General features: G+C 42.2%; 2 protein-coding genes across 3 annotated transcripts; both read left to right on the top strand.

Annotated features, from left to right (window-relative positions):
- The first annotated feature begins 8,747 nt into the window (after positions 1-8,747).
- Positions 8,748-123,318, top strand: pla2g4ab (phospholipase A2, group IVAb (cytosolic, calcium-dependent)). 2 transcript variants are annotated; one of them, XM_052012191.1, is made up of 18 exons: positions 8,748-8,913; positions 18,171-18,343; positions 51,151-51,232; positions 66,007-66,155; positions 66,837-66,953; positions 73,753-73,790; positions 79,826-79,970; positions 81,628-81,764; positions 82,666-82,888; positions 87,544-87,658; positions 88,976-89,113; positions 90,685-90,780; positions 103,415-103,483; positions 104,686-104,940; positions 107,614-107,798; positions 114,162-114,357; positions 116,060-116,217; positions 118,402-123,318. In XM_052012191.1, the coding sequence occupies exons 2-18, from the start codon at positions 18,311-18,313 to the stop codon at positions 118,567-118,569; spliced, it is 2,304 nt and encodes a 767-aa protein (XP_051868151.1). In that variant the 5' UTR covers positions 8,748-8,913; positions 18,171-18,310; the 3' UTR covers positions 118,570-123,318. The 2 variants fall into 2 exon arrangements, with proteins under 2 accessions (XP_051868151.1, XP_051868152.1); XM_052012192.1 differs by lacking the exons at positions 81,628-81,764; positions 82,666-82,888.
- Positions 123,319-244,433: 121,115 nt separating this feature from the next.
- arpc5b (actin related protein 2/3 complex, subunit 5B) lies at positions 244,434-267,548 on the top strand. Its single transcript, XM_052011038.1, has 4 exons — positions 244,434-244,701; positions 258,867-258,939; positions 261,285-261,461; positions 265,837-267,548. The coding sequence occupies exons 1-4, from the start codon at positions 244,562-244,564 to the stop codon at positions 265,897-265,899; spliced, it is 453 nt and encodes a 150-aa protein (XP_051866998.1). The 5' UTR covers positions 244,434-244,561; the 3' UTR covers positions 265,900-267,548.
- The last annotated feature ends 6,106 nt before the right edge of the window (positions 267,549-273,654 follow it).

Consider the following 273,654-nt stretch of genomic DNA (forward strand, 5'->3'; position numbering starts at 1 on the left):
TGCTGCCAAGTAACTTTACGTGTTCCACAAGAAGCCTATGACCAGAGCTTCTTAAACTCAACTCCCAAGTAAACTACATAAGAAGAATAAGCACATTCAGAATGGTAGTTAGCTCATGTAAAAATTGATTGATCATCTGCTGGACACACTAGCAGACAAAGCACAATGTCAGGCCAGGACTGCTTTTTCCAGTCTGGGCGAGTTCTAATGCCTTAATGGGTCAGCAATTTATAATGTATAATAGGAAAGGGGCCTATCACATTTTTAAAATCTCTTTTACAAAACCTTGTAACTTCCCAAGAACTTTGTTCCAATATTTTTTGGTTTCAGATTCCGTTGTTAATGTCAGACATAGCGCAAGTATTACTAATTATCTCGTCTATCTCTGCCAGTCCTCACTCAGTGCAGACAAATATCCTTGAATAAGGAACGTATCTTCTGCTGAACTCCTGGATAGCTTTTCTCGAATTTTGCCCGTAACCTAGGTGCCAAACAATTCCTTGTACGTATATAGGGTAGGACTTAATTCCTCGGAACCAAATTAAAGTTAAAATTCCCACTTCAGCTCATTCACATCAATTTTAATCCAACTCTCGTGGATAAGGAAGAGGCAAGTAGTTACACATTTTCAGGAATTTCAGTTTTTAGTTATTAGTGACGTTAACGGGGCCAATCCACTGCGTGTTCCCATCAACTTCAGAAACATAAGCAACATTTTTTATTAAGGAGAGAGTAGTTTACAATAAGTCAGATGCAACCCCCCCCCCATAAACTAATCATGTGTATTAAAGTTTTCATCTGATGTCCGACAAGATTAAGGTTTTTTTTAAAGATAGTTTATATAAACGATTTGAGTTACAAGTACGAGGTGATAACTTTTAAACAACATTATTACCAGTGAAAGTATATCAGAACTGATTGATTTAAACCGCTAAGCCTCTTCTCCCAGTCTAATGCACCCTCTCCATGATCAAACAAACTACGAAGAGTTGAAGGGGCAAAAGTTCTGTACTGGTTTAAGAAACAATAGGAAGCAAGTTTTTTTTAAAGTCATATGTTATATATTAACACAGTTTCTACCAAAGCTCTGAAGACTGCAGATGGCCACTGAGGATTTGAAGAAATATTGCCATCTCGTGGTTATGTAGAATACAACGTAACTTTGGAAGAGATCTCCAAAGCCCCAATCTGAATACAGAAAGCTTTTCAGTGAGAGCCAATACCTTCATTCAAAGACTTCTTTCACTCTCAGTCATAAAACAGTCTACGTCCAGAGGAGAGACTAAGGGAGCTAGGGCTTTACTCTTTGGAGGGAAGGAAGATGAGAAAGACATGATAGAGGTGTACAAAATATCAAGAGGTATAGATAGACAGCCAGCGCTCTTTCCCAGGGCACCAGTGCTCAATACAAGAGGGCATGGCTTTAAAGTAATGGGTGGGAAGTTCGAGGGAGATATCAGAGGAAGGTTTTTTTACCCAGAGAGTGATTGGGGCATGGAATACGCTGCCTGGGGCGGTGGTGGAGGCAGATATGTTGGTCAAATTCAAGAGATTACTAGATAAGCATATGGAGGAATTTAAAATAGAGGGATATGTGGGAGGAAGGGGTTAGATAGTCTTAGGCGAGGTTTAAAGGTCGGCACAACATTGTGGGCCGAAGGGCCTGTATTGTGCTGTATTGTTCTATGTTCTATAAGACTCAACTACTAAACACTCTACGATCCGTTACGTATTACAAGATTCTCAGTAACCATTAATTAGTAATAAACGATACCTTGTGGCGCTGGAACCCTGATGTACAAACAGAAAGTGCTAGAGATTCTCAGCAGGCCAGGCATCTGTGGAGAAAGAAAGGGAGCTAATGCTTTGAGTCAACAATCTTTACTGGCACGGTGGTGCAGCAGTTAGTGCTGCTGCCTCACCACTCCAGGGACTCGGGTTCCAACCTGACTTTGGGTGCTCTCTGTGCGGACTTTGCACATTCGCGCTGAGACCGCGTGGGGTTTCTCCAGTTTCTTCCCACATCCCAAAACTTTGGAGATAGATTAATCGGCTCCTGTAAAAGACCTTTCAGTGTGGTTAAGTGCTAAGAGAATTAAAGGGGAGTTGATGAGCAGGTAGGAGAGAATATGGTTATAGGAAAATGGGAAGGGGAGGGGTAATGGGAGTCAGTAGGACCCCATTGGCCAAATGACCTTTTCATATTATAATAAGTAAGATAAAGAAATACTGAGGTGATGAAAGGAATGAAAAGAGCAAGGAATGTGGTGGAAGTTGAAAAACAAAAGGACGACAAAATAAAAAGAAACAAAAGAAAAGAAAATTTTATTCTTAGCAGGTCCACCAACGCTAAAAAGAGAAAAACAGGGCACAGGAGAACTGTGACACAACCCATCAATCACATATAACCAATTTGCGTTAATGGAAACATGTGTTAGAGCAGAACTACCTGTACTTTATGCCTGAGTGCCAAGCTCCCTATCCACTCCTCAGAAACCACAGAAGTAAATTTTTATAAAGACGCAGCGATGACTTATTTTTTTAGAATTTATTTGAAAGGCTATAAATTGGTTAAGGTTTCAAAAATGAAACACAAAATACAGAGAAAGCTGGAAATACTCAACAAGCTAGTGATGGAAACAGAGTGAATGTGTCAGGTTGATGACCTTTCAATGGATCTGGGTAAGACTGGAAAAGGAATATGTTTAAATTTGCAGGGAAAGGTGGCAGAGACAAAGAGAACAAAAGGGAAGGTCTGTGATAGGGTGGAGACCAGGAAACGATGAGTAATACATGAGGTGTGGCCGACTGAAAGTGGGTGGAAAAGGTGCGTCTGAAGGAAATGTGAATAGGAGGAGATGAATGAAATACCAGGAGAGGAAAGAAAGAGGCCTGTCTTACAACGTGCTGACAGGAAGATGTAATGCCCATGACGTGGACTCCTCACAACCCTAAGCTTCCAGTTGCCTGTTACTTTAATTTTCCATTCCACTCCCACTCCCATCTCTCAGCCTCTGGCCTCCAATGCTGTTTCAATAAAACTCAACATTGACAAAAGAAACAGCACATCTTTCATCTTCACACGATACAGCCTTATGAACTCATCAGCAAGCTCAACAACCTGAAATAATTCACCATTCCAGTCTTGCAGTGGATCATCTCCACTTGATCTTTTTCTCTCTGGTCATCTAGCATTTCTCTCCTTTTTGTTATCTACTCCTGCCTTACGACTCGCTACCAGAAGCAGTTGGAGGGATTGTGGTGATTAGTGATGAATTCCTACTGGATGCCAACACACCAAAGATCAGAACTCTGACCTTGCCAGCTTCCCTAATGCCAAGTTTAGGAAAGGTTTAGAAGGATACGGGACAAATACAGGCAAATGGTGGGCACCTTGGTCGGCATGGACGAGTTGGGCCAAAAGGCCCGTTTCCGTGCTATAGTACTCTATGACTTTATGTTTGAAGGTTTACTGGTGTACAGCCTGTGGAGAACTTTAGGAACACATATGTGCCCATGAAAGAATCTAGGTCAGCAACTGGAGAAATGGGAACAGTTTCCAGTTTTCTCCCTACATATCTATTCTGGTGCTTTCTTTCATTTTTCACCCTCAAGTCCCAATATCTGGCAGATTAACTGGCCCTAAACTCCAGAAGAATTAAAATGCACTAAACAGTGCAGGCCAAAATTTCACACAATATTCTAAAAGAGTCACAGTAATCTGCATATGGATAAGGTCAGAACCATTGTTTTCAAATGGATTCCAGCCCATTTGGAATGTATTCTAAACTGATATTTTGATTAACTTTTTTGTGTATTTTTGCACTGAATGGAAATTTTCACTGAATAAGCAAACATCAGACCCAAATCCGTTACAATTTCCACCCTCCTTATCTTGGAATGATGCAGTTCCTGGGTCAACACTGATACCAATACTTTGCTGAGTTCAATCTTTCCAACTTTCCAAGGCTCAGTAAGATTGTTAATTTATGTGTACTTGGTCCCACACACACACATAGACATACAAAATTAAATTGTGATAAGACTTTGAACTGTACTGAATAACATCTGCAACACAGGAAAAGGGCAGTATGTTATTGTAAATATCATTATGATGGTTAGTATTTTAAAGGTCCAGCAGTACATTGAAAGAGTGACATAATTTTTGTAATCTAGTGAATAATTGCTGTCTGCTCCAAAGTAGTTTGAAGCCATTAAATATTGTTAATTATTAGTGGTCTCCACGGATGTTTCCTAACCTCCTGAGTATTTCCAGCATTTTCCATCTTTTAAGATATCTGTATTAGTCACATGTGCATCGAAACACACAGCGAAATGCATCTTTTGCATAGAATGTTCTGGGGACAGCCCACAGGTGTCGCTTCCGACGCCAACATAGCATGCCCACAACTTCCTAACCCGCACGTCTTTTGGAAAGTGGGAAGTAACCAGAGCACTCGGAGGAAACCCATACAGACACAGGGAGAACGTGCAAACTCCTTACTTCAGATAAACAGAATCTGCAGTGTTTTCATTCTTCAGTGTGTATTTTACAAATCCAGCATTTTAAATTATTTTTTTCTTTTCCTCTGTTTTCATTGATCTCCTTCCATTTACATCTCTTCCAGACAGATCATTTACAATGAACTGCCTTCTGCACACTCTCTCAGCCAGCACCACCATCATGTGCATCATTCAGTTTCTCTAGGTCTGCAGCTTATGACAAATATTCCCTTTGTTGCCTCCACCTGCCCCCTTCTCTAAAACTTGAAACTTGTTTGATTTTTAAGTTTTCTCAGTTCTGATGACAGGTCATTGACATAAATGTTGCTCTCTCCATACCAACTGAGTATTTCCAAAACTTTTCATTTATATAATTAAATTGTAATGTATTGTAAGACATAAAAGATCTAAGACATTTCAAAGTGTACTAGGTACTCAGATAAAGGAAATGTCCAGGCTCATAAGAGCTACTGTGAGCATGAACTGTGGTTCTATGCGGCCAGGAAATGGGACTGACAAAAGTTTAGGGCTCAAATCATCAACGAGAAAACTGACATAATGCTTGTACCAAAATGTTAGTTTGTCAATACTGCAGAAGCCTGTGATCCATGCTGTGTCTTTCAAACTTCTCGCCTAAGGCAGACTTACATTAATCAAAATTTCCTGTGGCACATAACTTTTGCCTCACCACTTCAATCAGAGGGTCTAATTTGGGTGACTGAAGTTGGTTAGCCCTTTGCTGCACTTCCACATTTAGCCCAATTCCTTCCCCTCACTTTCTTTGCTTCACCCACTCCCTGTACCCTTTCTCTTCTTCTCTTCCTTTTTGTGTTCCTAATGTTAAAAATATTTTTAGGGGTCTTCCATATTGCCAAGTTTGAAGGTTTACTGGAGTACAGACTATGAAGAACTTTAGGAACACATGTACCTGTGAGAGAAAGAGGGTCAGCAACTAGAGAAATGGGAGTAGGTTTCAATTTTCCCTACACATATCTACTCTGGTGCAAGGATTTTTGCTGACTAAGGCTACATTTTGAGGTCCCACAAGTATTACGTATACGAAACATGGGCATGTCTGTAGAGCACCACCAGGTGGTTGTGTGAAATACTTTTGTACTTCGGAACAAAAAATAGAACTAAGCCATGTACATTGCTGTTGGTCACAGGGAGCATGTGAAAATTCCACATAGACATCACCAGAGTTCATGATCAACCCAGGTCACTGGAGCTGTGAGGAAGCAGCTCTACTAAGCATATATCTGGGTTGATTTGGGGGCTTTTAGCCTTTGCTATATCTAGTGCACACAGTCATTTCTTGATATTACAGAGTGAATTAACTAGCTGATGACTGGCCTCTCTGTGGGTGGTAATCTTAAGAGGGGGCTGGGATGGATCATTTTGGGTGAAGATAGGAGCAAAAAAGTTTCAGCTTTGTCTTCTGCACACAGGTGTTAGTTTCACCCTGGGTGTATCGCATGAAGAATGATTACATAGGTGTGTCAACAGGAATGCACAGAAGAGGTCTTGTGAAAATGTGATACACAGCATGTACTCTAGCAAGCTTGCCAACATGTTGAATTGAAATTCTGTGAGACTGCATTACAGAGAATACAACCATGCCACCTTATGCCATCACTTAAAAAAATAGTGTTACAAGCAAGACACTATAAAGATCAGCAACTCACTGCCAAATAAGACTCTTTCTGCGGCCTTATTTGGTCATCATTAGTTTTATGAATTTCGTATTCTGTTTCATTCATGGTGTACTTTGGTGTTTAGTACCAATTACATTGATCGCAATCCCAACCTGCTGCACTAAGTCCATCGTCCTGCAGGTCACAGCTCTTCATGTACACATTCAAGTGTTTTTTTTAAATGCTTAGGGTTTTTGCCTTTTGGGCAGTGAGGTCCAGAATCCAACCACTTTCCAGGTGGAAACAACTTTCCTCTTCTCCCCTCTAATACTTCCCTTTTTAGACCCATGCGCACTGGGTTTTGACCTAACTTTGTGAATTATTCCTTTTTATTTACTCTGCCTAGCCCCCACATAATTTTCTCCATTTCAGATAAGTCTACCCTCAGCCTCCAATGCTTTAAAAGAAATAGCCTTAATATTTCTAATTTTTCCTCATAGCTACAATTTTCTTATCCTGACAACATTTTCAAAGTCTCCTCTCATTCTCTCATGCATCACAGCTTTCTGGTAATATGGTGACCAGAGCTGCACAATACTCAAATTGTGGCCTAACTACATAGAATACAATTCTCACACAAGTCCATGCTCTTACATTTTATGCTTTGGGGGTAATAAACAAAAGGATCCCAAATGTATATTTAATCACTTTACAGGCGCAACATGTTATTTTTAAGGATCTATGAATATACATTCCAAGGTCTCTTTGTTCCTCTACACAACTCAATAACGGTTCGATAAATATTTCTTAAATACAATTTAATGTACATTAGTCCCTTCATAAGATACATCAATCACAATTCTTGGGAATGAATTCCATTTGCCACTTTTCTGCACAATTGACCAAAATATAAAGCGTTTGTCCTCACTCTGAAATACATGGCCATTTTCTGTATCATTTGCAATTTTTTTTATCATGCCCTCTGCATTTAGGTCTAAATCATTACAGTAATATAACAAAAAGTAAGGGGCTGAGTACTGAGCCCCGACAACCAAGTGCTGGTACATGGGGTTAGTTTAGATGGTCGGCATGGACATGGTGGGCCAAAGGATTTGTTTCTATGCTGCATGAATGTATGAATATTGCAGTCATAGAAATATTGACTGGCGATCACTCATTGCTTCCTGCCACTAAGCCAATTTTGGATTCAATTGGTCATTCTTCCTTGGATCCTCCAAACTTTTAATTTTACGACCCATCTCACAGGACCTGGCAAAATCCTTGGTAAAACCCAGGAAGACTGCATCAAACACACTGTCCTCATCAAGACACAAGAGATTCTGCAGATGCTGGAATCTGGAGCAACACACACAAAATGCTGGAGGAACTCAGCAGGTCGGGCAGTATCTATGGAGGGAAATAAACAGTCGATGTTTCAGGTCAAGACTTATCCCTGCAACCGGGCAAAGTGCTACACCTGTCCCTACACCTCCTACCTCACCACCATTCAGGGCACTAGACAGTCCTTCCAGGTGAGGCAGTGAATCCGAGGGTGTCATTTATTGCATCCAGTGCTCCCAGTGCGGCCTCCTCTACATTAGTGAGACCCGGCGCAGATTGGGTGACCACTTCATCGAGCACCTTTGCTCCATCCACCGCAAAATCAAGGATCTCCCGGTGGCCATCCACTTCAATTCCACTTCCCACTCCCATATATCTATCCTCAGCCTCCTCTACTACCACTTTGAGGCCAGATGCAGGTTGGAGGAACAACACCTCATATTCCGCCTTGGTAGTCTCCAACCTGACGGCCTCAACATTGATTTCTCTAACTTCCCGTAACCCCTCCCCTCTCCCCCCCTTTGTGTTCCCTCATTCCTGTGGCCCCCCACTCCTTCTCTTTCCCCTCCCCCTGCCCTAATGACCTGCCCATCTATTCCCCACCTCCTTCCCTTTTTCCCAATGGTCTACTGCCCTCTCCGACCGGACTCCTTCTTCAGCCCTTTGTCTCTTCTACCTATCACCTCTCAGCTTCTTACATCTCCCCCCTCCCCCACCTACCTTTCTCCTCTCACCTGCCAGTCTGTGCTCCTCCCCCTCCCCCCACCCTCTTATTCTGGCTTCTGCCCTCTTCCTTTCCAGCCCTGACGAAGAGTCTTGACCTGAAACGTCGACTGTTCATTTCCCTCCATGGATGCTGCCTGACCTGCTGAGTTCCTCCTGCATTTTGTGTGTGACTGCCCTCGTGAAACTCTCCTTGTTTTTTTCCTCATAGGATCTGCACAAGGTATACATAGACAGAACAAAGACTTCTACATGTGATGTTGTAAACAAAAATAGCGTGGCAGCAAAATATTTACATCTTCCCGGAACAATCAACACGTCTTTAAACTTGTAAAGCGAATCGATGAAACAAAATATTAAGTGAGATAGTAGATATACCAAATACTCCTGTGTTCCTCGAAGGGCGAGTGTGAATAAGAATGAGACATACCTCCCCTCTGAAGCAAAAAGCAAACGAAAAAAGGCAACGAGAGCTGAACCCAAGCGTAGGGGTGTGGAGGGGTAAAAGAGCAGGGGAGACTCACTGTGTGTAAGTCTGTGGGTTGCCCACAGCCCTGCTCGTAGTGGAAGCACCGCCCACCGGTGGGTGTGTAATATCCGCCGTCGTTTCTCATCTTCTCTATTTTTTGCCTTTTTTTTCCATTTAAACGCTTCGAAAGAGCCGCCACGAAGAGGGGAGAGGCATTTGGAAAAAAAAACAGCCGGGTGTGAGGTAACGTTAAGCCTGGCTGCTTTCTCGGGGACCTGTACGGTTGGCGGGCTTTGGAGCTTATCGGGGTCGGGTGTGGGGCAAGGGTGAGAAGTTGCAGAGTTTCGGAGTTTGCAGAGCCTTCCCCTCAGAGGGGAAGGAAGGAATGGAAGGAGTCTGTTTCTGGAAGTGATATGGTTGAACCCGTTTGTCAGTTCCCCCCAGACCTCCTGAGGGACAGGGACGGCCGCCACAGGAGCCTGGGTACGGAACTATGCTTTTCCGAGCGGGGATCTCTGCCCTCTTCCTGTGCCACGAAGCCATTCTCCCGCGCTCCGGAGTCCGCACCTCCGCTGCGCCGGGTATGTTGGGAATGTTGGATTGAAAACAAGCTCCGGGACCAAGGGAAGGGTGATTCAAGAGATTTGTACCCTCCCCATCGTGTAAATATTTTAGTTTCTTATCAAGAACGAGTGAACAAGTTAAATTCTACATTCAGTGAAAGTTTTCCCGGGACACAGGAAGTTGAATGAAACGAAACGAAACCAGAAATTACTGGAGGTTCAGGGAGTATCAGTGGAAATAGAAACAGGTTAACGTTTCAGGACGAAGACCCTTCATCAGAACGAATATGGAATGAAACACAATGAAATTGAAGTAAAATGTATGATTTGGAGTCTAAATCTCTTTACTCCATCCCTTCACAATAGAAAGTAAAATATTAAGTGCCATGAAGTGGAGATATTTCTATTTTTGGGGGATAACAGAGCCAGGAGCATAAAGGTGAACAAATCCACCAGGGAATTTGGGAGAAATGTCTCTGTCCAGAGAGCAGTGAGAATATGGAAACCTGTTGGCCGGTGGAATACGTAAATTGAATGCCAATAAAAAGAAGACTCATTGGATGTGTATCTGTGAAGAGAGAAAATGCTGAGTCATTGAAATCTTTGAACATCTTTTGGGGACTTGCTGATGAATTTGCAAGGTCAAACCTATCACTGCTGGAGATTACAATCTTGCTAAGATTCCTTATAGACCTTATTTGACCAAAGAGAGGTGTATAAAATCATGAGGGGGCATAGATAGAGTGAATACACATGGTCTTTTTCCCAGGGAAAAGAGAATCACTCAAGAGCATAGCTATAAGGTGAGAGGGAAAGATTTAAAAGGGACCTGAGGGGCAAACTTCTTCATGCAGGAGATGGGTATATGCATGCAAGAAGTTGTTGAGGCAGGTAAAATAACAACATTTAAATGACACTTGGACAGGTACATGGATAGGAAAGGTTTAGAGGGATGTGGGCCAATGTGGGAGAAACGGGACTAGCTTACATAGGCATCTTGGTTGTCATGGACAGTTGGGCTGAAGGGCCTGTTTTGTTGCTGTATTGCACTATGACTGTACAATTCCCTTTCACTACACTGGGAAATCCTCTCTGAGATGTTATTGATATCAGTTGGGATAATTGGGTAAAAGAATTAGGAGGTGAAAGGGGAGGAGTTACTTATTTAAAATTGCTTCATATTAATTATTTATTTATTAGTCTTTCATGAATTTAGCTGTTTGTCAAGTCAAACTATGTCTTTAAATTTGTTTCTTTGAGTTATCTGATATTTGATGTCTACTAATGTCAGGAACTTTTTATTAAAAATATTGAAATCATTGACAACTTTTGTAGCTGGTAAAGGCCCGGCCTCAATTTTGCTGGCCATCTGATGCTGTCATGGGGGTTCTCACTCTGCCTCCTGGAGGTCAGTTGCTGTCCAGTGCATGCAATGGAACTCCAGGGTAATGAAGGACCAGAGAGATTGGCCCTTCACCTCCAGCAGATAAGTGCAGGCATGGAGAAACAATGTGTGGTGGTTCTGGGGAGGGAGACTAGGCCAATGACCTTGCATCGGCCGGAAACATTCTGGTTGCAATTCCCTTGATACTGCATGACACACTTAATAGTTTCAAGTATTTGTTTTCATTTCCAACCTCCATTTCCTTTGCTTTAGCAGTAAGGAATGATGACGGTGTTTAGTTGTAGGGGGAGGGAGGAGGCTAGTGTAAAGCACAAACACCAGCATAAATCATATGAGCTGAATGGTCTGTTACTGTGGGTTCCTATGTGGCTCTTTGTTTCTCCAGAATGAGCCCTGTGAGCAGGGGTGGTTAGGGTATAGCTGGTAAAAGGGCAGGGATAACTGCATTACCTGATAAATATTTTGGGGTTCTAAGTCATCTTTTGCAGCTCTTGCCATAATTCTGGCTTTAGAGACTATTTCCTTCACCTGATCTAGAATCTCCTGAGAGAGCATCATTGGAGCAGGGAGGGAAAGAATAGTTTTGTATGGTTTTCATTTTAGTAGTGACAACAAAAATTGCAGTGATTTTTCTTTCTCTCTGAGATCTAAGAATATCGATTCATGCAAGGTACTTCCCAATGCAAAGAACGATTCAAACATTTTAAGAAGAAGGGACGTTTTCAGCACAAACAGAGTCCTGTTGATCTTTGTGGCCATTTAAAACTCCTTGCCAGAGGCAGTCCAATGTGATTGTACTGCCTTGTTCTTTCACCAGTTTTTAAATTGCTTCCCTTCAAAAATTGGTGTATTTATTAGAAGGTGCTTATCTCAGCGACACTGGTAACAGACTACAGCAGCAACTGCACTTAGAAGCTTTTGGGAGATCCTCCTCCTTCATTGCAAATATCAGTTCATGCAAGTTCTGTTTACCCATATTCTGTCTCCCCAAACTACTATGCTCCATGGAATCTCCATTGCTTAGTCCTTCAATATCTTATTTAAAATTCTCATCTCATGTTCACCTCTTCTCCAGGACTTGACCTCCTTATTTCAGCAACCTTCTCCTGTGTTACAACCTACCACCAACTGCACATTCTAAATCCAGTGATTTCCAGGTGATTACCTTTTGCCCTCTTGGACCTGGACTACCTGTTTTTGTATTGCCATCCTTCAGTTTTACCTCCTCTTCCACCTTGTCCACCTTCCTCATCTTGTGTAAGTCTCACAGTAAAGCATATGTGTTTATTGAGCTTCCAGTTACCCCTTCTGATAGTGACTTACCAGTCTTCTTATTTTCAACTTCGTAAAGTACCTCAAGACAATTTAACATGCATAGCTTGTAATATGATTTTTACTGCAGTGGACCTACTCTTTAAGCTTCTAACACTGAGAAAAATAATCACAAGACAAAGGAGCAGAAGTAGGCCATTCGGCCCATCAAGTCTGCTTCATGAGCTAAACTAATACTATTCCTATCTCGCCCCAATTTCTGGCCTTATCCCCATATCCCTTGATACCTTGACTAATTAGATACCTATCAATCTCATCCTTAAATGCCCCCAATGATTGGGCCTCCACAGCTGTATGTGACAAAGAATTCCATAATTTCACTACCCTCTTGCTAAAGACATTTCTCCTCATTTCTGTTTTAAACCTGTACCCTCTAATTCTAAGATTGTACCCTCTAGTCCTGGACTCACACCACCAGGGAAACAGCTTAACCATATCTACCCTGTCCAGTCCTTTCAACATTCTAAATATTTCTATGAGATGTGCTCTCATTCTTCTGTACTCCAATGAAATACAGATCAAGAGCCGACAAATGCTCATCATAAGTAAGCCTTTCATTCCGGGAATCATCCTTGTAAATCTTTTCTGAACCCTCTTCAACATCAGTACATCCTTCCTAAGATACAGGGCCCAAAACTGTGCACAGTACTCCAAATGAGGCCTCACCAGTGCCCCATAGAGCCTCATCAACACTTCCTTACTTTTATACCTTATACCACTGAAAATGAATGCTAACATAGCATTCGCTTTCTTTCTCCCGCCGATCTGACCTGGTGGTTAACCTTTAGGGTATCCTGCATGAGTACCCCAAGTCCCTTTGTACTTTGAATTTTCTCCCCATATAGATAATAATCTGCCTGTTTATTTCTTTTCCCAAAGTGTACAACGGCACATTTCTCAACATTGAATCTCATCTGCCATTTCTTTGCCCATTCTCCTAAACTAAGTCTTTCTGCAACCTTCCTATTTCTTCAGTACTCCCTACTCCTCCACCTATCTTGGTGTCCTCTACAAACTTAGCCACAAAACCATTTACTCATAATCCAAGTCATTAATGTACAAAAGTAAAAGAAGTGGCCCCAACACCGACGCCTGCGGAACACCACTAGTAACTGGTAGCCAACCAGAACAGGATCCCTTTATTTCCCACCCTTTGCGTTCTGCCTACCAGTCAATGCTCCACCCATTCTAATATCCTACCTGTAATTCCACGAGCTCTCATCTTATTAATGAGGCTCTTGTGCGCAATTTGTCGAAGGCCTTTTGAAAGTCTAAATACACAACATCCATAGCCTCTCCCTTATCCACCCTGTCTGAGATTTCCTCAAAATACTCCAATAGCTTGGTCAGGCAGGATCTTCCCTTCACGAAACCGTGCTGGCTTGGACCTATCTTGCCTTGCACCTCTAAGTATTCCATAACCTCATCCGTGATCGATTCCAATAACTTTCCCACCACCAATGTCAGACTAATAGGTCTGTAATTTCCTTTATGCTGTCTCCCACCTTCTTATACAGCAGAACTACATTTGCAACCTTCCAGTCCTCTGGAACCATGCCGGAGTCTATTGATTCCTGGAAAATTATCACCAATGCCTCCACAATCTCTGAAGCCACCTCCTTCAGAACCCGGCGGTGCACCTCATCCGGTCCGGGAGACTTATCTGTCTTTATTCCATTTAGCTTCCCGAGCACCTTCTCTCTAGTAATCTTAATTGAATTCAGTTCTATCCCCTGAGACCCCGACTATCTGGAATATTGCTGGTGTCCTCCACAGTGAAGACCGATGCAAAGTACTCATTTAGTTCCTCTGCCATCTCTTTGTTATCCATTATAATCTCTCCTGCAACCGTTTTCAATTGGTCCTATATCAACCCGTGTCTCTCTTTTAATCTTAATATATTTAAAAAAACTCTTGGTATTTTTTGAATGTTATCTGCCAACTTCCTTTCATAATTCATCTTTTCTTTCCTAATGACCTTCTTAGTTTCTTTTTGTAAGTTTTTAAGAGTTTCCCAGTCTTCTGTTTTCCCGCTAATCTTTGCTTCCTTGTGTGCCCTCCCTTTTGCTTTTATTTAGCCTTCACCTCTCTCGTTATCCACACTTGTGCAATTTTCCATTCATAACCTTTTTCTTGAATATATCTATCCTGCGTTTTCCTTATTTCTTGTAGGAATTCCGTCCATTTCTGCTCTGCCGTCCCTCCAACTAGCTTACTTTTCCAATCAATTTGGGCCAACTCCTCTCTCATGCCACTGTAATTTCATTTGTTCCACTGAAATATTGACACATCTGATATCAGCTTCTCCTTTTCAAATTCGAAACTGAACTCAATCGTATTGTGATTGCTAGTTCCTAAAGGTTCCTATACCATTAGTTCCCTAATCACCTCCGGTTCGTTACACAGCACCCAATCCAAAACAGCTGATCCCCTGGTGGGCTCATCAAGTTGCTCCAAAAAGCCATCCCGTAGACTTCCACAAACTTGCTCTCCTGAGATCCACTGCCTTCCTGGCTTTCCCAATCCACCTTCATGTTAAAATCCCCCATAATTATCTTGACGTTGTCTCTCTGACACGCTTTTCTATTTCTAGCTGTAACTTATAGTCCCATCCCGGCTGCTGTTAGGGGGCCCTATATATACTGCTATTATTGTCCTTTTACCCTTGCCATTTCTTAGCTCTACCCATAAGGGATTCCACTTCTTCTGACCCTATATCCTTTTCTCTATTGATTTTATATCATTACTAACCATCAGGGCCACACCACCCCCTCTGCCTACCTGCCTATCTTTCCTATACACTGTGTACCCCTGGACATTTATTTCCCACTCATTTAGTTCCCACTTCCTTAAGCCATGACTCGATGATTGCCACAATGTCATATTTTTTTAATCTGTAGCTGTGCCACTAGGTCATCCACCTTATTTCTAATGCTATGTGTGTCTAAATATAGTACATTTAGACCAGTATCTGCTGCTGATTTTGCTGCATTTCTATTGTTCAGCAAATGATCCTGTCTTTTCACCTGCCTGTCCTTCGTACCATCTTCACTGCACACTGTCTTGGACTTGCTCCCATATACCTCTTCCTCTATCCTAATATCCTGGTTTCCTTCCCCCTGCCAAATTAGTTTAAACCCTCCCCAACAGCTATGTTAAACATGCCCGCCAGGATATTGGACCCCTTGGAGTTCAGGTGTAACCCATCCTTTGTGAATAGGTCATACCTCTCCCAAAAAAGGTCCCAATGATCCAAGAATTTGAAGCACTGCCCCCTGCCCCCTGCCCCAGTCACTCAGGCACACATTCATCTGTCAGATCTTTCTATTCTTACTTCCATTAGCACGTGGCACAGGTAGTAATCCTGAGATTATTACCCTGGAGGTCCTGCTCCTCAACCTTCTTCCTAGCTCCTTGTAATCCTCCTTCAGGACCTCCTCTCTTTTTCTACCTATGTCATTGGTACCTACATGTACCAAGACTTCTGGCTGATCACCCTCTCCCCTCAGAATATTCTGGACCTGGTCCGAGACATCCCGTACCCTGGCAACACACCATCTGGGTACTGTTGTCAGGTTCGCAGAATCTCTTATCTGTTCCCCTCACTATAGAATCCCAATGACCACTACATTTCTTCTATCCCGCTGGACCACGGCACCAGGTAGGTTGCCAGACTCCTGTTTGCCATAGTTTTCCTCTGTCAGGTAATCCTCTCCAACGGAATCTAAAATGAGATACAGATTTTTTTTTTAGGGGGACCGCCACAGGTACTCTACATGATCTTTATAGCTTCTGTCTATCTCCTCACTCTCCCAAATCAACCAAAGGTCATTGAGCTGCAGCTCCAGGTCCCTAACACAATCCTTGAGGCGCCGCATCTCAATGCACTTTGCGCAGATGTAGTCCTCAGGGAGGCTGGTAGTCTCCCAGGGTCCCCACATCTGGCACTCCAAACATAATACTAATCCCAGATGCATACTGCTATGGCACTGTCTAATGCAACTACAATAAATAAACTAGTAACTTACCCCTGCTCTATAATCAGAAGTAATTATTTCAAAATGGAATAAATAGCTTTTTAAATTAAAAATTGATCAAAATACTAGCAGAATAAGGGAGAGGTAATGCAGAATTCTGATGTCTCAAAATCATATGGAGAAAAAATAGTGAATAGTTTGAATGGAAAGATGAGTGCCATATTACTCCAAGCGGTTAATTATTTCATGTTTTCATTAAAGCTGAAAGATGGTGCAGCCATATCTTGCCAGAAGTGGAATTAGTAAACTTCAGGGGATATAGCAGTCTAGTGCTTAAGGTTCTTGCATTGGGAATCTGAACAACTGAAATGGCAAAGAGGAGCTCGATGTAAAATTTCATCCGAATAATAGAGCCAAGTACAGTGCAGAATTTCTCTTTCGGTTATGGCCTACTGAAGCGAGCTAATGGGTGCCTTTCTCTAAAAGTTTTTTTTCTCCTCTTTTATGATAAATGACAATGATATCCTTTATCTGAAGAGATGGGTCTAATGACCTATTCAAACTGTGATAAATACTACTTCATGCAGAATTCTTCTAAAAATGCAGATACAGACAAATGCATGAATCATTTGTTGAAATGAATGCACTTCGGAAGAAAAAAGTCATTTCTCAGCTTGTTTGCTGATTAGTCCTGGTACAATATTTTTGCAATAGTGTTAATGTTCAGGTCAAAATTCTGGCTTGTCAAATTTCTGATTAAAGTTGATACTTCAGGCAGAGATGGAATAGATAATAATTGGAGGATCAGGGAGACCAAAATCAGGGATGATAAAATGTTTGCTTTTCAACATGGGCATTCAGGAAGACATTCTTTACTCAGAATGTGGAACTCACTACCACAAGCTGAGTTGAAGCAAATAGTATAGATGTATTTAAGGGGAAGCTGGGTAAGCACATGATGATGAAGGAAGTAGAAGGATTTGCTGATTGGTTTAGATAAAATAGGACAGGAGGAGGCTTGGGTGGAGCATAATCATTGGTGCAGATCAATTGGGCTATATGATCTGTTTCTCTGCTGTAAATATTATATAATTCTATGCATATGGATAAATCTGGAGATGTGAGGCTAACTACTGATGAAAGTGATTCTCTGCTGCTTGGGATCGAATAATTGCCATTCAGTAGGTAGACACAGGTTTTAATATTAGAGACTTGTCTGGACCATGACTTTTACTTCTTTGGGGTGGGTGATTTACTAATGGCTGAGACGACCAGTTACAATCCTCAATTCTCCAGGTATGGCTACTTGCTAATACGTAATGCACGTGTTGGTAAGGCACTGGGAATTGCCGCCTCCTCCTCAAAGGGATCATCAGAGAAACTACGATATATCGATAAATGTGTTGGTGAATGACCAAGCACAGTAATCTGCAAGAGCAAGCTTCTTAACTATGTATGCATGTGTTTTGTGGACATGTTCCATGCATGTTCTGTACACGTGCATGCACGCATTTTGTGCATTTGTGTTTATATTGCTCTTTTGAAGGAATAGTCCAACTGGTACCTGGAATATTTGTGGTTGAACAAAAGTTGGAAATTTGTAACTTATAATGCTAATGTATGTGGAATGAATTTGGTTTGGCTTTTTCATTCTCCTGAGATTATTGTGAAAGTTGAATTGGACCTCAGTTGAAAAAGTATAATCAAGTTTCAGTAGATTGTCACTACCATCCATTTGTCTTCAGTGATTGCATCAGACAATACTTTGCGAATAGTTTGTCCTTTTTTAAAATCAGCAATTCGATGGACAACTTGAAGTAAAGAAGAGAAAATAAGTTGTATGGAAAAATAGAACAAAACTACATCAAGGTAATAGTACAGTAGAATGATGGGGCTGGTGGGTAGGGGTGTTGGAGGGAGAGGGAGGTTTGGGATAAGAACCTTTTTTTAAAAAAAAAAGCAAATTTGAGATTAATGTCTGAGGGATTTTCACACTGGGAGCGCAACATACCAAACACTTTCTGATTTGATGAAGACAAAATCTTGGAATTGTAAGGAGCAGCTGAATGATGGAGAGAACTACATGTTCTTTCTGGGTGAATGTAATTGGCTGGGTTACTTCATTCTATTAACCGCTGTTTGTCTATTGTATTTGTATATTTTAGGACAGGTAATTAGTAATTTGTTGAATGGGGACTAATTGTTGCTTATTCTGTATTACAGGAATGAAAACAGATGTTTGCTTAAGGTCGTTTAATTTATTCATCCATAAAGAGGAAACTTCAAGTAACAGATTCTTTTCACTCGTTCTCACTTGAATTCATTATAGAGTACACTGGGATTCTGTTAACCTGTAATTGAGAATGGCTTCAATAGACCCATACCAGCACATAATAGTAAGTACAGTATATCACTACTAATGCAAACATTTTCCATTTGCTAATTGTGTTACTTGTTTTATAATACTGTGCTTGTTCTTACTGGGGAATAGGACAATTCACATTTCAAGAACTCGGTGCTGACAGATTTAAAATAGTCAGCTGCATTGTAATGCACCTTCAACTCTGCTCAGCAGTATTCATCGGTATTAACCATACAGTCCGTAGAATACCTTTTAGGATTTTTTATTCCTGTTTGGGACTACCCAAGTACCATTAGAAAATGGTGAAAAATATTGGTCACTTTCGGTGTTACATTCCCTTTCCTTCTTGGAAGTACAAAAAAACTGGATTGAAGTGATCCAAACTCCTTCTACTTGGAATTCTTGCAATCACTTTGGACTCAGGTGCAGAAGTGAATGACTAAAGATTTAGGCTGGTCCTGTTCACACAAGGCGACTGCACTTCCAATCACTTTTGCCACCTCAGCTTATCCTTTATACAAAATGTACACAATATTTGAGAGAAAGTCTGTTGCAGTTTTGTTCTAAATATCCTGCCAGCCATTGGATTATACAGGATCTACAGCACAAAAACCTGCCATCTAAGACCAACTGGTTACGTTCCAATGAACCTAACCCCTGCAATTAATGACTTGTGGGTTTTTTTTTACTCATTGCAAGTTCTATTACTTTTTTTTAACAATTTACAAAGTCATAGGGTTGTACAGCACAGAAATGAGCCCTCTGGTCCACCTTATCAATGCCAACTGTGATGCCTATCCACACTAATCCCATTTGCCCCTACAAGGCCTGTATCTCTTCTTTCCTATCCAAGTGCCTGTCCAAATGCCTTTTTAACATCGTAATTGTATTGGCCTCTATCACTTCCTCTGGCAGCTCGTTTCATTTAACCACCACCCTCCGTGATGAAAAGCTTACACCTCAGATCTGCTTTAAATTGCTTCCCTCTCACCTTAAATCTGTACCCTTTAGTTTTAGAATCCCCCAACTGGAGAAAAGACTCTGGCTATCTACTCTATCTATGCCCCTCATAATTTTATAAACCTTAATAAGGTCACCCCCTCAGCCTCTTATGTTCTAGTGAGAATAAATGCAGCTTATCCAATCTCTCCTGATAAGTAAGACCCTCCATCCCAGGCAACATCCTGGTGAATTGCCTTTGCACCCTTTCTAATGCCACGACATCCTTCCTGTAGTGTGGTGACCAGAACTGTACACAATACTCCTAGTGTGACCAGACCAACATTTTGTACAGCTGCAACACGACAACCCAACTCTTGTACTCAATGCCGGGATTAGACTCGTAGAGTAATACTGCATGGAATTGGGCTCTTCGGCCCAACTGGTTCATGCTGACCGCAGCGTCCTCCCTGCTAGTCCCAGTTGCCCATGTTCGGCCTGTAACCCTCCAAGCCCCTCCCCTCCATGTACCTGTCCAAATGCTTCTTAAATGTTGCAGTTGTACCTTCCTCTGGCAGCTCATTCCAGGTACTCACCACCCTCTGTAAAGAAGTTATCTCCCTCTCTCTCTCCCCCCCTCTCTCTCTCCCCCCCTCTCTCTCTCCCCCCCTCTCTCCCTCCCCCCCTCTCTCCCTCCCCCCCCTCTCTCCCTCCCCCCCCTCTCTCCCTCCCCCCCTCTCTCCCTCCCCCCCTCTCTCCCTCCCCCCCTTCTCTCCCTCCCCCCCTTCTCTCCCTCCCCCCCCTCTCTCCCTCCCCCCCCTCTCTCCCTCCCCCCCTCTCTCCCTCCCCCCCTCTCTCCCTCCCCCCCCTCTCTCCCTCCCCCCCTCTCTCCCTCCCCCCCTCTCTCCCTCCCCCCCTCTCTCCCTCCCCCCTTCTCTCCCTCCCCCCTTCTCTCCCTCCCCCCTTCTCTCCCTCCCCCCTTCTCTCCCTCCCCCCCTTCTCTCCCTCCCCCCCTTCTCTCCCTCCCCCCCTTCTCTCCCTCCCCCCCTTCTCTCCCTCCCCCCCTTCTCTCCCTCCCCCCCCTTCTCTCCCTCCCCCCCCTTCTCTCCCTCCCCCCCCTTCTCTCCCTCACCCCCCCTTCTCTCCTCCCCCCCCTTCTCTCCCTCCCCCCCCTTCTCTCCCTCCCCCCCTTCTCTCCCTCCCCCCCCTTCTCTCCCTCCCCCCCCTTCTCTCCCTCCCCCCCCTTCTCTCCCTCCCCCCCCTTCTCTCCCTCCCCCCCCTTCTCTCCTCCCCCCCCTTCTCTCCCTCCCCCCCCTTCTCTCCCTCCCCCCCCTTCTCTCCCTCCCCCCCTTCTCTCCCTCCCCCCCTTCTCTCCCTCCCCCCCCTTCTCTCCCTCCCCCCCCTTCTCTCCCTCCCCCCCCTTCTCTCCCTCCCCCCCCTTCTCTCCCTCCCCCCCCTTCTCTCCCGCCCCCCCTTCTCTCCCTCCCCCCCCTTCTCTCCCTCCCCCCCCTTCTCTCCCTCCCCCCCTTCTCTCCCTCCCCCCCCTTCTCTCCCTCCCCCCCTTCTCTCCCTCCCCCCCTTCTCTCCCTCCCCCCCCTTCTCTCCCTCCCCCCCCTTCTCTCCCTCCCCCCCCTTCGCTCCCTCCCCCCCTTCTCTCCCTCCCCCCCCTTCTCTCCCTCCCCCCCCTTCCTCCCTCCCCCCCCTTCTCTCCCTCCCCCCCCTTCTCTCCCTCCCCCCCTTCTCTCCCCTCCCCCCCCCTTCTCTCCCTCCCCCCCCTTCTCTCCCTCCCCCCCCTTCTCTCCTCCCCCCCCTTCTCTCCCTCCCCCCCCTTCTCTCCCTCCCCCCCCTTCTCTCCCTCCCCCCCCTTCTCTCCCTCCCCCCCCTTCTCTCCCTCCCCCCCCTTCTCTCCCTCCCCCCCCTTCTCTCCCTCCCCCCCCTTCTCTCCCTCCCCCCCCTTCTCTCCCTCCCCCCCCTCTCTCCCTCTCCGCCCCTCCTCCCTCCCCCCCTTCTCTCCCTCCCCCCCCTTCTCTCCCTCCCCCCCCCTTCTCTCCCTCCCCCCCCTTCTCTCCTCCCCCCCCCTTCTCTCCCTCCCCCCCCTTCGCTCCCTCCCCCCCCTTCTCTCCCTCCCCCCCCTTCTCTCCCTCCCCCCCTTCTCTCCCTCCCCCCCCCTTCTCTCCCTCCCCCCCCTCTCTCCCCTCCCCCCGCTTCTCATCCCTCCCCCCCTCTCTCCCTCCCCCCCCTTCTCTCCCTCCCCCCCCTTCTCTCCCTCCCCCCCCCTTCTCTCCCTCCCCCCCCTTCTCATCCCTCCCCCCCCTTCTCATCCCTCCCCCCCCTTCTCGTCCCTCCCCCCCCTTCTCTCCCTCCCCCCCCTTCTCTCCCTCCCCCCCATTCCTCTCCCTCCCCACCTTCTCTCCCTCCCTCCGCCTTCTCTCCCTCCCCCCCCTTCTCTCCCTCCCCCCCCTTCTCTCCCTCCCCCCCCTTCTCTCCCTCCCCCCCCTTCTCTCCCTCCCCCCCTTCTCTCCCTCCCCCCCCTTCTCTCCTCCCCCCCCTTCTCTCCCTCCCCCCCCTTCTCTCCTCCCCCCCCTTCTCTCCCTCCCCCCCCTTCTCTCCCTCCCCCCCTTCTCTCCCTCCCCCCCCTTCTCTCCCTCCCCCCCCTTCTCTCCCTCCCCCCCCTTCTCTCCCCTCCCCCCCTTCTCTCCCTCCCCCCCCTTCTCTCCCTCCCCCCCCTTCTCTCCCTCCCCCCCTTCTCTCCCTCCCCCCCCTTCTCTCCCTCCCCCCCCTTCTCTCCCTCCCCCCCTTCTCTCCCTCCCCCCCCTTCTCTCCCTCCCCCCCCTTCTCTCCCTCCCCCCTTCTCTCCTCCCCCCCTTCTCCCTCCCCCCCCTTCTCTCCCTCCCCCCCCTTCTCTCCCTCCCCCCCCTTCTCTCCCTCCCCCCCCTTCTCTCCCTCCCCCCCTTCTCTCCCTCCCCCCCCTTCTCTCCCTCCCCCCCCTTCTCTCCCTCCCCCCCCTTCTCTCCCTCCCCCCCCTCTCCCCTCCCCCCCCCTTCTCTCCCTCCCCCCCCTTCTCTCCCTCCCCCCCCTTCTCCCCCCCCCCCCCTTCTCTCCCTCCCCCCCCTTCTCTCCCTCCCCCCCCCTTCTCTCCCTCCCCCCCCTTCTCTCCCTCCCCCCCCTTCTCTCCCTCCCCCCCCTTCTCTCCCTCCCCCCCCTTCTCTCCCTCCCCCCCCTTCTCTCCCTCCCCCCCCTTCTCTCCCTCCCCCCCCTTCTCTCCCTCCCCCCCCTTCTCTCCCTCCCCCCCCTTCTCTCCCTCCCCCCCCTTCTCTCCCTCCCCCCCTTCTCCTCCCTCCCCCCCCTTCTCTCCCTCCCCCCCCTTCTCTCCCTCCCCCCCCTTCTCTCCCTCCCCCCCCTTCTCTCCCTCCCCCCCCTTCTCTCCCCCCCCCCCTTCTCTCCCTCCCCCCCCTTCTCTCCCTCCCCCCCTTCTCTCCCTCCCCCCCCTTCTCTCCCTCCCCCCCCTTCTCTCCCTCCCCCCCCCTTCTCTCCCTCCCCCCCTTCTCTCCCTCCCCCCCCTTCTCTCCCTCCCCCCCCTTCTCTCCCTCCCCCCCTTCTCTCCCTCCCCCCCCTTCTCTCCCTCCCCCCCCTTCTCTCCCTCCCCCCCCTTCTCTCCCTCCCCCCCTTCTCTCCCTCCCCCCCCTTCTCTCCCTCCCCCCCCTTCTCTCCCTCCCCCCCCTTCTCTCCTCCCCCCCCTTCTCTCCCTCCCCCCCTTCTCTCCCTCCCCCCCCTTCTCTCCCTCCCCCCCCCTTCTCTCCCTCCCCCCCCTTCTCTCCCTCCCCCCCCTTCTCTCCCTCCCCCCCTTCTCTCCTCCCCTCTCCCCCCCCCTTCCTCTCCCTCCACCCCCCTTCTCTCCCTCCCCCCCTTCTCTCCCCTCCCCCCCTTCTCTCCCTCCCCCCCCTTCTCTCCCTCCCCCCCCTTCTCTCCCTCCCCCCCCTTCTCTCCCTCCCCCCCCTTCGCTCCCTCCCCCCCCTTCTCTCCCTCCCCCCCCTTCTCTCCCTCCCCCCCCTCCTTCTCTCCCTCCCCCCCCTTCTCTCCCTCCCCCCCCTTCTCTCCCTCCCCCCCTTCTCTCCCTCCCCCCCCTTCTCTCCCTCCCCCCCTTCTCTCCCTCCCCCCCCTTCTCTCCCTCCCCCCCCTTCTCCTCCTCTCCCTCCCCCCTTCTCTCCCTCCCCCCCTTCTCTCCCTCCCCCCCCTTCTCTCCCTCCCCCCCCTTCTCTCCTCCCCACCTCTCTCCTCCCCCCTTCTCTCCCCTCCCCCCCCTTCCTCTCCCTCCCCCCCCTTCTCTCCCTCCCCCCCCTTCTCTCCCTCCCCCCCCTTCTCTCCCTCCCCCCCCTTCTCCCCCCCCTTCTCGCCCTCCCCCCCCTTCGCTCCCTCCCCCTTCTCTCCCGCCCCCCTTCTCTCCCTCCCCCCCTTCTCTCCCTCCCCCCCCTTCTCTCCCTCCCCCCCCTTCTCTCCCTCCCCCCCCTTCTCTCCCTCCCCCCCCTTCTCCTCCCCTTCTCCCTCCCCCCCCTTCTCTCCCTCCCCCCCTTCTCTCCCTCCCCCCCCTTCTCTCCCTCCCCCCCCTTCTCTCCCTCCCCCCCCTTCTCTCCCTCCCCCCCCTTCTCTCCCTCCCCCCCCTTCTCTCCCTCCCCCCCCTTCTCTCCCTCCCCCCCTTCTCTCCCTCCCCCCCCTTCTCTCCCTCCCCCCCCTTCTCTCCCTCCCCCCCTTCTCTCCCTCCCCCCCTTCTCTCCCTCCCCCCCCTTCTCTCCCTCCCCCCCCTTCTCTCCCTCCCCCCCCTTCTCTCCCTCCCCCCCCTTCTCTCCCTCCCCCCCCTTCTCTCCCTCCCCCCCCTTCTCTCCCTCTCCCCCCCTTCTCTCCCTCCCCCCCCTTCTCTCCCTCCCCCCCCTTCTCTCCCTCCCCCCCCTTCTCTCCCTCCCCCCCCTTCTCTCCCTCCCCCCCCTTCTCTCCCTCCCCCCCCTTCTCTCCCTCCCCCCCCTTCTCTCCCTCCCCCCCCTTCTCTCCCTCCCCCCCCTTCTCTCCCTCCCCCCCCTTCTCTCCCTCCCCCCCCTTCTCTCCCTCCCCCCCCTTCTCTCCCTCCCCCCCTTCTCTCCCTCCCCCCCCTTCTCTCCCTCCCCCCCCTTCTCTCCCTCCCCCCCTTCTCTCCCTCCCCCCCTTCTCTCCCTCCCCCCCCTTCTCTCCCTCCCCCCCCTTCTCTCCCCTCCCCCCCCCTTCTCTCCCTCCCCCCCCTTCTCTCCTCCCCCCCTTCTCTCCTCCCCCCCCCCCTTCTCCTCCCTGCCCCCCCCTTCTCTCCCTCCCCCCCCTTCTCTCCCTCCCCCCCCTTCTCTCCCTCCCCCCCCTTCTCTCCCTCCCCCCCCTTCTCTCCCTCCCCCCCTTCTCAATCCCTCCCCCCCCTTCTCTCCCTCCCCCCCCCTTCTCGTCCCTCCCCCCCCTTCTCTCCCTCCCCCCCCTTCTAGTCTCTCCCTCCCCCCCCTTCTCTCCCTCCCCCCCCTTCTCTCCCTCCCCCCCCTTCTCATCATCCCTCCCTCCCCCCCCTTCTCTCCCTCCCCCCCCTTCTCTCCCTCCCCCCCCCTTCTCTCCTCCCCCCCTTCTCTCCCTCCCCCCCTTCTCTCCCTCCCCCCCCTTCTCTCCCTCCCCCCCCTTCTCTCCCTCCCCCCCCCCCTTCTCTCCCTCCCCCCCCTTCTCTCCCTCCCCCCCCTTCTCTCCCTCCCCCCCTTCTCTCCCTCCCCCCCCTTCTCTCCCTCCCCCCCCTTCTCTCCCTCCCCCCCCTTCTCTCCCTCCCCCCCCTTCTCTCCTCCCCCCCTTCTCTCCCTCCCCCCCCTTCTCTCCCTCCCCCCCCTTCTCTCCCTCCCCCCCTTCTCTCCCTCCCCCCCCTTCTCTCCCTCCCCCCCCTTCTCTCCCTCCCCCCCCTTCTCTCCCTCCCCCCCCTTCTCTCCCTCCCCCCCCTTCTCTCCTCCCCCCCCTTCTCTCCCTCCCCCCCCTTCTCTCCCTCCCCCCCCTTCTCTCCCTCCCCCCCCTTCTCTCCCTCCCCCCCCTTCTCTCCCTCCCCCCCCTTCTCTCCCTCCCCCCCCTTCTCTCCCTCCCCCCCCTTCTCTCCCTCCCCCCCCTTCTCTCCCTCCCCCCCCTTCTCTCCCTCCCCCCCCTTCTCTCCCTCCCCCCCCTTCTCTCTCCCTCCCCCCCTTCTCTCCCTCCCCCCCCCTTCTCTCCTCCCCCCCCTTCTCTCCCTCCCCCCCCTTCTCTCCCTCCCCCCCCTTCTCTCCCTCCCCCCCTTCTCTCCCTCCCCCCCCTTCTCTCCCTCCCCCCCCTTCTCTCCCTCCCCCCCTTCTCTCCCTCCCCCCCCTTCTCTCCCTCCCCCCCCTTCTCTCCCTCCCCCCCTTCTCTCCCTCCCCCCCCTTCTCTCCCTCCCCCCCTTCTCTCCCTCCCCCCCCTTCTCTCCCTCCCCCCCTTCTCTCTCTCCCTCCCCCCCTTCTCTCCCTCCCCCCCCTTCTCTCCCTCCCCCCCCTTCTCTCCCTCCCCCCCCTTCTCTCCCTCCCCCCCCTTCTCTCCCTCCCCCCCTTCTCTCCCCCCCCCCCTTCTCTCCCTCCCCCCCCTTCTCTCCCTCCCCCCCCTTCTCTCCCTCCCTCCCCCCCTTCTCTCCCTCCCCCCCCTTCTCTCCCTCCCCCCCTTTCTCGCCTCCCCCCCCCTTCTCTCCCTCCCCCCCTTCTCTCCCTCCCCCCCCTTCTCTCCCTCCCCCCCCTTCTCTCCCTCCCCCCCCTTCTCTCCCTCCCCCCTTCTCTCCTCCCCCCCCTTCTCTCGCCTCCCCCCCCTTCTCTCCCTCCCCCCCCTTCTCTCCCTCCCCCCCCTTCTCTCCCTCCCCCCCCTTCTCTCCCTCCCCCCCCTTCTCTCCCTCCCCCCCCTTCTCTCCCTCCCCCCCCTTCTCTCCCTCCCCCCCCTTCTCTCCCTCCCCCCCCTTCGTCTCCCTCCCCCCCCTTCTCTCCCTCCCCCCCCTTCTCTCCCTCCCCCCCCTTCTCTCCCTCCCCCCCCTTCTCCTCCCTCCCCCCCCTTCTCTCCCTCCCCCCCCTTCTCTCCCTCCCCCCCCTTCTCTCCCTCCTCTCCCCCCCCTTCTCTCCCTCCCCCCCCTTCTCTCCCTCCCCCCCCTTCTCTCCCTCCCCCCCCCCTCTCCCCCTCCCCCCCCTTCTCTCCCTCCCCCCCCCTTCTCTCCCTCCCCCCCCTTCTCTCCCTCCCCCCCCCTTTCTCTCCCTCCCCCCCCCTTCTCTCCCCCACCCCCCCCCTTCTCTCCCCCACCCCCCCCCCCCTTCTCTCCCCCACCCCCCCTTCTCTCCCCCACCCCCCCTTCTCTCCCCCACCCCCCCTTCTCTCCCCCACCCCCCCCTTCCCTCCCCCTCCCCCCCCCCCCTCTAGTTTTGGACTCCCCAACCGTGTGGAAAAGACTATGACCATCCACCTTATCCATACCACTCATGATTTTATAAAATTTTGAGGTCATCCCTCATTCTGCTACACTCCTGAATAAAGATCCAGCGTGGCCAACCTCTCCCTATGACTCAGGCACTCTAGTCCAGGCAGCATGCTTGTAAATCTCTTCTGCACCATCTCCAGATGACAATGTCTTTCCCATAACAGGGTGACTAAAACTGTTCACAATACTCCAAGTGCGGCCTCACCAACAGCTTATATAACTGCAACATAATGTCTCTACTCCTAAACTCGATGCCCTGACAGATGAAGGCTTGCATGCTAAACACCACCTTCACCATCATGCTTACTTGTGTGGCTGCTTTCAATGAACTGTGCACTTGTACTCCCAGGTCCCTCTGTTCCACAACACCCGTCAGTGCCCTGCCATTCACTGTATCAGTCCTACCCTGGTTTGACTGTCCAAAATGCATGTCCTCCCTGTTGAAATCCACTTGCCATTCCTCAGCCCATCTCCCTAATTGATCAAGAAATCTTTGCAATTCATTGTAACCTCCTTCACTATCAACAAGACCCCCTAATTTAGCATCAACAGCAAACTTGCTAATCATGGCATGTACATTCATTCATATCCAAATCACTTACATAAATGATGAATAACAGAGGTCCTAACACTGACCCCTGGGCACCCTACTAGTCACAGGCCTCCAGTAGGAGAATCGACCTTCAACCATCACCCTCTGCTTCCTATCATCGAGCAAATTCTGAATCCACCTTGCTTGCTTCCCTTGAATCCCATGTGACCTAACCTTCCAGATCAGCCTGACAACCTTGTCAAAGGCCTTACTAAAGTCCATATGGACAACATCTACTGCCATACCTTCATCTATCCCCTTAGTGACCTCTTCAAAAAAAAAACTTCAGAAGATTCATCAGACATGACCTCACATGCACAAAACCATGCTGACTATTCCTGATCAGGCCTTGACCATCCAAGTGATGGTAGATCTTGTTCCTCAGAATTGGCTAGAATAACTTTCCTGCAACTGAAGTCGGGCTCACTGGCCTGTCCTTGCTACCCTTCTTGAACAATGGAACAACATTAGCCAGTCTCCTGGAACGTTGCCGGTGGCTAACGATGAAGTAAATATCTCTACAAGTGCCTCTACGATTTCTTCCCTGGCCTCCCATAAGGTCTTGGGGTGCACTTGGTCAGGCCCTGGGGATTTGCCCACCCTAATGTGCTTCCAGACTGCAAATACCTCCTTCCTCGTAATAAGCATATTGATCCAAGACCTCACTACTTATTACCCTCATTTCTCTGGCATCCTCGATATTCTCCTTGGTAAACACTGAGGAGAAATAGACATTAAAAATCTCGGCCATTTCCTGTGGCTCCACACATGGGCGGTCCTGATGGTCTTTAAGAAGACTTAGTCTTTCCGTAGTCACCTTTTTACTGTTACTATAACTGAAGAACCTCTTGGGATTATCTTTAACCTTGGCTGCCAAATCCATCTCGTACTCTCTTTTTGCCCTCCTGATTTCCCTCTTAGGCCTGGTCTTAACTTTTTATATTTGTCAAGGGATTCATTTGTACTCAGCTGCCTAAATGCTTCCTTCTTTTTCCTGACCAGATCCTCGATATCTCTTGTCAGCCAGGGTTCCCTGAACTTGGTATGTCTACCCTTCACCCTAACAGGAACATGCTACCCCTGGACTCTTGATATGACCCTTTTAAAAGCCTCCCATTTGCCAACTATTCCTTTGTCTTTAAATAGAGTCACCCAGTTGACCCCAGCTAGATCCTGCCTAATGCCCTCAAAGTTGGCCCAGCTCCAGTTCAGGACTTTAACCTGTGGACCTGTTCTCTTTTTCCATAACTATTTTAAAACTAATAGAACTGTGGTCACTGGACCCAAAGTGCTTCCCAGCTGCCTCTTTAGTTACTTGGCCTACCTTGTTCCTTAAGAGGAGGTCCAGTATTTCTCCTTCCCGAGTAGGTTCCTCTATACGTTGCATGAGGAAACTATCTTGGATACATCGCTCAAATTCCACCCCATCCAGGCCCTTTGCAGTCTGGGTGGCCCAGTTGATACTGGGAAAATTTAAATCTCCCACTATTACTACCCTACTATTCTCACAACTATGTGCAATTCCTCGACACATCTGTTCCTCAAGTTCCTGCTGACTATCGGGGGGGGGGGTGGGGGTGGTCTATAATACAGCTCTCCAAGGTGACCATCCCCTTCTTATTTTGAAATTCTACCCATATGGCCTCGTTAGATGATCCCTCAAGAATATCCTCTCTAAGCACTGCTGTTATGTCCTCCCTTATCAAAAAGGCAATACCCTCCTCCTCCCCCCGCCCCCCACCCACTCTTACCTGTTCCTCTGTCACACCCAAAGCATTGGTATCCTGGAACACTGAACTGTCAATCCTGCCCTTCCCTCAGCTATGTTTCTGTTATGGCCACAATATCCCAGTCCCTAGAGGCAATCCATGTCCTCGGTTCATCCACCTTATCCATTAAGCTACGTGCATTGAAATAGATGCAATTTAAAGCAGTGGTCCTATCTGCCCTTTTACTGTGAACGTGGCTGTCCTGGTTGCTAGGTTTACATTCTTTGGTTGCTGTCTTCTCACTGACTTCGCTCTCTCGAGTCCCACTCTCCTGCCAATCTAGTTTAAATCCTCTCTGGTGGCAAAAGCACATTTCCCCACTAGGATATCGGTCCCCCTCCAGTTCAAGTGCAACCCTCTTGCACAGGTCGCCTCATGTCCAGAAGAGATGCCAATGATCCAAGAACCTGAGTCCCTGCCCCCTGCACCAGCTCTTCAGCCACATATTCATCTTTCTATTCCTGGACTCACTAGCATGTGGCACCGGGAGTAATCCGGAGATCACTACCCTTGAGGTCGTGCATTTTAATTTCTTACCTAGCTCCCTATACTCATTATGCAGGACCTCATCCCTTGTTCTACCTATGTCGTTTGTACCAATATGTACAATGACCTCTGGCTGTTCGCACCCTCAAGAATATTCTGCACCTGCTCAGAGACATCCCTGATCCTGGTACCCGGGAGGCAACACACCATCCTGGTGTCTCTTCTGTGGCCACAGAATCTCCTGTCTGTCCCCCTCACTATCGAGTCTCCTATCAATATTGCCCTGTCTGACTCTGCCCTGTCTGACTGTACTCTTTCCCTTTGAGCCTCGGAGCTGGTCACAGTGCCAGAGACCTGATTGTTGCTCCCTTGTCTTGTGATCTTGTGCTAGCTCTTGAAAGATAATCCCCCTCAACAGTATCCAAAGTGGTATACCAGTTAGTGAGGGGAATGGCCACAGGGGAACCCTGCACTGACTGCCTACTCCCCTTGCTTCTCCTGGTGGTCACCCATCTATCTGAAGCCTGTACCTTGGGTGTGATCACCTCAGTAAAAGACTTAACTATGAAGCCCTCAACTTCCCAGATGATCCTAAGTACCTGCAGATCCAGCTCCAGTTCCTTGACCTGGTCTGTCAGAAGCGGCACCTGGGTGCACTTCAGGGAGTGATCAGGGAGACTGTGAAGTTCCCTGACTTCCCACATCTTGCAGGAGCCAAGCATCCCACATTCCTTCTTCACTACCCTATTCACCTAGGTCACCATTTTCAGGGAGCTATAAATTGCACTCCAAGATCCCTCCGTACTTCAACACTCCTGAGGTCCCTGCTATTTATTGTATGTGTCTTGTTAGTATTTGGAGTCCCAAAATGCATTACCTCATACTTGTCTCAATGAAACTTTATTTCCCATGGCTCTGCCCAACTTTTCAACTTTACAAGTGATCTTATTAACTGAAAATGTCCTTACCACAGATATTTCTACTATGTTCAGTTTTATAACCTGCCAGAGTCGAAGTAACTAAAATGTATTTCCTTGACTCAGCTAGTTTGAGTGGTAACTCCATTTCGATTGGCTAGGTTATCTTTCCCACAACTTCAAGTTCAAATCACTTAGATATCTGTGGGATAATGTCATCGAAATGGCTCAAAATCATGGTCCCTCCTTAACCTCTGTGCTGCCTTTGACACACTGGGGCGTGCTAGCCTTTTCCAAGCACTCTGCTCAGTGGGACTATTATTTTTTTTGGTTTCAGTTCTGCCTATTCAAACTTTGTGTCTTGAGTATTTCTCAAGTTCCCCAAGCATTTCCTCTTCCTTTTCTACAAATTCTGCACCTTAGCAGTATCAGGTTGGGATCAGGTTCCACGTAAATCCCCCAGCTTTAGCACTGGTCCCTCCTTTCATCCCAGAGGTAGCACAAGCATGGGGCTAGGTGTGTCTGGCAACTCCAGGAGGATAGCTAGAGAGGAGGCACAGAAATGCAGAGTTGTGAAGACCCTCTCTCCTCCAGCCTCCATTCCTCCCATGGCAGTGTGCTCCTAGTGCCCAGAGATTCTGCCTTGAAGGGCTGATGATATTTTCTGGGCACTGGGCAGCAAATAGTGGACAGCATGTTACAATGACATTGTTCCCGCAGGATTCATGCACAGTGTGATTCAACACCTGTAAAACACACTAAAGCTGTTGCACACTTTCTTATATAAGTTTGCAATCTTTTTGGGGGAACCCACATTAGCACTAGTGCAGCATACAACAATGTTTCGGTGCACCTGAAAAACTGCAGTTCAGTTAGTAAAAGCATCTGGCATGGATTCAGCCAAGGAGCATCCTGTCTCAGTCACCCGGTGGCCCTGATTGCACTGGCAGTTAGTCAGTGGCTCTGCTGAGAAATACCAGTGCGCTTGTTAGCATGTTCTAGATGGGAAAAGGATAGTGGTGGAAATCAGATGCTGGTCCTCTGGAGCTCCTGCTCCATCCTCAGACTCTCCACAGAGCCTGGGAGCTGTTCCTAATATTACTGAGATGAGAAGCCAGATTCTCTTTGCATTTTGGTTTTTGGCTTTATGCCTCAGCTGGCACATCTAACGTGGCCCCACTCACTACAGTGTGGTTGCTAACCATCCTTAGAAGGATAAGTGATGGTAAGTAATTTGTTTTTCTTGAAATTTATTTTGATTTAATGTTTTCAATTAATTTACATAAGTCAAATGTACTTAACTTTTTTAAAAAGATATTTCAATTAGTTCACTATTTCCACTGTTTCTAAATGTCTCTGAACTTTGGAGACAGTGGAAAAGAGTCTTCTGACAGCAGAAGGTATGTAGATGATCTGCAGCTGAGACTTCTTTATGGAGCAGCTGCAGCAGTGTGACTTAACCGTTGTGAGCTGTGCAGCCACAAAGGAAGTAGTGCAAGTGACCCATTAACAGAGGAGTGACAATCTGGTGCACTGAAGCACTTCTTCAATGATTGAATTTAAAATAAGTGTAAAGAATTATGAAGGTGGGAATGATATGCAGAAATAGTTTGAAGTTGGGTGGAGGAAATTCACATTGAGCCTGATAGCTTGTTTCAGTTCTGTAAATCCTGTGCATTTCTATTTAAAGTGCAGCCATGTGACTTACTGCAGTTAGGAAGGAAAAGTAAATTCATGAACATTGGGCAAAAGATTGTTCAATGGGGAGAAGCAGTCAATAAGCCAATAGATTGAAATGAGATGTGTTCAAATTGTTTGTGCCTACGAGACCACAGCATGAGTTAATGAATTCAGCACTAACGCTGAAAACATAAGGATAATATTCCAGTGTCAGAGCAGTGCAGAGAAATTTTATGAGGCAATTCCTTCCAAAACTAAAAGCTAAGCTTTCTGCAGCACTCCTGACAATCTTGCTGTTTACTGATGCAGTGATGAGTCCTGAAGCAGGGTTTCCACCTGAAATGTTGACAATTCCTTCCCTCCCCACAGGTGCTGCTTGACATGCTGAGTTCCCTTAACATTGTTTGTTGCTCCAGATTCCAGCATCTGCAGTCTTTTGTGTCTCTCTTGCTGTTTACCCACTTCTGCTTTCATCCCCACTTGGTTGTTACTGAATTTTATTTTGACCCAAAGAAAGCCTTTTGGAAATCATTTTCCCCTCCTCTTTACTCTCTTAGTTCAGCAAACTCTTATTACACTTGTTTAAATTTCCTCATTATCTGACCATATAATCCTCCTCTTGACTAGTTCTTGAACTCCATTTAAATTTAGTAGAGCCATACAGTTCTGTGACTGGTGACAGATGTCTAACCCTTCCTGTCTGTTCTAACACGAGTCCTTCCCTAATCCTATTTCACTGTACCTCTCCATACTCTGTAATAGAAATTATAGAAATTTGCTTCCTGCTTCCCTCCAGAAATTGCCTTGTATAGAGTCACAGAGCAGTATATCATGGAAGCAGACCCTTCTGCCTCCCAAGTCTGCACCAACTGTCAAGGACACATTTGCATTACTTCAATACTGATTTCATATTGAAAATTTAAAAAAAACTGCACATACCAGAAATCTGAAGCAAGAACAAAATGCTGGAAAAACTCAGCAAGTCAGCCAGCATCTGTGGAAAGAGAATCAGTCAATGTTTTGGGTCTGCGGCTCTTCATCAGAACTGACTCCATTTTATTCTCCCTGCATTCCCATCAACCCCTCACATCCACCCCCCCCCACCTCCCACTGCCTACCAGATTGTACCACTGTCCTACACCCAAGGGCTGATTTACAGTAGCCATTAACCTAGTAACATATGTCAGAATCAGATTTATTATCACTGACATACAACGTGAAACTTGTTATTTTGCAGCAGTAATACAATGCAAAGACATAAAAACTAATAAGTTACAAAAATAAATAGTAAGGAAGAAAAAAGAATAATGAGGTTACAGTTCATGGCTTGTTCAGAAATCTGATGGTGGAGGGGAAGAAACTGTTCCTGAATCATTTACTTTGGGTCTTCAGGCTCCTGTACCTCCTGCCGAGAAGAGGGGATGTCCCAGATGATGAGGGTCCTTAATGATAGATGCCACCTTCTTGAGGCACCTCCTCTTGAAGATGTCCTTGATGGTGGGAAGGGTTGTGTCCATGATGGAGCTGGCTGAGTCTATAACCCTCTGCTTCCTCTTGTGATCCTGTGCATTAGAGGCTCCATACCAGGCTGTGATGCAACCAGTCAGGATGCTCTCCACCATACATAGAAATCTGTAAGTCTTTGGTGACATACCAAATCTCCTCAAACTCCTAAAGAAGTAGAGCTGCTGACATGCCTTCTTCATGATTGCATCAATATATTGGGCCCAGGATAGATCCTCTGAGATGTTGACACCCAGGAGTTTGAAGCTGGGATACAGGGGAAACCCACACAATCTCAAAGGGAATGTGTAAACTCCACTCAGGTGGCACCCGAGGTTGGGTTACTGGAGCTGTGAGGGAGCAGTTGTACCACCTGCACCACTGTGCATAAAGAGCTTTTCACTCTTTATATATTTTCAAAGTGCCTTAGGACCACTGAAGTAGTCTGTTGAAGTGAAGTCACCACAACAATATAGGAAAGACAGTGGCAAGCTTCCATAAAGAGCCATGAAATAAATGCCCAGATCATTGTCTTTTTAGGCATTTGGTTTGGGATGAATATTGGCCAAGATATCAAAGCAAAACAGTCAACATGGAGTCAATTGGCTTAAGCAGGATGGTAAGGCCACAGCAGTAGCTCCCTTTGTGAAGCTTAGCCTGTCAATACACCAATACAATTCAGTTGACACAGGGAGCCTAATGACTGATGATGACATCTATTCATTTCCTGAAATGGAAGCTAATAGTTTGCTAAAAAGATTGTTGTCTGTCACTGATGATGCAAGTTAAAGCTTCCTGGAAGTTTGCTTGTTGAACAGTGAAGATTTCTTCGGTCAACGTGAGAGCAATCAACTGTGCAAAGCTTTTCTTTGGAGGAAGACAGTAGAAAGAAAAGGTTCAAAACTTCAGTGGTGTCAGACTTGGTCTGCACAACACTGTTAAATAGAGATAAAGCAGAAAATGCTGGAAACACTCAGCAGGTCAGGCAGCATTTGTGGACAGAGAAACAGAGTTAACTTTAACATTGAAAGTCCTTCATCAGAACTGGGAAAGAGAGAAGAAAGAAGATGGTTTTACATAAGAGGAAGGATCCTATTCATCTCTCTCGCTATCTTCTCTGCAACTTAAAACTACCTTTTTATTTCTTACCCAGTTCTGGCTGAAGGCTGACTTGAAACATTAACTCTATTTCTCTTTCCGCTGATGTTGCCTGGCCTCCTGAGTGTTTTAAGTTCTTATTTCAGATTTCCAGCATCTGCAGTGTTTTTTTTAAACTTGTCTTTTAAGCTTGGTTCCAGGAAAGGATCATATTGTGGTCAGACCAGCAAAACTTTCTCCATTTCCTTGCTCTGTTTTCATGCTCCAAAACAGAGCAAGGAAATGGAGAAAATCTCTGTCTTCTTGCGACTTCACAGGGTTTTCAAATTTTTAAACAGCATCGTTTAACAATACTGCTTGATTTTTGTTTTGTTTTCCTTTTTACAATCTTCTACTATTGCTAGTGGCTTTCCAGGACACTTTATTTTTTAAAAAGAACACTGGGTTTAATTTTGATCTCATCCTGTCAAATTCTAGACTTTTGCATTGTTGTGGGGAGGATAAATTATACTAAGTCTGTAGTGCAACTGACCTGTACCAGAGTTTGTGCTTCCGGGAGACTCCTTCTACTCTTCTTCACCCAACCCTATAACTTTCCTATTATAATTATTTATTTATTGTTGACTGTATTATATTTATGGCCATTACTTTTGAACTTGCACATAAGTGAAAATATTTTCTTAATACCTGCCCATTTCAACCTATTGGATCACTCTTTACATATCTATTCTAGAGAAAGAAAGCTTGGGATATTCTGCCTTTTCCTGATAATTATATCTTGCCTACATTCCTAGTGTGGTCCAACCATTGTTGAATACAATTTTTCTGCTTTTCAGTATTCAGTATAACACCAATATTTGTCTGACCTTTTTATGGCCTCAGTAGCTCTACTTTGCTATTTTTGTTTTTAGCGATTTATGATGAGTTACTCTTGACTTTACTTGACCTCTTTGTTCTTCCACCCTATTCAGACTCTTATCTAAGTAGTGCGTGGTGTTGTTAGTCCATTTATTAACCACACATCTAAGCTCAAGTACATTTGCCAGTTTGACAACATTCTGCAAGTGTGTTCATGTCATGTAGTTTGTCACATACTTCCTTTATGTTATCTACATGACAAAATTTGGTATCATCCACAAAGTTAAGAGGGAGAATACTGTTCTTAGTCTGTCTTGCGCTGAACAAGAATAGGTGCCAGAAACCAGCTTGCCTTGTATCTTCCCACTTACTCAGCTCCACTGCATGGAACAGAAATAAAAAGGAACACAACTTTGGAGTTTTCCTATGCTCTTACAGAATTTTTCTTTCACATTCAAAACCTGTGCTTTGACGCTTGATAACTCAGAATAACTTTCTATAAATTAACTATGCACAGCTCTTGGAAGCTGAGTATTGTATGCCAAAGGGGAAATTGCAATAGAATGCACTTTTTCAAAAATTCCTCCTAGTTTTAAGCTATTCCATGTACCTGAAACCAGACAACTTGCTGGTGAACTTTCAGATTCCCTTTCCACATGTCGGTGTGGAGCTGAACAAATTGCATTGACTTATGGTGGCATGAACTTCCTTAGATGCTTCATGCAATAACCTTGTGAAAGGATGATTAGGAGTGTAGCCATTGAGGACTGAATAGCTTCCCATTAGTTCTGAAGATTAGCTCCACACCCATGAAATGATTGTTGGCATGAGGTGTAGTATTATGAAGAGAAAGATTGGGGGGGGGGGGGTGAAAAAGCATTGCAACAAAGATGCAGTTTTTGTTCTGTGACACTGGTCATCACTGAGATTGGCTGTCTTGTAGACCTATTATGGCTTGCAAGCTGTTAGCGCAGGGAACGTTGACTGCAGTACACTGCACTGAAAGAAATGCAAGTGAATCATTGCTTGATCTGGGAAAAACTGTCTGGGCCCCTGGGAAGGGGGAAAGGACATGTTGCATCTCCTAAGGTTTTGCGGGGAAGTGCAATGAGATTGGGGGGGGGAGGGGTTAGTAGAGATGTCTGCCTGATGTCAGTGTGATATTTTGGAATTGAATAGAGTGCATTGCCACAGAGGTGGCAGTAGGTCACTGCTGCCCAATTTTCATCAATGACAAAGGATGCACAGGCTTTGGAGGAAAACTATAAACAAAATATGGGTGACACTGTCGTGCAGCGGGTAGTGCTGCTGCTTCACAATTCCAGCAGTCTGGGTTCAATCCTGGCTACCAGTGCTGCCTGTATGGAGTTTGCTTGTTCTCTCTGTGACTGTGTAGGCTTCCTCCAGGTGCTCCGGTTTCCTTCCACATTCCAAAAAATGTGCCATTTGGTAAGTTAGTTGGCCACTGTGAAATTACCCCTTGGTGTAGGTTGGTGGTAGGGGAATAAGAGGAGTTGATGGGCATGTGAGAGAGAATAGGTTATAGGGAAATAAATGAGAGAATGGAGTGGATGGGATTACTCCAAGAGTTGGTATCGTCTCGATGGGCTGAATTGAATATGATAAATACAGGGATAACCAAGACTGATAATGTAATAATCAGTATTAGGATTTTGGAGATGAGTCCACATCACAAATCTCCATGGGTTTGATCACAGGTATTTGAACACTCATAAGTGGAATTGCTTTTTTTTAATATGAAATGGGTAAATATTGTTCTCTTCATAATTAATGCACTAGTTTTAGATATTGCATCTTGTTAAAGGTACATAGGCCCACATTTTTCTTGGAGGGCTCCCAAAGAGAAAGCTGCCAGTCAGTTAGGCCTCAAGGGATAGCATAGGTTATTTAATAGATAACAAATGACATTAGTGACTAAAAGGCTATGCTACAGATGTTTAAAAGGTACTTGTCACATTTGCAGTCATAGCTCATCTTTTTTGAAATTATTCTATCTGTGATGGGCTAGCTGATAGGTCTTTCACACATGCAGAGTTTAATCATATCTAGAAGTTTAATACACGTTGGATATGATGTCACTTCCAAGCAATGGTTTCAGTTCTTGATTCTGTTTGGTCACTTTCTGATTCTTATCTGAAACGGAATACTGAATCAGATCTAAATAAATAATTGAAGTTGGTTAAGCCAGGATGAACTGGTTTCCAAATGTGCATTGGTCATGTCCTACAGTTCCCTTGGAGTCATCCGCCCAACTACTCTCAGTTCTGCATACCCGGCAGTTGGTTATGTCCTAGTGTTCTGGGTCCACTATTTTTTCCAGTCTTCATTAGGGTAATACAACAAATTGGCAGCAGGGATTGGTGATGTATGGAGTTTGAATGACATGAATGCAAATAACTCGAGGGAACTGGATACAAACTGCTTGAGATTGTATAGGTTTATACAAATTTTGGTACTGGGCAGAAATGTGCTTTAGTCTGGTTTGCCTTGCCCTTGTGTGAAATGAAATGGCATTTTGCTGAAGATAGCACCAACATCTTTTGATTATTCCTTTCACATGACTACTTGAAATTACAGTATTATAACCACAGCACCTAGTCTCATTCTTCACTTGAAGTGCATCACAGGGCCTCGCCTTATGTGCTGAAGTTAATTTTACTCTAAGGTCTGTGATAAATTGGACCAGGCTGTGCGCTGTTACTGAACCAAGTGGGGATGCCGGTGACCTCCCTCCACATTTCCTTTGTAAGTCACTAGGGGCAGGCTGAGATTAGAAACAAAAGCAGAACATGTTGGAAACGCTCAGCAGGTCAGGCAGCATCTGTGTAAAGAGGAAGAGGGTTAATGTTTCAGGCCGAGACCCCTCAACAGGACTGGGAAATAGCAATAAAAAAGATAAATTTAAGTTGCAGAGAAGGTGGCAGGAGGGTTGGAAAGGGAAAAATGGAATATCTGAAGCCAGGTTTAATGGGGAAGTTAGATAATCATCATGTTTTTGTCTCTGTTTTGTGTTGCAAATCGCAGGACATGCCCATCAGATCGAACTATATGAATGGAAAGAGCAAAATTGAGTCAATATCACTGATGGATGACTTGCAGCAGAAATGGCCAGGTCTAATATAGTCAGAGAAAGTGAGTTACCCAAAGTTGGAGAATTTGATATCAGTCTGGAAGGCTACATTGTGCAACTTTGCAATGGGCCTCATTGTAATTGTGCAGGAGGTCACAGTGGGAGTAGAATGGAGATTAAAGTGGCAGGGAACAGGAAACTTGGTGTCATTCCTGTGGATTGTCTTCAGGAACTTAGCGAAGCAATCACTCAACCTGCATTTCGTTCTGCAGTGTAGAGAAATCCACATTGTGAATGATGAATGCAGTATATCAGATTGGAAGTAGTAAATGTGAATAGCTTCTTAACCTGGAAAGAAAATTTGAACCTTTGAGTCATAGGAAGGGAAGAAGTACAAGGACAGGTGTTGCATCTGCACTACAACTTAAAAACTAACTTGTTTTTCTGTCTTTCCCCGTCCTGACGATGGGTTTTCGAACCTGAAAAATTAACTCAATTTCTGCTGCTTGATCTGTTGTGCATTTCCAGCATTTTCTGTTTTGTTTTCTGATTTCCAGAATCTGCAGTTTTTAAATTTTTCTGGCTGGGATTAGACACTGAGGATGACAGCTGGAGTGACGTAGTGTTGTGCAAAATCAATAGGACCATATTAGCCCTCAGTTATGTCTACAATCTTCATGTGTCCTGTCAATCATACTGATAACCAGTCTCCAAAGTTATGTAATCTGCTGCTTTGATTTGGATGAGAGGAGTACCCATGATCAATGTGAATTTTATTCTTTACAAATGTATTCTGATGAAACTTAAATGTGAAAACTTCTGAAATATATGTCTGGAAATTATGTACGAGTGCATCTGGGCATGTGGATCTGAGTCTGTGTGGTGTTTATCATAACTGAATAAACACTGGAGGCTTTTAAGATATTTGAGGAACTGTAGCTTAAAGCAGCCTCTTAATCTTGTAGCTCCATCTCTGTCCATTACATTACCACGTAGTTGTGTGGTCAAAGGTAATGTAACTTGGGACTTTTCCCACAGCAGGGTTTGAAATGTAGCATTGTGTGCCATTTTCTTTTCGAAGGGTCTTCTCTTCCCTTTTTATCTTTTCCACATCACCTCTCAGTTGAGAGGGCATGCAGGTTATGGCTAGGCATCCAATCAAATGCACTTGTACAAAACATTAGAAATGACATGAAAGGGTCATGGCTGAACATAACATGTTATTCCCATATCATATCAACCTTACACTGAAGGTTGCTTTGAAGGTAATGTGGGCATGAGCTTGCACATCATAACTATTTCTGTTTAAGCATTGCTTTCCTTTGTCAATGATTTTTAAATTTGTGGCTTGGTGTTTCTGAAGTTCATAGGCTTTACAAGGTACTGAAACTGGCCTTGACCCAGGTTTTATTTCACTGTCAGTTTGATATCCATTTGCATTCTGCAGCTTGCACTCATGCCCACTTTGTGCCAGTAGAACTGGGATTCTTGGTAAAGTTCGCATTCTTTAAAAGACATCTTGACAGGACTTAATAATGCTGAAGTATCTGTTCGGGCAATGATATTGTTGTGCCTCTGAGCATTCACGTCATCAGTAAAATGTAACCACGTGCAGTCAGTTCCACAGCAATTGACCTGCTGGCTGACTAAACTTCCAACAGCATGCATGAGCTGTTTTTTTGTTGTTGCAAGGACTTAACTTTGTGAGAACTTGCCAAGTCAACACCATTTCAAAAGGCTCTGTCATTTTAAATAAACTGTAATCGTTATTATCAAATGAGGTATGTACCCATACTTGAATAGATATTGCAGTCATTTTTTGTCTATGTAACACTGATATTGAAACAAGGAAACTTGCTTGTTGAAGGACAGAAAATTCTGGATAACTTTAGAACAGTGGATAATATGCCCCACTCCTTTAGCTGTGCGGTTGTCTACAAATTGCTAGATCTTGTGAGATAGCATCTAACAAGCTGAAATGAGCCACTAAATGATCTCGGCATCCTGCCTAATCTAGAAGGTATGAAAGTATATTGTGATTTTTTTTTTTAAAAAAGCCACTCAAAATTTTTGGGTGCCTACTATGTCTCAGACTAGATCCAACCCACGTCCTCACCCAAAATGTCATTCTACATAGTTACTCAGTGATTTCACATTGGAAGTCAAAGCCAATTTGAGAACTTTGGCGATTTACTGAATTGCTCTTCAAATGGTTGGCCAGAGGAATAAGCTGTTGCTTTAAGATCCAAAAGGCATGCAAATTTGTGCCTCAAGAAATTCAGAGTATAATGGCACATTTCTCTGGTACATTTCCCATTATAAAGATACAAGTAAGGGTACTTAATTATGTTCAGGCTGAGGAGTTTACTGCATTTACCCAGTTTAATCATGTCTTCAGAGGCAGTATGAATATTATTTACAAGAGAAATTGCTCCCTCTATTACTCTCCCTTGTGTGTCTTTTGCTCTCTTTGCTTTGTGCTTCTGTTATTCTCTGTTTCTTGTGAGACATGGGAGTTCTGGGAGACATCCAGTCTCCCTGATATCTACATCTGCATCAGATGCATCCAGCTGCAGCTCCAGCTCCTTACGGACCCAGTTAGGGAACTGGAGATGCAGCTGGATGACCTTCAGCTCCTACAGGAGAATGAGGAGTTCACAGATAAGAGCTATAGGGAGGCAGTCACTCCGAAGCTGCAGGAGGCAGGTCGCTGGGTGACTGTCAGGCAGGTAGTGCAGAGTACTCATGTGGCCATCCTCACTGGCCACAGGAGTAGTGCCAGATGATTGGAGGGTGGCAAATGTTGTTCCTTTGTTTAAGAAAGGAAGTAGGGATAACCCTGGGAATTACTGACCAGTGAGTCTTACTTCAGTGGTGGGCAAATTACTGGAGAAGATTCTTAGAGACCAGATTTATGGGCATTTCGAGAAGTATAGGCTGATTAGGGACAGTCAGCACGGCTTTGTGAGGTGCAGGTCGTGCCTCACGAGCCTGATTGAATACTTTGAGGATGTGACAAAGCACATTGATGAAGGTAGAGCAGTCGATGTGGTGTACATGGATTTTAGTAAGGCGTTTGATAAGGTTCCTCATGGAAGGCTCATTCAGAAAGTCAGGAGGCATGGGATCCAGGGAAGCCTGGTTATGTGTCTTCAGAATTGGCTTGCCCATAGAATACAGAGGATGGTGGTAGATGGAGCGTATTCTGCCTGGAGGTCGGTGACCAGTGGTGTTCCGCAGGGATCTGTTCTGGGACCCCTGCGCTTTGTGATTTTTTTAAATATAAATGACTTGGATGAGGATGTGGAAGGGTGGATTAGCAAGTTTGCAGATGACATGAAAGTTGTTGGTGTTGTGGATAGTGCAGAAGGTTGCTGTAGGTTACAACAGGATATTGAGAGGATGCAGAGCTGGGCTGTGAAGTGGCAGATGGAGTTCAACCCGGAAAAGTGTGAAGTGATACACTTTAGAAGATTGAATTTGAAGGCAGAATGCAAGGTTAATGTCAGGACTCTTAACAGTGTGGAGGAACAGAGGGATCTTGGGGTCCACGTCCATAGATCCCTCAAGGTTTCCACGCAGGTTGATAGGGTTGTTAAGAAGGTGTATGGAGTGTTGGCCTTCATTAGTTGGGGTATTGAGTTCAAGAGCCACCAGGTAATGTTGCAGCACCATAGAACTCTGGTCAGACCACACTTGGAGTATTGTGTTTAGTTCTGGTCACCTCATTATAGGAAGAATGTGGAAGCTTTAGAGATGGTGCAGAGGAGATATACCAGGATGCTCTCTGGATTGGAGAGCATGTCTTATGAGGATGGGTTAAGTGAGCTAGGGCTTTTCTCTTTGGAGAGAAGGAGGATGAGAGGTGACTTGATAGAGTTGTACGGATGATAAGAGGCATAGATTGAGTGGACAGTCAGACTTTTTCCCAGGGTGAAAATTGTTAACACGAGGGGGCATAGTTTTTAGGTGATTGGAGGAAGGTATAGGGGGGATGTCAGAGGTAAGTTTTTTTTTTACACAGAGTGATGGGTGCATGGAATGCCCTTTCGGCAGAGGTGGTGGAGGCAGATACATTAAGGACACTTAAGAGATTCTAAGATAGACACATGACTGCTAGAAAAATGGAGGATTATGTGGGAGGGAAGGGTTAGATGGATCTTAGAACAGGATAGAATGTTGGCACAACATTGTGGGCTGAAGGGCCTGTACTGTGCTATAATGTTTTATGTTTCTCTTGTGTCACCACTGGAATAGTTGTTTCCCAATGCTATCCTTTCCAGACTCTTGAGTTGTGCATTGTTTACCCTAATGCCAATTTACTCAGAATTTACTGCTCAACCACCTTCAAGGCAACTTCCATTGGCTGCCCATCCCTCAAAGTATCAACTTCAAATTCCTCTCCATCTCTGCAGATCCTTCCTCAGCAAACGTCTTCTCTCCACATTGCAACCTCCTTCAGCCCTTTATCCCTGTTTGCATTCACTTCTGCTTTGCAATGTGTTTTCTCCTCTCCATTTTTAATAGTAGTACAGAATTGTTCTACTGTTTTGTGTATCCACCTGCTTTCCTGTTTGACTACCTTTCCTAACCTCCCTCCCTAGTTCCTACTGCGGCTGAAATTCCAAGTTTGTTTTCGTATTTCCTTTTTATTACTCCTGGATTCTCCAAACTGCACTATTTTCCTCCAGTGATCCTTCCTAGCTCCTTGTTTTGATCAGTAGGCTTTCAATGTGAAAGATTTACACACACCTGCAAAGGTTAGACCTTTGCTGGTGTGTTGTGGGAGAGGAAGAGTGCATATACAATGTTTAACTTCATCAATAGGTCAACTGAAGGGTTACATTAGGTAAAAAGCAATGATGGAGAAGGAAGAACTGCAAATAATTGGAATTTGAAGTATAAAAACAGAAATATTTGGTAAAAATGCATGCTTGCAAATGTCTGTATCATGACAAGTTAATATTTAGAGTTAAATACCTATTATTTGAACTGTTTTATGATGAGTTGTTTCAGGTTGCTGGTGCAACTGCTTTTAGACTCTACCAGTTTTTTATTTGTTGATAAACATTGTTGTTTTGTGGGTTCATGTCCACTGGAACATAGCTGAAGGTGCCCAAGTCTAATTTTATTTGTTGAATTTGGATAAAATTACCAGAGGTGGGAAGTTGAATTACTTATCGATGCTCACACCTATTTTTTTTCATTTAAAAAGAAACTTCAAATAAAATAACCACTTCCCTTCAGCCAAGCTCATTAGATATCCCCTGTTCACTTACTTTTGCTGCTAAATATAGGGTTAATGTGCATGTTTTGGCTGTGTGCCATCTGTATCCATTCCTGTCTTTCGTGTAGTCTGGGCCATGTGACCTGCAACAGAGAAATTTGGAGAATGTCCAGTAAATGGCGTAATTTTGAATTGTGTAATGGACTTGCCTATTAGCACTAAAACACCACCTAAGAGAATGATGAGCTAGCTATACCAGCCTTGGGAACCCATGCTCACCTGTAGTGGGTTCCCAAGGTTACCCTTGCAGATGAGGTCCTGCTGTAAATGGAGGTACAACTCATGTATCTGAATGGTCCCAGACACCTCTGATATTAGGTCTTGGAGCTCATCCTGTCCAGTCTTACAACAGCAAATGTGTTAACATCACACACAAACTAACCATTGTTCAAGAGTAGTAAAGACTTTAATCATGTACTAATGTAGCAATTTCTAATGAAATATATTGATCTGAATCTTATTATTAGATTACAGTTGATCTATGTCTCAATGTTGTTTATGTGCTTTGGTTCCTTATCCCTTATTATTCTAACCAAAAAGTCTATTGGTAAATATTTGTCTGTACTGTAAGTTAAGTAACTCAAGCTTTTTTTGCACAAGTTAAAGTTTCTCATCTTTTATTTAGCAAAAGGGGTAACATGCATTCAGCTCGGAAACAATTATTCACATTATCTCACTCTGCAGGCTCAGTCAGCCATTTCCCGCGAAACCGACCCCTTGCAACTTTCTAAGTATGACTAGATTTTGACCCGAATAAATGTTTAAGTGGTCATCAGCAGCAGTAAGAGTGATAAAGACTACAGTTTTCCAAGAGCTGAAATGTTGAGGCATGTGGCAAAATATCTTCTAGCACATCAGAGAATCACTGATGCATTTTCTAATTGGGCAACAATTTTTAAAGACTGACAACATGACCCAGGCTGAGGAAAGCAGAATCAATAACAAATTAAATAATTGAAACTTGCCGGTGATGAATTGGCTTTACAGAAATAATTGAGTTAAAAATAGGCACAGTGTTGATTTGAAAGGGAAATGTTATCTCCTATTTTGTCTTGACATATTTTTGAGGCAGGAGGTGAACACGTAATCTAGGCATGCTTGGTATTGAAAGAGCACTGAATTATTGGAATTTGTTGTCTTTTGGATGAAATCCGAAACTGCCTGATGTTTAAGATCACATGGCACTACTATGGTGCTGGATTTCTCCTGGTTCAAAGGTTGATACCCTGATTTAGGCGATCATATAAATTGACTGGTTCATTCAGTTTCATTGCTGTTTGTGAGAGACCAATCTCAAAGTGATTGTAAGGTTTCATTTATGTGGTATTAAGTATCACCAACGTGTTTGCAATTCCTCTGGGCTGCTAGATTTACTTCAGCAAACTAGTTTATATAAACTATTTAATAACATCCTGAAAGGATCTATATAATTGCATTAACTGCCTTCCAATAGTTGATTAAGACTTTCAGAATGGATAATCCATTTCAGCCTCTCCTGAGAGCCCCACCATTGTAGAAGCCAGTTTTCAATCAGCTCAATTCATTCCAGCTGAAATGAAGAAGCAACTGTTATGAGATTTAGCAAAGACCATGGGACCAGAAAACATCCCAGCTGCATTACAGAAGACCTGCGCTCCAGAACTAGCCACACCTCTGTCCAAACTATTCCAATACATTTACCACTACTGGCATTTATACAATCTTGTTGAAAATTGCTATTTCCCCATACCTCATCACAGCTTTGGTTCAGACCTGGACCAGAACATTGAATTCCACAGATGAGCTGCGAGTGGCTGCCCTTGTCGTCAACGTAGCATTTGACCAAGTGTGGGATCAAGGAATACTGGTAGAAATGAAAGGCTATTAAGATGATAACTCTCCATTGGCTGTAGTTGTGCCTCAAGTGAAGGGAAATGTTAGAAGTCAATTGTCCCACATCTTAGGATATCACTACAAAAGATCCTCCGCTGCATCGTTAATGTGAACCATACTTGCATCTAGCAAGACCTAAACAATGTTCAGGCATGAGCTGATAAAAGACAAATAACAATTATTTCAGCCACCATTGATATTCTGTGGGATTTCAATTTCCGAGTTCCCCGTTGATGGGGTTGCCACGATCAAACTTGACCAGACCAGTCACATAAATGTAGCTGTTAGAGCAGGTCAGAGACTGTTTCCTGCAACTCACCATATGACGCCCCGTAGCCTTTCCACCATCTATAAGATGGAAATTAGAAATGTGACAGAAGATGAGGTCTGTGCAACAACTCTACTATCGTAGATCAATGTAGTCAACTAGGTTTACGTTGCAAGGTGGTTCTCTCAATGCCAGATGCAGACCCAGAGACACAAGAAACTGCAGATGCTGGAATCTGGAGCAACACACAAAAGGCTGGACAGACACAGCAGGTCAGGCAGCATCTATGGAGGGAAATGAACAGTCAACGTTTCTGGTTGACTGTCCATTTCCCTTCATAGATGCTGCTTGACCTGCTGAGTTCCTCCAGCTTTTCGCCTGTTGCTCCATCTGTGGACCCAATCTGGCAGCCTTGTCTTTCAGGACCTGGCCATTGAGCCACTCTTGGTGAAGAATATTGAAACACCCCAGTGCTTGATACTCTCTGAGCTTCTTCCAGGTGCATGGTGGAACACTGATATAATAGCTAAGGAAAGTGTTGTAAAGCCACATATTCACTCTCATGCCAATCTGCTCAAAACGTGACACAGTTAGTGTGGAAGGAGTAAATTCAAAGGTTAGCATTGACCATTAAATCAAACTTGTGATAAAAGACTTTGGAGGTGATGTCAGAAAGAATTTTGATACAGAAAACGTCATCACTTGGAGTTGGCATTCAAGTTCAGATGAAAGCTACACAGTTGTCCAAGAGCCAGTGCATGGTAGATTTATGGGGATTTTGTGATGAGTGACTCAGAGTTTAATCAAGTGGCCTTCCTGCTTAGTGCTTATTTTGTGATGCTTGTGGGAACTCGTATAATTTTATATCAAACATGCTTATTTTGTGATGCTTGTGGGAACTCATATAATTTTATGTCAAACACTTAAAAAAAACTGAAGCCACTGAAGGCAGCATGGCTTTTAAGTCTTATCACACTTAATGTGATAGGCTACCTTTATGTGGTTAAAGGTAACCTACCACACTTCCAACCACAATCATCTAGTGGCACAGAGAATACAGACTTGCACCTGGTGAAGTTATTTTTCCCTAAATCATTGAGCAACAATGGGTCAGAGAAGTAAATGGGTTAAGTGTTTATTCACAAAGTATTGATCCCATGTTTTTGTTTCCATTTATTTCTTTCTACATTTTTTTAGTAGTTGAAGACTTGCCCCTTAATAGAAAGTTTTAAATGTGAGCAAATCATGGCAAATGATTGAGCTCTTTTGATCATAGATATTTTTCTACAGTATTGTTGGATGGTCAATATGGAGTTCTGATATTCCCTCCTGTATTAGATGTTGTACCCTTGTACTTCCACAGTATTTCCTGTTGAAATTTGCCTGAAGGTGGTGCTGATTATATTTGTGATCTTTGTCATTGAAGATCAGTGTAGAGATTTTCATTCTGAGGGAGAGAGAGTACTTCAGCAAACTCCTTTAATGTGCAAAAGGATGTTAGGTGCATCAGCATCCATCCATTAAATGGAACAACCTTATACAATACCCTCCCTCAAGTCCTAATAATTCATAGATTTTTTTTGAAGGCATTTACATTGTTCCTAGGTGTAAATATTACAGTTTGTCCTGGTTCAGCCACATGGAAGCTATAGCCAAGAAAGCACACCAGTGCCTCTCCCCTTAGAAAGCTAAGGAAACTTGACATGTCTCAGTGACCCTCACCAATTTTTATAGATACAGCATAGAAAGCATCCTATTCGGATGCATCATAGTTTGGTATGGCAACTGCTCTGCCCAAGATTGCAAGAAATTGCAGAGAGTTTTGATATCAGCCCAGTCCACCACGCAAACAAAAGCTAGCCTTCCTTTCATTGACTCTGTCTACACTTCCTGCTACCTCAGGAAAGCAGCTGACATCAAAGACCTCTCCCACTCCAGTCATTCTCTCTTCCCTGCCATCCCATTGGGCAGAAGATACAAAAGCCTGAGAACATGTACCTCCAAGCTCGGACAGCTTCTATCCTGCTGTTATAAGATTCTTGAATGGACCTCTTGTACGATAAAGATGAACTCTTGATCTCTCAATCTACCTTGTCGTGGCCCTTGCACTTTATTTATCTACCTGCACTGCACTTTCTCTGTAACTGTATTACTATATTCTGCTTTTTTTCCCTTTTGTATGACCTCCATATACTTATGAATGGAATGATCTGCCAGGAAAGCATGCAAACAAAAAGCATTTAGTTGTATCTCAATACATGTGACAATAGTAAACCAATTACCAATTACATTTTCTCCTTTATAATAAAGGAGTGATAGTACTTGACCAGTGGATCCTAGCAGCATTAACCAACTGTTGCCTGCCCCATTGCCAGGGATTCACACTGTCTAAATCACGGGTATATTCTGTATATTATATGTTTGAGAGATGTCCAGATGGACACTCTCCATTTGACTCCACCTTTTCAATAATCCCACTAAGATTATGAAAGAAGATTTGACTAAGCCCCTCAGAACCCTTGTGTTGTCATTTGTCTACAAGGTATTGCTGGAAAGGAAGTACCACAATCTTGGCAAGGATTGTCTTGAAAGAAATCACATCGAGTAGTTCAGTGATGCCTCTTAAAAGAATAAATCATTCAGTTACTCTGTGGAGGGTGAGAATTCATGTTCTAATCCTCTCATATGCTTGCCTTGAGGAATGCAGGTATTTCTTGCCTCTAGCCCATTGAGCATGTGCCTGTAGTAAAAATGTTCTGAGTTTACTTTTTTTAGAGGTTTAATTATATTTACATCCTTTAAAATATAGGCAGAGCATCTATAGTTTTTTTGGTACTAACATACAATATCAAGAGATTCGCATTGTTCTCTAAGGTGAAACTTCCTGGTAATTGTAAGAATTTATTAGGGCTGTGCGTTGACAGCTGGCTGTGGGTTTAAATGAGCTTTGGAGGACTTAATCTATGAATGATTACTGCTGTAAGTGTGAGTCACTTACTGTACTCTGTTTCCAGGTCAAATATATTAATTAGACCCAGATCTCAGGTGGTTTAGATCTTCACAATGACTTACTGATATTTTGTAGGTTTTTTTGCCTTTCACTAAAAAACACTGGTTTGTTACTGAAAGATAGAAATGTTAGACCCGCTTTGAAAAAGAGAAAGTGTGTCATCTGGAGAAAAGCTTTCTTCAGGAATTAGGCCAGTTTTTCATCATCACGAATTTGTTTGAGTTTTTACAAAGCCCACAACTTCCATTTAGATTGCAACCTTAACATTGCAAAAAAGACTCAAAGCATCATAATCAAAAATTGACGACATGAGGTAGTAGGGCTAATGGCCCAAGGGTTCTGGGCAGCAACTTAAAGGAGGAAAGAGAGCTGAAGAGGGAGAAAGATTTGTGAGGGAATTCAGAGCTTGGGACCATGCAGCTGAAGGCATGACTTTCAGTGGTAGAATGATCACACTTAGAGGTAACTAGAAGGCCAGAATAAAATTAAAGCAGAATTCTTGTGGAGGAGATAGGACTGGACGGGACTTTTGGAAATACGGATGAGACCATGAAAGGATTGGTGGGATTAAAAAGGGTGAGGATTTTAAAATGGGTTCCCATTTAAGCAACACTTAATCGTAGATCAGCAGGCACAGTGTGATAGGTGAGCAGGACTTGCTCAGAGTTAAGATATGGATGCCAAGATTTTGGATCACTTCAACTTTATAAATGGTGGGAAATATGTCACTGACCAGGAGTGCTTTGGAATGGTCAAGTTTAGAGGTAACAAAGATGCTGTTGAGGGTTTTGGGCAGTAGGTAAGCTGATGTGGGGGATGTGGTCACTTAATATTGTGGTGGTGTAGGGAAAATATCCTACTTGTATTTTAAAATGGAAGGAAAAACTGAAGGTAGGCAGTCTGTCCATCTTGTAGATCTGCTATTTGGAAAGACTTTCCCCTCCAGTAGGTTACTGAGAAAATGTTACTAATACATCATTAACAAGTGTTAGGCCTCTCTTCTGCTCAGAATTGGAATCGCGTTTATTACCACTGACTTAAATGTTGTGAACCTTGTTGTTTTGCAGCAGCGGTACAGTGCAAAGACATAAAATTACTATAAATTACAAAATAAGTAAATAGTGCAAGAGAAAAGAAATAATGAGGTAGGGTTCATGGGTTCAAGGACCATTCAGAAATCTGATGGCAGAGGGGAAGAAGCTGTTCCTAAATCGTTGAGTGTGGGTCTTCAAGCTCCTGTGCCTCCCTCCCCTGTGGTAGTAACTGGATGGTGAGGGTCCTTAGTGATGGATGCTGCCGCCTTGAGGCACTGCCTCTTGAAGATGTCCTTGATGGTGGGGAGGGTTGTGCCCGTGATGGAGCTGGCTGAGTCTACAGCCCTCTCTAGCCTCTTGCAATCCTGTGCATTGGAGCCTTCATACCAGGCTGTGATGCAACCAGTCAGAATGCTCTCCACCGTACATCTATAAAAATTTGCAAGACTCTTTAGTGACATACCAAATCTCCTCAAACTCCAAACAAAGTAGTCTGTGGGTTACTGAAATATAGAGCAGGGAGGTACGAGTACTATTGACATAACACTAACTGCTCTGCTTTAGTTTGGTGGTCCTGCAGCTTGGAATGTGGGAGAATGATGCCTCTTTACTGACCTCTGTGCATTTACATTGTTTACATTCTTATTTGAATTGCAGCATAGACATCAAGAGAAAGGAAGGCGGAGCAGTCTCTCAAAATCTGCCCTCTGAATGTGAAAAGACATCTAATTTGTTAACCAGTGTGCACGCTGTACCTCCATGGGTTCAAAGGAATGTTTTGCATGTAATTACAGTAACAGTCAAAACAGGCATAACGTATATGCATACAATTTATAAACCATTTTTCCTAATTTTGAAACATTTTTGAAACTACTTAGAGAGGCTTTGCACAGTTTAACCTGGAAATTTAAACTCTTCTTTTCCTCTTTTTTTTATTAGGTAGAACATCAGGTATCACATAGATTAACTGTGTGCATTCTACGAGCAACAAATGTGACCAAAGGAACTTTCGGTGATCTACGTAAGTACATTTTAGGGAGCTTTGTCTATTCCTTTTACCCATTTGCCTGTTATGTGAGGGATTGTTTGTTTAAGCACATCATCCAGACTGATACACTGGTTCAATAAATAAGATGTTATACTGAGGTCCAGTCTGGCTTTGAACCTGTGATTCAGGTGGAAAGGCATTAAAGATTTACCAAAGGTGCACCATCACATCATCTGTTTCTTTATAGACTTAGTGGCAATGCAAAATGAACCTTCATTAAATTAATAGATTATTTGTGGCATGCATATGAATTTCATTCAGTGTGAACAGGGGTCCACTTTCAAAGTGAATGCGATGTTGTTTGCAACAAAGCCACCTTAATGTTCTGGCAAAGAACAACTATGCTAATATCCTTGTGTAAACGGCAAAATTATTGAGTGCTCTTTACTGAAATACTGGAATAAGGATAGCAATAACTTGATGGAGACTTCACCTATTAATGGTTTGTAGCTGCATTCCTGATGTACATATGAAAATATCTTAGCTTCAGCTTTTTGTTATCTGGATCCAGTGAATGAGTTTTATGATTTTCTTCAAATTGAAGAAAAGTTGCCGTCTCTGAGCTGATGCATTCCAGGAGAATGTGTCGTGTGATTCAAATCTTGAACAATACAACAAAGTCACACAATCTTTTTTCCAACCTCCATCATTTGTACAGAAGAAACACAAATATTTTAAAGAAAGGGAAAATAACAATCTTCCAAAATAGTCCAATGATTTTTCTCTTTTGCTTGATCTTAATAGTTGCCAGCAGTTTAATCTTTAACAGCCCAGGACATTTCTGGGTGGTGCACAACCCTATGTCAGATATCTGCTGCATTCAGAAATAGTAACAATGTAAAAAGCTAGTTTGAGTAAACTGTCCCACTTTGGATTGATTTATTACAGTGCAGGTGGGTCCTGAGAGAGATATAGTCTAAAACACTTACAATAGCAAATGCATTATGTAGCTGGATTTTGCCTATTTGTTTTTTTTTCAGACCCTGTATCCATCAACACTATTCTCAACCAGATTATAGTGTCAGTGATGTAAGCACAGATGTTCACTACAGCACAGTGCTTGACATCAGCTAGATCTCAGACACCATCATGATCTATGATATCATTGCTAACAGATATCATCACAGCCTCTGATACAGTCACCATAATTTCTGTCATCTGCCAGATCTCTGATATCATTATGATCAGTGATATTATTGCAAAAAGATGTCATTATAGTATCTGATATTACCACCATAATTTCTAATTTCACCATAATGTCTCACTTCTTCAAATTATTTTCTGATATCAAATTTCAAAACATCCATAAGTACTAAGAATAATTATGGTTTATCAGCCTCCATTCATTTATAAATGATTCTCTATGTAAATGTGAACAGAGTATTCTTTACAAATCAGCATTTCTGATCCAATTAGGAAAGCTTGCTTGTTGGTGCCAGGTATACTCTGCCATTACTAGAAAGCAATTATACCAGATTCTGTGACTTTGATAGATTTAGACCAGGCAGTAGAATCATACAAGCCATTGTGCATTGATGTGAGTCGGTCTTCAATTTGTGTTAGCAATGTGTGAGGGATTTGACTGTGGATCACCTGGGCCAAATTTGACCAGACAAGTGCAGGCAACAAGCAGCACAAAGTGCCATTCAACCTGTGGTCACTTGGTCTCAGTGTAGTGTTCTTTACTGACTCTTCTTACAATTTTGCTGGAGGTAAACAGATAGGATAAGTGGTAGAAGAAAGAAAAGGAGTTTTTTTTTAATCATTATAAATATACAGTGAAAAATAGTAAAATTCATATCTCATTCCTCCTCTGGCATCCATGCCCTTTCGCAGTTATAAAGGTTCCTCTTCTTTTCCTTCTGCTCCTGTTGGTGCAACCTCCATGGCTTCAGCTGAGGTTGAGTCGGGTTGCTCAGATCTCTGTGATGCTCTTGGCTGAAATCCTCTGAGCCTTGTAAAGCTTTATGGCTGCTCCATCTTTACTTGCTACTGACTAAGTCAACATTTCCCAAAGCAGCAGATGGAAATGAATGAGGTTAGGATTAGGGAGAAGTGGCTACATTGGGTAAGAAGTCACAGTTTCAGTGAACTTCCCAATTCCTCGAGAAGACCGACTGGAGTCCGATTCCAATTCCTCCAAATTCCATCTTCGGAGTGGCCCTTTGAAATATTGCAGTTCAGTTGACCTCACATTAAACGCATCTTCATTTTTGTGCACTGGGCAAGCCCAGGGATAAAATCTGATGAGCCAGCTGAGTTTCAAGTCCACTGACAAATGCACTGAATTTTCCTCAATGATATGGGTGGTGGCAGGAGGTGATGAGGAGATGGAAAATTCAATGAAAACAGACTTCTCGCTGACTGCAGCCTCCTCTCCCTGACCCCATTCCCATTTGCTAAATTGTGAGATGACGACAGTCAGTATCAGGTGCAGATGAAGCAACCATATGCTCTACACAGTATCATCTCCCTCTGAAATTCCATGATCAAATCCTCTACCATTACTATCCTGAGCATCACTATTGATTATTGGCCAAATAGTTGCAGATGAAATTTAATGTGACATGTCACATTTTGATGGGAAGAATAAGAAATACAAATTAGAGGACATGATGCCAAAAGGGGGAATTTGCAGGGCTGTGGGGAAAGGGTGGGGGAGTGGGGAGCTGGATTGTTTATATTAAGCTGGGTATGGACGATAGGTTGAGTGGCCTTCTTCCACATTCTAATTATTCTGTGATTAAAATTAACAGAACTGGTCATACAAAATACAACTACAGGAGCAGGCCAGAGATGATAATTGATTCCCCTCCTGGCTTCCCAAACAGAGATCTGGGCAACATGTGCATAGTTTGCAGTAAGTGGCAAGGCAGTTTGAGAAAGTGGTAAAGAAATCAGTGCATCTGGACTTTATAAATTGAGAAGTCATGATGAACTTTGTAAGACATGTTTGGCCACATCTGGAGTATTGTCCATCTCTGGGCACCACACATTGGGAAAGGTACAAAGGCTTTAGAGTGGGTACAGAAGAGATTTACCAAAATAACTCCAGGGATGAGTGACTTGTACATGGATAACTAATGTAGATATACTGGAGGAGCTTGGAACCAAGGAAGTTGTGAATGGATCTAATTTAGACATGGGGAGAACCGATTCCCATGGGCAGAGGGGCCAGGAACTAGTGGATATATAATGAAGGTGATTGGCAAAGGGACTAAAAGTGGAATGAGTGATTAGTGTCTGGAATGCACATCTGGTGGAGGTAGATTAAATTTGTAGTATTCAAAAGCGAGCCGGGTTAACTGCCTGAACGTAAAGAATTTGCATGGTTCCTGGGAGAGGGTAGAGGAGTGGAGATCAGCTGGATTGCTTACATTGAGCTGGCATGGACTTGTTGGGCCGAGTGGCTTACTTCCATGTTCTAACTATTGTGTGATCTTAAAATTATGGACCAGCCATATAAAATACAACTACAGGAGCGGGGCAAATGTGGTAATTGATTCCCCTCCTGTCGTTCTGGCATTAGTTAGGGATGTGATTGAATATTCTCCAAATATGCATCACCACTGCCAGCAATGCCTATCCTATGAATGAGTAAATAATGTTAGGAGCCCCCTCCCTGCCTTCTGCTTACCAAGATTTGGCTTATGCACTTTAGTCAGTGACTGAAGTGAAGATTAGTAAGTATGTCCTAACTATGAGATGGAAGTGCCATCAGCTGAGCCACACGGTTTCTGTAGATATATTTGGCAATTGCTAACCTGACCTGGTTAGTAGAACCCTGGACATTTCTTCAGGTGATATTAAGTCTCTGTCATTTATTTGGCAGATCTTTCGGCAAGGGAACCAGATTCCTGGAGCCTTTGTCCTTCCCTCTTACAGAGTGATGTAATCTCTGGCCTCCAATGAGACTCTCATCCTGGAATTTGCTCATTCGACTCTGGTGTGTTCATGATTTGAACAGATGTTTATACAAATGTCAGATTTGCCTTTGGCCTTGTGGTTTGTTAAGGAATTCTGTTAATAATCTGTAGGGTGGAACTGATCAGAGACCGGTAGTTTCCAAGAACCTGATTGAAGCGAGGGTATTGTTTGAAGTCAAAGTTGTGGACATGGCTGATGTGTAAGAATCTGATTTGTACTTCATCAGCATTGCTTTTATACACAGGCAGTGGTTACATAATTAATTATTTTCTTGTTTATTTAAATGAAGCTTTTGATTTGTTATGGCAGTGAACTGTCCATGAAAACACAATGTAAAGAAACTATCACTTCAGAAGTGGTTTTAAACTTCTGAAATTTTGTTAAAAAGGATCCTGAGAATGTTAATGTTATGGCACTTTTCAAACCAGGCAGAAAGCTAATGATAGTGCTTAAAGTGGGCACAGATTGTCCCAGTCCCTTGTCCACAGTTAACGGGATGTGATAATAGGGCAGTGGTTCTTAACCTTTTTGAATGCAATCCCCATTACTTTACACTCAATAGAGTACATGCCTCCCCCAATCCCCTACCCCATAAATACCTGATGATGTCTTGGGCCAGGGACTTTTAAATGAGCTGGAATTGTCCTGGGAATTCCTGCAGACTGCCAGCAGCTCTGGTATGCTGAGCATGGAGTCATTGAGTCAGAAAGGTCAGAAACTGGCCCTTCAGCCAAGCTTATCTATACCAACCAAGATTCCTATCTAAGCTCGTCAAATTTGCCTGCATTTGGTCCATATCCCTCCAAACCTTTCCTATCCACGTACCTGTCCAAGTACTTTTTAAATGTTGTTGATGTACCTTCTTCAACCACTTCCTCTGGCAGCTCATTCCATATACTGACCACTCTGGTGCATATTTTTGTTTATTTTCACTTTTGTTAAAAAATCTAATCAGATCATCTCAATATTTTGAAAGCGTCATGGATGCCACTTCCCATTCCCACACTGACGTGTCCGTCCACGGCCTCTCCTACTGCCACATTGAGGCCAGGTGCGGGTTGGAGGAGCAACACTTCATATTCCATGTTGATGGTCTCCAACCTGACGGCATCAACATCGATTCCTCTGCCTTCCGGTAACCACTCCCCTCTGTTTTCCATTCCCTTCCCCCCCCCCCACCACTTTTTGTTTTCCCTCACTCCTGTGGCCCTTTCACCCCTTCTCTTTCCCCTCCCCTGCTCTCACGACTTGGCCACCTTCTTCCCTTTATTCCATGGTCTACTGTCCTCTCCTATCAGATTCCTTCTTCAGCTCTTTGCCCCTTCCACCTATCACCCCCCAGCTTCTCACATCATTCCCTTTTATTTCCCCCCCCCCCCACCTACCTACCTTCCCCCTCTCACCTGGACTCGCCTATCACTTGCTCCTCCCTCTCCCCCCACCCTTTTATTCAGGCTTCCGTCCTCTTCCTTTCCAGTCCTGATGAAGGGTCTCGGCTTGAAATGTCAACTGTTTATTTCCCTCTATAGATGCTGCCTGGCCTGCTGAGTTCCTCTGGTGTTTTGTGTGTGTTGCCTTGTTACCTTTGGTGGGTCCCTGAGGGGATTGTGCATCCCAGGGTGGAAACCACTGTACCAGTGAGTGTGAGGGTCACGTATTCAAAGCCTACTATTTTAGCTCTACTGAAAACAACTGGTCCCGCCCATTTCCTGTGGAATGCCTAATGAGAGGTTATGGTTCCTCTGTTCAGGTTGTAAGTGGCTGCACATGCAATATCCAGTTGCAGCTGAATCAAAGAACAACTTTTTTAGTCAATGATCATTCAATCTATGCAATTTTAACTTTTTGTTAAAGATTTGTGATCTTTTTAACTGAAACCGGTGAACAGCAAATTCCCTTTTTATCAACATAGTTTAGTCTCTGCCATTGGGATTGAGTGACAGAAGAGTACAGAGGGAATTTTACTCTGTATCTAGCCCATTTCTCCTCCATCCTATTGCACTATAACCCCACCCTTCCCAACACCACTGGGTGATGACTTGTAGCTCAGTCGTGAAAGCTTTGTTCCACACATGAGGCCTTCATTTGTTTGTTTTGGATGGCTGGCATCCGGTTCTGGGTTCCCCAATATCATTGGGTGAGTGGGTAAGTGGGCTGACCTGCTGTGGTATGCAAATAACATTGTGAGTTGATTGAAGCTGGATCTGCATTTGGAACTTATTATGTTTATAATATCTAAACTCCTGATTTAAAGTGATTTGAAATTAACTGACTGTTGTGAAGATGATTGGGGGGAGGGGAAGTGGGGGTCAGGGTCCTGTAAAATATCTGTATATTTTTGGCCATTACAGTGGTAGAAGCCCATATTTACACAGCATAAGACATTCTTGGCATTGCCAGGCTCTGACCCTTTGCTTGAACTGATTGCCATAAATAATTGTTCATGAATTAACAATAAACATTCCTTGCATCAGAAGCAATCTTGGGATTGTAGAGTTAGTATATTGGCTATCACAGGCAAACCCTAAGACACAAGATGGCTGTTCATTCTTTTTTTTAGTTTTGGAGTTTATTCAAATCCATTTCCGTGAAAATTTAAAACATATGCAAAATTCTGGCTAAGTTTCTTGCTTGGTGAAAGTGTATTTTTACAAGCACCAATTTAACTCCTCATGGGAATACATAAAGAACATAGTAAGCAGAAGTAGGAGTAGTTAATTGGCCCTTCAAACTAGGTTAGCCATTTAATAAGATGATGGCTGATCTAGTCTTGGCCTCAACATTACTTTCTTGCTCTCTCCGCATGCTCTTTAACTCTCTTGTAGTTTAAATGTCTGTCAGTCTTTGTCTTGACTGTATTCAAGGCTTCCATATCAAATTCAACAGTTTTAGTCAACATACAGTATGTTCTTTATTTGCATCAGAACTGCCATTTCTGCTGTTGGCTATCCATGTGTAATGCTAATTCAGTTTTTCTGTCTCCACAGACACTTCCTGATGTACTAGCCATTTCCAGCATTCTCCTTTTAATTTTAGTTCTCTTCAATAGCTCTGACCTGTATTTTACAACTTTTACGTGCTCCTTTGTTTGTTTTCTCTCTTTCAAACTGCCTTCATGAATCTGTCAACCTGATGCTTTATAAACAGCATATCACCACAGCAACCCTGGTCTCATCTTATTAGAGAGATTCTTTTTGTCCAAACCATCCCTGACCTACCCTCTCTGCAACTTAAAACTAACATGTTTTCTCACTTCCAGTTCTGATGAAGCGTCTTCAATCTGAAATAGTAACTGTTTTTCTTTCCACAGGTGATGCATGACCTACTGAATGTTTTGAGATTTACACTTAATATTGCCTATTCTGAAGAATAATAATTAGAAAGGGAGGTTGTTTTCTTTGGAATATAGAAAGCCAAGGGGAGATTTAATTGACATGTCTAAAAGTAAGAGGTCAAGAGGGGATGAACAGGGGGGCCCTTTTTTCATTACCAGAGGGGACAATAACTAGAGGTTAAACACCTGAATTAATTTATAGAGGATTAGAAGGGAGTGGAATAAAAAATGGTTCATTCTAAAAGGGTCAAGAAATTGTTACCTGAAAGACTGATGGAAGCCCCCACCACATCTGCAAATGTACTTGGATGTGCAGTTGAAGAGCTGAGATCTTAAAAAGCTGTGGAGGCTCAGAAGCAAAAATAACTTGAATCCCTTTTTAGCCGGTGTGGACACCGTTGTTACTGAGTCACTGGATACTAGAAGCTGACAGATGCAGAAGGTCTTCATTCATTATGACAAACAGGCATTTGCATGGAGACCCTCTCAATAGAATTGTCCCGAACTCAAAAGTACATCGAATTTTTATACTTTTAAAAATGAGGATAACAGCAGCTGGTTCCATTGAAGTACATATTTACAGGGGGGAGCACATCATAACTGATGAGATACCTCTGAGTATTCAAAAACCTTTGCTGGGTCAAAGAAATTCATGTGAATGGTCTAAAATCTTTTGAGGTTAGAGACCCAGACACCCAAAATTAGTGTTGTGGGGGCTGACTGTCTGCGTACACAAATATCAAAATTATTGATAGAGCAAATATGCCTATGAACATGTTTGATGTGCTAAGTGATGAAATTAGTCTGGTCTGGAAGCTTCCCTGATCTCAGTCACAGTGGTGCAAAATAACTTGGCTGAAGATGCCTGTGTAGGCCAATTAACACTGCTTTGTGTTTGACTGATGTATAGGAGAATTCCTCCAAGTTATTTCAGTGTAGAAACCATATCTCTTGAGCAACTAGCCTCCTGCTGTGGGCCAGTGGCCTGTGCTTTGTAGACAGCTCTGAAGGCAGTACTGTTTGTTTACTAGCTGTCATTTTAATTTCAGAACTCATTACTGCTTGCACTTGCATTCCAACAGTATTTTTTTTGTTGAAGATAGGTTCTTGTTTGCATTAATGCCTTCTATCAGAATCAGATTTATTATCACTGACTTAAATGACGTGAAATTTGTGGTTCTGAGGTAGCAGTATAGTGCAAAGACATAAAATTACTATAAGTTACAAAAAAAAAAGTGCAAAGAAGGAATAACGAGCTAGTGTTCATGGACCATTCAGAATTCTGAGGGCAGAGGGAAAGAAGCTGTTTCTGAATCATTGAGTGGGGTCTTCAGGTTCCTGTACCTCCTCCCTGAGGGTAGTAACTAGAAGAGGGCATGTCCCGGATAGTGAGCGTCCTTAGTGATGGAGGCTGCCTTCTTGAGGCACTGCCTCTTGAAGATATCTGCATGATTCCTGAAAATTATCCAAGGTCTAATAATTCCTAGGTGTCAGTGATTAATTTTTTTTAAACAGAACCATGGTCTTTACAACAGGAGGAAAATGGAAGAGAAAGATAAAGGGCTCCTTGAACCAGCTATTGTTGATAGAGACCAGGCCACTGGACAGGGAGAGGGGGTCCAAGCTTGTGGTGATACTAAATTAAAGTGGGAACAGGTTGAGCCTTGTTTATACCTAAATTTCAGTAGCTAATTGTTGTTAACATGAGTCTGATTTCCATTGTAATTGTGAGGAATTGAAATCTCCTTTAATTGGCTGAGATGAAAACATCTTATAGTTGTTGAAATTCAATACAGGCATTTTGACCATGCAATCCATAGACTACTGCAATTCTTCCTTCACTTACTATTTTAAGGAGAATCCAGGTGTGAGGTGCTGAGTGATTTAATAGCAACCAGTCGAAGAAATGAATTAGAGCAGAAAATGGAAGCAACGTGTCAATTCTCAGCCAGGGTATTACATCTTCTCTTCCCACACTACACAAGTTAACTTGCTGGGCTACTCCCATAAGGGCACTTGAGACAACAATTAGGAGTAAATCATGTTGGTGTGGGACAAGAGTCACTTATAAACTGGACCAGGCAAATACTTAAATTGCCATAGCAGGATTTGAACATGCACCCTCTTTGTTCTGGGCCTCTGGATTACTTGCCCAGTACAATGTTCAGGACAAAACAGACCGCACTTGTGCAGTGATTGGGGTACAAGAAACCTAGCTGGAAACTTCAGGAACTCCAGGAGTATAAGTACATAGTTCGCTAAATATGGTGTCATAGGTAGACAGGGTGGTGAAAAAGGCATTTGGCACACAGGCCTCAGACGGGGCATTGAGTATAAGAGTTGGGACATTATGTTGCTGTAGTACAAGACATTGGTGAGACTGCACTTGAAGTATTGTGTATAGTTTTGGTTACCCTGTGATTAAGAGAATGTTGCAAGACTCATGGGCCTGAATTATAGGGAGAGTTTGGGCAGGCTAAGACTTTATTCCTTGGAACATAGGAGACTGAGTGATTTCCCTTTCCCCAGGTAAAAAGACTGCATGTATTTACCTTATCTATGCCACTCATGATTTTATACTATAAGGCCTTCACTTATAGTATACGGCCTTTATAGTATGAAATCATGAGGGGCATAGATAAGGTGAATGCATGCAGTCTTTTTACCTGGGGAAAGGGAATCAAAAACTAGAGGTCATAGGTTTAAGGTGAGAGGGGAAAGATTTAAAAGGGACCCGAGTGGCGGCAACTTCATGCTGAGGGTGGTGCATATATGGAAAAATTTGCCAGAGGAAGTGGTTGAGGCAGGTACATTAATAACATTTGGACAGGTACATTGGATAGGAAAGGTTTGGAGGCATATGGGTCAAACGTGGGCAAATAGGACTAGCTTAGATGGGCATCTTGGTTGACATGGATGAGTTGGGCCAAAGGGCCTGTTTCCATGCTGTATGATTATGACTATGACTCAATATAATTGCAGTTAAAAAGGACAGTTTCTATGACTCTGGTTTCATTCTGGTAATGTGTGGCTCCTCTGTGATTGTAGAATGTAGTACAAGCTGTCCCCAGGTAATGAACGGGTTCTATTTTCACAGACATCCACAAGTTGATTTTGTCCATGAATTGGAAAATACACAAAAATCACTTGATTTGGTAACCATACCTCCACAGTATTGTAATAAATAGCATTAAAAGCACAAAAAACTCCTAAGAAAGAACAATCACTAAAAAGTGGAGAGAGGAAAGTAGTTCCATCATTTGTAGGAACAAATCTATGTACGTACGTCAGAATTTTGAATTTAATAATATTCTTGTTCTTTTGTAAGGGTATCGATAGGTTGGGCGTTCTTAACCCGGGGACAGCCCATAAAATGGATCTACAATTCTGCTATTACAGTAAATGAGAACTCAATTCCATCAATTGCAACACAGTCAGTCCTATATATTTGACTCTTGATCTCTGCACTGCAGAGCAGAGCCTAACATAACATACCAACTTGTGTAATGCTGAATGTAAAATAGGGAACCCCATGCACTGATGGCACTCTCCTTGAAAAGGAACAACAAAGCCCAATAAGCCAAAAGGTGCATTACTGCCTTCTTGATCCAAAAATGACTTCACCAGTTGCAGATTATCAGCATTTCTCTTCCAGATATAAAGTATTTGTAGTGTTTTCTTTTGGTAATTTCAGCAAATGATTCACCTTCTCTCATTTAAACCTCCAGGCTGACCCTTTTGCTGTTTTATTTGATCCGGTGTATCCCCTTTCATCTTGGATTGCCATCCTCTTTTGTTATGTTATCTCTCCTGCAATTTGCTTTCCCACACACTTTCTAAGTTGACTCCCCATCACCTCCCATTGAATTTCAAAACCTGTTTATTGCCCGTTGTTCTTAGACCTGGTCATACATCTTCGACAGTTACTATATTCCCCTCTCCACAGATGCTGCTTAAACTGCTGAATAATTCCTGCATTTGCTGTTATTATTTCCACTAAGTTACAAATTGCTGTAAATAGAAAATTTTGATTTGGCCACAAAGTGGTTTGAACTGCTTAAAGCTGTGTCCACAAAATGTTTTTAGTCCTTCATTGGAAACCAATGTTGTGGCTTTGTGCAGCAGCTCTACTGTTGTCTTTAAGGTCAACTCTCTGCTTGCTTTTCCATCTGCTGTTCACCTCCCCCCTAATAATTCCCATTTTCACCTCCTTATCAGAGTCCAGCGCTGGTAGCCCTTTGTGTTCCTGCTTGCTTGCCTCCCTCCAGCAGCTGCCCTCAAGCTTCACACTCCCCTCCCCCCACCTTGCTCCATATGCCTTTTTTTCCCCTTTCTTTGTCTGCCTCCATCTCATTCACCTGCCACTGTCTCCCAACTCCAGCCCCACTCCCCTCCCTGGCACAACCTGCCCGTCACCTCACACCCCTCCTCACTCCATCAATAACCTCTGACTCCTTTCTCACCACTCCCCTTCTTCTCTCTTTATACGGGCCACCTTGCCTCTCCACTCTCAGTCCTAGTGCATGGTTTTAACAATTCCTTTCCTCCCACAAATGCTGATGACCCACTGAAGTCCTCCAGCAGATTGTTTGTTACTCCACCTCCTTTTCGGCTCCCTTCCTCAGCTAACATTTCCTGGTTTTAATACAAGTTTCAGTCTTTGGATGGTTTCGTTTTTGATTTTTAAAGTTAATCTTAATTGAATTTAACATTTCCTTGTAGAAAATGACCTCCATTTAGAATATGTTAATGTTAAATGTGTCATTAATTTAAATTTGCAGAAAACATCCCAGAATAACAGCCTGGCTATATATATTAACAAATAGTGCTGTGCTGAACTGAGTTCAGGAAGAATGGTTCTTGCCAAAAGATCTTACCAGCATTTCCCTGTGCAAAAACAGAGAGGAAGTCAATCACAAAAAGGGTGAAGAGCCAAATCAGTATTAAACTCAGTGAATGTGTTAAATTGAAAATAAGTTTCAGAATGTTTTTTAAACTACTTTTTGTTTATGGCTACATGATACAGAATTGTCTTCCAGATTGCAAAACTATTTCAAGCATTCCACAAAATAAAGGTTGCCCAGACACCATTAGTTTTTGTTTTTAACAAGATATAAAATCGTTGGTGCCAATTAACACACATTATTCCAGCATTAATTGTGGTTTTTAACTCAATATTCCAAGGCTAGCTTGCAATGACTTTGGCAACAGTGTGGATTATGCTACTGGACTAGCAACCATCGGTTCAGAGACACAGCAATTGGGGGATTTAATTTCAAGTAAATTAAGTAAGAGCAGAATTTTTTAAAAATCTGTCCTCACTAATTGTAAACATGTGCCAAATAGTTGTTGTAAAAACCTATTTGTTTCACCTTTGATCTTCCTTCAGGGAAGCTAAACTGCTAAGCTTACCTGGAGTGACCTACATGTGACTCCAGGCCCACCAATGTGGTTAACTTTTAACTCCCTCCTCAGTTGAGGGGTAATTTGGAATGGACAATAAATATTGGCACTGTGTGTGGCATTGTGACATCAGAAAGTGGTAATGATGGGCAAGCCTTCTATTGTTCGCATTAAAATGTATTAATTCTTGAAAGTGTATATTTTTCCACAGCTGAACAGAAGTTTGAATTCATTGTCCTATTGTTTCTGATCTGCTGGGTGTTTTCTGAAATACATGTATCAACATGAATCTAAGGTCACTTCAGTCAGCTTAGCAATGTGCCACCACAGACTTGGAGATTAATTCATCATGAGTTAATAATCTACATTATAGTTGCCTGTATAAGTTCCAATCTCTTCCATGCTCATGCAATCTATTTAAGGTTTCTACATCTCGTTTGCTATTGACTGATGGACGTTTCCAGACTTGTGATGATACAAATGAAATTAAAAATACGTTTGATGGATTATCAGTGGCATTGCAAAATGTGGTGTTGAAATTAGTCTGCATCCCTGAGTGCTAAAAGAGATAGCTGGGGAAATAGGGAATCCATTGGTGATCCACTTCCAAATTTCTCGAGATTGTGGACCATCTCCAGCAGATTAGAGGGAGGCTTGTGTTTCTCTATTATATTTTTAGGAAAGGGAGAGAAATGGAGACCTACAGCCTGGTTAGCCTAACATCAGCAGTAGCAGGACAAATAGTCATAGAATCAGAAGGTACAGAAACAGGCCCTTCAGCCCAACTGGTCCATGCCGACCAAGTTGCCCATCCAAGCTAGTTCCATTTGCCGGCGTTTTGCCAGCACTTTTCTAAACCTTTCCCATCCTACTGTCCTTTTAAATGCTAGAGTTTATTATTTAAAATTGTGATAGCAATGGCACTTAGAAAATTTGAAAGGGATTCGACATCATGGAATTTTGAAAGGGAAATCATGCTTGTCAAACCCACTGAAGTTTTTTTTGAGGATGTCACTGGTAGCATGTTTGGGGGTGAACCAATGAATGTGGTGAATTTGGATTTTTAGAAGGCCTTTGATAAAATCCTGCATGAGAGAATAGTGTGCAAAATTAAAGCTCATGGCATTGGGGATAATATCCTGGCATGGATTGAAAATTGGTTGACAATCAGGAAACAGAGTAGAAATAACTGGGCCTTTTTTTGGGGTGACAGTGATTAGTTGGGGTACCAAAGGAATTAGTAATTGGACCAATGCTACCCACAATATATGTCAGTAAAATGGATGGAGGAATCAAACATGATACTTTTAAGTTTACTGACAACATTGAAATGAGTAGAATTATGAGTTGTCATGAGGATGCAAAGAGGTTTTGAGGCAATTTAGACACAAGTGAGTGGGCCAATGCATGGCAGATGCTGTACAATGCGGATAGATGTGAAATGATCCACTTTGCTGGAAAAAACGGAGGCTTCGTGTACCTTCAGGCCATGTTGCTTTCTCTTTGTGGGTCCAGCCCCCTCTGCTTAACATGCTAGTTGTCCTGCTTGTGTTTTTCCTAGTGACCTCTCTTTTTTACTAAATGAATATTGGCAGTAAGTGATATTTGTTGATGTGCATCATAAGAATGATGGACAGATGCTTACAGTCAGCAGTGACAATGTTGCATTTCAGTCAAGCATAAGGAGGCATGGGAAGTGGAACAACTTACTGTCTTATTTACTTTGCATAACCTGTGCAGGTTAGCAGGGTCTTTTCTGTCATATTACAGTAAGGGCTCAAAAAAAAATTCCATTTCTCAGAATTAATATCCCACAAATTAATGATCATGCAGCTTCCAGGAAAGCACTTAAGAGTGGAATAACTATATGTCTTAACATTGAGATTTATTATGCTGAGGATAAATATTAACTCCAAAGAAAAAGTATACAAATTATATGCTATAGAAAATGCAAATTTTAATTAAAATTTGGTCTTATGCACTTCAGTTACCCAGTAGAATAAAAGAATTAAGGTTCAGGGCTAAATTGCTTTGCAGCTGAGCGTCTTTGAGGACTTTTTTTTCCCCTGTTCTGTCCATTCAGTCGACACTCCTGACCCTTATGTGGAACTGTTCATCCCCACGGCACCAGAGGGCCGAAAGCGGAGCAGATATCTCAACAATGTTGTCAACCCTGAGTGGAATGAGACATTTGAATTTCTTCTTGACCCAAATGAGAAGAATATTATGGAGGTAGAGTATCCTCTTTCTGAAAATAGGATTTGGATATTCAGTTCAATTCTATGTAATATATATTTTGTCTTTATTATTTAAGTATGATGAAGGTGGATTATAATTTAAATTTACATTTATTGATTACATTTATTGAGAGAAACAGCTCACTCCAAAATCTTGAAAGAGTGCTTTAGCTTTGTTGTCCTTATTTGAATGAATATCAGCTTGATGAAATGTTGTTAGGAAATACTTGCTATGAGGATGCATTAAGAACAATGTTCCCCTCCTCACATATTCTGATTCCAACTGAAATGACAGTAGGCTCTTTGACCTTTCTTTGCCCAAGCAATAGGTAGCATTTTAAATCTAGTTTCAGAAATTATGTAATTTCAAAGTTTGAGGTCATCCTCCTGAAGGAGGTCATGCATCAGTTCACCCAGAATGAAGCCTCTTGTGCTTTGATTCTAAAATTGAGATGTAAATTGTGACTGAAGTAATTTCTTGATATAATAACTACAACTCCAGCAACCCCCTCCCCCTCTACCCAACACCTATCTCTCCCATTGGGCAGAAGAGATTTTCTGCTTGGATTAGGAATTCAGTTCAGTGGGGGAAAAACTGGGCTGTTACTTTAATCTGTTGCTTGCATGTACCACTATGGATATCTGTGTTTGAAAGATTTACTGTGTACTTTGTCAGATTACTTTAATGGATGCAAATTACGTGATGGATGAAACCTTGGGCACTACCACTTTTAATATCGGAGAGAATATTAAAGTGGGAGGGAAGAAGGAATTTTCATTTGTCTTCAATACTGTAAGTATAATTTTAAAGTAAAATGTAAAATTATAGATGTATAATATGCCTGACATGTGCCTTAATCTTGGATGAACTCTGCTAGCCATCTCCTCTTCATATTCACAACTCACTTAGTTCCTTTCTTGTCCAGAAATGCATCATCTCTTCATTGTTCATACTCTGTCTCAATATCCTTCCCCGCCAAATTGTTCACATCTCCTGTGCTTGGGTGATAATCCCACAAATGATTTTCCCCATTATTCCTAGCTTTGTAAATTTGAACCATTTTCTTGAGTTTGAAACCATCTATCCAAAGCAATTATATCAATTCTTTGAAAGATCTTGAATGTTTTAATTGGGCCATTTTGTTTTCCCATTTCCATAATGGATTGACTTATCAGGTTAAAACTTCCTCACTTGTACGTTTTAGTTGACTGGTTAAAATGTGGCTCAAAGATGGATAAATCCAGAAGGGATGGAAATTCTAAGTTAAAATTTATAGTACTGACTTTGGGCCTTTTGGTTAAAAAGAAATTTATGCTGCCTCCAATTTTTACTTTTTTTTTCCTTGTATCAAGCTGTTGAAAGTTTTAGGGGAAAAATAATGCAATTTCCCTGAACCGGATAATTTTTGTTAAATTCGGAAAATCAAGTAGTTCTGATCCTGCAATATTTCTGACAAATTCTGATTAAAATATACATCATAAACTTTTAGGATTGCTTAGTTGGTGGGACAGTAGCGTTGTTTTAAAGTCTCCATTTACAATTGGATAGCACTTCTACTGTTTTGGGATATTTTGCTACATTTGAAGGTGCTATATAAATGTCATCATTATTGTTGCTGTGCAATCAGCATCCTTTATGGAGCACATTCTGAAGGCAGGGTAGCCCTCCCAGAACAAATCTGCACAATCAAGAGGAAAGCAGATTAGGAGGATAGAAAGTTTACCATCTAGATTAAAATCACTTTGCCTCTTGTGAAAGTGTAAGTAGAGTGCCGTATCTTGGAGTCTGCCAAATAGCAAGTTACAGCAAGACATGTAGGGTGCCAAAAATCTATCAGAAGCAAAAGAAGATAGATTTGTTTTTGCTGAAGGCGTCACTGGCATTTTAGCATCCACCCTTAACTGTTCCTGGAGGCAGCAGTTTCAACCACACTGACTTGTGTGCAGACTAGACTGGTTAAGAATGATAAATGAAGGAAATCTTTGAACCAGATGGATTTTTATAACAATCCATTAGTTTTGCAGTTTGTGTAACTGAGATTGGCTTTCTATAAAATATCAGATTTAAATTGCTCAGTTACCATGATGGGATTTGAACTTGTGTCTGTTGATCAACAGTCTGGGATTCCAGCTGTTACTCCAGCACCTTAACCATTCTTCTTTCTTTCAGATTCTATGGTATTGCTACTAATTGGGGACCAACTACAATTCTCCATATAATTTGGGCTTTCTAATAAATATTTATTAGAGTAACAAGGATATATTTCTAGAGGCCATCTCCACACTTGATTCATGTAATCTTCCACCCTTGTGTTAACCATTCAACTGCACAGTTGAGTGGGTTGGAGAGGCTTACAGAGTAGGCCATTTCGAGGTTCCTTTCCTGGTCAGTTGGTTGATTTCACCAAATTGCAGTTGGTCACAAAATTCCTCAGGAGGGAAAAAAATCAATTGGGAGAGAATCATTCCTAACTGCCAGAGAAAGCAAGATCAGATTGTGGCATAGAAATTGCTCTGTGCCACTTGTGGGTCATGCTTACTGTTTACGAAAGTCACAAAAGGCAAGAGTTGCTAGATTCACAGCTCAGCATTGTAGGGTTTTCCTGTGTTGCTGTGTGGTGAAACTGAACATGAAGTTCCCCATGAAAGTTCTGCAAATTTTCATGGTTGTCACCATCTAACTCTAGAGGTACCTCTTAAAAGAATTACCAAATACAAGCGATGCTCTTCCCGTTACACTGGAATTTTACCATGAATGAGTGGGTGCTGCAATGATAGGAGAAGATTTGGAGTGTGTTCCTGGAAAGTTAGATTAATCTAGACAGGCCAGTGAAGAACAGAGCCCAGTGAAGATGTGTTCTTCCCGTGACCGCAAGAAACTGCAGAGAGTTGTGGACACAGCTCAGCACATCATGGAAACCAGCCTCCCCTCTATGGACTTTATCTGTACTTCTTGTTGCCTCAGTAAAGCAGCCAGCATAATCAAAGACCCCACCCACCCCAGACATTTTCTCTTCTCCCCTCTCCCATTAGGCAGAAGGTACAAAAGCCCAAAGGCACATACCACCAGGCTCAAGGGCAGCTTCTATCCTGCCGTTATAAGATTTTTGAATGGTTCCCTGGTGCGAAAAGATGAACTCTTGACTTCACAATCTATCTTGTCCTGACCTTGTACCTTATTGTCTACCTGCGCTGCACTTTCTCTGTAGCTGTTGCACTTTATTCTGTATTTGATATTATTTTACCTTGTACTACCTCAATACATTGTGTAATGAATTGATTTGTATGAATGGTATGCAAGACAAGTTTTTCCACTGTACCTCGGTACATGTGACAATAATAAACCAATTCCAATGCTTTGTGTGGGAGATCCTCCAGGGCAAAAATCAGCATTTGTTGATGGAAGGTCTCCGCTAAGGCAGGAGGGCAGTTTGTGACATCCTGTAATACAAGAAAATCCCTGCATCTGCTCTGCCTGCTTCTGTGGACTGAAGGAAAAGTAGAAGGTCTTCTCTCGTGGAGTGAGTGACTTCTGTAATGCAGCAGAGAGTGGCAAACTATAATGGCACAGATCATCAGCAGTAGCCTGCAGTGGTCCTGAAGCTAGGCAGCTGACACAGACCTTGAGGACAAAGCAGTAATGGCACATGTGTGAGGTTTTGTTTGAGTCCATAGTTCTCAGTGAAGACGATGAACAAAGGTCGATTTTGGCCCTTTACATAACATGGTTTCAGAACAAACCGGGTCAGTAAAACCTGATAGAAAAGCAGAAAACTGCAGGTGCTGGAAATCTGAAATAAAAAAGCAAAATGTTGAAGACAGTCAACAGGTCAGGCAGCATCTGTGGAGAGAGAAAAACAGACGTTTTATTTCTGACTGACGTTTTATTGGAATGGGAAAAGTGAGGATAAAAACAGTGTGCTTTAAGTTCCAGAGAAGGGGAAGGATGGAGAAAGAAAGGGATTATACGAGATTTTGCAGATGCTGGAATCTGGAGCAATACACATAAAATGCTGGAGGAACTCAGCAGGTCAGGTAGCATCTGTGGAGGGAAACGAACAATCAATGTTTCAGGTCGAGACCCTTCATCAGGACTCAAAGAACTCATCTGTGGTGCGGTGAGGACCAAGAGAATCCAAGTGGCACATGTTGTTGGTGCAACTAAGAAAGTGACGAATGCTTGGTAAACATAGCCAATCCATCTGGAGAAGGTGTAAGTAGAGGGAGATGCATAAGAGCGAAAGAGAATAAATTATCAAATTAACAATACAGAACACAATAGGGGTATAGGGGGTAAGTGCCAACCTTGCTTCAGGTTGGGAAGGGAAATGAGCAAAATGAAGTCTGAGGAAAGTGGAATGCAAAGTAAATGAAAGGAGCACATTGTATAGTGAGGAGCAGTGCCAGTTTGATGCAATTTCATTCTAGCAATGTGCTTCATTCAGCTTCCCCACAAAGAATTCAGTACATGTAAAACAATTTGTACAGTGGGAAGGGAATTGACTACTGTAGTTTCTTTCCTGGCACTTAAAACCATGGAATTCTGATTATCCTTATTTCTTTAATCCTTTAAATCTAAGCTCAGCATCACCTGACCCCTTCTTCTGGATATATCTTTTCATCTGTGTTTCCCAACAACAGTGGTAGACTGCACCATTTGTGGGAGCCCTTTATACAGAGACCCCCATTTTAAAGCAATAGAACAGTGAAGTTGAAGGAGAGCTCCAACTTCAGTTGGAGACTGACTGCCCATGTTCTTGATTTCATGATATCAGAATGAAAAATATGTATTAATGCCTTGAATAGTTGAACTGCCACTGGGTTAAATAAATAAGCTGATTTCCAGTTCACAAAAAGCAGGGCAAATAAAATCCAGCTAACTACAGCCCAATCAGTCCATAGTCAACACATGCTGTGTATCCTACGGTGTTGGGCTTACCTTCTGACACCCCAAAGTTTGTCCACCATCTGCAGTTCAAAAGTTAGGAGTGTGATGGAATGCTCTTTACTTGCAGGGATGAATGCAGATTGAACAACATTCAAGAAGCTCAACACTATTCAGGACAAAGCAGCCTGCTTGACTGATACCCCATCATACCATCAAACAGCACCACTCCACAAAATGCATTTTAGTTACTCCAATAGCATGTCCAAATCCCTCAACCTCCAATCTCCACCACTAAGGAGGGGAAAGGGCTTCAGGCTTATGGGAACATTGCCACCTGCAGGTTCCCTTCCAAGTAGGACACTATCTGATATATCATCATTGCTGGGTCTAAATCCTGGAGCTCCTTGTCCAAAAGCACCGTGGAGTATCTTCACCAGAAGGACTGCGACAGTTCAAGAAGACTACTCTCCACCACCTTCTTCTCTTGGGCAGTTGAGAATGAGCAATACAAGCTGGCCTTGCCAGCAACATCTAAAACACTGTTATAGGCTGGATCAACAACAACCAAGAGACAGAGTACAAGAAAGAGATTGCAAACCTTGTGTCGTGGTGGTTAGAACAACAATCTAGCCCTAACATCAGCAAGATAAAAGAGCTGGTGTTGAACTAAGGAAGTGGGAGGTACGAGGGGGGTGAACACAACCCTGTCCTCGTCAATGGAACTGCTGCAGAGATGGTTGACAGCTTCAAGTTCCTGTGCATCCATATCACCAGCAACCTCACCTGGTCCCTCCATGCTGATGCAGTGAATAAGAAAGTGCATGAGCGTGTGTACTTCCTTACGCGGCTGAGAAGATTCAGCTTGCCCACAAAGATTCTCTTGAACTTCTACACGGTGTATCTCCATCTTCACAGTGCCTTGCTTCAGGATGCCTCTCACCCTAGCCATTCCCTTTTTTCTCTTCTACCTTCTGGGAGAAGATGCAGGAGTTGAAGGCCCAGATAACCAGACTCAAGAACAGTTTCTTCCACACTGCTATTAGATTTTTAAACCAATCACTTCTTCATATCCCTGTTCCTGGTGATGCTGCCATATTCTCAGTCTCTTAATTCTACCTCTCTCAGTTATTTCATTGTAGTCACTTTAGCATTTCTTTTTGCACTACTTCAGGTTGCACTACCATTTGCACCATTCTGTTTGCTGCTGTATTTATTGTTGTATTTATTGTTTCCATGTATACTGTTTACCCTAAGTTTCATGTGAGCAAGGAATTTCATTGCACCCTGGTGTACATGACAATAAACTAATCTGAATCTGAAAAATGAATAAATAAATAATCTTCTGTGTACCCATACTTAACCTGTTTGCAATTGCTGCTTTCCAGGAGCATCAGAGCAAGACATTTTCTAACCAGCTTCTCTTTGGAAGAAGCCATTGCTAAAACTACGAGCATTCACTTTGTTTGCCAGTGCTGAATGATGCATTCCTGAAGCCCAGGATTAGTTGTGACAAAATTTCATGTTTTATATTATCCTTTTCTCTTAAAACAACTTATGTTGTTTTTCCTGCCTTATTCAGATAAAATAGATTAGCATTGGAATCATAGAATGGTTACACTATGGAAGGAATCCATTTGGCCCATTGAGTCCATGCTAGCTCAATGTAAGAGCAGTCCAGCCAGTTCCACTCCTGCTCTCTCCCCATAGCTCTGCAAATTTTAACTTTTAGATACCTGTATGGCTCACGTTTAGAAAATTGCAATGGAATCTGCCTTCATTTCTATCCCTGGCAGTACATTCCAGTCCACAACTGTTCTGTGTTTTTATATATATGTCACTATTTGAAATTTTTTGCTAATTGTTTTCATACTATGTCCCCCATCACTTGCCCCCTTTGCCAGTGGGAACAATTTTTCTTCATTTGTTCTGTCCACTCCTTACGTGATTTTAAATTCCCTTTAACAAATCGACATTGATAAAGGAAGGCTGCGAAATTTAACTTCCAAATTACGAACAAAATTTGGCCAGTGAAATGTTATTGATTGAGAATTGCCTCAGGGAAATGAGGAGAGCAGTTAGTAAGCTTTCCTCTGGTGTCTTTATAACTTTGAGGCAAACCAGTGTCAGTGTCCAGTGACCTCAGTAAAAGCAATGTATCATCATATCATCAGTGGTCTTCCTAGTGGGAATCTGCAGAAACCCAAGAAGATTCCCCATGGCAAAGCCTTCTACATTGTAAGGGACTCCTGCATTATAAGGCATATCAGGTGTCAGAACTTCACATGACTCAGTTTGATGATAATAAGAAGGATAGAGAGTTTCAAGCAGTTCCTGCTCTACTAAATGTACAGGTTTCAACTTGTGCAGTAGTAAAAGGCACTACAGTTAGCTTCATCAGCCGTGGTCTACAGATATCCAAAGTTAGTCAATATCCACATTTTCATTTATGACTCGGTATATTTGTGTGAGTGCTGGCTATGAACACAATTGAGCTTGGTGCTGAAGCATTCTGTAGCAGAATAGCCTGCAAAGATTTGCAATCAGGGTTTATACCCCAGCTTTTGAGAGTGAAGTGGAGAATATTTTGGAGTAACTATAAGTTTTGTAGTCCTGTTCCCATGATAACTTTGTGCCCATGTGTGCTGATAAGTAATTGTTGGGCTGCACCATGCTCCATATTAATTATTTCTTTAATCTTTTCCAGGTGACTACAGTATTTTTGGACATGTCCTTGGAAGTTTGGTACGTATTCTGATAAAACTGGAATTTATAGACAAGCTTGCTTCATGACAGAATTGGGAAGCTGGATGCTTTGTGTCGGATCTTTGTTAGCTTGCCTTGGATCTCATGGGCTTCAGCAGATTCCGCAGTGGTTCAGCAATCTTCTGCTGCAGCATGGACAGAAGAGTGGTAGGCCCTGGAGAAATTGTGCAGAGGGTCCTGTACATTTGTTTTCTTTGGGTTGTTGCCAAAGCTACAGTAGGAAGTTGAAGAAAACTCTGGAAGTACTAATTCGTGGTCCATGAAAGATACAAGTGTTTGAAATGAGAAAGCAAGTGAAATACCCAATGTTATTTTTGTTTTCAGTCTTGCATATTTACCTTATTGCATGTGGTTGCCTGCTGACATTTGTGAGCTTGTGTGCAGAATGACCATGTTTGGCGTTAGAGTTGTGAACTACATTGTAGCTTTAGAGCAGGGATCTAGGAAAACTGGGGCACTTTACAAGTTGATCTCCTATGCTGTCACATAAGGGAAGTCATGTCCAAGTATGGTATGGAGGAGTGAGACAAGAGATGACAATAACCTAACCAGGATGTGTGGATTTAATGCACTCACCATTTTTGAAGTCAGACATCCAGTCCCTATTTAGAGGTTTACTATGTCTAAGGAGTAGGATTTATACAGAAAACTAATCATATGGAGGGGAAGGCAGGTGGCAATAAGGAGATGGGGAAAGATGAGGTTCAAAAGTAACGTGGAAAGATATTGAAGAGGGACCGAGAGCAGGAAATAAAAGAAGTGGTGGTGAGGTAGAGAAGAATGCATTGCAAAGTGAAATTGAAATTCAGAGTTAGGTGGATTAGGAAGATGGGATTGTTTGCGTCCATGAGAAACAGGTATGTGAGAAGAGGGAATAAGATATGATACTCCAGGTAGAAAACCAGAAACAGAGGAAGTGCATTTAAAAAAATTAGTACAATATGTTAAAATGTCGTCCTGGTTATTGGAGAATGCTGTTATAATATTGTAGAAACAGAGTAATGTGATAGACCCATGACCTGTTTATAATACTGGGTAGTGCTGAAGGTCTCCAGATGTCAACGTGATTCAAAGGCATTGCACATTTCCAGACTTGATAAATTGGCTCCTGCTGCAAGGGTCAGTGAGTCAGGACCTGAGGGCACTGGTTAAAAGACTAGCGGCTGCAACAGTTGGGGTAAAGGGGAGGAGTAGGGATTGCTGATTGAAAGTTCAGAAGGCCCATAAGGGTCTTTGGGATGAGGGTTGATTGTGTGCTGAGACACGTGAGAGAGGTGGAGATGAAGGTGGTGGTATGGGTCAGGTTGGATAATCAAGTGGTCAAGGTCCTGAGGGTGAGGATTGTGAGTAGGGAAGGAAGTTGCTGTTCCAGAGGGACAGAATGGGGGCTGTGGGTTCAGCTCTCCAGGAACTGGTGCAGGAGCAAAAGCAAGAGGGATTACCTTGAAGAGAGGTCAGTTCCATGTAAAGTAAGCAGAGCAACATGACTTATGGGAAACTCTTCCACCTGTTCGACTAAGCAGACAGTGTTAAATAACAGAATCAGCACTTAGCAGTTCAGTCTCAAGATGCAAGTGGTTTATTTACATGCATGCAGGGGAATTGTTCTCAAGTTCTCCCGCTGAGTTACAAGTCCAGCTGGTCAGTTGTTCCTCACTGCTTTATACAGTATTACAAGAGAGCATGTTTTTTTTCTCCTATATCCTGTTCTCTGCCTGACCTAAAAGGTCAAACTTCACATGTGGCCTTTTCACAAACTCTTTACTATTCTTTTCCTCACTGCTCTGTTTACCCCTTCAGTCTCCCTTCAGATTAATTGATTTTCATTCTTCACGCCATAATGCTAACAAAACATCGTTATTTGATGAGTGACTACTAACCGTTCCTTAATAGTTGCTCCCAGAACAACATGATTCAATTTATCCCACAAAATTTCACGGTAAGCTAACCACAAGATCGGCAAAAGGATGAAACACAACCAGTACCTGGTTAAATTTACGATGGATCATTAAAAGATACTAAAAACATTACAGCTGATATTTTGTCACCTCTTAATTGTGGATCTGCTTGTGCTGGAAAAAACTTATTGTAATTTCTACATTCTATACCATAATGCTAATGCTCTTAAAGAAATCTTTTAGATCGAGACTAAAAATTGATCTTTTTTTTAGTCTGGGTATTTTTAAGAGCTGCATTCATTCCATCTCCCCAACAACACCAGAAGTATGTGGAATGGGAACTGCTTCAGGGAAGTTACAGAGGCTGGTCTCAGATTTATTCCACCATGGCCACATAGGCTAATTAGTGTTTAAAAGACACAAGATATAAAGAGACCACATTGCCCTGCTGGATAGAAACTGAAAGAGGCTTTCATAAAAATCATCCATATTTATGAGCAACACACAAAAAGCTGGAGGAACTCAGCAGATCAAGCAGCATCTATGGAGGGAAATGGACAGTCGATGTTTTGGGTCGAGACCCTTCATCTGGCTAGAGATTTATAAGTTGTCTTTACAAAGGACTTTGTACAATAATGTTCTTGAAATTCAGTCAAATCTGTTGTTGCAGCTTGTAATACTTTGGATTTTTTTTAAACATAACATATTCTAAGTTGCTCACTTTCTGAAGTCTGTGTGAACTCGCTGTGGCAGCCAACATGGCAACTTTCCAGTTACTAACCAAATCTGGTGCCAAACAGCCTGATGCTGCCACAATGCTCCTTTGAGCTGAAATATTCAGTCTTCAGACTGAATTTACTTTCTTATTCTCATAGTGCATCTACTTTTAGGAGCAGCTTCCAATGTTGCTATCATTACCTTTTTGCAGAATATTGTATTTTCTTAAAATATCTTAAGATTATTTTGATTTAGAATTTTTTTTTAAGTTTCCTGAGCCAAATAATTTCTGCTAGGAAGGTTTTGAAAACTTATTTTATATTGGTTTGACTCAGGGCTGGGTAAACCTCCCTCCATTCACGTCAGAGTATATCACTCAATTGCTATTTCCTGTTCCCTTTAGATTGTATGTCAGGACTTAAGTAAACTTCCGATTTTCTCTCATCTGACTTTGATGAACAATCCTGTACTCAGTCCTACATCTTTTAATTTCCTCCTCTTGATATTGTTGTGCCTGCCAGTCTGCTTCTATGGCATTACTGAAACAAGCCAACGTGATTGTGGCCTGGCCATCATACAACATTGCTGACTTCATCGATCCTTAAGGCATTACCTATCATTGCTGGCTGTGAATTACCACCCCCCCACCCCCACTCTGCTATAACTGGGCATCCTCTTCTTCTCTCTCTCAATTCAGATGAAGGGTCTTGGCCAGAAATGTCAACAGTCTGTTCCCTCCACTGATCCTGACTGGCCTGCTTGAGTTCCTCCAGCAACTTGTGGTTTGCTTCAGATTCCAACATCTGCAGTTTTTTAGTATCTCAACAACTGAGAACACGCTTCCCTCTTTAGATGATACTAATAGCTAAATTATGTTTGAGGCAGTGACACTAATATATGTCCTATCAATAGAAATCAACACAAATCTCAGGAGGCTGTTTATTACCTGATTCCTCATGTTCTGATCTTAGTCATTTCACCACAAGATACCATATCAAAGGCTTTGTGTAAATTCATGTGAATTACACCTACAGCATTACATGTATCCATCTTTGTTACTTTTTCCAAAGAATTCAATGAGGTTGTTGAAGAGTTAAGTTCCATGTGAAATCTTTGCTGACTTTATTCTTTATTATTTTTTTCCCTTAAATGTTTTTTCTATTGTACCTTTAAGTAAATAATCCAATATCCTGACATGAATTTATCTGACATAAAGTCCCTTGGACTCATTACTTCTCCTTTTGAATAGCGGGCCAATATTAGCTGTCCTTTTTAGTTCTTTTGCACTCTAATCCTTTCAGTCTCTATTTTCTGTTTAAATTTGCATATCCCTTTTGTGTGTGTTCTCTCATGAATCCTATCCATCCATTCCATGGTTTTATCCTTTTTAAGCTTGTCTAGTTTATTGCTTATCTCTCGAGTCTATCTTTTCTACCTGCCATTATATGGAGTCATGGTGATGGAGTTGTACAGTATGGAAACAGGCCCTTTAGCCCACCTCATGCTGACCAAGTTGCCTACCTGAGCTAGTACATTTGGCTCATATCTGTCTAAAGATTTCCTATCGATGTACCTGTTCAAATGTCTTTTAAATGTTGTAATTGTACCTGCATCTACTCTTCCTCTGGCAGCTTGTTCCACATACCTACCACTCTGTGTGGAAAAAGTTGCCCCTCAGATCTCCTTTAAATCTTTCCCTTCCCACCCTAAACCTATGCTCTTTAGTTTTACATTTCCTTGAAAAGACTGTGCCATTCTCCTTATCTGTGCCCGTCATGATTTTACATATGATCTCGAAAAGGTCACCCCTCAGCCTCTTATGCTGCAAGGTATAAAGTCCCAGCCTATTTAGTCTTTTACAGCTCAAGCCCTCCGGTCCCGGTAACATCCTTGTGAATCTTTTCTGCACCCTTTCCAGCTTAATGACACTTGTCCTATAGCTAGGTGACCAAAACTGCACACAATACTCCAAGTGTGGTGTCACCAATGTCCTTGTACAGTTTGTAACATCCCAACTCTTCTACTCAATGCCCTGACTAATGAAGACAAGTGTGTCAGACACCGCCTTCACCACCCTGTCTATCTGTGTCACCACTTTCAGGGAACTATGTACTTGAACTCCAAGATCTTTCTGTTGTACAATGCTCTCCTGGGCTCTGCCATTTACCGTGCAAGTCCTGCCCTGTTTCTTACCGAAATGCAATACTTTTGCACTCATTGATGTATGTTGATAATATTAGATGTTTTTCTTCTAACATCTACCTCAGTCTTCAGAGTTTTAAAAAAACCCTGAGTTAAAGTAACTAATCAATATTTTTGTCATTTTCCCTGTCGCTACCTTGACTTTATTTGCAAGTCCATTATTAGCATATATCTTAATTTTACTTGTGTTATTTTGAGCCCATAGGCTACTTTCTACCCCTGTTCACCTTGTAGATTTCATTTTATTGTGTCCTTTTCCAATAAACTTTTTCTTTCAGCTCTGTGGCTTCAAAGGTCATTGCTTCATTCTTCCTGTGGCTGGCCTTTGGCATTAGTTCCCAGGACACCAGAACAAGAGTGCTGAAAAAACTTGGCATCTTTGGCAACAGTAAGCAGTTAAGAACATAATGGCCTTCATTGCAAGAGGTTTTGAGTGCAATAGCAAGAATTGTCTTCCTGTGATTATGCAGGGCCTTGCTGAGACCAGACCAGACCAGACCTGGAGTAGTTTTGGTCATCTTAACTAAGAAAGGGTAAACTTGCCATGGAGGGAGTGCAGTGACAGTTCACAGACTGATTCCTGGGATGACAGAACTATTTCATGAGGAAAGATGGGTCAACTCAGCCTTAATAGACGTGAGTTTAGAAGCTTGGCAGGCTGTTTCCCCTGGCTTGGGTGGAGCAGGGGTGGGGTTGCTGTTTAGGAAAGGGGTCACAGACTGAGGATACATTAAGACTAAGATGAGGAAAAATTTCTTCACATGGAATGAGGTGAACTTGTGAAACACTGTACCGCGGAAAGCAGTGGAAGCCAACTCGCTGAATATATTTAAGAGGGAGATAAATTCCTTGACAGCAAAGGAATCGAGGTATGGAGAGAGAGAAGAAATAGAGTATTAGGACAAAAGATCAGCCGTGATCGTATTGAACAGCAGAATAGTCTTGAGGGGCTAAATGGCCAACTTCTGCTCCTATTTTTCTGCATTCTAGCAGCCAAGGGATTGTATATATTTCTTCTCACTAAAGAATTTTATGCAAAACTAGGGAAAATTGAACATGCTGTTGCTTCTCTGAAGACAATTTAGGATTTTTGCTTACAATTTTATCCATACTCAAAGGATTGTGCTGCAACTCCCACCAACTCTGTAATATCTTTCATATCACCTTTCATCGCAATCACTCTCAATTTCCTTCTAGTTCTTCAGTTGATCTTCGATTCAGCATGGCACTGTGTGATGAGGAGAAATCATTCAGGCAGAAGAGGAGGGAAAATGTTATGGAGGGAATCAAGAAGCTCTTGGGCCCCAAGAATTCCATGAATGCACCACAATCAATCCGGGAGGTAAACTATCAGCTTGTGAAGAACTGTTTGTTGCTGGAGACTTTGTATTGGGGTACTAAGTCTGGGATTTGGTATTCATTATGGAGAATAGGACTGGTTTATCAAACTGGAGATAGGGTGAGTAAACTTTATTCCAATATGCTTCATGATGAATGGAGCTTGTTACCTGTTTCTATCCTGGGTTCTGAAACTAATTTTTAAATGGCAGTTATTGTTGGCATGCAAGTGATGCAACAGCATTTTGAAATAATAGAGCAAATTGTCTTCTTCTATTGATGTTGATTGTGGGATAAATATTGGGCAGGAAACCATGAGAATTTCCCTGCTCTTCCAAATGAATTTTGGGATCATTTCTGGCCACCTGAGAAGCTGGTGAGTTTTGGTTTAAATCTCATCTGAATTAAATTGATGCACAAACCAGTTTCATTATCCCTGAGCGATTATTATCAGAGCACCTCTGGTTCAGTACTTCACTGAAGTATTTGCTGGATTATGTGATCAAATCTGGGGCTGGACTCAACTAGCTCTTGTCTCCAAGGCAAGACTTCTAACAAAAGGCCATAATTGACATTTATACTCCTGTTTTAACTTCCCACATACCTGAAGCTATATTTTTTTTTCCCCAGCTGCTCCTTGTTTCAAATGGCCTATAAAAGTAACCCAGGATTGATTTTTAAATTGTGTGCAGTATTATTATTCAATACCATTATTCAATCTCTGAGTAAAACTAAGATGATTATTCATATGCAATGACTTCACTATATCTTTTGTAAGATAACCTATTTGAAGTATACCTAGTTCCACCTCTGGACTGTGAAGGTGTCTGATCTATGTTGGCTTGCATAGATGCATGACTTTCCATTCTCATGCCTGCAGCTGATCTGAGATAAAAGAGTTCATGTTGTATTGAAGTGGACTTCACATATCCGGAGCTATTTCTGGTCAGCTTCATGTCACTTCTATGTTGTTCTTACCTGCAAGTTGTCTGTCCCTCAGTGCAGTTAAGGTGGAGGTTAACTTTGTGGAAGTAGATGTATGTTAAATTACGTGGGCAAGAGGTAAATATGTGACAGGGTTTAGTGCAGACTAGAATTCCAATAATTCCCATCCATTTTGCAGCACTTCAGAATAGTCCAGGTGTGATAAGAATCCAGAAGTGAATTGCAATAACTTAAAACACAATATTTGAAATGTTTACATGAACCCACTACAGGTTGAATTTGCCATGACAAATGTCCTCCATTGTCAGTCCAGTTCAAGACATGTATGTGAGGCTAAATCAACAAAAATGTATTTGCTAAAAGGCTTTGCAGTGATATTTATTCAGATTGCTATGTTTGTGCCCTGCAGCATTGGGCCAGATCACACTGGACACAAACTAGGCCATGTATTCATCCCCTGTGTGATCCCCATGGCCGCATTAATCTCTCACGGACCCGCAGGCTACTTGTGTTGAAAGAATGGCTATTGCAGCCATCCTGTAAAGTGGAATGGTCTGTGAGTGGTAATTAGGCCTCAGGAGACTGAAGTCAGATGTGCCAGTAGTGCATAAGGCGAAATGTAGGACTGCACTACAGAATGCAAGGTTCTAAGCTGGCAGCGTCTCTGGAACCACGGCTGAAGAGGCCATGATGCTAGACTCTTGGTTGTATTTCAGGTGCCGACAATAGCTATTCTGGGTTCTGGAGGAGGATTTAGAGCGATGGTTGGGTTTTCTGGTGTAATGAAGGCATTGGTGGAATCTGGAGTCTTTGAGTGTGCAACCTACATCGCAGGCCTCTCTGGTTCTACTTGGTAAGTTCCACGTGAAGAGACCTTCTCATGGTAGCCTGAATAAAATTGTGTTGTTAGACTTATTGAGCCTCTGTTAGTAGCCAAGTAAATAAGTGCAGCTGCAGTGTGATTTTTTTTTTAGGGTATTTTGGTCAAAATATATCCAGGTTTGATCACCTTTGTGCTAAATTAGCTGATCACAGTAGAGTCATTGAGGGAAGGCAATGTTGTTGGCTTTAATTCAATAGCTAAGATGGGGAAATAAAACCACTCACCCATCCTAATCACAGTATTGTCTTTCCTGTTGGAAACATCCATGTAGTTGGGTTCAACCCTGATAGCCACATACTGGTCACTTCAAACATCATGCAAGAAGGATGGTTCTGCTGTTGCCAATGGGACCATACAAGGATAGCGAATGACCTTGAAATATTTTGGTATCTATTGGCAGTTTTCTCTTTTCGGAAGACTGTCATGAGCAATTTCTGAGTGGTGACTAAGGAATTGTATTTTAATGTTATTGTTAGATTACAGCTGGAAACCCAGAATATTTCACTGATTTTAGCACATTAGATATTTTAATTATGATCCTTTGCATTTTTCAGATTTGATAAGAAGTGTAATCATATCAATGAACTCGGCAACTGAAAAAAATTCCACAGTTCAGCTCCAAAGTCTGCAGTATCACGAGGCCAGAATTTGTTAGGACACGCTGTGCACATCTCATTGGATATTGAGGAGGACGTGTTAGATTTTCCTTTCTTTGGGAAGGCTGGGGAGAGGGAGCTGGTTGCCGAGTAGAGAGTACCAGTGCAAAAAAAGGGAAAACATGGAAGTACTGAAAGATCCTTGAATTATTCTCTTCCACGTCTCCTCCCCGCCCCACCCCTCACGCCCCCCTCCCCCCCCCACCCCAAATCAGGTACATGTCAACATTATATTCTCACCCGGACTTTCCAAAAAAAGGACCTGGTGAAATCAACAAGGAGCTAATGGAAAATGTCAGCCACAATCCAATGTTCTTGCTGACCCCTCAGAAGATCAGACGATATGTTGAGGCCCTGTGGAAGAAGAAGAGTTCAGGACAGCCTGTCACTTTTACTGATGTGTTTGGAATGCTCATCGGTGAAACACTGATTCCAAATGTAAGTTGAGAACATTTCTTGTTTCACAATATCGGAGCACAGAGCCCATGAGGGTATTGTGCTGAAGAAGTTCTCAAATATAAGGTCTTTCCTAAGACTTGAATAAACTCCATGCCCTGAGTTACTGGTTGTATTTCCATTTACAAAACCTGTTTCACAGATTAAGGTGAAAGACTTGATGCATAATGAACCATGATGTGCTCTTGGAATGGGCAGATAGGGGGAGATGAAATTCAGTGCTGAAAAATCAGAGTTACTGGATTGTATAGCCTGGCGAAGGGTTACATTTTGATAGGAGGAAAGAGAAGGACAACATATACTAGAAGGCGTAGTTCTAAACGAGTTGCAAGAACAGAGATATCTAATGGAAAATGTTCAGGGTGACACGGAGCAATCAGAAGTAGTTGTTCTCAGCTCTCCAGAGGGAAGTGATTTTCAGTTGTATATTGCTGGGAAAAATTGCTCAATTTCTAGTCGGCCCTTAACATAAACTGTTGTTAGCATCCTTGGGAGCAGGAAAAAGCTGATGGAATAAGCAATGGACAGGAAATTTTGATACCATCTCTATCCTTCATCATTGAACTGCATCAATAGAACCTCGCCAGCATTTAGAGGTCACTAAAGAAGAACAAGGCCTCAAAATTCAAATCCAATGCGTGAATTAATTGAATGCCTTGTTTACCATCTTGATTCCAAAATGTTTCTAGTGAGCATGCAAATATACATGAGGCAAATCATTTTGGACACCACATTGGTGGGAATGCTGCTGTGCACAAAGCTAATGGAACAGATATTGAGTAGGTAGATCATGCAGTGTCATGTGACTTGATGGCAGCACCTCAGCTAACTTCTCTTAATCACGTCTAGATGAACACACGTACACCAACAGGAAGGACCTAATTCACCAGCATGATTTAAGGGAGTCATTGGCTACTTTTAGGTTAGTAGTCATTTGATAAGTCAAGCCGAGTTTATTGTCATACGCACAAGTATAGTTAGGTACAGGTACAATGAAAAACTTGCTTGCAGCAGCATCACAGGTATGTAGATTCAGACAACAACACACAGAACATAAATTGTACAAGACAGTGAAGAAGAAAAGACTGCAAAACAAACATCAGTGCAAAAAAAAATCAGAGACTAAGTCCATGGTAGTGCTAGGGGTCCGTAATGTTCCATTGCTGAGGTAGGATTAGGGTTGTGCAGGTTGGTTCAAGAACCTGATAGCTGTAGGAAAGTAGCTGTTTCTGAACCAGGTGGTGTGGGACTTTAGGCTTCTGTAGCTCCTGCCCGATGGTAGCAGCGAGAAGAGGGCATAACCCAGGTGGTGGGGATCCTTGATGGCAGATGCCACCTTTTTGTGGCAGCTCCTCATGTAGATGCTTTCATCAGTGGGAAGGGATGTCCCCATGATGTATTGGGCTGAGTCGACTACCCTCTGCATCCTCATGTGTTCCTTTACATTTGAATTTGCCGTACCAGGCCATAATGCAACCAGTCCGGATACTTTCAATGGTCATCTGTAGAAGTTTGTTAGAGTCTTTGGTGATGTGCCAAATCTCCTTAAGTTTCTAAGAAGGTAGAAGCGCTGATTTCCATTGGTACAGTCACAAAAGTATGAAAATCTTTGACACTATGTAGAGTTCATTAAATTTTGCTGTAGTATATGGGGCATGGTATGGCCGATTCAGTAGCAAGCGTTCATCCTGAAATATAGCATGACTGGTGGAATGAATGCGGGCACAGAGAATAGAACAACTGATAGAAGATGGAAGAGGAGGAGGGAGCGAAAGCAGAGATGGTGTGTTCAAAGAGCAATTCTCCTACCTAATCCTCAAAGAAGACCAAGTCATTCTTCAACAAGGGCACCTGTGCCAAAATAGGCTACATACTTCAGCTGTAACTCCAATTAAGGAGCAGGGCAAGGACAGCTTTGTCACTGGTTTTCAAGGTCACCATGGCCATGAATTTTTTGTCCATTGGGTTACTCCTAGGCCAGAGCTGGAAGTATCTACAGGTTTGAAATGCAGCATGGCCAGGAGAATAGGCAGAGGGCATGCAGTGCATGACACTACTGGAGGATGGGGAGGAGAAGGCAGAGGGGATGTCTTAACAATGCAGTGGGTTCAGGAAGCAATCTTCCCTACAGTCTCAATGAGGAATAATGCTTCTAGAAGAATGTCATTGCTGACATTTACCACCTGCTCCATCCACACTCCACCTCTCCTTCAGGGTGCAGGTTAACTTTGAGCAGCTTCTCACAATTTGGACCCTTTGCCACAGCATGCGACACATAACTGGAAGTGGAAAGTTGGGGTGCTAGCTGCATCAGAAGCAATGAGGTAATTCTGCATTGCGACACCTGATCTTATTTTATCCCTTGAAATAATTCATGTGCTTAGACTTGTGCAATTACCAGAAATCACTTATCAAGCTGAAACTTTAATGATATAATGCGTCTGATTATGAAATCTGCACATAGATTAGAGCTGTCCAAAAGACTGGCCATTTATTATTACAAGCATCTGCATTCTGTCAAAGTCTGCCATGGAATTTATGCAGTATTATGATGCAGAAGCACTCTTCAATCGAAATGAATGTGCAATCTCACCCTCTTCACCCACTTGCTGAAACTTTGGTAGAACTGAGAAGGTGACCAATCTCGTGGCTGATGGCAAATGGGTGTGGTGTCTGTGCATGGAAGATCAATTCCTAGAAATAGAGTAAAATACAACATAAATGTTTCGCAGAATAGAACTGTAACCTAACCAGTTTACAAATTGTAACCACAAGATCACAGAAATAAAGCCCTAACTAAACTTGAGGGATAAACATCAAAAAACAATGGCCGATTTGTCAGCAAGACACCAAAGTTACGGAAGAGTAATATTTATTTCTGTTTATGGTGGTAGATTTCTGAGGAGGAAAACTGCTCAAGCTACATAAACATATTTACTCTTTATTTTTTATATTTCAATTATGCCATTAGGGCATGTCTGTGAAGTGCTTTATCTTAGAAACTATTGTTTTTTTTCAATGCACATTTATTGGTGCGCTGCAATTATTTGCTCCAATTCCAGGAGGGGTTTAGTTTGGTTTATAGGGCCTGCTGCAGACACAGTTGAGTCTGGGTGAACAGACAGCAAGGCCCCGGGGGATGCAGCTGGTGGAAAGGCCAGGGGTCCCGGGGGGACGTGGCCTGCGGGGAGGCCAGAGGCCTCAGGAGTGGGTTGGATGATGCTGATCATCATGGTAGAGGCCTGATGTTTCAGAGTTTGCGGTTTCTGCAGTATCACAATTTAGGCTGAGTCTTGTTTATACTGCACAATGAAAGTGGTGGTTAGCCCACTGAGCCAGAGGCAGGCCTGATCCCTTCAAATTGTATCCTCCTTGTCAATTACACATTGGATGGCTTCATATTTGCCTCCATTGATATCCATTTGCCATAGATTTGCCCTTCCCTTTAAAATGAACAAAGAATAATTGGTAGGATACAGTGCTGAATGTCACAGGTGGAATTGCCCTTCTATTAAGCTATCTCATTGTGTTCCTATCTACACTGTTGTCTATCTTGGTGTAATTGACGTACTCTGTCATGTGGCTTTTTATCTCATCATGCAAGCACAGCCAATTATAAATAGCTGTCATGTATGCATTTAACAAGCATCATTAATCTTAAAGGTTTGAACTTGGCTGGATAATTGGGTGAGATGATACTGCTTTGTGGTTTTGTTTTGTCAGCTGATCTGGACTTGTGACATTCTGTGCTCTGGTTCATGGGCCACATTAGCCCTTATAATCTTGCTCTCAAATCCCCAAAGAACTCAATCATTTTTCATTTACATTTCTTACTCATTTGTTTGTCCCCTGTTGAAATTTGTGTGGCTGGTGGTCCAGGTGACGCATTAATTCTAAATCCAAATGGGGTGATTCAGCAATAGAAAAGGAGAAATTTTGGTCCCCATATAACAAAAATATCTGAAAGCTTTAAGCTTATTTCTTAGCGTGTTTTATTTTTGTTGATTTGAAATATTTATCCAGAGAGTACACAAATGAAGCACAACATCCTGTTCCACAGTAAGGCATTGTTTAAATTTCACTAGCTGTCAAGTCATAGTGTTTAAGTGTACCTTTTCATTAGCATCATTTCTCCTCCTGAGGTCTCTTGCTCAGTAACAGTTCCATCTGTGACATTCAGCATCGTGCCCTGGCAGTTATTATTCCAAGAATCTTAGACATCTGACATTATTCTGTAGCCCTGCTCTCCGCTGCCTCCAGCACTGAAACACCCATTATTTTCTGAAATATTTTGCTTGCATCTTACCCTTCCTACCTCACTCATACCTAAACAATCTTCAGCAGTAGGACAGAAGGTACCAGAGCGACAGGCACACTCCGTGTTGTGGCTGCTGAGGGATAACCATCAGCAAAAACTGCTGCTTGTGATTGAAAGTGAGAGAGAATATGTGAAGGTTTGGAAGGTAGATAAACCAGAGAAAAAAAACTAATTAATGAAACTGTAAAACTTATCGATTGTTGTTTAAGCTTGAAAAGGAGAATGTGATATTGAAATCACTGATCCATTTCTACCTGAACAATGTGTTTTGATTGTTTTAGATACTTTAAACTATATTCTATTTTCTATTATATTGCAGAGAATGAATTATAAAATGAGTGAGCTGAAAGAGAAGATCCACAAAGGGCAGTGCCCATTGCCCTTATTCACTTGTTTACATGTAAAGCCAGATGTCTCTGAACTCATGTTTGCAGGTAGGTCCTCTTTATTGGGTAATTATACCTGAAATAGTACAGCAGTTATGTTTGCATAACCAAGCTGCTGCTTTATAATCCACAGTTAACCTTCAGGCTCTTCAATTGGGGTGTGTGTTACTTTTCTATTTTTTTTAGTAGCTCTGTTTAATTTATTATATCTTGTATTCCTTCTATTTTCATCATTTCTATGAACCAATTTTGTCAGGTAACAGAGTTGTGTATTTGGACCTGTGGAAAAATGCTGATGACCATGAACGTTATCCTCAAAATGACAAAGTAAACCCACCACATCGTGCATTATGAGCCATGAATTTCCTCCTTAGGCATGCAACAGGCTTCAGATCTTCAGACCTACCCAATCTTGCATTCATTCTGTCAGTGCCCAGATCTGCCAAATGTACTTACTTTTTTGTTAGATATATCAAAACTTAAAAATAATTCCTTTGTGAAAGCAAGGAAATGTGTCTGAGCGATTTGGATTTTGCAGTCAGCTTCGAAGTGTTAGTGCTTGCTGCTGACCTCAAAGAAAGCTGCCCTTGAAGATCTAATGATCACTGTGGCAATAACTTTCATCTCTACTTTTTTAAGCCCAGAAAGTTTACTAAGCAGTAATATTTTAAGAATAATTTACAATTAGGCTAGTTCTTAACCTAAGTTCTCACTAATTCAAGTGATTTCCATAATTCCAGTGTAGATGGGCTAAATCACTTGAGAACAAAGCATGTAGTTCTGAGGTTATTGTCACTTTGACAAGTATGGTGGTATAGAATACTGATAAGCTTTGCCATGACTACAAATGCAAAATCTGGGTCAATTATTCCTTTGAGTCTTTCAGTTCATAGTTGCAATCTATTTGACAGATTTAAGAATCCACAGTGCAGGTTAATTTGTTACAAGGACCTATGACATAAAAATGTTTAAAATAAAATGTCTTATAGGTTTCAGTGAATACTCAGAGTTGTAACTAAAAACCTAGAAAAATAACCATTACTGGGTCTGAAAATCCTGCCAGTGTTTTGAAATCAGAATGCAAGATTAGATATTCATGTGTGCAAACTAAGGTTTCTGTTTCATATGTGATCCAGGCTCACCCTGTTTTGTACCCATGTGACTACAAAAATAGACTATTAGATGAAATATATTCTCCCATGCTAAATGAAGAGATTTATGGATATACTGACCAACACTAAAAGGGGTGCTTAATGTTTATGTGGTGGATTGAATCAGTGATATTGTCTTGAATCAACAAACAATCTTTCACAATGACTTTCCCTCCCTTCCTTCCTTCCTTAAATTTGCTGCTTTAATTTGTAGATTGGGTGGAATTCAGTCCGTATGAGATTGGAATGGCAAAATATGGAACATTCATGCACCCCAGCATATTTGGCAGCAAGTTCTTCATGGGAACAGTGGTAAAGAAATATGAAGAAAACCCACTTCATTTCTTAATGGGTAAGAAAATTCCTTGGAAAATGGGCTTTCTGGACAATACAAACAGGTTGTTATCAAATATTAATTTTAAAATTTCCAATAAGCCAACTTGCTAAAAAGAAAAATCACTTATTAAATCAACTTGCACTTGGCTAGACTTCTCTGGAGCCTTATCAAGAGTCTGGTCATGGATGAGCAGAATTTGCCTCCAGATAAATTTTGCACGGATCACAGCTCCCACCACAAATTCCAGCAATTCTTCTCTAGCAATCCATTTTCGAGACTGCCCAGTGTCTCGGCTTAAAGAGATTTGGTATTGATTGGGATTCAGGGGAGATAATAGAGAAGATGATTGAGGGGTGTTGGGGAGACCATCAAGGTTGGTGGGAGATTTATTGGCAGGAATAGGACCAAGGACATCAGGAGTGGAAATGGAGTGATGATTGGTAAAGGCTTTGGGGAAATGATTGGGATGCCACATGTAAATCCTTTTCTAGCTCTTCTTGGACAGATAATTCACATCTGAGCTGGGACTGTCCAGCAAAGCTGGCAATGAAATTATCTCCCTATAAGAATAAGTTACTGGAACTCATATTCTGTCTTCCTTAAAATACATGGGACAAAGAAAGAACAAGGGTTAATTTTGACCTTGTGATGAAAGTGGGCAATGTGGATTTATCCTCCATTATGTATTTTTTTTTCCTGATCTTTAATGTTCATTGAGGTCAATAGACTTTTAACTTCCCAGTTCAAAGTAGCAACAAACTACAAACTGATCTGTCTTTTCTTCCCACTGGAGCACTGGACTCCCAATCACCTAGCTGCGGTGGAAGTAGTAATTCATCATGAATTTAATTTAATTTGAAGCTAGCACATTTAAAGTCAATGATCCTTGCCTTGTGTCTCATCCAGAGGGCTACACTATTTATAACTGCCAATTTTGGAAATGATTTACTGATATTGCAGTTTGCTTTAACATATGCCATTGAAAGGAAAGGATGCACATTTTGCTCCCTTTCCTCTTCTGTCCTATTGAATGTTGAGCATTTTCATTGTAACTACCTTTCCAGAATGCAGTACTTGACAGCCAAACAATGGAGCATGAAATGGGTAACTTGAGCCATACCATTTAGTGCTTTGTGTGCACAAAATCTGACTTCACACTGGCTCAGTTACTGGGGCAGGAATATTATCTTCATTGAAGAACAATGGGACTACAATAAGATTTGTGTTCTGGAGGGACAGGGTGTCAAAGGAGTCCTTTCATTGACCTGATTTACATAACATGGAATTCAGTCAAATGGTCTCATCCAGTTTTTGATGTGGCACATAAGTTGAGGATAAATTTGTCCTTGGTCACTGGGTTCTGAGTGAAGGTGAGAGTATTGGCTGCTGGTTGTATGCACCTCTGTGTATTTGGTCCATTCTCTTCAGTGGAACCAGATGTCAGTTGTAAGTACAGCTGGCAGCCAATACTCTCACTCTCACCCAAGTTGAATTTCTCCCACTCTGTCACTATACATAAATGCATTAACTTTTTTTTAGTGAAATCATAATTGCTTTAATTTTATTTTCCTTTATTGCATTGATAGGTGTTTGGGGCAGTGCGTTTTCCATATTATTCAACAGAGTGCTTGGAGTAAGCAGTTCCAACAACCAAGGCACCACCACCATGGAAGAAGAGCTAGGTACTCCACAAATTATTCAATCATTAATCCCAGCATAAGATTTTAAATTGCTTTTATTGTTTAAGAGATTTTTTTTTCTTATCCCCCACTCCCAACCCATCAAACAGTGCAACAGCCACAGAGAATCCTTGCAGGATACTGTTACCTTGCTGCAGCTTCCTTACAAAATATTCTACACTTCTAGGATTTATATTGTGTATAATATATATAAACGAATTTTCAGGAACATTTGCAAAGGCTAAAATGTTCTTTGTAACCTTCTGGGAACACACTCTTACAGGACCTGGACAAAGATTGATCCTTTCCCCGGGACCCCTTGCATGTATCAGTAAACTATCTGTTGTCCTTAGTTCAAAAAGTTGTATTTAATCATTCAAAGGGAAATCATGTACTTCTGCAGAAAACTAGATGCATTCAGCAACACATGTTGTTTAAGGCTTGGTTTACCTTCTGCAAATTAGAGAGCCATGTCAGCACAGTGCCCTCTAGAGGTCTTTGGCACTTTTGAGCAGACCAAGTAACCAAATGGATTGAAGTATCCTTTATTAAGACAAGCAAATTATAAACCAGATAATAAAATCAGAATATTTCATTCAATATAAAATCATGAACAGAAAAAATGAAATAAAGTGAGAGGAGGGAGATTTAAGAGGAAAGGGGATGGGCCTGAAAATCCTTCTGCACCAAGAAAGGTGCATTAATCGAGCGATACAAAGTAAGCCGATGCACTTTTTGTCTGATGGTCAACCACTGTAAGTTTCTCTTACAGGTCAGACCTGCAGGCCCATCTAGGGAGTTCAGATGGGAAGTCTAAGTAGTCAGGAGCTTAAAGGTCCCTCCAGGGCATAGTTGTAATTCAATGGTGAAGTTGGGGGGAGGTGAGTCCAACTTTGAGGTGTGGTGTGAGTGGTACTTGGGGTCATTATCAGGTTGAGGGATGTGCTAGGGAGTAAGTCCAGAACTTGAAGGACATCTACTCCCTGATTTGTTCCAGTGCATGACTCCACGATCTGTGACCTGATTGGGCAGATCTCCTGTAAGTCCTGCTGAAGTAGCCTTGAGTTCATTCTAAGGACCTCTTCTCTAGCCTCTCCACAAGCCACCGTTGAACAGTTGAATTTCAAACGTGCCTGATGGTTGCAACTGTTCAGCTGGGCATCTCCATGTGTTAGCATGTTGCATGCAGAAAGGGCCTGGAAACCATTTGCTTTGTTTAAGACCCAGGAAGTGAATGCAATCAGTTTTCTAAAACACTTCTCTTGTGTGGTTGGTATAAATGTACTGCACATTAAAACTTCTAGGAGCCTAGAAACTTCTAGGAGCCTAGAAACTTCTAGAAACCTTACAGGAAAAGATTTAAGAATAACTTCAAACTTTTTAAAAACGTCAGCAATATTTGAAATCTGAAGAAACGAGACTCCAAAGTTACTAAATTAATTTTTCAGTGCCATAAATTTTAAAGAATATTTAAGTTTTATCACATTGTTAAAATTGCCATGTTTGCTGGGGGCATAGTAAGTGGGCCCACAAATGGATACAAAGCTTGTGGTGGAGCAGATATCTTGGACAGAACATACCCCATGACAGAATTTCCGTGATGCTTTACATGCAGTGAAATCTATTTGAAATGCAGTCACTTGTAGTAAGCAGATGATGTCGTGAAAAGTGCTGTGCTATTAATAGTCTCTTACAAAACTCCAATTAGAAGGATTTTAAACAGTGATAAACAGTGTTTGTAGATGTCAGACAGCACTCATTAATTTATTGCATAAATTTTATGGAGGGCTTCCTGTGTACAAAGTCAAATTTATTAGCTGAGCATGTGAAATTACACAGGGACTTCCATCAAGGAAGAACTTAAATTCTCATGCCAGTTGAATTTTGGCATTTCCTGCAGTTTTATAATTTCTCCATTTACAACAATGTAGAAATATTTATTCTCACACTGAATGAATGTTTTGCCCCGTATGATGTTGAACCAGACATTCTCTGACAGTCTTAGTTCAGTCTTGGTCTTTGTTGATGTCAGTAGAGAATTATGGAACAGCTGCTTGAAAATATCTTTAGTGTCCCTTGAATAAGGCGGTGAAAAATCAGTCAGGACTCCACTTCTTGTTGCTGTTCCAGCTGAAAAGTGCATATTACATAGTTTGGGTTCTGGTTCAGTGGCCTTATGGCATGGGTTCCAATAAACCAAAATGTTATGGCACAGCATTCTAGAATTTACCCATTTAGGTTACTTTGCTGCACTTCTAACAGATCTTCTCTGTGAATTATCAAAATAGGTTTCCTTCCCATAACTTTACAGGGCCTTTGTGAGACATATCTGGAGTATTGTGTGCTGTTTTGGTCTCCAATCCTAAAGAGATACACTTGGTTCAGATGTAGTACAATGAAGGTTCAAATAATTGATTCCATGGATGTTGGGACTCTCTATGAGGAGAGATTGGAACGGTGAGGTCTGTTTTCACTTGAGCTGTTTAAAAAAAAAGAGGTGGATCTGATAGAAGGGCTTGACAGGCCAAATGGAGGGAAGTTGTTTCCCATGGGTTTGGGATGCAGGGTTAGACATTAAGGACAGAGATGAGCAGAAATGTCTTCACTCAGAAACAGATGATCCTGTGGAATTCTCTACCACAGAGGGCTGTAGAGGTCAAGTTGTTGTATATGTTTAAAAAGGAGCTAGATTGATTTTTAGACCCAGAAGGCATCAATGTGTATCGGGATGGAGATGTTACTGAAATGGAGGATCAGCCATGATTATATTGAATGGCAGAGCAAGTCTGAAGGGCCAAATGGTCAACTACTTCTCTTATTTTTCCCTATATTCTATACATTGTATTCCCTCTTTAATCATTTGGTCTCGTGTGATTAAGAATAGTTTCTCTTAACTGCGTATATTCCCCAAAAAAATGGGAAAAAGCTGGAAATATTAAGCAGGTCAGGCAGCATCTGTGGATGGGAAAAACAGTTAATGTTTCGGGTAAACAAAACTACTTAGAGGGCAGCTGTCATCCGCTAATACACGTCTTTCCTCTGCAGTTACTGTGGTGCAGTGATGCCTAACTGTAGCCCTTTAACAGTCTCTGTTAACATTCTCTGCTATGAATCAGTGACAGCAGCATTTTCCCTCGGGCTTGTTTGATGACTGTCTTGGTACAAATCCATATCTTTCTTTCCTCTATCCCATGGGAAACCAAGGGTTAATTCAAATTAATCAGTCTGCAGATAAATTGACTGTTTTGATGTGATTTCTGCTGTGCAACAGTCATATAGTCGATGAATACAAAAAGCACCAGCAATAAGCTATGCTTGGTTAAAAACAAAACAGCTGAAGTAATGAAATGCCAACTCAAATGCTGGCAGATGTGATTGTTAGTATCTGGGTATAGTTGTAAATAATCATCATCCCAGTTTGGATTTCTATATGTTGTATCTTGTGGAAAATTGGAATTGCTCATATTTGTTTGTCTAAAGTATAAGCAGCCTTATGATGTCAAGATGAAATGTAGTCTTTGAATTAAAGGAGTTAGATGTTAATTTATGTAACAGATGGCAGCTTTTGTCTTTTTGGGTGATTCATTATTTGAATGGGTGCACCAATATTTGAACGATAGCAGACCCATAAAGCAGCAGCTGCACTGCTAAAGCAATGTGCAGTTTCTGATTGTTAGTGCCTGTTATAAATTCCAAGTCTCTGTTCAAGATTCTTTTGTGTCAACATCATTGGTTTCTCCCTGTATGTTCTCTACAGTCTAGAGTTTGGCTCCAGCAACAGTTTATAATCCCACATCCCCAAGTCCCAGGGCTGCAACTGGGTAATCTCTTAAACAGAATGAATATTCAGAACCAGTTACATGAAAGGTGAAGCAATTCAGATGTTAGCGAGATGAGGATAAATGTAAATCAGAAACTTTGTTGTTAATGAAACAAGTAACATTTGAGTAAAGATGGAAAATGCTGGAAACACTTAGCAGGTCAGACAGCATCTAGCAAAGAGAAACAGATTTAACATTTAGGATTGAAGACCCTCCACCCACTTTGTTCTCATGAAGGGTCTTTACTCTGAACCATGAACTCTGTGTTCCTCTTTCAACACATGCCACCTGATCTGAGTGTTTCCAGCAGTTTCTCTTACCATTTTAGATTTCCAGCATCTGCAGTTATATGATTTTCAAGTAATAGTTGATTAAGTCACTTTGGACACTGACTTAATTCACTTTCACTTCAAGTAACAAAGCACGCCACACTTAATAAAAAAAACACAAAGCATGTCGCACTTAATATTGCAAGCTTATACTCCTCTTTTGACAGTCATTTATCTGATCTTGGTCATTTTTTTTGATAAGGGGTGGGTTGGGAACACTTCTGGCCAATCCCCAGCTCTCCCTGTCTTGGGATTTACCACTTTAGCTAGCAATTGTACTGGTTAATGCCCACTTGGGTGGTTGTCCCTTGCTGATCTTTACCTTGTGTTTCACCACATTAATCTGGTGTTTTTGAGGAACTTATGATGACAATTACAGAAACTTTTAGAAGTTCAGTCCCAAAAAATCCCTTGCACAGGCAGTGAGCCCATTGAACCTCAAAAGGCTGAAATATTAGCAGAAAATGCTGGAACCACTCAGTTGGTAGACAGCATCTGTGAAGAGATGACTTTCCATCAGATTGGTTGCCTTATGCAAAAAAAACTGCATCTGTAGGAATCGTGAAATAAAAATGAAAATCCTGAAAATACTCACGCAACATTTCCCAGCCTGTAACGCATCATGTTTCAGTGTAACCTGATCAGGACAGGGGGAGCAGATTTTGCAGCTTCTCTTCCTCCAAAGCCCACAGGAAGGTTTTAGACTTCGACTGCTTCGGATTCTCACATTCCGTCTCATGGGACCCTCCTGAACCTTCTGCCCATGGTGAAGTGTCAGTAGCCTCTTCGACAACCACCAGCCAGCAGCCATCTGCTGCCAGAAACGCCGCTCCTGCTCACCAGCTGACTGCTACTGCCTGCCCATATTCAGCCAGCAGCTGTCTGATTGGGGTCAAATTTGAGAGTGGGGTAGGGGGACTGTCACTGCTGTTTGCCTCGCTCATCTCATTCCACTCCATGTCCCAATTGGGGCTTCTGTTTCCCCTTTAAGTAAAGTGCGCATGCTGTGTTAGATGGTTGTTTATGGAAGGATATGTGGAATTGTGTATCGTCCATGGTAATAAAAAGGTTATAAGCTTGATTTCAACATCATAACTTAAGCCTTTCCAGTGTTAACTATGTTAAAGATATTTTTTTTCAATGAAAATAGAGGAGCTGGTAAACTTCAAACTGTGTCACTGAACTTACAGGATTGGCTTTGTGGCTTAGGGTGCTGTTAAAGCACTGCCATGGAAACAACATAGGAATGCAAACAGACATGCAAATTTCTTTGGGGTAAAGTTTCACTATGCACCACTGGGTGCAGAATACCCTGAAAAGAACAGACATACACTACCCATGTGTTAGACCTGTTCACTTGATGCCGGCACCCTTTAGCTGGTTTGCACACATGTTGGTGTAAGCTGCATTCTTGGTATTATGATCTGCAAATGTAACACTGTGGTAACAGCACTTGTGTAAAGATTTGTGCCAGTCTTGTAAAATCCACTTCGAGGCTGAAATAGGATGAATTTATTGCAAAGAAATGGATATGTAATCCTCTGGAAGTTATTCACAAAAGAAATGTAAAATGGAAGGCTTCCACCCTTGTTAAAATGACTGGAAATTATGTGGAAATATGAAAGAGGGCATGAAATGAGAGTGGGTGGAGAGGAGACAGCTAGTTCAGTCTTGCTGAGTAACATCAAAACTTCACTCCTGGAATTCTATGCATGTGAAAAAGATGAGATTGGATAAGTAGGAGCAACTTGAAAGAATATTTTTTGTATTCTAATCATGAGAAGCAATTTCGTTTAAACAGGAAGCTTGGTCATTTGAATCAATATAAATAACTTGCTGTGCACCAAGCCTGAATCAACTTCTCTGCTGTCTATGGAGAGAGAAAAGCTCAGTGGTTTCTGTTTTGTTTGCTCATTTTGCCACCCTCCCCTGCTGCACTAGATGCATTTGATCTCGTGGGGTTAATTTTTTGACTAAGAACATGCCATATTTGCTGCTTACCATTGGTGTACACAAGCCTGTCTTCAGACTCCTTCCTTCTTTATTTAACTTGGAATTCTGGCCATGCCAGCTTTTACTTGATGCATTTCAATTGAAGAGCCATGCTGTCAATTAGTTTTGTAAGCTGTAATATTTTTTGATTGTCAATAGTGTTGAGAACCTCCAGATCAGATACTGGTGGTTACAAGTGCAGTGACTCCCACTCTGTCTGCCACAGGCTTAAACACAAAGCAGTACGCATACTGTACTAGCGCAAGGGTCCTACACACCCCATTAGTGAGATTGTTAATCTAGCCTCAAGTTGGTGGAGGTTGTATGTTACAGGCCCAGAGCTATGACTAAACTCATGCACAATAGGTTTTTACAACGAAACAGCACTGATGCCATATCTGGGAGCTCTGAATTTGACCTACACACTTCCAATGGTGCACAGTCAGGGGTCATCAGAGCAAAACTTCAGTTCATTGCGCTATGCAGAGCCACGTGTGTATACCTGAAACCATTACTGTCCACATGGAGCTTGTGGTCAGCTAAATGGTAAAGTTGTGTGGTGTGATTCCAACCTGATTCAAAGCTCCTCTGTCTTTCCTCTCTGTATTGCCTAACTAGGCAAATTATCCACTGCTAAATTTAAATACTATTTGGTCCCGTCTCCAGAACTGCAGGTGAATGGTCTCATGTGATCGACCAGAGATGCCACTATTTTCTTTCCAATTTTAAGTTAAATTTTATTAATAGTATGATCTTTGCCCCATTCACTGGGGGGAAAATCTAGTGTTTTTTTTGCCAAAATACAAGAAATTTATATGGAATGAAAGGAGATTTTGGTCTGTTAAGAAAATAATTTAAAACAAATTATGGGGTTTGGTAGGGTAGACCTAGAGGTTTTGTTTCCCCCAGCGGGTGTATATATAGGACTAGGGGTCACAAAATAAGGAGTCAGCCAGTAGGACAGAAGCAAAGAAATTGCTTCACGCAGTGGCAAGTAAATCTTTGGAATCTTCTAACCAAGTGGGATGTATCTAGTGGGTCTGTATGACAAACAGTGTTTGAGTCATTGAGTCTGTTCGAGAGACATCACTAAAACTTTTGGATATTAAGCTAATTCAGAGATATGGGATTAGTACAGGAATGTGATGGAAATGAAAAATATCACCCAGTATGATATTGAATAGCAGAGCAGGTGTGAGGGTACGAATGGCCTTCTCCTGTTTTGTGTGTTCTTACCAACTCTGCTTGTAACTTCCATGCAAGTGAGGCAAGCTTCAACAGCAATGAATTAAAGTCACAGAGAGATACAGTATGGAAACGGGCCCTTCAGCCCAACCGGCCCATGCCAACCAAGGTGCCTTCCTGAGATATTCTCACTTGCCTGCATTTGCCCTCTGCCCCTTTAAACCTTTCCTATCCATGAACCAGTCCAAATGTCTTTTGAATGTTGTAATTGTACCCACCCCTACCACTTCCTCTGGCAGCTTGTTCCATATAACCACCCTCATATTCTTATCAGCTCAGATTCTGCCAATTACATAGTATGGGGCAATTTATAGTAGCCAATTAACTACCAACCCGCATGTCTTTGGGATGTGGGTGGAAACACGTGCAGTCACAGGGAGAATGTGCAAATTTCACACAGACGGCAACGGTTGAATGCAGGTCTCTGGCACTGTGAAGCAGTGTCTCTACTACTTGGCTTATCTTTTTTACTCTTCAAATGAGGTTGCATGTGTGTGACTTGTGACACAAATCTATTCCTATTCACTTATCTGATCAAATCAAGCCCTCCAGTTTTGAAGATCTCAAAATGAGATGTTTTATGCTCTGCACATTGTGAACTGAGACAATGCTATGGCTTCAACCTGAGGATGCAGTCCTTGATGGTGCTGTATTGTTTGGTTTCTCAGTAGCAGCATCATGTAATTTATGGTCATTGGAACTTCTAATCAACAATATCAGAAATGTTTTTCCTCGCCTTTGCAATAATATTTTTGTGTTGACGGTCTTGACTTGAAATCCCAGCATTGCTTTTGACTCAATGCCGAACACATGGTACAGAAAGTGTACCAAGGTCAGAGCTGAAAGAGAACAGGATGGGGCACCAAGTGGCTCCAGAGGAGGGTGCACCATAGTCGCAGTCACATCCTAGTGTTCAGATGGTGGACACAAACCACGGAAGTTTTCTTCATGTACAATTTATCCCTTTAATGCGTTGCGCCTTTCTAAAGTGCTCTGTTTCTTTTATGTTCTACAGTATTTTCAGAATTGATGAACGATTGGTAAAGCTGAAAGGATTTTGTCCCAGATTTTGTAGATCATGTATAGTGTCCCATCAATTGCAGGTTCATGCTACTTGTATTTGATTCTCTCATTTACCCCAGTGCTGGTCTACCAGCCAAGCTTCCCACCAGCTACCAAGCAGCTACTCAGTTTTGGGCAACTAAAACACCAGAAGCCTTCAAAATGAGTATAGCTGAGATTGCACATTCCAGAACCGCTCGCACTGTCCAGAAACAAATGCTCCCTTGACCTTCAAGCAGGAGACTGGATCCACAGCTGGTGTCAACTCATTGAAGTACATCCAGATCCCAAGAGAAAACTCTGACACTCGTCCCGTAGAGATAATCAAGGAAATGGCTTTTGTCTTTTGCCCTATTTGTAGCTATCTCTGCTAAGGCAGGAGTACTGTAGCATGGTGGTTAGGTTCTTGGCCTATCAATCTGAAGACAGCCTGTCAAATCCCACCAAAGCTGCTGGGGAATTTGAATGCATCATTAAATATTCCTGGAATAAAAAAGCTACTGTCAGTTGTTATATTGTATTTCCTTATGACATGAAGGAGGCAATTTGGCCTCTCAAGTCTGTGCAGCTCTCAGAGCAACCCCATTTCCCAACTTGTTTCCCTGTAAATTATTCTACCATGAGACCACCACCAGCCCCCCTCCCCCCCCCCCACCCAAATTCTCCTCCTACCTACCTACACTAGAGATATTCTGCCGTATCCATTCTAACAACCCGTATGTCTTTGCAAAGGGGAAGGAAAACGGAGTGCCTGGAGGAAACCCATGTGATCACATGCAAATTCAACATAGCACACCAGAATTCAAGATTAAACATGGATCACTGCAGCTGTGAGGCATTCACGCTACCTGTGTGCTGCACAAAACTGTGTGAAGCACCACTGCTGCACAAAACTCTCAGACTGTCATCCATAACCATTGGCTCACTGAGGTCTTTCAGGGAAAGAAACTTGCCATTCTGACCCGCTTCTGCCTACAGGTGACTCCAGACCCACCAATGTGGGTGATTCTAAATTGTTTCATGAAATGGCCAAACCAACCCAGGACACAGTAAAGGATGGTCTTGCGAGCAGCAGCCACATTCTATGAATGAGTAAACAGAGCACAGCTTTCAGTTGTGTAGCTTGTGGCTGTTTCAGGTGGTCTGCAGCCTACTTGTCACTGTGTCACAAAGTGATGGCAGGAAATGATTATTCATCAAAAACAGGCGCAGCATCAACAATATGCACAGTGCAAAAACCTGATAAACATGTCAAACACTAAAGTGAGCCAGAAAGTAACAAGCATGAAGTAAGATCCAAATCAAGAGTAAGGGCAAAAAGGAAAAACCAGAAGCTTTTCTCACACTACCCTGCTCCAGGCATGAACTGCTTCCAGACACGGACTCAGACTCTGACACTCCCAGCTTCCATTTGAGGGATGTGGAATTAGTGAATCTATCCTGATACTTTCCAAATATGTATGAGTAAACTGTGCGCTCTGCAGGGCAGGGGCTCCCTTTAGGTCAGTGGTCCACAGCTGGTTTGGGAGTAGATTGATAATTCCAATCACTTCTGAGGTCCACTTGCATGGAAAATGTTTTTTAATTACGCACAATCAGTTACTGATATTTATTGCCACATGAAGACACAACTGCCGGAGTTTATTATTTTCTGTTCCCATCTCAGCCAAATAACAAACCGATAATGGTTTCTTTAATTTAAATGCAAGGAATGATGATGTCATTTGTATATGTTTGATGGCAATATTTGCTTAAAGTGATTTTTAAAGCCCTTCTGAATGCTGGAGACTCGATGGCAGTCTAGGTTTTTGATCCAAGCAGCACTTCATATTTATAAAACAGAATATTTTAAAATCAATTTTAATTATTAAAACAACATATTATAAAATACAAATTATAACAGAAGTTGTAATTGTATTGCAACATATCAATTTCTGCTCAGCCCAAGGCCCTTAGAGATCAAATAAGGTGAAATCAGTTTGCTGCCGTATGATCACTAAAATACATCCACAAACTTTCTTCCTTCCTGGCTCTTCTACATCAAGCCCTTGCTATATGCTAACCACTTGTTGCTGATAATTATTACAGCATCATATAGGACCGTCTTTTCCCAGCTTCACAGATTGGTAAAGCTATCCCAACATGTCACCAAATGTGCAGCTTGGAGCCCTCCACTGGTATCTGAGCAACCCCTTTGGACAGTAAAACAGCAGCTGATTGTCTACTCTGTTTGATAAATAATGTTTTTGGATACTTAAACAGCTCATATGGCAACATATCTGGCCCTGAGGGCTTGATGGCTCTAGAATAAATCTCCAGCAAATATAGAGCCCTGGGGCCCTGTTGGAGAAACCTGAAAGAAACATCCAATTGTCTGGCCCTGTGAGAGACTTTAGGTGAAACCTACACCAAGTACCCAGCGCTTGGGCCCTGTCAGGGACTTAGAAAAGTTGGTGCCAAATTCCCAGTCCAGGCAAAATTGGAGAAGCACAGGATTCCAGTTGGAAAGAAACGTCTAGTTGAACCTACTGAGAACTGTGGAGTCCGAGAATATTAATTGTAACATTTTAAAACAATGAATGCATCAACACAGAAAGAGGCAGTGATGTTGAATATCATTCCATGGAATCTGGATGCTAGTAACAACACAAGTCCTGTAATATACAGTATCATATTTGTGTGGGGAGATACAAACACTAGTTGATAGAGGTTTTTATGATTCAGATCTAATATATTGCTATCGTAGGCAAATTAAAGAATGATAATCAATGTTATAATTGGATACTTAGTTTTTAATATAGTACCCAATTGTAAAAATAGAATTACCAATCTAATAGCCAAGAGACAGTAGAAAATATTTTAATTCCTTTTGTTGAGGGCTCATGTGGTCATCATGCAGAGTTTACAAGTTGCATCTTTCTGATTGTCCAGTCCCAGTAATTTCACCATCTCCAGGCAGTTAATAGCAACAGTTACTGTGAAATATAACTCATCCTTCCTTCAAAGTATAAGACATGGATGGTCTGAAATGTGCATAGAAAGGAGCTAACTTTGATTTACAGGATGTCATTTTTGTATTCAAAAACCCATGGTCAAAGGAGTTTATTCTGGCATTATTGTCTGTTGGTCTTTGTTATCCTTTGAATCTGGTGTTCAAGTGTAGTTTTCAGATGAAGTGAATAATGAGTGGGAGATATTGGGCCATATAGACAGTTATAATTTGCTCCTCATTTTAAATTCATACAAAATTGTACAATTCTGTACTTAAGTATTATTAATTGGAATTGCCTTTGTAAAACTGTCAGGTTGTGATTGCACCCTTTTGCCAGTGATGGTATCATGATGGTGGAGGGTGGGTGTGACAAGTTTATGAAAGAAAATTTCTATATAAATATTGAGGGGATTTATAATGCAAAAGGTTGATAGGAATAACCAAACATATAAAACTTTAATCTATTATATCTTTAATATGCATTCAGACTGCCAGACGTAAATCCCAGATTTGAAAACTGCTGTTTGCACTGAATCGGTTGATCTTAGTTAAGTTGGCCATAGAATAATACCATGATTATTTCAGTACCCATGCACTGGGAAGGGATAAAATTCAAACTGACATCATGACCCCCTTGCTGACTGAGATTTGTTATTCCTTGTGTGGTGGTATCACAATTTGACACTAATACAAGAAAATTAATAATATGATGAAATACTTTTAATACTTGTAAGTAAGGATGTACAGAGTATTGCAAGAGCTGGTTTATCGCAGGTTAAGACTTGTGTACAGATATCTGAAGACTGTTTACAAAGTGGGATTAACTTTTAGACGAGAGTTCTGAGTCAAATACTCAAGGTAAAACTGCTGAAATGGTTTTAGGAACAATATGAAGAAGTGCGTTGAGCATGGGGTCATTCTCCATGGATGAATTAAGAATAGTCTGAATAGGGGCTTCCATACTGAGGCCATGAGTAAGGATTCCATTGCCTCACACCACTGAGTTGCTAGCTTGCACAGGCTGCATCAACCCCAGGCTTTATAGTTATTCACCCTTTGCTGACATTCTGAAATCGTGGAGCTACTGCTTTCACGTAAAATGGAGATCAGAAACTTAGCATAAAATAATTCAGTGACTGATTTCTGACACTAATGTAATGCCTGGGTGATCTATTCCTTTTTTTTGTATATTACAGCTCAACTTCAGCCCAAGCATTTAATTGGAAATGACAGCTCAGACAGTGACGATGAATCACAATCCAAAGGTAAGAATTGAAATGCAGAGCCTCTGCTTGATTTTAAAAGGAAACGGCTTGTCCAAGCCAAACACCGGACTCTTCACCCTGTGAATTTTGGATGTGCCTCCTTCACATATGCAGGATCCTTGCATGTAGTAGACTGGCTGGTTGTGAAGTTTGAGAAGAGACAGTAGGTGGCAGGGTTTGGGGAGATAGTCCTGAACAACAACTTCCATCTATGTAACCTTGAAAATGAACCAAGGCACTTCACAGAAGCAATAACAAAAAAAATGTGAACCCAAGCAGCACATTAAGAAAGTCAACCAAAAGAGACGTTTTAAGGACCATCTTAAAGGAGTGAATAGAGTTAGAGAGATTGGGGGAGGGTATTCTTGTGCTTAGAGCGTTGGCAGCTTTGGAGATGAGTACAAGACTAGAACTGGAGGAATAAAGATACCTCAGAGGAATGTAGAGACAGGATAGGGATGGGTGAGTTTGTGGGAGCATTTCAATATTGAGGTCTATCCAAATCAGTATATCAGCAAGCAACATGAATCACATCATTTCTGAATTGTTGGAGACAGAGAATTGTGCGTTGCCTTTGATGCTGCAATACATTACTGGGAGACTTAATTTGCAATTTACAGACATTTGTATTATTAGCACCTGTGTCAAACCAGTAACTGCCAAAAGTCACGAGGTGCCAGCTGATCTCTGCTCACCAGCAGTTAAATTTTGTTAGTCAAATTGCTTGAACAGGCTGTTCTCTAGTAACAGAGAGTTACAGTTTCAAGTCATTTTTCCACCAATTATGATTATGTCATAGGAACTATTGTGGATGATTACTCACTAACTTTGGCTCAGGCAACTTTACACCTAAATTACTTGGTACAGATCCCAGCAACATAAGCTGAAACTTGCAAGAATCTGTAAAATGTATGGCAAATAAGTCTCCAGGAGGTCACTGCATGAGAGACAGAACACTTATTTTTTAAGGAATGTAAAGAACAATGAATTGAATGCTAAAGTACAGATTGCAGTGAACATATCCAAGAGCAAGGGTCTGATGAAGGGTCTCGGCCCGAAACATCGACTGTTTATTTCCGTCCATAGATGCTGCTTGACCTGCCGAGTTCCTCCAGCACTTTTTGTGTATTGCTCCAGTTTCCAGCATCTGCAGCATTTCTTGTGTCTTCATATTCAAGAGCAATTTGTTTGCCTTTCGACAGAGGACCGGCATGGGAGTGAAGCGGCCGAGGCAGAAGAGGAGAGTCAACGGATTAACCAAGACAGCTGGGTACAGAGGATGTTAAAGACCCTGTTTAGTGACACTGCACTTTTTAACACGCGGGAAGGCCGAGCTGGCAAGGTGCACAACTTCATGCTGGGCCTTAACCTGAACACATCATTCCCACTCTCCCCTCTGTGTGACCTGGTGCCACAAGACCTGCTGGAGGATGATGAAGTGGATGCTGCAGTCACAGGTTTGTCGTATGCTTTGGCTTTGTAGAGACAATTGGGTAGTGCGCAGGGATCAAATCCTGCCCCTGTGAATAAAGTGAGTCCTTTTTAGTACTGAACCACAATCTTACCCATAAGTCAGGAAACAAAATGTTCAATAATCTAGGCACGGGCTCGTGTTGGGGAACTAGCATTTGCCCAGCCTAACAGACATGATATTAGCATTACACAGGTTAATGCATTCCAATGAATAAGTGGTTCCTTTGGTGGAAAGAATTAGAAGTGACAATATAAACAAAGATCATAATTTTAAAAGAGCTATGGGAACGGGGAGATTTAGGTTGTAAGGGCATTGATTGTTGAAAGCCGCAGGACAGGTTGAAAAAGTTGCTTAAAAAAGTATTTAGGATTCTGGATTTTATGAATAGGGACATAGAATATAAAAGTGAGGAAGTCATGAAGAACCTTTATAAAACATGGGTTCAGCCACGACTGGAGCACTTTGTTCAATTCTGGGCACCTTACCATATGAAAGATGCAAAGTCTTTGGAAAGGGTGCAAAAGGATTTACCAGAAAGATTCCAGGGATGAGGTATTTGAGTAATGCAGACACACTGGGGAAGCTGGAGTTCTGCTTGGAACAGGGATTTTGCAAGGACATCTAATAGAATTATTTAAAATCATGGAGGATATAGGTAGAGTAGATAGAAATTGTTCTCATTGACAGAGGGGTCAAGAACCAGGAGATATGAAATGAAGGTGATCAGCAAAAGAACCCAAAATGACTTGAGGATTTTTAATGCAGCAAATGGTAAGTGTCTGTAATACATTGCCGGGGGAATAGTGGAGGCAGATTCAATTGTAGCATTGAAAAAGGAGCTTCGTTAGTACCTGAAGGGAAAGAATTTGTAAGGCTATGGAGAGAGTGCAGGGAAATGGGATGAATTGGATTGGACTTGCATCAAACCAGTATAGAAGATAGGCAGAATGGCCTCCTTCAAAACTGTAACCATTCTGTGACTCTGACTCTGACTCCACTTCATTAGATTTAAATGAACTATACCTGTAAAGGTCAGCTGTGCCTATCCTTTAGTGGGATATGTGGGGCATTCTTTATTCCAGTCCTATGCATGTCCTTTCACTCACTTCTTTTTCCTGTACATGATGACTAGAAAAGCACCATTTCCAAACTAGAAAATTTCATCAATTTCCACCTCCATTTTCCATCTTCAAACCTTTCCCTAACTTCTGCATCTGCATTTCTGGGAACAGACTGCTGGCCAATATCTGCTTTAAGCCCACTGACTCCAATAGTTTCTGTAAGTACAATGGAGGTATGGAATGGTCTGTTGGAATCAACACTTTTCTATTTGACTAGCTTTGCTGTCTACAGCTCATATGGTGATGCCACATTTCACACCAGTGCCTTCAATGCGTCTTTTATTCCTCAACTGAGCATTCCCCTTCTGTGATGTTGACCACATTTGTCACATTTTCCACACTTCTTCTCTCATTCCTTCCCATTCTTCACAGAACCATTATTAAGTTTTCCCTTGTCCTCACTCTTTGCTCCCCCACCACCAACGTCAATAGTGAACCAATCATTTTTCAATGCTTCTTTCACCTCCAGCATGACATCACTATCAGATGCATTTTTCTTTGCTCTCCTTCCACCATTCAGAAAAGATCATTCCCTCTACAACACTCCAATCCACTTTTCAATCAGTTCTAACATGTGCTTCCCCTCCCACGGCATTCCTCCTGTGCATTCACAGGATATGGAACACCTGCCCTTTTACCTCCTCCTCCAGTGCCCAGAGCATCAACAAATGAACAGAGACTTTGAACAGAACAGCTTCTGCTATCTTTTTAGTGTTCTATATTCTCTGTGATCTGCCCTGTTCTATGAAGATCACTTTGCAGAATGCCTCTGTTCAGTCCACAAATGAGATCAGAATCTTCTGGTCACATGTCAACCCATTCCCATTTTGACCTCCCTGTCAATGTTGTTCTACATTGTTCCAATTAAACTCAATGTAAGTTCAAGGAATAGCACTCCACTATTTGATCAGGTACTTTACAGTAAGTCTTTTGGACATGTTGTTTGATCCATAATAGTGGGCAACTTGATACTGTGCAAACATTTCTTATTTCCTGTTCCAATCTTTTGAGTGTTTTCATTCCATTGTGAAGATCAACTGTCAAAACAGAATGATTTCATCATAGAGAAGTATTACTTAGGCTTTGGAACAAAAGTAGTAACAAGATTAGGCCTTTGAGCCTTTTCTACCATGTACTTAGAACACAGCTGATCTCTATCATCTTCATCTACACTCTCTGTCATAGGTGTTAACAAAAGTCGATCAATTTCAATTTTGATAAATTCGATAACATTTTGAGGAGATGGGGTAAATTGAGGGCAGTGCTCAAGAATTCAACTCCCCTATTTGAGATGTGGAGTCGTGCTATGTGGATAGAGCCAGATCAGTCATGACAACCATTGAATAGACACCCTGGATTCACACTTTCCTATTGTTTTGGAGTTCATAGTTCTTGCTGACACAACATTGATAGAAGCTGTTGATAAATTGATTCTCCCTGTGACTCAGCAATGTTAATCGATAAACTAAAAGAGGGGAAGGCAGCGTCAGAAAGGATTGTTCTGTATGGTATCTGAATTCATGTTTCCCTGACAGATCCAGATGAGTTTGAAAGGATTTATGAGCCACTTGACGTGAAAAGTAAGAAAATCCATGTGGTGGACAGTGGGCTCACCTTCAACCTGCCCTACCCACTCATACTGAGACCTCAACGTGCCATTGACCTCATCATCTCCTTTGATTTTTCTGCCAGACCAAGTGACTCTAGCCCACCTTTTAAGGTAAAAATAGCCTGTTTTAATTGTGCTTTAAGGGGCCGTGTCTATGAATGGTTCAGTTCAAAGCCACTATTGAGAGAATATGAATCTGATATTTGTTATCTTAAAGTGATCTTTCAAACTCCTCTTAATTTTTAGGTCAAATAGTTTCCATTTCCTGTTTTTTTTATATATAAGTTTGGCTTAGTTTATTTGTATGCAGGAGGTGTACAAGTCAGTAAGAAAGTTAATGCACTGCCATCTCTGTGGTTTGAGTGAAAGTAGATCAAGATACTTGGATCATTAATTTGACTGTCATAATAAGGAGTTAGCATAGGTCCTTGGATGTAGCTTTAGCATTAACAGAAGGATACAAGCCCAGTTATTCATCTTATGGTCTCATTGCTGATCATTGCCTCCCCTCTGCTACTGCCTTCTCCTGATTGAATTAAATTGTGAATTTCTGATTGTTTTGGTCTGGTACTTTTTTTCCCTGCTGTAATGAATATTGTGTCAACTGTTGAGCTGGGACGTGGACCTGTCGTAGAGTGGAGCTGGGACGTGGACCTGTCGTAGGGTGGAGCTGCTGCACCGACAGAATGAGAGGTTCTGCTCAAGTTACATCAGTGCACATTTCAATGAGCCGGAGGCAGGCAGGGACTTGTCATTTTAATTTTCAAGAGAATTGCACAAGACCCATGTTGGCATATTTCTGTAGATGGTTTCCCAAATATTGGCTTCTTTTACTTTTGACATAACATATTAGGGGTTAAAAACAAGCTTCACTTGTGGGTACACAATATTTAATCATTTTTTCTGAGATTGGTTTTCAATCAAAGAGATAATGAGTTTATTTAATACAGAAACCTCTTGTGGGACTGTTCAAATGCAAGTTTAATTGGCAGCTATTTTAAATTTGTTCACAGTTTAATAAAATTGGCATGAATTACATACTTTTCTTACTTGATAAGTTACCTACATTTAATGATAAGGGCAGAAGTATCAATTGTGAACTGCTAGTTCTATTACTAATTAATATATTCAAGTCTAAATTTTATTCTGGTGTAATCTTTGAAATATTAGGAATATTGTATAGGGTATATAATAAATTAATTAAGTTTTGGATCACTTTTTAAATTTCCCAGATTCAAAGCACACATGCCAATCACCTTTTCCAAAACACAAGAACCCTGAGGTGATTAACAAGAGTGAGCTGAAGCACATAGGTCCTGTGGACGTGTTGTGGAATGGAATGGAGTGGAGGGAAGGAAATGTTCATGGGGGGGAGAATTGGGTTCTGTTGGATCAGGATCTTGAGGGTTGCATTGAGTCATGGGGGTAATGGTAAGGGTTAGCTTTGTGGTTGGGGTGTCATGCAAGGGTCATGTTAGGATTTGGTGAGGATGGAGAGGTGCTGGCAAAACTGGAGATTGGGCTGAAGATTAGCAGCAAAGATTAGGGTGGCGATCAGTGAGGGATATTTGAGCTGGATATTTTGGATGGTGGTCAGTCCGGAGCTAGGTGTGGGGGGTAGGAGATGGTTGTTATGAACAGGGAAGAGGGTCTGACTGAGATGGGCATTTTTTACTTTAAGAGCCTCTTGAGTTGTATTCGCAGTACAGGTTCCCCTTAAAAAGCAATGAACAGACTTTGCAAGAACTATGGAGAGCCCATGTAGTCTATGGACTGTACACACATGGATCAAAAACATGGAAGTAGTTTCCAGACATTGGTGCACTCCATTGAATATCATTAATGTTTCTGGGCTCCCCTGCGTCAGCAGGTCAGACATTCAGATGATCAAGATTGAAAATAACAGACCTTGGGGGATTTGTCATGGTTCCAAGAAATTCCTGTACAATTTTTTTTTATTGAAATTGACTCATGCACAAAAATGTTGGCCAATGTATCTGCAAGGGTGGAAGACAAGTTAAGATTTTTAATACCATATACAAGATCTTTGGCCACTGTAGGTCTATCCTAGCCTTGGGATTAAGCTGAGCCTCGTGCAATAAAACCTGTCTGACACGTGTAGGTAGATGAAACATTTGTAATGTTTGATTGTGATGTTGACAACACTGCTTTAAATTAGGAATACTGCCAGGTTGAAATATCATTTTCACTGGCTAAACACACATTGTTAGAAAGATGTAGTCATGTTGCATATAGTTTAATATCACACACATTTTAAGAAAGCTCTGGTTAATCTACACTGTTCTGAATCTGCTGATGTATATGATGTACTTCTGCACAAACACATTTTGTGATAATGGCCCAGGCTCTCCTGGAGCACAGTGTCTTACAGCATGCCTAATTACATAGACATTTTCCTGCATCCTTTAGGTCAAATATGGTTTATTCTCTTAATTTACTAGAAGCAAAAGTTGATAGCTACTGTGAGCATAACACCTGGGGCCAAGGTGAACAAAGGGACAAACAGTGCATCTCTCTAACAATGAAATTTAAGGTCTGAGAAGTAAATGAAGAAAGGATTAAAAAGGGTTATGAATTAATCTGGGAAAATTCAATGTCAAATCAGGTTCAGAAAGTGAGTTATAGAGATAGATTGAATCAAGAGAGATTAAACGATACAGAAAGGAAAAAAAGCAGTTAAAAAAACTTCTTCAATGATAGTTCACTACCTGAAATGATGAAGGTCTCTTTCTAGTTGAGTGTTTGATCAACAGTCATGAACAGATATTCTCCAGCAGTCCCTTGGGATCAAGAATGACTTGCTGCACTCCTGTTTTCTTGGTTCTGAGGTGGCTGTTGAGACCATTGTGAGAACCACGGACTCTGCCACAGATAGGGCAGGAGGTGCTTAACATAAAGGAAGGGTGAAGTAGTGTGCTTCTTCCACCATTTATGCTGGGCTTCTGTAATTAATGCTGTTGGGTTCATTTCTTCTCTTGAAGGTGGTCATGATTACAGCGTCTCTAAGGACCCCTGCTATATCCTTTTCTTCCCAGATGTGAAGAATGAAGCTGTGTTTTTTTTTAACTGAAGTTCCTCGGGTGTTTTCAAAGAATACCCTCTGCACCCAAAGTCATTTCAGCCATTACATGATCTTTTCAACCTCTTGTTGGTCAGGAGTGGTGGCAAGACTGGACTCAATAGGTTGCTGCTTGTAGTCATGCTCCCATTCACCAACCAGCTAGCATTGCCAGTGAGTTTGGATGGGATGCTTATGATCTTTGAAACAACAATGCCATGGAAGTAAAATCTTTCAGGCCTTTGCTGGGGATGAAGAAATATAACGAAGATTTCCCAGTCTAATTCAGTTGCACAGTGTCAGTGCAATGATGGCCTGTTTTTGACACTGTTGTTTGGCCAGAATTTGCTAAAGAGAAGATGTTAATAAATATATAAATCGACCAGCAATCTATGGTGAGGAAAGATGTACAGTGAATGTGAATCAGAACATTTGGTGAGTGATTTAAGAAACTGGCACCTCGGCCTTAACTGCCCCACAAGTTTCACAATGTTGCTGCATTGTGGGTTGATTGGCTATAAAATTATTTTTACGGTAAATTGAATATTTTAAAAGAAAAACACTTGTGCCCTTTTGACAATGTGATAATTGTTAATGGGGGAGTTGCTGAGATGTGAGATTAGATAAGATATTTATTTGTCACATGTTCATCAAAACACACAGTGAAATGCATCTTTTTGCATTACTGAGAATGTGCTGGGGGCAGCCTGAAAGTGTCACCATTTTTCCGGCGCCAACATAGCATGCCCACAGCTCCTAACCTGTACGTCTTTGGAATGTGGGAGGAAACCGGAGCACCCAGAGGAAACCCACGCAGTGATGGGGAGAATGTACAAGCTCCTTACAGAGAGGTGGAATCGAACCTAGGCCGCTGGCGCTGTAATAGCGTTACGCTAACTGCTACACTACTGTGCTGCCCTTGAATGATTAGGTCATTCTTAATGGCTAAACCTACTCTGTGAAGATGGCATTTCTCTTCTGGGCTACCCTTTCCTAGGAAGTTGTTTCCACTGCCTTGCTCTTTGAACTGACCATCATATCATGTCTCTCCCAGGGCAGCAATGTCAATATCAGTCTGTTACTATTGGCATTGTCCAGGAGAATCTTGACATTCCGGATCCTGAGCAGCATATTGATGAATGGAATTTGCCTGTACATGAGTTCTTCAAATATTTATCAACCACACCAGCTGCCACATGGTTGAAAATTAGTTAGAATTGAACTGGCAGCTCAAAACTGGGCATAACGTGAGGTGTTGTGAACAATTAGCAGCAGCAGAAACGAACACCATCACAATCCCTCACTCTACCATTTCTATTGAGCTAGGAGATCAAACTTGGTTCATTGTGGAATACAGAAGAGCATGACTGAAGCAGCACCAGGAATACCTAAAAATGATGAGGTCCCTACCTAATAAAGCTGCAATACCGGACCACGTGCGTGCTAAACAGTAAAAACTCAATGCAATAGACATAACTGAGTAAATCTCTCAAACACTGATCAAATCTCTGCAATTATACCACAATTAGTCATGGATGTTGACAGATAATTAAACAGCAAATTGGGGGAGGAGGCTCCAAGAATATCCCCATCCCCAGCACAGCTAGGGCCTAGTGAGTGCTAACGAAAAGGCTGAAGCATTCGCAACTCCTTCAGCCAGAAATTGCCTAATAGATGATCAATGTTGGCTGAGTTGCCCACCATCACAGGAGCTAATTTCCAACCAATTCAATTCACTTTACTGATAACAAGAAACACCTGCAAACACTGGTGGTGGGACCAGATAACATTTCAGCAATAATACGGAAGACATGTACTCCAGAACTAGGTATGCCTCTAGCAGCTAGTTACAGTTATAACACTGGCATCTACCCAACAATAGGACAATCTGACTAATTACCGCCAATCAGTTTGCTGTCAGTGTGATGGAAGCTGTCATTGACGGTGCTATCAAGTAGCACTTATTCACCAATAACTTACTCACTGATTCTCAGTTTGGCTCTTACTGGGACCACTCAGCTGAAGACCTCGGCACAGCCTCAGTCCAAACAAGTACCGAAGTGCTGAATGCCAGAGGTGAGGTGAGAGCAACTACCCTTGACATCAAGACAGCATTTTACTGGGTGTGGTTTCAATGTGTCCTGGTGAAACTGAAGTCAATAGGCATCAAAGGAAAAACACTTCAGTAGCTGAAGTCATACGTCACACAAAGAAAGATGATTGTGGTTGTTCAGGGTCAATCATCCCAGCCTCACTGCAGTTCCTCAGGGCAGAGTCTGAAATCCAACCATCCTCAGCTGCTTCCTCCATGACCTTCCTTTCATCAAAAGGTCATAAGTGGATGTTTGTTGATGATTGCACATTCAGATTCATTCCTAGCTCCCTGGCAAATGAAGCAGCCCATGCCTCATGCAGCAAAACACCAGGCAATATTCAGGCATGGTTGATGAATGGCGAGTAATGTACACATCACAGAAGTGCCAGGCAAAGGCCATCTCCAACAAGAGACACTAACTACCTGCCCTTGATATTCAATGGTTATAATTTCACCAACAATCAAAAAAAATGACAATTCTTCAAACATACTTGACTGGTCACCAACAAAGAGTAACTCAACTTGACCAATCACATAAATATAGTGGGTACAAGAGCAGGTCAGAGACTGGGTATCCTGTGGTATGTGCCTCACCTCCTGACAGCCCAAAATCTTCTCACCTTTTGCAAGGTAAAAGTCACTTGCCTGGATAAGTGCAACACCGATAAGCTCGACACTATCGACAGCAAAGCAGCCTGCTTGATTAGCACCCCATCCACTCCTAATCATTCATTCCCAACACCACTGGCACATAATGGCTGCCATCTGTGAAATGCACTGCAGTTACTCATGCAGCACTCCCAGACTTGCAAGCTCTACCACCAAGGACAGTGGGTGTATAGGAACACCACCACCAGCAAGTTCCCTCAAATTACACCATATCCTTGGCAATATATTACTGGGTCCTTCATTGTCACTGATTTTAAATCTTGGTACTCCTAGCCAATAGCACTGTGGGAGTACTTTCATCAGAAGGACTGCAACAGTTCAAGAAGGTGGCTCATCATCACTTTCTCAAAGGGATTGGGAAAGGGCAATGAATGGTGGCACAAATCCTGAAAGAGAATTTTTAGAAGATTCTCGCAAGCTGCAAGTTCATGAAGGAATAAGCAGTGGGGTTGGAATGATTGCATCTGTCATGATGAAAATGCAGAAGGTTGCTGAACTCATTAGGATTGAAAAAGTATTTTCTGGGCATTGGCAGTGAAATTATAGCTTTTTAAATATATATTTATTATTGCATTACCTCTGAGAATATGTGTAATGAGAGATCTTATCGTTGTTCTGTTCAATTTGACAGGAGCTACTGCTTGCAGAGAAATGGGCAAAAATGAACAAGTTGCCTTTTCCGAAGATTGACACCAAAGTATTTGACAGAGAAGGATTGAAGGAATGTTACGTTTTCAAGCCCAAAAGTCCAATGACAGAGAGAGACTGTCCAACCATCATACACTTTGTTCTAGCAAACATCAATTTTAGACATTATAAAGCTCCAGGTAAGTGGTTTCAGCAGTTCTTGACATGGTAATTACTTTAACCGACAAGTACAATTCTTCCCCTTGTCTTTTCTCAAGTGGGATCCTGTCTGAGTGGCAGTCCTTCATTTTTAAGTTCAAACACAAAGTCAAGTGATATCCTTGTTTAACCACATATATACATTTCATGAGGAGACATTGAACAGCAAACTGTCGACTTGTACAGGATTGCTGAAGTAAGTTGTAGCTCCTCTAAGTCCACCCTGTGTCTGAGGCTGGTGTCAGCTACATACCATCGAGAATTCAGCTAAGGACTGACTGTGTTTCCTTTTCACTCCAGGCAGATCTTGGAAGTGTAACCATTAGAGGAACTCATGCCAAATTTTTAATGAAGTGTGTTGATTAGTACTTGCAGTTCTTTAGTTGTTATCATTTCTCCCTTGGGGGATCCACCCCTTCACAATTTGCTTACGCTTCTACACAATACTTCAGACTAAGACCATTTCTCGAAGCAGTATGTCTGGAGAAGCACGTATGTTGTCATGTGTATAATGCAGCATTGTTTCCAAAAGCATTGTGGATAAGTGTGATATTTTTGTAAACATCACCAGAGTCATCCAGTTAGCACTGTACAGTAGTGTTATTATTTCTGATGTTCATTATGTTCCTCATCATGTGGTCTTGGTTGGAAAAGTGTATAGAGTTGAATCTAAAAAGTTCTTTGGAAATAGGATTCCACAGTGAAGCATGCACACTAAAAAAAAAGATAATTTCAAGATTTCAGCAGGAGACTTTTGGGAATGAGTAGGTGAGTTCCTGACCATTCTCAAATTCTGCTCTCTAAGAATGAGCACAGTAAGCCTTTCAATGTTACATTTTGTGAGTGGAGAGAGATAATAGATGTCAATTTTTTTTAAAGTATGAGGAGAATACAGATCCTGGCCAATTGATGTCAAAGACAAAGTTGAAAGTCCAAAACTGCAGACAGTGCAATGTGAGCAAGAAGATGGACTGGGTTGAGGAATCGTTCAGCTGAGCCCTAGGATTTCTGAAGAATAGGGGAAAGTTCCGCTTATCTGAATTCCAAGTAACTTAAAGCTTGGCCTCAGCACAGACCCTAGATCCACCTCTGTAAGGCTATTGAGCTGTGGTCTGTTTGATTTGATTGTGAAGTTTGAAAGCCATTGTAAACATGAGAGGTTAATGAGTTGTGTGACCGATCCTGAGATCTGGAAAACCCCTGGTTCAACTACCTCTTTATGCTGAGGCATCTGATCTCAGATAGGTTGGCAACAAATGAAGGAGTGCTGTAACCAGCCCCAGCATGCAAGAACTAACAAAAGCAAACAACTGCTGAGGTTCCATCTACTCAGTAATCTGTTGAAAATTGCATTTGTGTGGATTTCCAGCAAATAGAGGATTGAGTTTAGCTGTGATAGCTTCCTTAGGCAAGGCAATGAATGGTATCTGACTATCTTCAAAGAATGGCTGAAATAAAAGCAGAAAGTTTTCCACATTAAGTGGATCAGGCAGTTTCCGGTGGAGAGAGGACATAGCCACATTCCAAATTGATAATCAGCCACCAGGTTGTCTACTTGAGAGAGTTATTGGATGTTAACTAGCACTTTCCCACAAAATAGCAGGGTGCATTAGGAAAGGATAAAGTAGATTGCAGAAAGGAAGTGCCAACACTGTATTGAAACAAATGCTGTCTTTCATGAAGGTGTTAAACGAGAAAGTGAGAAGGAAATGGAGAATGTGGACTTCGACATCTTTGATGATGCTGACACACCAATATTCTACTTTCAACTTCCAATATTCAATAAGGCGTTTACACAGCTCCATGACCTAATGGAATTCAACACACTCAACAATATTGAGGTATGCTTGAAATTATACATTGGGCTTGATTGCTTATATTTGAAGTCATATTGGAAATTTATTCTCCGCTGCTTGGCAGTAAAGATGACTTGTCTATGTGATTTGAATTTCTGAAGTATCTTCTTATACTTCATATTTTACAAAGTTTGTTATACCCAGTAATAAATGATACTGGATTTTCTGAGGGAATTTTATAAACCTCAATTAATTCGTTCCTCTCATTGTTATTTCGAAGACTTCTTAATTAAAATTATTGTGATCTTTCAAAGGGCATATAGCTGGAGTCATTGATGCTAGTCCTATCAGGAATACAAATTAGTGAAAATACTTAGCAACATATACATAGGTTAAGTTAATTGAATTTGTGGGTGAATTTACAAGCGGATACACAAGATAATTAGATCCAAAATCAGATGTTGGAAATCTGAATTAAAACTGGAAATATTGCAAACATTCAGCAGGACCGTCAGTACCTACAGAAAGAGAAATAGAGTTAATGTGTCAGGATGATGTCCTTTCATTAGAACTGATCAGTTCATTTAACATAGCCTACATCAGCATCATGGCAGCAATATTGAACAGGATATACTGGTAAAAATTTTAATGACAAATATTGACGAATAATACGGAGTTAGATATGAGATCGTAGTCAACTACAGAAGCACAGCCTGATTCTACTGTCTGTTGCTGCTGTTCCATAATTGGGATGTGATAGAGAGCTGCTTATATTCACTCTTCATACTTACTTGTCAAAAGACTGATAATGACTATAAACGGCTTGTGGAGCAACGTTCCCTCAGTTTAGATCGTGGCGCACGCAGTTTACAAAACCACAATTTCTTCAAGTAGCCAAATTGTGAAAAAAAAATCTGAGTTGATAATGGCATTGTTACCATACCTGAAGAACTGGAAAACTGAAATTGCATGAAGAAAAGAATTGCAATGTGCTTTAAATATTCTTTTGTATATATTGGTCGAAGAAATTGTTTTTGCTTTTCTATCCTGGCATGTAGAGCAGCCTTGATCTGGATAATACCAGCATGGCTGCTGAATTGGATGATCTCCAGCAGAGGACTGCTTCAGGTGTGAGACTGTTAACCCAGTAAGCCATTGAATAAAGTCCACGAATGCTAAGTCTGAATTGAATGATACAACTGACTATTGCCTTGGGCTTCGGCTTTCTTTGCCTAAATCCAGATGATAGCGAACTTTATTGCTCCTCATCCTCCTTAGATTTCAGAGATCCACTTTGCTTTTCTCCTTGGCTTCACTAATTTCCCTGAATGTCACCTCAGCTTAAATCCTTTGCTGGACAATCTCAGCCTCTTTCTTTTCCAGATTCATTTTGTCACCCAAATCCCACCTTTTCATCTCTTTAGAAGTGCTCTTTGCTCTCTTATCACCACTTAGACTCTTGGTGTGTCACAATGAATCAAAGCTTGACTTTCAAATGCCTTTCTGTTTCTTCCTGCTGGTTCCAATTCTTGACAAATTGCAACTCATGCCAGTTGCAGCTCCTTGTGTTCTTACCTGTTTAAACCTCTCTTAAACCATCCGAATCCTTGCATTGTTCCATTGCCTTCCACACTTCCTTACCCCTCACTAATCCTATGCATCAACTTCAGGATCTTTCTCCTCAAGTTTAAGTGCCTTCTTCGCCTTGCTGCTGTGTATCTCAAAGGTCTCTTCTATGCCATGGCTCCATAAAAACTAGTTAACTCCTTGTTATCCATTTTCTTTCTCTCTGAATTTCTCTGCTTAAAACCTCTTGGCTTTATCTTGTTATTCCCTCCTTTCAAAATCCCATTTGCATGTTTTCTCATCAACTGTTTTTGTTTTGTTTTTTGGGTCATAAGTTCACTCAACCTAATATTCAGCAACCTGGTTGGTGTCCATGTTTATTTACTGCTCTGTGAGGAACTTTGGAACACCTTTCTGTCCTTTAGTTCCTAATTAAAAGTTATCCATTGTTTCTCCACTTACATTGAATTCTTGAGTATGCTGTATTAAAAGAATATTGACCTGCACCCTTAATACATTGCAACATATCCATTTTACTATCCAATCAAAGAAACCAAAGAGCTGGACTTATGGCTTTGCCAACTTGAACTTCAATAGCCAATCATTCTTGCCCCGTCTGTCAAGTGTTAACAGACTAAACAGCTTTTCCTTTTCTTTGAACAGCTGATTAAAGATGCCATAATTGAGAGTATCAAGTACAGGCAACAGAACCCATCTCGCTGCTCTGTGTCCCTCAGCGATGTGGAGTACAGAAGACTGAAAAAGTCACTTAGTTTTGATGGGCTCCAGTCCAGGCGGAAGCGGCATGCTACAGAAGAACAACAGAAGTAGAAGCTTTGGTTATCTACAGCATTAAGGCAGGAGAGGACAGACACCTGTTGTCAAATCTCATCTTCTGGACGCTGACCATGTTGTGGCTTGAACTGCACTTAGGACCTTTTGTAACCCTCAGGCTGCATTAGGCAAAGCAAAATAAAAACAAAACAAAGAGGCATTGTTTTAAAAGAAAGCTATGTTATTGATGTGTGGCCACAGAATGATGAGCCACCTCAAAGACTGAAGATTCTTACTGTAATAATTAGAAGTTACTTCTTTTCATCTATTTCTTTGAATCCCAGGATTTCCAGCAATACTGATCTGAATTGATCAAAGAAGAAAATGTGATGAATACAACAAGGTGTTGACTGTTTTGTTGGTTTTGCCCACTTCCTGGCCTACTTGATAGCTTCTAACAATAAGGTATCTGAGATCAGGGATTCAATGAAGTAAAAGCTTGTAGGTTAATTCCTGTCCCTTACTCTACGCTATGCAGCAATTGAATTTAAAGTTTAACCTTCTAAATGGGATCCCTATCCCAAAGGTCTGAGTAGTGAAAATTCTTCTCCATCCTGTTTTTAACTCATCCAGTGCAATAACCTACTTCACACCTGGTCTTTCATGACCCATATGCAGCATTCTCCATATGTTGCACCTTGTAAGCACATTAGCTGAGTTCAAGCTGAGAATAGCTCAATATTTGCTGAGAAATACGGGTGATGATCTATGAATCCTGTTATCACGAAGACATGCAGCCTGGAGAGGTCCAATATTTGAACTCTGCCCATTGTTCATATGAGGTGATATTGAAACACTGAAATTGACCTCTATGTTCTTGATTCTCTCTTTTAAGTGGCAATGGTCCCCTTTAACATCCAAGCAGTATCTACCTGGATCAACATGGAGCCAGTATATTTCATATTCTTTCTTCCTTTACAATGTTGGGAGTGTTCCATGGTTTGGTCTCGATGTTCCATTTTACACGGTTGAACCAAGTTGTCCAGTCTTGGCAAAGAGCTATATCTTAGATTTCCTTTTAGAATTTGCATGTAATCCCCTTTGTCATGGAGATCTTCTATTGTAAACTGACGATTAATTTTTCAGTCAAAGGATTGGAAATTGTACTTAATATTTCATATTCAGCAACATGTTGCAAACATCCAACTTTCTAACCGTTTGCAGATGCAGCAAAATGTGAGTCTATTTATTTAATACCATTTCCCTGCATTTATTTTTCTTCCTCAGACTGTCAGCAGTCAGGAAACATTATTCCTAATGGGTCAAGTCTGAAGTAGTGTTCCTTTCTTTCCACAACTTGCTTTGGCCTGGGATTTCATCCATTGTAGCCCACTGAGACTGAGATTCAGCATGCCTCAACAGCAGTACGTGGTCTTGGGGCTCAAAGCTGTGACCACCAAACCTTAGAAGGAAACAGTTTTTTTAACCAAATTTCTATCCATATAACTAAATAGCTAGTTATTGCAGTGGTTGCTCTAAGGTCAGAACTGCAATATTTTTTGCTGTGTTCCTTGATGAAATCTCATCTCCCCATATATTCAACAATGATTTGGTGATTTTTGGATAACCCAACTTGCCACTTTGCTACATTTCATCAGAAGGTGTGTCAGTAATTAGCTGGCACGAGTCTGTTTAAAAGTGGATATATTGTAGAAGATCCATGGTGGGGTGGCGGAAAAATCAGCAAGAACAAGCCAGCAGTTTGTCCTGTCCCCACAAAATATTTTTTTGAGGCAATACTTTATGACTACCCCTTAGTGGATACTTAAACAATTGGTGAAGGTTTTTTTTAAAGCTATTTGGCATCCTTGACCTAAATGAAAGCATCGAGTGCAGACATGCATAACCTTAATAAAGCACTGATTAGGTAGCAGTTGAAACATAGTGTTCAGTTCTGGGCAGCTCCCTTGGAAAGTTGTCAAGGTATCAAGGACTTAGGGAGGAGATAGAAAGATCTACTTGAATGATACTAGGGATCAGAGACTTCCCTTTCTGTTAGGAGAGTGGAGATGTGGCTGATCATCTTGGGGCAAAAGAAGAAAAGATTTGATGGAGATGCAAGAGGCTGCAAGAAGAATCTAGAACAACAAACAATGTGCTGGAGGAACTCCAGCAGTCTGTTTCTCCAGCAGATCGTTTGTTGCTAAAGATTTGATGGAGGTGTTCAAAGTTGTAATCTGTGTTGATAGAGGGAAGAAGCAGAAATAGTTTTTGATGGCAGAAGGGTCAACAACCAGAGGCACAGATCTAACATGATTGGGAAATGAAGCAGATGTGACACAAAGAAGTGTATTTTACATGGAGAGTACAGTTTAGAATGCACAGACTGAAAGCATGGTGGAATCAGATTTGACAGGGAGCTTCAAACACAAAATGGATAAACATTTGGGGATACACAACACCAGAGAAGAAAGAGCAAGGAAGTGGAAATAATTGGATATCTCTAGAAAATATCTGATGTTATTAAAATATTTATATTCCACCATCTCCCTGTCACCAACAAAAGCCTGATGCCATCATTGACTCATATTACTGTGGTGCAAATGCCAGGAAATCTTTTGGAGAGTTACTCTTGCATTTGCATTAAAACATATCCTACGCGTGCCTACCTAAGGAAATGAAGGGCATGTCAAAATGGACACAGCACATTTTCTACCCTCTTGGGGCATTATTATGCAAAATATATTAGGACGTTCGTTGGAAATTTAGCCATTTCTTAATTCTGCATATCCTTGGATGTGGCTGCGCTATGCTTATCTCAATGTAGGAAGAGTCACTTTGTCCTATGCTAGTGAATTGAAAATGCACCCTGGAGAATACATTTCATCCAAATCATTTAAAAGTCTTGAGGGTTGCTTACCAGGAAAAGTCATTCTATAACATATGTACATTCAATCATTTCATTATTTTACAAGTAAACTTAATAAGCTAAATAACTTTCATGAAGTAGAATGATATTTTATAAGTTTTGGATTCCGTGATACAATTCCTTGAGTTTCAATTATAGAAGTTTATGTGGATTGGATGATGCACTGTTTTGAAGGGCTTTGAATTTCCAACTTATTCTTCAATGGGTAATCGACTACAATATATTCTCCAGAATGGAATTATCATAACACAGAAATCTTTTAGAAGTTATGGTAAAATTAGTCTGTTTTGTATACAAGTATCCCAATAATGTGTTATTAATTGTTGATTTAATTTGGTTTATTGATGAAAGGGAAATGTTTAGTTTTACCCCTTTGTGTTAATGGAGATTTTCATCCTTACTACCAGTCAGAACATACCACCAATCATCAGGAATGTAGACATGCCTGTTGGAGGTTGCAACCCAGCATTCTGTACAGTAAAGTAATGCCGGATATTTATGTGAGGTATAGATAATCCCCAGGAATTGCAGAACCATATGGCAGTGCCATATTCAGTATCCAGAGCTGGATATCTTCAGGCATGATAGTAATTGCCCTAGCTACCATTGTCAACTGTTTCCCTGATTTGGGGAAGGGACAATTTGGCTAGATGACTTAATCTTGATTACTAACTTGCAAATTGTTTTAGAAAATGCATGAAATTGTGATTCTCAGTTCTATATTATACCCAGTTAAAGCAGTATGCCAACTTTCACTGATGTTGATGAATTGATTGAGGTAACAAAAAAGGCAGTATTTAAGCAGAAAATCTGTCAGAGCATTATTAATCAGCACAGCATCTATCAGCAACTTCAGAAGAAATGGTGAGATGATGAAACAGAGAATATAAATATATTGATATGAAATATATTGCTAAACCTATTTAATTTTATTCCACAATTAGATTCTAAAATATTTGAGAATTCCAAACACAGTGCTTAATGTGGCTGGAAAGTTATTTTAGTTAAATGATGTATTAGGTTTTAACAAGAGTCGATACCTAGATAGTAGTTTCTTGTACTTATTCTAAGTGGTATTGCTATGGAAATTCTTTATATTTAACAATTTTTTTAAAGAACATTCCTGCACAATTATTTAATTAAATAATTAATGCCATGTGCTAATTTTAATTTCTATTTTGAAACAAGTTCTATGGTAGTTTCAAATGATCGTAAGATATAATTTGCATGTTGTAGTTTATTGAAACACTATATTAGTTGGTATGCACTCATAATTGGTCACATCTCTACCCTCGCCTTTATTTAAAACTTGCCTTGCTATTAAGTATTGTTCTAAATTTTCTCTTTTCTCCCAATGACAATTCTTCATCTGAATTTTCCTCTCCTGTATTCTGCATATACAATCTTCTACCCCTTTGCACTTTCATCACATCCTCTCCCCTCTCCCCGTTCTTCCCCAGGATTCATTGTTCAGCCTTCCTTTCCTTCTGCAGTCTACACACACACAAAATTCATATGTCTATTCTCAACTAGGGTGTGTTCTTGACACACTGGCCTTTGATTTTTCAATAAAAAAGCTGGAGTTATATTTCACATTGTCCAGCTGGAAGGTGAGGGAGGGAAGAGCTATTTCAGAACATGGTCCATTATAGACAGTGTGGAAGGGTTGACCTAGTCACTACTGTTGGCAACAGAAATAAAATAATGGACTTCCTCATTACTTACTGTGAGTTATTAAACGTGTTTAAGGCAGTTTTTCTAGTTGGACAAATTGTGCTCCGTTTAGCTTAAAAGAAAATATTCCAGCAAAATTATGTGAAAATGTACAACTTATATAAATAAAAATTAATCATGTGGTGGTTGTCACTAAATTATGATTCTGTTTTGAATTAATGACCTCTTCTATTATTTGACTTGGCATCATTTTTATATACATGAATTGTCATTTGACCATAAAATTAAAAATAATTCCACAAAAATTTTGTAGGTTTATTGTTAGTCACTTGGAACCTCTGGCTAAGGTTCCTGTCCACTCAGCACTGACTGTGGAGTCTAAAGCATTACTTCAGTTATAATCATTTTCTGTCTTTCCCCTGAGGCTTCTGTCCTGCCATGTGATAAATATGGGTGAGAAATTTATCACTACATCCAAAGATAAAATAATTACAGGGCTTTCAACTCCACTACATTGCATAGATATGTTCTACTTGTTATTCCTGCCTGGGAATTAGATTGAAAATGTTTATCCCAGACTAGAAAGAAATCATGACCATTTACAGGTCATAAATTGAGCTTCTCCAGACATTCAGCTGGACACTTGCGGTTGGCATACATGCTTCTGCAAGTTCACACACATTCCAATGACATTAATCTGCAGATGGCACCTTCTTTCAGCTTTGGTAGTATAAATTTGGTAATGCTGGTTCAAACAATGATTCTTGTATGGCATCACAAGCCAAGTGGATCTCTAGAACACTGCACACTCTGGAGCAAGACCATTCCCAATGAAACAGAAAATGTCTGCAGATTGCTGCAGACCTCTCTAGCAGTTATTTACACAGGATGAAAAATACTCTGTCACCACAGGCACTTCTGTTGAGCTCCACTTGAAATGGGTGGATCCAGCCAGTAGTGGTTTTTGAGTAGAAGCATCAAGACAGAGATCACATGAGAGGATGCAGAGAAGATCCTATCCCCACAGAGTCTACCAGGATACATGTTCTATCTCGCAATCTCCAGAGCAGTACCTCCATAGGTCCCAATTGACAAAGGAACTCAAAACAAAGCAACACACAAAATGCTGGAGGAACTCAGCGGGTCAGGCAGCATCTATGGAGGGGAATGGACAGTTGACGTTTCAGGTCAAGACCCTTCATCAGGACCAGAAAGAAAGAGGGGAGAATGTAAATCCAGGTGAGAGGGGGATGTCCAATAGCCTGTCCTAGTCCAACCACGTAGATGCCACTGCCAAGAAAGCTCACCAGCGCCTCTACCTCTTCAGGAGGCCAAAGAAATTTGGCATTTCCCTTTGATACCAATTTTTATCGATGCACCATAGAAAGCAGCCTATTTGGATGCATCACGCCTTGGTATGGTAACTGCTCTGCCCAGGACTGCAAGAAACTGCAAAGTTGTGGACACAGCCCAGCTCGTCACGGAAACCAGCCTCCCCTTCATAGACTGTCTATACCTCTCGCTGCCTTGGTGAAGCAGCCAGCATTATCAAAGACCCTACCCACCCAGGACATTCTCTCTTCTCCCCTCTCCCATCAGGCAGAAGATACAGGAGCCTGAGAGCACATGCCACCAGGCTCAAGGACAGCTTCTATCCCACTATGATAAGACTATTGAACAGTTCCCTTATATGAAGACCTCACAATCTACCTTGTTATGACTTTACACCTTATTGTCCACCTGCAATGCACTTCCCTGTAGCTGTGACACTTTACTCTGGACTCTGTTATTGTTTTTACCTGTACTACCTCAACGTACTCTGTACTAAGTCAATGTATCTGCACTGTGTAATGAACTGATCTGTACAAACGGTATGCAAGACAAGTTTTTCACTGTACCTCGGTATAAGTGACAATAATATACCAATGATAGGTAGGTGGGGGTGGGGGAGGGGGACAGTGGGAATGATGTAAGAAGCTGGGTGGTGATAGGTGGAAGTGACAAAGGGCTGAAGAAGATGGAATCTGACAGGAAAGGACAGTGGACCATGGAATGAAGGGAAGGAGGTGAGGAGGGAAACCGGAGGGAGGAATGTGTGGGTCATGGGATAAACAAAGTTGCATGACATTTTGTAGGCAATCTCCAACCATCTTTATGCACATTGACTGCTCTGCCAACAGTGATCACAGTCACTATCATCGTAGCTGCAAGATCAATCCAAGCCACTGTGGTGGCTGTAGCATTTGGGAGATTACTAATGCTCTACATTCAACAAGAAGATACCTCCTCTACACTTCCTTCAGAACTGAGGATGTAGCTTCTCAAAACACATGGATTTCAGGTTTTTGCAAAGTTCAGGCCATAATGGGCTGCACTTGTATGGTGCTTCAGGCTCCCATTCAGAACTCTGGTGAAATCACCATGAATTGTAAGGGTTTCTCTGTACTTAACCACTTACCGGGCAAGTTGTCATTGACTATGAAAGGAATTATCATGTGTTCAGCCTGTATACTTTCATCCTTTAAGAACTTGCTTTGCCAGACATTTTACTTGATTTTCAGGATCTGGCATCACTGACAAAGCCAGCATTTATTGCCTATGCCTTTGAGAAGGCGGTGTTGAGCAACCACCTTAATCTGCTGCAATAAATAATGTAAAGGTACTCCCATAGTCCTGTTGGGCAGAAAGTTCTAGAATGTAACCTTTGAAAAGAGGTGAGTCTCTGTGCATGTGCTTGTGAGTTTCACCTCCAAGAGTCTAAATGAGGCACATTCGCAAATTGTTACCAGTTGGTTGACTTATTAACAGCAGCAAATAAAGGGAAGTGGAGTGGAGTGGCCATTGTGGGAGTGGGCTACTGAAGCTTTGGCTCAGGAGGCTTCAGTGAGAAGACGTGAAGGTAAGTTCCTTTCTTTCTTGCTTTGGTGTTCCCTTTAATGCCAGGCCAAAGTAGTGAGAATGGCTCCAGAGTCAGTGGTGTGTTCAGCTTGTGAGATATGGGAGTTCTGGGAGACCTCCTGTCTCCCTGATAACTACATCTGCACGAGGTGCATCCAGCTGCAGCTCCTTACAGACCGTGTTAGGGAACTGCAGCTGCAGCTGGATGACCTTCAGCTCCTACGGGATAACAAGGAGTTCATAGATAGAAGCTACAGGGAGGCAGTCACTCCTAAGCTGCAGGAGGCAGGTAGCCGGGTGACTGTCAGGAGAAGGATGGAAAATGGGCAGGTAGTGCAGAGTACCCCTGTGGCTGTTCCCCTCAATAACAGGTATACTGCTTTGGATACTGTTGGGGGGGAACCTTCCAAGGGAAAGCCATAGTGACCAGGTCTCTGGCACTGTGCCTGGTTGTGTGGTGCAGAAGGGAAGGGGGGGGGGGGAGAAGAGGAGAGCAGTAGTGATAAGGGATTCAATAGTAAGGGGGGGCAGACAGGAGATTCTGTGGATGTGAAAGAGCCTCCTGGATGGTATGTTGCTTCCCGGGTGGTCAGGGACGTCTCAGATCAGGTCCACAGCATTCTGAAGGGGGAGGGTGAACAGCCAGAGGTCATGGTACATATTGGTACCAATGACATAGGTAGGAAAAGAGAAGAGGTCCTGAAGAGGGAATATAGGGAGCTAGGTAGGAAGCTGAAAAGCAGGACCTCAAGGGTAGTAATCTCTGGATTGCTGCCTATGCCATGAGCCAGCAAGGGTAAGAATAGGATGATTTGGCAGATGAATGTGTGGCTAAGGATTTGGTGCAGGGAGCAGGGTTTCAGATTTGTTGATCATTGGGATCTCTTCTGGGGAAGGAATGACCTGTACAAAAGGGACAGGTTACACGTGAACTGGAGGGGGAACAATATTCTTGCAGGCAGGTTTGCTGGAGCTGTTGGGGAGGGTTTAAACTAGTTTGGCAGGGGGATGGAAACCAGACTGATAGGTCAGAGGTTGGTGCATTTAGTGTACAAGTAGATGCAGAGTGTAGAAAGACTGTGAGGAAGGATAGGCATATGAAAGGGCAGAATTGCAGTCAGTTGGATAGGCTGAAGTGTGTCTACTTTAATGTGAGAAGTGTTAGGAACAAGGGTGATGAACTTCGAGCATGGGTAAGTATGTGGAACTATGACGTGGTGGCCATTACAGAGACTTGGCTATCGCAAGGGCAGGAATGGCTGCTGGATATTCCGGGGTTCAGATGTTTCAAAAGGGACAGGGACAGAGGTAAAAGAGGTGGGGGACTGGCTTTGTTAATGAGGGACAGTGTCACAGCTGTAGAAAGGGAGGACGTCCTGGACGGATCATCTACTGAGTCAGTGTGGGTGGAAGTCAGAAACAGGAAGGGAGCGATTACTCTATTGGGAGTATTCTACAGATTCCACCCCCCCCCCCCCCCAATAGCAGCAGAGATACTGAGGAGCAGATTGGGAGACAGATTTTGGATAGGTGCAAAAATAACAGGGTTGTTGTCGTGAGTGATTTTAACTTCCCTAATATTGATTGGCACCTCCTTAGTGTAAAGGGGATAGATGGAGTGGAGTTTGTTAGGTGTGTCCAGGAAGGATTCCTGACACAGCAGGTGGACAGGCTGACTAGAGGAGAGGCCATTCTGGACCTGGTACTAGGCAATGAGCCTGATCAGGTTTCAGATCTCTTGGTGGGACAGCATTTTGGAGATAGTGACCATAACTCCTTGACCTTTACCATAGCCTTGGAGAGGGATGGGAGCAGGTGATATGGGAAAGTATTTAACTGGGGGAGGGGGAATCACAATGCTATTAGACAGGAACTTGGGAGCATAAATTGGGAACTGATGTTCTTGGGGAAGTGCACAGTGGAAATGTGGAGGTTGTTCAGGGAGTACTTCCATGGGGTTCTGGATAGGTTTGTCCCATTGAGGCAGGGTAAGGATGGTAGAGTGAAAGAACTGTGGTTGACAAGAGATGTAGAAAATCTTGTCAAGAGGAAGAAAGACGCTTACCTGAGGTCTAGAAAGCATGGATCAGACAGGGCTTTGGAGAGTTACAAGGTAGCAGGAGGAAGCTTAAGAATGGACTTAAGAGAGCTAGAAGGGAGCATGAGAAGTCCTTGGCAAGTAGGATCAAGGAAAACCCCAAGGGGTTCTACACGTATGTGAAGAATAGGAGGATGACTAGAGTGAGGACAGGTCCGATCAGGGATAAAAGAGGAAACATATGCCTGGAGTCGGAAGAGGTAGGGGAGGTCCTTAATGAATACTTTGCTTCAGTATTCACCAGTGAGAGAGACATTGACGATTGTGAGGATGGCGTACAACAGGCTGATGTGCTGGGGCGTGTCAACGTCAGGAAAGAGGATGTGCTGGAACTTTTGAACATCATTAGGATAGATAAGTCACCAGGGCCGGACAGGATATATCCAAGGTTATTACGGGAAGCGAGGGAAGAGATTGCGGTGCCTTTGGCGATGATCTTTGCGTCCTCCCTGGCCACAGTAGTAGTGCCGGATGATTGGAGGGTGGCAAATGTTGTTCCTTTGTTTAAGAATGGGAGTAGGGATAGCCCTGGGAATTACAGACCAGTGAGTCTCACTTCAGTGTTGGGCAAATTATTGGAGAAGGTTCTTAGAGACAGGATTTATGGGCATTTAGAGAAGCATAGGCTGATTAGGGACAGTCAGCATGGCTTTGTGAGGGGCAGGTCGTGCCTCAGGAGCCTGATTGAATTCTTTGAGGATGTGACAAAGACAAAGGTAGAGCAGTAGATGTGGTGTACATGGATTTTAGTAAGGTGTTTAATAAGGTTCCTCATGGAAGGCTCATTCAGAAAGTCAGGAGGCGTGGGATCCAGGGAAACTTGGCTGTGTGGATTCAGAATTGGCTCGCCCATAGAAGACAGAGGATGGTGGTAGATGGAGCGTATTCTGCCTGGAGGTCGGTGCCCAGTGGTGTTCCGCAGGGATCTGTTCTGGGACCCCTGCTCTTGGTGATTTATTTAAATGACTTAGATGAGGATGTGGAAGGGTGGATTAGTAAGTTTGCTGATGATGCAAAGATTGATGGTGTTGTGGATAGTGCAGAAGGTTGCTGTAGATTGCAACAGGATATTGATAGAATGCAGACCTGGGCTGAGAAGTGGCAGATGGAGTTCAACCCAGAAAAGTGTAAAGTGATACACTTTGGGAGATCGAATTTGAAGGCAGAATACAAGGTTAATAGCAGGTCTCTCAGCAGTGTGGAGGAACAGAGGGATCCTGGGGTCCACATCCATAGATCCCTCAAGGTTGCTGCGCAGGTTGATAGGGTTGTTAAGAAGGCGTTTGGTGTGTTGGCCTTCATTAATCGGGATACTGAGTTCAAGAGCTGCGAGGTAATGTTGGAGCTCTATAGCACTCTGGTTAGACCACACTTGGAGTATTGTGTTCAGTTCTGGTTGCCTCAAAATAGGAAGGATATGGAAGCTTAGAGAAGGTGCAGAGGAGATTTACCAGGCTGCTGCCTGGATTGGAGAGCATGTCTTATGAGCATGGGTTGAGTGAGCTAGGGCTTTTCTCTTTGGAGAGAAGGAGGATGAGAGGTTACTTGATAGAGGTGTACAAGATGGTAAGAGGCATAGCTTGAGTGGACAGTCAGAGACTTTTTTCCCAGGGTGAAAATGGCTAACACAATGGGGCATAATTTTAAGGTGATTGGAGGAAGGTATAAGGGGGATGTCAGAAGTACGTTTTTTACACAGAGTAGTGGGTGCGTGGAAGGCACTGCCAGCAGAGGTTGTGGGGGCAGATACATTAGGGACATTTAAGAGATTCTTGGATAGACACATGAATGACAGAGAAATGGAGGTCTATGTGGGAGGGAAGGGTTAGATAGATATTGGAGCAGGATAAAATGTTGGCACATCGTGGGCCGAAGGGCCTGTCCTGTGCTGTATTGTACTATGTTCTATGTAGACCCAGCACTGATGAAGGACTGGTGATATATTTCCAGATCAGGATGGTGTGTAACTTAGGGAAAGCTGCAGATGGTGGTGTTCAGATCCAACTGCTTCCCTTGTGGTAGAGCTCAAGGATTTGGAAGATGCTGTTTAAATCACCTGGGCAGTGCATTTTGCAGATGGTATACATCTGTACTTATTGCATCCTTGGAGGAGGGAATTAATGTCAGGATGGTTGATTTGGTGCCTAGACAGTTTTCCTCTTCTTGAGAATTGATGGTACTGTACTCATCTGGGAAAGTGTTCCATCATGATCCTCAATTGTGGGTTGAAGATGGTGGAAAGGCCTTGGAATTTCAGGAGGTGTCACTCACCAGAGGTAACCCAGGCTCTGACCTACTCTTGTAGCCACATAAACACAGTGGCTACAAGAGTAGGTCAGAGCCATTGAATGTCAACAGGAGTTTGTTAGACTTTTTTTGAGAAGGCACCGTCCATGCCAGTTTCCTTCACTTTGTTGATGATTGAGAGTAGGCTAACTGGACAGTAATTAGCCAGATTGGATTTGTCCTGCTTTTTGTTAACAGGGCATACCTGGGCAATTTTTCACAATATTAAGTAGATGCCAGTGTTATAACTGTACTGGTGTGGCCTGCTTTGGAGAGCATATCTTCAATACTATAGCTGTGATATTGTCTGGTCTCAAAGCCTTTGCTATATCCAGTGCTCTTAGCCATTTCCTGATACCCAGGTAAAGGGACATGTGGCAAGTGGGAGCCTTTTAAAAGTGAGATCGAGAGTTCAGGGCCAGTATGTTCCTGTTAGAGCGAAGGGTACAGCTGGCAGGATTAGGGAGCACTGGTTCACAATGGGTATCGAGGCTCGGGTCAAGAAAAATAAGAAGGCTTGTGTAAGCTATAGACAGCTGGAATCAAGCAAGTCCTTGAGGAGTATAAGTGATGTAGGAGTACACTTAAGAGGAAAATTAGGAGGGCAAAAAAATGAGATAGCTTTGGAAGATAAGGTAAAGGGGAATCTTAAGAGATTCTATAAGTATTTTAAGAGCAAAATGGTAACTAGGGAGAGAATAGGTCCCATTAAGGATCAGTGTGGTCATCTATGTGTGGAGAAAGGTCATTAATATTTCTTATCTGTAGTTACTGTGGAGAAGGTCATGGAAACTGGTGAATTCAGGGAAGAGAACAGTGATATTCTACGGAAGAGGAAGTCTTTGCGGTTTTGAGGCATACAAAGGTGGATAAATCCCTTGGGTCTGACCAAGTGTATCCTTGGATCTTGTGGAAAGCAAGGTAAGAAATTACTGGTGCCCTGACAGATCTTTGCTTCCTTCTTAGCCATGGGTGAGGTACCAGAAAACTGGAGGGTGAGTAATGTTGTGCCTTTATTCAAGAAGGGCTGCAAGGACAAGCCAGAGACTTACAGGTTGGTGGGATATCAGTGGAGGGAATTCTGAGAGATGGGATCTATCTGCATTTGGAAAGGCAGGGACTGATGAGATTTGTGAGTAGGAAATCTTGTCTCTCAAATTTGATTGGGTTTTTTGAAGAGGTGACCAAAAGGATTGACAGGGCAATAGACAGTGATGACATAAACTTTAGCAAGGCTTTTGACAAGGTCCTGCATGGTAGGCTGTTCCAGAGGATGAGATCACATGGGATAGAGGGTGAGCTGGCCAATTGCATACAAAAGTGGCTTGGTGGAAGGAGTCAGAGGGTGCTGGTGGAGGGTTGTTTTTCAGATCGGAGGCCTATGGGCAGCGGTGTGCCTGAGGGATTGGTGCCGAGTCCACTGTTGTTCGCCATCTATATCAATGATTTGGATGAGAATGCAGGTGACATGATTAGTAACTTTCCAGAGGACACCAAAACTGGCAATGTGCACATTGGACGAATATTGTCTAAGGTTATAACAGGATCTAGATCAATTGGGAAAGTGGGCAAAGGAATGGCAGATGGAATTTAACTTGGGTAAGTGTGAAGCGATGCATTTTGGAAATATAAGCCTGGGCAAGGCAAACACAGGATCTTGGAGAATGTTGTAGAACAGAGATTTAAAGGTACAAGTACATAGTTCCCAGAAAGTGGTGACATAGATAGACAAGGTGATGAAAAAGATGTATGGCATGCTTGTCTTCATCAGATGGGACATTGAGTACATGAGTCGGGATGTCATGTTACAGCTTTACAAGATGCTGGTGAGAATCCACCTGGAATATTGTATGCAGCTCTGGTAGCTGTACTAGAGGAAGGATGTGATTAAGCTGGAGAGGGCACAGCAAGGATACACAAGAATGCTGTGGCATTGAAGAGCTTGAGTTATAAGGAAGGACTGGATAGGCTGGGACTGTTTTCCCTGGAGCAAAGGAGGCTGAGGGGTGACCTTAAGGGTTTATAAAATCATGAGGGGCATACGTAGGGTGAATGGTTGCAGTCTTTATCCCAGGGTATGAGAGTCTAAAACTAGAGGGCATCAGTTTAAGGTGAGAATGGAAAGATTTAAAGGGGATCTGAGAGGCAAGTTTCACCATAGAGAGTGGTGGGTATATGGAGCGAATTGCCATAGGAGATGGTGGAGGCGGGTACATCTACTATGTTTATAAGACATTTAGACTGGTACGTGAAGAGAAAAGGTTTAGAGGGATATGGGCCAATTACAGGCAAATGGGTGTAGCTCAGGAAGACACCTTGGTAGGCATGGATGAGCTAGGCCGAAGGACCTATTTCCAGGCCCTATGACTCTTATCACATGAAATGAATCAGACTGGCTGGGAATCTTAATAGGAAGCCAAGATGGATCATCTATTTTGTAGATCTGGCTGAATGTAGTTGCAAATGGTTTGGCCTTAAGCACTCTCAAACTAGGACCAGCCATCAGTAAGGATAGGAATGTTCTTGGAGCTGTTTAAATTGTCTTTATTAATGACTGGATATGGTAGAACTACAGAGCTTCAATTTGACCATTTGATTACAAAATTGCTTGGCCCTGTCTGTTGCATGGTGTTTTGCAAGTAGGTCCTGTATTGCAGCTTCACTAGGCTAACACCTCATCATTTTTAGGTTGCCTGGTGCTGCTCCCAGCAAGTCCTTCTGAACTCATTAAACCTGAATTGATCCCCTGGCTCACTAGTGGCGGTAAACTGAGGGATATCCCAAGCCATAAGATTAGATATTGTGGTGGTGTACATTTCTGCTACTGCTGATGTTTCACAGTGCCTCATGGATATCAAGTTTTGAGTTGCTAGAGGTGTTCAAAGTCTAGCTAATTTAGCATGGGGACTCAGAGAGAAGACTAGACTTTGTCTTCAATCTGACTGTGTGGTGACCATTTCTGCTAATGCTGCAGTGGACAGCTGCAGCTGCCACAGGGTAGGGTGGGGCAGCAATAACTGAGGAAGACCTTGGGGGGAAAAATTCCATTTTAAAATGTACCCAGTGCTTCCATTCCAACTTCTGCTCATATCCTGGCGGTCAATCAAGAGAACTTGCAGAAAACTCAGTGAGCCTTTCTATAAAATCCAGAAACTAAATTTTAACAAAGTATAAGTACATCATCCTTGCTCAGCTAATAGGTTTTCAACAGAATTGGGCATTAAGTCTAGCTTCATGTTTAAAATGGGATGATTTTAAAATGGTCTTTACTCTGGAGAGCTGACTCTGTGTTCTTGGTGAAAGTGGAGCTCAGAGGCAGCAGGGCACTGCAGGAGCAGGCAGAGTGCAGCATGTGCCATAGGTGTGCTGGTAAGTTAGTTGGCTACATAAGTTATCCCTTTGTGTAGCTTAGTGGCAAGAAAGCATCAAAAAGGAGCTGAAGAGTATGTGTGAGGAAGAATAAATTGCAGGGGTGCAGGGAAATAAAGAGGGAGAGTACAATTTATGGGATTGCTCCCTTCGGAGCTGGCATGGACTAAATGGCCTTCAGTGTAGTTACAAAGTAAAGGTATGCTTGGTGAGGATGAGGTTAAGTAGTTTCATTCCTTGTGTTGGTTTAATACCTGCTACAGACCACCTCAGTTCATGGAAGTATGACCAAGCCACCCAAGTTTAACATGGACAAGTAGTGATTTATGAGCCAAAGGTGGATGGTAGGTGGTAATCAGGAGGTTTGAGAGGAGAATAATTGGTGAAATTGGTAATTTTGTATGGGCCGTGGCCTTGCCCGCCAAGGGGCCAACTGATTACAGTGAGTGAGTCATGGTAAACTAGACTTCATAACCCTGTGGTCCCACCTCCATGTGATTCTTCCCGGACAATGCCTTTACTGGCTAAGTGGACTCTCTAGACATTGACTGGCTGCTGAGTGTCGTATGGTGTAATGTTAAAGACAATGTTGGTGAGTGTCTCTCTAGTTGGATGCTCAGGTCTGGATTGGGTGGATTCTGGAAAACTCAATCCTCCCCACAGAGGTCTCCACAGAGACATTTTGCAATAAATGTATCTCTTAAATCCAGCTCAGCTCTCTATTACCTCAGGCACTCAAATTTCTGAGGACCATGTTATTTTAGTTGAAAGAATGGTAGCTCTGAGGGGAGGGGTTTACTCTGGTACCTTCACCTATTGCATAGGATGAAGGTTTTTGATAAGGATAATGGAGAGAACAAGAATGATGAGGATAATCCAGGTCGACCTGAGACAAAGGATGCATTTTAATGCTGATTTTTGACACTCTAATCTTTCTAGTGTGCCAGCCTTGGGATTGGTTGACTATTTTGGATCTTTTTAAAATCTTAGATTCTGAGGTGTTAGGTGTCATTTCTAAAGAGACTACTTTAAGTTGTGAGAGGTTTACGAAGAGTAGTGGTCTTCAGTCATGGGCTAGTGTCTGTATTAAAATGAATGTTAACATTGTAACAGAAGTCAAGGTTGTATATCTCTTTAAGCAATTCTTTTGCAAACATTGCACTGAGGGGTTTATAATATTTAATGTATATTAAAGATTATGAAAGAAAACATCTGGAGATATTGATTAAGGTTCAGTATTTGAAATGTGACAGGATTGGTAAACGTTGTCTTATTATGCAAAGTGAGGGTAAATTCTATGGTTGATATGGTTTCACAGATTGAGTCTAACACAGGACCATTGGGAAGAAGCCAGGTCTTTCCACCATTTACAGTCTGATATGGAATTTTCCAAAGATTCGTCTTGAACAGCAAGAAAGGCACAGGCATCCATTTGTTCGCAACACAGAGTTCTAGGTGGAAGATTAATAAATGATTCTGGTGGTACACCATCATATTTGGAACTAAAAGTAGATCCTAATCAATTTGGATTAAGGAAAAACTAGTTAGGTTACTGGAATCAGAAAAAAACATAGTGCCAGAGAAACAGTAAAATGCTGATATCCTGCAAGCTGATACCTAAGACCAACAAATAGATATCGTATAATCATCTCACAGCTGACTTTATAAAGAGATTTGTGGCTTTAGAAGAGAAAATTATTAGTCCTGTGAGACCAAGAATTAGAATGCTCAGGTTGTTAGTCATTTTAGGTATGATCAGGACAAAATCATCACTGCTGTTTCAAAATTAGTTTTGGTATAGAGAATGGTTCTGGTGAATGTGTAGATTCTCTGTATAGAATGAGTCATAGACAAGTGCAGCATGGGAATAGGCCATTTCACCCACTGAGTCCACACCGACCATCAACAACACATTTACACTAATCCTACATTAATCTCATCTTGAACAGAGACTTCAAAACAGAATGGATTAATAATGGAGGAATGGAAAGTGCTTACCAAGGAGGTTGGCAGTTTTGTCTCCAGCCTCAGCTTGCGCCTGAGTTGCTCCAGTGCCCATTTGGGACCACTGCCTCATGAGGCACTGGCAGGAGGGAACTTGTCCCATCCCACCCCTCTCCAGTTGCATGGAAGTTAGGGCTGAAAAGAGGTGATAATTCACTGAAGTTTGCCAATGACATTCCTAAATAAGCTGCTCTACATATGAGTTTATGACCAGTTGGTGATTGGTGGAGGGAATGCGCACTTGTGAATGCTGCAGCTGCAAGCAGGATCCCTGGGGAGTAATTTCAAGTTCTTGCCTTGACGTATCTTGAGGTCATGATATTTTTTCTAAATTGCTTCCTAATTCTAGAGACCAAGAGTTCTACCTCCTCCTGCCATCCTCCCCCAGTGAAAACCTTTGAGGGACTCTACACCAAATCCACACCATACCCCCCCCCCCTTGTGTGTAACACCTTCCTCCTGACATGGATATCATCAAGTATTTCTGTACTGCCATCAGTGAACTGGGGATCTCCATTCCATTCTTCTGCTGTCTCTATCATTCATGGCAGCAAATGCTGTATTTTGGCTATCTTGGTGATTGTCCCTTTAAGAGCTGCAGCACCACATGATTGCTGTATGGTTAACTTGTTGCAACAGCTTGAAATTCAGAAAGCAAACATTGTGAGCTATTGATTCCCATATATAGAAGCATTGCTTGAAAAAGGCACATTTACTCTTTGTGTTATTAATTATCCAGGGTAATCAAAAGGAATAACTCTTTGGATAACATAATTGGAATTGGTTTATTATTGTCACATGTAACAAGGTACGGTGACAAACTTTGTTTTGCATGCCATCCATACAGATCATTTCATTACAACAGTGAATTGAGGTAGTACAAGGAAAAACAATAACAATGCAGAATTAAGTGTGACATTTACAGAGAAAGTGCAGTCTAGAAAGTGCTTAAGCCTCCTGAGGAAGTAGAGGCGCTGGTGTGCTTCCTTGGCCATGGCGTCTGAGGTTGGACCAGGACAGGCTTTTGGTGAAGTTCACTTCTAGGAACTTGTAGTTCTCAACCCTCTCAACCTCAGCAACATTGATGTAAACAGGAGTGTGTGCACCACCCCTTCCTGAAGTCAATGACCAGCTCTTTTGTTTTGCTGACATTGAGGGAAAGGTTGTTGTCATGTCACCATGCCACTATGATCTCTATCTCCTTCCTGTACTCCAACTCATCGTTATTTGAGATACAGCCCACTACTTTGGTGTCATATCCAAACTTGTAGATGGAGTGAGAGCAGAATCTGGCCATGCGGTCGTGAGTTTATAGGGAGTGGAGTGCTGAGGACATAGTCTTGTGGGGCACCAGTGTGAAGGATAAAAGGTTTCAAAGCTATTGAACAGCATTTTGTCGGAAATCAATTTATGTGTGGTTTTGTGGCAATCGATGACTAGCCACTCCTCACTATTTTCTGCATTGAAATTCTTGCCCCCATTTACTTGCTGCACAGTTTCTGCCAGGCCTTCTGCCAAAATTTTGTCTTCACCCCAAAAGGAAGGATTTGCTTCATGTTCTTGTCAGCTTGATCGATTTTTCCATTCTCTGCCTGCTTCATATATCTCATCAGATTCATACAGAAAGATTTTAAATTGTTTCCATCATCAATATGCTTTTGGAACAAGTCATACCTTTCAATACATGCAATCACGTATATTAACAAAAGATTTGCATAAGTGTTCCCATCTTCTATTGTGGGAAGACTGGGGACAGGAAGGGCATTATCCACCAGATTTTTGTGGCTGAGTCTCTGATTATAGGGCATGCCAGGACATGAGGAATAACTTTCTTGTCAAAACACTTTGTGAAAATGATGCAATCCATCATCTAAGTCAATTTCCAGCAGAAATAATCCACTGCCATGTTACAGGTTTCAATTCCTTTAAATGAGCATTGATTTTTCACACACCATTAAGAAACAAGATGGTAAATCAACTGCAGATTAGTTCAGAGCCCACTGTAATTCTTCTCTGATTCTCTGGCTGGATTGCCCGTGGCTATGTCCAGGTGTGTGTAGATTGTAAGAGCTTCTGTAGGTATGTGGAAAGGAAATTCTAGCATGAGCAAATGTAGATACTTTACAATGACAAGAGTTTATGGGGAATAAGAAAATGGCAGAGGATGTAAGCAAGTACTTTGTCTTCTTTTGTGAAGACAGGCACACAGAAAACTAGCAGAAATAATAGAGAACAAGGGATCAGTGCAAATAAGTATGGTAACACTACCTGAGAAGTTAATGAGCCCAAAACTTAATAAATCCCAAAGACCGAATGATTCGCATTGTAGAGTTCTGTCACATACCAACAACAAAAGAAACAGAGTCATGTATAAGTGTTAAAAACTATTTTATTGATCACTACTTATGATAATAAGAAAAATAAAAGTAAAAATGTTAAATCTTAAATATTAACCCCAAAAACTAAACTCGTAGTGTGTGTGTGGCAAATTCCCAAACTCCAAGTCCAGGAATAGTTCTCAAAGTTCAGTTCAGCAAGCCGTAAGGTGAAACGTGAGCAAAGGCTTCTGCAAAACCACAGTTGACTGAAGAGGAAATGTAGAGAGAAAATAGAGAGTAATTACGAAGTCCAAATGTTCCACGATGGAACTCTTACAACACCTCAGTCACTGATGTTCATTCCTTTGTTCCGAAGTATCTGCCACCCCGAAAGGCATCCAAGACATGGCCGTCCACACAAATACCTGCTCCTTCTACAGGCTAACGACAAAGTGGACTCCACTGGATTATTCCAAAAATCCATACGTGGATTGTAGTGACAGACACAGTTATTGTTTTTCATCCATCGATACAGAGACCAGCAGGCAGGTGTCTCTCCCTCCCTCCCTCTCTCTCTCTCTTCTCTGACTGACTGCTCCAAAAATGTCGTCACGTCCTTATCTCCTGTTGTTGTCATAATCACGGCGCACACACAACTGTACTATGTCTTAAAGGGATATTCACCAATAGTAATTTAATCTGTAACACCTCCCACCTAAAATAAAAATTTTGATGTACAAGAGCAAAATTTTTAACCGTGCATACAGTTAGTCATGTGTTAATTATCATTCTACACAATTACAGAATATCAGATCAGGAAAGATACATTTCTCCCATTTAACATCGGGCAAGATAATCAGCAATTACATTATCTTTGCCTTTAATGTGAGTTATCATGAGATCAAACTCTTGCAAAATTAAACTCCAGTTTAGCAGCCTTCTGTTCTTGTTTTTCACTCGGCTCAGAAATGCCAATGGGTTATGATCTGTATACACAGTCAATGGTTTCTGAGCGGTGCAGACATATACACTGAAATGCTGCAAAGCTAAAACAAGTGACAGTAGTTCTTTCTCTATGGTGGAATAATTCTTTTGATGCTCATTAAATTTCTTTGAAAAGTAAGCTACAGGATGGTCAATATTATCACGGTCACCCTTCTGCAACAACACAGATCCTGCAGCTTCATCACTGGCATCTACTGCTAATGAAAATGGTCTTTCAAAGTCAGGTGATTTGAGCACAGGATGGTAGCATAAAATGGCTTTCAGCTTCTCAAATGCTTCTTGACAAGGATCTGTCCAAACAAACTTCACTCCCTTCTTCAGAAGATTAGTTAGGGGAAGAGCAATATCAGCAAAATTTTTACAAAATTTGCAATAATATCCAACCATTCCCAGAAATCTTCTAACAGTCCTCATACCCATGGGAACAGGGAATTCAGATATTGCTTGAACTTTTGCCTGAACAGGAGCTAACTTGCTTTGACCTACATCATATCCAAGATACGTCACAGTGTCATGGTCAAATTCACTTTTAGCCAAGTTAACTGTAAGGTTGGGTTTGGAAAGTCTTTCAAACCACCTTTCTAATGCAGAGATGTGATCCTCCCATGTATCATTCCCTGTCACTAAGTCATCAATGTAGGCATCTGTATGTTTTAACCCATGGATCACTGAATTAATCATTCTTTGAAATGTTGCCGGAGCATTTTTCATTCCAGTTGGCAAAACATTGTATTCATACAATCCAGAAGGGGTTACAAAGGCAGAAATCTTCCTTCCACTATCTGTTAATGGAACACACCAGTACCCTTTTAATAGGTCAATCTTTGTAAGAAATTTAGCCTTTCCCACTCTGTCTATGCAATCATCCACCAAAGGAATAGGGTAAGCATCTGACTTCATTACAACACTCACTTTTCGATAATCTGTGCAAAATCTAATAGTTCCATCAGGCTTAGGCACAATAACACAGGGTGAACTCCAATTTGAAGTGGAACATCTAATAATATCATTCTCTAACATATAATCAATCTCTTGGTCCACAAGTTTACTCTTTTCCACATTCATTCGATATGGGTATTGTTTGATTGGTTTTGCATCCGCAACGTCAACATCATGAGTAATTATTGACGTTCTGTTTGGAACATCTGGGAACAGATTTTTAAATTTCAAAATTAATTATCTCATCTGTTCTTTTTGAGAAACTTGTAAATGGTCCAACTTTGTTTCAAGGTTATCCAGGATGTTTTGGTTTTTTTAGTTTTGATGAAACAATATTTGGTCTAAATTGACTTTCCCCAATATCAACGTTAGATATCCTAAGAAAAACATTCACATCATCCACCAGGGCCACAACTGAACTTCTCTCATAATAAGGTTTAAGCATATTTACATGACAGAGTTGTTTTTTCTTGCGTCTATCAGGTGTTTTGATTACATAGTTCAAATCATTCAATCAGGATTCAATAACATAGGGTCCGGTAAAACGAGCTTCCAATGGGTTGTTTTGTCTAGGGAAAAATACCAATACCTTTTGCCCTTCCGTAAATGACCTTGGCTGAGCATGTTTATGAAAACATGCCTTCATCCTCATTTGACTGGTTTTCAAGTTCTCTCTTGCCAGCTGACAAACTCTTTCCAGCCAAGTTTTAAATTTCTGAACATAGTCCAACAAACTCAAATGCACTTCCTCATTAACCCATTGTTCTTTTAACAATTCTAAAGGTCCTCTGACCCGATGTCCAAATACAAGCTCAAACGGACTGAATCCTAAGGATTCCTATATTGCCTCTCTCACTGCAAACAAAAGCAAATGAACACCTTCATCCCAATCCTTTGTGTTTTCATAGCAATAAGTCTTCAGCATATTTTTGAGAGTACAATGAAATCTCTCCAGAGCCCCCTGAGATTATGGGTGATATGCAGATGATATAATCTGCTTTGCTCCCAGCTCATAGACTAATTGCTGAAATAAACCAGACATAAAATTACTGCTCTGATCATATTGGATTTCTTTCGGCAAACCAACCAAAGTAAAAGATTTTAAAAGAGCCTTTGACACAGTCTTGGCCTTAATATTTTTAAGTTGTATTGCCTCTGGAAATCTAGAAGTTGCACACATGATGGTCAACAAATACTGATTCCCAGCTTTAGACTTTGGCAATGGGCCAATACAGTCCACAATCACCTTCGAAAAGGGTTCACCAGAAGCAGGAATAGGCTTCAAAGGAGCCACAAGGGGACTTTGATTTGGTTTACCTATCATCTGACATGTATGATAAGTCTGACAAAACATCACCACATCTTTTCTCAAACCAGGCCAAAGAATTGTTTCAAAATCTTTCTTACAGTTTTATTCACACCAAAATGACCACCTAAAGGCATACTATGGGCCAGGTTTAAAATCTCATTCCTATAAACTTTAGGAACCACAACCTGGTGAATAACTTCCCATTCCTCATTAGCAGGGACATGAGGAGGTCTCCATTTTTGACATAATATCCAATTGGCACTTTCTCAATCTCATCACTTGAGCGTGCTTTTTCTCTCAATTCAGTAAGCTTGGGGTCTTTAGTCTGCTCCACTATAAATTCTTTCCTGGACAGAGACAAATTTTTATATTCAGGCCCAATACAGGGATTTTGATCCTCCAGTGAAGACAGAAACGACTCAGACAAGTCATCATAATTTGCCTCCTGTTTAGGGCTGTCACAGGGAACAACATCGGTCTGCACAGGACTATTGGCCTTGGCTAATTCTTTAGCTCTAGCTTGAGTCATCGCACAGGATGGGTAAACATCTGGATCATTCTCAGACTCATCAACCCTTGGTTTGGTTGTTAACCGTACCACAGGGACAAATTCTCCATCTGCAAGGTCATTCCCCAATAACAAAGAAACTCCTTCCACTGGTAAATTAGGTCATATCCCTATCTCAACAGGTCCTTGACTTTAAAATCACCTTGTGCAAAGGGACATAGTGTCACCTGTAATGCCTTGCACTAGATTTATCTCACCAGTGTCAGTTTCTTCACCAAAATTTAAAACACTGTCCAGCAAGAGAGATTGGGAAGCCCCAGTATCTCTAAGGATTTTCACTGGCACCTGGAGTGACCCATCATTCAGTGAAACAAAGCCCTCTGATACATAAGAATGAAATTCCTTCCTCACCTCATCCAACTTTTCAGCCTTTACCTCTGGCAAGGACTGACCTTTAACAACATCCCCTAAACCCTTTTGATTTTTGGATTTAACTACTTGAAAACAAGCGTTTGGCACGGCCTCGTTTTCTTTCCTTTTCTTCAAAAGGGAACAATTAGCTATCACATGACCAGGTTTCTTATAGTAATAACAAGTACGCTCAGCAGGTTTCTCCAGCACTGGCTTCTTTTCATCCTTCCCTTTTTGATTACTTCCCAATTTAACTTCCAGTTTACCTGGATTGTCCTTATAACTCTTTTGAAATGTTTTAGTTTGTCCCCATTTGGATTTATGGGTTAAAGCATAATCATCTGCCAACCTAGCAGTTTCTTGCAAAATTTCCACTTCCTTTTCATTTAGATATGTTGTTATTACAGCTGGGACACATCTTTTAAAGTCTTCCACTAAAATCAATTCTTTGAATTTATCAAAATCCCCATCTATATTTTTAGCCATGTTCAAAACATATTCTCTTTCCATTGGCAAATTCCATGTACGTCTGATCTGCAGACTTCTTTAGGTCTCTAAATTTTTGCCTGTAAGCTTCAGGTACTAATTCATGAGCTTTCAACACAGCTTGTTTTACCTTCATATAATCAGCTGCATCCTCAACAGACAAAGCAGAATAAGCTTGTTGAGCTTTACCTTTAATCACTCTCTGTAACATAAGAGCCCATCCTTTCTTTGGCCAATTTGAACTCACAGAAACCTTTTCAAAATGTTGGAAATACTGATCAACCTGATCTTCCTCAAAAGGAGGGACTAATCGAACCTCCCTACTGGCTAAAAAACCATCATCAGAATCAGATTCCAAACTCCTTCACTTCATTTTTAACTCATGCTGCCGCTGTTTTTTCTTTTCCTCCCTATCCAGCTCCATCTTCTGGACTGCTAACTCAGCCTCTATCTGCAACTTCTTTTGTTCCAACTCAAACTTCATTCGCGCTTGTTCTCGTTCAGCCTCTGTCTTTGTTAGTTGCACCTGGGCCTCTGAAAGTTCTGGTACCCTCCCAGGAAACTGTTCTAACTCTTCCTCCTCCAATTCCTCTGGTTGAGAAGTCACATCAGAAATCACTGGTTTAATCTCAGGAAACTCGGCTAACTCACTCACCTTAAACACCTCCGATTCCAAATAATAGTCAATTATCATTTGATGAATAACTGCTTTTTTCATAGACTGCTTTACTGCTTTCAGGTTTAGCTTTGTAGCAATTTTTACTAAATAATCCTTTTTCACCACCTTCAATCCCTCTAGGGTTGGTGACTCTAAAAATGCATATCCATTACTGCTGGTTTCCACACACACAAGTCAATTAAAAAGAATTTAATCAGACTAACCACAATCAGTCGTCCACTAAGACCCCAATTTCTTCAAACCCAGACCTCTAGTACCAGTCTTGAGTTCGATTTCAGACCTCCCTTGTCAATCTTGGGATCGATCCCAGATGAGACCCCAATTTTGTCACGTACCAGCAACAAAAGAAACACACTGAGTCATGTATAAGTGTTAAAACTATTTTATTAATAACTACTTATGATAATAAGAAAAATAAAAGTAAAAATGTTAGAATGTTAGAAGTAAAAATGTTAGATCTTAAACATTAACCCCAAAAACTAAACTCGAAGTGTGTTTGTGGCAAATTCCCAAACTTCAAGTCTAGGCATAGTTCTCAAAGTTCAGTTCAGCAAGCCGTAAGGTGAAACGCGAGCAAAGGCTTCTGCAAAGCCACCGTTGACTGAAGAGAAGATGTAGAGAGAAAATAGAGAGTAATTACAAAATCCAAATGTTCCACGATGGAACTCATACCTCAATCAATGATGATCTCCACTGCTTTGTTCCGAAGTGTCTGCCACCCCGAAAGGCATCCGAGATGTGGCCGTCCACACAAATATCTGTTTCCTTCTACAGGTTAACGACAAAGTGGACTCCACTGGATTATTCCAAAAATCCATACGTGGATTGTAGTGACAGACACAGTTATTGTTTTTCATCCATTGATACAAAGACCAGCAGGCAGGTGTCTCTCTCTCTCTCTCTCTATTCTCTTCTCTGACTGACTGCTCCAAAAACGTCATTACGTCCTTATCTCCCATTGTCGTAACCACGCCAACACACACACACACACACACACACACACACACACACACACACACACACACACACACACACACACACACACACACACACACACACACTACTGTGCTAGGTCTAAAAGGGACATTCACCAATAGTAACCTAATCCATAACAGTTCTGAAATACAGATAATGGATGCTCTAGTTATTATCTTCCATAATTCCATAGATATGGAATGGTTCTTGCAGATTGGAGGGTAGGAATCATGAGCCCGCTATTAAAGAAGGGAGACAGGGAACTACCATCCTGTTAGCCTGACATCAGGAGTTGGGAAAACATTGGAATCTATGATTAAAGGATGTGTTATCACAACAATTAGAAAATAGTAATATGATCAAGTTGAGTCAACATGGATTTTCAAAAGGGAAATGTTGTTTGACCAGTCAATTGGAATTCTTTGACAAAGTTTCTAGTAAAGTAGATGAGGAGTATGCAGTCGATGTAGTGTATTGGGATTTTCAGAAGGCTTTCAATAAGGTCCTTCAAAGGAGATTGGCAAATAAAGTTAGAGCACCTGAAATTGAGGATAAAATAGAAGCATGGATTGAGAGTTGGTTAACAGGCAGCAAGAGTGGATGGGTCAGCAAATTACGACCAGTGAGATGAAACGGACAAGGTTGCTTAGACCCAACCATTCACAACCTATACTGCCAATCTGGCTGAGGGGAGACAAAATTTAATCATTCCAAATTTGCTGATATTTCAAAACTAAGTGGGAATGTGAGTAGATACAAAGAGGCTTCAAGAAGATATTGATGTGCTGAGTGGGTGGGCAATATGGTGGATGGAATACAATGTGGAAAAATGTGAGGTTATCTATTTGGGGAGGAAAAAAAGCAGAAACCTTCTTTAATGATGAGAGACTGGCGAATGTTAATGGTCATGGGGACCAGGGTGTCCTTGGACATCAGTCATCGAAAGCTAATGCGCAGATGCAGTAGGCAGTTAGAAGGCAAAAGATATGTTGGGATTTGAGAAAAGGACTAAATATGTCTTACTCCAATTATACTGTATAGTGCCTTGATGGGAACACAGCTGGATTATCATGTGCTATATTGGTCTCCTGGCTTGGAGGATTTACCTGTCATAGTGGGAGTGCAGTCAGCTGGTTTCTAGAATGAAGGTCTGTTTATTGCCAGCACTTTATTGTCTTAGGTTTCCTGCATTGACGTATTTAGGTATGTGGAAGTTTGTTTTGCAATTTCTTATGCGTCAATGCATCTCTATCATGATAACTGACTAAACCTTGGGCAAATAAACTTGTTTTCTAATTCTGTGAAAATCACTTGAGGTCACACATAATCAGATGTGTCTGCGAAGCATTCTCGTAAATAATCTTTGGAGATTACAGATTTTACATGAGCCACCTGCTACTTATAAATAACCTGTTTCTACAACATGTATTCCATTTTGTGCAAGTCACTCCCTTGTACTTGAACGTAAGAGGAACGTGTTGCACCAGATCTTTTGCCAAGTGACCATAGCTCATACAACTGGTTTAAACAGACCCTGATAAAGATATATCATCTTTATATTTCTGTCAGTGTGCCTTTACATGATACATTAGTGAAAAGGCACATTCTGCCCCATCTATGGAGTCCATGCTTCCAACATCGACTTATCAGTTACCCCAAAACCCACAAAATCAGAGTAGAAGCAGGTTTTCCTCTATCCCAAAGGACTACCTAAGAAGAAGACAACATAAGTGATTTTAAAAATTATCTAACAAATAACATGAACTTTTGAATCTATCAGTTAATATATTGCATTGAACTTTATGAAGTTGATTTTAACATTTACTGTTTATTAGCATTTCAAATATAATTTTGATAAATAGCCAGAAGTGCCATTGAAAGCTTAAAGATTGTACTCCTTTGATGGCAAGGTATCTATAGTCCAACCCTGTGCAAAGCACTGGCTAGGCAAATCAAAAAGAGTGATAAATTCTGCCTCTTGGTCTTTAAACCTACAATTACTTCAAAAGGAAGTTAAAAATTCCTGATCCTTTGCCCAGAAGTATCATTATTAAGAAGCAGGAAGGAAATGGGAGGGGGTGTAGCAAATTTCCAAGCAAAGTTCAAAGGTGCAAGATAACTTTGATTATCCTGATATAGGTTCTGAAGTAAGAGTGTTAAGGGGGAATGGAAGAAATTTAGGAAATGCGTACAAGATAATTTTCTTGATGGATATGTTTTTAACTCACAGCATAAGGATGCAGTGGTGGGTTTGGTTCCAGAGCATGGTATGACAGTTTAGTGGGAAAACTAATCCCACCCTGGCCAAATCCCATGGGTATCTTCCTGTCACTCTGACCACCAACTACTTCACAGGGCCATGCAACAGATAATAGAATAACTATATATTAGAGATATCAGTGAACAAACTGTGGTGGAAAAATAATTATATCACAAACAGTAACTTCTAAACTACTCCATATGCAGCTGGATTACCCTTCATCTTTTATCTTGCAACTATGTCTATTGAAGAAATGGCTCAATTGAAAATGCAGAATTTAAACCAATATTTGGAAATCAACTGCCCTGCAATGTCAAGTGATCTGCACTGGGGAAAGCTAATAATGCCCATTCGTTATGAATTAACCTGTCCATAGTGACCAAGGTCAGTTGCAGCCAAAATGAAATGATTTTCAAAGGGATTAAAAACTTAATGATCTGTTAAATTATAAATTCATAATGTAATTGGTAAATGAACTCTTGACAGATTGCAGCCTGCATGTACAAGTCTTTATTTTATAACTCTGCATAAAAGTGACAGCAAAAAAGCAGATTTCAAACGTGAATGGTGTTGAGCTGACATTGGCTGTATTCCAGAAGCATCACCCAGACCTAGCTTCATGCAAGTCAACCAATTTATAATTTTTTTAGGACCTTCCCAATCACAGTTATCCTATTTACAAATGTGAGCAAAGTTAAAACCTACAGAAACCCATCCATTCTTTACCAGATGACATTCTATGACAATTTGGATATGTGCAAGAATTGAGTATCTTTTCCAACCATTATAATCTAAATTCAGTTTTTATTTGTCTCATCTGCATTATGCTGCTTTTTATATAAATGTTTTCAGAAATTAACCTAACTTAGATACTTAATGACTGCATGGATACTTTTGGAAGGAACGAGGTTACTTATTACCTTTCATTCTCCCCTGTTTGTTAAGGTATAGGCCTGTTAAGGCCTTTTTGAACTACTTTTGGATATTCTAGTGTGTTAAGTCCACTGCAGAGTGGAACCCCTTGTCACACTCATATGGCGCTGTTGGGTAGGCCACATTGTTAGCATGCCCAACACCAGACTCTTGAAACAGACATTCTTTTCTAAGCTCCATCAGATGAAGAAATTGCCAGGTGAACAGAGGAAACATTTTGAGGATGTTCTGAAAGCCACCTTGATCAAATCCAACACCCTAGCTGACTCCTAGAATCCCTGGCCCATCACTGCTCAAAGTAGAAAAAGAACACTAGGGATGGTATTGAGAACCTAGAATCCATGAATCGGCAGCATGCTGATGCCTAGTGGAAGTGGTGGAAAGAGCGCATCGCCACATCAACCACCTACATGCCCACCCCTTCAGGCACCACCTGCCCCATTTACGGAAGAGTCTGTGATTCCCACATTGGCTTCATCAGTCACCTCAGAATCCACAAAACTGGAATGGAAGCAAATCTTCCTTAATTCTGCCTAAGAAAATTTGTAGTTGCAAAGTGGCATCACTGAAGCCTTTGATCTCTCTCAAACTCTGCAGCCTCTGCATTGGTCTTGAAGTTCATTGGTTATTCCAGAGAACACTTTGTCTTTTACACAGGAGTTCTTCCTCGTTAAGGTCCAAGTATCTATTTTACCAACGCAGGATACAATGTGGATTTTTTATAGAATTCAATAACCATCACTGAAAGTAATGTAAATTTATCGTATATGTGTCAAAAATATTCCCCTCCCATAGCCAAAAATGACTGCTGTTCTCTCCAATCCCTTCAGCAACACCCCTCCCACAAAGCTCCAAACTGGACATTTTTGTGGAAAGGTCAGCATTTTACAGCACTGTGCAATTTATTTATCTAAGTCCTAGATATAAGACTTTTTCAATACTAATTTGACTAATTCTTGTAGATAGAATTAGGGCTTGAGAGGGATAGACAAAATATCATGTTTACTAATGATAACTATCCAATTCCTCCTATGAGGAAGTAGCTGGCATGTGTATTGAACAAAGGGAAGATTAGGTGTTGCAGTATCTCCCGCAGTAGAATAGCCTGCAGGCAGTCAATTTCCAGGCATATAAATGAAGATTGGAAGGTTTAACAAGATACCTAGAAACTGCTTGTATGCACAAAAGACAGAAAGGGAGGAAATAAAAGTAATAGAACAAAATTGCAATTGAAATTATGTTTTGTGAAGAGTCAAAGGAAGGAAAAAGAACTGAGGGGATTTCCTATTCAATCACACAATTGACCTTAAAATCAAGGAAAGCCCCACAGTTTTGAAAATATGAGTGGAAGGAGGATAACAAAAGAAGGTAAAAGATCCAACAGAGACCAAAACATTAGCCTGAATAAGGGGAAGAAGAGTTGCATAAATCTATACTTTATGTCTATCATCATGGAAGAGAGGATGGTGCAGACAATTATGTATTAAGAAGGGAGAATGTCTAGTATTGGAATTGACAAATTATTTGAGAGGGATTGAGAAAAAATATCTTCACCCAAAGAGTAGTTTGTCTGGCACTCACTGCCGCAAAGGAAATAGAAAACTTCATGATATTTAAAATGTACCTGGATGAGCAGTTAAAGGGCCATTAACTACAAGATTATGGATTGAGAGCTGGGAAGTGAGAATATCCTAAGTAACTAATTTTTGGCAAGGATAGGTACACTTGAGTAAATGTTCTCCTTCAATCCGTGAATCTCTGATTCTATTTCCAAAAAGCTAACAAAATCCCAAGTGAACAGGACATAAGTAAATGCTCTATTCACCCACATGGTCATAGAATCAACAATTTACCAGCTATCCTTTCCATTATCTGGCCATTTTATTCCGTCCCAAATTTCTTCCAAAAGTACATTTTGCAGCCTCAATGATGGATAAGTAAGAAGTCCAGTGCAGTATTTTTATTATATCCCTAATGAATAGTTGCCACTATTCAAAAATGTGAGTTACAAGACTACCTAACTTTCTGTTTTTCATTCCGTGGGTGAAAAAAGTATGAAGGATATTCACATTGTAACCGTGAAAAGGAGTCAGCTCTTTGATCCACATAAGGCTCCTGTGTTTTCAGTTAATGATGAATGAAAACATTTGAAAGATTAATATCTTTACCGGCACACATGACATGCACCATACCTTGTATAGTCAACTGATTAAACACAGGAACAAATTTATGTTGCAGAAACTAAAATAGCCTTTCATTCAACTTGGATCCAAACCTGTATGTCTGGATTTTTATCTGGCCTGCTGTCCTTTATTTTAAAAGGATTGCTTAGAAGTAATTCTCCTCCCCGTCACCCCAACCTCTATTATTAAGAGTTCACTCATTCATTCTCTTCAGCTTAATTAATATTACAGATAAGCTTCTGGTCAGAAGTAACTCATCCAAATGATTACTATTACTAATATGCCAGCTTATTGCTCTATCATTGCCGTACCTGTCATCCTAAGGTCACAAGCAGGTATCTTCCTGATTGCACAATGTTTATCCTTTTGCAGCCTGTCAGCAAGTGAAGCAGTCCAGGAATGCATGCAGCTACTCCTAGACAGCATGCTAATGTCAAGTAACAGTGGTGCCACAAAAGTGCCAGGCAATGCTTATCTTCAACAAAAGAATCTATTCACCTATCAATGATATTCAATGGCATTACCGTCTCCAGGTCCCGCACAATCAATATCCTGGAAGTCATCACTGACCATAAACTCATCTATATCAGCCACAATAAATGCTATGTCTACAAGAGCTTATTAGAGACTAGATACCTTGTGGCAAGTAACTCACCTCCTGACGCCTCAAAGCCTTTCCACCATCTTCAAGGCACAGATCAGGAGTGCGATGGAATATTTTTCATTTGCCTGGATAAGTGTCATTCCAACAACACTCAAAGCTCATCTTCTACTCTGTTTTCCTATTGACCCTCAGTAACCTTTTGTCCTCTTGCTTATCAAGTGTCCATCTGCTCTGCCTTAAAAATATTCAAGAGATTCTGCTTCCAATGCCTTTGAAGAAGGGAGTTCTAAAGATTCACATCCCTCTGAGAGAAATAAATCCCCTCATTTCTGTCTTAATGTGGTACTAACACATTACCTGCCTTGTACGTGGTAGCTGTGAAAAGCTAAAAGGTAATGGGTGTGTTTCAACATTTTAAAATGTGTGATTTTTGTTTTAAGAAGATGTTGCTAAGATTCCTGGATAAATGGATAAAATTGCGCACTGCTGCCAGTGATTACAGACAATTCTTTGACAAAATGCTACCAGTTCTCTGACAGCCCAGGGGTGGGAAGTGCAATCCAGTCTTCAGTGAGGGACATTTCAAGTGTTTGTTTGCTCTCTGCGGAGCTGCAGTCACAGCATCTCCTCACTCTGCAATGTCAATCATGGAGAAACAAACAAATAAAACATCTCCAAGTTTCCATCCACCTCATTTTAATTTTAGTGTCTTTCCCAGATTTTTCATTGTCACCAAGTCAGTAGTGGGATTCCTCGCCTCATGTCATCCAGTTCTGGTCGCCTCATTATAGGAAGGATGTGGAAGCGTTGGAAAGGGTGCAGAGGAGACTTACCAGGATGCTGCCTGGTTTAGAGAGTATGCATTATGAGGAGAGACTAAGGGAGCTAGGGCTTTACTCGTTGGAGAGAAGGAGGATGAGAGGAGACATGATAGAGCTATAAAAAATATTAAGAGGAATAGATAGAGTGGATAGCCAGTACCTCTTTCCCAGGGCACCAATGCTCAATAAAAGAGGGCATGGCTTTAAAGTAATGGGTGGGAAGTTCAAGGGAGATATCAGAGGAAGGTTTTTTATCCAGAGAGTGGTTGGGGCATGGAATGTGCTGCCTGGGGTGGTGGTGGAGGCAGGTACATTGGTCAAATTCGAGAGATTACTAGATAAACATATGGAGGAATTTAAAATAGAGAGGGATATGTGGAAGGAAGGGGTTAGATAGTCTTAGACGAGGTTTAAAGGTCGGCACAACATTGTGGGCTGAAGGGCCTGTATTGTGCTGTACTGTTCTATGGTTCTATGGTCACTGAAGGAGCAGCATCACCATAGGCTGCGGTAGCTGAAAGAGAAGATGATCAATTACCCCTCAAGGTAGCCAGAAGTGGAGCAAAATTCCCACGTTTCCTGTGTACCACACACTAAAAAAAATTACAGAAGACTACGGTATGAAATAAAGATATTCTGCCCCTCAAGACCATGCAAAAACAATGCAACTAGTCCCAATCCACTGCCCTCTCTCCATGAAAAGATAAACTGGCAATTATAGACTAATGAAGGCCTCTGAAATGATGCTGCTGTGAAGAGAAGCCATTACTGAGGTCTGTTGCTGTGGTTGGATAGGTAGAGGTACAACCATGCAAGATCAGTCCTCCATCAAGAGGGAAAACTTTAGAGGTGGCTGGCAGGATTAACCCCTGGGGAAGTCCTAGATCCAGCCGGAGACCCTGACCTTTCCTGTTTTTGTTCACGTGCTCTTTATTTGATGCAACTTGCAAAGGAAAGCTTTACCCTGCTATAGACTGACTGAGAAGCTCCCAATGCCTTGTGGTCCAGGCCCTACTGGTAACACACAAGCACAATTTTAACGTACCATGCAGCAAAAGATTAAAACAGCCCCTAGACAATCTGTTGTGGTGAATGGCTAGGATGAAAATAATAACTCCAAAGATAACACCCTTATTCTTCCTCAGAATAAGATCTTGGATTCTTTCAACATCCACCCAGAAAGTGGACAGGATCTCTGCTTATGATCTCATATGATAAATGGTACCTTGACAACATTTGTTGTGTTAAATTCTCTGTAATTGGACTCAAAACTGAATTTCTGACTCAGAAGCCACTGTGCTACCCACTGAGCCACAGCTTACATGATTCAGCGATCTTTTGCTGCATCTCTCTGCACTGAGGCTGGGAGTGAACATGCACAAGCCACATTTACAGAATTTCCATTATTTTGCCTTTGAAGAATGTTCACTGCAAAAGAAGAATGCAATCAACAGGAAAAAAAACAGATTTAAAGGAAAAATGTAGGATGGAGGAGACCAATGGCAAGGACAAAGCTTATTTCCTTCAAGCACTCAAGCATAATAGAAATTAGATCCATCATCACCCTTTATTTATGCACATAACACATGAGAGTAATTTTCCTGGAATATCTTAATGCAATAATAAACCAATTCTGGGTCAAATTACATTCACTGGAAAGTTGAGTTGACCTCTGTGCATTATTCATCGTGGTCCATCAGATGTTTATCTAATAATATCACAGGTTTTTTAATGCCTTTTCCACCCACAGTGGCATCAAATAGAGCTTTTGCTTGCCACCAACAACCTTGGTTTAACACTCATGGTTCATCCAAAAGCAATTTTGCTTTTTGTTACTTAAATGGAACACTCTGCTGACATTGGGAGACCTGATTGGCAGCTTCAGACTGACCGCAGGCTACTCAAATATTTTACCTGGTTCACAGTGCTTTCAACACCAACAGCGAGTACTGGCTCTAGCATTTAGCTGCTGACATGCTGATCCAATGGCTTCGTCCGTGGCTATTCTTCTGGCACCAATTTATCACTGAAAAATCCATTATGGCATTGACTAGGACTTCTAGTTAGAAGGCAAAGACATGTTCTTCTCAGAAGCCAACATTCCCACAGTTTTTAAAGACACGACATCCTACCTAGACCTCTGATGAGCAATGTATTCCAAGGCTGTCATCATTTGATATGCAAAATGTGGCAGGAAGAACTCTGTCATTCTTGTGTGTGTCCTTCTCTCACTGTTGAGGTCGAGGTGACTTTGACTCAGGACAATTCTTTCCAAACAGCCACAGCAGATCCTTGCCATGTCTCCCAATTTGTTTCTCATCGCAGCATTAGACAGGTCATCCAGGCTTTCTATTTCTGAACAAATGATTTTGTCTACTCTGATTTCAGAAAGGAAGAGGTGTTGGCTTGGGCACTGGGATTTACCAGTATTACTGGCTTCTCACAAGAAAGGCATCCATTGGCTGCAGTCATAAAGGGGTCTTCTCTAATATCCCAGACCCTTTTATAAAGAGGAAATCTTCCACTCCCTCACTGTGTAGGTGGTACTGGATCATCAGAAGATGTTCCTCACAGCTGATGCCTTATTTATGGAAAGCATATGTGACCTCCTCCATCCTCTGGGAGACCAAACTACCAGACACTTCCTGGAGGAATGGACACTGAAGCTTCTTGCTGCTCATGGTCCTGCAACAGCAGCTGACCAACGAAAGAGTGAGATCCACACAAGCACCAAAGTCACCGAGGAAATCACCATACAAACTGGGTGCCCACTTCAGTCCATGCACTGCAAGTATGGAGAATTCACTGTTGCATGTGTGAAGCAACCTGAAGATAGCGGCCAGAGCCTGAGGAAAATCAGTGACGAGAACCTGGCCTGAGTTACATGAGTTGCAGGAAAAAGATCAGGAGCAAGAGGACCAGAAAGATGAAGGCAGCAACCTCGGGCAGTCCAAGTGGAATGCCACTAAACTGATCCCACAGCAGATTGGGTGAGGGAGGCTTTGACTGTACGAGTACCAAGGCACTACCTCAGAGGCATATGTTTCTTATAAGTGGCCTGAAAATTTATTTTCCCCAAACTAGACAAAATGGTCCTCTCCACACTAAAATCCTTAACATCAGCATACTTCACTAGTAATCAGTCAAGAGAACCCAGGCGGTACATAATAATTCCTCATATCTCACTGTGCAGGATTACCTGACCCAATCATCAATGGTTTCCAAACAATGATCTATATTTTCTCATGACTGGCACTTTGGCCTCTGCACAAAATACACTTTCTTTGGATCTGTTCAACTCATGGGATCCCATTTGACTTTATCTCAACTTTATTTGTAGTTTGTTAGCACTGTAGTCACAGCAGCTGAGAGTACTGTATTAACAACATAATCATCAGCACAACATAATGACCAGCCAGTAAATTGGAAAGTAAATTGGTAAATTGGTTTATTATTGTCACATGCACGGAGGTACAATGAAAACTTTGTTTTGCATGCCATCCATACAAACCATTTCATCACAACATACATCGAGGTAGTACGAGGGAAAACAATAACAGAATGCCGAATGAAGTGTTACAGTTACAGAGAAAGTGCAGTGCAGGCAGACAATAAGGTGCAAGGCCATGACGAGGTAGATTGTGAGGTCAAGAGTCCACTTTAATGTACAAGAGGTCCATTCAGTAACAGCAGGATAGAAGCTGTCCTTAATCCTGGTGGTACATGCTTTCAGGCTTTTGTATCTTCTGCCCAATGGGAGGGGTGAGAAGAGAGAATGTCTGGGCCAGGAGGGGTCTTTGATTATGTTGGCTGCTTTACCAAGGCAACGATAAGTGTTGACAGAGTCCATGGAGGGGAGGCTGGTTTTCATGATGTGCTGATCTATGTCCACAGTTCTTCGCAATTTCTTGTGGTCTCAGGCAGAGAAGTTGCCATACCAAGCCATGATGCACCTGGATAGAATGCTTTCTATGGTGCATCCATAAAATTGGTGAGGGTCAATGGGGACATGCTGAGTAGGTAGGGAGATGCACTGAGGGCTAATGTGCTGAGCTATCACTGAATCTAAGCATTTCAAGGAGCTCAATGGGGCAGAACAGATGAAGTCTCAGGACGTACCATTTTTGAGTCAACTCACAACTAATGGATTTAATCAATGTGATGTTATGCTTTCCTGTGCATGTCATCATTTCTTACTGATGCTCTCTGGCATAATCCTGTTGCTTTCAATAATCAGCAAAATGGGCATCCCAGATAAGGGGCATCTTTATCTCGTCTCCCTCTGTTCCATAATGTGCTGTTCCAGGGACGGGGGGAATATGGCATCTTTCCTCATACCCTATAAAGACAAAGTTGTTTTTAAAAGCTGCTGGCTGCAGCCTAAGCTGTACAGGGCAGGCACGGTAGTACAGCGGTTAGCGTAACGCTTTACAGTGCCAGCGACCCGGGTTCAATTCCGGCCACTGTAAGGAGTTTGTACGTTCTCCCCGTGTCTGCGTGGGTTTCCTCCGGGTGCTCCGGATTTCTTCCACATTCCAAAGACGTATGGGTTAGGAAGTTGTGGGCATGCTATTTTGGTGCCGGAAGCATGGCGACACTTGCGGGCTGTCCCCCAGAACACTCCACACAAAAAGATGCATTTCATTGTGTGTTTCGATGTACACATATCTAATAAAGATGTCTCTTATCTTATTTATGGAGGCATAGAATCAAAGATGGTATGATGGTGTTTCCTGTTGATCAAAGCACAGGAGATGTCTTAATCACAAGGAAACTTTGATAGTGAGCATGCCAGAAAGCTTGTGGATAGCATCTGTGCTGGAAGACGGCTGAAGTTCAGTGACTTCTTGTGATGATATTGAGTGTACCTGTTCAAGAGTGCTAAACTTAAGTCGAGATTTTAAGCCCTATCTGGTATAAGTATCTTTAAGTATCCTCACTTTAGGGAGATTATACTGTATCAACCTACACTTGAAGGACTAATTTACTTCACTACTTTAGTCTCTTCCTGAAGGGACTTAGCTGTCAATAATCACTATCTTGAGCAGTGGTTCCCCCTCCCAACCAAGGAGGAGATACTTCCAGCTAATGAAGCAGATTAAACACAGTTTATTTTTAAGTGAAGCACGTTTAATTCTGAGGAGTAATTCTTGGCAGAGATTTATAACTTAGAAAGGATTTCCAAAACACAAGTATCATTCTTACAAACTAGAAAAACTTACCAATGGGTTGCAGATGAACAAGTCATCCATTACAGAAACCGAGGCTGAGGAATGGATTCTGTGTTTTCTCTCTGTCATTCCTACCTACTCTGACTGCCTACTAACATTTATACTGTTTTCTTACTAGTTGACATCATCTGTATGTAATGTTCTTCAGCTACATTCATCAGGTCAAGTAGGTTTAATTAGGCCAACATGGACCCTATTATTTCTCTTGGTTAGGTCATAGTTCAACTAGGCCAATGTGGACCCTATTGTTTTTCTCTTGATTAACTCGAGGGTGAGCAAAGTGTACTGGACAGTTTATGCCACTGTGCTAAAAAGCTGAGGTTAGTAATAAGCCTTTTGGGCCTGGAAAGTGAATATCCATCACATTCTGGGCTTGTTCGTAATGGTGTAGTCTCCTCCATTCTACTGAAGTGCTCCACATGAGCATGCTGCCCTCCTGTGCAGGAGACAAGCAGTTTCTGTGCAAGTGAAAGCATGGAAGCATTTACGTTAGTGCATGATTCACCATGTTAAGTGAGCTCATGAAATTCCTTGTAGAATTGCTTCACAGTCTGTGCATTCTCTCTGCTGCCTGGCAATGCTCCAGCCAGCTCCTCTCAACCTCTTTTGACACTGACCCTGAAAGCTTTCCTGAGCTCCATTTTTTGCTTCACACTCCTGCCATTTATTTAAGACACTAACACACCCTTTCACTAAATCTGAGGTCGTCCTCCATCTCCCTCCCCCTACCCTCCACCCTCTCTATCCTCTGTGGAATCCATATGCTTATCTAACAATCTCTTGAACTTGACTAACATATCAGCCTCCACCACCACCCCAGGCAGTGCATTCCATGCACCAACCACTCTCTGGGTGAAAAACCTCCCTCTGATATCTCCCTTGAACTTCCCACCCATTACCTTAAAGCCATGCCCTCTTGTATTGAGCATTGGTGCCCTGGGAAAGAGGCGCTGGCTGTCCACTCTATCTATTCCTCTTAATATTTTGTATACCTCTATCATGTCTCCCCTCATCCTCCTTCTCTCCAATGAGTAAAGCCCTAGCTCCTTTAGTCTCTCCTCATAATGCATACTCTCTAATCCAGGCAGCATCCTGATAAATCTCCTCTTCACCCTTTCCAACGCTTCCACAGCCTTCCTATAATGAGGCAACCAGACTTGTGCACAGTACTCCAAGTGTGGTCTAACCAGAGTTTTGTAGAGCTGCATCATTACCTCGTGGCTCTTGAACTCAATCCCACAATTTATGAAAGCTAACATCCCATAAGCTTTCTTAACTACCCTATCCACCTGTGAGGCAACTTTCAGTGATCTGTGGATATGAACCCCCAGATCTATCTGCTCCTCCACACTACCCAGAATCCTGCCATTAACCTTGTACTCCGCCTTGGAGTTTGTCCTTCCAAAGTGTACCACCTCGCACTTCTCCGGATTGAAGTCCATCTGCCACTTGTCAGCCCAGCTCTGCATCCTATCAATATCCCTCTGCAATCTCCTACAGTCCTCCACACTATCCACAACACCTCCAACCTTTGTGTCGTCTGCAAACTTGCTAACCCACCCTTCTACCCCCTCATCCAAGCCATTAATAAATATCGTGAAAAGTAGAGGTCCCAGAACCGACCCTTGTGGGACTCCACTAGTCACCACCCTCCAATCTGAATGCACCCCCTCCACCACAACCCTCTGCTTTCTACAGGCAAGCCAACTCTGAATCCACTCGCCCAAGTGTCCCTGGATCCCATGCCCTCTGACCTTCTGAAGAAGCCTACCATATGGATCCTTGTCAAACACCTTACTAAAATCCATGTAGACCACATCTGCTGCACTACCCTCATCAATCTTCCTGGTCACCTCCTCAAAGAATCCTATCAGACTTGTGGGACATGATCTTCCCTTCACAAATCCATGCTGGCTGTCCCTAATCATTCCATGGTTCTCTAAATGCTCATAGATCCTATCTCTAAGAATCCTCTCCAACAGTTTGCCCACCACAGACGTAAGGCTCACTGGTCTGTAATTTCCTGAACTATCCCTACTACCTTTTTTGATTAAGGGGACAACATTTGCCACCCTCCAGTCCTCTAGTACCATTCCCATGGACAACGAGGACTCAAAGATCCTAGCCAATGGTTCAGCAATCTCCTCCCTCACCTCATGGAGCAGCCTGGGGAATATCCCATCAGGCCCCGGGGCCTTATCTGTCCTAATATTTTCTAACAACTCCAACACATCCTCTCTCTTGATATCTACATGGTCTAGAACATTAACCTTACCAGCACCGTCTTCTGCGTCATCAAGGACCCTCTCCTTGGTGAATACTGAAGAGAAGTATTCATTGAGAACCTCACCCACCTCCACAGCTTCCAGGCACATCTTCCCACCTTTGTCTCTAATCAGTTCTACCTTTACTCTTGTCATCCTTCTGCTCTTCACATATGTGAAAAAGGCCTTGGGATTTTCCTTAACCCTACTCGCCAAGGCCTTTTCATGTCCCCTACTTCCTTCCTTGCTGCCCTATATTCCTGCTGAGCCCTTTCTGATCCTTGCTGCCTACACCTTATGTATGCTGCCTTCTTCCTCCTAACTAGTTGTTCCACCTCTCTTGTCACCTATGGTTCCTTCACCCTGCCATTCTTTCTCTGCCTCACCGGTACAAATTTATCCCTAACATCCTGCAAGATATCCCTGAACAACGACTACATCTCCATAGTGCATTTCCCTTCAAAAGTGTCATCCCAGTTTACACTCCCAAGTTCTAGCCTTATAGCCTCATAATTTGCCCTTTCCCAATTAAATATCTTCCTGTCCTCTTTGCTCCTATCCTTGTCCATGACAATGCTAAAGGTTAGGGAGCGGTGGTCACTGTCCCCCAAATGCTCACCCACCGAGAGATCTGTCACCTGACCCAGTTCATTACCTAATACTAGATCTAATATGGCATTCCCTCTAGTCGACCTGTCAACATACTGTGACAGGAATCCGTCCTGTACACACTTAACAAACTCTGCCCCGTCTACACCTTTGGCACTAAGCAGGTGCCAATCAATATTTGGGAAGTTGAAGTCTCCCATGATATCAACAACCCTGTTATTCTTGCACCTTTCCAAAATCTGCCTCCCAATCTGCTCCTCAGTATCCCTGCTGCTACCAGGGGGCCTATAGAATACTCCCAGTAGAGTAACTGCTCCTTTCTTGTTCCTAACTTCCACCCATACTGACTCTAGAGAGGATTCTTCTGCATTATCCACCCTTTCTGCAGCTGTAATAGTATCCCTGACCAGTAGTGCCACCGGTCCTCCTCTTCTCCCCCCCCCCTCCCTATCCCCTTTAAAACACTGAAAACCAGGAATATTCAATATCTATTCCTGCCCTGGTGACATCCAAGTCTCTGCAAGAGCCACAATATCATAGTCCCATGTACTTATCCAAGCTCTCAGTTCGTCACCCTTATTCCTGATACTTCTCGCCCATCCACCTTTCTACTTTTATACCCTGTACTCTGCTTCTCCTTCCTCAAAGCCTCCCTACATGTTTGATCTGACTTTTCCCCATCCACTTCTTCCTCTGACCTACCCCTCTGGTTCCCATCCCCCTCGTAATTAGTTTAAACCCTTCTGAACCACCCTAGCAAACCTGCCTTCAAGGATATTGGCCCCCCTCAGGTTCAGGTGTATCCCATTCTCTCTGTACAGGTCCCACCTTCCCTAGAAGAGATCCCTATGATCCACAAATCTAAAACCTTCCCTCCTGCACCAACTTCTCAGCCATGCATTCACTTGCCATCTCCTCCTATTCCTACCTTCACTATCGCGTGGCACTGGCAGCAATCTCGAGATCGCTACCCTCGAGGTCCTGTTCTTCAGCCTTCTGCCTAGCTCGCTAAACTCACTTTTCAGAACCTCATCCCTCTTCCCACCTATGTCATTGGTACCAACATGAACCACGACTTCTGGCTGTTCTCCCTCCTGCTCAAGGATACTGTAGACCCAATCAGAGACATCCCAGACCCTGGCACCTGGGAGGCAACATACCATCCGGATTCGTGCTCACTTCCACAGAACCTCCTATCTGTTTCCCTGACTATCGAGTCCCCTATCACTACTGCCCTCCTCTTCTCCTCCCTTCCCTTCTGAGCAGCAGGACCGGTCCCAGTGCCAGAGACCTGGCTACTGCTGCTTGATCCCTGCAGGTCATCCCCCTCAACAGCTTCCAAAGCGGAAAACCTGTTACTGAGGGGAACAGCCTCCAGGGTCCTCTGCACTATCTGTCTGTTCATTTTCTTTTTCCTTTTCTCTCCCCGACAGTCACCCTGCTATCTGCTTCCTGAACCCTAGAAGTACCTGCTGTAAGGGGGGTGACTGTCTCCTGATGCACAGTAACTACATAACCTTCTCCCTTCCTGATGCTCTGCAGTGTTCGAAGCTGCGACTCCAGCTCATCAATTGTGAGCAGAAGTTCCTCCAGCCTCCAGCACTTACTGCAGAAGTGGTCACCATGCACCACAGCAGGGTCCACTAGCTCCCACATCATGCAGCTGCAGCACATCGCCATGTCCTCCATCTGAAACTATTCTTTCCCAACTTAGCTATATTCTACTTAAAAGTTATAACAATAAAGATAAATCTTACCTTTACTTACCAGCTGCTCACCCGCCTCGCCCCTTTATGCCTAAGCCCGTTGAGCCAAAGCCCAACCACTCTGCTCCCTCTCACTCAGCTGCCCGCTCCAAACGCTGCCCGCTGGATATGGCAGTCATCTTTTTAAACTGCCCGCGCGCTAACTGCTGATGTCAGGCGCCTGCGCAGTCCTGCCCCACTATTCCCGATGAGAATTAATAAAAAAAAACTTATCTGCTCCAAAGTCCCGACTCCTGCCAAAGCCTGCCGAAGCTAAACTAACGAAACCTCCGAAGTTTTCACCCTGTTTCATATCTCTGATGTCTTGCATGGGAAAAACTGGAGGGGTATTGTAGTGACTGTGAGGGGGATAGGAAACAACTTTCAATGAGGTGAAATGGGCAGATGGCAGATAAAATTCAACGATGAGAATTGGTAAGTGCTATATCTTAACAGGAAGAATAAGAAGAGGCAGCATGAACTAGTGGGGAATATAAGCTGGGTGGCAGTGTGGCTGCAGGGAGGCTTCATGGTGTACAGCCATTTCATGATTTAATAAAGATACAAGTTCCTGGAAAACACTCCTTAAGTGAAATCTTTGATTTCAAAGCTCTGGCAGCAGATCAGACATAACTTTATTACATGGCAGAACACATTCTAGTGGTCGGTTGGCCTATTCCTGCTCCACATTTGGTTGTTAATTTTTTCTGGTCAAATCTGGTCGGCAAAGATGTGGCAAGTTTTGCAGCACAAGTGCATCAAGGACATGACTACATATGACTGCAGGTAAACTCCAATGCATTAACATCGCTTGACAACCAAAACAACTACATTTAACCATTGCTGATGACTCTGCCATTTGTAAGAAGGGTACTTAGTTGTAAGAATATTAAGCCATGGAAAGTTTCAATTGCAGAAAATGAACTAGAATTCCTCTGACATGTTCTGATTTCAAGATTAAAATTCATGATTCTTGTACAGTGTCAGCTGCCTCAGCTTTCACTCAAGAAATCTAAAATTTTAGATGGGCCAAGCAATTGAGAATACAAGCCAAACATGAATGTATTTGTGATAGTAAAGCACTTTGTTCAAGTCAGGAGCTTGGAAGTAATCAACAAGTGTGAACGTCTCTCCCAACATATGAAGTCACATTTCGGGATCGAAGCAGACAATTATGTGACATGACAAGCAAAGATATTATCTGTGAATGTGTGTGTGCATGTGTGTTATTATAATGCCTATTATAAACTGAGGATATCATTTGGTGGCTAATCAATCAGTACTTGATAAGTAGTCATGGCATAATGTAGGGAAATGCAGTCAATGTGTATAGGCAAAGTACTGCAAAACAGCAATACGATAATAACCAATTAGTTTTTTCTGAAGAATTTGTTTGAAAATTAAACTTTAGTCAGTGAACCACTGCTGCCCTTAGAATAGTGATGTGATGTTCTTGTTCACTGAGGCAGATGTAGAATATCTCATCTCAAGAGGGGCTCTCTCTCATCTCTAATATATCAATTAGTATGATGAGACAATGTGAGCCTGGAACCCAGAGCACTGTTTCAGGGATAAAAACATTACCTCTGAACCAAGGCTGCTTCTTAAATTATGTAAAAAAGGCTTCTCATATTCCATTTGTAGAGTCACAAGGGAAGCCCCAGGAATGACACAATATAGGTAATTAGAATATGGTTAATAAAATGATAAGCAAAAATAGTTCAAAAGTAAATGTGCAGAATGATTAAAGTATTGAAGTACTAATATTATTTCAGTATCCAAGCCTTTGACAACTCAGAAATTAATTTCTCCTGCCTTGGCTACAGTGAGGTCTTACATGATCTCTGAACAGTTGAATGGCGTTTCCGCTTCAGAAGAACTGAATTCTGTCATTTTCCTCTCCTGTGGATTATCACTTTCTTATCTTTTTGAGATTACTTAATATCACTCAAGAGTGATTATCACTTGCTCACTAACATATATACATTCTCGCACATTGACTTGCTTGCCTGTATCCATTCTCTTTCACTGATACTGATGGACATTTAGCACTTTTATTTGATGAATCTGGTTCTCTTTTTATTGAGCAGTTAAAATTATGTTTACTCAATATGCAGACAGACCAACTTTTAATGCAAGAAGCCCGACAGAGAAGGCAGATGAACTCAGGGCATGATTAGATACATAGGACTGGGACATTATAGCTACTACAGAAACAGAATTGAGGGATGGGCAGGACTGGCAGCTCAGTGTTCCAAGGTACAGATGCAACAGGTATGATAGAGGTGGGGATAAGAGAGGAGTGGAGTTGCTTTTTTGATTAGGGAGAACATCATGACAGTGCTTAGAGAGGATATTTCTGGGGTATCATCCAGTGAGGCTATTTGGGTGGAACTCAGAGATAAGAAGAGAGTGATCACTTTAATGGGAATTAGAGGAGCAAAAGCTGTGAAAAAATAGGGTCGTAATAGTAGGGGATTTTAACTTCCCTAATATTGACTGGGACCGCCATAGTGCTCAGGGCTTGGATGGGGTGGAGTTTGTTTAGTGTGTCCAGGAAAACTTTCTGAAGCAACATGCAGGTGCCCCTATCAGAGAACATTTGATTTCCTCTTAAGAAATGAGGCTGGGCAAGTGTCAGATGTGTTAGTGGGGGAGCACGTTGGGACCAGTGACCATAATTCTATTAGTTTTAAAATAGTTGTGGAAAACGATAGAATTGGTCCACAGATTGAAGTCCCAAATTAGGGTAAGGCTAATTTTGATGGCATTATACAGGAACTTGCAAAGGTTGATTGGGAGAGGTTGTCGCAGGTAAAGGGATGTCTGGTAAATGGGAGGCTTTTAAAAATGAGGTAGGAAGAGTTCAGGGCCAACATGTTCCTTTTAGAGTGAAGGGCAAGGCTGGCAGAATTAGGGATCTCTGATTCACGAAGGGATATTGAGGCTCTGGTCAGGGAAAAGAAGGAGGCATATGTCAGTATAGGCAGCTGAGATCAAGCAAGTCCCTTGAGGAGTATGAGGAGTGCACTTAAGAGGGAAATTAGAAGGGCAAAAAGAGGACGTGCTTTGGCAGATGTTAAGGAGAATCCTAAGAGATTCTATAAGTATATTAAGAGCAAAAGGGTAACTAGGGAGAGAATAGGGCCCCTTAAGGTTCCATGTGGTCATCTATGTGTGGAGCTATGGGAGATGGGCAAGGTCTTAAATGAATAGTTCTCATCTGTATTCTCCATGGAGAAGGTCATGGAAGCTAGGGACTTCGGGGAAGAGAATAATGATGTCTTGGAATATATCCACATACCAAAAAAGGAGGTGCTGATGGTCTGATGGGGCATAAAGGGGAATAAATTCATGGGGCCTGACCAAGTGTACCCTTGGACATTGCAAGAAGATGGGGAAGAAATTGCTGGGGCCCTGGCAGAGATATTTGTAGAGATATTTGTTAGCTACAGGTGAAGTACCAGAAGACAGGAGGGTGGCTAATACTGTGCCTTTTTTTATTGAGGGCTGCAAGGATAAGCCAGGGAACTATAGGCTAGTGTGCCTAACATAGTGGTGGGAAAGCTACTGGAGGGGATTCTGATAGATAGGTTCTAACTGCATTTGGAAAGACAAGGGCTGATTAAGGATAGTCAGCATGGCTTTCTGCATGGGAAGTTGTGTCTCACGAATTTGACTGAGTGTTTTGAAGAGGTGACCAAGAGGATTGACGAGGGCAGAGCAGTAGATATTGTTTAGGTGGACTTTAGCAAGGCTTTTGACAAGGTCCCACATGGTAGGCTAGTCCGAAGGTTAGATCACTTGGGATGGAGGGTGAGCTAGCTAACTGGATACAAAAGTGGCTTCGTGGAAGGAGTCAGAGGGTGGTAGTGGAGGGTTGTTTTTCAGATTAGAGGCCTGTGACCAGTGGTGTGCCACAGGGATTGGTGCCAAGTCCACTGTTGTTTGTCATCTACATTAACAATTTGGATGAGAATGTCTTTGGCATGGTTAGTAAATTTGCGGTTGGCACCAGAATTGGAGTGAAGAACAGTGAAGAAGGTTATCTAAGATGACAACAGGATCTAGATCAACTGGGAAAGTGGGCCAAGAAATAGCAGATGGAATTTAACTTGGACAAGAGTGAAGTGTTGCATTTTGGTCAGTCTTTCTTCCAGGATAGTTGAGTCTAAAACTAGCGGGCATAGATTTAAGGTGAGAGGGGAAAGATTTAAAGGGGACCTGAGGGGTAACTCCTTCACGCAGAGGGTGGTGAGTATGTAGAGTGAGCTGTGAGAGGATCTGGTAGATGGGGATACAATTACAATGTTTAAAAGACATTTGTAAAGGTACTTGGATAGAAAAGCTTTAGAATAATATAGGACAAATGCAGGCAAATGGGACTAGCTCAGGTTCGCAACTTGATGAGCATGGACGAGTTGGCCCAAAGGGCCTATTTCCTCGCTGTATAACTCTATGGCTCTAGGATCTTGACACAAATTGCCATGTCCTAATGGAAGAGAAAATATTATCAGTTCAAATGCAAGCATCCAATTAATTTTATTTCAATAGCTCATTTGGTGACACGTTTAAACTTGTTGTGTCCAGGCATCTTGGGAGAAATAGTTCTTAGCTTGCCTTGTTAGATAAAATCTTCCTTAAGCCATTAATGAGAGACAAGTTGCAAAGTTTTGCAAAAAAGTGGTCATCATAAATCTCTGCAGTTTAGTACAGCATGTTTTATAAGATATCTTTATTAGTCACATGTACTTTGAAACACACAGTGAAGTACATCTTTTTGGGTAGAATGTGCTGAGGACAGCCCGCAAGTGTCGCCATGCTTCCGGCGCCAACATAGCATGCCCACAACTTCCTAACCCATACATCTTTGGAATGTGGGAGGAAACTGGTACATCTGGAGGAAACCAACGCAGACTCGGGGAGAACGTACAAACTCCTTACAGACAGCAGCCGGAATCAAACCCGGGTCGCTGACGCTGTAATAGTGTTACACTAACCGCTACACTACTGTGCCATTCAGTTGTCAATGAAGGAAGGGATTTAAAGGTTTTTGCAGCCCATACAACAAGGAGGGGATTCCCACACCCACTGAACTCAGGAACTTTGCTGGATGTTGACTCAGAGTTCAAAGCAGGAGCTCCATTCTCTACATTGAGAGGCAGAAATGTTTCACTAAGCTAAAGGCTTACTCCAGCAGTACATAGTGAAATGATTTTATTTTCATCTTCCAAAGTTAATTGAGAATAGTTGAAGACCCATTGTCCAATGAGTGGCCAGAACAATAACTGGAGCACTTTTTATGTAATGGGTTTACTGAGATATTACTTGGGTGAACAATCTGAGATGCCAGGAGCAAGGTTCAGCATTAAAATCTCAAATTCTTAACTTTGGTCACTCTTCAGTAGATCTATTAAGTCCATTCTGTAAAAATCAGAGTGACTCAGGAAACGAAGCAACACAGCCTAATGATGTCCTCAATAAATATTTTCTGTTTTTCCTGCAGATGTGGTGGAGGCAGGTTCCAATGTGGTCTTCAAGAGGGAACTGAATAAATGTACGGTAAGGAAAAAGTTACACAGAGAAGAGGCCAGTGCAAACATGATGGGCCAAATAGCCTCTTCCTGTGCTGTAACCATTCTGTGATTCAGTTCAGTGTATGGATAACTTGTTGATTGGCTTTCCAGTTAATCAATTTTGTTTTAAGTATTTCATAACTTTTTTATTGCACATATGGGGCATGGTCACTGTTGGTAGGGCCAGCATTTATTGCTTATACCTCAGTGCCCATCGGAAGTTGATGGGCTGGAACCTTCTTGAACCAATGCAGTCCTTGAGATGAAGGTACTTCAAGCACAGTAGGAAGTTCTCAGGAAGTAGGAAGTTCTCAGCTTTTGGCCAAGCAATGGTGAAATAACAGTAATGTATTCCCAACTCAAAGTGAATTGCGACTGAAGGGAAGATGCAAGCTATAATGTTCCAATGTGTCCAATGTCCTTGGCAGTGATAAAGATTATGGATCTGACAGCCTACGTGAATACCGGAGTTGATTTTCTGGAAGGTATACCCTGCAGTGACAGTGTATTAGTGCTGGAGGGACTGAATATTTAAGGTCCTGAATTAAGAGAGCTACTTCGGCCTAGAATGTTTCAAATTCCTTGAAGAGTTGTGAAGCAGCACCCATTCAGGAAGTTGTTCTATCACACCCTTGAATCATAGGGTAGAGAAATAGGCCCACTGGCCCACTGCATCCATGCCGAACACCAAGCATCAATCTACACATCCTATTTTTCCTCTCGCCTCAACTCCCATCTTCTTACCCTTTTTCTTCCTTTCCTTATCTGTCTCTACCTATCACCCACCAGCCACTGTCTCCTGACTCCACCCCTCCGTCTCTCCCACCTGGCTCCATCTGTCCATCATTAGTAAGAAGGCACCAGAGCGTGGCAACTTGTTGCAAGCTGCTCTCTGTAGATCCACTCATCGCTTCTATTATAATCACTCTAACAATCCAATCTCCCTTCTCACCCGGTTCCACGTATCACCTGCCAGCCCCTGCCTTACCCCTCCCTCTCACCTCTTTATACTGGCTATCTCCCTTTTACAGTCTCAGTCCTGATGCAGGGTCTCAATGTGAAACATTTACTATCCCTTTGCCCCCACAGATGCTGATTGACCTGCTGAGTTCCTCCAGCAGTTTGTTTTTTGCCTCATCAACTCCCTGTATCCACTCCCTGCTTTCCCACCCCCCGATTCATGTTAGAGCAAACCAAAGCACCTGTAGCAATGATATTTGCCACTTCTCTTCAGAAGCCTTAATATTCAGGTTTTGAGAACTAAACCTGTACTTACTTGTGTAAGTATTGCCAAACAATCCCCTGTGGGCCTTAAGATAGAGGTGAGATCATTGATAAACTAAAGATGGTTGGACCTAGGACACTGCCATGAGGAATTCCTGCAGGAGTGTCTTGGGATGAGATAATTGGTCTCTGATAACCACAACAATCTTTCTTTGTGTCAGCTATAACCCAGTGATGAATTTTTTTCTTTGTTGCCCATTGATTTAAAGGCAAAGGAACATTTGGCAAGTGGGAGGCTTTTAAAGGGGTCATATCAAGAGTCCAGGGGTAGCATGTTCCTATTAGGGTGAAGAGTAGACATACCAAGTTCAGGGAACCCTGGCTGATGAGAGATATCAAGGCTCTGGTCAGGAAAGAGAAGGAAACATACATCACGTTTAGGCAGCTAGGTACAAATTAATCCCTCGACGAATATAAAAAGTTAGGACTAGGCTTAAGAGGGAAAGCAGGAGGGCAAAAAGAGAGTATGGGATGGATTTGGCAGCCAGGGTTAAAGATAATCCCAAGAGATTCTTCGGTTTTATTAACAGTAAAGGGGTGACTAGTCAGAGACTAGGTCTAAAGACCATCAGGGCTGACTTTGTGTGGAGCTGTAGGAGATGGCTGAGATTTTTAATGTCTATTTCTCCTCGGTGTTTACTAAGGGGGATATCATGGATACCAGAGAAATGAGGGTAATAACTAGTGAGGTCTTGGATCAAATGCATATTATGAGGAAGGAGGTATTTGCAGTCTTGAAGTACATTAAGGTGGGCAAATCCCCAAGGCCTAACCAAGTGCATCCCCACACCTTATGGGAGGCCAGGGAAGAAATCATGGAGGCCCTTATAGAGATGCTTGCTTTGTTGTTAGCCACTGACGAAGTTCCAGAAGACTGAAGGGTGGCTAATGTTGTTCCATTGTTCAAGAAGGGTAGCAAGGACAGGCCAGGGAACTACAGGTCGGTGAGCCTGACTTCAGTTGTAGGGAAGTTACTGGAGGGAATTCTGAGGGACAAGATCTACCATCACTTGGATAGTCAAGGCCTGATCAGGAATGGTCAGCATGGTTTAGTGCGTGTGAGGTCATGTCTGATGAACCTTCTAGAGTTTTTTGAAGAGGTAACTAAGGGGATAGATGAAGGTAGGGCAGTGGCTGTTGTCTATATGGACTTTAGTAAGGCTTTTGACAAGGTCCCACATGGCAGGCTGATCTGGAAGGTTAGGTCACATGAGATTCAGGGGGAGCTAGCAAGGTGGATTCAGAATTGGCTCTGATAGGAAGCAGAGGGTGATGGTTGAAGGTTGATTTTCCTACTGGAGGCCTGTGACTAGTGGGGTGCCCCGGGGTCATTTAGGACATCTGTTATTCATCATTTATGTAAATGATTTGGATATGAATGTACATGGTATGATTAGCAAGTTTGCTGACAATACTAAATTAGGGGGTCTTGTTGATAGTGAAGGAGGTTACAATGAATTACAGAGAGATCTTGATCAGTTAGGGAGATGGGCTGAGGAATGGCAAATGGATTTCAACTTAGATAAGTGTGAGGTGATGCATTTTGGACAATCAAACCAGGGTAGGACTTATACAGTGAACGGCAGGGCACTGACGTGTGTTGTGGAACAGAGGGACCTGGGAATACAAGTGCACAGTTTGCTGAAAGCGGTCATGCAAGTAGACAGGGTGGTGAAGAAGGCCTTTAGCATGCTGGCATCAGTCAGGGCATCGAGCTTAGGAGTAGGGACATTTTGTTGTAGTTTTATAAGTCATTAGTGAGGCCGCATTTGGAGTATTGTGAACAGTTTTGGTCACCCTGTTATAGGAAAGACATTGTCAAGCTGGAGAGGGTGCAGAAGAGATTTATGAGGACGCTGCCTGGACTGGAGGGCCTGAGTTATAGGGAGTGGTTGGCCATACTGGATCTTTATTCCTTGGAGCGTTAAGAGAATGAGGTTTATAGAATCATGAGGGGTATGGATAAGGTGGATGGTCATAGTCTTTTCCCCAGGGTTGGGGAGCACATAACTAGAGGGCACAGACACAAGATAAGAGGGGAGAGATTTATAAGAGACCCGAGAGGTAACTTCTTTACACAGAGGGTAGTGAGTACCTGGAATGAGCTACCAGAGGAAGTGGTCGAGGCAGCTACAACTGCAACATTTAGGAGGCATTTGTATAGGTACATAGAGGGGAGAGGCTTGGAGGGTTATGGGCCAAATGTGGGCAACTAGGATTAGCAGGGAGGGCGCTGTGGTCGGCATGGACCAGTTGGGCCGAGGCCTGTTTCCGTGCTGTATGATTCTATGACTCCATGACTTCAGATTGACCAGGACACCTGGATGCCACACGTGGTTAAATGCTCCCTTGATGTCTAGAGTACTTCCCCTCATGATACCTTTGGAATTTAACTCTTTTGTGCTTGTTTGAGGCAATGCTGTAATGAGATCTCGACCTTCATTTGTCCTGGTTTTGCTGTCTTTTCCTTGATTCTACTTGCATGCATATACTTGTTATAAGTGTTTACATTTACTAGGAATTGATGTCAGTGTTTTACAAAACAGATGGTACCATGTTCTCCTTGTGACAGATTATTTCTCATTCAGTCACATAACTTCAAAGTGTTATGTTTCTACTGCTTGAGTTATGACTGATTGCATGTAACACCCTCGTGAAATTAGACCCAACAGTTCCTCGTTGGTGTTTATTTTATATAATAACTAGAATGTGCTGATGATAACGTAGCCTTTAGAAAGAGCAGAGCAATATGGTAACAATTTGCATCTGTGAGTTCTCTTGCATGCATTCACACATATACTTGCAGAGCAGAAGCAGACACCAACTCAGGAAGTAAAGGTAAGAGGAATAAAAACGATTAGCATTAATTGGTCCCTAATGTTCACTGTGTTTTATTATATACTGTCTCCAGTGTATTCAGGGTGGAACTTTGGAATTACTCCTTCAGTCTGAATAAAAATATGTTGCACTTACTGTGTTAGGAGTGGTCCATTCTGTGTGTCCATACACACAAATCCAGAGCATGATTACTTATAAAGGAAAGCAGTAATCCTAGTACTGACCCCTGGGGAACTCCAATGTACACTTCTCCTCCAGTCTGAAAAAGCCTTCCGCTAATACTGTATTTCCTGTCAAATAGCCAATTAATTATTTAACCATGCTACATCAGCTCCTTTTATTAACATTTCAGGTTCAATGACCTTTCACCAGCACCCAGCTAAAACTGATTTTTCTTTAACAAATCCATTCTGGTTTCCCCTTACTTCCCCACACTTTTTGAAATGCTTATCCTGGATTATAGTTTTCAGTTCTTCTCCGTCACTGACTGGCCTATAGTTGCTGGGTTTATCCTTTATTGAACTAGGGTATAACATTCATAGCTTTCACTGTTTTGGTCTACCCAGCTTACTTATTGCAGCAATGTCCCAGGGCTGAAATAGCTGATTATCAAAGACCACAACCAAGTCCCCTTGTTCTTGGAATCACCTTATCTAGTGAGGTAGCTTCCCCTTGATTCCCATTGAATCTCTTATTACTGAAGTTTTTTGACACTACATTCAGTCAAATGCTGTGTTGATCATAAAGGTGAGTTCTTTAGTTAACATCTTGACCAAAGCTGCAGTAAGGTCAGCAGCAAAGAGGCCTAAGAGAATCCTGACTGAGCATTGGTGGGCAGGTATTGACAACCAAGTGCTGATTGGTTGCACTGGCAATAACACCTTTCACTTCTTCGCTGATGATTGGGAGTAGACTGATGTAATTAGCTGGTTTGGATTTGTCTTGCTTTTGTGGGCAAAATAAAGCTATGTTATTGTGTAGACCCTGGTCTCATTGTTGCACTGGAGTAGTGTGGCTAGAGATAGGGCTAATTCCTGAGCACAGGTATTCAGCACTACAGGAAAGGCGAGATCAGTTAGCATAAGTGGCAATGCCCCATCACTCCTGGATGAGCTTAATGCCTTTCATGCATGCTTTGTTAGGGAGAACTATGACACACCCAGGTGAGCCCCTACGTCTCCAGATGACCCTGTAATCTCAGCCTTTGAGGTCAATGTCTGGGCATCCTTCAAGGGGGCAAACCCATGAAAGGCATCTGCTTCAGATGGCATACCTGGCCAAGTACTAAGGATCTGTGTGAACCAACTGGCTGGAGAATTTATGGACATATTCAACCTCTTGCTTTTGCAGCCTGAGGTTCCCACCTGCTTTAAAAAGGCATCTATTGTACCAGTGCCCAAGAAAAGTGTGGTGACCTGCCTCAATGACTACCGTCAGGTAGGGCTTACATCAACCGCAATGAAGTGCTTCCAGATGCTGGTTTTGGTGCAGATCAATTCCTACCTCAGAGATGACGTGGATCTGCTTCAATTTGTCTACCTCCACATGAGATCAACAGCAGATGTGATTTCCCTGGCTTTTCAATCTGCTCAGGACCATCTGAACAACAGAAACATATATGTCAGGCTGCTGTTCATTAACTACAGCTCGACATGCAACACAATCATCCCATCCAAACTCATCATCAAGCTTCAAGACCTGAGCATCTGTACCTCCCTCTGCAACTGGATCCTCAACTTCCTCATCAGCAGATCTCAATCAGTGAGGAATCATAACAACATCTCCTCCTCACTGACCACCAACACAGGTGCACCTAAAGGCTGCGTGCTTACCCCCCCCCCCCCCCCCCCCCCCCCCCGCTCAACTCTCCATACACATGACTGAGTGGCTGAGCACAGCTCCAACACCATCTACAAATTCGCCGATGACACCACTGTTGTTGGACGAATTACAGGTGATGATGAGTCAGCGTAAAGGAGTGAGATTGGACACCTGGTTGAGTGGTGCCGCAATGATAACCTCTCGCTCAATGTCAGTGAAACTAAAGAACTGATTGCTGACTTCAGGAAGTCAAAGGAGGGTGAGCATGCACCAGCCTACATTTGTGATTCAGCAGTGGAGAGGGTGAGTCGCTTTAAATTCCTGGGCATTAACATAACGGATGACCTGTCCTGGGGCCAGCACATAGAAGGCACAGTGGCGTCTTTACTTTCTTAGGAGGTTAAGGAGGTTTGCCTTGTCACTGAACACTCTAACAAACTTCTATAAATGTACTGTTGAAAGTATCTTGACTGGTTGCATCATGGTCTGGTACAGCAATTCAAATGCGCAGGAATCCAAGAAGCTGCAGAGAGTAGTGGACTCAGCCCATTACATCACGGGCACATCCCTCCCTACCATCAAAAGTATCTATATGAGGCACTGCCTCAAGAAGGCAACATCCACCATCAAATATTCTGACATCCAGGCCAATCCATCTTCTCACAGCTGCCATTAGGCAGGAGGTACAGAAGCCTTAAGTCCCACATCACCAAGTTCAAGAACAGCTACTTCCCTTCAAGTTCAAGTTCGTTTATTGACATGGGCAGATACACCAGGGTAAAACTTTTTGCAGCAGCAGCAGTGTGGACTACAAACATGACAAACAAACTACATAAATGTAAATCAACATAAATTAACAAACATAACTTCCACGACAAAAAAACAAATAAATAACATTACAACATTGGTGCAAGTTGAGGGAAATACAGTCCAAGGTAGAATTAGGGAACTTCAACCATTCGGTTCTTGAACCAACCCGCACAACCCTAATCACTACCTCAGTATAACGACACTATGACCACCTTGACCAGTTCACACTACAATTGATTTTTTTGTTCTAATTGTGTTCTTTCTTGTATAATTTTGTATAACTTATGTTTAATTTATGGTTTTCTTGTGAATGTTGTGTCTCTAATGATATTTGCCTGTGCTGCTGCTGCAAGTAAGTTTTTCATTGCACCAGTACATACATGTACTTGTTCGTATGACAATAAACTCGACTTTTCGAGGGTGTTGTGGATCTCATATTCTGCTGCATAAGCTACTAAGTATGAATTTACTTCTTTGAATTTGAAGCAAATTTATATGTAAGAAACTATGGCAATTAATTGAAGTCCTGAATGTATGAATAGGCTTGTGTGATGTTTAGTACCATTTGAGATGAGACTAATGATATAATCTCCAAAGAAAAGTGCAGTCTTGTAGGGGTAATTACTGGTTGTGAGACAAGTTACATCATTTACAAAACACAACAAAGTCCAAAAATCTGTTCACACGATACAGTTCTACTTTCAGAAACTGCCTTTTTGTTGTGAACACAAATTAAAACCATTGAGGAAACCCAAATTATAACATTCATTTCTCATCTCTTTTGTTCACCTAAGCTTTTCAGAACAGGTTACCAATAGTATCTCAGGAATGCAGCAGCTATTGAAGAACAACCAGTTAGAACAAACATCTGAGAACAAGCTGATTTATTAACTCTTTCCACAGCTGTAACGGGGCTCATTTATTTCCTGTCTTCAGGTAATTTGACCCCTTCATCACTATCAGTTCTGATAGGGCACTCTTTCATCCCAGGAATCAATGTAGTAAACCTTTGAGGGACTACATTCAAGCATATCTTTCCTAAAATAAGGAGATCAAACTGTACACAGTCAAGTTTCTGCTTTTGACTTACTGAAGTAATTGTCTGGGTGAGATTCAGAGCCTGCTTATAGCATCATGGTTTTCATCAGCAGCTCCCTGCACAAACAATTGTGCAGCAAATGACATGATAGGCCAGTGGAGGTCCACTTTATTCCATTCCTTTCACCCATGTATCACTGTTTGTACAGAGTATTTTTTATGAGATATATTTTTATGTGAAGCTCCTATTGTTCTGACAGTTCTCTGAGGGAATCCAGTCAATCTAATTCACACTTTTATATTTTTTCAGTGATTTGTGTGAATTCACTGGGGCCAATACACCCTCCTAAATTCATGGCTTTCTGTGAGAATAGAAACCCATTAAAAATGTAAGACCATGATTGTATTTAATTATGTCCTACAAAAATACTTTCTGAAATCTCTCCTGGCACTCCAGAGCAATGTTTGTTTTCACAGAAGAGAAAGTTCAGAATTCCAAAGACAGTACAACTGCATTCTCATCCAATAGCAATGGACAATCCAGAACACACAGCACAATGTAATGCTTTCCACAGACTTAATGACTGACTGACAAGAGGTTCTCTAAAAAGAAAGATTATTTCCAGTTGCCAAGCCAGAAGTCGTTTCATTTACTGTAGCACGTTTGTTCACATTTACACTCGGGAATGCTTCTGAAAATCTCAGATAATAGGCTGAACTCAACTTAATTGACAAGGAATGCATCTTGAGTGTACCTCTGCATTGGATGTTCTTCATATGTGGGAGCTGTGTAACATGAAGAAATGCAACAATCAGTAGAGAGGAAGATGAGGAGGAAGAAAGTTAAACAGAGAGATAGAAAGATCTTTAACTAAGAAAATGAAGACCATCAGTTTCAGGGATTGATTGAAGAAAATCATGACAGTAGAATAGAAAGGGAAGGAAGCAATTGCAGTTCATTATGACAAAACTAGCAATGAAGGTGGAGGTAGGGCACCGAGGGGCTGTGATGGTGAGTGGGAATCAGGAAGAAATTTCTCCTGTGTCTGGCACCAGACCAGAGCTCATCCTAATTGCTCATGAACTGAGTGGCTTGCAAGGCAATTAAAAGTTAACCATGTGACAGTAGGGCTAGAGTCACATGACAACATATTTCCTACCCTCACCGGGGAGGATTCCTGGTTTGAAGTACTGGACTGACCAACTTCAGCGGCTTCCTGATAAACTTCTCTTCATCATAAGCACAGAAGTGGAGATGTTCATTAATTTCATGATGCTCAGTTCCATTTGCAATCAGGTAATGAAGTTGTTCATACAAATACACATTAATGCCTGGACAATATTCAGGTCTATGCTGGTAAGTGGCAAGTGAAAAGCTGTGCCAGGCAATGAACATCTCCAGCTACAAAGAACCCGACCATCTAACCTTGCCATTCATGAGCATGACCATTATCAACATCATCATTAACGTCCTGGGAGTCACCTTTAACCAGAAACTTATTTTGATGAGCCAGTTCAATGCTATAACTACAAGAACAGAGTTTGAAACTAGGTACTGTGCACCAATTGATTCATCTCCTAACTCTCCAACATCTTCATCACCATTAATGCAAGGCGTGTTCAGAATGTGATAACATTCTTTCCACTTGACTTGATGAACGCAGCTCCAGTAACACTTGGGAAGTTTGGCATCATGCAGCACAAGCAAAAGTCTTAAATCTTAGAGTCATATAGAATGGAAAAAAGGCCCTTTGGCCCACCGTGTCCATGCTGACCATCATGAATCTATCTACATCAGTTACATTGGTCAACACTTGTTCCATAGCCTTCTATGCATTGGTGATTCAAGTGTTGTCTAGATACTCCTTAATGTTGTGAGAGTTCCTGCCTTCACCACCCACCCAGCCAGTGCACTCCAGATTCCAACCATCCTCTAGGTGAAAATGTTCTTCCTCAGATCCTTTATAAACCTCTTACTTCTTACCCTAAAACTATGCCCCGTAGTTTTAAATACCTTTGCTATTGGGCAAAATTTTCTTCTATTTAACTTACCTTTGCTCCTCATAATGTTGTATGCCTCAATCAGGTTGCTCTTCAGCGTCTCTACTCCAAGCAAAACAAACCCAGTCTTTCCAGTCCCTCCTCATAACTGAAGTGCTCCGTCCCACGCAACATCCTGGTGAATCTCCTCCGCATGCGTTCCAGTGCAATCACATCCTTCCTACTGTGTGGCAACCAGAACTACACAGTACTCCAGCTGTGACATGGCTAATGTTGGATAAAGTTGTCCCATCTCCTCCTTGCTCTTATATTCCAGGCCCTGGTAATGTAAGCTAGGATCCCAATGCCATCTCCATCACCTTATCTCCCTGTGCTACCATCTTCAGGGATACTTAGGCTTGTACATTGAGGTCCCACTGTTCCATAATACCCCCTAAGGCCCAACAATTCATTGTGTATATCCTATCCTTACTAATTCTCCCAAAATGCACCCTTTCACCCTCGTCAGAATTAAAGTCCATCTGCCATTGCTCTTTCCATCTTACCAACTGATCAATATTATCCATAGCCTACAACTATCCTCCTCACTATCAATAACACTACAACTTTTCGTGTCATCTACAGACTTACAGTCATATCCAGATTGTTAATATATATATATAAGAAACAGTAGGGGTCTCAGCACTGATCTGTGTGTTATGTCACTGGTCACAGGCCTCCAACAACAAAATCAATTCTCCACCATCACCCTCTGCCTCCTTTTATTAAAACAACTCTGGATCCAATTTATCGACTTGCACTGGATTGCATGGGTTTGAATCTTTTGGACCATTTTTCCATGTGGGACCTTGTGGAAGGCCTTACTGAAGTTCATGTAGACTGCATGAACCACACTGCCCTCATCAATACATTTTGTTACCTCTGAAAAATTCAAATTGATCTGATGGGACAATCCCCCAAATGCTGCTTATTTGAGATTAATCCCTGCCTTTCCAAGTGTAGATTAATTCTGTCGCTCATCAATGTTTCCTACAACTGATATTAGATTCACAGGGCTGAAATCACCTGGCTTATTTCTGCTGCCATTTGAAAAAGGGGGCCATGTTTGCTGGCCAGTGAAGATTTAAAAGTCTATATCATGGCCTGACAATCTTTCCCCTTACTTCCCTTGGCAGTCTGGGACACATCTCCACAGGCCCTGGGGATCTATCCACCTTTAATTGGCATTGGTATTGATTTATTATTGTCACTTGTACCGAGGTACTGTGAAAAACTTGTCTTGCATACTGTTCGTACAGATCAGTTCATTGCACAGTGCATTGAGGTAGTACAGGGTAAAAACAATAACAAAATACAGAGTAAATTGTCACAGCTGCAGGGAAGTGCATTGCAAGTAGACAATAAGGTGCAAGGTCAAATTGTGAGGTCAAGAGTCCATCTCATCATATAAGGGAACCATTCAATAGTCTTATCACTGCAGGATAGAAGCTGTCCTTGAGCCTGATGGTATGTGCCCTCAGGCTCCTATACCTTCTGCCTGATGGGAGAGGAGAGAAAAGAGAATGATCTGGGTGGGTGGGGTCTCTGATTATGCTGGCTGCTTCGTCAAGGCAGCGCGAGGTATAGACAGAGTCCATGGAGGGCAGGCTGGTTTCAAGTGATACACTGGGATGCGTCCACAACTCTTTGCAGTTTCTTGCAGTCCTGGGCAGAGCAGTTGCCATACCAAGCCATGATGCATCCAGATAGGATGCTTTCTATGGTGCATCGATAAAAGTTGGTGTCAAAGGAGACATGCCAAATTCGCGGTAGGCGAATTGCAGTGGGTCGAGATTGTCTGGGAGGCTGGAGTTAATGCGTGTCATGACCAGCCTCTCGAAGCACTTCATGATGGTGAATGTCAGAGCCACTGGTTGGTAGTCATTAAGGCATGTTACCTTGTTTTTCAGAGGTTACCGGGATGATAGAGGTCTTAAAACAGGTGGGAACCTCAGATTGAAGCAGGGTGAGGTTAAATATGTTTGTAAATATCCCCGGCAGCTGATCAGCACAAAATCTGAGCACACAGCCAGGGACACCATCCAGGCCAGATGTTTTCCTCGGGTTCACTCTCCGGAAGACTGATCTTACGTCCTTGGTGGCGACCATGGGTTCAGTTGCATTGGAGGCTGTCAGGGTGGGTGGTGACAATCCACTCCCCTTCTGTACAAAACGCACATAGAATGCATTAAGCTCATCAGGAAGGGATGCACTATTGTTAACTATGCTGCCCGACTGCGTTTTGTAGCCTGTTATAGCATGTAAGCCCTGCCACAACTGACGGCTGGTCTGGGACTCTATTTTGAACTGGTATTGTTTTTTGGCATTCCTGATAGCTTTCCAGAGGTTGTATCTCGCAGCCTCAATTACATCCAATGATTTAAATAATAACATGTTCTAGAATTTCACCATCCCCTTTCTCCTTCAACAGCAGTGTCCTTATCCTTAGTGAATACAGATGAGGGTGTTCATTTAAAACCTCACCTACATTCCCTTCTGTCCTTTATCTTGTTCGACTATAGGCACACTGGTTCAAAAAGCTCTCCTGGAATCACATTAAAAACACTTTAGTGTGAGAGTGCCTTTCACACTAAAGCACTCTCAGTTAATATTAGGAAAAGCCCCTATCACTGCCCTAAACATTCACACTTGCACCACCTGCCCACCTTGGCTTTCAAGAATGCCATCTACAAATGCCGTCTACAAAACGTACAACAGCAACTAACCAAGGCTTCCCCAACATCACTTCCCAAACCTAGGATCTCTACCATCCAGAAGGCTGCAGGAGTATAGTAGTTCCATTACATGTGCCCTACAATTCTTCCATCATCTTGACTTGGAAATGCATCACTGTTTTTCATTGTTGCTTGGTCAAGTCAAGGAACTCCCCAAATAGCAGAATTGTGGGAAATATCTTCACCACACGGACTGTAGCAGTTCAAGAAGGTGGATCACCTTCTTGTGCACTTTTGGGGATGGGTAATAAATGCTGATCCTGTCAATAATGTTCTCATGCTGAGAATGAAGAAAATAGATCTGAACATCTCATCCTGCCAATGGTTGTGAATGCTTGTAACCACACAGCCAAAATGTTCATGACTCAGACCAAACCCCTTCCTTTGAATTAAAAAGTTTTTATCAGAAACAAATCTGAAATATTTTGAAGCATGAAGTGAAATGACGTTCAGTCTCATAGATGAGGAGACAATAATGACTTCTCTATAAGTGCAAATAATGATAAGATAAGATAAGACATAAGATATTTATTGGTGAAATGCATCTTTTTGTGTTACTGAGAATGTGCTGGGGGCAGCCTGCAAATTTCGCTACTCTTCTGGCACCAATATTGCATGCCCACAGCTCCTAAACTGTATGTCTTTGGAATGTGGGAGGAAACCGGAGCACCAGGAGGAAACCCATGCAGACACAGGGAGAATGTACAAACTCCTTACAGACAGTGGCGGGAATTGAACGCAGGTCAGTGGTGCTGTAATAGCGTTACGCTAACCCCTACACTATCATGCAATGGTCAGCATTACCAGAGAAATGATCTCATTGACTGAAATGGCACAAGGCATATGTGTGCAGGATGAATGAATTAAATTAAAATCCATCTGCAATTGCTCTTTCCATTTTACCAACTGATCAACATTATCTGTAGCCTACAACTATCCTCCTCACTATCAATAACACTACAAATTTTCATGTCATCTACAGACTGACATTCATATTTAAATTGTTAATATATACATAACAAACAGTAGGGGTCTCAGCACTGATTTGTGTGTTATGTCACTGGTCACAGGCCTCCAACAACAAAGTCAATTCTCCACCATCACCCTCTGGCTCCTTTTATTGAAACAACTTTGGATCCAATTTAGCAATTTGCGCTGGATCACATGGGCTCGAACCTTTTGGACCATTTTCCCATGTAGGACCTTGTCAAAGTCCTTACTGAACCACACTGCCCTCATCAATACATTTTGTTACCTCTGAAAAATTCAAATTGATCTGACGGGATAATCTCCCAAACAAAACCACGCTGTTTATTTCAGATTAATCTCTACCTTTCCAAGTATAGATTAATTCTGTCACTCATCAATTTTTCCTACCACAAGACCATAAGACATAAGAGTAGAATCATGGCTGATTTATTTTTCCTCCTAAACCCCATTCTCCTGCCTTCTCCCCGTAACCTTTGATGCCGTTACTAATCAAGAACCTATCAACCTCCACTTTAAGTATACCCATCTTGACTTGGAAATGCATCACTGTTTTTCGTTGTTGCTTGGTCAAAATCATGGGACTCCCCAAATAGCAGAATTATGGGAAATATCTTCATCATACGGACTATAGCAGTTCAAGAAGGTGGATCACCTTCTTGTGCACTTTTGAGGATGGGTAATAAATGCTGGTCCTGTCAATAATGTTCTCATCCTGAGAATGAAGAAGATAGATCTGAACATCTCATCCTGCCAATGGTTGTGAATGCTTGTAACCACACAGTCAAAATGTTCATGACTCAGACCAAACCCCTTCCTTTGAATTGAAAAGTTTTTATCAGAAGCTAATGAGACAGGGGAGTCACGAGAGGATACAGGAACCATGGTGTACAAAGGCTGTAATAAATCTAGTCAAAAGGAAAAGAAAAGCTTACAAAAGGTACTGAGAGCTAGGTAATGTTAGAGATCTGGAAGAGTATAAGGCTAACAGGAAGGAGCTTAAGAAGATTAGGAGAGCCAGAAGGGGGCATGAGAAGGCCTTGGTGGGCAGGATTAAGGAAAACCCCAAGGCATTCTACAAGTATGTGAAGAGCAAGAGGATAAGATGCGAAAGAATAGGGCCTATCAAGTGCAGCAGTGGGAAAGTGTATATGGATCCGGAAGAAATAGCGGAGGTACTTAATGAATACCTTACATCAGTATTCACTACAGAAAAAGATCTGGGGGATTATAGTGGGGACTTGCAGAGGGCTGAAAAGCTTGAGCATGTAGATATTAGGAAAGAGGAGGAGCTGAAACTTTTGGAAAGCATCAAGTTGGATAAGTCGCCGGGACCGGATGAGATGTACCCCAGGCTGCTGTGGGAGGTGAGGGAAGAGATTGCGGAGCCTCTGACGATGATCTTTGCATCATCGATGGAGACGGGAAAGGTTCCGGAAGATTGGAGGGTTGTGGATGTTGTTCCCTTATTCAAGAAAGGGAGTAAGGATAGCCCAGGGAATTATAGACCAGTGAGTCTTACCTCAGTGATTGGGAAGCTAATGGAGAAAATCCTGAGAGGCAGGATTTATGAAGTTTTGGAGAGGTATAATATGATTAGGAATAGTTAGAGTGGCTTTGTCAAGGGCAGGTCCTGCCTTGCGAGCCTGATTGAATTTTTTGAGGATGTGACTAAACACATCGATGAAGGATGTAGTGGATTTCAGCAAGGCATCTAATAAGGTACCCCATGCAAGGCTTATTGAGAAAGTAAGGAGGCATGGGATCCAAGGGGACATTGCAGTGTGGATCCAGAACTAGCTGGCCCCCAGAAGGCAAAGAGTGGTTGTTGAAGGGTTGTATTCTGAGTGGAGGTCGGTGACCAGTGCTGTACCTCAGGGATCTGTACTGGGACCCTCGCTCTTTGTGATTTTTATAAACGACCTGGATGAGGAAGTGGAGGGATGGGTTAGTAAGTTTTCAGATGACACAAAGGTTGGGGGTATTGTGGATAATTTGGAGGGCTGTCAGAGATTACAGAGGGGCATAGATAGGATGCAAAGTTGGGCTGAGAAGTGGCAGATGCAGTTCAACCCAGATAAGTGTGAAGTGGTTCATTTTGGTAGGTCAAATATGATGGCAGAATATAGTATTAATGGTAGGACTCTTGGCAGTGTGGAGGATCAGAGGGATCTTGGGGTTCGAGTCCATAGGATGCTCAAAGCCTGGAATGTGGAGCATGCCTTATGAAAGCAGGTTGAGGGAACTCAGCCTTTTCTCCTTGGAGTGATGGAGGATGAGGGGGGACCTGATAGAGGTATATAAGATGATGAGAGGTATTGATCAGGTAGATAGAGGCTTTTCCCCAAGGCTGAAATGATGGCCACAAGAGGACATAGGTTTAAGGTGCTGGGGAGTAGGTATAGAGGAGATGTCAAGGGTAAGTTTTTTACTCAGAGAGTGGTCGGTGCATGGAATGGGCTGCCGGAAACGATGGTGGAGGCGGATACGATAGGGTCTTTTAAGAGACTGTTGGATAGGTACATGGAGCTGAGAAAAATAGAGGGCTATGGGTAAGCCTAGTAATTTCTAGGGTAGGGACATGTTTGGCACAGCTTTGTGGGCTGAAGGGCCTGAATTGTGCTGTAGTTTTTCTGTTTCTGTGTTTCTAATCTGAAATATTTTGAAACATGAAGTGAAATGGTGTCCAGGCTCGTAGATAAGGAAACAATGATTTTTCTGTAAGTGCAAAATTACAAATACTGGTTAGCATTACCAGAGAAATGATCTCATTGACTGAAATGGCACATATGTGTGCAGGATGAATGAATTTGTGGTCAGGAAAAGTTAACTCAAACAAAGAAACGTTCTTTAAAACCTTTTAAAGCCCTCCTTCTTGTTTTTACAACTGGTTCCATATCATCCAAGTTATACACCTTGGAGAGCCGAGAAACAAACAAGTATTTTGAAATTGGCTTCCACTGTCGAATTAGTTTCTGTTTAGGATCTGTTTTAAATTTCAGTGCAGCTGTGTGGATTTCCCAAGGCCCAGGAAACCTGGCAGGGAAATGGAAGGTCAGGCTGCTGGGTCCGGAATTTTCAATACCCTGCCCTCCATACAAATCTGACAGTGATGTTACATTTACTCCACTCAAATCCATCAGACTGATTCACTAAACACGAACTGGATTGATTTTTTTGCATCTTAATATCACATTAGACCTGAGGTCTCTACAATATGGCAAACAGGGGAAACCTACACTGTGCTGGGAGAAATTGAACACAAAAACTGCACGATTCAATTGCACCACGATATGCAAAATAATTCTCCACATTGTCTGATTGATGCCAGTTTTACAGCTGTACTGAAATGGATCAGCTGGAGGAATGACTTGTTCAGAGGTCATAGGTTTACAATACTGCTGCTGGGATGTTATCCTGTCACGTAGCCTTTGCTGTATCCAGTGCTCTCAGCCATTTCTAGATATAATATAGAGAGAATCAAATTGCCTGAAGACCCACTTCTGAAATGGTGCAGTCATGAGAGGAAACTAGGATGGATCATCAACTCAACACTTCTGACTGAACATGGTTGCAGTACTTCGGCATTGTTTCTGGCTCTCACATGCTGAGGCCTGCAATTATTGAGGATGGGCATATTCTGTTAGCTATTCTGTTTTGACATTTAACTTTATATCAACTGTTTAATTGTCCACCACCATTCACAATTCTTGACTCCATTTTGTCCCCCTTGGTTCAGTCCCTTCCTACCTACATCCATGACACTTCGCATGCTCTCCATCACTTCAACAACTTCCAGTTCCCCGGCCCTGACTGCCTCATTTTCATCATGTGTGTTACGGCTTCACCAGGTTGGCACCCCATTTTTAGATATGTCTGGTGCCCTTGTGCACTTCTCATTGAACTCAGGACATTCATCTGGCTTGATTGTAATGGTGGAGTGATGGAGATGGTTTACAGATTTTGATGGTATGTATTTTCATTAATGCTGATGGACAACAGCACCTCATAGTTACCCATTTTTGAGCTGCCAGATCTGTTCTGAATCTATCCCATTTAACACATTTATAATGCCACCAACACAACGGAGGGTGACCTTGGTGTGAAGAAAGAACTTTGTCTCCACAAGGTCACTTCTATCAATGCTATTATGGTCAGATCCACCTGCCACAGGCAGACTAGTGAGGACAAGGTCAAGTAGGTTTATGTCTCATGTTGGTTCACTCATGACTTATTGGAGGCTCAGTCTGACAGCTTTGTCATTCAGGACCCAGCTGGCTCAGTCAGTGATGCTATTACCAAGTCACACATGGTGATGGATATTGAATCCCCCACCCAGAGGACATTCTGTAATCTTAGACTTTCAGTGCTTCTTCCAAGTATTGTTCAACTGTTCTATCAGCTGAGGGGGGTGAGGGGGGATGCAGTAGGTGATACTCAGGAACAGGTTTCCTTATCTTTTTGACTTGATGCTATGAGAATTCATAGTCTGGAGTCCCGGAGCTTCTTCCTCTTGTGTGTAAACTGCTATGCTGCCTGCTTTGGGGACCTGCCACCCCAGTGTGACAGGACGTATCTGGGGATTATAACAGAGATGTCCGGAACATGGTTGGTAGAGTATGGTTCTGTGAGGGTGACTTTGCCAGGCTGTTGCTTGACTGACCTGTGGAAAACTCTCCCAATATAGACACCAGTTGCTAGATGTTTATGAGGAGGACTTTACCAGGTCAGCTGGGTTGGGAACAATTTAAGCATCAATGCCAGGCAGTCCTCCAACTTTATTCTTTGTCTGCTTCATCATAGCAGTTACCATGCAACCGAGGTGCTTGGTCAAAGGGCCTTTAAGAGTCAACCTTGTTGGCAGGTCTTGAGTCATATTTTGGCCAGATCAGGTAATGATGACAGATTTCATCCCTTGAGTAGGACTCCAACAGTTAAACCAGAGTAGCACTGAATTTATACTATGAATGGTAGGGCACCAGGGAGTACAATGGAACAGAGGGACCTAGGAGAACAAGTGCATAGTTCGCTGAAAGCAGCGTCACAGGTAGACAGGGTGGTGAAAAAGACATTTAGCATGCTGGCCTTCATCAGTCAGGGCGTTGAGTATAGGAGTTGGGACATTATGTTGCAGTTGTATAAGTCATTGGTGAGGCTGTACTTGGAGTACTGTGTACAGTTTTGGTCATTGTGTTATAGGTTAAAACTGGAAAGAGTGCAGAGAAGATATACAAGGATGTTGCCAGAACTAGATGGCCTGAGTTATAGGGAGAGGTTGGCCAGGCTCAGTCTTTATTCCTTGGAAAGTAGGAGAATGAGGGGCGACCTTATAGAAATGTTTAAAATTATGAGAGACGTAGATAAGGTGGACAGTAAGTCTTTTCCCCAGACTAGGGGAGTCCAAAACTAGGGGGCATAGGTTTAGGGTGAGAAGGGAAAGATTTAAAAGGGACCAGAGGTTCAACCTTTTCATACAGAGGGTGGTGAGTATATGGAATGAGCTGCCATATGAAGTGGTTGAGGCAGATAAAAGTATCATTTAAGAAGTACTTGGATAGGTACAATGAGGGGTGGGGCTAAGATGGATATGGACCGAATGCAGGAAATAGGGACTAGCTGGGTGGGCACCGTGGTCAGCATGGACTGGTTAGGCTGAAGGGCCTGTATCTGTGCTGTGTTGTTCTATGAATCTACGACTCTATAAGTAGCATTATTGAGCCAGATGAGTTGAAACGATGTTCTGGCAGTTTTGCAGTAATCATTACTCATGACTAGTTTGCTTTTTTTAAAAATTTCCAATTATAAATTTAAACTCAACAGCTGGGCATTGAACTGGATTGTTTGTCCAAGCCTCTGAATCATTTGTCTGGTAACCTAATCTCTGTACGACCACCGTAACCTCTGTTGTAAATTATTTTGCTAAGTATACTTAATTACATAGTTAGTTAGCTGGAAATTATTCTCTTGAATGTGTTGGCTGACATGTTACTAGCTCTATTGTGCTGCTTGGGCAAGGTACCAGGAGACTTCCTGAAATGAACTCATTTTTATCACATAAAATGAAGATAGAAAGCAGAAAAACTTGTTAAGAGAATTTAAAGAGTTTTCACTAAATACAAATGTTATTTAAAGATCATTAAAGTTGATTTCAAAAATAGTAAACACTTAAAAATCTGCAGTTTATACCAAAAAGCAGCTATAACAAACTATTCAGAAGTCACATGCTTGAAAGCCCCAGAGAATAAGCAGGATTAAGAAATATTCAGTAATGTATCATAATGAGCACCATCATGAGGTTGGGCATTCCACAACAGAATACCCCCAAATAAAGCAATCCCGTATGCATCTTACGTATTACTTTACGTGTTTTGGAATGTGCTGGAGAAAAGGTTATGGAAAGTGATTAAGCAACCCGACCACTCGTTTGAACAAAGCCAACAATGCAATTAATTGGATATGCAGCTGCTTTATAACTGAAACAATGTTTATCCCACTATAAATGTCAAGCAAACAAGCTTTTAATATCCACAATTATATCTATGACCTTTATTATTAAGCACAAATGTTTAAAAGAAACAAACTTCATGAAGGGGAGTCAGCAGAGGTGGGAAGTGATGACAAAAAATATGCTTGTTATTGAGAAGAATCGTAAATTTTGGATTAGCAGGGTTTAAGTGGCTTTGTATTTGTTTTTTTTCTGAAACTTGGGTTGGTCTCATTTTCATAGGGATTAGGAGCTTACTTGTGCAGTCCTTGCCATCCAGAAGTCCCACTGAAATCTTATCTGAATGCTGCCATGGAATCATTGATTCATTTTTTTTAATATAAAATAAACTTTATTCATAATAAAAGACAAACTATATACAATTACAAAGCAGTGCTAACCTTTAATTTCTTGTACAGATCATTCATTAGTGTTACCTTTTTAGATAGAAAACAGCACCGATGCCACACGTGTGGCTCCCTAGAAGCTACCCAGTCCTGTATTTACAATATTTAGGGGCTTTCTCGCCTGTCCCCGCCCCTCCCTCTCCAGTGGCAGAAGAACCCTAAACTGGAGTCCTTCCCCACCGAGCCTTTGCGTTGGCTGTGCCCAGCTTCAGTGCGTACCTCAGCACGTACTCCTGCAGCCTGGAATGTGCCAGCCGGCAGCATTCCCCTACGGACATTTCGCAGTGCTGGAAGACCAACAAGTTTCGGGCAAACCAAAGAGTGTCTTTCACCGAGTTAGTGACCTTCCAGCAGCAGTTGATGTCCGTCTCTGTGTGTGTCCCCGGGAACAGCCCGTAGATCAGAGAATCCTCTGTTACGCTGCTGCTGGGGATGAACCGTTACAAGGATCCTTGCATCTTTCGCCACACCCTCCTCGCAAACCTACAGCCCGCAAAGAGGTGGGTGACCGTCTCGTCCCCAGCGCAGTCCTCCTGGGGGCAGTGCACGCTGGGAGTGAGGTTCCAACCATACAGGAAGGATCTGACTGGGAGGGCCCCTCTCACCGCCAGCCAAGCGAGGTCTTGGTGCTTGTTGGTGAGTTCTGGCGATGAGACATTCTGCCAGATGGTCTGGACAGTCTGCTCAGGGAACCACTCAGGGAGTCCTTCTCCTGCAATGCCTTCAGGATGTTCTGTGCTGACCACTGCCTGATGGACTTGTGGTCAAAGGTATTGGTCTGGAAGAACTTTTCCATGAAGGACAGGTAGTGCGGCAACGTCCAGCTGACTGGGCCGCCGTGTGGCCACGGGGCCAGGCCTATCCTTCACAACAGCAGGGACAGGTAGAACCTCGGTACGTAGTGACACTTGGTGCCCACATACTTGGGTTGCATGCACAGCCTGATGCAGCACAGATGAAGGTGGTCATCAGGAGGAGGGCGACATTGGGGACACCTTTACCCCCATTGTCCAGGGACTTGTGCATGGTGGCCCGTCGGACCCGCTCCATCTTGGATCCCCAGATGAACCGGAAGACGGCACGGGTGATTCCCAAGCCAGAAGAGCGAGGAACAGGCCACACCTGTGCCAAGTACAGCAGCCCTGAGAGCACCTCACACCTGATGACCAAGTTCTTCCCAGTTATTGATAGGGAGCGCCGTTCCCACAGTCCCAGTCTCTGCTTCACCTACCCAATCCGCTCCCGCCAATTTTTGTTGCACGCCCCAGCCCCTCCGAACCAGATCCCCAGCACCTTCAGATAGTCAGGCCTGACGGTGAAGGGGTCGATGGATCGGTTGGGCCATTTGCCGAAGAGCATGTCCTCACTCTTCACGCGATTGACTCTGGCTCCTGATGCCAACTGAAACTGGTCGCAGATGCTGATCAATCTGCGAACTGACCTCAGGTCCGAGCAGAAGACGGTGACGTCGTCCATGTACAGGGAGGTTTTCACCTGGGTGACCTCACTGCCTGGCAATGTCACCCCTCTGATGCTCTTGTCCTTCCTGATGGACTCGGCAAAGGGTTCTATACAGCACACGAACAAGACAGGGGAGAGAGGGCAGCCCTGCCTGACTCCAGACTTGATGGGGAAGCTGTCTGTTTCCCACCCATTGATCTGGACTGCGCTACAGATGTCTGTGTAGAGCAGTTGGATCCAATTCCTGATTCCCTCCCCAAAGCCCATTTTGGAGAGCACGTCCAGCATGTACATGTGTGATACCCTGTTGAAGGCCTTCTCCTGGTCCAAGCTGACCAGGCAGGTGTTCATCCCTCTGTCCTGCACGTAGGCGATGGTATCCTTGAGCAGCACGAGGCTGTCAAAGATCTTCCTGCCAGGTACAGCACAGGTTTGGTCCAGGTGGATCACCTGTCCCAGAGCAGACCTGACCCTGTTGGCGATGGCCTTGGACAGGATCTTATAGTCCACATTCAACAGTGAGATGGATCTCCAATTTCTGATGTCCGCACTCTCCCCCTTCTGCTTGTAGATGAGGGTGATGGTGCCCTGCTTCATAGACTCTGACATACTGCCAGACTGAAGCATAGCATTGTACATTTCCAGCAGGTCCGGGCCCATCCAGTCCCACAGAGCTGAGTACAACTCCACCAGTAAGCCGTCGCTTCCGGGAGTTTTATTCAAATCAAAGGAACGGACGGAGCCAGTCAGCTCCTCCAGGGTCAGTGGTTGGTCCAGACTCTCCCACTTGCTGTCATCTAAGACCTCCGTGATAGAGGACAGGAAGTTCTGGCAGGCGGTGCTGTCTGTGGCCTTTTTGTCGTATAGACTGGTATAGAAGAGGAGCGAGTTTTTTTTACAAAATAAACTTTATTCATAATAAAAGACAAACTATATACAATTACAAAACAGTGCAAGCCTTTACATTCTTGTACAGATCATTTATTAGTGTTACCTTTTTATATAGAAAAACGGCAACCGATGCCACACGTGTGGCTCCCTGGAAACTACCCAGTCCCATATTTACAATATTTAGGGGCTTTCTCCCTGACCCCGCCCCTCCCTCTCCAGTGGCAGAAGAACCCTAAACTGTAGTCCTTCCCCACCGAGCCTTTGCGTTGGCTGTGCCCAGCTTCAGTGCGTACCTCAGCACGTACTCCTGCAGCCTGGAATGTGCCAGCCAGCAGCATTCCCCTACGGACATCTCACAGTGCTGGAAGACCAACAAGCTTTGGGCAGACCAAAGAGCGTCTTGGGATCTTTTTATATGCTAGGAAGTGCTTGGCCATCTGACCTGCGCTGTTCTCTTTCAAAGAATTATACAACTCCTTAGCATTTTCCACAAAGGATGGCAAGATGTCCCCTTTCAAGAATTTATCCCAATTCCTTTGGAAAGTTATTCCTGAAGCTATCACCCTCTCATGGAGGACTTACCAGATCATAACATCTCAATGCATAAGTAAAAATTCTTCCCATGTCACCTTGGACTCTTTTGCAAATCACCATATCACAGTGCCCTCTCATTAACAACTGTCCTGCCACTGCAAACAGCTTCTTCTTATTTCCTCTATCAAACAATCCATGATTATGGTTAAATGTCTGCTTAACCTACTCTGCTTTAAGGAGAACTAATTCAGCTTCTGTACACAACTGAAGTGCTTCACCCACACCATCATTAACGCTATTCTGAAAGTGAAGTATCCATTACTGGAGATGATGACGCATCTGAGGTCTAATTCAGATAATGTCCTTTCTTCTGTTTGTAAAGTCACATACACTTTTTAACACCATTCTCATTTATTCTACCAGCTTCAATTATTTCTACCTGTGCATCCCAATACTACCTTGTTCCTGTACCCGCTTTTAAAATTGTATGTATTGCATTATAATTCTCAGTAGTAAATTGTATTATCCGATTTCATAACTCTTTCCTCCCTAAGTCCTTTTCTGTTTTGCTCATGTTTCTATGTTCCTGAGCGACATGTTCTCTGCAAACTTTGAAATTATACCCTTTAGGCCCAAGGCTAGGGCAATAGTCAGGCACAGACAGTAAAATAGAACCACTTGTGTAGCCAGCGTTTCCAAGTGTGGAACATGTTAACACACACAGGATGTTTTGTGCACAGAGCACACATGAATAACTTCAATTTTCATGGAATGCATATTTTCAGAGTCTGGGTAGGAATCATTGTGGCACATTTGTGGGGAAGCAGCTCCTCAGGGGAACTTCATTGGGCAATGGTGAAAGAGCAGAAGAATAGAACCAACTGGATTGGTCTACAGACTCAGTGGGCTGAATAGCCTCCTTCTGTGCTATAAGGATTCTACGGTTCTGAAATAATGTCCAATGTAAACACAAACGTACCTATAACTTCACTAATTCAATGCTTTCCCATATCTGCCTATTTACCTTCAGCACTTCTGGTGCTCCTTCCACATACAATCTGAGACCAGCTTTAATTATAGAAACAGGTTTAAAAGTCTAAAACATTAAGCCCATGAAAATCCTCAGAGACTTTCCTCTCACTTCTTCACTCCAGACCATTCTGTGATATCCATGGTCAGGATGGAGTTACAGCATTTGAGCATTCTCACTGGCTGCTATGCAAACATGAACAACTTTTATATGCCCAATCTGGGGAGACGGTTGGTGCCAGGTGGATGGAAATGAGAAAGGTCATACCATTGGAAAACTGCTTGGGTAATCAACTGCTGCCGTAAGCATTTTTTAAAGGAGCCAGAAGTGCAGCCCAAACAGCAGGGCTTTACTCTTCCACTGAAATGGGAAGCAGTAGGAATTCTGGAAAATTCTGTGAAAATTCAGGAATTCTGTGTTTAGATTAACTGCTGAATGAAAGTTGTTGAGATATTTTCAAGACCTAACAACTGGCATGGCTACCTCTGCTAATAATTACTCATTGTCTTTTTGAAGAAAGTTTGTGGAAATGACTTATTTAAGCAGTATCTTTCTCGATCAATGTAAAGCTTCGGTGCTAATGAAGAATATTTTACAGTTTTTTTGTTCCCAGGATGTGAATAATGCTGACCAAGCTACATTGATTGCCAATCCTTAGTTGTCCAGAAAAGCTGGCAAACCTTTTCCTTAAACAAGTGAAACCCTTGTGCTGATTGCACACCTGCAATGTGTATGAGGTGGGAATTCCAGGACTGTGAACTGGTGATGATCGTACAAGTGGCAAGGTCAATTTTCTTTCCACGTTAGATCGCTGTGAGACATGGGAAAATTGTGTGGATTTCACAGTAGTTGGGTAGTGCTACAGAGTTAGATAATACTTTAAAGTAATGTTGAGGTTTTTCTTCAATACACTCGATAGATAATTCATAGTGCAGCTAGCATGCACAGTAACAGAGGATGTGCTGATCAAAATGACTAATTTGGCTTGGATGCTGCAACTAGTCCTGTTACAACTGCACCTATCCATGTGATTCCTGACAATTCCATGGCGCTCATGATTAAGTTTTGCTGAAGGGGCTTTATTGGTATTGGTATTGGTTTATTATTGTCACTTGTACCGAGGTACAGTGAAAAACCTGTCTTGCATACCGATCTTACAGGTCAATTCATTACACAGTGCAGTTTCATTGGGTTAGTACAGAGTGCATTGATGTAGTACAGGTAAAAACAATAACAGTACAGAGTAAAGTGTCACAGCTACAGAGAAGGTGCAGTGCAATAAGGTGCAAGGTCACAACAAGGTAGATCGTGAGGAAGATGTAAACTATTTGCCAATAAGTTTCAAATCTTGAAGACAAATCTTTGATTTGGTTTATTATTCGATCAATAATGGCTCACCAAGAGGTTGATGAGTAGCAGTGGTGATTAAGCGAAGATATCTGAGCCTTTTCATGTCTCTTACCTGCTGCTTCCATGACATAAATGTCAATTATCCTTTGCCAGCTCAACCCTGCATGTAATCCAGTTTCATCAGGAAGGTGGCATAGATTCATCCAATATCTCTGGGGTTGAGATTGCAGCTGAATTCTCAGTTGAAATAAAACCAGAAAATGTTGGAAACACTCAACAGATCAGGCAGTGTCTGTGGAAAGAGGAACAGGGTTAATGCTTCAGATTTCCAACATCTGTAGTTTTTTTGTTTTTCTTTTCAGACTCTCACTTGAAACTGTTTGAATTGAGGGCCCTTCTCCGAGGAACTTCTGCAGTAATGTCCTAAGATTGCAACCACTGAATTCTAACAACTTTGGCCATCCTTGTTTATGGGACGAATGGTCCTGCCCACTGCCGAGTTTTCCCTTTGAACCCTTTAGTTTTGCCAATGCTCCTTGGTACCCTACAATTCCAATTTTACTCAAGATCTGAATTAACCTATTTCCCGCTACATGCTAAATACTTGTCATTTCTCATCCCCTACTTTTGAGAGCAAAAATTACCTAATTTCAATGTAGTTAGTCATTTCCTTTCTCTCACTTGTATATAAAATTCATGTTCAAGAAGATAGGTCATATCTATTCCAGCATTTAGAAACATAAATGATCAAAATTCCATTAAATTGTGAATTTATTCCAATAGATTAAATTAATCTTATATTTTAGGGATCCTTTCAGTTATTTCGTGGTCTGGAATCTCTCTCCATAATCTTAAAATGTCAGCTGGATTGGAGCAGTGGTTAGTTGATGGTTGAAGTACTATTGTGCTGCAGCCCCACCTCCTGGAGGTAATGTTTTCTACACTTGGCTGTGTGTTCAGCTGCTGTTTTTTATGTGGGCAGAACCATGACCAAACAGGAATTACAAAATTGACTGACCTGAGGTCAATCTGATTGCACACAATGAGACAACTTCAGTAAAATTGGCAGGAAGCAGCACAGTGGGGGCCAGAGGATTGAGAATCTTTTGAAAATACCTCAGGAGAAAGGAGGAACAGGCATCTGGCCCATATTTACAGATGACATCATACCCTTGCGCTTAACTTATGCCCAACTTGGTTTCTATGGGTCATCACCAGAGTCTAGTTCTTGTCCTAATTCCCACTATATCCTTCTGGCTTTCATGTCATTCCTATTTTGGACAAGAAACTGAAACAGATCACTTTAGACTTGCGTAGACATGGTGTCCATCTTTTCTAGATGCTGACCCTCTGAGGCATCTAGTGAGGTAGAGCAGGGTTACTGCTGGGGCCCATTTCAGGAATACACTCATGGCCTTGGGCAGCTTGCATTTTAAGGGCTTTGTATCTGTTGTAAATGCTTCTGATAGATTCATTTGAAAGCATTTCAAATGTGAACACCACCTCCATTTACCCTTCAACTTCACACACCATTCATTCTAACTTGGAAGTATATTGCTATTCTTTCCACAAATCCTGGCACTCCCTACTTAACAGACTATGGAAATTCAAGATGACTGCTTGACCCTAGTGGAAAAAAAAACTCTGCAATTGCTATACCATTCAAGTATATGCCCATGTCGCTTTTGAAATTTGCTCTTGAATTTGTGGCCATCAAAGTCTCCTTCCAAATTCCATTCGTTTAGGGTGTAAATATTTCTCTCATACCATTTCTTTTTCTTTTCTCAGTTGCTTCAAATCTAGGCTCTCAGGTTATAAATCTTTTTCATCCTTTAGTACTTTCTCCTTATTAAACTAATTGAAACAATTCATGATTTTAAATATCACTATTATTTCCTTCTTGGACCTCTCTGGACTAAAGAGAACAAACCAGCTTTGCCAGGTTCTCCAAATAACACTGATCCCTTCTTCTGGAAGCATTCTTACCATGCCTTTTTCCAAATCCTTGACATCCTTCTTGAAGTGCAGTGCCTGGATTTGGCAATGGGGGCAAAGAAATGTTTTGCATAGCCTTAACTTCATGGCTTTTCTACTTAATCATTTCTGTTATCCCCAAATAACTACTTTGTTAATGACCAACCACCTTCAAGCATTTTTAGGCAAACATTCTCAGGTCTCTTTCTTCCTTCAGCCCCTTGAAGATGTTAAAAAAAGAGGACATAGGTTTAAGGTTCGTCAGGAAGGTTGTTGGCCCAAAACGGCGACTGTTTATTTCCCTCCATAGATGCTACCTGACCTGCTGATTTCCTCCAGCACTTTTTGTGTATTGTCGCATGTGTTCAGTCCTTCCATTGTCCATGCCCTCTTGGACTTCATTAACCACCTTCCTCACTGTTTAGCAAACTAATGTTTCATCTTCAAATTTTGATGCTTGCCCTCTCTCCTCAAATCTAGGTCATTAGTGCATCATTAGAAGCAGCCAAGTAATGAACTCAGGAAATTTTATAGTCTACCTAACAGAGTCACACAGCACAGAAACATGCCCTTTGGCCCAACTGGTCCATGCCGAACAAGATTCCTATCTAACCTAGTCCCATTTGCCTTGAAACCTTTCCTGTCCATGTACCTTGCCGAACAAGATTCCTATCTAACCTAGTCCCATATCCCTTGAAACCTTTCCTGTCCATGTACCTTTTAAATGTTGTTAATGTACCTGGCTCAACCACTTCCTCTGGCAGCTCATTCCACATATGGACCATGCTCTGGGTGAAAAAGTTGTCCCTATTAAATCATTCTCCTCTCACCTTAAACCCATGTCCTATTGTTCTTGATTCCCCAACCGGGAAAAAGACTGTGTGCATTCATCCTTTCTATGCCCCTCATGATTTTATACACCTCTATAAGATCATCCATCATTATCCTACGCTCCAATGAAAAAAGTATCAACTTTCTCAACGTCTCTCCTTAACTCGGTCCCTCAAGTCCCGGCAACATCCTTGTAACTCTCCACTTTCCAGCTTAATGACATCTTTCCTATAGCAGGGCAGCCAAAACTGAACACAATATTCTAATTGCACCCTCACCAACGTCTTGTACAACTGCAACATAACATCCCAGCTTCTGTAGTCAATGCCCTGACTGATGAAGGCCAGCATGCCCAAAGCCTTCTTCACCACTCTGTCTACCTACGATGCCACTTTCAAGGAACCATGTACTTGAACTCCTAGGTCCCTCTGTTCTACAACACTTCTCAGGTCCTTACAGTTGAATGTGAATGTTCTACCCTGATTTGTCTTCCCAAAATGCAATACTTCGCACTTATCTGAATTAAACTCCATTTGCCATTCTTCAGCCCACTTACTCAGCTGATCAAGATCCCTCTGTAAATCCTGATAACCACCTTCACTGTCAACAACACCACCTATTTTAGTGTCATCTGTAAACCTACGAACCATGCCTTGTACATTCTCATCCAAATCATTGATATAGATGACGAATAGTAATGGGCCTAGCACTAACCCCTGGAGAACACCACTAGTCATGGCTTCCAGTCTGAGAAACAACCTTCCACCATCACCCTCTGCTTCCTACCTTCAAGCCAATTGTGTATCCAATTAGTTAGCTCTCCCTGGATCCCATGTGATCTAACTTTCCACAGCAGACTACCATGCGGAACCTTATCACAGGCCTTACTGAAGTCCATATAGGCTACATCTACTATCCTGCCCTCATTGACCTTCTTCAAAAAATGCAATCAAATTCATGAGACATGACCTTCCACGCACAAAGTTGTGCTGACTATCCCTAATCAAACCTTGTCTTTCCAAATGTTTGTATATCTTATCCCTCAGAATCCCCTCAGGTAACTTACCTACCACAGATGTTAGGTTTACTGATCTATAGTTCCCAGATGTTTCTTTGCAGCTCTTCTTAAATAAAGGCACAACATTAGCCACCCTCCAGTCTTCTGGCACCTCACCCATGACTAACGATGATGCATATATCTCAGCCAGGACTCCTGCAATTTCTTCTCCTGGCTTCCCACAGTGTTCTTGGATATACCTGATCCTGCCTGGAGATTTATCTGCCTTCATACATTTTAAGACATCCTCTACTATAATGTGGACTATCCTCAAGACATCCCCCTTAACTATCTCAAGTTCTGAAGTCTTCATATCATTTTTCACCGTAAAAACAGCAGAAACATTCATTGAGGACCTTGCCCATCTCATGCGGTTCCACACAAAGATGTCCACTTTGGTCTTTGAGGGGCCCTAGTCTCTCTCTAGTTACTTTAACCCTTAATATACATAAAATCTCTTTGGGTTCTCCTTGATATTTTCTGCCAAAGTTATCTCATGCCCCTTTTTTGCCCTTCTGATTTCTTTCTTGAGTACACTCCTGCATCCCCTATACTCCTCCTGGGATTCACTTGATCCCAGCTGCCTGTACCTGACCCATGCCTCCTTTTTTTTCCTGACCAGACCCTCAATATCCCTCGTCATCCAGGGTTCCCTACTTCTGCCTGCCTTCCCCTTCACTCTAACAGGAACATGCAGATCTTGAACTCTCGATATCTCATTTTTTAAAAGCCTCCCACTTGCCAGACATCCCTTTGCCTGCAAACAACCTACTCCAATCAACTTTCGCAAGTTCCTGTCTAATACTGTCAAAATTTGCCTTTCCCCAATTTAGAACTTTAACTTGTGGACCAGATCTGTCCCTTTCCGGAACTGATTTAAAACTGACAGAACTTTGGTCACTGGTCCCAAAGCGCTCCCCCACTGACACCTCAGTCACTTGCCCCGCCCTATTACCCAAGAGTAGGTTGAGCTTTGCCCTCTCCCTAGTTGTGCCTTCTGTATATTTCCTGAGGAAACTTTCCCGAACACACTTAACAAATTCCACCCCATCTAAGCCCTTAGCACTATGGCAGTCCCAATCTATATTAGGAAAGTCAAAATCCCCTACTATGACAACCTTATTATTCTTGCAACCTTCTGCCATCTCCCTGTATATTTGTTCCTCTCATTCTGTTGACAGGAAATTCTGGGAATACTCAGCATCCATAGAGATAGAAGCAGAGTTCACATTTTTGATTGATCTCCTTTCATGAAGGGGTAATTTTGACCTTGGACAATAGAGTAAAGTGAATGATACTGGAAGCCACTCATTGCACCCACAACAATTTCATGAAACTAAACAGGGGGTTGACTTAATGTTGCCTAATTTATACCACTCTGTGGCAGCTAAATTAGCCCCAGCATTTTTTTCTTGCTGATTCCTTTTCTTTTTATTTGATTTACCTTTTTTTCTGCATACTGCTCCCAAGATCTATTTTGTTTACAAATTAATTCTTCATTCTCTGAGAAGTGCAGTTTTATGTAATGCAGACTAGCTTTGAGTGATGGTAGCAGCTTGCGGTCTACATACATTGCGGCTAGCACTGCTTGCACACAGCAGTAATGCATATAACAGGTAGCAGAAAGTTGGAATGTTGCCAACGTGGGACACAACAGGCACAGGCTAATCATTGACACCCCTATACCCTTTTTGGGATCTAGTGAAGTAGCCCATTTTATTTATATTGTGCTTTAAATGCTCAGGTGTCCCCAACATCCATTGAACTATTTATCAAACAAAATTTAATAGCAAGCCAAATGACAATGACAAAAAGCTTGTTAAAAGGTGTAGTTTTTAAGGAGGTTCTTAAAGAATGAGAGGTAATGGGGCAGACTGCTTCGGGGATGGTTTTCTAGAACTTAGGGCCTAGGAAATCTAAGGCCAATGTTTTAGTGATTAGAATAGGGTGAGTCCAATAAGCCAGAACTGGAAGAGCGATGTATGGTTTGAGGAAGAGGTGGGGGAACTTGGAAACAAGGCTGCAAATTTTAAAATCAAAATGTTTCTCAGCTGGGTGAAAATATAGGTCAGTGAGCTCATGGGTGATGTGTGAATAGTATTTGGTGTGAGCCAAGATAAGTTTAGGAGAGTAGAAAGAGGGAGGCTGAGCAGAAATGTGTTGAAATGGTCACATCTAAAGGAAACAAAAACATGAATGAAGGTTTCAGCTGCAGACAACTTGAGCCAGAATGGAGTTGGACAATGTTGCTGAGCCAAAAGATAAGTATGTAGGATGTTGGAAATTGAGTTGTGAGGGAAAGGAGAGAGAATTATTTCCAGTTGTAGACATATAATGAAGTGCGAGTGGAAGAAGGATGTGGTTGGTGACCAATATAGGGATGGGATTGAAACTCACCTTATTTTCCTGGAATGAAAGGTTTCATAATTTCCAAGATAACTCAGAGCAGGTGGAAAGGAAAATTAGAGCATCTGTATGTCTGTGACCTCTTACCCTGTTCCAACACAAAGCCCAACATAATTACCTCATTTCTGTCTGGGTATGCTCTAGCCTTTCAGACTCAATATCAAATTCAACAATTTCAGGTAGCTCACTTTCTCTGTTTGCATCATAACTGGCCATTTCTACTATCTGTCACCTACCTGTAATATGTACACAGCTTTTCCCTCTCCACTGCAACTTAAAATTCACTTGTTTTCTCTCTTTTCCAGTTTTGACTGGAACTTTTATTTCACAGATGTTGCCTGACCTGCTGAGTATTTCCAACATTTCTATTTATATTTAAGATTTCCAGCACTGCAACCCTTTGTGTTTATCTTGAGCCAATCATGTCCCTTTCTTGTTGAAACAAGACTAGAACCTGGAATGCAACCTGAAAGCAAGGCACGAGCGTGACTCACTTTCCGTGGAACTTCAGCTGTCCTGTTCCCACTACTCTTGAATAAAATAACTTCAACAAAATCATTTTATTAATTGAAGGAGGCCATAGGGGAAAAATTGAATCAACTAGCTAGTGTCTGTTCCCACAGCCAAGACTGAATAACCAGTTTGGACATAAGCTGTCTCAATATTAAAATGGAAATATGAATGAGGATTGTAAGGAAATAGCTACTTGTGAAACTTGGAACCACTGATTGGGATCTAAGGATTAGAGGCATGGAATTATGATCTCAGAAACTGGAGGTTTTGCTTGGTATCATTGTAATTCATTATATGGGAGTGAAAGAAGAAGAGAGAATCTACAGACACCTGTTGGAACATAGAAGTAGGCCATTTAGCTACTTGAGAGTGTTCTGCTATTTGTTTTGATCATGGCAGATTTGTACCTTATCATACAAGATGAAAAGAGGCAGAGATCGAGTGGACAGTCAGAGACTTTTTCCCAGGCCGACAATGGCTAACACGAGGGGGCATAATTTTAAGGTGATTGGAGGAAGATATAAGGGGGATCTCGGGTAAGTTTTTTACACAGAGGGTGGTGGGTGCGTGGAACGCACTGCCGGCCGAGGTTGTGGAGGCAGATACATTAGGGACAATAAAAGACTCTTAGATAGACACATGAATGATAGAGAAATGGGGGGTACGTGGGAGGGAAGGGTTAGTTAGATCTTAGAGCAGGATAAAATGTCGGCACAACATTGTGGGCTGAAGGGCCTGTACTCTGCTGTAATGTTCTATGTTCCACTTATTCACCTTTGTTCCCTATTGGTATTGGTATTGGTTTATTATTGTCACTTGTACCGAGGTACAGTGAAAAACTTGTCTTGCATACTGATCGTACAGGTCAATTCATTACACAGTGCAGTTACATTGGATTAGTACAGAGTGCATTGATGTCATACAGGTAAAAATAATAACAGTACAGAATAAAGTGTCACGGCTACAGAGAAAATGCAGTGCAATAAGGTGCAAGGTCACAACAAGGTAGATCGTGAGGTCATAGTCCATCTCATTGCATAAGGGAACCGTTCAATAGTCTTATCACAGTGGGGTAGAAGCTGTCCTTAAGTCTGGTGGTACGTGCCCTCAGGCTCCTGTATCTTCTACCCGATGGAAGAGGAGAGAAGAGAGAATGACCCGGGTGGGTGGGGTCTTTGATTATGCTGGCTGCTTCACCAAGACAGTGAGAGGTAAAGACAGAGTCCAGGGAGGGGAGGCTGGTGTCTGTGATGCGCTGGACTGTGTCCTCAACTCTCTGCAGTTTCTTGCGGTCCTGGGCAGAGCAGTTGCCGTGATACATCCAGATAGGATGCTTTCTATTGAACATGAGCCTATCCAATTTCAGCACTTCAATTGTCCCAGTACCCATGTTCTTCTGGAAGGAGGAAGTCCTGAACTTTTACAGATTTGTGTGGAAAAAGTACACTCCTATTTGCCCTGGTTTTAATTTCAGGATTATGCCTTCTTATTCAGGATTCCTCCTTTGGATGGTTTTACCTGATCAGATAATATCATTATTTTAAACTCCACAAGATTTTGATCTGTGATTTCCTTGTCTTTATAAACTGCAGAGTGCACACATAGAACCACTCTGTGAAACCTTCTTTGTATGAGTCAGATGAAGCCTATAACAGGAAAGTAGATGGAGGCCTTTTGATTTTGCTTCAGATGGGTGACAATTTCTAACACCCCGGTAGATGCAAAAGCCAATGAGAATTCAAATTACTTCAGCATAGCTGCCATAAACAGACCATTGAGAGATGTTTGGTATATTGCCAGGGGTGAGGGCTGAGGCTGGAGGGGGAGTGTGTGGAGGTAAATGGTTCCTCCTTATTTTATAGATATTGACACTAAGTCCAGCCCTATGGCCATAACACACAGTGAACACATCAGAATAGGGAATATTATTAAGCTATATCTTCTCAATTTCCCTTTTAGGGACACCACTACCACTATGGGAGGACTAACTGACCTACTATAGTAATGCTGCCTGATAAGTGAATTGCACCCAAGAAGCACCAGCTCTCCCAATACTGGCATGTTGTCAGATAATAGGTGGAAGGATTTTGCATGGTGGATGGACTTGGTGTCCTTTTCTTGTGTCCATATTGACACTGGACATTTAGCATTAATCTTGGCTGCTTGTGGTAATTTTAAAGGCCAATTCAGGATTCAATTATGCCTTGGGTTTAAAACGATGTGCAGAATGGACCAAGTAAGGATGCCATATTTTCTTCCCGTTAACAAACAGGACAGGACCTTACAACAGTTTTATGTCATCATTACTGATACAGAGATTAATTAATTAAATAAATGAGTGAATTAAAATCCCCAGCTACCTTGGCAGGATCCAGCAACACAACCACTTCACATTATCAATCTACTTACGTTATTGATCTATTTACATAGATTGCCTAAGTCACCTTGGCTCTGTACTGCTTCACTATTTTGAAAGTACTCTGATCTATCTTTTCTGGGTCCAAAGTGGCCAACTTCACACTTGCCCACATTGAAATCCATTTGCTTAGTTTTGCCCATTCACCTAACTCTTGCTATATCTTTGTAGTTTTTCTTCCTTTAATCAATTTGCAATGCTACCTTTGAGTCACTGGGAAAATTGGATCTGCAGTTTTCTACCTCATTCCGCAACTCAATCACTATGTGTCCAGAGAGTTTGGGAAGGAAGTTGGTTCTTAAATTGGTTCATGCATATTGTCTGGCTGAATCACATTTTATGATTTCTTGAGAAAGTGGAATACAAGATTAACTGAACTAATTGCTTAGGAAAATATTGTGAAATAGTGGACAATTCAGAAGTATGCAAGTCAGGACTAGTTGACACACTTATGCGATTGTGAAGATTTAATATTTCTAAAATTAGTGTGCAAAGATGAGCAGTTTGCCTGCTATAAACTGAATGGTAAATGCCTCCCAAAAATTTCAGTACAAAGACCTTTGCCAGTTGCTTTTAGGTGAAGCTTTAGGAGAGCAGGAAGGAGGACTTTATAGCCCTGGGCATTGAAACCAGTTCTGGGGGGAGATGGGAGCTGGGAGCTGTACCAGCTGGATGGATTGCACCACAGTGCACAGCTGGAACCAATGTTCCCATGGGAAGATTTGCTACAACTGTAGGAGAAGATTTAAGCAAACTTAGCAGGGGATTGGACACTGGAGAGCAGCGTTGATAAGGAAAAAAAGGTGTAAAAGGACAGGGGGAGAGAAGTAGAACCAAAACAAGAAATCAAAAGCTCTTAGACAGGATCAGAGTAAGAGACTACAAGTAAGTTTACAATGGACAGGCACGGCAGGTGGGCAGGCACGGTAGTGTAGCGGTTAGCATAATGCTATTTCACTGTGTGTTTCGATGTACTGGTGACTAATGATATCTGGAGGTACAGTATATGCCCGAAGTATCCTGAATAAAGTTGGTGAGCCGCTAGTCCAAATAACCTCATGGGATTACAATGTTGTGGCAATAACAGAGACCTGGCTAAAGATAGAGGAGATGGGTTTTGAATATTCCTGGACACAAAGTGTAGGGAAAGAACAGGGGAGTGGGAGTATTTATCAAGTGGAGTATTACAGCACTGGAGAGACAGGATGTTCTGGGATAATCAGGAACAGCATCTTTCTGCTTCAAAGGAAGAAATAACGTAGATATGATTACATTACTGGAATTCTTCCGTGGCTGACAATTAGTGGGTAGGATATTGAAGAGGAAATTTGGAGGAAAATAACGGAGATGTGCAAAAGTCCTACAGTAGGGATGATGAAGGACTTTGACTCTCCAAATATAGATTAGGATTGCAGTAATGTAAGGGGCAAATCAGGGGAGCAGTCAATAAAGTTTGTTCAGGAGGGCTTTCATGATCAGCATATTTCTGCCCAGAGTGGAAAGAGGCATTGCTGAACTTGGTTCTGGGAAGTGAGGTAAGGTAATGTCAGCAGGGGAACATTTAAGAAACACCAACCATAATATCATATGATTTGGAATTGCAATGAAAAAGAACATAGACTGCTTCAAGATGAAATTGGTCAATTGGAGAAGGGCTTGTTATGATGGGATGGGAACAGATCTGGACCGTGTTACGGACTCAGTGAAAGTCCCTTTAAGATAGAGAGTGTGTGTGTATGTGTGTGTGGGGCGTGCTTACGTCAATAGAAGATAAAGGACGTAATGACGTTGTTGAAGAAGTAAGAAGAAGAAGAAGAAGAAGAGAGAGAGAGAAGGGAGAGAGACACCAGCCTGCTTGTTTTCTCTATCGATGGATGAGAAACAATAACTGTGTTTGCCACTGAAATCCATGTATGGAAATTGGAAGTAATCCGGTGGAGTTCACTTTGTTGCTGACCTGTAGAAGGAAACAGGTATTTGTGTGTGGACGACCACGGTTCGGATGCTTTTCGGGGTGAGGAAGTCACTACCGAGTAAACACTGAAGTGTCGTTTGGGTTTCATCGTGGAACATTTGGATTTCGTATGTACTCTCTCTATGTTTTTCTACATCTACATCTTATCTTCAGACAACGGTGATTGTTGAAGAAGCCCTTGCTCATGTTTCACCTTATGGCTTGCGGAACTGAACTTTAAGAACCATTCCGGAACTGGGAGTTTTGGACTTTGTCACACACACACACGAAGAGTTTAGGTTTGGGGTTAACGTTCGAGGTTTAACATTCTTGAATTCTAACATACTAACATTTTTACTTTTATTTTACGTATTATCATAAGTAGTGATTAATAAAATAGTTTTTAACACTAAATCATGCTCAGTGTGTTTCTTTTGTTGCTGGTTCGTGACAAAATTGGGGGCTCGTCCGGGATAGTTCCCAAGGTTAACGAGTGTCGTCTGGGATTGTACCCCAGATTGACGAGATTTGTTCGAGATTCAATCCAAAGATTTTTGAGGGAGGTCTGATAAATTCTTTTTAATTGGCTTGTGTGTGTGGAAACCAGCAGCAATGGATATTAAGGCATTTTTGGAGTCACCAACCCAAAAAGGATTGGAGGTGGCGAAAAAGGATGATTTGATAAAGATTGCTACAAGGCTAAACCTTACAGAAGTAAAGCAGTCTATGAGAAAGGCAGATATTCAGAGACTGATAGCTGGCCATTATGTGGAAAAGAAGGTGTTTGAGAAGGAAGTGTTAAAACAGTTTCCTGGCAGTGAAATAGCAATTTCTGAGGCACAGGTGCAGCTGGCAAAGATAGAGGCTGAACAAGAGGAAAAGAGATTAGAGGCTGAACGAGAGCAAAATAAATTAGAGGCCGAACAAAAGATAACTCAGATGAAGTTAGAGGCTGAATGGGAACGAAAGATAACTCGGATGAAGTTAGAGGCTGAACGGGAACGGGAACTAATTCGGTTAAAGTTTGAGGCAGAGGAGAAGGAAAAAGAGGCAGCATGAGTTACAAATGAAGCGTAGGAGTTCGGAATCTGATTCTGATGATGGTTTTTCAGCCAGCAGGGAGGTTCGATTAGTCCCTCCGTTTGAAGAAGATCAGGTTGATCAGTATTTCCAACATTTTGAAAAGGTTGCTGTGAGTTCAAACTGGCCAAGGAAAGGATGGGCTCTTATGGTACAGAGTGTGATTAAAGGTAAAGCTCAAAAAGCTTATTCTGCTTTGTCTGCTGAGGATGCAGCTGATTATACCAAGGTAAAACAAGCTATTTTGAAGGCCTATGAATTGGTCCCTGAGGCTTATAGACAAAAATTCAGAGACTTGAGGAAATCTGCAGATCAGACTTATATGGAATTTGCCAATGGAAAGAGAATATGTTTTGAACGATGGTGCCTGGCTAAAAATGTAGATGGGGATTATGATAAATTGACAGAATTGATACTAGTGGAAGACTTTAAAGATGTGTTCCAGCTGAATTAACAACATATTTAAATGAAAAGGCAGTGGAAACGTTACAAGAAACTGCTAGGTTGGCAGATGATTATGCTTTAACCCATAAATCCAAATGGGGACAACCTAAAACCTTTCAAAAGAGTTACAAAGACAATCCAGGTAAACCGGAGATTAAATTGGGAGGTAATCAAAAAGGAAAAGATGAAAAGAAGCCAGGGCTGGAGAAACCTGTTGAGCGTACTTGTTATTACTGTAGGAAACCTGGCCACGTGATATCTAATTGTGCCCTTTTGAAGAAAAAGAAGGAAGCTGGGCCCAATGCTTGCTTTCAGGCAATTAAAAATCAAAAAGGTTTAGGAGATGCTGTTAAAGATCAGTCCTTGCAGGAGGGAAAAGCGGAAAAGTTGGAGGAGGTGAGAAAAGAATTCCGTTCGTATGTATCAGAGGGTTTTGTTTCACTGAATGATGAGTCACCCCAGGTGCCAGTGAAAATTCTTAGAGATACTGGGGCTAGTCAATCTCTCTTGCTGGACAGTGTTTTAAATTTTGGTGAAGAAAGTGACACTGGTGAGGTAAATCTAATACGAGGCGTTACAGGTGAGACCATGTCTGTCCCTTTTCACAGGGTGATTTTAAAGTCAAAGTTCGTAGAAGGACCAGTTGAGATAGGGATAAGACCTAGTTTGCCAGTGGAAGGAGTTTCTTTGTTATTGGGAAATGACCTTGCAAATGGAGAAAGTGATCCTGTGGTACGGTTAACAACCAAACCAAGGATTGATGAGTCTGAGGATGATTCAGATGTTTACCCATCATGTGCGGTGACTCGAGCTAGAGCTAAGGAATTAGCTGAGACAGACAGTCCGGTGCAGTCTGATGTAGTTCCTTGTGACAGTCCTAAACAGGAAGAAAATTTTGATGCCTTATCTGAGACTTTTCTGTCTTCACTGGAGGATCAACATCCTTATAGTGAGCCTGAATTTAAAGATTTGTCTTTGTCAAGGAAGGATTTTATGGTGGAACAGACAAAGGACCCTGAGTTGACAGAATTGAAAGAAAAAGCTCTCTCATGTGAGGAGATTGAAAAGGTGCCAACTGGATACTATGTCAAAAATGGAGTGTTAATGAGGAAATGGAGACCTCCTCATGTTCCTGTTACTGAGGAATGGGAAGTTATTCATCAGGTTGTTGTTCCAAAAGTTTATAGGGATGAGATTTTAAACCTGGCCCATAGTATGCCTTTGGGTGGTCATTTTGGTGTGAATAAAACTGTAGGGAAGATCTTGAAACAATTCTATTGGCCTGGTTTGAGAAAAGATGTGGTGATGTTTTGTCGAACCTGCCACACATGTCAGATGGTAGGTAAACCAAATCAAAAACCCCCTGTGGCTCCTTTGAAACCAATTCCTGCTTTTGGTGAACCCTTTTCGAAGGTGATTGTGGACTGTGTTGGCCCCTTACCAAAGTCTAAGACTGGAAATCAGTATTTGTTAACCATCATGTGTGCCACTTCTAGATTTCCAGAGGCAATACCCCTTAGAAATATTAAGGCCAAGACGGTGTCAAAGGCTCTTGTAAAATTTTTTACCTTGTTTGGTTTGCCAAAAGAAATCCAATCTGATCAAGGTAGTAATTTTATGTCAAAAATTTTTCAACAAATAGTTTATGAGCTGGGAGCAAAGCAGATTGTATCATCTGCATATCACCCAGAATCTCAAGGAGCTCTGGAGAGATTTCATTCTACTCTCAAAAATATGCTGAAGACTTATTGCTTTGAAAACACCAAGGATTGGGACGAAGGTATCCATTTACTTTTGTTTGCCGTTAGAGAATCGATCCAGGAGTCAATAGGATTTAGTCCGTTTGAGCTTGTGTTTGGACATCGGGTGAGAGGACCTTTGGAGTTGTTAAGAGAGCAATGGGTTAATGAGGAAGTTCACTTGAGTCTGTTGGACTATGTCCAAAAATTTAAAACTCGGTTGGAGAGAGTCTGCCAGCTAGCGAGAGAGAATCTGAAAACAAGCCAGATAAGAATGAAGACATATTTTGATAGACGTGCTCGGCCTAGGACATTCGCAGTGGGGCAAAAGGTGTTGGTATTTTTCCCTAGCCAAAATAATCCCTTGCAAGCTCGTTTTTCTGGACCCTATGTTATTGAATCTCGAGTGACTGATCTAACATATATAATCAAAACACCAGATAGACGCAAGAAAACACAACTCTGTCATGTAAACATGCTAAAACCTTATTATGAGAGGGATTCAGTGGTGGCCTTGGTGGATGATGTAAAGGTTGTTTCTAGAATGCCTGATGTTGATGTTGAGGAAGGCCAATTTAGACCAAATATTGTTCCATCGAAACTAAAAAACCAAAATATCATGGAGAACCTTGAAACGAAGTTGGACCATTTACAAGTTTCACAAAAACAACAGATGAGAGAATTAATTTTAAAATTTAAAAATCTGTTCCCAGATGTTCCAAACAGAACATCGATAATTACCCATGATGTTGATGTTGGGGATGCAAAACCAATCAAACAACACCCATATCGAATGAATGTGGAAAAAAGTAAACTTGTTGATCAGGAAATAAAATACATGTTGGAAAATGATATTATTAGACATTCTACTTCAAATTGGAGTTCGCCCTGTGTTATTGTACCTAAACCTGATGGAACTGTTAGATTTTGCACAGATTACAGGAAAGTGAATGCTGTAACAAAGTCAGATGCTTACCCTATTCCTAGGGTGGATGATTGCATAGACAGAGTGGGAAAGGCAAAATTTCTTACAAAGATTGACCTATTAAAAGGGTACTGGTGTGTTCCATTAACAGATAGAGGAAGGGAAATTTCAGCCTTTGTAACCCCTTCTGGATTGTATGAATACAATGTTTTGCCATTTGGAATGAAAAATGCTCCGGCAACATTTCAAAGAATGATTAATTCAGTGATTCATGGGTTAAAACATACAGATGCCTACATTGACGACTTAGTGACTGGGAATGATACATGGGAGGATCACATCTCTGCGTTAGAAAGGTTGTTTGAAAGACTTTCCAAGGCTAACCTTACAGTTAACTTGGCTAAAAGTGAATTTGGCCATGCCACTGTGACGTATCTTGGTTATGTTGTAGGTCAAGGCAAGCAAGCTCCTGTTCAGGCAAAAGTTCAAGCAATATCTGAGTTCCCTATTCCCACAGGTACGAGGACTGTTAAAAGATTTTTGGGAATGGTTGGATATTATCGAAAATTTTGTAAAAATTTTGCTGATATTGCTCTTCCCCTAACTAATCTTCTGAAGAAGGGAGTAAAGTTTGTTTGGACAGATTCTTGTCAAGAAGCATTTGAGAAGCTGAAAGCCATTTTATGCTACCATCCTGTGCTCAGAACACCTGACTTTGAAAAGCCATTTTCATTAGCAGTAGATGCCAGTGATGAAGCTGCAGGAGCTGTGTTGTTGCAGAAGGGTGACCTTGATGATATTGACCATCCTGTAGCTTACTTTTCAAAGAAATTTAATGAGCATCAAAAGAATTATTGCACCATAGAGAAAGAATTACTGTCGCTTGTTTTAGCCTTGCAACATTTCAGTGTATATGTTTGCACCGCTCAGAAACCATTGACTGTGTATACAGATCATAACCCATTGGTGTTTCTGAGCCGAGTCAAAAACAAGAACAGAAGGCTGTTAAACTGGAGTTTAATTTTGCAAGAGTTTGATCTCAGGATAACTCACATTAAAGGCAAAGATAATGTGATTGCTGATTGTCTTTCCCGATGTTAAATGGGAAACATGTATCTGTACTGATCTGATAGTCTGTAGTTGTGTAGCATGATAATTATTAACATTACTAACTCTATGCGCGGTTAAAATTTTCTTGGGAAAATTTTTTTTTTAGGTGGGAGGTGTTACGGACTCAGTGAAAGTCCCTTTAAGATAGAGAGTGTGTGTGTATGTGTGTGTGGGGCGTGCTTACGTCAATAGAAGATAAAGGACGTAATGACGTTGTTGAAGAAGTAAGAAGAAGAAGAAGAAGAAGAGAGAGAGAGAAGGGAGAGAGACACCAGCCTGCTTGTTTTCTCTATCGATGGATGAGAAACAATAACTGTGTTTGCCACTGAAATCCATGTATGGAAATTGGAAGTAATCCGGTGGAGTTCACTTTGTTGCTGACCTGTAGAAGGAAACAGGTATTTGTGTGTGGACGACCACGGTTCGGATGCTTTTCGGGGTGAGGAAGTCACTACCGAGTAAACACTGAAGTGTCGTTTGGGTTTCATCGTGGAACATTTGGATTTCGTATGTACTCTCTCTATGTTTTTCTACATCTACATCTTATCTTCAGACAACGGTGATTGTTGAAGAAGCCCTTGCTCATGTTTCACCTTATGGCTTGCGGAACTGAACTTTAAGAACCATTCCGGAACTGGGAGTTTTGGACTTTGTCACACACACACACGAAGAGTTTAGGTTTGGGGTTAACGTTCGAGGTTTAACATTCTTGAATTCTAACATACTAACATTTTTACTTTTATTTTACGTATTATCATAAGTAGTGATTAATAAAATAGTTTTTAACACTAAATCATGCTCAGTGTGTTTCTTTTGTTGCTGGTTCGTGACAACCGGGTGAACAGGAATCAAAGTCTGGCAGGCTAAACTGTAATTGAACAACAGGAGGCCATTAAAATAGAGGTGTTTCAGCTGGAGTTCAGGTACATTCCTGTAAGATCCCTCAAAGTTGCCGTGCAGGTCGATAGCATTGTTAAGAAGGCATATGGAGTGTTGGCCTTCATTAGTCGGGGTATTGAACTCAAGAGCCGCGAGGTAATGTTGCAGCTCTGTAGAACTCTGGTTAGACCACACTTGGAGTATTGTGTTCAGTTCTGGTCGCCTCATTATGGGAAGGATGTGGAAGCTTTGGAGAGGGTGCAGAGGAGATTTACCAAGATGCTGCCTGGATTGGAGAACATGTCTTATAAGGATAGGTTGAGCAAGCTAGGGCTTTTCTCTTTGGAGAGAAGGAGGATGGGAGGTGACTTGATTGAGTTGTAAAAGATGATAAGAAGCATAGATCGAGTGGACAGTCAGAGACTTTTTCCCAGGGTGACAATGGCTAACATGAGGGGACATAATTTTAAGGTAATTGGAGGAAGATATGAGGATGTCAGAGGTAAGTTTTTTTACACAGAGAGTGGTGGGTGCGTGGAAGGCACTGCCAGTAGAGGTTGTGGGGACAGATACATTAGGGACATTTAAGAGACTCTTAGATAGACACGTGAATAATAGAGAAATGAAGGGCTATGTGGGAGGGAAGGGTTAGATAGATCTTAGAGCAAGATAAAATGTGGCACAACATTGTGGGCTGAAGGGCCTGTACTGTGCTGTTATGTTCTGTGTGCTATGTTCTATTTTATTTAATGGAATTAATTTTATTTGGTTGGCTTATTAGCAATGGCATCTAATGACAAGGAAACCAACCAATGTTATCAATCCTTTGTCATGGGCATGGGCATAGAAGTATTTATTAGGGTATAGTTTTCTACGTTGCATGTGAAGTATTGTTAAAGCAGCATGTGATTTTAGTTATTAAAAGAGAGAATATTGGAAACATTCAAGCCAATCACCTTCTTTCAGCTACTCTCACCTGATACTGCCTAACCAGCATTTTCCATTTTTGTTTCAGATTTGCACTATCAGTAGGTTTTAGCAGTGGAATGGAATTTAAGCTGCTTTTGTAACCATGATAGTTGTGAAATTTTTTTGTTTGGGCTGTCAAACATGATCAATTTTTTAAGGAAACATAAAGCCTGAAGCTATGATAGTATGCCCAACTGATGACATTGTACTTTGGAATCCTCTGTGAGATAACTTGCATCATGTTCAGTCATGTCTTCCTTTGCACTTTGTTAGTCTGAAGTCTCACGGAATGTGGTCAGACTCCTGATTTAAAGCCTGATTAAAAGGCACAGAAGACCTGTTAATATTGTAAAGCTGCTTTGAGGTGGTATCAGGAGCTGTACTCCTCCTCCAAGAGGCAAAGCAATATTCTCCATAAATGGTAATGGTGCTGGTGACCTCTCAGGAAATACTTGGCCCTTGGCCACAAAGTAGCCAAGGGCCAAGTATTTCCTGAGAGGTCACCAGGACACCTTTTGCTTCCACATCCAGTAATGCAGAGTTACAAGCATGGCTTTTATTTATTGCATGCCTGCGATCTCACCAGTACGCAGTCGCTGCAACATTGCGGCTGGTAGTGTTTAAGGACCACACCATTGGCCAAACATCCACCTATCAGGGACTCCTGTTGACCCTGTGGCAGAGTCTGCAAGGCCCATCATTGGTCTCAAGTGTCACCAAGGAACCAATGGAACTGGATTGGAAGAAAGTCATCCTAAATTCCAAGGATGGCATAAGAGGAAGAAGGAGGAGGAAGCAGGGTCTGTTACACAATGTGTAAACCATTTAATATATAAACAGAGAATGCTGAAAACACTCCACAGGTTGGGCAGCATCTACAGAAAGAGAAAAGAGTTAATGTCTCAGGTCAGATCCTTCATCAGAAATACTGGAAATAATTTCACCATTTAAACAAAATATTAGAAATTGCAACACTGTAGATTCAAATTTCTTCCTTCCAACTTCTTTTTAAATCTTGATGACTCTCTTAACCGTTAGTTAAAAGTGTTACCGATTATTGGTGTTACTGTTCACCACTACTTAGACCTCTCTGCTGGTTCGCACCATATCGTGAAAGTTCAGCACAGACATTAAAATTGAAAATGGATCCTGCAAAAGATGCAGGACCCCAATTTAAACAGAATATCCTGCTGGTAAAATAGTCCTGACGTGTGCTTTTGATGCCGGCGCATCCACCTTCTCCAAATTTCCAGCTCCCCATATTGAGGCACCTACTCAATTGGGTTGTGCAGCTGATTTTCTCGGCCTGTATATCAGTTCTGAGTACCCAAAGGCCCATCATGTGAAGGAAATGACAGTGTTAAACAATACATTAAAGAGCTGAGTTCAGGCAGCAGTTGATGAGAGAACCAAACGCCAAAACCTTTTAAAAGATCAATTATTCGTAAATATACAAAAGCAATTTTTGTCTGTTTTGACATAGTAACGTCCCAAGAACTTTTATCCTGCAGCAGGAAAATAAAGTTACAGATGGAACAAGTGTGTGGACAATGTCCCAAACCCAAAAATTAACAGAGATGACTGGAAATGGGACTTAGTGCAGGACAAGGATACACATAGCAGGGAAGCTGATGAATATAATCTAAAGGTCTCATAGCTATGAAGGAGAAACATGTTCGTACAGGTTGAAGCCATGACTACTAAGGGAGAAGAAAGTGATATTTGTGATAGAATGTAGAGTTAGAGATCACTCCATGTCAAAAAGAATGCAAGGATATGTACATCTGATTGGACTGATCAAATGTACACATCAAAAAGGATGGGTCGGTATCAAGGGAACAATGCTTATGGACTACCATTCACATCCCTGTCCACTTTTGTCCCTCCATTTCATTCCTGCATCTCCCTCTAGCTTAAAACCTAAAACTAAATGAATTATTTATTTTTGATTTTTTTTTGCTTCATTTCCTCTCAATTGTGTTCCACTTTTCCCTTTCCCCCAATCTTCCAATTCACTCATAATTTTAGCATTCATACCTAACACATTAACTATTTTCTTCTGTATTTACCACTTATTACCACCAACTCTGCTCCTCTAATAAAGAACCATGACCTAGAAAATCTACTGATGAAGTGCTTTGAGAGGTTGGTCATGGCTAGAATTAACTCCTGCCTGAGCAACGACCTGGACCTGCTGCAATTTGCCAACTGCCACAACCGGTCCTCTGCGGACACAATCTCACTGGCTTTCTACTTGGCTTTGGAGCACCTAGACAACAGCAATACATATGTCAGTCTGCTGTTTATCAATTACAGCTCAGCGTTCAACACCATCATCCCGTCAGTACTAATCAACAAACTTCAAAACCTGGGCCTCTGTACCTCCCTCTGCAACTGGATCCTTGACTTCCTTATCAGGAGACCACAGTCAGTGCAGATTGGTAGTAACATCTCCTCCTCGCTGACAATCAACACAGGCACACCTCAAGAATGTGTGCTTAGCCCGCTGCTCTAGTGTCTCCACACTCATGACCATGTGGCTAGGCATAGCTCAAACGCCATCTATAAATTCACCAATGACACCACTGTTGTTGGCAGGATCTCAGATGGCGGAGAGGAGGCGTACAGGAGTGAGATAGATCAGCTGGTTGAGTGGTGTCACAACAACCACCTCACACTCAATGTCGGCAAGACCAAGGAATTAATTGTGGACTTCAAGAAGGGGAAGCCAGATAACACACGCCAGTCCTCATTGAGGGGTTGGGGTGGAAAGGGTGAGCAGCTTCAAGTTCCTGACCATCAACATCTCAGAGGATCTATCCTGGGCCCAACACATTGATGCAATCACAAAGAAGGAACACCAGTGGCTCTACTTCATTAGGAGCTTGAGGAGATTTGGTATGTCACCAAATACTCTTGCAAATTTCTATAGATATACGGTGGAGAGCATTCTGACTGGTTGCATCACCGCCTGGTATGGAGGCTCCAATGCGCAGGATCAAAAGAGGCTGCAGAGGGTTGTAGACTCAACCAGCTCCATCATGGGCACAACCCTCCCCACCATTGAGGACATCTTCAAGAGGCGGTGCCTCAAGAAGGCAGCATCCATCATTAAGGACCCTCATCATCCGGCACATGCCTTCTTCTCATTACTACCATCAGGGAGGAGGTACAGGAGCCTGAAGACCCATACTCATTGTTTCAGGAACAGTTTCTTCCTGTCCACCATCAGATTTCTGAACGGTCCATGAACCCATAAACTAACCTCATTTGCACCATTTTATTTGTTTATTTTTGGTAACATAATTTTTATGACTTGCACTGTACTGCTGTCGTAAAACAACAAATTTCACGTCATATGTCAGTGATTATAAACCTGAATCTGATTCTGGGAATTGGATTTTACCCATTTCATTGCACTAAAGCATGACTGCACTTAGCAGGAGCAATAAATCAGGATCCCTACAAAAAATGTGGTTCCGGAAGTCGTGTATATAATTGAAAGAGATGTCAATGGTTTACAATCAGATACAAGTGCTAAAGCAGGACCTGTGCAGTTCCTAACATGACCAGGCTCAACTGAACAAAACTACTTGCACCCTGCTGCACAGCAATCGCAAAAAGGCATCAGCCCTTAAAGGCACACTGCTCTTGATACGCAGGCAGAGCATCAGGCAGCAGGGTTACAATGGAAGAGACAGGGGAGAGGGAGGTTGCTTCCAGATTTATACAGACATCCTCCGCAACTGTTTTTTTACTAGCCCACTAATCCACATTACTAATCACAGTATCACTTTGTTCTCTATTGCACTGAAGGCTTTCTGTCCAGTGCAGCATTTTAGTACACATTTTATGACACGGTTATGGCCTGGCATAAATATGTGTGAATATCTCTGAAATATGTTTGAGCAAATAAATAAGTGTACTTACAAAGTGCATGTGTGCCACCTAGTGCCAAAAAATAACATCAGCTGTCTGGTGGAAGGGTTTTTAAATTTGGTCTGATAAAATTAGATTAGATTATTGTCATACGCAGCAGGGTGCAATGAAATTCCTTGCTCGCTTGAAGCTCACAGAGTAAACAGTACAGATTGGTAATAATAAATACAATAGTAAATACAGCAATAAGTGCAAAACAACAGAATGGTGCAGACATTGTTGTGCAATCTGAAGTAGTGCAAAAAGAAATGCTAAAGTGACAATAACAGAATACCCAAGAGAGGTAGAATTAAGAGACCAAAAATGTAGCAGTATCACCAGGAAGAGGGGTGTTAAAGGGGTGATTGGTTCAGAACTCTGATAGCAGTGGGGAAGAAGCTGTTCTTGAGTCTGGTCGTCCAGGCTTTCAAGCTCCTGTACTGTAATGACAAATGTTCCTATCAGAAGACACACTCTGGATGGTTGGAGTGTAACACCTGGTCAACAACAAGAAAACAAAGGCATACATTTCTGTTGCTTATCAATGGAGACTTCTAAAGGGCAGTGGGATAAATGGAAGGGACTTAATGAAAGGAAAGAGTGGCGTTAGGAGTTGAATGAAGCACTTTTTCAGGAAGGTTTCTGAGAATAGACAGGAGGGTTACATGAAGGAAGATAGAACTAAAATCAGAGCATTGTCACAGCACAACAGGAGGCCACGAATTTGTGCCAGCTCTTTGTAGAGCCATCCAGTCATCACATTCCCCTGCTAATTCCCAGTGGCCCTACAAATTATTTTCCCTTAAGTGGCTATTTGTTAGGTTAGCTGGCCACTGTAAATTGTTCCTGGAATGTAGGGACTAGCAGAATCTGGGGATAGTTGATGAGAATGTAGGAGAATTAAAAAATGGGATTAATGTAGGATTAGCATAAGTGGGTGGTTGATGGTTGGTGCGGACTCGGTGCGCTGAAGGGCCTGTTTCCGTGTTGTATGTCTGTACGACTCTATGGCTATTTTTATTCATTTGTGAAAGCCCTGATTGTTTCTGCTTCCACATCCTTACAGGCAGAAAGTTCCCGAAAATAATCCCATACCTTCACATTCACTCCCCAACACTCTGTACCTCTTACTCATCACGTTGAATCTGTCTCCCCAATTCCTTGAACTATTAGGATTAGTTTCCCTCCATTTAGCTATGCAAGCATGTCATATCTAACAAATCTTTGTGCAACCTTTTTTTTCCAGTAAACAGCATCCAGTTCCTGCAAGGTAGCCCAAAACTGAAATCTATCATCTCTATAACAGTTCTAGGAAACATTCTCTGCACCCTCACTCAGGCTTTCATTTCTCTGCTCCAGTGCAGTGACCAAATTTGGGTAAAATCTCCCAGTTGTGCCCTAACCAGATTTAGAGTCATAAAGTTACACAGCATGAAAACAGGCCCTTCGGCCCAACTGGTCCATGCAAACCAAGATGACCCATCCGAGCATTTGGCCCATAACCTTCTGAACCTTTCCAATCCATGGACCTGTCCAACTGTCTTTTAAAAGTTGTTATTGTACCTGCCTCAACCACTTCCTCTGGCAGCTGATTCCACATTGATACCATCCTTTGTGTAAAAAAGTTGTCCAAGTTCCTCCTAAATCTTTTGCCTCTCACCTTAAACCTATGACCTCTAGCCCTGGGAAAAAGACTGAGTGCATTCACGCTATCTATGCCACTCATGATTTAATACACCTCCATAAGATCACCTCTCAGTCTCCTATGCTCTAAGGAATAAAGTCCTAGCCTGTCCAACTTCTCCCTATAATTTGGAGGGTAGCACGAGGTGGAATGAAGGAGGCAGAGAACAAGTAAAAGAACAGTAAAACCATTGAAATTTATACCACAGAAGGAAGCCATTTGGCCCATCATCTCCATGCCTACCAAAGTCATCCCATTTCCCTACTCTCAGTGAATATTCTGCACATCTTGGCTCTTGGAACAAATGTTCATCCTGGTACTTATTGATACTGGCGAGAGTTTCTGTCTCCATCAGCTTATCAGGCAGTGGGTTAAAGATCCCCTCACACCACCTCTCATGAAGTGATTTTATTTTCCTCGACTACTGTCCGACCTTTGCACCAATTTACTTAAATCTATGTCCTGGTGTGAGCTGGGGTTCAGGATACAGATAAACTCCAAATTGGGATTATGGATGGGAGGTTGAGAGCACAGCCAGAAATCATAACTATTGCAGGAATGAGTAAGCAGAGTGCAGAATTATATTTTCTTGTGAGAAATCCAGCTGAGAAGAGAATCAAGGACATCAAGGCTGGATCGAGCTGAATCTTGGGACTGTGCCTCCCCCAATCCGGCTGAGAATGAGTGTGAAATAGCCCCACCCTCTGGACATCAGTGCTGAGTGCCATCCTGCACTCAGCTCCCCAGTTCTTGCTGAAGGATGATGGCAGATATTTAGAAAAGATAACAGCTGGTTCTCAACAGGAGCTACAAGACAAAAAAGCTATTAAATGCTATGAAAAATATTAGAAGTTAATTTTTATATAGCTTAAGCTGTTTTCACCTGCAGAAATTGATCTAACTGCAGACTTTGGTAAATCACCAGTATTAATAAAAGGACAACATTCCTTTTCAGCAACTTTGTCCTAGGCTCACCTGCAGGTTTTTGAAGTTCATCCTGCAATTTAGATGGAGCCTTAGAGATATGGAACACTATCCTTCCAGTCCCCACTTCATCAACCCAGTTAGTCATTGCTTCTTAATTCTCCTGACCTTCTGTTCTATTCTTATAACTTTTCTGATTAAAACGTTATTCACTCTGTTGTCAATATTGAACAAAAGTGTTATGAATTAAAGACTGAAAGAATGTGCCTTTATATTGTGTATTTTGCAACTATAATTATAATCATTAATTGAATTCATACAGGCCACTTAGCTATTTACAATTTAGGGTTATTTTGTGGAATGGTATCTTGCAAAGAAGCAATGGTAAGAAAGGTAAACTCATCTGTAGAATTTCAATAACACCTACCCAACTTCCTCAAGTTTGGCCACTTCTAACACGCCACTGCATTCTTGGAACATGCTTTTGTTTTGGCCCAGACTCTTGAGCTGTAACGTAGCTAATTTGTTGTTCATGAGTTGTAACTCCCTTAGATAAATATTTCAAACTATAATGAATTTCAAAGTAATATAAGTTAGTTTTTCTTATGTCACGTACCAGCAATAAAAGAAACACACAGTCATGTATAAGTGTTAAAACTATTTTATTAATAACTACTTATGAAAAATAAAAGTAAAAATGTTAGATCTTAAACATTAACCCCAAAAACTAAACTCGAAGTGTGTGTGTGGCAAATTCCCAAACTCCAAGTCCAGGAATAGTTCTCAAAGTTCAGTTCAGCAAGCCATAAGGTGAAACGTGAGCAAAGGCTTCTGCAAAGCCACCGTTGACTGAAGAGGAAATGTAGAGAGAAAATAGAGAGTAATTACGAAATCCAAATGTTCCATGATGGAACTCATACGACACCTCAGTCACTGATGATCTCCATTTCTTGTTCCGAAGTATCTGCCACCCCGAAAGACACTCGAGACATGACTGTCCACACAAATACCTGTTTCCTTCTACAGGTTAATGACAAAGTGGACTCCACTGGGTTATTCCAAAAATCCATACGTGGAGTCCACTTTGTCCATTATTGTTTTTCATCCATTGATACAGAGACCAGCAGGCAGGTGTCTCCCTCCCTCTCTCTCTCTTCTCTGACTGACTGCTCCAAAAATGTAATCACATCCTTATCTCCTGTTGTTGTCGTAATCACGTCACACACACACACACAAACACACACACACACACTCTACTGTACTATGTCTTAAAGGGACATTCACCAATAGTAATTTAATCTGTAACACCTTCCACCTAAAATAAAAATTTTGATGTACAAGAGCAAAATTTTTAACCATGCATACAGTTAGTGATGTGTTAATAATTATCATTCTACACAATTACAGAATATCAGATTAGTAAAGATACATTTTTCCCATTTAACATCGGGAAAGGCAGTCAGCAATTACGTTATCTTTGCCTTTAATGTGAGTTATCATGAGATCAAACTCTTGCAAAATTAAACTCCAGTTTAACAGCCTTCTGTTCTTGTTTTTCACTCGGCTCCGAAACACCAATGGGTTATGATCTGTATACACAGTCAGTGGTTTCTGAGCGGTGCAGACATATACACTGAAATGCTGCAAAGCTAAAACAAGTGACAGTAGTTCTTTCTCCATGGTGGAATAATTATTTTGATGCTCATTAAATTTCTTTGAAAAGTAAGCTACAGGATGGTCAATATTATCATGGTCACCCTTCTGCAACAACACAGATCCTGCAGCTTCATCACTGGCATCTACTGCTAATTAAAATGGTCTTTCAAAGTCAGGTGATATGAGCACAGGATGGTAGCATAAAATGGCTTTCAGCTTCTCAAATGTTTCTTGACAAGGATCTGTCCAAACAAACTTCACTCCCTTCTTCAGAAGATTAGTTAGGGAAAGAGCAATATCAGCAAAATTTTTACAAAATTTGCAATAATATCCAACCATTCCCAGAAATCTTCTAACAGTCCTCGTACCTGTGGGAACAGGAAACTCAGATATTGCTTGAACTTTTGCCTGAACAGGAGCTAACTTGCCTTGACCTATAACATAACCAAGATACGTCACAGTGTCATGGCCAAATTCACTTTTAGCCAAGTTAACTGTAAGGTTGGCTTTGGAAAGTCTTTCAAACAGCCTTTCTAATGCAGAGATGTCATCCTCTCATGTATCATTCCCTGTCACTAAGTCGTCAATGTAGGCATCTGTATGTTTTAACCCATGAATCACCAAATTAATCATTCTTTGAAATGTCGCCGGAGCATTTTTCATTCCAAATGGTAAAACATTGTATTCATACAATCCAGAAGGAGTTACAAAGGCAGAAATATCCCTTCCTCTATCTGTTAATGGAACACACCAGTACCCTTTTAATAGGTCAATCTTTGTAAGAAATTTAGCCTTTCCCACTCTGTCTATGCAATCATCCACCCTAGGGATAGGGTAAGCATCTGACTTCATTACAGCATTCACTTTTCTGTAATCTGTGCAAAATCTAATAGTTCCATCTGGCTTAGGCACAATAACACAGGGTGAACTCCAATTTGAAGTAGAACATCTAATAATATCATTCTCTAACATATATTCAATCTCTTGGTCAACAAGTGTACTCTTTTCCACATTCATTTGATATGGGTGTTGTTTGATTGGCTTTGCATGCCCAACGTCAACGTCATGATTAATTATCGACGTTCTGTTTGGAATATCCGGGAACAGATTTTTAAATTTTAAAATTAATTGCCTCATCTGTTCTTTTTGCAAAACTGGTAAATGGTCCAACTTTGTTTCAAGGTTCTCCAGGATGTTTTGGTTTCTTAGTTTAGATGAAACAGTATTTGGTCTAAATTGGCCTTCCCCAATATCAACTTCAGATATCCTAGGAACAACATTCACATCATCCACCAGGGCCACAACTGGACTTCTCTCATAATAAGGTTAAAGATGTTTACATGACAGAGTTGTTTTTTCTTGCGTCTATCAGGTGTTTTGATTACATAGTTCAAATCATTTAATTTGGATTCAACAATATATGGCCTGGTAAAATGAGCTTCCAATGGGTTGTTTTGACTAGGGAAAAATACCAATACCTTTTGCCCTTCTGTAAATGACCTTGGCCGCGCATGTTTATCAAAACATGCCTTCATCCTTGTTTGGCTGGTTTTCAAATTCTCTCTCGCCAGCTGACAAACTCTTTCCAGCCGAGTTTTAAATTTCTGGACATAGTCCAACAAACTGATATGCACCTCCTCATTAACCCATTGTTCCCTTAACAATTCTAAAGGTCCTCTGACCCGATGTCCAAAAACAATTTCAAAAGGACTAAATCCTAAGGACTCCTGTATTGACTCTCTCACTGCAAACAAAAACAAATGAACACCTTCATCCCAATCCTTTGTGTTTTCAAAGCAATAAGTCTTTAGTGTATTTTTGAGAGTAGAATGAAATCTCTCCAGAGCTCCCTGAGATTCTGGGTGAAATGCAGATGATACAATCTGCTTTGCTCCCAGCTCATAGACTAATTGTTGAAATAAACCAGACATAAAATTACTGCCCTGATCAAATTGGATTTCTTTCAGCAAACCAACCAAAGTAAAAAAATTTTAAAAGAGCCTTTGACACAATCTTGGCCTTAATATTTCTTAGTGGTATTGCCTCTGGAAATCTAGAAGTTGCACACAAGATGGTTAACAAATACTGATTCCCAGCTTTAGACTTTGGCAATGGGCCAACACAGTTCACAATCACCTTCGGAAAGGGTTCACCAAAAGCAGGAATAGACTTCAAAGGAGCCACAGGGGGAATTTGATTTGGCTTACCTACCATCTGACATGTGTGACAAGTTTGACAAAACATCACCACATCTTTTCTCAAACCAGGCCAATAGAACTGTTTCAAAATCTTTCTTACAGTTTTATTCACACCAAAATGACCACCTGAAGGCGTACTATGGGCCAGGTTTAAAATCTCATTCCTATAAACTTTAGGAACCACAACCTGGTGAATAACTTCCCATTCCTCATTAGCAGGGACATGAGGGGGTCTCCATTTTTGACATAATATCCAATTGGCACTTTCTCAATCTCATCACTTGAGAGTGCTTTTTCAATCAAATCAGTAAGCTCAGGGTCTTTAGTCTGCTCCACTATAAATTCTTTCCGGGACAGAGACAATTTTTTATATTCAGGCCCAATACAGGGAGTTTGATCCTCCAGTGAAGACAGAAAAGTCTCAGACAAGTCATCATAATTTGCCTCCTGTTTAGGGCTGTCACAGGGAACAACATCGGGCTGCGCAGGACTATTGGCTTTGGCTAATTCTTTAGCTCAAGCTCGAGTCACTGCACAGGATGGGTAAACATCTGGATCATTCTCAGACTCATCAACTCTTGGTTTGGTCGTTAACCATACCACAGGGACAAATTCTCCACCTGCAAGGTCATTCCCCAATAACAAAGAAAACTCCTTCCACTGGTAAATTAGGTCGTATCCCTATCTCAACAGGTCCTTCTATGAACTTTGACTTTAAAATCACCTTGTGCAAAGGGACAGACATAGTGCCACCTGTAAGAACTCGCACTAGATTTACCTCACCAGTGTCAGTTTCTTCACCAAAATTTAAAACAAGGTCCAGCAAGAGAGATTGGGAAGCCCCAGTATCTCTAAGGATTTTCACTGGCACGTGGGGTGACCCATCATTCAGTGAAACAAAACCCTCTGATACATAAGAATGGAATTCCTTCCTCACCTCATCCAACTTTTCAGCCTTTACCTCTGGCAAGGACTGATCTTTAACAACATCCCCTAAACCCTTTCGATTTTCAGATTTAACTACTTGAAAACAAGCATTCGGCACGGCCTCCTTTTCTTTCCTTTTATTCAAGAGGGAACAATTAGCTATCACCTGACCAGGTTTCTTATAGTAATAACAAGTACGCTCAGCAGGTTTCTCCAGCACTGGCTTCTTTTCATCCTTCCCTTTTTGATTACTTCCCAATTTAATCTCTGGTTTACCTGGATTGTCCTTATAACTCTTTTGAAATGTTTTAGTTTGTCCCTATTTGGATTTATGGGTTAAAGCATAATCATCTGCCAACCTAGCAGTTTCTTGTAAAGTTGCCACTTCCTTTTCATTTAGATATGTTGTTATTTCAACTGGGACACACCTTTTAAAGTCTTCCACTAAAATCAATTCTTTCAATTTATCAAAATCCCCATCTACATTTTTAGCCATGCACCATTGTTCAAAACATATTCTCTTTCCATTGGCAAATTCCATGTACGTCTGATCTGCAGACTTCTTCGAGTCTCTAAATTTTTGCCTATAAGCTTCAGGTACTAATTCATAAGCTTTCAACACAGCTTGTTTTACCTTTGTATAATCAGCTGCTTCCTCAACAGACAAAGCAGAATAAGCTTGTCGAGCTTTACCTTTAATTACACACTGTAACGTAAGAGCCCATCCTTCCTTTGGCCAGTTTGAACTCACAGCAACCTTTTCAAAATGTTGGAAATACTGATCAACCTGATCTTCCTCAAAAGGAGGGACTAATCGAACCTCCCTACTGGCTTTGAAACCATCATCAGAATCAGAATCAGATTCAGAACTCCCTCGATTCATTGCTAACTCATGCCGCCTCTGTCTCTTCCTTTCCTCAGCCTCTATCTTCTCCATTTCTAACTCAGCCTCTATCTTCTTTTGTTCCAGCTCTAGTTTCCTTTGTTCTCGTTCAGCCTGTATCTTTGCTAGCTGAACCTGGGCTTCAGAAATTGCTGGTTCACTCCCAGGAAACAGTTTTAACACCTCCTCCTCAAACACCTTCTTCTCCACATAATGGCCAGCTATCAGTCTCTGAATATCTGCCTTTCTCATAAATCGCGTTACTACCTTAAGATGTAGCTCTGTAGCAATTTTCACCAAACCAGGCTTCCTCATCCCCTGCAATCCTCCAGGGTTTGGCTTTTTCAAAAATGTATCCATTGTTGCTGGGTTCCACACACACAAACCAATTAAAAAGAATTTTATCAGACTGACCACAATCAGTCGTCCAATAAGATCCCAATTTGTACAAACCCAGACCTCTAGTACCAGTCTTGAGTTCAATTTCAGACCACCCTCGTCAATCTTGGGATCGATCCCAGACGAGCCCCCCAGTTTTGTCACGTAGCAGCAATAAAAGAAACACACCGAGTCATGTATAAGTGTTAAAACTATTTTATTAGTAACTACTTAGGATAATAAGAAAAATAAAAGTAAAAATGTTAGAATGTTAGAAATAAAAATGTTAGATCTCAAACATTAATCCCACAAACTAAACTCGAAGTGTGTGTGTGGCAAATTCCCAAACTCCAAGTCTAGGAATAGTTCTCAAAGTTCAGTTCAGCAAGCCATAAGGTGAAATGTGAGCAAAGGCTTCTGTAAATCCACTGTTGACTGAAGAGGAAATGTAGAGAGAAAATAGAGAGTAATTACGGAATCCAAATGTTCCACGATGGAACTCATGCGACACCTCAATCACTGATGATCTCCATTGCTTTGTTCTGAAATATCTGCCACCCTGAAAGGCACTCAAAATGTGGCCGTCCACACAAATACCTGTTACCTTCTACAGGTTAATGACAAAGTGGACTCCACTGGATTATTCCAAAAATCCATACGTAGATTGTAGTGACAGACACAGTTATTGTTTTTCATCCATCGATACAGAGACCAGCAAGCAGGTGTCTCTCTCCCTCTCTCTCTCTGACTGACTGCTCCAAAAATGTAATCACATCTTTATCTCCTGTTGTTGTCGTAATCACGCCACACACACATACACACACAACTGTACTATGTCTTAAAGGGGCATTCACCAATAGTAATTTAATCCGTAACACTTATTATTTAGAAATTTTACCATTTATAATTGACAGGAACTGCGTGATGTCTGCACATTCAAAGTTTAATATGAAAATCCCAATGTAGCCTTCAACACTCCTCCACAAGACGATGCTGATTTACAGCCTTTCCCAATAGAAAGACAATCAGGGCTCTGATACAAAGTCTTGGCATTTATAAATTATTATTGCTATAAAATGATCTAAATGTATAACACTTTGTTTCAATGAGGTGCCTGAGTTTTTATTGGTGTAATGAACCATAGTAACTATTTCCCAAACTTTTGAGCTGTAATGTAGCTAATTTGTTGTTCATGGCTTGTAACTCCCTCAGGTAAATATTTCAAACCATAATAAATTCCAAAATAATGTTAGTTTTCCTTATTATTTAGAAATTTTACTTGGATATTTCAGTTTCATAGAGTCATAGAGTACTGCAGCCCAGAAACAGGCCATTTGGACCATCTAGTCCATGCTAACCTGATCTTCTGCCTAGTCCCACCTACCTGCACCCGGACCATATCCCACCCATCCATATACCTATCCAACCCTCTCTTAAATGTTACAATTGAACCCGTATCTACCACTTCTGCTGGCAGCTCGTTCCACACTTGCACCACTCTCCCCCTCAAATTCACCTTTATATATTTCACCTTTCACCCTAAACCTATGTCCACAAGATCTAGTCTCTCCCAACCTTGGGGGAAAATGCCTGTATGCATTCACCCTATCTATACCCCTCATAATACCTCTATAAGATCTCCCCTTTCTCCTGCCCTCCAGGGAATAGAGTCCTAACCTATTCAACCTTTCCCTATAGCTCAGGTCCTCAAGTCCAGCCAGCATCCTTGTAAATTTTCTCGGCACTCTTTCAAGTTTGTTGATACCTTTCCTGTAGGTAGGTGACCAGAACTGCACACAATACTCCAAATTCGGCCTCACCAACATTGGTATTGGTTTATTATTGTCACTTGTACCGAGGTACAGTGAAAAACTTGCATACCGTTTGTACAAATTAATTCATTACACAGTGCATTGAGGTAGTACAGGGTAAAAGCAATAACAGAATACAGAGTAAAGTGTCACAGCTGCAGGGGAGTGCATTGCAGGTAGACAATAAGGTGCAAGGTCATAACAAGGTAGATTGTGTGGTCAAGAGTCTATCTCATCATATAAGGGTACCGTTCTATAATCTTATCACAGTGGGGTAGCAGCTGTTCTTGAGCCCGGTGGTATGTGCCCTCAGGCTCCTGTGTCTACTGCCTGATAGGAGAGCGAAGAAGAGAGAATGACGCAGGTGAGTGGGGTCTTTGATTATGCTGGCTGCTTCACCAAGGTAGTGAGAGGTATAGACAGAGTCCATGGAGGGGAGGCTGGTTTCCGTGATGTGCTGAGCTGTGTCCACAACTCTCTGCAGTTTCTCGCAGTCCCAGGCAGAACAGTTGTCATACCAAGCCATGATGCATCCAGATAGGATGCTTTCTGTGGTGCATCGATAAAAGTTGGTGAGTGTCAAAGGGCACATGCCAAATTTCTTTAGCCTCCTGAGGAAGTAGAGGCACAGGTGAGCTTTCTTTGCCATGGTGTTTATGTGGTTGGACCAGGACAGGCTGTTGGTGATGTTCACTCCCAGGAACTTGAAGCTCTCAACCCTTTCGACCACAGCACCATTGATGTAGACAGGTGCATGTACACTGCCCCCTTTCCTGAAGTCAATGACCAGCTGTTTTGTTTTGCTGACATTGAGGGAAAGGTTGTTGTCATGACACCATGTCACTGAGCTCTCTATCTCCTTCCTGTACTCCGACTCACCGTTATTTGAGATACGGCCTACTACGGTGGTATCATCTGCAAACTTGTAGATGGAGTTAGAGCAGAATCTGGCCACGCAGTCATGAGTATATAGGGAGTAAAGTGGAGGGCTGAAGGCGCAGCCTTGTGGGGCACCAGTGTCGAAAATAATCATGTTGCTGCCTATCCTCACTGATTGCGGTCTGTTGGTCAGAAAGTCAAGGATCCAGTTACAGAGGGAGGTGTTGAGTCCCAGGTCTCAGAGTTTGGTGGTAAGTTTGCTTGGAATTATAGCATTGAAGGCAGAGCTGTAGTCAATAAACAATAGTCTAACGTAGGTGTCTTTACTCTCCAGATGCTCCAGAGATGAGTGTAGAGCCAGGGAGATGGCATCCACTATAGACCTGTTTCAGTGGTAGGCAAATTGCAGTGAGTTGAGGTTGTCTGGGAGGCTGGAGTTAACGCATGCCATGACTAGCCTCTCGAAGCACTTCATCCCGGTACCTAAGAAAAACAAGGTAATATGCCTTAATGACTACCAACCAGAGCCACTGGTCAGTAGCCATTTACAGTAGGCATGTTACCTTGTTTTTCTTAGATACCGCGATGATAGTGGTCTTCTTAAAACACTTGGGAACCTCAGATTGAAGCAGAGAGAGGTTCAACATGTTTGCAAATACCCCCGCCAGCTGATCAGCACAAAATATGAGCTCACGGTCAGGGACACCGTCCGGGCCAGGTGCTTTCCTTGAATTTACTCTCTGGAAGACTGATCTTACGTCCTCGATGGTGACCACAGGTTCAGTTGCATTGGAGGCTGTCAGGGTGGGTGCTGACAATCCACTCGCCTTCTGTTCAAAACGTGCATAGAGTGTGTTAAGCTATTCAGGAAGGGATGCGCTGTTGTTAACTATGCTGCCCAACTTCGTTTTGTAGCCCGTTATATGATGTAAGCCCTGCCACAACTGTCGGCTGGTCTGGGACTCTATTTTGAACCAGCACTGTGTCTCAGCATTCCTGATAGCTTTCCGGAGGTCATATCTCGATTTCTTGTAAAGGTCAGGGTCACCTGATTGGAATGCAGCAGTCCTCAACTTCAGTTAGGAGTGGGTCTCCCGGTTCATCCATTGTTTCTGGTTTGGGAGCACCCGTATTGTCCTCTTTGGTATACAGTCTTCCACACACTTGCTGATAAAGTCTGTGATGGTGGTGACATGCTCATCAAGGCTGGCAGCTGAGTGTTTGAACATGGACCAGTCCAGTGACTCAAAGCAGTCGTGTTGAAGCTCATCTATTTCCTATTCAACATCTTGTACAACTTCAACATAACATCCCAACTCAATGCCCTGATTTATGAAGGCCAAAGTGCCAAAAGCTCTTTTTATGACCTCATCTACCTGTGACACCACTTTCAAGGAACTATGGATCTGTATTCCCAGGTCCCTTTGTTCTACTGCACACCTCAGAGCCCTACCATTCACTGTATAAGTCTTACCCTGGTTTGTCTTCCCAAAGTGCAACACCTCACACTTGTCTGCATCAAATTCCATCTGCCATTTTTCAGCCCATTTATCTCTGTGGTCAAGATCACGCTGCAAGCTTTGATGGCCTTCCTCACTGTCCACTATGCCCCCAATCGTGGTGACATTTGCAAATTTGCTGATCCAGTTTACCACATTATCATCTAAATCATTAATATAGATAATATAGATTAATATAGATGATAAACAACAACAGACCCAGCACCGATCCCTGCAGCACACCACAATCTGAGAGAGACAACCATCTACTACCACTGTCTAGCTTCTCCCACTAAGCTAATGTTGAATCCAATTGGCTGCTTCACCCTGAATGCCAAGTGACTTAACCTTCTGGACCAGCCGTCCATGTGGGACTTGGTCAAAGGCCTTGCTAAAGCCCATGTAGACAATGTCCACTGCCTTTCCCTTATCGACCTTCTTGGCAACCTCCTCGAAGAACTTTGTAAGATTGGTTAGACAAGACCTACCAGGCACAAAGCCATGTTGACTATCCCTAATCAGGCCCTGTCTATCCAAATACTTATATATCCTGTCCCTTAGAATACCTTCCAATAACTTACCCATGATTGATGTCAGGCTCACCAGCCTATAATTTCCCAGCTTATTCTTAGAGCCTTTCTTGAACAATGGAACAACATTAGCTATCCTCCAGTCCTCCGGCACCTCACCTATGGCTAAGGACATCTTAAATATCTCTGCCAGGGCCCCTACAATTTCTGCAGTAGCCTCCCATAAGGTCCAAGGGGACACCTTGTCAGGCCAGGGGGACTTATCCACTTTAATTCGTCTCAAGACAGCTAGCACCTCCTCTGTAGTCTGGATACAGTCCATGACATCACTATTCTTTTGCTTCAGTTCTATAATCTCTCTGTCTGTCTCCAGAGTAAATACGGATGCAAAAAATTCATTTAAGATCTCCCCATCTCTTTTGGCTCCACATGTAGATGACCACACTGATCTTTAAGAGGACCAATTTTGTCCCTTGCTATCCTTTTGCTCTTAATATAGCTATAGAAACTCTCGGGATTCTCTTTCACCTTGTCTGCTAGAGCAAACTCCTGTCCTCTTTATGCTCTCCTGATTTCTCCCTTAAGTGTTTTCTTGCATTTCTTATACTCCTCAAGCACCTCATTTGATCCGAACTGCCTATACCTGATATGTGCTTCCTTCTTTTTCTTTACCAGGGCCTCAATATCTCTCAATAACCAGGCTTGCCTTTTATTCTAACAGGAACATACAAATACTGTACTCTCAATATTTCACTTTTGAAAGCCTCCCACTTACCAAGCATCTCTTTGCCAGAAAACAGCCTATCCCAGTCCACGCCTGCTGGATCCCTTCTGATGCCATCAAAATTGGCCTTACTCCAATTTAGAATCTCAACCCGAGGACCAGTCCTATCCTTTTCCATAATTATCTTGAACTATGATCACTAGATCCGTAGTGTTTCCCTACACACACTTCTGTCACCTGCCCTGTCTCATTCCCTAAGAGGAGATCCAGTATCGCGCTCTCTCTAGATGGGACCTCTACATATTGATTGAGGAAACTTTCCTGAACACAATTGACAAACTCTATCCCATCCAATCCCTTTACAGTATGGGAGTCCCAGTCAATATGTGGAAAGTTAAAATCACCTACAATCACAACATTATTTTACTTGCAACTGTCTGCTATCTCTCTACAAATTTGTTGCTCTAAATCCTGCTCACTATTGGGAGGTCTACAATATAGTCCCATTAACATGGTCATCCCTTTCTTATTCCTCAATTCCACCCATAATATCTTAGTAAACAAGCCCTCCAGCATGTCCTCTGTGAGCACTGCCGTGACATTTTCCCTGATGAGTAATGCCACCCCTCCCCCTTTAATACCTCCCTCTCTAATACCTCCCTCTCTATCATGTCTAAAACATCAAAACCCCGGAACATTGAGCTGCCAGTCCTGCCCCTCCCTCAACCAAGTCTCACTAATGGCTGCAACATCATAATTCCATGTGCCGATCCATGTTCTAAGTTCAAGTGCCTTACCTACAATACTCCTCACATTGAAATAGACGCATCTTAGAACATTAGTCCCACCGTGCTCATCAACCTGTCAATTTCTGTCTCTGCTTGTAGGCTTAACATCTACTTTCCCCACAGCCACTCCACTTGCTGCTCTGCCACTCTGGCTCCCATCCCCCCACAATATAATGTGGAAAAATGTGAGGTCATCCTCATTGGTGCACAAAGCAGAAAACAGAACATTTTTTAAAAGGGAAAGATTGGAAAATATTGATATTCAAAGGGATCTGGGTGTGCTTGTACACAAATCCCTGAAAGCTAACATGCAGATGCAACAAGTATTTAGGAAGTCAAATGGGATGTTAGCCTTTATTGCAGTTAGACTGCACCTGGAGTATTGTATATAGACTTGGTCTCCTTACTTAAAAAGAGGATGTCTTTTCCACTGTGGGAGTCCAGCAAAGATTCACTAGACTGCTTTGGTAGGTTTGCAGCATGAGGAAAATTTAATTAAACCAGGCCTAGATTTTCTTGAGTTCAGAAGAATGAGAGATCATCTCATTAAAAATAACAAAGTTCTTTTAGGGCTTGACTGGATGGATGCAGAAAAGATGTTTTTCTTGGATGAGGTATCCAGAACCATGAGTCTCAGTCTAAGGGATAGGTTACCTAAGACTGAGATGTGGTGACACTTTTTCACACCAAGGGTAGTGAATCCTTGGAATTCTCCATGCCAGATGGCTCATGTGGAGACTCAGTCAATGAGTTCATTGAAAGAAAAGATTGATAGATTTCTAGATATTAAGGGAATCAGGAGATATGGGGATAGAGCAGGAAAATGCCGTGAGAGAGATCAGCCACGATCTCAACTAATGGCAGAGCAGGCTTGATGGCCTACTCTTGCTCCTAATTCTTATGTTCTTATGGAAATGTTTTACTATTGAATACATGATATTAACTATTCCAAAAAGCATATTAAATCACAAAATGAAGAGAAATCTGCAAATCACAGAAACAAGAAATGAAAATATGGTGGTAACGGATAGTTAATATGCAGTATCTGTTTATTTTATAAAGAAAAGTTGTTGACATTTTGGGTCTGGAACTTTAATCAGAACTAAAAATAGACAAACATTTCAGGGAAACTTTCAGGAAAGGAAGTCAGGGAAGAGGAAGAGAACCTGTTCACATTACAGGAAGTGAAAGAAGGGCCTGCAGGCTCTTAATGCAAGATAATCAGATGACGTACAAAATCAGTGAGATAATGTGGAGTTATTAATTAACAGATCAAGGTGCAACTACTAACGAGTAAGAAGATAGAGAAAACAAGAGCCAAAACCAAAGAAAATATGGAAAGAATAAATAGACAAGAAGATAGATTGCAAAGTGCAAAGGTCTAAATTAAAATTAAAAAGAGTAATGCGCAGTCTATTTACCAGTTGCTAGATGAAAATAAAAGTATGCCAACAATACATATATTGATTAGTAACAATATGAAGCCATTCCAGCTTTCAGGATTAGTGACTCTGATTACTTCAGGTACAAACTTCAAATTTGCAGATTAGTGCTTGTTGTTCTTGCTATTGTCCTTGTTCCCTATAGCTACTCTCGGTAGTCAGACTGTGCTTCTGAATTAAGGCTTCAGCCTATCTTTATGTCTTTCTCTGTAAGGACCTATTATTAACTATTTAGCTGGGAATTTATGTGACAATTTGTCTGAATATCTACATCTGTCGTAACAATTGTACTAGCATAAATTTCCATAGTGATTCTTAGCTTCTCAATAATTTCAGCAGGTGGTGTCGTGTTCCATGTGGTTTCAAATGATATCCAATTAACTATTTTAGTAGAATAATCACTGTGCAGTATAAATTCATGTGAGTTTCACAGTTTACTACATTAGGTACTGTAGTCCCTTAGCAGTTTAAGGGATTTGCAAAAGCAATAAAGGTCTCTTAATGGCAGACCTAAGTGAGATATTGAAAATCAGGAAATGGCAAACTTACTGACAGCTACTTTGCATCAATTTTCACAGTGAAAGGTCAGGGATAAATACCACAGTTTCATGGAAAATTAAAAATAAATCAATAAGAGGAACTAACTATATTTAAATTAGTAAAGAATGGTCTTGGTCACAGAGAAACAAATGTGAGGCAAGCTAATCAAATTGATTCCAACCAGGGTATTAAAAGAATATGTACAGAAATTATTGATCATTCCAAGACTGTCAATTTTGAGGATTAAAAAGCTGTCAATATCACTCTACAATTAGGAAGGACAAGAGAGATGAATGAGAAAGATATGCACAATTAAGCTAATGCCAGTTGTGAGGGAGTTATGAATGGTTATTACATTTGGAGTATCTAAGTAATTAACAAATAGGATGAGAGGGAGGACTGATTTGGGTTGAGAATGGCTAAATCATGGCACACAAAATGAGTTAATTTTTTTTAGAACTAATGTGATAGGAAGTACATGTGCATGTTATTTCTTTGGACATTCAGGAAGTATTCAACAAGGTTTCTTCTTCTTAGGTAATCCTCAGAATTGAAAATGACTTGCTTCCACTCCAGTTTTCTGGATTTTGAGGTGGGTAATGAGGCCAATGGGGAACTACAGAACTTTCCACAGATGGGGCTGGAGTAGCTTGACAGGGCAGGCAGGTGGGTAGTTTGTGAGATGGTGAGCATTTTCTGCAATTTATTGCAAGATCTCTGTGCACTCCTGATGCTTGGACTCCAGGTTCAAAATGCCACCCTAAAAGCTCTTTTTCCACCTTGGGCAGCTTTCAGTCAGATTCCCAGGAATTAGTGAGATGTTGCATTTTCTCCACAAAACTTTGACAATATCCACAAATCTTTTCCTCTGTTCACCCGGTAATCTCCTTCCCATGACAGAGCTTGGAATAGAGTTTTGCTGGGGTAAATTGGTTTATTATTTTCTCATATACCGAGATACGGTGAAAAACTTGTCTTGCATACCATTCATACAGTTCAATTCATTACAACAGTGCATTGAGGTAACACAAAGTAAAACAACAAGAGTGCATAATAAAGTGTTACAGTTACAGAGGAAGTGCAGTTCAGATAGACAATAAGGTACAAGGTCATAACGAGGTAGATTGTGAGATCAAGAGTCCATCATATCATATGAGGGAACCGTTCAATTGTCTTATAACAGTGGGATAGAAGCTGTCCTTGAGCCTGATGATACATGCTTTCAGCCTTTTGTATCTTCAGGCACGGTAGTGTAGCAGTTAGCACAACGCTATTACAGCGCCAGTGACCTGGGTTCAACTCCTGCCGCTGTCTGTAAGGAGTTTGTACGTTCTCTCCATGTCTGTGTGGGTCTCCTCCGGGTGCTCCGGTTTCCTCCCACATTCCAAAGACGTACGGGTTAGGAAGTTGTGGGCATGCTGTGTTGGCGCCAGAAGCGTGGCAACAGTTGTGGGCTGCCCCCAGAACACTCTACGCAAAAGATGCATTTCACTGTGTGTTTCAATGTACATGTGACTAATAAAGATATCTCATCTCATCTCTCATCTTCTGCCTGATAGGAGGGGAGAGAATAGAGAATGTTTGGGGTGGGTGGGGTCTTTCATCACACTGGCTGCTTTATCGAGGCAGTGAGAAGTGTAGACAGAGTCCATGGAGGGGAGGTTGGTTTCCATGATGTGCTGAGCTGTGTTCACAACTCTCTGCAGTTTCTTGTGGTCACGGGCAGAGCGGTTGCCATACCAAGCCATGATGCATCCAGATAGGATGCTGTCTATGGTGCATCAATAAAAATTGGTGAGTGTCAAAGGGGCCATCCAAATTACTTGCCCCAATACAGCTAAAGCCTCCTGAGGAAGTAGAGGCGCTGTTGAGCTTTCTTGGCCGTGGCATTTATGTGGTTGGACCAGGACAAGCTATTGGTGATGTTCACTCCTAGGAACTTGAAGATCTCAACCCACTCAACCTCAGCACCATTGATGTAGACAGGAACATGTGCACCGCGCCCCCCCCCCCCACCTTCCTTAAGTCAATGACCAGCTCTTTTGTTTTGCTGACATTGAGGGAAAGGTTGTTGGCATGACACCATGTCACTGAGCTCTCTATCTCCTTCCTGTACTCTGGCTAATCGTCATTTGAGATACAGCCTGCTACGGTGGTATCATCTGCAAACTTGTAGATGGAGTTAGAGCAGAATCTGGCCACGCAGTCGTAAGTATATAGGGAGTAGAACAGAGGGCTGAGGACACATCCTTGTATTGAGAATGGTCGTGGCGGAGGTGTTGCTGCTATCCTTACTGATTGCAATCCGTTTGGCAGGAAGTGAAGGATCCAGTTGCAAAGGGAGGTATTGAGTCCCAGGTCTATGAGTTTGGAGATGAGTTTGCTTGGATTTATAGTATTGAAGGCAGAGCTGTAGTCAATAAACGAAAGTCTAACATAGGTGTCTTTACTGTCCAGATGCTCCAGAGATGTGTAGGGCCAGGGAGATGGCATCCACTGTAGACCTGTTTCGGTGGTAGAATTGCAGTGAGTAGACGTTGTCTGGGAGACTAGAGTTAATGCGTGCCATGACCAGCCTCTTGAAGCACTTCTTAATGGTGGTTGTCAGAGCCATTGGATGGTAGTCATCAAAGCACATTACCTTGTGTCTCTTAGGTACTGGGTTGCTAGAAGTCTTCTTAAAGCAGGTGGGAACCTCAGATTGAGGCAGGGAGAAGTTAAAAATGTCTGCAAATACCCTCGCCAGCTGATCTGCGCAGGATCTAATGACATGGCTTGGGACGCCATCCGGTCCAGATGCTTTCCGCAGGTTCACTCTCCAGAAGACTGATTTTACGTCCACAATGGTGACTGTGGGATCAGGGAGCACTGGAGGCTGTCGTGGTGGGTGGTGACATTCCAATCCCCTTCTGTTCAAAACATGCATAGAATGCGTCAAGCTCATTGGGAAGGGATGCGTTGTTGTCGACGATGCTGCCCTACTTTGTTTTGTAGCCCATTATAGCATATAAGCCCTGCCACAACTGATGGCTGGTCTGGGACACGATTTTAGACTGCTATTGTCTCTTGGCATCCCTGATAGCTTTATGGAGGTCGTATCTCGATTTCTTGTATAGGTCAGTGTCACCTGATTTGAACGCCATAGTCCTAGACTTTAATAGGGCATGAATCTCCTGGTTCATCCATGGTTTCTGGTTTGGGGACACCCGGATTGTCCTCTTTAGTACACAATCCTCAACACACTTGCTGATAAAGTCCACGACGGTGCTGAGCATGTGAACAATGGGGCATGTCCAATGGGAGCGACTGAGTGTAATTAGGGCATCAGTCCTGGGGATGTTGGCCAAAGAAACAACACAGATATTATCCTTCAAGTGAATCTGGAAGAGACAGTATTGGTGGTACCTCTCCTATGCCTTAATTCAGTAGTCTAAGACAAAGTAGCATACAGGAGGCAGGGATTGTTGTTTCACACAGGAGTCTATAGTCAATAATGAGAATACACACAAATGGATGTATTAGATTGGAAATTGATTAAGAAGTGGTAAACAGAGAATATGTTCAAAATGGCAGGACTTATTAGGGGTGCAATATAAGGAACTATTGAGGAGCCAAGCCACAGATTTTCAATGTATTTATAAGAAACTTGCATGAAAAGCCTGATAACTAAATTTACTTTGATAACTCTAAGCTGGGTGATATAATAAATAATGTAGATGGAACCAGAAATCTGCAAGAAGGCATTTATAAGTGAATTGATAAAACAACATGGGATAAGTTCATTACGGGAAGGTGTGAAGTAATCCATTTTGAACCTACCAAAAATAAAGTGGAGTTTTCTAAATGATGAGATGCAACTATTTGGATTTCAGTGTCTAAATACATAAATCTCTAAAACCCAGTGGATGAGAAAAAAACAGGTTAAAAAAAAACTTCGGAGGCTTTGTGGGTTTCACTTCGGAAGACGTCGGGACTTCGGAGCAGATAAGTTTTTTCTTTTTTTTAATACGGTTTTTATTATAAGGGTTAGATTTTATAAGGTTCTTTTTTAAGTTGTTTTATAAGTTTTTAATCGGGAATAATGGGGGCTGGACTGCGCAGGCGCGTGACATCGGCAGGTAAGGTGCGGGCAGTTTAAAAAGCAAACCGCCATATCCAGCAGGCAGCGTCGGAGCGGCAGCTGAATGAGAGGGAGCAGAGTGGTCGGGCTTTGGCTTAAGGGCCTTAGGTGTAAAGGGGCAAGGCAGGTGAGTAACTGGTAGGTAGGTAAAGGTAAGGTTTACCTGTTATCTGTTATAAATTTTTAAGTAGAAAAACTAGGGGGAAAAAGAATTAGTTCAGATGGAGGACATGGTGGTGTGCTGCAGCTGCTTGATGTGGGAGCTAGTGGACCTTGCTGCGGTCCACGATGGCCACATCTGCAGTAAGTGCTTGAGGCTGGAGGAACTTCGGCTCACAATCGATGAGCTGGAGTTGCAGATTCAAACACTGCGCAGCATCAGGGAGGGGGAGAGTTTTGTAGATACTGTACATAAGGAGATGGTCAGGTACTACTGGAGTCCAGGAAGTAGATAGAATGGTGACTGTCAGGGGAGGGAAAAGGAAAAAGAAAACAAACAGGCAGATAGAGCAGAGGACCCCGAAGGCTGTTCCCCTCAGTAACAGGTTTTATGCTTTGGAGGCTGTTGAGGGAGATGACCTGCCGGGGCCTAGCAGCAGTAGCCAGGTCTATGGCACTGGGACTGGTCCTGCTGCTCAGAAGGGAAGGGAGGAGAAGAGGAAGGCAGTAGTGATAGGGGACTCGATAGTCAGGGAAACAGGAAGTTCTGTGGCAGTGAGCATGAATCCCAGATGGTATGTTGCCTCCCAGGTGCCAGGGTCTGGGATGTCACTGATCGGGTCCACAGGATTCTAGAGCGGGAGAGAGAACAGCCAGAAGTCGTGGTTCATGTTGGTGCCAACGACATAGGTGGGAAGAGGGATGAGGTCCTGAAAAGTGAGTTTAGCGAGCTAGGCAGAAGGCTGAAGAACAGGACCTCGAGGGTAGCGATCTCGGGATTGCTGCCAGTGCCACGCGATAGCGAAGGTAGGAATAGGAGGAGATGGCAAATAAATATGTGGCTGAGAAGTTGGTGCATGAGGGAGGGTTTTAGATTTTTGGATCATTGGGATCTCTTCTGGGGAAGGCGGGACCTGTACAGAGAGGACAGGTTACACCCGAACCTGAGGAGGGCCAATATCCTTGCGGCCAGGTTTGCTAGGGTGGTTCAGGATTGCGAGGGGGAAGGGAACTAGATGAGTAGGTCAGAGGAAGAAGTTGATGGGGAAAAGTCAGATCTGACAGGTAGAGAGGCTTTGAGGAAGGAGAAGCAGAGTACAGGCTATAAAAAGTAGTAAGGTGGCTGGGCTAAAGTGCATTTACTTAAATGCGAGAAGCAGCAGGAATAAGGGAGATGAACTGAGAGCTTGGATAAGTACATGGGACTATGATATTGTGGCTATTACAGAGACATGGCTGACATCAGGGCAGGAATGGATATTGAATATTCCTGGTTTTCAGTGTTTTAAAAGGGATGGGGAGGGGGGGAGAAGAGGAGGAGGGGTGGCGATACTGGTCAGGGACAATATTACAGCTGCAGAAAGGGTAGATAATGTAGAAGGATCCTCTCTAGAGTCAATATGGGTGGAAGTTAGGAACAAGAAAGGGGCAGTTACCCTCCTGGGAATATTCTATAGGCCCTCCAGTAGCAGTAGGGATACCGAGGAGCAGATTGGGAGGCAGTGTTTGGAAAGATGCAAAAATGACAGGGTTATTATAATGGGAGACTTCACTTTCCAAATATTGATTGGCACCTACTTAGTGCCAAGGGTTTAGACAGGGTGCAGTTTGTTAAGTGTGTCCAGGATGGATTCCTGACACAGTCTGTTGACAGGTCGACTAGAGGGAATGCCATATTAGATCTAGTTTTAGGTAATGAACTGGGACAGGTGACAGATCTATCGGTGGGTGAGCATTTGGGGGACAGTGACCACCGCTCCATAACCTTTAGAATTGTCATGGACAGGGATAGGAGCAAAGAGAACGGGAAGATATTTAATTGGGGAAAGGTGAATTATGAGGCTATGAGGCGAGAACTTGGGAGAGTAAATTGGGATGACATTTTTTGAAGGGAAATGTACTATGGCGATGTGGTCGATGTTCAGGGATCTTTTGCAGGATTTTAGGGATACATTTGTCCCGGTGAGGCAGAGAAGGAATGGTAGGGTGAAGGAACCGTGGGTGACGAGAGAGCTGGAACAACTGGTTAGGAAGAAGAAGGCACCATACATAAGGTGTAAGCAGCAAGGATCAGACAGGGCTCATGAGGAATATAGAGTAGCAAGGAAGGAACTTAAGAAAGGGCTGAGGAAAGCGAGAAGGGGACATGAAGAGGCTTTGGTGAGTAGGGTTAAGGAGAATCCCAAGGCTTTTTTCTTGTATGTAAAGATCAGAAGGATGGCTAGGGTAAAGGTAGGTCCGATTAAAGACAAAGGTGGGAGGATGTGCCTGGAAGCTGTGGAAGTGGGGAAGGTTCTCAATGAATACTTCTCTTCAGTATTCACCAAGGAGAGTGGTCTTGATGATGCTGAGGACAGTGTTGGTGAGGGTAATGTTCTAGAGTATGTAGCTATTAAGAGAGAGGACGTGTTGGAGTTGTTAGAAAATATTAGGGCAGGTAAGTCCCCGGGGCCTGACGGAATATTCCCCAGGCTGCTTCGTGAGGCGAGGGAGGAGATTGCTGAACCATTGGTTAGGATCTTTGAGTCCTCGTTGTCCATGGGGATGGTACCGGAGGACTCGAGGGTGGTGAATGTTGTCCCCTCATTCAAAAAAGGTAGTAGGGATAGTTCAGGGAATTACAGGCCGGTGAGCCTTACATCTGTGGTGGGTAAGCTGTTAGAAAGGATTCTAAGAAATAGGATCTATGAGCATTTAGAGAATCATGCACTGATTAGGGACAGCCAGCATGGCTTTGTGAAGGGAAGATCTTGCCTCACAAGCCTGATAGGGTTCTTTGAGGAAGTGACCAGGAAGATTGATGAGGGTAGTGCAGTGGATGTGGTCTACATGGATTTTAGTAAGGCGTTTGACAAAGTTCCGCATGGTAGGCTTCTTCAGAAGGTCAGAGGCCAAGGGATCCAGGGAGGCTTGGCTGTGTGGATTCAGAATTGGCTTGCCTGTAGAAATCAGAGGGTTGTGGTGGAGGGAGTGCATTCGGATTGGAGGGCTGTGACTAGTGGTGTTCCACAGGGATCGGTTCTGGGACCTCTACTTTTTGTGATATTTATTAACGACTTAGATGAGGGGGTGGAAGACTGGGTTAGCAAGTTTGCAGATGACACAAAGATTGGTGGTGGTGTGGATAGTGTGGAGGGCTGTCGAAGCTTGCAGAGGGATACTGATAGGATGCAGAGCTGGGCTGACAAGTGGCAGATGGAATTCAATCCAGAGAAGTGTGAGGTAGTACACTTTGGAAGGACAAACTCCAAGGCAGAGTACAAGGTAAATGGCAGGATTCTGGGCAGAGTGGAGGAGCAGAGGGATCTGGGGGTTCATATCCACAGATCACTGAAAGTCTCCTCACAGGTAGATAGGGTAGTTAAGAAAGCTTATGGGATGTTAGCTTTCATAAGTTGGAGGTTCGAGTTTAAGAGCTGAGAAGTGATGATGCAGCTTTACAAAACTCTGGTTAGACCACACTTAGAGTACTGTGTCCAGTTCTGGTCGCCTCATTATAGGAAGGATGTGGAGGCGTTGGAAAGGGTGCAGAGGAGATTTACCAGGATGCTGCCTGGATTAGAGAGTATGGATTATGAGGAGAGACTAAAGGAGCTAGAGCTGTTCTCATTGGAGAGAAGGAGGATGAGGGGAGACATGATAGAGGTATACAAGATATTGAGAGGAATAGATAGAGTGGACAGCCAGCGTCTCTTTCCCAGGGCACCAATGCTCAAAACAAGAGGACATGGCTTTAAGGTAATGGGTGGGAAGTTCAAGGGAGATGTCAGAGAGAGGTTTTTCACCCAGAGAGTGGTTGGTGCATGGAATGCGCTGCCTAGGGTGGTGGTGGAGGCTGATACACTTGACAAATTCAAGAGATTGTTAGATAAGCATATGGAGGAATTTATGATAGAAGGATATGTGGGAGGAAGGGGTTAGATAGTCTTAGGTGTGGTTTGAAGGGCGGTACAACATGGTGGGCCGAAGGGCCTGTATTGTGCTGTATTGTTCTATGGAAAACAAGAAAGAATTAAAAGGCTGCAGTTTTATCCCACACGGGCTTAAGTATCAAGGGTCAGGAATTATGTTCAGGACATTGTATATTAGGAAGGGTAAACAAGCCCTGAAGGGATTCAGTGCAGATTTACCACAAAGGGAACTAAAAAGATTAAATTGAGGACATATTGCTTAGTCTTCTATTCCTTTGAGAAGATGAAGTGGTGAATTAATTGAGGTATTTAAGATAATTGAAGGATTTGAGAGAGTAGCTGCAGAGAAAATATCTGTCTTGTGGGAAAGTTGAAAACAAGCATAACCTTAGACTTGGGTCAATCAACAATGATGTCAGAAATCATTTCTTCACATAATGGGTAGTGGAAAACTGGAGCTCCGTCTGCAAGAACTGTTGAAGCTAGCAGGATACAAATATCAAAACAAAAATATGAGTGTTGTTAGGCAGCAAAATTAGGGGTTATGGTATAAAGGGAAGTGGATGAAGTTAAAGCACAAGTCAGCCAGTGATCCAACAATGCTGCAATCGACTCCAGGGGCTAAAAGACCTCTTCCTGATCCTATCTGAAGAGTATTATGCTGTTCTCCATATGATTGCACAGGCCCATGGGAAGCCGATCTTCTCCTTGAGAATCCTTCAGGTTATTACTGTGAAACTCCCCGGTATAGTCATTTTTATTATGAAAATCCATTGATTACATCATGGGCAATCTTGATGTGCTCTGTCTGAAGTCCTCAGTGCCCTTTGTTGTTCCATGTGCTCCTTTCCCCTGTCCTGGTCCCATACACTTTGTTTGTGGGTATGAGAATACATGGAGAAAAATTATAGGTGCAGCTAACAAAGGGCAGTATGGAGAATCTTGAAGAAGCCTTGATATATAGCAGATAAAGTTTAGATGTTTTCAAACATCCTGCAGCTTTACATCTGCTATGGGCTTAATGCATGTTTTACATAGCCATTTGTGGTGCCCAATCATGCATGCTACAAATTTAACAGTGAGCAGAATTCTTGCCTATTGGTCTGTATTACAAACATTTCATACCTCTTATGTGCACAGTACATGCCAATTTCTATACCATTGTGAGTTATCGGCAACCCTGCAGAATGATGACACCTTATAGTCTTGTATCCGTATTAAGATTCCTGCACCATATGAGATGGAAGACCAATGTTCTGCCTCCCTAGTAGTGCTCAGTTTGAGTTTTTCCAGGAAAATTTTATTCCAGACCTCTTTACAGCATTGGTCTAAACATGAACAATATTTCAAATTCCAGAGACGTTAAAATGTCTTTAATGTCAAAGTAAAATTTTACCAATTATGGCATCAAGAAAGCCAGGAAAAACTGAAGTCTGTGTGAATCAAAAGGAAAGCAGACCTAGCAAAACGGAAGATGGTTGTGGTTTTAGAGGCAAACCATCTCTGACTCACAATATCTGTGCAGAGGTTCCTCAGGACCAATCATCTACAATTGTTTTTTTTATCAATAACTTCCCTTCCAGCATAAAGTCAGAAGTGAGGATGCTCACTCATGATTGCACATTGTTCAATTCCATCTGCAACTCCTCAGAGAATGAAGTAGTTTTTGTCTGCAGGCAGCAAGATGTGAACACCATTGAGGCTTCGGCTGATAAGAGGCATGTAACTTTTGTATCATACAAGTGGCAACATCCAACAAGACAGAACTTTGCTTTCTCTTTTTGGCATTCAACTAGATTACATCACGATGTCCTCACCATCAATGTCCTGGGTCACCAATGACCAGAAATCTAATTGAACCAACCACATAAATACAATGCTACAAGAGGAGGCCAGAGGCTAGGTACTCTGTGGCAGATGAATCAGCTGTGATACATCTCCACTTTCCTAGAGGAAATCCAGCTCTAGCAATGATCAAAAAGCTCACTGCCATCCAGAACAAAACTGCTCACTTGACTGGCCCCCCACTCACTATCCTAAACACTCACTCCTTCCACCACAGTTGCACCCACTTTGCAGAGTGTTTCATCCACATAAGGTACAGTAATAACTAGATAAGCCTTCTTCAATGGCTCCTCCAAACACTGCAACCTCTTCCAAGTGGGAGGACAAGGACAAGAGGTACAGGAGTACACCACCACCTGAAAGTTTACCTTGAAGTTATTTATCAATCTTTTGTGGAAAATCATTAATATTCCTTCACTATAACTAGGTTTCAATTCCGCATCTCTCTACCCACAATATTGTGGGTGTAACTTCACCAGGACGACAGCAATTCAAGAAATTGTCTCTCTACCACCTTCTCAAGGGCAGTCAGGGATAGCCCTTAACCGTGGACCTAGCCAGCTATATCCATATGCTGTGTACGAAACAAAACTGTGGGTAATGTTAAAACTATGTGATGCAGTGTTTGAACTGCAGGGAGTGCCGGAGGATTAATATAGTACATTGTTTGAACTCTGAGGGGTAATGATCGCAATGGTCCTTTATGTTGATTACTATCTATGAGTTGTGAAGCACAATGATGGATGTACTGCCTGCCTCCAGCCTGAGAGGCACTAAATGAATCAAACTCACATTCCAGGCAGAATTCTTGGTGTCCAATTACACCTCTCACTACCCCACGTGGTCTGTACACCCACACAATAAAGCACATCACATTGCTCAAATTCATATTATTAGTTTAGTTAATTTACAGGTTAGGAGACTTCTAAGTTATATTACCTGGAGCCAACTATCCAAAATATAAACGAGTGCAAAGTTCGGCACTAAATACAAATGATTTACCCTCACAAAATAACTCATAGGTGACTTAACTGGATAGCTCCTGAAAACATTGCAGGAATTGTGATGCAGGATTTATCTGCACCTTTTTTTCCTCATTACCCATAGCATATTATTTTTGTGCTACCTGCCTACTAACATCATTGCTGTTTCCATCCAGCAGTAATCATGTTGTTCTTTGGCTAATTTGTCTCAGAAGAGGTTCAGCTTTGTAAGGAGTCACCACAAACTATATTGCCTGACTTAAAGCTATCCTGTTTCCCTAAGGGGTCCTGAATTATGTCTACAGGGTATGTGGGTAAGCATTCTGGTATCCATTCTGATCTAGGAGACTTTCCAGAATGGCACAATGCTGGAGAGAGCAAGCTCTATGATTATCTAATGTTGCATTGGAAGCAGAGGTGTCAGTGGTGCAAAACAGCAGAAAAGCCCTGCAGACATAATTGGAAAGGCAGCGAGGAGAGAAAGCTAGAAGTCAACCCCCAAAGACATGGGTGCTGTGCTGCAAAAGGCTCTATGTGTGTTATAACTGTGGTTAAGATCAGCAAATACATCAGTAAATACAATGAATACATCAGTGAAACATCCTTGCAATTTCTGTCCCTTCAATCCCCCTTAGAATCTTCTGCTTCAATAAGATCACCCATCCTTACACTCTAAAGCGTATACGCCCAACTTTCTCAATCGTTCCTCGGATGTCAGCCCCTTCATCCCAGTGAGCCTCTCTGCACTGCTTCCAATGTGGAGACCAAAACTGTGTGCAGTACTCCTGGTGTGGTTTTACCAGTGCCCTGTAGTTGCATCAAAACTCCTCTAATTTTGTATTCCACACCCCTCACAATAAGAACTAACAATACTGTTAGCCTTCCTAATTACTTGTACTAGGACCCCCGGATTCTTTTATACTGCAACATTCTGTAACCTCACTGCATTTAAATAATAATTTGCTTCTTCATTCTTCCTTCTAAAGTGGATAATGTCACATTCTTCCACATCTATCAACTCCTCGTCCACTCACCCATCTGCAACTATCTTCTCACAACCTGCTAATCCACTTATTTCTGTGTCAAATGTGGCTACTGTACACTTCATTCAAATTATAATTATTTGAAGCCCCCCACCCCAGCAATGATCCCTGAGGCACTCAACTGGTTACTGATTGCCACCAGAAATAACCCATTAATCCTGACTGCTTTCTGTTAGTTAGCTAAACCCCCTTTCCATGCTAATGTGTCACAACCAAACCTGTGTGCTCCAATCTTGCACAGTAACCTTTTCATGTGGGACCTTTCAAATGCCTTCTGGAAATCCAAATACACACTACTGGTTCCCCTTTATCCACCTGTTTGTTGCCATCTTTATGTTCTGGATTAATTTACCTAATTTAAATGGCACACAGATAGTAGCAATGCTGACATTGGTGCTCAGGTCTCCAGCTCAATAGTCCAAACCTCCAGACCCAAACCACTATACCATTGTACACAGAAGAGCTCATTATTGTTTTTACCTGTACGACATCAATGCACTCTGTACTAACTCAATGTAACTGCACTGTGTAATGAATTGACCTGTACGATCGGTATAAAAGACAAGTTTTTCACTGTACCTCGGTACAAGTGACAATAATAAACCGATACCAAAGAGAACTCCAGTCCAGCATCTGCAGTGTCCTGTATCTCGGTAACCAAAGCACATTGACTGTTATCGCAAACTTATTGAGCCTGAGCCAGAAACGTACGCACCGAAGGCCTCGCCGACCAGCTGGCACGTCAGGGGACCTCAGTGAAACGCAGCAGCGATTAGCCGTCACTGCGACTGCGCTGAACCCCAGGCACACGTGACCCGAAGAGTGGTTGGGGGGGAGTGAGCCGCCGCTTCGGAGGAGGCGGGATCGCGTACAACAAGGTCGTGAGTGCGTGCGTGCGTACGTGCGCGCGCGGGGGGGGGGGGTGTTGTGTGCGCGCGCGTTCGCGCGCGCTCCGGGCCCCGCCCTGCCTCTCGCGCTGTCAGTTTGCGGAAGCGCCGGGCTCGCAGTGCGCTGAGGAGGCGGACGGTTGAAGCGGCAGCTTGACCCTAACTCCAGCCCGGATCAGATCACCGGCCGCCCCACGACATGTCCAAGAACACCAGCGTTGACAAGTTCCGTCGGGTCAATGTGGATGACTACGACGAGAACAACTACGTGGACGAGGAGGAAGGTGGGGAGAACCAGTTGGGACCCGACGAAGCCGAGGTGGACGCCTCCATCAGGCAATATCCTTTTTTTTCTGAAGTGGGCCCGGTGGGCCACACCTGGGCCGCGGGGGGACGGTGGGCAGCACCGTGACTGCCGCCGGTTCTCTGTGTTACACTCACTCGATGGGAAGTTGTCCTCTGACTTTTCGCTTTCGCTGCACTTTTCCAGCGCCCTGGGCGTGGTTTTCCTTCCAGCGCCACAGTTTTAGGTTTAAATATTAAGGGTTTACTCAATATCTCTGCATCTGATGCAGTTGTAAATATATTTTTAAGAATCCTTTTTTGTGTTTACATAGCGACATCTATTAGCATAGCATTGGTGGGTGAGGCACAAATGGCGAGTTTGTGGTCAGTAAGAATTGGAGTTATGCAGTAAAAGATGTGGCTCGAGATGAGGCTTTGAAGGCTAAAGTTGGAGCCAAGGCGAAGGTAATTGGCAGGAAGTATGTCTGAAGGTCAAAACAGCCAAAACTTCTGTGACCAAGGTAGAATTGAAGAACAATAGGCTGACAGGTGAGAATGGGGAGGAATGTGAGGATGATTGTAGGAAGCTCACTGAATACAGCAAAGGCAGTTCCTGTCAGTGCTGTGGTTGTGATCCTAAAGATGGGCTCCAGACTAATTCTGCCTCATGAGTTAGTCTGGTATTAGTTCCAACAACACCTGCGCCTATTGACAAAGTAGAATATTGCCTAGTTGTGCTCACAAAGCAAGACAAGTCCGATCAAGTGAAATACGATCTGATCACCCTAATTTCACTTGTTTTAAAAAAAAAGTGATGTTGGGAGTTGTTGACAGCATTTTGAAGGTAGTGCTTTATCAACTTATCCTTAAATTTTGTTTTGGAAAATACCACCTAACTGATCACCATTTAGTTCTTTGCATTTCAAAAGGAAAAGCAGCTAATCTTTAAAGTTCAATAGCACACAAAGCTAAAGACATATTAAAGTGAGTTTGTTTCCATTACTAATTATCTGCTAAACTGCCACTACCCCCCCCCCCCCCCCCAATGTTAGCCTCCAACAATATGATGAGCTTGTGGGCAAGTTTTGTTTTGTCATGATAGCGTGTGGGAACACACAGCCTCTGTTCTAGCAAACAGTCACTTCATGTCCATCTTTTCATTTCTCTAACTTCTTAAGGATATTGCTTCCCAAACTTATTTTAGAGCATAGAACAATACAACACAGGAACAGGCCCTTCGCCCATGATGGTATGCCAAATTAATTAAGCTAATGACACTTAATCTCTTCTCCCTGCACATGGTCCATTCTCTGCATATTCATGAGCCAATCTAAGAGCCTCTTAATTTTTTCTATCGTATCTGCCTCCACCAGTCCTCCTAGCAGTGCATTTCAGGCACCCACCACTCTATATATAAAAAAAACTTGCCCGCACATCTCCCCTGAACTCTTCCCACCACCCCCCCCCCCCCCCCCCCCCCATCTTAACTGCATAAATGCATGCCTCTAGTATTAGTCATTTCAACCCTGGGAAAAAGACACCAGCTGTCTATTCTATCCAGTCATCTCATAATCTCATAAATTTCTATCAGGTCTCCCCTCAGCCACTGTCGCTCCAGAGAAAACAACCCCAACCCATTCCAATTCCTCCCTGCAGCCCTCCATCCAGGCACCTTCCTGGTAAACCTCTGCACCCTCTCCACAGCCTCCACATTCTCCCTACGATGGGGTGACCAGAATTGAATGCAATACTCCAGATGTGGTCTAACCAGAGTTTTATGAAACTGCAACATAACTTCTTGACTCTTGAACTCCAAATATTCTGCTTTCCTTCAGCTCCGCGTTAGAATCTCTTGAATCAAGTTCCCTGCTGTCACAGCATTACACCAGTTCTAATCAGTACCACAAGTATTATTGCCTCTAAGTGTGACCATAGTTCATTTTTCCTGTTCATTCTCCTCAACCTCTCACCACCTTTGGTCACACCAATGCCCTCTTTTGCCTCGTTCATTGACCTGACTTTGTTTATTTTACTGTTACCTATCTAGTCCTAACCAGAATTCCACTTCTTGTCATTATTTCCTGAGTCCCCCAAGATTCAGTCCTTGTTTCCAAGATTCAGACCACACTTGGAGTATTGTGTTCAGTTCCAGTTGCCTCATTATAGCAAGGATGTGGAAGCCTTAGAGAGGGTGCAGAGGAGATTTACCAGAATGCTGCCTGGATTGGAGAGCATGTCTTCTGAGGATAGGTTGAGCAAGCTAGGGCTTTTCTCTTTGGAGAGGAGGAGGATGAGAGGTGACTTGATAGAAGTGTACAAGATGATAAGAGGCATAGATTGAGTGGACAGAGACTTTTTCCCAGGGTGAAAATGTCTCATACGAGGGGGCATAATTTTAAAGTGATTGGAGGAAGGTATGGGGGGGATATCAGAGGCAAGTTTTTTTTTAACAGAGAGTGGTGGGTACGTGGAATGCACTGCCTGCAGAGGTGGTGGAGGCAGATACATTAGGGACATTTAAGAGACTTAGATAGGCACATGAATGACAGAAAAATGGAGGGTTTTGTGGGAGGGAAGGGTTAGATAGATCTTAGAGCAGGATGGTTGGCACAACATTGTGGGCCAAAGGGCCTGTGCTATGATGTTCTATGTACTCTTCCCTTTCTTGTCTATCTCAATAGTATCATTCCATTACTTTGAGCCATTTTCCATGTGTATGTTGACATCACCCATATTTTTCTCTCTCCTACCTCTGTGTTTTAAATGTAGGATGTAGTCTTAGCTGGCAAGACTTTGTGGGAACCTCGGGGTGGTGTTATTCTTGAGTGTTGCTCTTGTCTTCCTGGATGGCCATTACTGCTTGGAGAACCTCATCTTGGATAAACTCCAAATTCTCTCAGTTAAATGGTTGAATTCCTTTTCTACAGATCCCATCAGAAACTGAAAAGGTTAAAAACAGAAAATATTGGAAATACTCAGCAGATCAGGCTAAATCTGTGAAAAGAGAAACAAAGTTAACATTTCAGATCAAAGACTTTGTTTCTCTTCTCATAGATGCTGCTTGACCTGCTGAATATTTCCGCTGTCTGCAGTTTTTATTTTAGATTTCCAGCCTCTTCAGTTTTTTTTTAAATTTTCATGAACTGCACGAGTTACGTCTCATTGATTACATCATCTTCCATGGCCACAACCTTGGTTCAACCATCTCTGTCCAGCTCTAGCAACCTAATCCTTCTCTTTTAGTCAGAGGGAGGCAGAGAGCAGGAAACTATGGGCGAGTTTGTTTTACATTTGTTATTGAGGAAAATGTTAGAAGCTGTTATTGAAGATGTTATAGCAGAGTACTTGGAAAAATTTAAGGTAATGAGACAAAGTTAATGTGGTTTTATGAAAAGGAAGTCACATTTGACCAACTTGCTGGAGTCCTTTGAAGAAGTAATGTGCTGTGGATTAAAGGGTATCAGTGGATCTATAATACTTACATTTCCCAAAGGCAATGGTAAAATACCACATCAAAGGTTATTGGTGTAGGAGGTAGCATGTGGGCTTTGCTGGCAGATTGTTTCTTGTTAGTCAGCCAGACATGGGCCTTTTTCTGGTTGGCAAGACATAAGTAGTGGTGTGCCACACAGAACAGTGCTGGGTCCTCAGCTTTTTCCTATTTATATAGTGACTTGCTTGAAGATGCTGAAGAAATTGCTAGGTAGGAAAGTAAGTTGTGAAGATGGGAAGAGGCTACAACAGGATATTAGTAGGTTATGAATGGGCAAAGATCTGGCAAATGGAAGATAACATGGCAAAATGTGAAATTATCCAGTTGGGCAGGAAAAGATGCATATCGAAAAGGCGATGTAGCACAGTCTGAGATGCAGAGGGATCTGGGCATGATTCACAAAAGGCTAGTATGCAGCTGTAGCAAGTATTTAGGGAAGCAAATCAAGTAGAAAACAAACATCTAAAAATATATTTTATAAAGAATCAATTTCTCAGTCTTTCTCCATGTTCCACACACTTTCTTATTCTCATTTCTGTAGACATGATGCTATGTCCTCTAATAAGTTCTTGGCATTTTGTTTGCTGTTTGCAGGTTTCCACCTGTAGAGCCTACTGTATTTCTTTCCCATTCAACTAACTTATTGATTCCCTCTTGCTGACAGCCATGACCATGTTTTTTTTTTGCAATTCCCATCATTTCACCATTATTATTTGCAGCAATCTTTCTCCCAGTTGCCATCATATCGCCAGTCTTTATGCAATGGTCAGATCTCTTCTGTTTTTCTGTTTAATGTACAAATACATGACTAGAAAGTGAGGAAATCAACAGTGAATGATACTGATGGCTTTGCTGTTGATTTGAATATAGATTTCCTGTCAAATGTACAAACTTAAGCTCAGTAAATTATATACTGCATGCCTGCTTTCCCTGATTGCTGTTTTGTTCCTTCTTCCTGCTGCAAAGCTTTTGTAATATTTGCATTGCCCTGTCCTCACTCATCACTTTTTTGGTCGCACAGTCATTTTATTTGGATCGCCCCAGTTTTTCTCTTAGAGATGGAAAGCATTTGTATTTTCAAGTCACCTTTTTCAGCCTTTTACCATTGGCAGCAATAGTTTGTGTTTACTCTTGGGGAGTTCCTCAAGATTGATGATGACTTGCTTCATTTGCAGTTCTAGAGGTTCTGAAGTGACAGGTGAAGCCAAATTGATACCTACAGAGTCCCCAATAGGTGGGGCAAGAAGTGCTTGATGGACTAGCAGTTGGGAGCATACAGATAGATAGTTTGGGACTTGCTGTCCATCTGTATGCTCCTGACAAATGGACTCTGGCTTCTCAATGCCACCCTGAATGCTCCTGGTCCACTGAGCAGTCATGGGCCAGGGATTCCCAGGAGTCAGTGGGTTGTTATGTTTTTTTCAAGAGGCTTTGAGAATAACCTTCAATCTTTTCCTCTATCCACCTGGTAATCTCTTGCCATCCTGGAGCTCAGAATAGTGTGTCTGTTTTTGGAGTCTGGCGTCAAAATGTGAGAAACGTGCACTGCCCATCTGAGCTGACTCAGTGTAATTTAGGCCTCTGTGCTGAGATGTTGGCCTGAAAAAGAACAGAAATGTTGGTTCACTTATACTGCCAGTGGATTAGGAGGATTTTGCAGAAACAGCATTGGTGGTGCCTCTCCAGTGCTGTGAGATGTCTACTGTAGGTGGTCCATGTCTCAGAAGCCTATAAGAGGGCAGGGATTACTGCTCCCTTGTGGGCCATGAGCTTTGTGCCTTGAGTTTGAGGTCATAATCTTTGGACACTTTTCCTCAGACAACTAAAGGCTGTTCAGTCACACTAAAGGCAATGGTCTAAGATCTTGTTGTGGAGCTTTTATTGTCAGAGTCATTTTTTATGGTGGAGAGAAGATCTTTACTTTGCAAGTGTTAAGTGCAAGACCCATCCACTTGTCTCCTTCAGTGAATGAGTCAATGATGACTTGGAGCTTGGCCTCGCATTTTTTTTGCACACTCAAGCTCTATCTGCATGCTGCAGCTCGACATTTGAAACTGTCATAAGCTTTGGAGTGGAGAGGATGTAGTATGACAATGTTAAACAGTTTCCAGTTTGTCTTGCAGATTACTTTTGCTCTGGAAAGCTTGTTGTAGGTGAGGTGCAACATTCTGGCAAGAAAAACTGAGAAAATGGTTGGGTGATGACACAGTATTTCTTAATACCACTCTGCACTGAGGTTGTGTCTACAGTGGACCCATTGGTTAGTGTCACAGCTTGTGAGGAGTCCTGTAACAGACATAAGATGCAATTGGATTCCTGTCAAATTTCAGAGTGATTTACCACAATCCCACTTGATGGAGGTTTTTGATGTCAATAAAGCCAGATATGGTGGCTGATGCTATTTCCTGCATTTCTGTTGGAGTTGAGTTGATGTGTGGTGGTCATTTCCTTTGTGCCTGAAGGTTGATGTAATTCACATTGCGATTCAAGGAACATCTCTTTGGCAATTGGGAGGAGGTGGTTGAGGAGGATCCTGATAATGACATTCCCTGTGATAGGAGGAAGACTCCCCTGTAGTTACTGTAGATTTGTGTCCTTCTTTGAAGGTTGTCATGTTTATTGGCTTTTCAGATCCCATGGCTCATTCTCCTTTTCCGAGATATGGGAGTTGAGGTTGTGAATTTGTGATCGAAGTTCCTGTCTTCCAAGTTTCAGAACTTCAGCAGGGATGCCACTGCTCCCAATGTCCTGATGTTTTTTAGTTGGTGTACAGTCTTATCAACTTGTTGGTTAGGGGTGATGGCAAAGTTGGACTGGATAGTTTGCTGTGGAATGGAGCCAGGGGTGCATACCCCATGGATACAGTCGGATACTGACTCTGTCCTTAAAGTTCACCTCCATTCTTGGCTCCCATTTGGGTAGACCCTTGTGTGTTTAACTGTAAGTGCCTTTGACAGTACTGAAGAACCAACACTTGTCATGGTTATCAGCAAGTTGCTCAGTTGTCTATGACTGATTGGGGAGCTTCATTGCAAGGAATAATGATGGCTGGGCAATGGCTAACATTTAAGGAACGAGTGCAGAAACTGCAACAGTAATACATTAATTGGGCAAAAACACAGGGAAAAGCCACCCAACCAGAGCTAATAAATGTTTAAAGATAGCATTAGATCCAAAGAGGGGTCACAAAGTTGCCAAAAAAAAGTAATAAGCCTAAAGATTGGGAGCTGTTTCAAATTCATCAAAGAAAGGAGCAAGAAACTGATCAAGAGAGTAAAATTGAAACATGAGAGTAAACATGCAAGAAGCACAAGTAGAGCGTAAAAGGAAAAAGATTGGTGAAAAAATATAGGTCCCTTATAGTCAGAAATGAGAGAATTTATAATGGAATGAAAAAAATCACATAGCAGTTAGACAAACACTTTGCTGTCTTCACAGAAAGAGGATGCAAATTTCCCAGAAATGTTAAGGAATCAAGAGTCTAATAAAAAGGGAAAATTGATGGAAATTGCTTAAAAATGCACTGGATAAATTAATAAGACTTAAAACAGATAATCTGCATCCCACAGTACTAAAAGAGGTAACTATAGAAAAAGTGGATGCATTGGTTAAAGCCTTTCAATATTCCATAGATTATGGAACAGTACTTTCAGTTTGAATGATGATCTGTAACCACCCCCAAAAAGGAGAGGAAACAAGGAAATACAGACCAGTTAGCCTAATAGTATCAGGACACTTAGGAAAAAGTCAGCATGGATTTATGGAAAAGAAATTGTTTGACAAACCCTCTGTAGTTTTTTTTGAGGATGTAACTGGTCAGAATAGAAAAGGAATAACCAGTGGATATGGTGCATTTGGATTTTTAGAAGCCCCTGGATAAAGTCCCACATGAGAGGTTAGTATGCAGAATTTAAAGCACATTAAATTAGGGTTAATATCCTGGCATGAATTGAGAATTAGTTTGCAGACGGTGTCAGAAGGTGACCAGTGGGGTAACCCCAGCTATTCAAGTATGCATCAGTGATTTGAGTCATAGACTCGCATAGCACAGAAATGGGTCTTGGAGACTGTGTGTGCAATCAGGCTGGTGGAGTGAGGTTTAATTCAGAATGGTCTATTTCATAGATGGACCCATGCATGAATGAATTATAAGGAGAGTTCTGCCCCAAACAATGTAGTGCTGGTGGTTTTAACTGAATGAAGAGCTGAATGCCGTGATGTGGAGATAATACTGGTGACCATGAACTTGATAGATGAATGTGTTAATGATAGCACATAGAACAGTACAGCACAGGAACAGCCCCTTTGACCCACAATATTATGCTGAACTAATTAAGCTAGTAATTAAAAGCCTAACTAAACTAATCCCTTCTGCCTGCACAAGTCCATCTCTCTCCATTCCCGCACGTTCATGTGCCTATCTAAGAGCCTCTTAAATGCCTCTATCATATTTGCCTGCACTGCTGACCCTGGGTGCTCATTCGAGGCATCCACCACTTTCTGTGTTTAAATAAAAACTTGCCCCACGCATCTCCTTTAAATTTGCCCCCCTCACCTTAAATGCATGCTCTCCAGTATTAGACATTTTGATGTTCATTGGCTTATTCTCTATCCAGAATACTTCTCTTTTATAGTTCTGCTTCTGATCTCATTTGTCAACTTTCAGATTTTTCTTTTCTAAACTGCAACTTCTAATGTTCCCAGACTATCTGTAAGCTTTAATGTAAATTGTAAATGAGGAAGTATTTAGAAGGGATTAAGTATATCGGTATAACTAAAGCATTTGCTCCACTGAGAGGCTTAATTTTAGAGAATCCTTCACACAGCTTTTGAGTGGGAGGAGATGTACCTGTTGCTGGAAATTTGGGGGGAAAATTAGAAAATGCTGGCAACACTGCATTTCAGGCATCATTGTGGAGACTTGATATTTCAGAATGATGACCTTCAATAGTCTTCTGGTTTACATTTCTCTAAATAGCATTTCTTCTGCATTAGATAATGTGACATGAATTCAGTGCATATGAAATGATGAAGAAAGTTAAAGAACCACAGACCCATCTACTGCATAGAACATTATATTAATATCTTGATCAAGTTAATTAATTCAGGTAGCAGCAAATATACTGCTGGAACCTGAGCAAACTAACTGCTGAGGAACAGAGCAGAATGATGAAGGGAGTGCAATTTGAATATGTACTTGGACTTTCAGAATGTATTGCAGAATCACTACATAATAGACTTGATAACAAAATTATTAGCAGAGGCATATGAAGTAATTAATTTTGGTTTAAATATACAAAGGAGATATAAATGTTGCAGAAGCAATGGGACTTGGAGAAGTATGTAATCAAACCTTTGAATGGAGCAAGACAAGTTGAGAAAGTTATTAAAACATCTTAGATTTCTTGGCTTTTTATTTTAATAGAGGCATAGGAGTACTAACAAAAGTCCCGCTGTACCTATGTAATATGCTGGTTGGACCTCACCCTTTGTATTCAATTCTGGGTACTGTTCATTAAGAAGCACATCAAAGCTTGAGAGATGGTGCAGAGAGATTACTGGAATGCTGCCAGGTATGTAGGGCTTCAGCTCTATGGAGAGACCATAGACATCAAGGTTGTTTTTCTAATAAAAGCAGAGATTGAGAAAATTTCACAAAGGTGTTCAAAGGAGAGTAAATGAGGAGAAACAACTCTCAGGAGCAGAGGGGTGGATAACCAGAGGATTTAAAGTTATTGGCAAAAAAAGCAACATGAGGGAACAATATTTTGTTTTGCATTCATTTGCACTATCTAAAAGGGTGCTGGATGCATATTCTATATTGACTTTCAAAGCCTTGGATGTGAATTATATGCATGACTCAAGGGTGACCAACCATAATAGATTAAATGTAAAATTCTAGACATGTTTCTGTCAGTAGCTTGTCATTCAAGCCTGCACAGGTCCAGAATCAAGGAGAAAACCAGCTAACTCAAATTTCTTATCTATCTGTTGGGTAAAATGACTCCTTTTTTTAAAAACAAAGTTGTTTTCCAGTTGACTCAAATGAGGTCGCTTTATAACTATTGGCTTTGAATCCAAAAACAATTATTGGGAATCCACAAATGTACAGAGGGATCTGACTATTGCTTTGTGTAGGAGTTTAAAACTAGAAACAGAAATTTGGATAGATGTTGTGACTTGTATGTACTGGGTATTGCAATACTTTTATGTACAATGAATAACTGTTAAATGTAATATAGTGCTAATTGGTTAACCTCATGGAAAGCCATTTGGTTGGATTCTGTCAAAATTTGAGTTGCCACATTGATGTCTACTAAAGGAAGTGTGCAGTTTTTTGGGAAAGTGTACTTTCTGTAATATGATTATTGGAGATGTTTTTAAATTTAATGGAATATAATGTGAGTAAATGTGAGGTTATTCATTTTTGTACAAAAGAATAAGTAAACAATATTTTAAATGGTGTGAAATGAGTAAATGATGAACAGAATGATCTTGAATGTTGGTTTGGGATACAAAGCAAAGATGTAGATAAGCAAGCAATTAAGGAAGGCAAATGATATGTTGGAAGTGAGTTTAATTATAAAATTAGATCTTACTAACATTGCACAGAGTGTTAGTGAGGCTTATTCTGAGTATAATGTGCAGCTTTTGTATTCTTCCCCAAAGGTGAATATACTTTCTTTGGAGTCTGTGCAACATAGGTTCACAAGATTGATTTGGGGATGAGGAGACTGTCCTATGAAGATTGAATGACGAATGTTATTCTGTTGCTGGAATTTAAAGGAATGAGAGATGATCTTGTTAAGATGTACAAGATTCTGGGAGATTTTTAACAGAATAGGTGCCAAGCAGGTCTTTCCTCTAATCGAAGAGCCTAGAACTTGGGGAAGCATGATCTCAGAATAGGGAATAAGCCATTTAGAATTCAGAGGATGACACTTCTTTACACAGAGTGTTGGTCTTTGCAATTCTCTGCTGTGAGGCTCATGTTTGTTCAGCTGTTTATATGTATGGTTTTTTGGCTTAGTTTGTTTAGTTTTTATTCATGTTTACCAAAATCGGTTCATATTTTCATATTTTCACATTTTCTCATGGCATAAGAAGCCATTTGGCCCATTACTGACTCTTAGAGCATACCCATCAGCCCCATACTCTTATTTCCCTGCAAGGAGGAATTGCATACTTTCTCTGTTTCCATGTTGAATAAGTACATGGGTCTTCCCATTATCATAGAATGTAATGCTTCGGATACTTGCAGGTAAATTGCCATGTATCTCAGGGCTTTCACCAAGGGTAATGTCTTTTATTCTCCATGCTTGCAATGTATTCCAAATCACTTTCAAAAAGCCATGGCAAATATTTTCTGTAAAACTGGCATGTGTAGTCAAGCTACTGCTGCAGATGCTATATTGTGACATGCTCACCAAGGAATCCATCTGCTTGATTCAGTATACTCTTAATTGCATCATTGCTCAAATGAATTCATGAGTGACAGTATCCTCTTCCTCATGTTTCCTTTTCGATTTATTTAATTTCTGTTGCTGACATCTGCACTGCTCCATTTCTGTCCATGCTTTCATGCTTCCAGCTTTCTTCATTACTGTCGGGCCACAAACTTACCCAATCTATACTTAAGCATTCAGGTTATCTGACCTTGAGAAGAATCATGATTTGTATATTTGGGTGCTTGAGAGACAGGATGTTACCAACATAAAAACAGGCACATGTGTACCGCCCCCTTCCTGTAGTCAATGACCAGCTCTTTTGCTGATGTTAAGGGAAAAGTTGTTGTCATGACACCATGTCACTAGGCTCTCTATCTCCTTCCTGTGCTCCGACTCATCGTTATTTGAGATTCAGCCCACTATGGTGCTATCATCTGCAAACTTGCAGATGGAGTTAGATCAGAATCTGACCATGCAGTTGTGAGTTAAAAGAGAGTAGAGTAGGAGGCTGAGAATGCAGCCTTGTGGGGCACCAGTGTTGAGAATAATTTGCCGGAGGTGTTGCTTCCTGTCCTTACTGATTGCTGTCTGTTGGTCATGGATCCAGTTGCAAAGGGAGATGTTGAGTCCCAGGTCTAGGTGTTTGGAGATGAGTTTGCTTGGAATTATAGTATTGAAGGTGGAGCTGTAGTCGATAAACAATAGTCTTATCGTAGGTGACTTTACTGTCCAGATACTTCAGAGATGAGTGTAGGGCCAAGGAGATGGCATCCACTGTAGACCTGTTTCGGTGGTTGGTGAATTGGCACAGAATGCTGTCATTTCAAATCTGAAAACTTTTTAAATGCCTTGATATTACTGTTGGACAAATACTATTCTTGTCGAGGGATCGAACTCTCATTGTTTCAGTGTTTTTAAGAACAGGTGATCTTAATGTGAACTTATTTGACTTTTTTTTTTATTTGCTGGACTTGTTCGACATTAAGTTCACCCTCTCTGATTTTCCTTCTTAGCTGGTAATCCATTTGGTTCCATGCTCTGTTTACTTGGGTCTCAGATATTCATTTGCCCTTGCCATGATAACAGCTTGCAGTTGTCATCAATATGCCAGCAAACAGTGATGTAAGCTGCAGTAACAGTTAACTTGCAAGAACAAATTATGGCTATAATTTAATAAATTTTAAAAATAAATAATCTTTTATAAATCTAGTGTATTTTTCTTCTTGATCCATTTGACAAGCTTAGTTTCACAAGTAGGTTCTATGTCAGTAATAGCTCATGAGTGCTGAATGCCATTTGGCTGAAAAACACCCAATTTCAACAGGCATTTGCGCTTGATTGAGGAAAAGTAATAAAAGTGTGCATTGTTAGTATCTATACAGGAAAGGGATGTGAATGGCCATGTCATTTTTTACTTTGTAATGTGACCTTTTAGCTTGGTTGGTATCATTCCTGTTATTGGCATTACTCATTTAGAAGTGCATTTCATTAACAAGGTAAAAAGTCACCCACTATTATGTGCATAGTTATCTTTAGATGTCTTTTTAATCAAATCTTGTTTGCAAGTTCTAGTGGATGTAAAATAATCAACGTGTGTGTGTGGCCAGGATGCAATTACTGATCTGTTTCTGTATCAGAGCTGATTAACTGGTTTAGTAACCTTATTTGCTGTTTGGGGGAATGTAACTGTCTATGTTTCAGTTTTTGCAACCAACTACATGATGATAGCTGCATTTCGAAAACCTAGTTCTGGATTCTAAATACCTTTGGATATGTTGAAGGTGTTGCATGTTTTTCTTTCCCCTTGTTATTCTGGGAGTGGAAGCTAGCTGTTTTCATCTAGACTTCTGCCTTGAGGAATAAAGGGATAGGAATTAACCAAATAAAATATTTGATCCTGTGGAGCAAGAGATGAAAGCTCATTTCCATGTTTTGTGGTACATTACAGTAAGAGTTCATTGACAATTGATTAATTGTATTGTCAAATAAAAGGCTATAAATCTAAAGAATGTCATCAGATGTCAATTTGCAGAGAATACCTAAGTTTAAAACTGAGAAAATTGTTGTCAGAGAAAAGGTGTGACTCACTGTAGTAATTTACCATGGGTACTAGGAAAACTTAGCTTGAATCACACAAATCGCAAATCTTAGCCCATTGATACAAATGTCAGCAATAATATTAATTCCTTGTGTTACAGACTAGGTTACTATTGGTGAATGTCCCTTTAAGATAGAGCATAGTGGTGTGTGTGTGTTGGCGTGGTTACGACAACAAGATAAAGGGCATAATGACGTTTTTGAAGCAGTCAGTCGGAGTCAGTCAGAGGAGAAAGAGAGAGACACCAGCCTGCTAGTTTCTCTATCGATGGATGAGAAACAATAACTGTGCCTGTCACTACAATCCACGTATGGATTTTTGGAGTAATCCGGTGGAGTCCACTATATCGTTACCCTGCAGAGGGAAACAGGTATTTGGGTGGACGGCCACGTCTCGGATGCTTTTTGGGGTGGCAGATACTTCGGAACAAAGCAGTGGAGTTCACTTTGTTGTTGACCTGTAGAAGGAAACAGGTATTTGTGTGGACGGCCACAATTCAAGAGCCTTTCAGGGTGAGGAAGATGCAGTGGAGTAGCCACTGCTGAGTAAACACTGAGGTGTCGTTTGGGTTCCATGTGGAACCTTTGGATTTCGTAATTACTTTCTATTTTCTCTCTACATCTACGTTTTGTCTTCAGTCAACGGTGGTTGTTGAAGAAGCCTTTGCTCACATTTCACCTTATGGCGTACTGAACTGAACTTTAAGAACCATTCCTGGACTTGGAGTTTGGGAATTTGCCACACACACACTACGAGTTTAGTTTTTGGGGTTAATGTTTAAGATTTAACATTTTTACTTCTAACATTCTAACATTTTTACTTTTATTTTTCTTATCATAAATAGTTATTAATAAAGTAGTTTTAAACACTTATACATGACTCGGAGTGTTTCTTCTGTTGCTGGTTCATAACGCTTGTACTGTGGAGTTTTCTTCAAAAACTGATTGTCTTCTGTTATTAAAGAAATTGTAATAATTTTCAAACTTAATTCTATTAAGGACAATGTGGAAAGCTTGCTTATGCATTCTTCTATGTCAGCCTGTTCTTAAAAAAAAATCCATTTAAAATATGTGCGTAATGAACACATCCCAAAATTAATTTTTTTTGCTATCTTTTATCCATTTCTGTAAGTATTATTTGGATGAAGTGTGGTATGTTCTATTCCTTAATACTTGTGCACAGGAAATCTGAATGCAGCTCTTCAAGCAGCACTAAAGAATCCTCCAATCAATACGAAGAACCAGGCTGTTAAGGTAAAAGTGAAGTGTTAAAATACTGCATGGGGAAAGCATTTATAGCTTAAAAGAAGCTGAGATTGTTCTGTTCTGTTTGTATCTGGGGTTTGCTCTAATTTTAATACACTCATTTCGTGTGCTTGTAATGTTGTAATGCACATTATGAACAGAAGGGGATTGGTTTGTCACCACCCACCCTAACAGCCTCCAATGCAGCTGAACCCATGGTCACTGTTGAGGACGTAAGATCAGTCTTCAGGAGAGTGAACCCGAGGAAAGCATCTGGCCCGGATGGTATCCTTGGCTCTGTGCTCAGATATTGTGCTGATCAGCTGGCGGGGATATTTACAGACATATTTAACCTCTCCCTGCTTCAATCTGAGGTTCCCACTTGTTTTAAGAAGACCACTATCACCCTGGTACCTAAGAAAAAACAAGGTAACATGCCTTAATGACTCCCGATCGGTGGCTCTGACATCCACCATCATGAAGTGCTTCGAGAGGCTGGTCATGGCATTCATTAGCTCCAGCCTCCTGGAAAACTTTGACCCACTGCAATTCACCTACTGCTGAAACAGGTCTGCAGCGGATACCATCTCCCTGGCCCTACACTAATCTCTGGAGCATCTGGACAGTAAAGACACCTACATTAGACTATTGTTTATTGACTACAGCTCCGCCTTCAATACTATAATTCCAAGCAAACTCATCACCAAACTCCGAGGCCTGGGACCAAACTCCTCCCTCTTCAATTGGATCCTTGACTTTCTGACCAACAGACTGCAATCAGTGAGGATAGGCAGCAACACCTTCAGCACAATTATTCTCAACATTGGTGCCCCACAAGGCTATGTCCTCAGCCTTCTACTCTACTTCCTATATACACAACTGCGTGGCCAGATTCTGCTCTAACTCCATTTACAAGTTTGTAGATCATACCATCATAGTGGACCGTATCTCAAATAACGATGAGTTGAAGTACAGGAAGAAGATTGAGAGCTTAGTGACATGGTATTATGACAACAACTTTTCCCTCAATGTCAGCAAAACAAAAGAGCTGGTCATTGACTCAGGAAAAGGGTTGGTGTACATGCACCTGTCTACGTTGATGGTGCTGAGGTCGAGAGGGTTGAGAGCTTCAAGTTCCTAGGAACCAACAGCCTGTCCTGGTCCAACCACGTAGATGCCACAGCCATAAGTTCACCAGCACCTCTACTTCCTCAGGAGGCTTAAGAAATTTGGCATGTCCCCTTTGACACTCACCAACTTTTATCGATGTACCATAGAAAGCATCCTATCTAGATGCATCACAGCTTGGTATGGCAGCTGCTCTGCCCGAGACCACAAGAAATTGCAGAGAGTTGTGGACAGCCCAGCGCATCACAGAAACCAGCCTCCTCTCCGTCTATTCTGTCTATACCTCTCGCTGCCTTGGTGAAGCAGCCAGCATAACCAAAGATCACAGCCACCCAGGACATTCTCTCTTCTCCCCTCTCCTATCAGGCAGAAGATACAGGAGCCTGAGGACACATACCACCAGGCTCAAGGACAGCTTCTATCCCACTGTGACAAGACTATTCCCTTATATGATGAGATGGACTCTTGATCTCACAATCTACCTTGTTATGACCTTGCACTTTATTGTCTACCTACATTGCACTTTCTCTGTAGCTGTGACACTTTACTTTGTATTCTATTATTGTTTTTACCATGTACTACCTCAATGCACTGTGTAACGAATTGATCTGTATGAACAGTATGCAACACAAGTTTTTTTTTACTGTACCTCGGTACAAGTGACAATAATAAATACCAATACTTGAAAAGCTTACATTTCTTTCTGGTACATGCTTTCAGATCAAATTTAGTTAAGCATTTAAAAAAAAATAGATTAATATTGTTGAAAAGGATTAAGTTTGATAATTCAGTGTCCATGTTAATGATGCAGTTCCCACATTAGGCAGTTCTGTGAACTGATGTTGATTACAGCACAGTTTAATTTCTTTCAACTTGGTTCAATCAAACTTGCCAACAATAAAGATGCTGTTTATAAAAACTTTTTTTGCTTGTATTATGTAATGTCTACTTGAGCAGATGCTCATAGATATTCATGAGCTGGGGAGGAAATAGAATGTTGTTTGAGCTAAAGCTATTCTATAACTTGCTGCTCCATACCTTTACAACGTTTAAGGATCTTACAATTGCCAGGCAGCACAAGCTGTTTGACACAGTGGTAGTTAAGTAACTTACTTCCAGCCAGGTCATGTCTGAATTACTTCACTTGATTTTTTTCTGTTAAACTTCGGTTGATAAACAATTGATTACGTATAAAGTCATTGACAAAGTTTCTGTTTTCTTAACAGGACCGGGCAGAAAATACAGTTGTTAAAGTTTTGACTTCATTTAAGAGTAATGATATTGAAAAGGCTGTTCAATCCCTTGACAAGAATAGCATTGATCTCCTGATGAAGTACATCTACAAAGGTTTTGAAAAACCATCAGATAATAGCAGTGCAATATTACTACAATGGCATGAAAAGGTTAGTATTGTGTGGTATTTATCAAAATGAGAAATAGGCCTTGTTTATATTCTTCACACCATAACAACATGGCCACCTTGGTAAGCCCTGGAGAAATTAGTGTCAATAATGATATGAAGGCAATTGCATAACTGAGTGGTGGAATTACACAGGCAAAACTTTGTCAATTCAATTGAATTGAATTAATTTTGACTTCTGGTCTCTCATCTCCTCTCTACACTGCACAGTGATGTGCACTGCCACGGCAAAATATCTGTAATTCTGCAATCGCCCTATCCTTGATCTCCAAGGCATCCTCCTCTGCATCTAATTCTACCTCTAGGGATCCTTGGTGAGGCTTCCCAGCTAGCCTGAAGAAAGTTTCCAGGACCAAATCACTTTGAGAAGAAAAAAATCTGGAAATACAAGAGACTGCAGATGTAGGAATCTGGAGCAAAAAGACAAACTGCTGGAAGAACTCAGCAGTTCAGGCAGCATTTGTGGAGACAGAGGGATAGTTAATGTTTCGAGTAGAGACCCTGCATCAGGAATGAGAGTGCAGAGGGGAGATAGCCAGTATAAAGAGATGTTTTCACTTCTCACCTGCTAGCTCCTGCCACACTCCAAGTGAGGAGTGGGATGATGGGCAAATGGAACCAGGTGGAGGAGGGTGGAAGTAGAGACAGAGGCATGGGTGATAAATGGAGACAACAAAGGGCTGAAAATTCTGAAATCTGATAAATTAGGAAGGTGATAAATGGAACCGGATTAGGGAGGGATGATGGACAGAGGGTTGTTGTCACACTTCTTTTCCTCTAACTTTAAGTGCAAGCAAAAAGCCAGCCTGCTGATTCAAATTCCCCTTGCTTGTGTGGTGCACATATGAAATTGTAAGTAGGCAGGAGTGCTAGCTTTGATTGGGTTGCCTGAGGCACAAAGACAGGTCCCTCCTTTTTCACCCAATTAAAACTTCTTTACTCTCCACATTGGTTTTTGTATTATTAAAACTCATTGACATCTCTTTCAGGATCAACATAGTTTAGATAGACGTATCTATGTTTTTTCTGGAAGTCTAAGCTCAACAGCTGGTAACTATATTAAATGACCATTTTCAGAAACAAAAAAAACAGAAACTCTGCATTTTGATTTGTATTATGACACTAGCAACTAACCTAGTGCTCCACAAACAGCTGTTTTACAAAAATATTACTAGCAAAATAAATGTATTTTTAACAATATTCGGCATTTTACACCCATCAATAGCTTTATGCCCCAGTGCTTGTATAACTTGCACTCTTTCAATGTGAGCTATGCAGTATATTGGTTGGTAAGTCAATGTGTCTGCAACAGTTTAGAATTCTGTAGCACATTGATGTGATGAAATATCCCAAGGTGGTTCACAGGAGTGACATCGATGTATAAGACAGGTGACCAATAACTTAGTCAGAGAGTTAGGTGTTGTGAGGAGTCTTAAAAAGCAAAGGAGGGAATGGAGGAATTCCAGAGTTTGGTAGGTAAAGGCTACTGAAGATTCTAATCCTTCAAAAGTCTCCATGGCCTTCCCTTTCCTTATGTCCAGTACCAACTTCAACCATATAACCCTCTGATATACGTGTTCCTCCCTGACCTTAATCCCCACACCAGTTATGTGGGGAATTGTCATTTCTGAGGGGTGGGGGTATACCTGGGGACCTGGCTGATTGCCCAGTCTTGCTCTGAAACTTCCCAGAAGTTGGTTGGGGGGTGGTATAGGAGGAGAGGAGCAAATATAATTCAGTGAGCATGGGACTTGGTGTAAGTTAGGACATTGGCATTAAATTTTGGATGACCTTAATATCAGTTGAGAGTTTTTAATATTTTGCATAAACAGGTAAAATTATGTTGATCAGTTTTACTGGCCAGCAATTCAGTTAATGGGGCTTTACATAAACTTTAGCTTGTGGGAACAATAGTTGGGGATTGTTATTGTTTGTTAATAGCCATCAGCAGTATAACCATTGCCAGCTGTTACTATTATGGTACTTGATGTTTGGAACCATAAATGCAGTTTTTAAATTTACAAATGACACCAAGTGAGGCATGCTCAACTCAGTACCTATGAAGAGTGCAGCAATTACAATATAGATTTGTAAAATGGATATGTATTTGCCAAATAAACACCAGCACATTTTATCAAAACATGGGTGGTATTGTTTGATTGAAATATAGTTGCATATACATTAGAAAATTATATTCTAAATAGGATAGAATAACAAAAGCATCTGAGGGTGCAAATATGCAAATCACTAAAAGTAGCAACACATTAACATGGCCAACAAAAAGGAAAAAAAAGATTGAGCTATTTTCAGAGAGATTGATTTGAACATTTTCAAGTTAGGATAAACTTTCAGTCTTGATGGGCCAGGAAGTTATAGGCTGGTGAGCCTTGCATAAGTGGTAGGGAAGCTATTGGAGGGGATTCTTAGGGATAGGATTACAAGCATTTGGAAAAACATGGCCTGATTAGTGACAGTCAGCATGGCTTTGTGCAGGGCACGTCATGTCTGACAAACAAATTTTTTTTTGAGTAAGTGATGAAGGTGATTGATGAGGGTAGGGCAGTGGATGTTGTCTACATGGATTTTAGTAAGGCATTTGACAAGTTCCCACATGGTAGTCTGATCTAGACGATTAAGATGCATGGGATCCACGGCAACTTGGTTGTTTGGATTCTGAATTGGCTTGCCCAGAGAAGACAGGGTAGTGGTGGAAGGATGTTATTCTGCCAGTCCATGACCAGCGCTGTTCTGCAGGGTTCTGTGCTGGGGCATCTGTTTGTGATATTTATAAATGACTTGGATAAAAATGTAGCTGAGTGGGTTAGTAAGTTTGCAGATGATACCAAAGATTGGTGGAGTTCTGGATGGTGTAGAGGGCTGTCAAAGGATAAAGCGGAATATAGATCAGTTACAGATATGGACAGAGAAATGGCAGGTGGAGTTTAATCCGAGCAAGTGTGAGGTGTTGCACTTTGGGAGTTCAAATGTAAGGGGAAAGTATACAGTTAATGGCATGACCCTTAGCTGCATTGATGTACAAAGGGATCTTGGGGTCCCAAGTCCATAGCTCACTGAAAGTGGCCACGTAAGGAGATAGGGTGGTAAAGAAGGCACATTGCATGCTTGCCTTTGTTGGTCGGAGCATAAGAGTCAGGAAGTCATGTTGCAGCTTTATAAAACTTTGGTTGGGCTGCACTTGGAGTACTGTGTGCAAAACTGGCACCCCATTACAGGAAAGATAGGGAGATTTTAGAAAGGATTCAGAAGAGGTTTACAAGGATGCTGCCTGGATTAGAGGGTATGACCTATAAGGAGAGGATGGACAAACTTGGGTTGTTTTCTCTGGAGCATCAGAGGCTGATGGGGAGACCTGAAAGAAGTTCATAAAATTGAGAGGCATAGATAGGGTAGATAGTCAGAATCTTTTTCCCAGGGTAGAAATATCAAGTATTAGAGAACATGCATTTAAGGTGAGAGGGGGCAAGTATTTTCTTCAGAGTGGAAGGTGCCTGGAACAGGCTGTCAGGGTAATGGTGGAAGTAGATACGTTAGTGGCATTTAAGGGGCTCTTGGACATACGAATAAGAAGGGAATGGTGGGATATGGATCATGTACAGGCAGAAGAGATTTAGTTTAATTTGGCATTGTGTTCTGCACAGACATCATGGGCCAAAGGGCCTTTTGCTTTGCTGTACTGTTCTGAACTCACATGGTGTACTGTGTACAGTTCTCATTGCCTTATTATAATAGATGATGGATACATTTGTGAGGATATACAAAAGATTTAGAAACATGACAACAATTACAAGGTTATATCTACAAGAAAGGATGAACAGACTGGATTTCATCTCAAAGCAGAGGGATGATCCAGTAGAGACTTAACATTATAAAGAATTTGACAGAGTAGGCAATGCTTACACTTTGCAAGTGGGTGGTTAAATTCTGTAAGTTAAATAAAATTAACATTAATGGTATCATGAACATCCTGGGAATTCGTTGCCCAAAAACTTGCTCAGACCAACGCCCACAATTTTTGTTATGAGCAAGTTAGGGTTAGTTATTCTGTGGTGCATGACATTTGCTGATTTCCCCAAACTCTTTGCATCTACAAATGCCATGTATTGTTATCACTTTCCTAGAGAAGTGTAGCTCTAACAATCAAGCCAAAATTGTTTGACACCAATTCACCACTGACCAACTGTGGTTGCATTGCATTCTGCCTTCGAGATGCACAAGCAACTCAAAGCCTTTTTTAACTACAACTCCCCCCAAAAAAACACAGGAACTTGACATTCAAAATAGAACTTTTGTACTATAGTTGACACAACTATTTCAACTTTAAATCTCTTGTTTTCTAGGTGTTAGCAGCTGGAGGAGTGGGATCTGTAGTCCGAGTTCTAACAGCAAGGAAAACTGTTTAAACCATGGAATCAAGATTACCTGTCTGGTACAGAGGAATTGCTGGTGCAGAGACCAAAAGAACCAGTTTGTGCAACACTGGAGTCATTTTTTTTTTGTAATTTTTGGCTTGCTTTTTATGAGAAGATTGTATATCTTCACTTTATTTGTCTGTTAACCAAAATCCTAGGTGCAGTCCAAACTGGTTTTATAAGCTCAGTATTTAGTCCAAACTTTGTACCCGAGCAGGAACATTTCAAAAGCCCAGTTTTATTCAAAGTGTAGAAGTATTTGAGAAATTGGAATTTTTTTGCAGAAATAATTTTTTTTATTTTTAATGTTTAATTGAACAAAGGTACAGAGTATGAATGTGCTATCCAGACAGTGAATTCATTGACTCAAACTTAATCCATTCAGAGATAGTCACACATACAGCTAATCATGGGCATTTCAAATCTGAAGCTGGGATATGTAGCTGACTGATAGAAGCTGAACACATAGAATCACCAGAAACACTTCTGTTTGAAATTGTGTCTCAATTGGTAAAGCTAATGATAAATGGTGGGGATTTGATGTACTGGGGATTAATTCACTTTTTTATAATCATTCCTGGCATGAGGAGTGATTCTGTTATAAAGAGGCCTTGGCAATGATTGACTGCTGTCAATGTGTAGGTGCATTGTAACATGTTTCACCTTTCTGAAAATACATTTTTCAGTTAAAACTAAAAATTGTACAATAGATGTCTAGACTGAACACATTTCAGACAGTTTTAGCATCTGTAGGGTTTGCAGAAATGTAGTCAGCCACAATTGTTTTACTGTGTCAGCAATGATGAAGGGTTTGCAGACATGACTGACTTAATACTGGTTTTGAATTATCTCAATAAAGCTTCAAATTACTCCTTGAAAAATGAAACTTAAAAACAATGTTTGCACTACTTTAAAAATAGCAGAAATTGTCATTTGGATTTGTCGTTCACCACAGGGAGCATTTGGTTCACAGATGGCCCAAAGGCTCATGCCAGTACCCATTTGCTTTGTACCATGCCTTTTAGTTCTAATTAGTTATTTCAAAGTGGTGCTTTCAGCTGATGGTGAACTTAATTTTTCATTTTACAGCAAATCACTTAAATCTTGAATTCACAATAAAAAGGTGAAAGTGGATCAACTGCCCTACTTGTAGATCAAGTTCGTGTCTTTAGCAAGGAAGCTAATTTCTCCTACCTCCCCCTTCATATTCCTGAATCTAAAGGAGTGCTGAGTACATTCTGTTAGAGCAAGCTCACTGAAGAGTACAGTTAAGTTTCATTTTAGCACATTTATAAATATCAAAGACCTATTAGTGGCTGTGGAAGTTGTCTCAAGTCTACTAGCAGACAATCTGTTTCACTTTGACTATTTAATATTGTAAAAAATGAACAAGAGTTAAATATTCAGATATCTCTTGTAAAAAGAAAATATGCAGAATTATTGGATTATGAAACACCTAATCATTGTGAACTAAATGTGTTTGATAACTCGGCCACAATTTTGTATGCCTGAAACATGGGTTAAGTGTGATCAGTATTTCAAGTTTGAGCAATTGCTGTTGTAGTTGGAAGTATTACTTTAATCACATTGCCCCAAGATTTTTATTGCTTTTAAGATAATAAAAAGTTGCTAAAATACAATTGTAATTTTTTATTACATGCTAAAGATTTAGAACTACCAGTACACTCAGTTCACCTTAAATCTGAAGTTCAGTTATCTTTTAGACTGAACCAAAGGCAAAATACCAAAAATCAAAATCTGAAATAAACTTCAAACTCCTTGAAATACTCAGTAGATCAGGCAGCATCTGTGCAGAGAAACAGCTAATGTTTTGGTTCAATAATCTTTTATCAGAACTGAACTTTTTTTTATATACTGCCTGAGTCAGAGACAAATTCAGGTGATAATAACCTGATTGACTTAAACTTACAATGCCACAAGGCCTGGTCACCATTCTAAATTCTCATTGTAGAGCAGTGACTGAGATTAGAACCTCTGTGTGGATCTTGAACCTGCAAACAATCATTCCTGATACAGGAAGATGGTCAGAGGTGTAGGCTACTTCAGCCCGCTGTGCTAGTTGCCCTTATTAATGTTCATGTCTTAACCTACTCTATTGATGGTGTTCATGAATTGCTCGATATTAGCATAATCATCATTTAGGTCTGAGCTCTGGTTAATCTTTGCCATTCTTTACCCTGGAAGGCCGTGGAGGCTCAGTTGTTGAGTTCATTTGAAAACTAGATTGATGGATTTCTGATATCAAGGATATCAGGATAGTGCAGGAAAATCACATATAGCTGGAAGATCAATAGTCTTGATTTTTAATTTGTTTTAATATTGAACTTTTCATAAAAATGTACACAAGAAATACAACACTACCAAACTTTATGTTCATAGTCTCATCAAATTAATATATTCTATGTTCAAGGCATCAATGCCACTCATGGCCTCTGAACAACACACCCTTGAAGTGTTTGAGGGGCTGTTATTCTGGACCTAACTCCTCCGTGTGTGTGATGGTGGCTGGACCTAAGATTGCAATCCTTCCTCACAAAGCCTTTGCACTGGCTACACCAAGCTTCAGTGTGTTCCTTAGCATTTTCTCCTGCAGCCTGGAATGTGCCAGGCAGCAGCATTCACTTGCAGACTCATTATACTGGAAGACGAACAAGTTTCAAGCAGACCAAAGTGTGCCTTTTGCAGAGCTGATGATCTTTCAGCGGGAACTTGATGTTTCCCATAGATCAGAGAATCCTTTATTACACAGCTGCTTTGGAAGGAACCTCAAGGACCCTTGCATCCTTTTCCAGATCTAAAGAGATGGATGATTGTCTCATTCTCATGCCAACTGTCTCCAGGGAACTGGGAGTGAGACTCTGACCATAGAGGAACTCCTGTTCCTCTTACTTAGGTTCTTATGTTCGATGATTAATCACAGGACGTAGTCCCCAAGGTAATAGTGAGGGCAGCAAATGTAAGGTAGCGCCTGTAATTAGTATCACAATCCAATATACAACAGGATTAAAATCTCATTTTCTGCCAGTTGCTTACTTTAATTGCCATTAACGCTGATGCTTCAGATTTGCAATGCAAAAACAGGCATTCTTAAACTGAATACATTCTATTGCCTAAGATTTGTCATTTTCACTTTACTTTTCCTTTCAATTCTGTATTTATTTGCTACGATGCCGCATTCAGCGATTCTCATTGCTTGATTTACTAAGTACAACACAGCCATCAAGTTGCTGTGTTGTATCTGCTCCCCGAGTGTGATAGCAGGGAGCGCAGTGACTTCCCTTTCCTCGTTTGGATAAATTTTGGAGTTAATTGCGGGCAGGTGGGCGGTGCATTTGGTTTGAATGTGAGTTGGGACTTACTGATTGCTTTACTTAGTCATCGCGGCGAGTGTTTTGCAGGGCTGTTGGTGTTTTCTCTGCAGGCGGAAGGGAAACCAAGTGGGTTGATGGAAAGTATTGCCGCGGAAGGGCTGTTAATGCAAAGGGTGAAATAGCAAGGTGTTGGGGAATATTTTGAGATCGGGATTTGTCAACTCCAAAACTGCTGGATTTCGTGCCGATGTACTAGACTGCGGCTCCGAGTGGCGTTCAAATTTGCATTTCATATTTAATAATGTTTAACATTTCCATATCTCCATTTGATAATTTCTTCAGGGTATTTTAAGTTGTGTTATTTAACACTGTGGTAGTATTAACCTCTTGATTATTCCGTTGCTTAAAATACTTAGTTTTCAACTTCGACTTAACCTGCTCAACAACTCAAAATTCAAATTGCGTATTCCACTGGACTCGTTGTTACTTCCTTAACTCTTGAATTATGTGCGAGTAGTTTCGCCACGGTGCAGGGAAAGGAGCTCCAGCACATTTGCGAACACAGCGAGTGCGAACTTCCTGAAAGCCTGTTGGTGTATATGTATCGTGGTTTGCGGTCTTCTCGCAGGGATTGTGCAATGAAAGAGCCTTCTGGGTACGTTGTGCGGCTTGCCAAATTCACTGACTTTATTTAAAATTTGTCTGTTTCTAAATTAATCTGAGCTCTAGACCTTGAGATGTTACAGAAGTCGCTCCTTGTGTTGTGACTCATTTTGCAAAACAGTTCAACAATAAGCTTAAAAATTGTAATGATGAATCTTAATAATCTGCCCTTGTACAATAGAGTTCAGCTCCCTATCCTTTCTTTAAAAAACATCTATTTTGTAACAGCTAATTTCTGCTGATGAATGATTTGTTAATAAAAAAATAATTTGTATTAACTTTATGTTACTGAAGGCCATTCAACTCATGTGTCCTTGTTAGGTAATAAAAAGAAATTTGGACTAATCCCACCTCCCAGGTCTGGTCAGTCACATTGCCTCACGTGCGCTCTAAGTGTATGAGTCTTTCACCCTCAACTACCCTTTCAGGCCCACACCTGTTGGTGGGGGTGGTGTGGGGAGTGGAATCCTAAAATTCCTTTTAATCCTTCTACCCTTCACTTACATCAATGTCTTTAGTAGTTGGCATCTCAGCTAAGGGAACGGGTGTTTCCTGTCCAGCGTGTCCAAGTCTCTTGTAATTTAAAGTTGTCCTTGAGCCTGGTGGTAGGTGCTTTTAGGCTTTTGTATCTTCTGCCTGAAGGGAGAGGGGGAGAAGAGAGAATGTCCAGGGTGGATGGGGTCTTGGATTATGATGGCTGCTTTACTGAGGCAATGAGAGGTATAGACAGAGTCCATGGCGGGGAGGCTGGTTTCCATAATGTGCTGAGCTGTGTTCGCAGGTCTCTGCTGTTTCTTGTGGTCATGGACAGATCACTCGGAATACCAAGCCACGATGCATCCAGATAGGATGCTTTCTATGGTGCTTTGATTAAAAATTGATAAAGGTTGACAGGGACATATGAAATTTCTTAAGCCTCCTGAGGAAGTAGAGGCACTAGTGAGCTTTCTTGGCTGTGGTGTCTACGTGGTTGGATCAGGACAGGCTGTTGATGTTCACTCCTAGGTACTTGAACCCTCTTGTCCTCAGCACTGTTGATGTTGACAGGTGCACGTGCACTGCTCTCCTTCCTGAAGTCGATGATCATTTCTTTTGTTTTGCTGACATTGAGGGAAAGGTTATTGTCATGACACCATGTTACTAAGCTCTCTATCTCCTTCCTGTACTCTAACTCATCGTTATTTGAGATACGGCCCACTGCGGTGGTATCATCTGCAAACTTTTAGATGAAGTTAGAGCAGAATCTGGCCATGCAGTCATGAGTGTATAGGGACTAGAGTAAGGGGCTGAGGACACAGCCTGTGGGGCACCAGTGTTGAGAATAATTGTAGCAGAGGTGTTGCTGCCTATCCTTACAGATTGTGATCTGTTGGTCAGGAAATCAAGGATCCAGTTGCAGAGGGAAGTGTTCAGTCCTGGGTCTCAGAGCTTGGTAGTGAGTTTGCTTGGAATTATAGTATTGAAGGTAAAGCTGTAGTCAATAAACAATAGTCTAACGTAGGTGTCTTTACTTCCAGATGCTCCAGAGATGAGTGTAGGGCCAGGGAGATGGTGGCCTCCATAGGCCTGTTTTGGCAGTAGGTGTATTGCAGTGGGTCGAGGTTGTCTGGGAGGTTGAAGTTAATGCATGCCGTGACCAGCCTCTCGAAAAACTTCATGATGGTGGATGTCAGAGCTACCGGGCGGTTGTCATCATGTTACCTTGCTTTTCTTGGGTACCGGCATGATGGAGCAAGTTTGTATTTGGCCTCAGCTTGGCAGTGAAGGAGGCTGGAGACAGACAGGTCAGTGTGGGAATGGGAATTAAAATGGCTTTAAAATGGAGCTCCAGATCACTTGCTATTACAGAATAATGTAGAGAGATTTGTATTTTGAAGCTCTGAGTGAAATTTGAAATGTTTATAGAATTTAAAGTGAAATTGTTGCCATGTTAACTGGAACTCCTAGGCAGGGTGTTTTGGCAGGAAGGTCAATGCTTTCTATTTGAGAAAAAGCCAAGTGTTCCCTTTGCTTGTTCCTATCTAGACGTCAGTAACTGCGCAATGAATGGCCTCATTCTCTACATCCACACATCTACTTGCAGCATGATCAGCTCCACAGACAGAAGTGAAAACAGTTCTGAAAACCAACAAGAACTAACTTAATAGAAAACTGCAGAGTGCAAAAATGACGTGGCAACATGAAAGACCAAACGGAAGAAACCAAAATATCTTTTTACTACAGAGCAGCATACAGGAAGGAAGTGCCTTTGCTTGAAACATTGGTCTTTTTTTTGTCCTTCAAATGTTGACCAGCTGCCGTATGTTGCCAATGTTTCTTTTTTCTCTATAGCAATGACATTAAGATTAACTTTTTAATAAAGAAAAAGTTTTCAGATTGCAGCACAGTGCTGTGGGTCTATATGTGTTGCCTTGTGCCATACAGAAGATTGGATACATTTAATTAGGACAAGTATACGTGGGGTGTCTCTAGACTGAGTCTGAGTTTGACAAACAATGAATTCTGGGGGAGGGGGTTAGGAGGTACAACCAGGCAGCTGAAGGAAAATCTGATTCAACTTGATTTGCATTTGATACATTCTAACTTGCAATGCTGCACTTTAAGCATTGATCAGAAGCTGGGAAAGGCTTGCTGCACAGGCTCACAGTCAAAGCTGGAAAGTCATCATGAGTGAGTTCTCAACAATTTAAAAGAGAACCTAGATTCCAAACAGTAAATGATATTTCAACAGCCTCTGACCACAGTGCAAGACGATTACTGGAAATCCAATATTACAAATCCTCGGTATGCTTTTGGGAAACTGCACCAAATTACCTCTTTTTAGCTTGATTACTTATTCATTGTTTATATAATGAAATTTCCTGAAAGCTGAAAATTAAAACAGATTACTGCTTAGAACCCAACATATTGCTTGCCTTTATAAATTGCTAACAATTTAACGTGATGTTTCACACTTGTGGCTATGGTGATGGTGCAAAAATCTGCAACAGGATTCAGATAAGATTGCACAAATTATTTTGCACTACAAAGCACTTTACAGGTGATGAAGTACTTCAAAAAATGTAGTTATTGTTATAACAAAGGAGATACAGCTGCCAATTTGTACACAACAAATTCCCAAACAGAAATTTGGTCATAATATTGGCCAGGACACTGGGATAACTCTTCTGCTCCTCCTCAAAATGGCACCATGGACTAGTTAATAATCATTTGAGTGAAAGCAAAAGGTCTCAACTGAAAGATATCCTCTTCAAGAGTGCACTGAAGAGTCTGCCTCAACTTTTGTGCTCAGATCTCTGGACTGGGATTTTACAATTAACTTTCTGACTTAGTGGCAGGAGCACTAGCAACTGAGTCGGAATTGGCACACTAGTGGCAATTATACAACTTGTTGGCACCATGGGTCAATGTTTAAAGTCTCACCCTTTTAAGACAGATGAAGCAAAATTCTTTCTGATGGTAGTGAATTTCTGTGAGGCAGAGTTGGATTCTTGATAAGGGAATAGAAGATCACAGACAGTAAGTGGGAATGCAGAGTTGAGACTGTCAGATCAGCTGTGATCTTATTGAATAGCTGAGCAGGCTTGAGGGCTGAGTGGTCTGGTCCTGCACCCAATTCGTATATTCATTAAATACAAATTCCAATGTGTGAACTTTGATTTTTCTTAATGGATTAGCAAGTGTGTTGTAGAAGTAAGTGTGCTGTTGGACAGTGTCATGCTTTGATCCCAGCTGCTACCAATTTCATCCA

The sequence above is a fragment of the Pristis pectinata genome, chromosome 3 (genome assembly GCF_009764475.1).
Source record: "Pristis pectinata isolate sPriPec2 chromosome 3, sPriPec2.1.pri, whole genome shotgun sequence".
Taxonomy (NCBI): domain Eukaryota; kingdom Metazoa; phylum Chordata; class Chondrichthyes; order Rhinopristiformes; family Pristidae; genus Pristis; species Pristis pectinata.

Coding starts and splice junctions, on each gene's coding strand:
- arpc5b (XM_052011038.1), top strand. CDS start 244,562: ATGTCCAAGAACACCAGCGTTGACAAGTTCCGTCGGGTCAATGTGGAT. Junction 258,940..261,284: donor CGAAGAACCAGGCTGTTAAG/GTAAAAGTGAAG, acceptor TTTTCTTAACAG/GACCGGGCAGAAAATACAGT. Junction 261,462..265,836: donor TACTACAATGGCATGAAAAG/GTTAGTATTGTG, acceptor CTTGTTTTCTAG/GTGTTAGCAGCTGGAGGAGT.
- pla2g4ab (XM_052012191.1), top strand. CDS start 18,311: ATGGCTTCAATAGACCCATACCAGCACATAATA. Junction 18,344..51,150: donor ACCCATACCAGCACATAATA/GTAAGTACAGTA, acceptor TTTTTTTATTAG/GTAGAACATCAGGTATCACA. Junction 116,218..118,401: donor ACACACTCAACAATATTGAG/GTATGCTTGAAA, acceptor TTCTTTGAACAG/CTGATTAAAGATGCCATAAT.